The sequence below is a fragment of the Hemiscyllium ocellatum genome, chromosome 9, assembly GCF_020745735.1.
Source record: "Hemiscyllium ocellatum isolate sHemOce1 chromosome 9, sHemOce1.pat.X.cur, whole genome shotgun sequence".
Taxonomy (NCBI): domain Eukaryota; kingdom Metazoa; phylum Chordata; class Chondrichthyes; order Orectolobiformes; family Hemiscylliidae; genus Hemiscyllium; species Hemiscyllium ocellatum.
The window spans coordinates 100,631,428-100,919,785 of NC_083409.1; the positions used below are offsets into that span (position 1 = coordinate 100,631,428).

Consider the following 288,358-nt stretch of genomic DNA (forward strand, 5'->3'; position numbering starts at 1 on the left):
TTTTGGGTTATAAAACTGGACATTTTTGAATAGTTAGAGGGAGAACTGCCAAAAGACCAACCCATGTAGGCTGCTAGCTCAAGAGTTCTCTGTGAGGTACCAGTCTGATTAGATTAGATTACCTACAGTGTGGAAACAGGCCCTTCGGCCCAACAAGTCCACACCAACACTCCGAAGAGCAACTCATCCAGACCTATTCCCCTACACCTAATACTACGGGCAATTTAGCATGGCCAATTCACCTAAACTGCACATTTTTGGACTGTGGAAGGAAACTAGAACACCCGGCGGGGTCCCACACAGACACGGGGAAAACATGCAAACTCCACACAGATAGTTGCCTGAGGCAGGAATTGAACCCGGGTCTCTAGTGCTGTGAGGTGGCAGTGCTAACCACTGTACCAACATGCCGCCCAGTCTGGAAGGAGTTTGCACAGCAGAACATCGAAACCATAAGACCATAAGACATAGGAGTGGAAGTAAGGCCATTCGGCCCATCGAGTCCACTCCGCCATTCAATCATGGCTGATGGGTATTTCAACTCCACTTACCCGCATTCTCCCTGTAGCCCTTAATTCCTTGTGACATCCTCCTAAGTTGTTTGTGGAGTAGAGTTTACTGTTATTGTTGTTACATTGCAAGATTAGACCATAAGACTAACTGACCTAGGGAGAATATACAAAGGAGATTCGGCAAAGTTAACTGGTTTTGAAATGTGATGTTTTTCTCGTAAATCTTAATCAGGTTTTTTTATCGGACTAATATTGTAGAATGGGAGGTAAAAGATAGATTTAAGAGAAAGGAGCCATAAATAGTTGTTGGTTTTAATATTCTAGGTTGGACTTAAAGAATAAAGTTGTTAATTTTTACTTTAACTAGTGACCTCTGGGATAGTTCTTTGCCTCTCAATGTTTAAAGATTACAGCATGGGGTGAATCATTTCTGTGTTTCTGGTTTAAATTAGCAGAGGGGTTTACCCCATTTCGTAACAGATAAAAGACCAGCTCATGGACTTGAATTTAAAAATCCAAACAAATATTCCAGCATGGTCTGTCAGAAATGCTGTTTTTCAAATGTGACATTAAACAAAGTTTTGCCTGAGCTCTCGGGTGGATACAAAAGTACCAATTAAGAACAGCAAACAAGTCCTCAGTTGACACTGCAAAGAGAAAATCTGTGGACAAATTGACTTCCACATGACAACAAATGACTACACTTTGAAAATCTCAGAATCCCTAAATGCGGGAAGAGACCCTTCAGTCCAAAAAGTCCACTTTGACCTTCCAAAGTGTATCCTACCCAAATCCATTCCCCAATATTTACCCCTGACTAATCCACCTAGCCTATACATCCCTGAATACAATGAGAAATTTAGCATGGCCAATTCACCTAAGCTGGACATCTTTGGATTGTAGGAGGAAACCAGAGCACCCGGACAAACCCCATGCAGACAAGTGGAGAATGTGTACACTCCACATAGACAGTCACTTGAGCCTAGAATTGAACCTGGGTTCCTAGCACTGTGAGGCAGCAGTGCTAACCACTGTGCCACTCATTAAAGTCACCAATTGAACCATAGGTATGCGCTCTCATTAGAAAGAGGTGACTGATGGTGGTTTATCCTGAGGGTCACCATGACCCAGGGCAAGGGGAGAGGTTAAGAAAGAGAGACCTTTACGGCAACCTCAGCTGGTACAGGAACTGAGCCCAAGCTATAGTTGTTGGTTAGATCAGTTAGTTGAAGTTTAGAAGGATGGTGGGGGGGGGAAGAGACTGTTTGAAACATACAGAATACTGAACGGCCTTGGCACAGTAAATGTTGGGAATATGTTTTCATTGGTGGGAGACACTAGCACCCAAGGGCATGGCCTTAGAGTAAAAGGAAGACCTTTTAGAACTGAGGTGAGGAGAACATTCTTCAGCTAGGGGAGTGGTGAATCTATGGAATTCATTGCCACAAAAGGCTATTGAGTATATTTAAGACTGAGATGGATAGGTTCTTGAGGATCAAAGGTTACAGGCAGAATGGAATTGAGAGTATCAGCCATGATTGAATGGCCGAGCAGACTCGATGGGCTGAATGGCCTAATTTATGCTTCCACGTCTTATACATGGCTGGTTTACTTTGAAAAGTGCCACACTATCATGTACGGCATCATGAGATGTCGACAGCCATCGTGATTGACAGCTATCTAAAAGTGCCCTTTTTTTCCCTTAAAATGATATCGAGGATACCGTTGTGTTTTAAGGGTGGGACTGATGCAACGAGACCGATAAACTTGAACAAGCGAACTCACGGCTGAGTCCAAATCGCCCTTATACTGTCATGGAGATTGTGGGATGGGTATGTAGGCGGTATCGACAACCATTCTCCTGCCTCTCGTTTCGCCAACCACCACCAGGGACTCTTGGTACATCCGGCGCGCCGTCTCGGTGACTGACGTGTCATGTGACGCTGCGTGTTTATAAAAGGAGGCCTCACTGACTGCAGATTCTGACCCCCCCCCCCCCCTCCTCCGTCAAGATGGCGTCTGGTAGTCGGTAAGCGGTGGCTCGATTCTGCTCTTATTTATCATAAAGATTGATAGCGTTGCCTGGTTGTTATCTTACCGGGGAACGTGAGGTCAAGTTGACATCGGTATAAGTCACGTCGACCTGACTGAATAGGGGGCGATCGCCGTCGAGGGGGAGACACGGATAATGAAGTGCCCGGGAGAGCTTGCACTTGCGGCGGGATGATGGTGTTGTTGTTGTTGTTGTTGTGGGGGAGGGGGAGGGTGAGGCGCAGGCTCCTGTGACCGTTGGGCGCGCGGCTGTTTGAGGGAGTCGCGCGGGCTCTTGTCTTTCAGGACCAACTTCCCCTCGCGGCGCGCGTGCGCAGGGAGCTGGACATGGCGGTGGCGGAGCCTGTTCGGTCGTGACCCGATACATACCCCCTTTCACTTACCCCTCCTGGCCTAATTCCTACCCCTCCCTCACGACCGCCTTTTCCCCTTCTCCCCCTCTTTCCCCCCCCCCCCTTCCTCTCCTCTCTTCTCCCCCCGCCCCCTCATCCCCTTTGGGCCCCGCACCTCCCTCTTGTCTCCTATGGGATCCCCTTCATTCTCTTTCCACCTCTGACTTTCTTTCTATCTCCAATCCCCAAATTTAACCTGTCACTTCTTGTTTGCTGTATCAAAATCCTGGAAATTCATGCCTAACAGGATTGTGGGTGTCCCACAACTGTAGGGACTGCAGTGTGTTGGCTCAGCTACACCTTATGAAGTCTAGTAGATGATCTGTAAATGCTGACATTGCTAGTGATGCTCGCAATTTAATAAATAGCTATTAAAAATAAATCTCAGGTGATTTGGCACTAGGTGCAATAACAACAAGTAGCTGACAAGGTTGATCTGAAAGCTATGCAGGGAGGATTTGCGGTCTGATATTACAGTATATCTATTGTCACTTTTATTAATGCATTTTTCATGTGAATGTAATGTATTGAAGTAGTTTGTGATTTTGCACCATGTCCTTCACATTGTAAATGGGCTGCAAGTATTCCAGTAGTTTTTACAAGATCTGTCTGCTCTATTCCCATATGGATTCATATTTCCATCTTTCAAAAGCTTCAGTAAAGCTTTTGTATCAATTAAATTGATGGCAGCAAGTTTTTGAATCAGGTTAATGTCTTGCACTATTTTTGTGATCTTAACAGACATAGTCAAAAGCTGAGCTCTTGAGAGGTGCGTATAGATGTTCGTATTTGGTATGGCATCCATACTTGCTATTCACCTTTATCTATACCTCATGGCCTTATCAATGTTTACAAGGCCAGTCTCCTATGCTCCATTGAATATAGTCCCAGCCCCTCTTTATAACTCAAACGTGAGCTGAAAATGTGTTGCTCGAAAAGCACAGCAGGTCAGGCAGCATCCAAAGAGCAGGAGAAACGTTGATTCTCCTGCTCTTTGGATGCTGCCTGACCTGCTGTGCTTTTCTAGCAACACATTTTCAGCTCTGATCTCCAGCATCTGCAGTCCTCACTTTTTCCTTATAACTCAAACGTTCCATTCCATGCAAAATCCTGGTAATTTTTTTTCTGAACCCCTCCAGATTAACTTCCTTCCTATGGTGAGCATAACTAGAGGCTTCATCAACGTTCTGTATGATCTCAATATGACAGCTTATAGGTCTGAGCAATGAAGACAAGCATGCTAAATGCATTCTTAACTACCTTGTCAACATGTGATGCACTCTTTATAGAATTATGTACCTGAACCCTAGTCTCTGTTCTACAACACTGCCCATGGCCTTACTTCTAATTGTATAAGTCCTGCCCTTGTTTGTTTTATCAAATTGTGATACCTCACATTTATCCAAATTAAACTCCATCCACTACTCCTCAGCCCATTTGAACCAATTGATCAAGATCTCTTTTGAGCTGAGATAACCTCCTTCACTGTCCATTGGATCGTCAGTTTTGGTGTCATCCACAAACTGGCTAACCATGCCTTCTACATTCTCATCTAAATAATTTGTGAAAATGGCAAACAGAAATGGATCCAGCACTGATCCCTGTGGAACATCAGTCTGAAAAACAACCTTCTGCCACTGTCTCTTGCCATTAAACCTGATTTGTTTCCAATTAGAAAGCGCACCCTGAATCTCATGTGATTTAACTTCACTAATTAGTCTACCATGCGGAACCTTGTCACAGGCTTTACAAAAATCCAAATAAACAATGTTGACTGCTCTGCCCTTACCAATCTTCTTGATTGAGTTTTTTGAGGAAGTAACCAAGTTTGTGAGACAATTTCCATTACTCAAAACCATTGAGTATCCCTGATCATTCCTTGCCTCTTCGAATATGTATAAGTACTGTGGTTTAGAAGTAACTTCAATTTACCCAGCACTGAAGATAGACTCTCAGATCTGTAGTTCTGAAGCTTTCCTTATGTCCCTTCTTGAACAAGGACAAAACGTTAGCCATCTGGCACCTCACCTGTGGTTAAAAATGGACCAAATATTTCTGCAAGGTGGTCTACAATTTCCTCCCTAACTTCCCACAACATCCTTTGATACACTAGATTAGGTCTTTGTGATTTGAATTGAATTTATTGTCACGTGTACAGAGGCACAGTGAAAAGCTTTGTCTTGTGAGCAGTACAGGCAGATCAGAGTTAAGTAGCATAGATAGGTAAACAATAAGTAAATGACAGTAAAAACAAAAGCACAGACAGAGTCAAATGTTAAGTATATGAGTCCATTCACTATTCTAACAACAGTAAGGTAGAAACTGTTTTGAAACCGGCTGTGCGTGTGTTCACGTTTCTGTGCCTTCTCCCTTATTGTACAACCTCCCTGAGGTAGGAAAACATTACCACGGTGGGATGGATGTTTGAGCATGCTGGCAGCCTTTACTTTACAGCGACCCTGATAGATGGATTCTATAGATGGGAGGTTGGCCTTTGTGATTGTCCTGGCCGACTTCACCACTCTCTGTAACCATCTCTGATCTTGAATTGAACAGTTGCTACACCAAGTAGTGATCCATCCAGACAGAGCGCTCTCGATGGCACATCTATAAAAGCTGGCAAGGGTAATTCCAGTTATTCCAGATTTCTTCAATTGGGCCTTTGTAACTAGTGTGTCCATATGAAGAGTACAAGAAAGCTTGTTGTGGCTGACCATTCCCAGGAGCTTGATACTGTCCATTTGTTCCACCTCTGTGCTGTTAATTTGTAGGAGGACCTGAGTAACATCCTGCTGAAAGTCAATAATGAGTTCCTTGGTTTTGCTGGCATTGAGACCTAGGTTGAGACTATGGTGGTGTCATCAGTGAACTTATAAATGGCATTAGTCTGGTATTTGGCAACGCAATCATGGGTATACAGTGAGTACAGTAGCAGGCTGAGAATGCCCCCCTGTGAGGCTCCAGTGTTGTGTTAGTGAGGATGAAATATTGTCCCCAATCTTTACTGTGGCCTGTGGATCAGGAAACTGAGGATCCAGTTGCAGAGTGGGGCTTAGTCAGAGATCACTAAGTGTACGAGCTTTGAGAAGATTTGTAGCTCAGGTTGAGGTTTTGGATGTAGGTTTGCTCGCTGAGCTGAAAGATTTGTTTTCAGACATTTCATTACTATACTAGGTAATATCTTCAGTGAGCCTCCGAATGAAGTACTGGTGGTGTAGCCTGCTTTCTCTTTGTTTTTGAGTTTCCTAGGGTGTTGATGTCATTTCCTCTGACGACATCATTTCCTATGGATAAATAGGCAGAAAACTAGCCACCAGAATACATGAACATCGACTAGTCAACAAACAACATGACCCGCTCTCATTAGTATCTTTGCATACGAATAAGGAAGGACACCACTTCAACTAGACGGTATATCCATCCCAGGACAAGCCAAATAGACACGCATGAGAATTCCCAGAAGCATGACATTCCAACTGGAACTCTATCAACAAACACATTGACTTGGATCTCATTTCTCACTCCATGAGAAAAAGAACAGGAAATGACATCATCATAGGAAATAATGTCATCACAGGAAATGATATCATCAACCCTAGGAAGCTCCAACATATAAATAGAAAGCAGGCTACGCCACCAGTGCTTCATTTGGAGACTCACTGAAGATGTTACCCAGTATGGTGATGAAGTGTCTGAAAATTAACCTTAAAGCTCAGTGTGCAAATCTGCATCCATCACTGAGTTTAGTAATCAGTGAGTTTTGAGAAGATTTATAGCCCAGGTTGAGGTTTTGGATATAAGTTTGCTTGCTGAGGCTGGAACGTTCATTACCCTACTAGGTAACATCTTCACTGGGCCTCAGGTGAAGCAATGCTGAAAATTCCTGCTTTCTATTTATGTTTGGGTTTCTTTGAGTTCATGTCATTACCTGTGGTGAAGTCACTTCATGCCCCTTTTTCACAGTGGGTGATAGATGGGGTGTAACGAGATGTTTGTTGACAGAGTTCTGGTTGGAATGCCATGCTTCTAGGAATTCTCGTATGTGTCTTTGTTTGGCTGTTCTAGGATGGATGTGTTGTCCCAAAGTGGTGTCCTTCCTCATCCATATGTGAGGATACTAGTGAGAGGGGGTCATCTGTTTTTGTGGCTAGTTGGTGTTCATGTATCCTGGTGGCTAGTTTTCTGCCTGTTTGTCCAATGTAGTGTTTTTTACAGTCCTTGCACGGTATTTTGTAAATGATATTAGTTTTGCTTGTTAGTAATCAGTCTCGAAGATAGTGTTGACTACAGTTCAGCCTTCAATGAGTAGGATTCTTAGGTAGCTGTTCTTGGTGTCAAGATGTTCTAGGGAGGAGTGAAGGGTGAGTGATATGGCATCTGATATGGATCTGTTGGTCCGATAGGCAAATTGGAGTGGGTCAAGAGTAGTGGGGAGGCTGGGGTTGATTAATGTCATGACCAGCGTTTTCAAAGCACTTCACGACCACTGAAGTTAGGGTCACTGGGTGGTCGTCATTAAGACATGCTGCATTGAGCCTTTCTAAGCATGGTGATGGCCCTTTTGAAACAGGCAGAGGCAGTAGCCTGATGCAGAGAGAGGTTGAAGATGTCAGAGAAGACCTCTGTCAGTTGAGCTGTGCATGACTTGAGTTCACGGCCTGGTAACTGTGGTCCCATTGCTTTTCTTGAATTCACACGAAGGCAAACTGATCTGACCTCTGATTCAGTAACTGTTGAGATAGGTTTGTCAAGACCTGTCAGAATAGGTATTACCTCTGCTCAAAGTGAGCATAGAGAGCATTGAGACGATCTGGGAGGGATGTGTCATTGCTATCTTGCGCTGTCTCTTTTTAGAACCTGTGGTGTCATTCAGTCCTTGCCATAGTCGTCTGGTGTCTGTCTGGGTCTCTGGTTTGGATCGGTATTAGTTCTTGGCTGTCTTAATGGCCCTGCGAAGGTCAGACTTGGATTCCTTATATTTGAGTGGGTCTCCTGATCTGAAGGCCTCATGCCTGGTTTTTAGCATGTTCTGTATGTCCTGATCCATCCATGGATTCCTATTGGGGAACACCCAGATTGACTTCCTTTGTATGCAGTCCTCCACACACTTGCTTATAAAGGCTGTGAGGGTGGTGATGTACTTGTGCAAGGCACCTGCAGACTGTTTGAATGTGGCCCAATCAGCCAATTCCAGACAGTACCAGAGTTGATCTTCTGCCTCCTATGACCAGCACTGGATTTGTATCTGCAAGGGGGTTTCCTGCTTGTGTTTGAGACTTATCTATCTGCATATTTTCTACGACCTCTGCTTTTCGGGGCTCTTCTGTAATGTAAATTATTTTCAAAGCATCAGGATTAATTTCCCTGAGTTCTCTAGCCTCCATTCCTTTCTCCACAGTAAAAACTGATGCAAAATATATTGCCTTTCCCATTTCCTGAAGTTCAGCACAAAGATGACCTCTTTGCTCTTTAAGGGTCCTATTCTCTCTGTCGCTGCTCTTTTGCTCTTAATGTACTCTTGGAATCTCTTTGGATTATCCTTGACCTTAACTGCCAAGGCTATCTCCTATCCCCTCTTAGCCTTTCTGATCTCCTCCTTAAGACTCTCTTTTCCTGTTTGCGAGGTTCATTTGAACCCAGTATTGTTCCCAAATCCTACCGGCCTTACTTTTACTCTAACAGGAACATCGCACTGAAGTCCTGTTATCACACTTTTGAAAGCCTCAGTTGCCAGTTGTCCCTTTTACTTGTACTCCAATGTACTCCAACCAACTTTTGAAATATCTTGTCTCCGAGCATTAAAATTTGACTTACTCCAATTAAAAACTTTAACTTTTATGGAAGGCCTATCCTTTATCATAACTATTTTAAAATCAATAGAATTATGATCACTAGACCAAAAGTGTTCCCCTACTATCACTTCAGTAACTTATCACTTCAGCCTTATTACCAAAGGGAAGGTCAAGTTTTTCTCCTTCTCTAGAACATTTTACATGCTGATTTAAAAAATTCTGAACACATTTAAATTCTTCACCATCCACACCTTTAATATTATGATAGTTCCAGTCAATATTTTGAAAATTAAAATTGCCTACTATTAAACCTTAATCTTACATATATCTGAGATCTCTTGACATACTTGTTCCTCAATTTCCCTCTGATTATTGAGTGCCTAGAGTTCAGTCCCATCAAGGCGATCATTCCTTTCCTATTTCTAACTTCAACCCATATTTTGACAGGATGATTTTTCAGAAATATCTTTAGTTGCAGTAGTAATTTCCTCAATCAAAAATGCCACTCCCCTCCTCTTCTGCCTCCCTTTCTGTCCTTCCTGCAGCATCTGTAACCTGAAGCATTGAACTGGGTAAAAACAATGACTGCAGATACTGGAAACCAGATTCTGGATTAGTGGTGCTGGAAGAGCACAGCAGTTCAGGCAGCATCCAAAGTGCAGCGAAATCAACGTTTCGGGCAAAAGCCCTTCATCAGGATTCCTGACGAAGGGCTTTTGCCCGAAACATCGATTTCGCTGCACTTTGGATGCTGCCTGAACTGCTGTGCTCTTCCAGCACCACTAATCCAGAATCTGGAGCATTGAACTGCCAGACCTGTCCATCCCTTAGCCAAATTTCTGTAATAGCTATGGCAACTCAATCCCACGTTCCCAAATTTGCCCTCATACATCAGTCTTGCTTGTAAGACCGCATGCATTGAAATTAATGCAGTTTAATTCTTCAGAGTTATTTAATTCTCTGACTTGCTCTTGTAGATCTTCTCTAACTATTCGTTTTCAGATTCAGAACCATCCTCATCTGTCTTTCTATTTACTCTGCTACTTAGGATTCCTCCACCTCCACCCCCACAACTGTAATAGTTTACAGTTTCCCTTAATAGAGCTAGCAAACCTCCCCATAAGGATATTAATCCCCTTCCAGTTGAGGTGAAATCCCTTTTTGAACAGGTCTTTTCTGCCCCAGAGAATATCCCAATGTTCCAGGAGCCTGAATCCTTGAACATCACACCAACTCTTCAGCTATTGATTTATCTCCTTATCTTTTTATTTCTTCCTTCATATGAATTAGTAATGGGACTGAACCAGAGGTTTTTGAGGTTCTGTTTTGTAAAGCCGTAATCTTTTTCTTAACTGTCTACCAATGTGTACAAAAACTTCCAACTTCTCACTCTCCCCTTTAACAATATGCTTCAAACATATTGTGATATCTTTAATCCTGGCACTAGGAAAGCAACATACAATCCTAGATTCTCACACTGCTGCAGAATCTCCTGCCTGTGTGGGGGATAAAAGGTAAACTGAGAGTAATTTGGATCTTGCAGCTGCTCCTGACTTTTGCAAGCTTGCTTCAAGATTTCTTACAGCATACTACTGAAATATAGCAAAGTTTTTTTTATTTTGGTTCTTTTATAGTCAAAAATGTGAAACAAAAACACTTTTCAAATGGAGTTGTTTACCGAGCCTTTGGAGAAGCCCATACATGGATGGCTCAAGCTTTTTTCCTAACGTTATATGCTTTAAAAACGTGTACGTAGGGATGTACAGCAAGGAAACAGACCCTTCGGTCCAACTTCCAGATATCCCAACCAATCTAGTCCCACCTGCCAACCCCTGGCCCATATCCTTCCAAACCCTTCCTATTCATATGCCTAGCCAGATGCTTTTTAAATGTTGCAATTGTACTAACCTCCACCACTTCCTCTGGCAGCTCATTCCACACATGTACCACCCCTTAGGTCTCTTTTATATCTTTCCCCTCATCCTAACCAATGCCGTCTAGTTCTGGACTCCCCCCTTTCCTAGGGAAGAGTCTTTGTCTATTTATCCAACCTATGCCCCTCATGATTTTAAAAACCTTTTTATAAGGTCACCCCTCGGCCCCCGACGCTCCAGGGATGAAAGTCCGAGCCTATTCAACCTCTCCCTATAGCTCAAATCCTCCAAACCTGGTAACATCCTTGTGAATCTTTTCTGAACCCTTTCAGGTTTCACAACATCTTTCCGATAGGAAGGAGACCACAATTGCATGCAATATTCCATGTCAGAGATTTTAAAAAAAATCTCGGAGGAGGATTTTTGAAATAGCTGTTTATAGAGCTTTTGGAGAGGCCTATGTGTAGATGAGTCTAGAATGAGATTTTTAAAAATTTAGATTGAAAGCTATCTGCTTTTGATTATTTTTCATTGGGTTGTTCACTCCAGTTGTTGATTAGATCTTAGGGTAAGGAAAGGTAGTTTATTTTATGTAAAGGTGGTATTGAAAGTTGTTTTTTTAGGCTTTGTTATTTAAGGAATACAAGAGACACACTTGGATAATTAGTAGATTTAGAGAAGTGATTACACAGCAGGATTAATCAGATGGATGACTGTCAAGAAAGGTAAGAAGGTAGTTCAGAAGTTTCCTGTGGCTATTCCTCAAACAGATATTCAGTATTAGGTACTGTTAAAAGGGATAGTCTCAGGAAAATGAGGCAGTTAGATCTTGGTCTCTTAAGATTGAATCTTGTATTAGGTGAGGTTTGACAATTAAAAGAATAATTATTGTAGGAAATTCTTATGTAAAGAAGACAGTAAGGTGATTGGATGTCAGAATTTGGAAAAGAGCTTGAATTTATTTATGTAGGGTGGAGATGTGGCTGGTATTAGTGATGTTTGTAAATCCTGATGAGCCACTTTGTCCTGTTCTGTTTTTGTATGTTTGTAACATGGTTTGAGTTGACAAGAAGTAAATGTATAATGGCTCATTTTAGGCCTACTAACCAGAAATGTCATGCGTTGAATCTCCAACGTGTTGAGCTAGTCTATTTCTCTTGGGATAATTCCATCCTGTGCAGTACTGGTATGATTTGTATTCACTAGAAATGAAGCCTGCAAGTAGCAACAAGTTCCATCCATTGAGTTCTGAAATGGAGACTTTCACTGGTACTGCACATCCATTCGTGACTCCTCCAATACTGAACTGAGTCTGTACTAGTGCAGCAAAGACCATTGGCTCAGTGGTTAGCCCTGCTGCCTCTCAGCACCATGGACCTGGGTTCAATTCCAGCCTCTGGCAACTGTCTGTGTGGAGTTTGCATATTTTCTCCATGTCTGCATGGGTTTCCTCCGGCTGCCCCAGTTTCCTCCCACAGTCCAAAAATGTGCAGATTAGATGCATTGGCCATGCTATATTGTCCCACAGTTCGTGGATGTGTAGGTTAGGTGCAGTAGTCAGGGGTAAATGTAGGGGAATGGGTTTGGGTGTGGGTGTGATGCTCTTTGAAGGGTCGATGTTGATTTGTTGGGCTGAAAGACCTGTAGGGATTCTATGTGGAAAAAAAAGTTTGCCCATCTCCAACAAAGAATCTAATCCTATCCCATGAGCATTCAGCAGTATCATATGTACTATGGATATGAGAGCAGTTCAGGAGTATGGCAAGTAACTATCATCCTGATTTCCCCAAAGGCTTGCCATTTACTTCAGGACACAATTGAATGGTGTGATGCAATATTATGCATTTTTCTGTAGCTGCAACACCATCCAGGACACAACACTCTGTGAATGGCACCCATTGCCACCTTAAATATTCAATCTGTTCACCATGAACAGTGACAAAAACAGAAATTGCTGATAAAACTTGGCAGATCTGTCAGCATTTGTGGCGATAAAGCAGAGTTAAAGTTTCAGGTTCAGATTTCCTGAGGATCTGAAACCTGAATACAGACGGAGGTAACCAGTTGTTGTCAAGAGCAACCGCTTAAGATACTCTTAATAACTTAGGTGGTAATAAAATGGCTTCTCGATGCAAATAACATGACAAAATGGCTTCTAGGCTTCAAATTGGCAACTCTGCTAAATGCTGCATAAAATGGCTTTTAATTCTGCTATTGCTGCATAATTGACTTTCCTCAGTCTGCTTCAATAGAGATTAACAGATCATTCTTCCTTTACAGCATAGAAATAACCAGACTAACTAGACTAGATAAGACATTACTGGTCATGCGAACTGACCTTCAAATGCAGGTGCAATGACTTGGTTAGTGAGATAATGAAGGCCTGAGTGTTGCAAAACAAAGTTAGTTCCCAGGAAACATCAAGTAACTGTCAAATTAAGCCATATTGTATATTGATTGGTAATTGTCTGTACTTTACAATCTTAGCCTATACCTTACTTTAAGAAAAGTATAAAAATGTCTTTGTTTTAAGCCATGTGCACAGCGACTCTGAGGAACATGCAAGTGTGTAACTTCTGTGTTTCTGGATGATCTGTGCCCGGCTGCATGAAGAAATAAAGGGTGAAGTCTTAAAGAACCAGACTGATTGATTGTGAGTATGTATTGACCGATCGCGGAAGAGACTCACCCCCCCCAGAGTGGGAGGGTCCAGACCTTCAATCTGAAAGAGGGGAGGAGTAAATGATAAGTGGAGATGGAGTCCAGAGAGAAAAAAATAGTTGGGCAGATAAAGGAATGGGTAAAGGTCAGTGTAGATCACAATGTATTGTTTAGAATGATTAATGACAAAGTGAGCAACATTAATACAGAGGCCTTAAACCAGATGTTCATCATTAATTGTTGAATTGCAAAGTTAGAACACAGTCGAATACAAGGCAGAAGGTTGAAACCAAGACTCATGATTTTCTTGAATGACCACTTCTCAAATTATGCATCCACCTTTCCTTGCAGGAAACAAAGCACAAAAAGGCCATGATATTAATTCCAGACATGTAAAGATCAGAGTCATAAAAATCAAAATAACTTGGGGCTTTTCATTCAGATGGGGTGGTTTCTGAAGCATGATCTTAGGCCCATTTGAGTTGACTGTTACTTCAAAGTGAATGGAAAAGGAGGACACATTCTTGGTTATTCGGATGACAGAGGGGGGCTTGATGAGGAGTAGTGATCACAGTACTGATAAAGGATTCAGTTAGCTCTGAAGAGGTATGGTGTACTGTATTGGAAGTGTCATCAAATGAGGTGAAAATGTTACTGATAAACCGTATCCATTTTAAGTGGTTGTATCTTTGTATGATCAAAGCATATTTTGACAATCATTGGGTATGCTATTTACATGACTGAGGGTAAAAGTGTGTGCTTTTGTTTTCTAAATCAGATTTAATCATTAGATTTAGTTATTTTAAAAATTAAAGTAAAATTTGTGTTTTCAACAAGCCAGGATTTTGACATTGGCATTGATTTAAAAATATACAACATGAGAATATAATTGTAGCAAAGCACCTGCAAGCCAAACAAATGTGACAAACCGTGGATTAGCAAAGTGAATTGTTCAGGAATGTTTTTCATTTTTGAAACTGTTGGGCATTAAAGGAGCAGTTTTGTCCAGTCCCCTTGCCATTTTAGATGTACCTCTTAAACTTTGTCTTGTCTTCTGAAAACTCATAACATTTTTATGATGGCTCATTAGCATGTTTTATTATTCAATATTATTACAATGCAGATCTTTGTATTTATGTAGTGCCTTTAACATGGTTAAACCTGTCAGTGATTTCCAGGAGCATTATCAAACACACTAAGGGACTAATACTTTCCTCTGAGGTATGTTTAAAGCAACTTCTTAGAGGAGAGGTTAAGGCAGGGAATATTAGAATTGGATTTGGGCTAGGCAAATAAAGGCATGACTGTCATTGGAATGTGGATCATTGACAACTTAGAGCTTAGATTTGGAAGTATGCAGGGATCCATTGGGTTCTTGGGAAATGTTTGAGATAAAATCAACGGCTTTGTGATACTAGAAGAGGGCAGTAAGCTTGGGCCTGAGTGAGCTCAGTAGTTACCACTGCTGCCTCCTAGTGCTAGGGACCTGGGTTCGATTCCAGCTTTGGGTGACTATGTGTGGAGTTTGCACATTCTCCCCATGTCTGCGTGGGGTTCCTCCTGGTGCTCCTGTTTCCTTCCACAGTCCCAGTGATATGCCAGTAAGGTGAACTGGTCATGCTAACTTGCCTATTGTGTTCAGGGATGTGTATGTTAGGTGCATCAGTCATGGATGTTGGTGTGGACTTGTTGGGCTGAAGGGCCTGTTTCCACACTGTAGGGAATCTAACCTAAAATCTAAAGGTAGGTAATTATTTCAGTTCTTAAGTCTTGGATTTTTTTTCTTTGTTTTAGTGGGGATCCATTGCCCAGAGTACAATGTCCAAACCATCCAGATGCCATATTGGTGGAAGATTACCGTGCTGGTGATATGATCTGCCCTGAATGTGGACTGGTAGTAGGTAAATACAGGAATATTTCTGTTACTTACATTCATCTGTGTATTACATAAAACTTATCTGTATGTATGTGTTCGTTTCTGTTTTGTATCACACTGCATTGATTGCTATTTGAAATTGAGGCTGTTTGATGAAAATAAGAACTTCTCTAAGGTAACAATCAGTTTTTTTTTCATGCACTGTTGAGTTGTTCATTGTCAATCGCCCTGGTATGTTGCTATTTATACTTGCAGACTAGGATGTGTGGTGTCTAAACTACACATCATTTGTTGACCAGCAGCCAAGTTCCTGCCCTGAACTGTTTAGTCTTAGAATTATCTAGGAATTATCACTGCTAGTGGTCCAAACATGTATTTGTTTACCAAATTTTAGAAGGATGTTATTTCCTCGACATACCTGGTGTTTCTTTGTCACAATTTTTATACACTGCTCATGCTTCGTTTGAGAAATTGATCTAAAAGTTTTAAGGTCAATAAGACTTTTTGCACATACAGCTTGCTGTTTTACACAAGTATAAATCTAAACATGTGTGCAGTGCAAGTCTAGCAAATTTAATATCACACACGAGCTACTGTTTTCTTTCAATATTGACTATTTGCACAGTCTTGGTAGAATGAATATCATTCCCCTCCTTTCAAGGTAAATTAATTGCCATTTCTTCTCTTCTGTGCTGTTACCCGCACCCTTCCTGATTATATTTATTCTTATTTCTCATTTATCAGTAACTTCATGCAAACACCCAACATCAGATTCCACATGTAAACTGACAGCACTCAGTTCTGCCTTATTGTCATCTCTTCACTTGATTACCCTGCAGAGATTTTTTTAACTAAAAGTTTGGCAGAACTGAAGCAACTGGCTTCAGCTCTCACCGCAAACTATATTACCAAACCACTGACTCCACCTCTCTCCAGCCATTGTTTGTGACTGAACGAGACTATGGAAACCTGTTGTCTTGACCCGAAGATGAGCCAATCGTCATTCAACCTTAACTCTTATCTTTCAGAATGCTGGCGGCTGTTCCTTGACAGTGGGCCTGGTAGATGGATTCTGTAGATGGGAGGTTGGCCTTTGTGATTGTCTGGACCGAGTTCACTACTCTCTGTAACCATCTCCGATCTTGAGTGGTACAGTTGGCATACAAAGTAGTGATACATCCAGACAGAATGCTCTTGATGGCACACGGCAATGTTGGCAAGGGTATTTGCCGTCATGTCAAATTTCCTTAGCTGCTTGAGGAAGAAGAGACGTTGTTAGGCCTTTGTAACCAGTATGCCCACATGATGTACTCTACATTATTACTCGGGGGGGGGGGGGGGGGGGTCGGGGGGTCGGGGTCCGGAGCACCCGGCGGAACTGACAGACATGGAGAAGCGTGCAAACTCCACACAGACAGACACCTGAGGGAAGAATTGAACCTTGGTTCCTGGCGCTGTGAGGCAGCAATGCTACCTACTGAGCCACTCTGTTTAATGGGTGGTGATAATTACTATATTAGTTGCAAAGAATAATCAGACAATTTGATTTAGGCGTATTTTATAATTTTAGGCTGTTCATATCTTTTGTAGTTGTTTATCAATATAGACAAACATGTCAATTTTACAGCTTCAAATTAAAAGGTTTAAATACTAGCTTTTTGGCAGTGCATTGATGGGTAGATGGTAGCACAGTAGTAATTTCAGTGAACTAATAATCCAGAGACCTGGTCTGCGCTCCTGGGATAAGAGTTTGAATCTCGCAGTGCCAGCTTGTGAAATTTCACTATAAGAAAATTCTAGTAGCAACCATGTAACTATTGACATAAATAGTGAAATAAATCTGCTGACCTTACCTACATGTGTCTTCAACCCACAGAAATGTAATTGACTTTCACTGCCCCCTAAAAGAGCCCTGGCAAGCAGCTCAGTTCAAGGGCAGTGAGGGATGGGCAATAAAAACTGATAGTTAAAAGAAAACAAATTGCATAAGAGTGCAAGATGGTGAGAGCACTTCATTATAGGACTGTTTTTTAAAAATTGTATGTTCAGTGCTTGTAGACGTCCTAGAATCATTAGGCAGAGCCCTTTGGTTCTATGTTCTATGTACTGCCAAAAATATATTACCACCCACCAGACCCATAGCCTTGAAAGTTGTGATAGTTTGGTTGCTTGTTCAATAAATGTTTAAAATTTGCAAGGTTTTCTGCCTACAACTACCCCTCCCTCTGGGTGAAAAGGGTTTTCTTAAATTCCCACAAGCCTCCTGCCTTTCACTTGCATCCTATGTCTGATTGCTAAATGAATAGCTTTCAGTTATGCTATATTTTCAGTGGTTGCTTTTTGCTGTGTTTGGTTTGATTTTTTTCAAGCATGTTTTAGTCAAAACTCTTGTTTTATTTACATTTTAAAAAATCTTTTCCCTTGTTGTTTTTTTGATTTTGTTTATCCTGAATCTAAAACCATCAGTTTTTTGGAAGTGTTCCAAATAAATGTGTTATACTAGCACTACAAAAATCTTGGCTTGCTTTTTATCTCAAGTTGATTTTGAAAATACCAGGTGGGTAGAGGGAAAGCCGTTGAAGGCATTAATGACTATGATGTTGGAGAACAAATGCTGGCCTGCCTGTGATGGCCCTGCCACATTAAAGAATTTAAGATTTTGTTTGCAGTGGGATAAATCCAAATAATTACATTGGAATTCAGTTCTTGCATAATTAACTGGTTACTGTGATTCGTAATTTGTAAATTCTCCCCTGCATACATTTGGTTACACTTGTGTGAATGTAATTGGCCAACTGTACTTGTTGTCATGTTTCCCCTTTAGTTGTATCTCTTCTGTTCAAGTTGTTTGTCTGAGTTTCTTGCCGCCTCATGACTGGATAGCAAATTACAAGGAACATTTTTCTCACTGGCAGGAGAGATCAAAAATGATTTGGATTTTCCTTGGTGTGATTCTGACACAATCTATACTATTTTTGTAGAGGCATTGATATCCTGGCACTGAATGAGATATTTTACCCATGTCTGTGCTAGTACTCAGCCCTACATCAGAATTGTTCAATCTAATCCAGTTTCCCACCTGTGTGTAATATTAGTAAGTGATCTACAATTTGGCCTACATCAGATTTGGCTTGGTACAGCTACTTTACCAAAGTAAGCTGAACAATTGAGATGCTATTAACAAATTAATAGGTACAACAAATAATGGATGGTTTCCTTGTGTGAATGTCTCCATTTTGGATATGTACTCCTTAGGAGGAATGGGAGTCAGTCCTAACAAAGTAGTAGATTAAATTACAAATCCCTTGAAGTACCTTTGTTTATGCATTCATTTATCAAGTTGTAAAAATTATGATATGGCGACTGTCTGAATTGATTCTTCGTATCAAAAGTGAAGGTAAATTTATAAAATGCACAGACTGCACATGATAAAAAGCTAAAGCTCATGATTGCTTGCTGTTCATTATTACTTTCTTGCTTGAAATAAAACCTGTTTTCCTCACTTTCATATTTTAAGTATCAATTCTTATGCTGCGATTTATACTTGCATAATCTCCTCCTGATACCCTCACCCCTGTATCCGTCAGAAGTGCAGAAGTTCAGTGAAAGTAAAAATAGAATTTATGACTTGAAAGTGGGAGCAGAATTGCTCTTACATGACTTGACTCAATTATTATTTTGTTCTAATCCAGCTTTGGTTGGACTCTGAGTAAAGTGGAACAGAAGTAGAACATCAACTACAATCTTGTAGAATGACACTGTACTGTTGAGAGCCTATATGGCGTATTCCTGCTCCAGTTTAAATTTATCTGAAAACTGCTCTAACTTTGGCTCTAAGAAAGGTAGTATTTAGAATAAAGTAGGCTATCTCAACCACAGGTTCATCTCTAACACTAGATAATTTTAATAAGGGCTTCAATTAAAGCTGTTACAATGTATGTTCAGGAAAGGAGTAAATAATTTGTATAGTTTGTCAGTATGACTCTTAGAATGGTACAGTTTGTTTTATTTCATGTAATTTTAAAGTTATATTTCCCTATTTGTCATCATGCCCATCTCTTTTTACAGGTGATAGAGTTATAGATGTCGGCTCAGAGTGGCGGACATTTAGCAATGACAAAGCAACAAAAGATCCATCTAGAGTTGGTGATGCCCAGAATCCACTCCTAAACGGCGGTGATTTGTCGACTATGATTGGAAAGGTAGAAGTGTGGCTTAAGCAAAAGACCAGGTGTACAAAACTAAAAACAGTTGCATAAGAAAACAATTCCTCTATTGAACAACAGCTCGTGTTACAAGATAGCTAATCAAGTAGTTTTTTATTTAAAGAAATATAAGATTCCTTGGGACTTATCTTTTCTAAGCTCACTTTTCTGAATGTATAGGGTCCATTCTTTAATTTGATAGGCTTTAGTTGTCTTTGTCTGACTTAAAATGGTTTAACTTAACTGGTTTGAAGTGGTGGCTGCTACCAGGTTGCTCACCAAATCCTTTTATTAAAACTTCTGTTTCAAGTCCAGTGATTTTATTTTTCTAGGAATCCATATGGCCGTCTCCTCTTAGTTTTGTTGTTATTTTACATTAGCAACACAGAATCTCCGAGTAGAAATAGGCCATTCAACTCTTTGATCCTGCTTCACCATTCAATATGATTGTGGTTGATCATCCGACTTGGTTCCCTGTTCCTATTTTTTCCCCATATCTTTTGATCCTTTTAGTCCTAAGAACTTTCTTGAAAGTCTTCAAAGTTTTTGCCTCAATAGTTTTGTGACAGTTCCACAAGCCACCGCTCTGTAGGTGAAGAAATGCTTTGTCATCTGTCCTAAAGGGCCTGCCCCTATCCTGAAACTGGGATTCTGGTCATCAAGAACATCCTTCCTGTGTCTATTTTGTCTAAACGTGTTATAATTCACAAAGATTTGTATGTGATTCTCCCCTCATTTTTGTAAACTCAGTCCTAACCAGTACAGCTTCTCGCGAGCATTCACCTCTGTGCATCAGTCTTGCCATCCAAGGAATCTATCTCGTAAACCCTTTTTGCACTCGTTCAATAGCAAGAACATTCTTCCTCTGCTAGCTGTATAGATTACTGTAAGTGTGGTCCTAGCAATGCCCTGTACAGCTGTAGCAAGGCACCCTTGCTCCTGTACTGGCTGTTTTTGCTACCTAAGTGGATGACCTAGTATTTATCCACATTGTACTGCATCTATGTATTTGTCCATTTACTTCATTTGTCCAAACTTGTGTTAAAGACTGCCACAACTTAGATCTTGCAAAATTTGTGTGACAGCACTCCTCTATGATAAGAGGTGTTGGAGGAGACTATGAAAACTAACTTGATTAGGGTGGTTGAAAAATAAATGAAAGCTAAACAAACTGGATGGAATTGTGCTGATATTATAAATCACTTAGAATGTTGGGGGAATGACTTCCTACATTTTTAAAAATGTTTATCTTTGTGTACAGAAAAGATATACAATAAGGATTGGCTGATGTAGGTTGACCAGTTTCTAAATAATACCCATAGAGGTTGTGGTCCAATGAAAATTAATGAGTGTTGCTTGCTATTTTTATTTTGGCAACTAATACATGGATTGTTACAGTCCAGACTCTCCTTTGTTTGAACAGTGATCCAGGATATTCCTGAATCAACAGGTTTTAAAATGTAGGAAAGGAAATTTGGTAGTTAAGAGCAATGAGCAGGTAATGGAATATATATTAATACATGAAAGTAAAAACTAACAAGTTTACCTTTTGATATGAGTAATGGCCTTTCGTGACGGTGCTTTAGAAATGAAGTATGGAAATTGATGTAAAGTTCATTTTTAGTAGATTTTAGATCAATATTTCATATTTTGTTTATGGTTTATGTAGTGGGTTTAGTTTTTTTTAAAAAGAAAGTGCTGTAGCTTGTAATTGCTGTACATAGCATATTTGTTTCTGTCAACATTATTTGCTTTGTATTTCTTTACAGGGTACTGGATCAGCAAGTTTTGATGAATTTGGAAATGCAAAATATCAAAATCGTCGGACTATGAGTAGTTCTGATCGAGCAATGATGAATGCATTCAAGGAAATCAGTAATATGTCTGACAGGATAAATCTCCCCAGAAATATTGTTGTAAGTTCATGTTATATTTGATTTATCATAGTGTTTTTTCATTAAGTCGGTAATGGAAGCATAAAGCTTGTAATTAGTCCGAATTTAATCAAATCGTGTCTTTCATTTCACTTACTAGGATCGAACAAATAACTTATTTAAACAAGTGTATGAACAAAAAAGCCTAAAGGGAAGGAGTAATGATGCCATTGCTTCTGCCTGTTTGTACATTGCCTGTAGACAAGAAGGTGTACCACGAACATTCAAAGGTAAGAGGGCCTACAATTAATACCAAATCTTATAGCACTGTTTTCAACTGAACCTTAACTAAAATTAATTTTATTGTCAACAAGGTTTTTTATTCAGGCCATTAGTAATTATTGCTGTGACTGTTGATAACTGAAGTTGGTGTTACTAGTTTTAATTAGAAACTTTGACCTAGCCATGGACACAAGCTGAATGATAGGCAGGGTGAGAGTATGACTGTGCTCAACATCAAGGTAGCAATTATCTGATTATGGCAGTGAATGGGGAAACTCCAGTGATTGGAGCGATACCTATCAAAAAAGAAGGTATTTGTGATTGCTAGAAGCTGAAACCTATCAATGAATGGTTTTCAAACTAGCAAATTCACCTGTTTATTAATGTTTTTCCCTCTATCATAAGGTCACGAGTGGGGGTGTTCATGATTCCTGTGTTCAGATTCATTCACAACTCCATTCGTAAAGAAGCCCACATTTGCTTATAGCAGGACAAGGATAACATTTAACTTGGTGTGACAAATGACAGATTTTAAAGTTGTAAGTGTCTAGTAATGATCTCTAACTAGAGAGAACCTATTCATTCTTTTCTGACTAGCAACTCAACTGGCTGAACCACATCAACTCTGGTTGTGAAAGTATTGCTCCTTATCCTGCAAAATCTCTTAACCATCTACAGGGTTCAAGCCAAGACTCTGATGTAATGCACGGGTCTGGAATGGTGCAGCTGATCACACTGGTTCATGTGTTTAGCAATTCAGCTATTCAACAGCGTGAGATGTGGTATGGTGGTGTGACTGAATAAGTAATTAAGAAATTAAGCCTGTGCATGGGTTCATGGTAGTTAATGGAATTTAAATTCACTGGATAAATCTGGAACTTAAAGCTAGTTTTGGTTACGGTGACCAGAAACTGATCATCAGTTGTCAAAACCTGTATGGTTCATTAACATACTTTTAAGGAAGGAATTCTGTTGTCTTACCTGGTTTGGCCTAGATGTGATACTAAATCCACAATAATGTGGTTGCTTTTTAACTGTGTTTTCAAGTGGCTGAACAACACATTCAGTTTAGGGGTCTCCAGGTTTGTCGAACAATTGTTGGCCTTACAATGGAACCCACATCTCATGAAAGAATTTTTTAAAGTATTTTGGGGTGAAGCAGTTTTGGTGATTTTATCAATAATTTTCTCGTTTGCAGCAATACTTTGCCAGCAATTCATACTTTAACCAGAATATGCTGCAACTAAGTTTATTGGATAACACTTCCCCTTTGAGCATTTAAGAAAGGCAGTAACATGGCCAAATCTTACCACCTTTCAAGTTGTACACAATCCTGACAACTTGTCAGAATTTCTCCATTATAGCTAGGTAATTAATCCTGGAGTTCATTGCCCAGCAACATTGCAGGATATTATCATTAGCAGAATTGAGATTGTTCAGGAAAGCCTAGTAATATAATTTTCAGATGAACGGAGGATGAGCATTAAATGCAACATTGGGCTGTCATGCTACGTCTAAAAAACTATTTAAAATGGTACTAACCTGTGACAGTTAATAAGTGTTGTTGTGGTTCTGTTCGCCGAGCTGGAAGTTTTTGCTGCAAACGTTTCGTTCCCTGGCTAGGGAACATCATCAGTGCTATTGGAGCCTCCTTCACACACAAGCCAACTTCCACACTCAGACAACAACTCACTAGAACAAAGGACCCAATAGCCAGCACGAGCCAAACTAACATAGTTTACAAAATACCATGCAAGGACTGCACAAAACACTATATAGGACAAACAGGAAGACAGCTAACAATCCGCATCCATGAACATCAGCTAGCCACAAAATGACACGACCAGCTATCCCTAGTAGCCATACATTCAGACAACCAGGAACATGCATTTGACTGGGAAAACACTACCATCATAGGACAAGCCAGACAGAGAACAGCCAGGGAATTCCTAGAGGTATGGCATTCATCCACAAACTCCATTAACAGACACATAGACCTGGATCCCATATACAAACCACTACAGCTGAAACTGACACCCAGAAACGGCAAGAAGATCCATCAACAGACACATCGACCTGGACCCCATATACAAACTACTACAGCTGAAACTGACATCCGGAAGCGGCAAGAGCAAACTACTATAAATACCGGAAGAAATATCAAAGCAGTGCTTCACAGGAGGCTCCAATAGCACTGATGATGTTCCCTAGCCAGGGAACGAAACGTTTGCAGCAAAAACTTCCAGCTCGGCGAACAGAACCACAACAACGGACACCCGAGCTACAAATCTTCAACCAGACTTTAAACAGTTAATTTTTTTTTCACAAAGAATAATCTGCATTTTGACAGTGTCTTTCACCTCCTTGGTATTTCAGAGTGAAGTGCAATATAATCACCGTACTAATATAGAAAACACAGCAGCCAACCTGCATACAATGTAATCCTCATTAATTGCTGTGAGGCATTTGAAGAAAGAACCTGTTGTGGCAGTGCAATTGTTGTTCATGATCATAGATCTTCATGTTTGAATGGCGTTAAGGCATATTTTGCATTCGTCTGAGATAGAAGATTGAATTTCATTTTGACAGCCAATTTGAAAGACGGCTGTTCCAACAGTATAGCACATTAGTAAGAATATTGGCACTGAGCCAAGGCTGAAAATGATGTGAGAAATTACTTTACTTGCAATATTTGAGTCTTTCACTCTAATAGTTTAAGGTTTGTCATGAGGAAAGGCACATAGTCTGTTTTCCCTGCAAACCAAAAGACTCTTGAACCAGCAGGATATGCTATTGAGTACAGTTTGTGACCTCTCCTTGAGGTACATAGTGATCATTCATTAGTTATGCAAGGCTGGGCAGCAAGAACAAATTGGTAGATTTTTTTTTTATTGACCTACCTTGTCCATTTTTTTTTCTTACACCTGGCCAAGACTGAAGGGATGTGGGTGGTGGTCTGAGTTAACATTGTTCTTTCACCTCTAGGACCTGGATTTAAATCCAGAAAGATGGGATAGGAGTCTGTTCTCTGTAAGGGCCCTAAGTGAAATCATTTTGAGCCACCTCAATCCAGTCCTCAGTAGGTATGTGTCTACAAAACAAAATGTTCCTTCATTTAGAACTTGCTGGCAGTTTTGCAATGGTGTTCAGTGGAATTTATCTAAATGGTATTTGAATAGTGCATAAGAGAGCGTTCCTCAACACTTAATTCCATATTGTCTTTAATTTTATGTTTACTTTGTCAGTGTAAGTGTTAAAAGAAAATTTTCCATTCCATAACACAGGCTTACCTCAAGGTTGGGAGGTAAAGTTCATTCCAAATTAGAACAACGCTGAGATTTCTTTATTCAGAATTTTTATGTTTTAACTAAGTGATATAACAAAATTGTTTGTCAAATATGGCCATATCTTGGAATACTGTCTCTTTAAGATTGGAAATGGTACTTTATTAAGGTTTTTAACATTGCTTGTTAACTGCACTGATTATCAGTTACTCTCTAAGCATGTATCATGGTGGTTGGGAGAGGAGATGGAATGGAAATCTGAATTCCAGTGTTGGGTGTGAAACTTGTTTAAAATCATAGATCCAAATAATAAAAAAATCAAAGAGGAATTCAATGTTGTTAGTCTGACTCTGGCAGATATCTTCAGCCTTCCCAATTCAATGGAAAATTGTGTAGTGTTGGCTGAGTTAACTGGCAACCTAACAAGTAGGTTTTTGTTATGATTTGATCTTTCAGTGACTTTGAATTGGAGCACTTATGATTATACTTGTCAATTTAACATACATTGTATTCTGGAGGGATACATTACACTGCTGTCATGCAGTAACACTGTTTTGTTATTTAATGTTGTTTGTCAAAATGTATTTTTAAAAAAAAAGTGTGGCTTATTATAAATGTGTGAAGCTATCTGTGCCATAATATCCTCTTGGTTTGTTGCCAGTAGCTAAGTTTAAGTAGAGTGGATGAACTGATGACAGCGTCATCCAGGTGTTAGGACAGTTCTGGTTAATTGAAGTAACCTGAACTTGCATCTAGAGAATCATTTACCACTCTTATCCAGCCTGAATCTCTGGAGTTAAGTGTCTATGCTTTCAGTTGGTCCATACATGTTTCAATCCTAATGTTTTTTCCTCCTCTATTAGAAATATGTGCAGTGTCCAGGATTCCAAAGAAGGAAATAGGCCGTTGCTTCAAGTTGATTCTGAAAGCTCTGGAGACCAGTGTGGATCTAATTACTACAGGAGATTTTATGTCCAGGTTCTGTTCAAACTTGGGATTGCCTAAACAAGTGCAAATGGCTGCAACGCACATTGCGAGGAAAGCTGTGGAACTGGATTTGGTACCTGGTAGAAGCCCTATTTCAGTAGCTGCAGCAGCTATTTATATGGCATCACAAGCTTCAGCTGACAAAAGAACACAGAAAGGTATTTGTGCTGCTCCAAAGAATCATCTTGATTTGGACTTTTATATAAAAAAACTTATACAGATATACATTTTATATAAACTGTCTAGCCAAATATTGAGCTGCAGAAAATAATTGTTTAGGAAAGAAAGCTAGATTTATGTTGGTCTGCTTGACCAAGCTGCATAAATATACAGGCATGATTAGTGGTCTTATGATGCAGAGGTGTTTCATAACCCGTCTAAGCAGGTTGTTTAAAAGTACTTGGACTGGCATGACTCTGTTGATAATCACTGTTCTTAGGAATGGAGAGAATTCTTTGTAATTGGTTCATAATATATGTCCATTACTTGCTGCCCCAGTATTTATTGTCAACCCCTAATTGCACTTGACAAGATGCTAGTGAGCCATGGCCTCAAACCACAGAAATCCATCTTGCGCAGGATGACCAGCAGTGCTGTTAAGGAGGGGAGTTCTGGAATTGTGATCAGTGACAGTGAAGGAATGGGAGTATATTTCCAAATCAGCTTGCAGGGTGTGGTGTTCCTTTGTATTTGCTGGCTTGTCCTCTGAGATGGTAGGGGTTGTTGGTTTTGAAGGTGCTGTTGAAGGAGCCTTGGTGAGTTGAAGAAGTGCATCTTGTAAGTGGTATACACTACATTAATGGTGCATGCTTCTATATGCATTAATGCTTGCTGTGTTTATTTATGGTATAGAAGTTAGATAACTATGCAGGTATGTAGGAGTCTGGGAGGTTGATGTAGATATTTAGGTTCAAAGGTTAAAACAAAGTGTTGAATGTAAGATTAATTCACAACTGCACAGACACTGAGGAGACCGGAATCATTTAGCTCTACAGACATGACTGATAATGTTTATAAAAGTAGTTAATGTTAGAATTGCTGTAAATAGAGAAACCACTTCACGTTTTGAGGGACATGATCACTGGATGTGGGCTCAGAAGGAACTGTATTTGCCTTGCAGTGGAAAGCAAGCACTTAATGGAAGGTTAGTCAGTGTTCTAATGAGACATTGATAGTGTATTTGGCTGTACTGTTTATGGTCAAGTCAAAGTGGTAAACTGGAAAGTTAAATACAAATAAAAGTTCCACTTATTGAACAGTGACTCACTCTCTGTATGCATTCAGTAGGATGAAGCCTTCTCTATGTTGAATTACTTAAAACACTAAATCACTTCAGTAAATTAGTGCTTGCTTAATGAAGTGGTGAGAATTCCACTTTGATTGTGGCCTATTGTCTACTGTAGTGAGATAATGATGAGAATACAAGGATCTGATTATCTTATTTTCTGCCCCAAGCTAAATATAGCATTTACTGATGCAGTTGTTTTATTTTCTCCCTTTTTTTGAAATCATTTGAACTAGTCTCCTAAGTGTCTGATATTTGGAAGTGTTTTGTAGAAATTCTTGGCAGCTGATGTTCACAAGTCCAGGGCCTGGGTTTCATGGCTCATCATCCTGTTCTTTTGTCTGTGTTTATTGAACTTCTAGTGAATTCTGAACCGTACTGATACTTGTTTTTTTTTCCCTCCTCCAGAGATTGGAGACATTGCTGGGGTAGCTGATGTCACAATTAGGCAGTCCTACAGACTCATCTATCCACGAGCTGCTGACCTCTTCCCTGCTGAATTTAAATTTGATACTCCGGTTGACAAACTACCCCAGTTGTAAATGGAACCAGCCTACTTTGCAATAATTTGTTTAAAATAAAACTAAGCATTCCCCAATGTAAAATTTTTCAAGTTAATTTGGCCTCCTGATTTTTGAAAACCGCTCAAGTGAAGAACACAGCTGAGAACCAGTGAAACTACATGACAGCAGATGGCTACGCTGTATCAGAATATCGCACGTACATTCCAAAGTTGAATTTCAAGGTTGTTTGTACTTGCCAGCTAATTTGTATATTTGCAAATTTATACTTAACCAGATAATTTGTATATAAAGTGAAAATTGGGGATATTGTGTTGTGAAAGGCTGATCAATGACAGACTGGCTCATTTTAGTTTTTTGGTGTAATTTGACATACCCATATTCAGGTTTGGAAAGATGCTTGATGTCTTCATAAATAAATTACCATTTTTTTCTTTGCTTTTGTATCTACATTGACTTCTTGAACCTCAGAATTGGTACTTAGTATGACAAGAGTGGTTGTTGATCTTTGAAATCACCATCAGCAAATAGTTTGAGGTATTCAAGATAGCTTCTGGTTATTTAGTTTAATAATTAATTGAACTTTTTTTGGAGATGTTATTTGTGTTAGGAATTAGTGTATTTATTTTTAAGGAAGAGAAAATTGTATAATGGTTTCAAAGTGTTTAAGTATAACACTTGAGTTTGTCTTGAAGATTTTCTAAAGGAGCAATTCCATTTTATATCAGTGAAAAAAATCATGCATGTTACTCAAAGCTCCTTAAGTGGCATGCTTACACATTAATGACTTATTGAAGGAGTAGTTCAATTGTAGTTGACATTTGTACAGAAATAAAGCAAATTAACTGTTTCATAAATTTCATATCTGCCAAGTGCTGTTTTATTTCTTCCATGAAACCTGTGCTCATCTGTGCAAGAAATTTAAAACAATGGAATAGAATAATGATCATTTAACTATCCATGGTGAGAACTATTTTCATTGAGTGAACCATGTTCTCCATCTACTTCCAGCTCAAACATTACCAACCTCTGCTCCTACCCCATGTCAACCTAATGATTCCATTATATTTATGCAGCTTGACACCTTCAGACCTATATAGTGTCTGAAGCTGATTCTTGCATATAGACACTTCTTTCATGCCTAGTAATGGAAAGGTAGTTGAGCTCATGTTGGACATGCCAATTGAAGGGAACGATTGTGCTGCTTTGGAGTTCATGGTTTGTTTTAAGCTGGTAATGCTGATAAAGACTAGAAGCCATCTCAAATAAAGCACTAGGCCAGTCAAAAAACAGCTTGGCTGTTGTATTTATATTGTGAATCCTTACTGAACCAGTGTTTGCCGTTACCAAAGAGCAAAGTGTTATTTGAGCCATGGTAAAGGATGGGATATTTAGTTGCTAAGAAGGATTTAAAATTGATATGGAACAGATTAAATAAGTTGTCAGCTTGACAAGGCAGCAGGGCTGGATGAAACATTAGAGGATAGAAGGATGTTGCAATTTTTCAGGGTCTGAGGATAAGCCAAGCAACTCCAAATCAATTTAACTTCAATGGTCGGTAAGTAAATTAACATGCAATTAATTATCAAAACATGAAGTTATTGAAATCAAGGTAATGTCTTGAAGTACTATACATAGACTTTCAGAAGGCTTTTGTTACAATACCAGCTGTGAGCAAAATTAGAGCTCATGGAATAAGAGGGACAGTAGCAATATAAATGAAATTTGCAGAATATCAGGAACTTGTAGAACAGGGAATGCACAAAAAGAGTGCAGAAAAGTCACACCCATGGACCAGATCCTGAATTATAAACAGCAACCACCCAAACATGAGAACCTGCAATAATAAGACCCTGTTCAAAAGAGCTACAGCACACTGCAGTGATCCTGACCTGCAGAGATCCTGACCTGCAGAGATGACTACCTCTTAAAAGTCTTTGCCAAGAACTAATAGCCCTGCAACTTCAGCTACACACCATAAACTATCACTTTACCTTATATATTAAAAAAAGTCTCAGAACTGACAGTCAGACTCCTCTGACCACTTGGATTTATAACACCACAAACCAACAACCATGCTCAGACAATAACTTGCTGGAGCTATCATGTGCAGGACAAACCTGTACAAGATTCCATAAAGACTGCACAAAACACTCTATAGGACAAACTAGCTGACAACTAGCAATCTACATTACTAGGGTGGCACAGTGGTTGGCACTGCAATTCACAGTACCAGGAACCTGGGTTCAATTCCAGCCTTTGGTGACTATCTGTATGGGGTGTGCACATTCTCAATGTCTGTGCATGGGTTTCCTGCCACAATTCAAAGATGTGTAGGTCAGGCCGATTGGCCATGCTAAATTTTCCATAGCATTAGGTTCATTAATCAGAGGAAGATGGGTCTGGTTGGATTACTTTTTAGGAGGTTCAGTGTGGACTTGTTGGGCCAAAGGGAGATTTCCACACTGTAGGGAATCTAACCTAAAATCATCCATGAACATCAACTAGTCACTAAAATACCAAGACCAACTGTACTTAGTACCTGTACATAATTGAGAAGGACCACAAATTTGACTGGGACAAAACAACAATAATAGGCCAAACCGAGGGCATCATCCACAGACTCCATCAGTAAACCGAGCTCTGACCAACCAGGAGCAGTGGCAATGATCTCAAATAAACTCCAACCGACAGTACAGCTGCACTTCACAGGAAGCTCCACAGCATTGAGGGTGTCACCTTGAAAGGGGATGAAACATTTGCAAATCAAGTTCACAGCTCAGTGAACACACACACACGATTGCACTATTACAAAAACATAAATATTAAGGGATTTAAAACATGAAATGTTGCTTTATTTAAGAGTCAAAGGAGATGTGCAGCTTGGAAACAGACCCTTCAGTCCAACTCATCCATGCCAACCAGATAACCTAAATTAATTGAATGGAGATTTTCCATGCTTGAAGGTTTACACTGGAGTCCCCCAGGCACCGGGACAAGGTTTTGGGCTCTTTCTGAACATAAACTGTGAATAATAGGATACAGTTTTGAAATTTGCAGTTAATATGAAATCTGAGGATTCAGACAAATTGGTGAAGTCAGTGTCCTGCGTCGTGAAATGAGATGATACATTCTGGTAGGAAGAACCAGAGAAAAATTTGAAAACAAAAGGTTCAACTTTGAAAGGGGTGTAGGAACAGAGACTTGGGTGCATATTTGTATAGGTCATTCAAGGTGGCAGGGAAGATGGAGGGAGCAGTTAATAAAGCATACAGTATCTTGGGCTTTATTAATAGCAGCAGAGAGTACAAAGTCAAGGCAACTGTCTTTTATAAATTCAATATTAGCTAAAGTATTGCAGCCAGTTCTGTATGCCATCCTGTGAACACATTAGGGAGATTGGTTTATGAGTCCAGTTAATGGTGATGCTGGACATGTCAGATTTTGGACTGAAACCTTGCTTGATAGATTGTGTTGGTTAACGTGGTAATTACTGAAACATATTAGAGATTAAACTTGTTCTGTTGAACATGTGCAATGTATTGAAATAAATGTATGCACAGTTGTAGGAAAGATGAAACATCACTGTCAGAGGAATATCACTACTATCTCAGATTTTAAATCTGAACACGCTCTGGAAAGAGTTACAATTCATTTGAGCATATGGGAACTCTTCTATTCGAACAAGATTTCTGTTCGGCTTAGAAACTCCACACTAAAACACTTAACGTAATGTGACAGCTTCTCAGTTGAACTCTCAGCTTTTGCTGAATTAAACCCAAAATAAATGCCCAATTTAATTATTAAACTGTTGGATTTATGATGGGCGGAGCAAATATTTTAACCATCAACAGCAGAGGGATTCACCCTTGCACTTCAGTGACATGCTTTCTCAGAGTTGACACATTGAAATGAAAAATTGAATTCACTTGCATTGTTTAAAGTATTTTTTTTAAAAGTTTATGGATTTTGAAAATCCAAATTCAAAATGGTAATATTCACTGTCATAGGAATTGCAGTAATGCAGCTAGAGAGAATGGAGAGAGAATGCTGCTTTTGTTGAGAAGGTGGAGAAGTAATCTGATCAATGTCTGAACAGAGGAGGAGATGGGGTGGTGGGGAATGGAATCATAGAAGCAGGTTGTTCAGCCCACCAAGCCAACATCAACACTCCAAAGAGCATCCTGCATCCTAACCCTGCATTTCTCATTGCCAACCCACCTAGCCTGCACATCCCTATAATACTATGAGCAATTTAGCATGGCCAATCCAGCTAACCTGCGCACCTTTGGGCTGGGAGGAAACCCACACAGACACTGAGAATGTACAAACTCCACAAAAACAAAACAGTCTCCTTAGGCCGATCAGATATCCCAACCCAATCTAGTCCCATTTACCAGCACTTCCAATTCATATACTCAGATGCTTTTTAAATGTTGCAATTGAACCAGCGGCACGGTGGCTAGCACTGCTGTCTCACAGCACCAGAGACCCGGGTTCAATTCCCGACTCAGGCGACTGACTGTGTGGAGTTTGCATGTTCTCCCCGTGTCTGCGTGGGTTTCCTCCGGGTGCTCCGGTTTCCTCCCACTGTCCAAAGATGTGCGGGTCAGGTGAATTGGCCATGCTAAATTGCCCGTAGTGTTAGATAAGGGGTAAATGTAGGGGTATGGGTGGGTTGCGCTTCGGCGGGTCGGTGTGGACTTGTTGGGCCGAAGGGCCTGTTTCCACACTGTAAGTCTAATCTAATCAGCCTCACCACTTCCTCCAGGAGCTCATTCCATACACGCACCACCAAGGAGACCAGAATTGCACTCAATATTCCAAAAGTGGCCGAACCAATGTGTCCTGCACAGCCACAGCATGACCTCTCAATTCATATACTCACGTGTTCTGACAAGGAAAAGCATAGGAAAGCATACCAAACGCCTTCTTCACTATCCTATCCACCTGCGACTCTACTTCCAAGAAGCTATTAACCTTTTTGTTCAGCAACACTCTCTAGCTCCTTACCATTAAGTGTGTAAGTCCCGCTAAGACTTGCTTTCCCATAGTACAGCTCATCACATTTATCTAAATTAAACTCCATCTGCCAGTCAGTCCATTAGCCCATCTGATCAAGAACCAGAATAGACAGTGTTATAGGGAGTAGGTGGCAAAATAGCACCACATGAGATGGTACACACACACACACACACACACACACACACACAATGGCCTTCTAAACTGTAACAATTCTTTGCTTCTATGCCCTATTGCACCCAGGTACAGATTGTATCATTTTTTTCCTAATGAAACTATTGAATACTTCTGAATGGAAATCCTGGCTATCAAAATAATTCAAACAGACATTGGCAATCTGAATTTTGCTTTTTCTACCCCTCCCCTAAAGGGTTCTGGCGTCTAGCCGAAAGCATTGTTAGGTATTCAAAGACTGCTTCTGCTCTGTAGAAATTCTGTAATAGTGTACTGAAAAAAGGGATACAGCCAGAACATTTAGGGTGAGAAAGGGATACAAAGCCAGTGACGAAATGGAGATATTGAATCAGGTATTGTTCTAGCAAGGGAGGCAAAATCTACAGATGTTTTGCTTTGTAATGGCACATTTTCATTTATTTTAGGTTAAAATGTGTGTTTGTAAACAGGTGAGAAAATAGGGAAGAAATTCATGCTGTATTTTTAGGTGTCAGTTTCAGGATGAGATCTCTCATGCCCTGCTTGTCTTGAATGTTTGCCAGCTACAACAGTGCAAGCAGATGTCCCGAGTGGCTGTGTAAAACATACAGCCTGAAGGATCCTTGAATGTGCTACTCAGCATCTAACAATTATCAACATTTCAGGTTCATATCCGATGAATTTTACACTTACTCAGAAAGGAGTTAGCACTATTCATTGATATTCCTTAAGCAATTCGACAAAACGGGCAAACTGCAGACGACTATTTCCACCAATGTAGTTTAGGTACATCACATATGAATTCTTTGTCCACATACTCAAATAGCCAAGTTAGCAGTTGTCATTTCCTGCTGTGTCTCTAGGTGGAGCATCTGATACAATAACATTTCAACTCCCCCTCCCACTCTGCCAAGGACATGGAGGTCCTGGGCCTCCTTCACCGCCGCTCCCTCTCCACCAGACGCCTGGAGGAAGAAAGCCTCATCTTCTGCCTCGGAAAACCTCAACCCCAGGGCATCAATGTGGACTTCACTAGTTTCCTCATTTCCCCTTCCCCCACCTCACCCTAGTTCCAAACTTCCAGCTCAGCACTGTCCTACCTGCCTATCATCTTTTCCACCTATCCACTCCACCCTCTCCTCCCTGACCTATCACTTTCATCCCCTCCCCCACTCACCCATTGTGCTCTATGCTACTTTCTCCCCACTCCCACCCTCCTGTAGCTTATCTCTCCACGCTTCAGGCTCACTGCCTTTATTGCTGATGAAGGGCTTTTGCCCGAAATGTCGATTGTACTGCTCCTCGGATGCTGCCTGAACCGCTGTGCTCTTGCAGCACCACTAATCCAGAATCTGGTTTCCAGCATCTGCAGTCATTGTTTTTAACCTTCACAATTAGAAGGCATCAGCCCCTGTTTCAGCAGCTGACTAAACAGGCCACCAGATGGAGCTATCGGCCACTCACCGGTTCAGGGACCAACCCAGTTACACCTACACTTTCCCACCTTCCTCTATCCTGCTTCCGACTGCTTTTAGTTCTCCTGTTTGCTGGAAGGTTCCTGGTTAAGATGTGCTTGGATGTTTACTGAGTAGATATTCTCTTTGTGCTGCAGCTTTGCTGAGCTCCTGACTGCGATACTACTTGCATCTTCAGCAAGTCCCTTTGGTTATTCGTCTTGGACCGAGTTCTCTCCCCATAGGCCATTTAGTTGGCCATGGTTCAACTCTGCACTGAGGACCTCTCGTATTCACAGCACCTTGGTCACCTTTTCCTGTTTTTGAAACGGATATTAACTTTACCTTTAAGATCGTTCACTGTTTTCAACCCAAAAAAAATTGAATGTGACAATTTATTTAAAAATCATTTTCTATTCCTCAACGGACTTCCAGAATAATCACAATTTTAAATACATAGCAATCAAGTAATAGTTCCTAAATTGCAAAAAACTTATCACTGAAAGCAAATACTCTAACCAATGCCAATATTTAGATGAGTTAGACACAAACAACTTACACATCAATCATGCTAAACTCACTGTTTGTGTGCATATTGATACATCAATGTCTGCAATGAAAGGGAGAAAACCCATTTGTCAGAATATTGTTCTTTTGGAAGCCAGTTGTGTGGTTTCAAATGTTCCTGCTAATTGATGTGCAGCATTTCAAGTTTCCCCCATTTTCCGTAGATGCATAGTTTTTCAGTCATGTTTACTTGTACCATTAAAAATTACCATCAAGTAATTACTGTTAACCATTCACGATTGCCTTGCTTTTAAAGGAGCAAATTACTGCAGAAGCTGGAATTCTGAACTGAAAACAAAAAAATGCTGGAGATCATAGTGGATCAGGCAGCAAGCATTCAGAAAGCAAGCTAAAGTTTTGAGTCTAGATGACCAATCTCGACACATTAGTTTATTACAGGTAGTCAGATTAAAGTGAAGGAAAATTGACATTTAAAACTCAAACTCAGAGGGGAATGGGTCTGGGTGGGTTACTCTATGGAGGGTCGGTGTGGACTGGTTGGGGCCAAAGGGCCTGTTTCACACTGTAGGGAATCTAATGTAATCTTGTAATCACCATCCCTCACTTTACACATGTGCAAACAAAGACTGAGGGGAGTATGAGTGGAGGGAAAACTGTAAAAAGTCAGTCATTAAAAAAAAATCATTCACAGAATATGAATGTCATTGGCTAGGCCATTTATTGCCCATCCCTAATTGTTACGAGTCAATCACATTGCTGTGGGTCTGGAGTCACATGCAGGCCAGACCAGGTAAGGAATGTCAGTTTTGAATGGGATGGACACGTTTGAGTAAATATAGTCATTGTAGTAATAATTCAAACAGCAATGTCCTAACCAGAGTTTATAGTTCACCTAGCATCACTCAACCATAGTCATTACTTCCTGCCTGCAAATTTGGCTTGGAAAGGGTGGATGCTAGGAAATTGTTTCCGTTAGCGAGGAGACTAGGACCCATGGGACACAGCCTAAGAATTAGAGGGGGTAAATTGAGGACAGAATGCGGAGACATTTCTTCAGCCAGAGAGTGGTGGGCCTGTGGAAATCATTGCTGCAGAGTGCAGTGGAGGCCAGGACACTAAATGTCTTCAAGGCAGAGATTGATAAATTCTTGATGTCACAAGGAATTAAGGGCTATGGTAAGAATGTGAGTGAGTGGAGTTGAAATGGCCATCAGCCATGATTGAATGATGGAGTGGACTCGATGGGCCGAATGGCCTTACTTCCACTCCTATGTCTTATGGTCTTATGGATGTCAAAAAAGCAGAACCATTGGTTCACTTGAAAACCACGTTAATTGGTTGTAAAGCACAATGGTGTAGTGGCTTTGGTCACGAATTTCATGGTTACTATTAAAAATCTGGAATTAAAAGTCCATTGCATTTGAATTCCACTTCCACTACTTGCTATGGTGGGATTTGAGGATAAGTTCCTGAAACATTACCTGAGCCACTGAATTAACACTCTAGCAATAATACCACTGACTCTGACCTGCCCTCTGGGCAATTAAGAATTGGCAATCAATTGCTGTTCTAGCCAGCAAAGCCCACATCTAACCTGTGAACAAAAAGAGAAGTCAATCATTGTGGATGTAAATGGGGCTCCAATTAAACTGGCTGCTTTGTCTGGCATGGTGATCGATCTGACTCTGGGGTTAAGTTGCACTCCAGGACTTGTTGATCAAAAGAAGATCCGATCACAATACAGCCAAAGAGCTTGAACTGGCAAATCCTTCCATTATGCCAATGGCCGGGGTAAAGAGCAGGCACATCTCCCAGTCAGCCAAAACGGTAGCAGCAACAGGTCAATGATCTCCCCTCAAATGGTTACAAAGGGTGCACAACCTGGTTCACATTGCAGACTATATGTCGTGTCAAGCATCCTCCTTGCCTTGAGCAACTACCAGAAAAGTTGAGCCAATTCAGTCAAAAAAGTCACCTCTCCCGTTCTTGTTTACTTTGTCACACTTTGTGATGCTTGCCATATTTTCCATATGATTTTAAAGATATATTACTTACAGTTCTATGTTGCCTTTCGTGACCAAAGCCACCACACCATTGTGCTTTACAACCAGTTAACGTGGTTTTCAAGTGAACCAATGGTTCTGCTTTTTTGACATCACAGCCAAATTTGGGGACAGGAAGTAATGACTTTGGTTGAGTGATGCTAGCTGAACTATAAGCTCTGGTTAGGACATTGCTGTTTGAATTAACACCACAATGACGATATTTACTCAAACGTGTCGATAGTTTAACATCCCATTCAAAACTGCAACATCCCCGAGCATACAACTCTCCCTCAAAGCAGGGAGAATCCAGAGTCTGTGGCTCAGTTCAATGCCACCTTCTGCCTTGAGACAGCAGTCTATCATCTTGCTATAAATATCTTTGTGCATGAAAACCTTCCTTCAGTGAAGGGTTGTCAGCAGAAAACTTCAAGCAGCATCAATTTCTGACAGAAAATGAAACATGGGCAGTCAAGACACACAACAGGAAGGCAGGCTGAAGAGGGACAGATTAGCCCTGGGGACACTACTTGCAGTCTGGGTGCAGGTAATCAGAAGTCTGGCAGCATTCAAGGGCAAATGGGGTGCCTGGTACCACCCACAGCTTCCAACTGTCTTCCTCACACGTTCCCTAGTTTCCTATGGGATGCGTACTTTCAAAAAAGTAATGTCAAGCCATGCAATTGAGAACACTACTAAACTTTTAAAACTTTCAGATTGGGGCATGGACATAAATTCATAGAGATTTACAGCAATAAAACAGATCCTTTGGCATGGATGAGTTGGACCAGATTCCTAACTTAATGTAGTCCCATTTGCCAGCACCTGCCCCGCATCCCTTCCGATTCATGTATCCATCCATATGCCTTACAAATGTTGTAATGGTACCAGCCTCCACCATTTCCTCTGGTGTAATTTGAACCCCAGACTAGGAAAAATTTCCATTATGCTTTAAAACCCCAATTTTATTCCAAAAGCCCGTGGATCTCATAACAGATCGTACATTAGATGCTATTCTAATTCAGCTCCAGCACTACCACAGGAAAGCCAATTGTACGAGTAAGTGAATAATTAACAAACAATGACTTTACCAATTGATGGAAGTCATCCAAAAATAGCAAAGACAACATCCAGTGTCTTAGCCCTAGGAAGTGCCAATTAATCAGATCCCATGCATTGTTAAAATAGAAAAAACAAAATGCTTTCAAGATTTAAGTCACCAATCTGAAGAAGCTGAAAAATTTGAAAGGGGGTGGGGGGGAAGGTGAGGTTTGGTGCAAAGGGAGAAACATCAATTTCAATTCCTGAACGCTTCAACCAGAACCATGACCCACCTTACCCGGCAGTCACTTTTGCCAAAAAGACAGCACAAAACAACTTGACAAGGTTTAATTTGTGCAGGCCAGTTGCAGTGCTGGATTTTTAAAATTGCCACTTGCCAATGATTGCATCCAGTTTTGTGATCATTGTTCCTGGACTTTGATCACTCTGGTCTGGTGTACGCCAGGGATGTTTAGTTACAACCTTGGCGTTCTACATCAATGCAGAATTATTGTGCCGTTACTAGTCAGATCATAAATACAGCTCAAACTCAGAAAGGAGGCATGGTCTGTGTAACTTTGGAATCAAACCAGGGCTTCCTTCCAGCTATACGTGCAATGTTAGTGCAAGATGGAAACTGAATACAAATGCCAAATCTATACCGTAATATAATGCACCCTTTGAAACTCTGGAAACAATCATTACAAGACAATATCAGTAAAAATTTTTTCTTCTTGCATAGCTCAAAGGGCACTTCTATTTAATATACTTTTAATATTTAATATCCCATTGACCTAAAAAGTCAGCTACCCAAAAAGGAAATTGTGTTACCATTGTTCCACATACATGTACAGAGCCCTAAATTCAACAAATACAGAAATGTGAAGCTCATGGGTCCCCTAGGCTCCACAAATCCTAGTTTCAAAACCATGATTCATAGTTATGGGAATTTTGCCTTAGGCCTTCCTGATTTGTAAGTCTCAACAATTCACTCCCACTCACTGAGCCAATAGTACACATAGCATAGAGGGCTTTAGAACAGAATTTTTAAACTGTTTTATCTCAGATACTGGTGCTACTTTCTACAGACAGTGCTGCACAATCAGAGGTGCAGCCATTAGAACAAGCAGAGCAACCCAGGCCCCAGCTGCCTGCCTGGGTGGGCGTAAAAGATCCTTTGGCACCGTTTCAAAGAGACACAGGGAAATTAATCCCAATGTCTAAACCATTCATTTTTCCTTCAATTCAACGTTGCTAAAAACAAACCCAGAATATCTGGTCATCATCAGCACATTACTGTTTACAGAATTTGAGCTTAAAATTAGACCTTTTAACATTTTTCTCAACTAATGCTAGTTTATCTTACAGTCAAGCATTTGCTGCCTCGCGGCTGTGGATGCAATTAATAATGAGACATGTGCCATATTCAGAGGACGTGAAAGACGCCAAATGAATTCAGGATCGTACCTTCTTGCTGATCATCACTAACATGGAAACATTGTGCGTCACTGAAATAGCTTCAAATATTTTGTGTAATTAGTTTTGTACACTAATTATTATTTTACATATTTTAAAAATTCATTCATGGGATGAAGCTATCACTGCCTGGGTCAGCATTTATTGCTTTTCCCTAATTGTCCAGTGGACAGTTAAGAGTCAACCCAGCGACCCTTGTTCGAGTCCAGCCTCTGGTGACTCTGTGGAGTTTACACATTCGCCCACTGTCTGCTGGGGTTTGCTCCGGTTTCTTCCCACAATCCAAAGATGTGCACGTCAGGTGAATTGGCCACGCTAAATTGCTCATATAGTGTTAAGATGCACCAGTCAGAGGCAAAGGGTTCTAGGTGGGCTACTCTTTGGAAGGTCGGTGTGGACTTGTTAGGGAATTTAATCTAATACATTGTTGTGGGTCTGGAGTTCCAAGTAGGCCAGATGACGCAAGGATGACAGATTTCCTTTCCCCAGGACATTTGTGAACCCAATGGTTTTTTTTTCCCTGACAATCGTGATCAGACTCAATTTCAAATTTTTTCCACTAAATTTAAATCCCACCATCTGTCATGGCAGGATTTGAACCTGGATGCCCAGAACATTCCCAGGGTCTTTGGATTAATAATGCAGCAATACCACTAAGGTATTGACTCTGCCATATGTATATTGTTAACGATTAAAAAGTAATTGTACATAGCAAAACAAAATAAAGGTCTAACTACTGCTTTAACCAGGTTAAATTCATGGAAGAGCCAGATAGACTAACATGTTCATGGTGGGAAGTTTTCAGCTAAGCCAACAATTATTGGACGGTTGAAGGATTTTTATGGTATGACTAGAAGGAGCTCTCAGTAGCTGTTTAATAAAACAGTACAGGCCTTTCAGCCCTCGATGTTGTGCTGGCTTTTTCTCCTACTCCAAGATCAAACTGCCCTATATACCTTTCAGTGTACTATCGTCCATGTGCCTATCCAAGAGTTACTTAAATGTCCCTAATGTGTCTGACTCTACTACTACTGCTGGCACTGCATTCCATGCACCACCACTCCGAGTAAAAGAACATACCTCTGACATCTCCCCTAAATCTTCCTCTAATCATCTTAAAATTATGCCCCCTCATGATAGCCATTTTCCACCCTGGGAAAAAGTCTCTGGCTACCCACACTTTGCATACTACAAGCAAAGTCGTGGGTGTGCTGGAGGAATGGACCATTGTTTAACAAATTATACTAGATTTCAGAAATGTAGCACCAATTATTCTAATTGCAGGAGACATTCAACCAACAGTGTTCCTAATCAAAATTGGCAATTTTTCTAATCAAGATTTCAAGCATAACCTGTCCAGAACACATCCAAAGAAAACTAGGGAGAAACCACTGTCCAAAAATGTTGCAGGTCAACATTAAGAAACACTTGCTGGTATAATTTCAGGAGTTAAAGTTCCTAAAAGGCACTTTGATAGTGACCAAGGAAAGATTAAAAAAGGTGAGGGAGTGGAGAAGGGGGTGGACAGTGAGATCAGAGGTTAGGGAGAGTTCGAGAGAGGGGAGGGAGGGTGTAGTATTAGATTGAACATTGCCAGATTTTGAGGGTTTTTGATTTAGTGCTGAGTCATGGCTTACCCAAGAGCTGGTGTAGACTTTGTACCCTGACGTTGCTTAAATGAAAGAACCCTCCATATTCTCTGACTTTAAAACAGCTTGTTCAGAGGGTTACAGAGTTTTAATTTCCTGACTGATTCCCAGAGTCCATACTGCTCAAACTATCCAGTCATCAGCCTATCTAGGCCAGTGTGCTATTTGTTTGAGCAAGTCTAATGTTAAGGATATGAGCTCCAATAGAGCTGAAAGTAAAGGCAGTGGTGCAAGAGATCGGGATGTTTTAACACATCAGCCTCTCAACCTCAGTCTGTAACTAATATCACGAAGCTTAAACTGAAGCACAAAGTTCTTGGGTGTAATTAGAGAACAATACACTATAAAATTATAAAAGAATTTGTCCTTGTACAAAACCTTGGGCAGATCTCAGCTGAAAAAAATTGCCCTCAGGGTAGGTCATATTGAAGCTTTGGAAAGATATTAAAAAAAAGTATAAAATTAAGAATTTTGTCTATTATTCAAATCTCTATGTTTCCAAAAACAACCGTTAACCCAGGGGTTACTGGAATGAGAATTTTCTATATTAAAAAAGTTGTTTATGATTTTCTAGAGAAATTGGTCCAACTTGCTAGGGAGTAGTCATGCTCAGAAGTTCTGTCAAGGGCAGAACTATGTCATAATTTTGGGTGGTGGCTTTTCCAAAAGAAAAGTGGGCTAGTGAAACAGGTTCCCAGCTCATAATGACTCACTAAATACCGTAAAGCTACAGCTGGACCTGTTTCTAGTTGAAGTGAAGTGAAGGTGAGCTTGTACAGGAACTCAGGCAAAGTAGAACCGTTGTGAACTCCTGGATTAGTGAAGATCACAGTAATTTTCTCGTGTTTTGAGAACATGTTCAGCCAACAGGCATTGTGTACGAAATTATTCTTGAATTGAAGATCTAAGCTCCCAGGTGCCCGGTTTGTTTGAAGCAGTAACATTAAAATATGCTCATACATTCTTATCTATATTTACACATAAGCAGACTGCTTTGGAATCACTTACAGTACAAAACACCATTCAGCCTATAGAGTTCATACTGGCTCTCTGGAGCAAGCCAGTCCATAAGACCATTAGACATAGGAGTAGAAGGAAGGCCATTTGGCCCTTCGAGTCCACTCCGCCGTTCAATCATGGCTGATGGGCATTTCAACTCCACTTACCAGCGTTCTCCCCGTAGCCCTTAATTCCTCGAGCCAACAAGAATTTATCAATTTCTGCCTTGAAGACATTTAGCGTCCCGGCCTCCACTGCACTCTGCGGCAATGAATTCCACAGGCCCACCACTCTCTGGCTGAAGAAATGTCTCCGCATTTCTGTTCTGAATTTACCCCCTCTAATTCTAAGGCTGTGTCCACAGGTCCTAATCTCCTCGCCTAATGGAAACAAATTTCCTAGATTCCACCCTTTCCAAACCATGTATTATCTTGTACGTCTCTATTAAGTCTCCCCTTAATCTTCTAAACTCCAATGAATACAATCCCAGGATCCTCAGCCGTTCCTCATATGTTAGACCTGCCATTCCAGAGCTTTATAAAATCTCAGTAGCACATCGCTGCTTTTATATTCCAACCCTCTTGAGATAAGTGACAACATTGCATTCGCTTTCTTAATCACGGACTCAACCTGCATGTTTAGCTTTAGAGAATCCTCGACTAGCACTCCCAGATCCCTTTGTACTTTGGCTTTATGAATTTTCTCACCGTTTAGAAAGTCAGTGCCATTCACCCACTTCCTCCCTGTCAGTTTATTTTCATTACAGTCTTGGTTCAAACGTGGACAAAACAGCTGAATTCCAAAGATGCAGGGAGTGTGGTAGCCCTTGATATCAAGGCAACATTTGACAGAGTGGCAAAAAAAACTAGCAAAACTGGAATCAACAGGTATCCGGGAGCAAAGTCGCCACTGTTTGGAGTCATACCTGGTACAGGAGTATGGTGGTGATTGTTGGAGATCAGCCATCTCAGCTCTAGGACAGCTCTGCAGTTTCTCAAGGTTGTGTCTTATGCCAACCCACCTTCAGCTGCTTCAATGACCTTCTCACTATCATAAAAAGGTCAGAAGTGAGGATGGTCACTGATGATTATGCAATGTTCAGCACTATTCGGAACTCCTCAGAAACAGAAACAGCCCATGTTCAAATGCAACAAGATCTGGACAATATCCTGGCATGGGCTGACACGTGGCAAGTAGCATTTGCACCATACAAATGTCAAGCAATGACCATCTCCAAAAAGACAATCTAAATCATCACCCCTTGCCATTCAATGGTGTTACAATTACTGAATCCCCAACTACAACTGCTTGGGATTATTACTGACTGGCTGTGACATAAACACCATGGCTACAAAAGCAGATAAAAGGCTAGAAAATACTGCAACATACCTTATCCAAGGCATGCCTAAGGCACAAGTCAGGGGTGTGAGAGAATACTCCACACTTCACTGGAGAAAAGCAACTCTAAACACCCAAGCAGCTTAACACCATCCAGGGCTGAAAATGTGTTGCTGGAAAAGCACAGCAGGTCAGGCAGCATCCAAGGAACAGGAGTTTCGACGTTTCGGGCATAAACCCTTCTTCAGGAATGAGGAAATGAATTAATTTCCTCATTCCTGAAGAAGGGCTTATGCCCGAAACGTCGAATCTCCTGTTCCTTGGATGCTGCCTGACCTGCTGTGCTTTTCCAGCAACACATTTTCAGCTCTGATCTCCAGCATCTGCAGTCCTCACTTTCTCCTTGAAGATTTTAACCTACTGTGAATCCTCTCGCAAGGATGCCTTCCTTGAAGAAGCTCTCTTCCTCCCTCTACAAGGATTTCAGCGAGTCCCTCTCTCACTGCACACCCCAGGTCATCTCCTCTGCACAGAAGCTCTTCAGCCACGTTCTCAAACAGACTCGCTATCACTTTCCTCATTCCTGAAGAAGGGCTTATATGCCCGAAACGTCGAATCTCCTGTTCCTCGGATGCTGCCTGACCTGCTGCACTTTTCCAGCAACACATTTTCAGCTCTGATCTCCAGCATCTGCAGACCTCACTTTCTCCACTAACACCATCCAGGACCAAGCTGCCCACTTAATTGGTGTCACATTGACAAAAATTCAATCATATCCAGCAGTGGTGCTCAGTAAGTACTATGTACCATCCACAAGATGCATTGCAGAAATATACCAAGGCTCCTTAGAAGCAGCTTTCAAAACTCATGACCCACTGCCATTTAGATGAATAAGGGTGGCCGTTACATAGTAGCAGTCGTCTGCAAGGTCGCCTCCAGGCCACTACACATTCTGACTTGGATATATATGGCTATTCAATATTGTTGGATCAAAATGCTGGAACTCTTTCCCCAATATTAAATGCAAACACATCAAATAGACTGTAGTAATTCAAGACAACAGGTCACTTTCACTTTCTCAATGGTGAGCAGGGAGAGATACAAGTGCTGGGAGAAAGTGAGGACCGCAGATGCTGGAGATCAGAGCTGAAAATGTGTTGCTGGAAAAGCGCAGGAGAGTCTACGTTTCGGGCATGAGTCCTTCTCAGGAGATATAAGTGCTGGCCTAACCAGCAATGCCCACGTCCCATGAAGGATTAAAAGAACATCTCAGCTTCCAATAATTAGATTAGAATACTTACTGTGTGGAAACAGGCCCTTTGGCCCAACAAGTCCACACCTGCCGAAGTGCAACCCACCCAGACCCATTACCCTAGGTTTACCCCTTCACCTAACACTACAGGCAATTTAGCATTGCCAATTCACCTGACCTGCACATCTTTGGACTGTGGGAGGAAACTGGAGCACCCGGAGGAAACCCACGCAGACATGGGGAGAACGTGCAAACTCCACACAGTCAGTCGCCTGAGGTGGGAATTGAAACCGGGTCTCTGGCGCTGTGAGGCAGCGGTGCTAACCACTTAATATTTTGGCAGCAACCAACCAGTCTCTTCAGAATCACAGAGAAAAGTTTGAAGTAGCTAAGTCTTGCCCTGCACCTATAAAACACATATCATCCTCTCTCTCCCTAAAAAACACCCACTCCACTTTTACCACCTGCTTTCATGCTTGATGATTTCTGGATTCCCTTTCATGGTGACTAGGCATTGTATTCTCATCCAAACAATGCTAGAGAAATGCAGCAGGTCTGACAGCATCTATAGATATAGAAACAGATAATGTTTTGCATCTGTTGTGACAACTCTTCTTATATATGCTATCATTTGTTCTCATTACATCTCTTCACCCAGTCTTGTCTTCCCTTTTCTACTTACAATATTTGACCCAATTTGAACTTGAAGGACTCATGGTTGCATTCTGGACAATCCAAGAGAATTACAGTATTTGACATGTTAAGGAAACAGTTCATTAACTTCAGCTTGACAGATCACATTGAACATGTGGATGAACCAGATGTCATTACGTTTTCAATTCCCAATAAGCCATCCAATTCTGTGGGTACATTTCAGATTTAAACGCACAGAACTTAATCTTAGTATCAAATGGTCAGGAAGAAAACAAATGACTTGATTAACTTGCCTGCAATCTCATTCATTACTCTCCATATTGAGAAAATATCATTCTGAAACTTTAAATTTTTCTCTCCACAGATGCTATCAAACCAGTTGTCTTCATCCAAAATTTTCCAGCAACCACAGTATTTGCTTTCAGATCATTAGGTAATTCCAGTTGAATAAGGACAAAGTTTACTGGAGTGGGTGGAGGCAGGAGTTCAGAAGAATAGGCAGTAGTAGGCATATTGTAAAATAAAGACTCACAGCAAAGATCTACCTGAGTGAAGGGGAGGAGGATTCCAGGAAGGGATCATCCAAGCATGGTTAATCAAGGAAGTTAAGGATAAGTACTAACTTGAAAGGGGAAAAAAAATCACAATGTAGTAAAGATTAGGAGCAGACCAGAGAATCAAGGAAATTTGAAAAGCCAACAAAAGGTAACAAACTACAGGTAACTGGTAGTAATATAAAAACAGACAGTGAGAGTGAGACTAACATGAAGAGGCCTCCTAGAGATCGAGGTTGCAGCACACTGGTTAGGACTGCTGCCTCACAGCACCAGTGACCCAGGTTCAATTCTAACCTCAGATGACTGTGTGGAATTTGCATGTTCTCCCGTCCAAAGATGTCCAGGTGGATTAGCCAGAGACAATGTGGGGTTATGGGAACAGGGTGAGGTCTAGTTGGGATGCTCTTTGAAGGGTCAGTGTAGACTTGAGGGGCCAAATGGCCTCTATCTGCACTGTAGGAATTTTACGATATTATTAATATCAGAAACCAGGAGTAAATACGTTGCATTAGTCCTCATAGGACCATTCTAAGATTTCTACACCAACAAGCAGAAGGGAGGAGGAAATAATCACTAAATAAATGCATAAATACTAATCGCTAGAGAATTGCTCGGAAAATAAACGGAGCTGAAGGAAAGTTTCAAAATCTGATGGGTTGCGTCTGATGGTCTTAAAAGAAACTACCTACATAGACAGCGAATGCAGCGGTAATAATCGAAGAATCCTTACATTTTGGACATCCCAGGGAAACTGCCAATGCAACATAAAACCTAATCAACAAGCGAGGGAGACAACATAAAACACTATGGGCTAGATAGTTTAACATGTGGCACTGAGAAAATTACTTAGCAGAGCATTTAGAAGTAACAGTCAGCTAAGATTTGAATCAGGAAATGATGCCTGACAAATTTGACAATTCTTTGAGGTGTTAACAGGTAGGAGTGATAAAGGGAAATGAGTAGTGATAGAGAGAGGAGCGCGTGCGCAAGAGACAGAGAAAGGGGGAGTGGGGGGGGGGGGAAGAGGGGAGAAGAAAGAGAAAGAGAAAGAGAGAGAGGGAAAGAGGGGGGGGAAAAGAGAGGGGGGGAAAAGAGAGAGGGGGGGGAAAGAGAGGGGGGGGAAGGGGGGGGGGGGAAAGAGGGGGGGGGAAAGAGGGGGGGGAAAGAGAGGGGGGGAAAGAGAGGGGGGGGAAGAGAGGGGGGGGAAGAGAGGGGGGGGAAGAGAGGGGGGGGAAGAGAGGGGGGGGAAAGAGTGAGGGGGGACAGAGAGGGGGGGGACGGGGAGGGGGGGAAAGAGAGGGGGGGACAGTGGGGGGGGGGAACGAGAGAGGGGGGACAGGGTGGGGGGGGGAAAGAGGGGGGGGAAAGAGAGGGGGGGGAAGAGAGGGGGGGAAAGAGAGAGGGGGGAAAGAGGGGGGGGAGGGGGGGAGAGAGGGGGGGAAAGAGAGGGGGGGAAAGAGAGGGGGGGAAAGAGAGGGGGGGAAAGAGAGGGGGGGGGGAAAGAGGGGGGGGAAGAGGGGGGGGAAAGAGGGGGGGGAAAGAGGGGGGGGAGGGGGGGAAAGAGGGGGGGAAAGAGGGGGGGAAAGAGGGGGGGAAAGAGGGGGGGAAGAGGGAGAGAGGGGGGAAAGAGAAAGAGGGGGGGAAAGAGAAAGGGGGGGAGAGAGAAAGGGGGGAAGAGAAAGGGGGGGGGGAAGAGAGAAAGAGAAGGGGGGGGAAGAGAGAAAGAGAAGGGGGGGGAAGAGAGAAAGAGAAGGGGGGGAAGAGAGAGAGAGAAGGGGGGGGGAAGGGGGGGAAGAGAGAGAGAGAAGGGGGGGAAGAGAGAAAGAGAGGGGGGGAAGAGAGAAAAAGAGAGGGGGGAAGAGAGAAAGAGAGGGGGGGGAAGAGAGAAAGAGAGGGGGGGAAGAGAGAAAGAGAGGGGGGGGGGAAGAAGAGAGAAAGAGGGGGGGGAAGAGAGAAAGAGAGGGGGGGAAGAGAGAAAGAGGGGGGGGGAAGAGAGAAGAGAGAGGGGGGGAAGAGAGAGAACGAGGGGGGGGGAAGAGAGAGAAGAGGGGGGGAAAGAGAGAAAGAGGGGGGGGAGGAAGAGAGAAAGAGAGGGGGGAAGAGAGAGAGGGGGGAAGAGAGAAGGGGGGGGGAAGAGAGAAAGAGAGGGGGGGAAGAGAGAAAGAGAGGGGGGGAAGAGAGAAAGAGAGGGGGGAAGAGAGAAAGAGGGGGGGGAAGAGAGAAAGAGAGGGGGGGAAGAGAGAGAGGGGGGGAGAGAGAAAGGGGGGGGGGGAAGAGAGAAAGAGGGGGGGAAAGAGGGGGGGGGAAGAGAGAAAGAGGGGGGGAAAGAGAGAGAGCGAGGGGACGTGAGAGAGGGGGGGGAAGAGAGAAAGAGAGGGGGGGAAGAGAGAAAGAGAAGGGGGGGGAAGAGAGAAAGAGAAGGGGGGGGAAGAGAGAAAGAGAGGGGGGGAAAGAGAGAAAGAGAGGGGGGGAAAGAGAAAGAGAGAGGGGGGAAGAGAGGGGGGGAAAGAGAAAGAGAGAGAGGGGGGAAGAGAGGGGGGGAAAGAGAGAGAGGGGGGGAGGGGGAGAAAAGCCTGGGTTCATGGATTGCGAAGGAGCAAAAATGGCCTTTCATAGAGTGATGTGTTCTTGTCAGATTGTGGGAGTTTAAGGAGCGTTTATGGTTACTGTGGAGTATTTGTGCAATAAATGCTGTTGGTCGCTAATTCCATCAGATTGAAACGAGCGGTTGCAGAGGCAGGTAGAGGCAATGAAGGATTTGCAACAGCAACGGTATAGGATGGATGGCAGTTATAGGAAGGGGGGAGAAGACACAGATTCAGTCACAGATGGGCTAAATCCAGGAAAGTTAAGAGAGGTAGGCAGTTAGTGCAAGAGTCTACTGTAGCTATCCCCATTTCAAACAAGTATGCTGTTTTGGAAAATGTCGGGTGTGATGGATTCTCAGGGGAACATAGCACGAACAGGCAAGTTTCTGGTATTGAGATTGGCTCTAATGCAATGAGAGGTACATCGGGTTTCATGAGATTAACTATGTTAGGGGACTCTCCAGGCCGAGGTACAGACAGACATTTCTGTGGCCAGTTGTGAAAAATCAGACTGGTGTGTTGCTTCCCTGGTGCCAGGAGCAAGGTTGTCTCAGAGAGGGTGCAGAATGTTCAAAAGGTGGAGAGGGGCCAACAAGAGGTCATTGTCATTGGTTCCAATGTGGACATATAATTTCAACCTTTTCCCTTCCTGAGGGGAGATTACTGAGAGTTTGGCAGGAATTTAAAAAGGTCATCCTCGAGAATAGTAAGATCTGGATTACTCCTGGTAGTGAGGGCAGGAATAGGAGCATAAAGCAGATGAACGTATAGCTGAGGAGCTGCAGTATGGGAGAAGAATTCACATTTTTGCATTGTTGGAATCTCGAGGTAGAATTGACCTGTACAAGGAGGTCAGATTGCACCTAAATTGGAAGGGGACTAATATACTGGCAGGGAGATTTGCTAGAGCTGCTTGGGAGGATTTGGTAGAGTGTGTGGGGGGTGGTTTGAGACCCAGCCAGAGTGAGGAAAGAGATCAGAGACTGGTACAGTTGAGAACAGAAGTGACTCAAACAGTCAGGGCAGGCAGGAACAAGATAGGGCTAATAAATTAAACTGCATTTATTTCAATGCAAGGTCAGGCAGATGAATTCGGGATGGTTAGGAACATGGGACTGGGATATCAGCAATTACAGAAACATGGCACAGGGATGGACAGGACTGGCAGCTTAATGTTCCAGGATACAAATGCTACAGGAAGGATAGAAATGGAGGCAAGAGAGTAAGGAGAGTGGCATTTTTGATAAGAGATAGCATTACAGCTGTACTAAGGGAGGATATTCCCGGAAATACATCCAAGGAAGTTATTTGGGTGGAACGGAGAAATAAGAAAGGGATGATCACCTTATTGGGATTGTATTACAGACCCCCTAATGGTCAAGAGGGAAACTGAGAAACAAACTTGTAAGGAGATCTCAGCTATCTGTAAGAATAATAGGGTGGTTATGGTAGGGGATTTTAACTTTCCAAACACAGACCGGGACTACCAGAGTGTTAAGGGTTTAGATGGAGAGGAATTTGTTAAGTGCATACAAGAAAATTCTCTGTTTCAGTGTGTGGATGTACCTACTAGAGAAAGTGCAAAACTTGACCTACTCCTGGGAAATAAGGCAGGGTAGGATACTGAGGTGTCAGTGGGGGAGCACTTTGGGGCCAGCAACCATAATTCTCAGATTTAAAATAGTGATGGAAAAGGATAGACCAGATCTAAAAATTGAAGTGCTAAATTAGTGAAAGGCCAACTTTGACATTATTAGGCATAAACGTTCGCAACCTGATTGGGAGCAGATGTTCGCAGAGGGACGGCTGGAAAATGGAAAGCCTTCAGAAATAGGATAATGAGAATCCAGAGAAAGTATATTCCTGTTAGGGTGAAAGGAAAGGCTGATAGGTATAGGGAATGCTGGATGACTAAAGAAATTGAGGGTTTGGTTAAGAAAAAGGAGGAAGCATATGTCAGGTATAGACAGGATAGATCGAGTGAATCCTTAGAAGAGTATAAAGGAAGTAGGAATATACTTAAGAGGGAAATATGGAGGGCAAAGAGGGGACATGAGATAGCTTTGGCAAATGGAATTAAGGACAATCCAGAGAGTTTTTTTTTACAAATAAATTAAGGACAAAAGGGTAACTAGGGAGAGAATAGGGCCACTCAAAAGATCAGCAAGGCAGCCTGTGTGTGGAGTTGCAGAAAATGGGGGAGATATTAAATGAGTATTTTACCTCAGTATTTACTGTGGAAAAGGATATGGTAGAAATAGACTGTAGAGAAATAGATGATGACATCTTACAAAATGCCCAGATTACAGAGGAGGAAGTGTGGATGTCTTGAAATGGGTAAAAAGTGGATAAATCCTCAGGACCTGATCAGATGTGCCCTAGAACTCTGGGAAGCTAGAGAAGTGATTGCTGGGCCCCTTGCTGCAATATTTGTATCATCGATAGTCACAGTTGAGGTGCCGGAAGATTGGAGGTTGGCTAACGTGGTGGCACTGTTTAAGAAGGGTGGTAAAGACAAGCCAGGGAACTATAGACCAGTGAGCCTGGCGTCAGTGATGGGCAAGTTATTGGAGGGAATCCTGAGGGACAGGATGTACACTTATTTCGAAAGGCAAGGACCGATTAGAGATAGTCAACATGGCTGTGTGTGCAGGAAATCATGTCTCACAAACCTGATTGAGCTTTTTGAGAAAGTAACAAAGAGGATTGATGAGGGCAGAGCAGTAGATGTGATCTATCTGGACTTCAGTAAGGCGCTCAACAAGGTTCCCCACGGGAGACTGATTAGCAAGGACAGATCTCATGGAATACCAGGAGAACTAGCCATTTGGATACAGAACTGGCTCAAAGGTAGAAGACAGAGGGTGGTGATGGAGGGTTGTTTTTCAAACTGGAGGCCTGTGACCAGTGGAGTGCCACAAGGATCGGTGCTGGGTCCTCTACTTTTTGTCATTTACATAAATGATTTGGATGCGAGCATAAGAGTTAAAGTTATAAGTTTTCAGATGACACCAAAATTGGAGGTGTAGTGGGTATTGAAGAGGGTTACCTCAGATTATAACAGGATCTGGACCAGATGGGCCAATGGGCTGAGAAGTGGCAGATGGAGTTTAATTCAGACAAATGTGAGGTGAGTGTTCAGAAAAGATTTACAAGGATGTTGCCAGGGTTGGAGGATTTAAGCTTTAGGGAGAGGCTGAACAGGCTGGGGCTGTATTTCCCTGGAGCATCGGAGGCTGAAGGGTGACTTTATAGAGGTTTACAAAATTGAGGTGCTGGATAGAATAAATAAGCAAAGTCTTTTCTCTGGGGTCATGGAGTCTAGAACTAGAGGGCATAGGTTTAAGGAGAGAGGGGAAAGATATAAAAGAGACCTACAGGGCAACTTTTTCACACATGGGTGGTACGTGTATGGAATGAGCTGCCAGAGGAACTGTTGGAGGCTGGTACAATTGTAACATTTAAGAGGCATTTGAATGGGTATATGAATAGGAAGGTTGGGAGTGATATGGGACAGGTGCTGGCAGGTGGGACTAGATTGGGTTGGGATATCTGGTCGGCATAGACAAGTTGGACCAAAGGGTCTGTTTCCGTGTTGTACATCTCTATGACTCTGACTCTAAAACCATTTTTGGCCAAACTGTGATTATGACATGGAACTTGATACGAGAGTAGCAGAGACAAACAACTTCCCTTTAAATATATCCATGCTAAGTAGTAAACAGGATGCGTAGATTAGATTCCCTACAGTGTGGAAACAGGCCATTTGGCCCAACCAGTCCACACCAACCCTCCAAAGCGTAATCCATCCAGACCTATCTCCCGACATTTACCCCTAACTAATAGACCTAACACTACAGGCAATTTAGCACATCCAATTCACCTGATCTGCACACCTTTGGACTGTGGGAGGAAACCCACACAGACACAGGGAGAACATGCAAGCTCCACACAGACAGCCACCTGAGGCTGGAATCGAACCTGGGTTCCTGGTGCTGAGAGGCAACAGTGCTGACAAAGTAGAGTGGGAACTGATTTGGATGCAGTACAGATACTGGCATTGACAATTTGGGCCAAATGGCCTGCTTCAGTTTTGTGCATCAACATGAAATCCATTTGGTAGGCTAACGGCAACTGTGCCTTTGGCCGTGGGCCTGAAAGGCCATGAAATCACTACTCTAAATCTCGCTTCCTTTTCTTGTAAGGATTTATTAAAACCAGTATCTTTTAGAAGCCTTTAGTCAGCCCTACTAATAGCTACATTTGACTTACTAATTGTCAGATTACACTTTTAAAGTGCCAAGGTAAACTTTCCAGTTTAGCAAGCACAACATAAATGCAATTTGGTGTAGATTCTACAAAGACAGCTCAATTGGTGGAGACAAAATGATAGCAGTTCTCTTGTTACTTTGCTCGAAGTCATCATTTCCGGTTTGTAAAAAATTAAAATAATTCCTATCATGGGTGACATGAGTGAGAGCAGAAATTAAGGAAAGCTTTCTTTCAGTTACAATGAAAAGAAAACATGCAAGACATAGCGTTTCAAATGCTGATAGGTATCCCAGCATGTTGCAGGAGTGCATTGCAGAACTCTTGAATGTTGATGGGTAACACCAAGAATGCTACATATTCTTCTAACCTTCCACAGGTTTGTTACTGAATCATGAGTGCAGAAAACAGCAGTCGGTTATATTCCCACATTAATAGAGTTTCTACACTGACTCAGCTTTCCCACCCTGCACTTCAACCTCACTGCCAAAGTATCAACAGATCTCAGCCTTGAATAAGTTCATTGACAGAGCTTTGAACAAGAAAATTCTACAGACAAAGACAATCAACCTTTAAAAACAAAAGTTGCTGGACAAGTGCAGCAGGTCTGGTAGCATTCGTGAAGAGAAATCAGATCTGCTAAGTCTTTCCAGTAACTTCTGTTTTTGTTTTTAATTTGCAGCAACTGCAGTTCTTTTTTTGTTTACAATCAACCCTTAAGCAGGAGAAAATGTGCTCAGTCAAACGGAGGGACTTTGGGAAAATAAGCAACAGGGAGACAGAATTAACTGGACAGAGAGCTGGAGTTGGCTCCACCCACTGGGTAATCCATGTGTAATGCAAAATCTACATGATGGCAGACTAGAAAGGAGGAATAATTTTTTTAAAAATCAGATTTAAGGAGAGATTGGCAATGCTGGAATACAAAAAGGAGGACACTAGAACAAACAGACCCTACTTAAAATGTTTTAATTTTGTGCATTTATACGTATTGACTGCAAAACCCTTTTCAGTGTTTCTCAACCATATACAGTACTCTGCTGGGCACATGTAAATGCATAGTATTGTACCATTCCAAAACATGCCTTCTTATTTCCTTACAAAGTTCTTAAGCAGCCACTTTATAATGAATATATATTGTACAATGTAAAATATTCTCAATTTGAAATTAGACTAAAACATTTGTTTAAAAAATGTCAGAGATAAAATTAGTGCTTTTGAGCTCATCTCTGTACTTCCACCCTGCCCTCTAACACACATTAGTGATTTAATTTTCTCTTTTTTTAAAAAAAGTTTCTTCTTTCTATACACTTTGGAAACAGACCTCTCTAGCCGTTTACTTTTTTAAAAAACTATTTAAAACTTTCATTTATTAATCCTGCTTATTTACATGTACTGGTCTTTATAAAAATGTACATTTGCTGTTTCAAATATTGTAATATTTATTGCTATTGCCATCTTTGTGACATAAAAGGACAGGGTAAGCAACGAGGAATGGGAAACAGTAGCTTATGTGGTTGCTATTTGTGCAGTTTTTGACATGGGGCCTGCTGTGGTTAGCAAAAAGGAGTTTCTTTAAAATTTAAAATATACAAACCATTATTAACAGAATGTAGAGGGTAGCTGAGTCATAGCATGATCCATGCATTGTGATGGCCCAGTTAGAAATCATATTGACCAGCTACACTTAAAAAACACATTTTCACATGGCCAACGTGTACTAAATGTGAACACTATAAATTGTGTGTGAATGTAAACTAAAATACTATATCAAACGTACATTGACAGCACATATACATTTCCATAAAAACATAGAAGCCGAGAGTATTGTTGTCATGTACAGCAGATAAGAAATGACCCACTGACTAAATGGTATACAAACTGTAAAATCCTGTGTTCTTTGATCATGGTACATCAAAAGTAATAATCTTGGTTACGGAAATTTCAGAAGTGAGGGAAACAGCAGAATCTCAATGACTAGTTCTTCACACTTAAAGACCCAAAACTTACAGACAAAACATGTAAAAAAAAATACACCAACTTTCTCCTCTTTGTGAACTGAATAGACTGCACCCAACATTTTACATATAATTCCAGGAGCAGGGAGGTGACGTCACTGTTTGGCAAGTGGCTTTGGTAGGCTTTCAGTACCTGCAAAAAAAAAATCTGTCGGGAAGCACTTGGTGCTCTCTCACAATGTTAAGGCATATTGCAATTCTACATAATAAATACAATGAAAATTTACAACATTAAGGTAAGGCATCAAACTAGCTTTTAAAATCATTATCTGGGACCAAGTAATGTGCAGGATAATCAGTTTGTTTAAAATGCACATTGTTCGGCTACACACAGTAATTATTTTTATTATCAGCAGTCAAGACAGTAGCTGCCTTATGCTAGGTGAGACCATACTGTAGTGTCATCAGCTGATAGCACCTCAAACTGAAGTGGTAATGTGGCAGAGAGAAAAAAAAAGTTCTCAATTCAGCCCAAGGAATGATTCTAGCAACACCCTCTCCTAATTAAGGCAATAATTACAATTTATAAAGTGAACAGACTATAGAAAGAAGAGGAGATTCTATAGTGCATTTGCCAAGAACTAACAGTGTAAATTTACACTGGTAAATCTTGGCATCAGCCAGACTGAGCACTGCAGAAGAAATCAATGATATACATAGGACAAAACAATAAGAAGTTTTCCCAATGGTCCTGAAGGTGAATGATTCAAAGTTGCCACTTCTCACTGTGCTGTTGTTCTTTCAGGGAGCTTCAGTTGCGTGAATGAATTTGGAGGACTACAGATGGCACAGACTGCAGTAAAAGGCTGGAAAGTATCCATCATTTGTCGCAAAGAGGGCTTTGCTGTAAGCTACAGTCAGCTATGAATTCACAGTTTCTACTCCATAGAAATGTTCTTGTTGCATTTAACACCAATCTGCTATGTAATCAAACTCCTTGAACATTCCCTGTTCCTCATCAACTAGAACCCTTGGTTCTCGTGGTGGTGTAAGAATTGGTGCCTCTGAGGTAAACTCTTCGTCAAAGTTACTGACATCTTCTCTGTCTTGAATTATGGGCTGGAATGGGGGCTTTACCTTCTTTGCTAACAAAGCAATCCAATCAACAGCCTGTTAAAAGAAGGGGGGGGGGGGGGGGGGAGAGAAGAGATTAAAGTCAGAATTTTATACTTAATAGACATATCTCACAATACAATTGATATGGGTCACAAGATTGAACCAAGAATAAAAGTCACAAGACCACCTTGCTTTGAGTCTGTCAGTCAATTGTGGAACTGACCACTCTTGACCACTTCACCTTATGCAATGTCTATAACCAGACAGTTTCCTGTCCACAACAGCAATTCTACTTGTGTAATTACACACAGAGTTTCCCTCAAGGCCATAAAAATACCAAAGCACAGAAACTACGGGTTTGGCTTTACTGCAACTCCAGAATTACTTCAAAACTGTAGCTGTTAGTGATGACAATAAAACTTCAGCTTAAAACACCTTTTACACAGTTGACCTAAAGCCTGAAATCTTTTGCTCTAGAAATTTAATTCAAAATTTCCTTAATGATACAAATTTGGGAAAACTTCCTAGGTCACAGATTTTAAGGCTTAGTCGGGTATGCAAGCATCACACAATTGTCATTTATTATTATAAAAGCTATTTTGTTTGCCTCACACTGGTTGTGGATTGACTTTTTTAAAAAAAAACTCAAATGAAAAGATAGTGGAACATTTTCCTAAAACAACAAATTTCTCAAAAGTTTCATGATTTGAAATAGCTCCTTATTTACTGCAAAGGAATCATAGTTCTCTGATCACCAGGCTGCAACTTCTTGGGAGATTGTTCAGAACTTTTAGATTGTGGTCAGCCTGGGAACAAAACAGCCTTCCATCCAAACTCTGTTTTTCAAAAACATCTTGTTGCAGGTGCACTGTGGTGCCTGAAGTAATGGTCCAGTCTGAATCGGACAGTCCTGAAGAGGGCCCAGAGGAATTCTCAATACAGTGCTTCCTCAGCAAAAATACCAGAGAATTCACTTGCTTTTGTTGACGTGTCTTTTTGAACTTGAATGTTAGACTGACAAGTGTCTGAAAATTCCACGTTCTGGGTTGAAGATTTAGCCAAAAGTGTCAAGGTCTTTATCTCCCTTTCAAGGTAAAACTGCAGAGAGAAATCCACACTCTTCCCTTTATAGGGGTGTGTGTTCTCGGTTGTGTACCAACATATGCATTGTTGTGTTATAAACTAAGTGTGTTAACCAGTTTTGTATCATCATTGATGAAGTTTTTTGTTATATTAAACCAAAACTGTTGTACATTGAAAGCCAGATTGATGCATCTTTTTTATTTTCAGTCAATGCAGAGAAAGTCTGCAATTGGCCGTATGAGGAATAAGGTTAAAATAATTCATGTGACCAAAACTCCTCCCCCACATAAAAACAGAAATTGCTGGAAAAGCTCTGTAGAATTAATGTTTCAGGTCCATGATTCTACCTAGTTCTGACTTTTCTCCACGGGTGCTTCCATATCTGCTGAGCTTTTCCAGCAACTTCTTGGTTTCTGATTTACAGCATCTGCAGTTTTTTGCTTTTTCCTTAAACAAAGACTCCTCTCATGTCATCCATAATGCAATACACAAAACAGCTTTTCCTCATACCTTTTTAAACAACATTTGCTACTATTAGAACATTCATAAAAGTTGCACAAAATTCAATCACCCAAACAGTTGGCTTTATTTACATTTGACAAACACCCTAGCCCTCCCAAAAATAATTAGAACATGAACACCTACTCGAAAGAATGCTTGTTTCTTTACATCTTCTGCATCCCTTTCGCTTGCACCCAGGCGTCGTTCTGGATTTCTTCTCAGGAGCTAACAACAAAAATGCCAATTAACATTTATCTGAACTCTTTGCATCAAAGGATCAACAACGGCACATGTAGAATTAACACATTTACACAAATTACAACTAAACGGGATTCAATAATACCATGGTCCAAATGGTCCATACGCGACATTGATGAATTTAAATTTTATCATTCTGATTTCAACACCCTACTGCCTCTTAATTGCCATTATATTGTAATTTGTTGTTGTTAACAGGACAAAGCCATCTTTGCATATATCAAATAGGTTTTAGCAATAACACATGACAAGAAAATTTACGTGTTTCAACAAATTTCATGGGCCCAGCTATACATTTACCTAGCTTTGAGAATTGTCAATATTAAAACCTGAGCTCCCCAGGTTTGAATGTACAACTCAAGTCAATTTATTTGAATCAAATAGGTACACATGATATGCAATATCTTTCAACTTCTCCACTACTCCTACAAAATGAAGAAATACTTTCCTTAAACCTACTACTAAATTCCCTGCACAAGTATCTCAAAACTGTGCCCAGAATTCTGGTAAACTCGAAGAATTTAGGCTCACTATCGATGGGGTGGAGGTGGAAACAAGTTTTTGGGAATAAGTAATACAGCAAAACCTCGTTTATCTGGCATGCAATTAACTGATAGAAATACTCTCTGCCCGTGTCCTTGGGATATTCAAGGTTCCTTTGTATTCTGCATCTTCTTGAGGAATCACTTGTGGGCAGCATAGTGGCTCAGTGGTTAGCACTGCTGCCTCTCAGTGCCAGGGATCCAGGTTCAATTCCAGCCTTTGGCAACTGTCTGCATGGGTTTCCTCCCAAAATCCAAAGACCTGTAGGTCAGGTGAATTGGCCATACTAAAATTGCCCATTGTGTTAGGTGCATTAGTCAGAGGGAAATGGGCCTGGGTGGGTTATTCTTCAGAGGGTTGGTGTGGACTCGTTGGGCTGAAGGGTCTGTTTCCATACTGTAGGAAATCTAATCTAATTGCTCTTCAATACTGGTGCTGTCCGACCACTTCTGAAAAGCTGCATTAATAATCTCTGCTTTAGCTAATGCACTACATGCATTTATAGCAGGCCAGGATGCAGATTTAATTAACTGGTAAATAAGCTCCTGTTCAAGCAACTTTTCTCCGTGGGTCAGTGGAAAACACTCTCGCTACACAATGAGCTAATTTTGCTCAGACATACCAACAATCACTACTTCAAAAAGGGTCACTTGGCTCTTGAGGTAAAATATCTTAAAAAAAAGTCAGTGTACAATATTTTTCCTGGATTAACCTCTCCTGACGTGTGAAAAAAAATGTTGATAGGTCCACTATTAGGATTTACTGAAATGCAGACAAGATCTCATGTTTGACAGATACCGAATACAGATTGACATTTCACAACAATAAATTTAAGGGCCGTATCAGTTCTAAACATCAATCGTTTGTCCTGAAATCCATTCAATTCACACAACATGGTTGAATATACAATTATATTCCAGAAGCACGATGGAAATTTAAATTACACCTGATAACGTGAATGGATTTAAATGAAAGTAACTATAATTGTGCAGTCAATTTACAACCAAGCTAAATATATTTCAATTAAATTGGTATGGGCGGCATGGTGGCTCAGTCATTATCTCAGCTAACTCAGTGCCAGGCTTCAGTTCTGGGTGGGATGCTTTTTGGAGGATCAGTGCAGACTCAATGGACCGAAGGGCTATCTGCATTATTGACAATGAAAACTGCTGTATGAATGAAAAGCTGAACTTTGCCAAATGCATCTTTGAATATTACTTTCTCATTTTCTAATAAAGTTGCCCAGAGATGTTATTACATATCTCTGGAGCAGACAGGACTTGAACTCTGAATCCCTTGCTCACAGTAGAGACGTTACTACTGCGCCATAACAGCCCCAGTTTCTTTAGTGTATAATGAATAATACTAATTTTATTTCCCATTTAGTTTGATGAACCCAAATATAATATTGGGGGAAATTCAAGGATGAAGTAATTTAAGGATGTGAATGCAAGTGGAACGAATATAATGAAAGATACTTCACGGAGATACAAAGCAGGCAAATTTGTAAAAATAAACTGAACTTTTGTTCTTAAATTAAATCAATGCTTGAAACATACCCTTCTCATGATGGAGATGGAATCTGTAGATAAGAATCTTGGATATCGTACTTCATCATTTACAATACTATCAAACACTTCCTCTTCATCATCCCCAGGAAATGGCGACTGACAAGAAACAATAAGAATCAATATTTTTAAGTTTACGATGAATAACACAACAGTCACTCCATTTTTTCATACTCACCTCACCAACCAACATTTCATAGATAAGGACGCCAAGTCCCCACCAATCCACTGCCCTTGTGTATGAGGTTTCTGTTAGTACTTCTGGAGCAAGAAATTCAGGGGTGCCGCAGAACGTGCTTGTTCGGTCTCCAAAACCCATACCTGGAAAAAATATTTGCAAATGAGCCCATTTTTCTTTTGTATTTAAATAATAAATTCAAATAAGTACAACCTTTAACACCATTGTGACAAAATAAGTAATGTGTGAAGTAGATTCATTCAAATTCACAGCCAGACAGCTTCCAATACATGTAGATTGAAAACAGAAGGCATCTTACTGTTGGTCAATAGCAATAATTGTGCTGAAATTCAGAGTTATAGAACAATATGTGCACAAACAATTACAATTTTCCAGTGAGCATTGAGAAATTCAACACTTACCCTCTTTACAAAGACCAAAGTCAGCAATCTTGACATAGCCATCACTATCCAACAACAGGTTGTCGAGCTTTAAATCTCTGGAAGAAAATTATAATCAACTCATGAACATCTGCAAACTGCACGGAGACAAATTACTCTAATGCATTTCTAGTCATCACCATCAAGGCTATTCAGAGCGAGAGCGAGAGCGGCTACAATTTCATTATACTGTACTTGGGAGTATAAACCTTAGCTAGCAGTAAGTGGAGGTATTGTAACTGCAATTGGATCCATACTCAATACTGGTACAGCCTTGATGGATGACATTCAGGACTAAGTTAATCAAATCACAGCAAATATTATAGAAACACTGGAGAGTGCAGCACAGAAGGCAACCATTCATTCCAATGTGCCTATTTGCCATAGTTAAACAATTTGTTCCATCCAAACCCAAAACACAATGAAGAAATACAATGATTTTTTGAACGACACTATTTTGAATCTACTTCAGGAAAGGACACTTTAGATTATACAAGATTCATTGGAAACTGTTCCTCCTCATTTATCCTATCAAAGCAAATTAGTATTTTTAAAAATAACCACTGATTTCCATAAGATAAAAGCAAATTACTGCGGATACTGGAATCTGAAACCAAAAGAGAAAATGCTGAAAAATCTCAGCAGGTCTGGCAGCATCTATAAAGGAGAGAAAAGAGCTGACATTTTTGAGTCTAACCGACCCTTTTTCAAAGCTCCTTCTGACATTATTCTTCGACGCCTTAACTCCAAACTCTTCCCGTTTCTTGTAATCCCTCGAACCCCATCTCTTCCAGCCCCAGCCCTTGCCATGTGTTCACCATACCCTCTGACCGTCCCCTCCCTGAGGCTGAGCGTGCAGTTCTCAGCAAAGGACTCAGCTTTGTACCCTTACATCCCCACCTCATTGAATTCCAGGCTCGACATGATGCTGAGCTCTTTTTCCGTTGCCTTCGCCCTCACTTCTTTGGGTAAGAGTGCCCCCCCCCCCCCCCAGATCCTTTCATATCCTTCCAAAATTCCACCTCTAATTGGACACCCTCGCCAGGACAATTTCCTGCCCTCGATCTTTTCACTGACAATTGTCGACGGGACATTAGCCGCCTTAATTTCTCTGCCCCTCTTACTCATTCCAACCTCTCTCCATCCGAACTTTCTGCTCTTCGCTCCCTTGTCATCAAACCTGCTGACAAAGGGGGTGCTATTGTCGTCTCGCATACTGACCTCTACCTCTCAGAGGCTGAGCGCCAACTCTCAGATTCCTCCTCCTACCTCCCCCTGCAGCATGACCACACCACTGAGCATCAAGCCAAAGAGCTTTGACAAACGGTCAGTTAGACTCGAAATGTCAGCTCTTTTCTCTCCTTACAGATGCTGCCAGACCGGCTGAGATTTTCCAGCATTTCCTCTTTTGGCATTGAATCCCATCATTTCTGTTCAGCAGGGAGGGGGAGTTATGGAAGGGTAGAGATGAGAGCTGGGGGAGAAGGGGAATAATAAGCAGAAAGGATTACGCTGAAATCAGATAACAATAAGAAATCACTAACCAGCAATCTCAAAAGTAATTCATAAATTATCCGACCCTCTCCAGGTGACACTTCTTGCAATTATCTTTGAACATTCTTTGAACTTCCAACTGCTTTCAGAATACAAGATATGGGACAATTGTGCATTTACATCTGGTTATTTTGGTAACCTTACATAATATTTGCTTGGTGGGTCATGCTGGGCCCTCTTTAACAATCAATTCTTTCAGCAGATTGTTTAAATGGTTAAAATTTGCAAAGCCTCATCCAGAAAAGGGAGTTTTTTTTAAAATATAAAGTATTTCCTTGTACACTCCATGAACATTAATATTTGCATATTCCAGAGTTAGAACTTGCCTTCAACAGTGTGCCTTTAGATGATCAGGTGATTTGGTAATATTATTGCAAATGAGCAGTTATTTGCAATAGTGTGCATCACACCATACTGGCACCTATATATGGTGGAACTATTCTATTAACACAAGAAACCTAAAAGTAGACCAATAACTACCAATGATTCTGCTACTTACCTATAAACTATCTTGTGTTCGTGCAAATACTGTAAACCGAGAACCACACAAGCAGCATAAAACCTATTGCAGAGAAATTAAGTTAATTAATATTTTAAAAGCTTGAATTACAACTGTATTTCTAACTTAGCATATCGTCTCAGAAAAGGTGACAAATGAGTGACTGTTGAGAATTTTCTTTTGCCTCCCGCTAGTTCTACCAATGTAGTAGACAATCTTTTCTAGCTATCTCATCTCCCCAGGCTCCAAGTTACAAGGTTTCAACCAGACCAGAGTCTACATGGAAACTGCAAAAAATGAACTGAAGCCTATTTATAGAGCAACAAGTGGCCATTTGAGTCAGTATCATCTCTCAAATGAGATCAAAGCTGATCTGCAAGCTAACTACACATCAGCTTTTGCCCCTTCACTATCAATAATGTTGGCATAATTCTGTTACCCAGCCTCAGATTTAAAATCACCTTGCCTAGTTTCAATTGCTATTTCCAGAAAAGGATTCAAAATTTCTAACACCCTGCGAGTGTAGAATAAATGTTTCCTAATTTCAATCTCGCAAGGCAGGCAGAAATAGTTACTCTCCACCTGCCTACTCCCTCCCCTTAATATTTTGAAAATTTTAACCAAATTAAAACTTCTAAATTTCAGCATTTACTAGTTTGTATAGTGATTCTGTGAAATTAAACCTTTACCATCCAAGTATCATTCATGTAGATTTATGCTACATGCCCCCTCCAAAGCCAATATTTCCTCACTATGTGGTAAGGAGAACAGCTCAGTCTTCCGTTCCTCCCTTGTCCCAAATGAGCAGGCTAAGGTAATGAATTTCTGAGCCTTGACATAATGTGACCCAAGACTAATACAATATCAGTTAACCAGAAAAGGTGGTCACAAAATATTAACAAAAGAAAAGAACAGGCAAATAACTATAATATAATGTTTGCAATTTAAGAGTTAAAAAAAATGGATTATTTGAAAATTATTTCGCTGTAAAGACTGACCGGCTTACAGAATAAAAAGCATGCCTTTAGAATTCCACAAGGCAAGAAGAATGCTCAGTAAAAGAATTTTTGCTGTAAAAGAAATAAAATGTTCTTTCACGGGGTGAGAGTTTCACTACACGCTGCTCATCCTTTATTGTCCTGCTAGAGATAGTGGTTGTTTCTTGAACAATACGTTACATTTAATACCGGTAAGGCCACAGTGCTATCACTAATGTAAAACAGAAATCTACAAGTCTAGAAGAATCATGAAAGCAAGCTAATAACAATAATTCAGTCTTCACGTGGAAAGAGACTAAAAGTTTTAAAACATAATTCATTTAATAGTCCTGACTTAATTAACTGTTAAGGTCTTGGATTACATTTGAAGTGCAAACACCTTTGGAGGAAAGCATAGAACATAGAACAGTACAGCCCCTTTGACCTACAATGTTGCTCCGATCATTTATCATAATCTGAGATCAACTTAACCTACACATCCCTCAATTTACTGCCATCCATGTGCTTGTCCAATAGTCGCTTAAATGTCCCTAATGTCTCTGAATCTACCACCACCGCTGGCAGTGCATTCCATGAACCCACCACTCCCTGTGTAAAGAACCTACCTCTGACATTTCCCCTACATCTTCTTCCAATCACTCTAAAATTACCACTCTTCATGACAGCCATTTCTGTCCTGGGGAACAGTCTCTGACTATCTATCTATGCCTCTCATTACCTTGTTCACCTCTATCAAGTCCCCTATCTTCCGTCTTCTCTCCAAAGTGAAAAGCCCTAGCTCATTCAACCTCTCTTCATAAGATAAGCCCTCCAGTCCAGGCAGCATCTTGGTAAATCTCCTCTGCTCCCTCTCTGAAGCATCTAGATCCTTCCTGTAACGAAGCGACCAGATCTGGACATAATATCCCAAGTATAGTCTAACTAGGTTTTCATAAAACTGCAGCAAAACTTCAGTTCCGAAATTCAATCCTCTGTTTGTGAAAGCCAAAACGCCTTATGCCTTCTTAACAACCTTCTCAACTTGATTGGCAACTTTGAGGGGTCAATATTTATGGCATTTTGAGGGACATGTCATGCCTCACAAGCCTTATTGAGTTCTTTGAGGATGTGACGAGACAAGTTGAAGCAGGTCAAGCAGTGGATGGGGTGTATATGGATTTCAGTAAGGCATTTGATAAGGTTCCCCACGATACGCTCATTCAGAAAGTTAGGAGAAATGTGGCTGTCTGGATACAGAATTAGCTGGCCAAAAGACGACTGAGTGGTAGTGGATGGAAAGTATTCCACCTGGAAGTCGGTGACCAGTGGTGTCCTGCAAGGATCTGATCTTGGGCCTCTACTCTTTGTCATTTTTATAAATGACTTGGATGAAGTGGAAGGGTGGGTTAGTAAGTTTGCCAGTGACACAAAGGTGGGTGGTGCTGCGATAACTTCAAGGGCTGTTGCAGGTTACAACATGACATTAAACAGGATGCAGAGTTAGCCTGCCATTTATCAACCAGAGTTCAACCTGGATAAATGCAAAAGTGATTCATTTTGGAAGGTCGAATTTGAATGCTGAATACAGGGTTAAAGACAGGACTCTTGGCAGTGTGGAGGATCGCTGCGGACTCACTCCGTCATTCCCTCCCTCCATCCCTTCCTCTCTCCATCACGACAACCATTTTGCTCATTAAAAGTCTCAGAGATGGCAAAAATAAATGACAATTTATTTCCATTGTGATTAATGGACACAAGTGACAAGGAAACAAATTTGTCATATTCTAACAAATCAGCAGGAAAATAGCATTAATACAAGCAAGATGCACTGATTTAGTTAGTGTCACAGTATTTTTGGTGTTGTTATCTAATGGCAAAAAGATAATATCAAAACGTTTTTAATGAAATTGTAAGGATCAATATTGCAGCAAGGATTTACTTTCAACATTTCTGACAGTCAATAAGATGCTCTTTGCTTCAAATTCAGAAGTTTAAAATGGTGCAAGGCCCAAAGGGGGGTCAAGTTCTCTGCATAGATCAGCGTCGTTGCCTACATAATAAGCTGTTAAGAACATCAGCACTGGTTAATACTTACACAGCCCTGGGTTCAGAGAAAACATCAGCATGAATGTGCATCATCAAATCTCCACCAGGAGCATATTCCATTACAAAACACACATGATCTTTGGTCTGAAAACAGGCGAAAAGATTGACCAAAAACGGATGCCTGACACTGTTCACAGTCTCAAAAATTCTCTTTTCACACATAAGGCTGCAGATAGGAGTGGAAACAAAACAATACAATTAGGTTTACACTTCAGCAATGAATGCAATTCCAAAAGTACTTATCAAAAGTACACAAAATAGCAACTTACTATTGAATCTGACAACATTGCCAAACTAAAAGTGATGCTCTAAAAACGATTTTATTTCAATATTATTTTCTAAATTTTACTCAAGCCTGCTGCTTTAACCCACAAGTAGAAACACGGAAAAGAAAAACTCAAATGTCTGCTATAGGCAAGGCGTATCGGTAAGCCCTAAATTTCAGAGTTAAAAATATAATCTTAAATATTTATCTCTACTGCCAATAGGACGACACTACACTGCAACAGGCATGGTTCAAATGGTTTGCTGATTTGCTTTTCCTTTTGCTCTTTGGTTCATTAGAAGCCACGTCACGAGCACGACTTTTCTTCTCAACTTGGTTGGTTACCTGTGATGCATTGGTTGCAATTGGATGGCCCTAAAGTTAAACATATTAAGCTTGCATACCTCAGCCAAGTAAAAGAGAGAATGGCTTTCTTACACATATGGTCTATATCAAGTGCTTGCAACATTACTAATGCCAATAGGTGGCAAAGAATTACTGAAGGTGGTTTGAGGAGTTCTTTCCAAACTTCCTGCTTGGAATTTCTTATATTAAAAAAATCCTGCTTCCATTCTTTCCCATAGATATCTAAGGAACAAAATTTATAGGCTACAGAAAATACTCTGACAACATACAGTTCTTAAGATCTTACCTGTCTACCTCATCACGGGCCACAATATCTCCTTTCTTCAAGGCTTTAATAGCAAACATTTCACCAGTGACTTTGTACTCAGAAAGAAGAACCTACGTCATGTACAGATTGAAAGTCAAATATTAAATTTCACCACAATGGCTCAGAGCACAAAACAGACATTGCATTTCTTAATTTAGGATTACCTTTCCAAAGTGACCCCTGCCAAGTACAGCAACACACCTGAAGTCCAGAAGACTGAACTGGAATCTTGGTTGCATTCTGAAGAAGTAAAAGATGAAAGATCTCATTGTAATAAGTCTTAATATATACAGTTGCAGTTGAGTTGATCACATAGTAGTGACAGTTTAAATATTTCTTCAAATCCATGAGCTCTTAAAATATACAGAGAGAAAGTTAAAAGTACTATACCGTTTGTCTTCTGACTGTGGGAGTGTTCGAAAGTCTAGCTCTGGATGGGGTATCTCAGGCACAGAAATGATATTGTTCTCTACCTTGGAAACAATATTGTTTCTATCATTTAGGAAATCAAAAGTTGAGAGCGCTTCCTATAAAAAAGGAGAGTAAAACAGAATTAGAACATTTTGAAGCAGAAATAGCAAAAATCAAATGAAAGGGGTAGCAACAAAACAAGTGCATCACAAAAAAAAGTGTTCAAAATTAGAACATTAGACACATTTCCCTCAAAGAAAAGTTCAAAGAGAAAGATTGTCTAACTCAAAAGCAATGGTGAGCTCTTCTTGGAAAGATGAGTCTAACAAGTGACCTAATTGAAATTTACAAGATGATGAGAAGTTTTGACAGAGCCAAGAGAAAACTATTCCCTTCGGCAAGTGAATCAATAACCAGAGGTCAGAAATTCAAAATCATTAGCAAAATATTTGGAGGCAAGTTGATCTTTTTTTCACCCAGTTGAGGCCTAGAAGACTAACTCAAAAGAATGGTGGAAATGGATTACATGAATAATTATAAACACATTCTTGAGGGTGCAAACGAAAAAAAGAGATGTAGGACTAACCACAACTGTGTTTCTGTTCCAGTTCTTTGAAAGCAATGATCTGAATGGCTTTTTCCATGCTATAGTTCAAATTCAATTGTATTTCGGCTCATTTAGTTGTCATTGACAGCTTTCCTCCACCCAACCCACCCACCCCATGGTGAATAAACTGCTCTTTACATCCAAGTAACTGTTCACTCATTCTCCCACCCTGATTTAATTATGAATGTTATTCAATAATCTATTACTGTAATCAGAGCACGCCATCGATTATGAACATCCATTTTAAAATACCGCTTTTTTACCATTTGAGTGGTCACTATGATCTTCAGCTGTGTGCAAAAGCCAGTCTTGTAAGTTCATATTTATTTAAAATGTACACACTGATAGAACCACAGAGCTGTCTGCTCACCATGATTTAAATCTGGTGGCTTGAGGCAGTCTGGAAACAGACTGCCTGTGCAGAGCCTCAACAAGAGGACAAAAGAAACTTCTGTTTCAAGAACAATGGACATTGTGACGCTAGCCCACTATTTCCATTCATGACAGGCAGTGAAACTGTAAGTCTTTGTTGTATTATTTTGTATCACTCAACAGGAAAAGTCCTTACAGTGTAGGAGTCCTCATGGCATAAACAGTAAAACAAAGCAGCACTCTGAATCGCCTACTAGGAATCAATGTTGAATTGCTTTACAATAGCACAGTTGTAGAACTTAGGCATAATTACATTTAACTTTCCCAGTATTTCATGTTCATACCTGTACATTATCTGGAATTCTTACTTCTGTTGTGGTCCCACCATTTTCTCCAAGAGATGAAGCTCTTGGAGGAGCAGGTGGTGGTTCTGCTTCAAATTCTAGTTTCGTTACTGGTAGATCGCTGTAAAGCATTAATATATGAATTGAGTAAGAGTTTAAATACCAAATTCTTCAGTTCATTTCATGCACAAGGCTTTAAATCCATTATAAGCACTGCAAAGATCCAATGGGCAAATTAGATTCTTGATACGAACTTGGACTCAACTCTGTAGAACTGGTCATAGTGGCCAATGACCAGGTCACATGATAGAAATGCGTGTCCTTGCACATAGTTAAAAAAACTCTCCACCTTTGCCACTCAATGCTGAAGCTCAAAAAGCTCCAGCTTGAAAGCTCCAGTTTCTCAGCATTTCAGACTCCAAGATAGTGCCTAGGTCGCAAATTTTCCAGCTTTATGAAATCTCAACACGAGAGTCTAAGCAGAAGCAACAGCTATTTCTATAATTGTATTTTGCATAGCATTACCACCATGGAAAGAACTGAGAACAGTTGTAAGATTTAAGGATATTAAGTTTAAGAGACCAAGTGGGTAATTCAATCGAGAGGTTTAAAATTATTAAAAGCAGTTCACAGGCTAAATGGACAGGCAGAAACTATTTCCTCCAGTAGCCAGGTACGATGGTGGAACCCCAGAACAAAGGGCCATAAAATTACAGCTCATGCTGCTCAGGGTAAGGTCAGAGAGTGCCTCTTCATGCAAAAAATCAAACTTTTGGCCACTAAAAGCTATTACACCTGGGCATCAACTGATATTTAAGAATTAAGGCACCAAAAGGACTGACTGTTGCACTCCTTTCTCCATATGTGAAATCACTGAGAATTTCCAGAGTCCGATAAATATGAGCTCACTGGCTATGGCCATTAATGATTTCTTTTTAAAATCAAAATTGAAACAGTTGAGGATGCTGTAAATCAGAAACAAAAACAAATTGCTGGAAAGGCTCAGCAGGTCTGGCAGCATCTGTGAAGAGAAATCAGAGTTAATAGCTCTGAGGAAGGATCACCGGATCCAAAATGTTAACTGATTTCTCTCCACAGATGCTGACAGACCTGCTGAGCCTTTCCAGCAATGTGTTTTTGAGGCAATGGTCATGTCCTACTACATTAAAGAATTGGCTGACATGTTTACATTGCAAGCCCAACCAATGCAAAGCAAACTTTGCTTATGACTTACCTTTAATAAATTTGTCTCATCTCTTTTGCATTATTCACCTCAGAATTCATAACTATTGCCGAAATCACTTGCAACTACTGAAGTTAACTGGCCTTTATATAGCACTCATATCCATAACATGTCCCAAATAATTTCAGACTTCATTACGTTTTTCATTATAGTTACTGGCTTAATGTGATAAATATAGCAACCACTTCAACACACCATGTTCCCTAGCCAATGTCTCTGTCTCAGGCTTGCTGCACTGCTCCTGCGAAGCTCAGCACATGCTGGAGAACAGCACCTCATTTTCCAATTGGGAACTCTATAGTCTTCAGGACTCATGCTCATTCAAACATCTGATCTAATGTGTCCATTGCTCACAATATGGTCTCTACATTGGGGTACTCGGGAAGCCAACTCAAAATGTTTCAGCGAACATCTCTGGGACACATGCTTCAAACAACTCGACCATCCTGTGGCTGTAACTCTCTCTCTCCCACTCGACTATGGACATGCAAGTCCTGGGCCTCCTCCAGTGCCAAATCCAAGCCACCCGACACCTGAGGAAGAACACCTCTCTCCCTCATAGCCCTACACACAGATGAAAACAAACATCAATTCGACTGGAACAACACATCTATCCTGGGACAGGCTAAGCAAAGACATGCCAGAGATTTCCTAGAGGCCTGGCACTCCAACCACAATGCCATACACAAACACATAGGTCTAGATACCATCTATCAATCCCTCAGAAAACGAACAGGAAATTACATCACCACAAACCCCAGGAACCCCATCCAGGACAAAACATATAAAATAGAAAGCAGGAGACAACAGCTTCGCTTCACTTGGAGGTCAGCAATGATGTTACCTAGCCAGGTAATGAAACATCTGGATATCAAACCTACAGCTCAGCGAGCAAACCTACACCCTGAAGAATACCTCACCTTCAGCCGTGAGACCCTGCAACCACATGGCGTCAACGTTGACTTCACCAGTTTCCTCATCTCCAATCCCCACACCTCATCCCAGATCTAACCCTCCAACTCGACACCACCCGAGAACTGTCCTACCTTTCCATCCTCCTTCCCACCTATCCATTCCACCCTCCCCTCTGACCTATCACCATCACCTCCCACCTGCATCTAAGTATCGCCTTCCCAGTGATCTCACCTCACCCACCTATTTATCTCTCAGCCCCCTTCTCCCCCTCTCCACCTCCCCTCACATTCCTGATGAAGAGCTTATGCCAGAGAGATGTTGATTCTCCTGCTGCATGGATGCTGCCTGACCCACTTTCTTTTCCAGTACCACACTGAGTCATTCTGTAGGCTGATTATCTACTTCATCTGTCCAACAGTTCTTCGCTCTCTTCCTCCCCTCCCTCCCCCCCCCAACCACTATCTTATACATAAAAACCAACATTTATCTAGCTGCAATCAATTCTGAGGAAGGGTCCCTTGTCCGTAAACATTGATTTCTCTTCAGAGATGCTGCCAGACTTACTGAGCTTTTTCAGCCATGTTTTTGTTTCTGATTTACAGCATCTACTGTACTTTCAATTTTAAAATATAGTAACCAATTTGCAGATAGCAAGGTTCCACTTACAGTAATGAGAAATTTCACTGATCTGAGAGTTTGGTCCAGAAAACCTGGAGAATGCCCTACATTTTTTTCAAATACTGGAACATCAGAGTTGAGGCAAAGTGGAATGTGGTTAACCACTGACCAGAAATTGAACAAGCCAAATAAATACTGTGACTACTGGAGCAGGCTGAAGGCAAGGAGTTCTGCAACTAGTAACTCACTTTTCAATGCTTCAAATAGAATAATCCAACTTGCCTGAACGAGTGCTGCTCCAACAACATTCAAACAGTTAAGAAGCCTGCTCGATTGGCTCCAAGCCATAGTGACAGCAAGTGTTTCTTTTTGAAAGATGCACTGCAGTAACTCACTAAAGCTCCTTCAACAGTACCTTCCAAACTTCAACCTCTATTATTCAGAAGGACAAAGCAGCAAATACACTAACACCACCATCAGTAAATTTCCCTTCAAGCTGCACATCATCTCAACTTGGCACTTTATGCCATTTGTTCTGTGTTATTGGGTCAAAAACCTGGAAATGTCCAGCGTTTATCAACATCACAGACTGCAGCAGCTCATGAAGCACCTCAGCACCAGTTTCTCAAGGCCAATTTAAGATGGGAAATAAAGGCTGATCTAGCCAGTGAAGCCCACACCTCATGGAAGAATAAAAAAAAAGATTCAGCTACAACTGAACACTTGCATAAAATTCCTCCCACTCATCAAAACAAAGTATACTTTGAAGACAATATACTCAATTATAGCTCTAACAAATATAAAAGTGACTGAAAAACTCAGGTGATGCATAAGATCCATAATGTTGTCTTTCAGAGCAAGCTGATAGGATAAAATTGTCTGAACTGCAACACCATTCAGATACAGTTTTTGGCAGCAACTCCTAAGTCAAACCAAGTCTGTCTATCAAAATAACATGGATGACCTACAACCAAAAACGTTATGCAAAGAATCTGTAATTAACTGTATATTTGCATTATTTTCAAAAAGTGCTGCTTTGGACTTCTTGCTGACATGAGTTGCTTAAAACCATGACGGTGGACTTAAAAAGATGAAACTGAGTTTATCCCATTTCTCAATTATGTTTCAAATGCCTAAAATATAAATTTTGGAACTTTTTGATCAGAGCTCTCTTAAACAAACAAAAGAAAAAAAATTCAGTCCTACAACATAGTCACATTCATTGCTTTCCACAGACATTTTAAAAAAATAATTCAGACAAAATACACACCTCGTTGAATCTTTTCGTGCTGAATGAGAAACTGCTGGCACCGCAGCAGGGATAGAGGCTGGGGGGCTGAAGGTGCCAGAATTATTCACGGTAGGAACAGCTCTTCTCACCAATCGCCCCCATGTGGCGATATTAATATTCATCTGAGGGGCTCGAAGGAACGTTTTGCCTGTAATGAGAAAAGGCAGGTTGAAAAAGACAGCTGTTCATCAACTTGTTGCAAAGATCTTACATGATCTACTTTTACTCACGCAAACAACTATGCTATTCTATGCTAGGTGACACCGACTCTTCAACAAGTAACTGACTGACTTATTTTTAAACCAAACAGTCCATACTTGGATTTGAATTTTTACCTTGCTGTTTTGGGAAAATCTTCTTCTGTCGTTGAAGTTTTGGTCGTCTCTCAATAACCGGATTGTAAAACGTTACCTGGAAAACACAGTTGAATTTGTCGCACATGATACAAATACAGGAGCAAACTAAGTCAGAATTTTGGATAATCCATACCTCTGCAAAGAGTGTACCCTGTGGCTCTAGATACAAGCACATTCCATGCCGCTGATTATCTAGGAAGTCTTCTAACCGAAGAAATTTCACAGCACAGAGGGAACGCCAATCACGCCAATACACAGACATCTCCAGTTCACGCGACTAAACAAAATTCAAAACTAAATCTGATTAATTTAAAAACTGGAAGCATTATTCAACAAGACTTGAAAGATCTCAAACTTCATTAACTTGGAATTGCTTATTAAGATCGTAGACCATTACACCACTTCATATTTTCAATTACACAATTTGGTCTTGCTCCCAAACTTTGGAGTGACAATAATGACAAGCGCAAAGCTGTTAATGGTTCAGTGACAGGTTTGCCTGCCACTATACCAGGGCAAAGAGCAATTCAAGTTTGTGTCAAAAGATTATTCATGTGGTAATTTGAAAAGATTTGAAGCACTTTCCAAAATTGACAAGGGAAAATTCCAAGAGATGGTTGATACAGATTACTGCAGCATCCCATCCAGAACAAATGACTACAGAACAACTGGCCTCCAGAACCTGTTGGTCAAGACTGTGCAGTCACCAAAATAAATTATAAAACGGATTCTGAAGTGCCAACTACAATTACATGTCAGAGCGTTATAATGTAAATGTTTTTACATTGTGACACCATTTGGAGGTTTCAGAAACTCAAACTCCCTCAGTGTGGGTGGTAATACATACCTGTAAGAAGAGTTTTTTTAGTGCTTTAAAAAAGCTTAGATTGGGTTTTTCAGAACAGGACATCAAAAATACAAAATTTTATGGGACTTCCAAACAGTTAATTCTGTAGGAGTGCCATGACAGCCATTGCTGTTTTGGAGCTCACCACCTCAAAACTTTGACTTGTAATCCCACTAGGCATTGACCTCCACGCTTTGAGAAGCCCAGTATTACATCATGTCAAAGTTCCTGCTTTTTTATCTGACAGTGTGTTCACTTGGGAAGTACCACTGTTCCAGAATTGATTCTATTTAAAAATTGAGGTCAATTTTGAGGATGAAAGATATTGCAGAGAAAATTTACATGAACTATTTTGACAGGCTCAAAAGGCAAGTTTGGTGAAAAACATCTGTTGGCAATTGGGGAATCCTAGAATAGAGTTCAACCATATTTTTACATGGCCCAATTAATAGCTAGCTACTAATAAAATTTCATGACTAATTTAGTTTTGCAGTCAGACTTCAGTCTAAATGCCATATGACAATTTGTTCAGTTATAGTTTTGACAAGCATTAAAACAGCAGTGATTAAATTCCAGCTTTGAGCTCCCCCTCATTAATAAGGCAACATCCTACTTCCAAGAAAGAAGGTGCACAGTTTCTCTTGCTTACCCGATCTAGCTCTAATGTAAATTTCTGATCCCACGACTGATTGGAAACGGGTTTCCAACTAGTTTGTCCAACAACTGTATTGTCCAGCTTTAGTACAGCACCAATCTCATCTGTACAGAAATAAATTCTCAGTTAGATAGTGCCAGAGGACTGGGACTTCCTCGAGCTCTCTCTCAACACACAACCTTCAACAAATAAGTAAATTTAGAATTTTTTGTGCTGTAAGCAGAACAGGGCAAAACAAAATGACTAAGCACTCTCATATTGCTGACCAGGACCCGTAACCTTCCACATTTAAATACCTTCTGAACTGAATGAGAAGTTTAGGGAGTGCATTCCACTCTTCATCTTTACATGCCCCACCCAGCACTTTTCCCTTCATAGCTCTAAAATCAGTACAAGCTGGCCAATCATACTTCTTTTCTATTTGCAAACTAAAAGATTTCAAACCTAGTTTGGCATAAGCTAACCACTACTTCACATTTAGTTGACCTTTCGTTCTACTTATTTCAAATCATGCCGAGGGCCTTGACCTAGGCTTGAACACACACGGTCAACTTAATTTTAGGAACAAACTTTAACCAAGACTGTAATATGTACAGTTTTAAGTTAATTGTATTTATAAAATCCAGTTCAGCAAGCAAACCTACATGCAGAACCTCAACCTGAGCTACAAATCTTCTCAAATTCACTATAGATTGGGTCTTAGGAGCTTCAGAATAGACAAGCCACTGAAGGATTTTGGGTTTGCCTGCACTAATTACGCTACTGAAACATGGGACAAAAGTGGTTTGTAAGCATTTGTTCCTGCCAGCTTTTAGTCAGGGTGCAAAAGAGTGAATGAAACTGTAATTTATGTTAAGGTTAAGCAACCAAGATGTGGTCCACATAGGCACCATCGACAAAGGGAGGAAGAAAGGTGGAGATCGAAGGCAGAAATTCAGCTAGGGTGGAAGTTTACAGACAGAAGAGAATTATCATCTATGGTTTGTTGCCACTACTACATGCCAGTGAAGCACCACTGGAGGATGGGAACATGAATTGTAGTTCTAGGGTACAGGAGGTCGAGGGTATTGAGAGGTCAGGGATAGGTTTACAAGGTCGTGAGAGGACACCAGCAATCGGGATGTTGGTTTGAAATGTGTACTTCCAATGCCAGGAGCATCTGGAATAAGATGGGTGAACTTGCAGCGAGGGTTGGTACCTAGGATTTCGATGTTGCAGCCATTTCAGAAACATGGCTAGAGGAAGGACAGGAATGGTTTTGCAGATTCTGGGATTATAGATGTTTCAGTAAGAACAGAGAAGATGGTGGTTGTGGTGGATAGGGCAGGAAGGAGTAGTTGGCACTGTTAATCAAGGGTAATATTACAGCAGCTGAGATAACATTTAAGGACTCATCCATTGAGGCAGTTTGGGCAGAGGTTAGAAACAGGAATGGAGGGGTCACCCTGTTGGGTGTTCTCTATGGTGTTCTGAATTTTTCCAGGGATGTAGAGGAAAGGATAGCAAAGATGATTCTCGATAGGAGTGAGAGTCACAGGGTAGTTGTTATGGGGGACTTTAACTTTCCCAATATTGACTAGGAATATTATAGTTCAAGTAGTTTAGATGGGCCAGTTTTTGTTCAATGTGTGCAGGAGGGTTTTCTGACACAGTATGTAGACAGGCCAACAAGGGGCAACACCATATTGGATTTGGTACTGGGTAATGAACCTGGCCAGGTGTTAAATTTGATGTAGGTGAGGACTTCGATAGTGAACACAATTCACAACAGCAAGGGCAGGGATAGGTATGTACCACAGGGAAAGTAGTAATGACTGGGGAAAAGGCAATTATGATGCGATCAGGCAATATTTTGGATGTATATGATGGGCAAGGAAACTGCAGGGGATGGACACACTTGGAATGTGGAGCTTATTCAAGGAACAGCTATTGCAGGTCATTGATAAGTATATATCTACCAGTCAGGGAGGTAGTTGTTAAGACAGAGAGCCATGGTTCACTAAAGAAGTTGAAGCTCTTATCTAGGAGGAAAGCGGCGGCTTATGTGAGGATGAGGCATGAAGGCTCAGTTTGGGGGCTTGAGAGTTAGGTTAGCCAGGAAAGATCTAAAGACAGGGCTAACAAGAGCCAGGCGGGGACATGAAAAGTTGTTGGCGGATAGGATCAAGGAAAACCTTAAGGCTTTCTATAGGTATATCAGGAATAAAAGAATAAATAATGACTAGAATAAGATTAGAGCCAATCAAAGATAGTGGTGGAAAGTTGTGTGTGTGGAATCAGACGACATGGGGAAGCGCTTAATGAATACTTTTCATCAATATTCACATTAGAAAAAGGCAATGTTAATGAAAATACAGGCTACTAGATGAAATGGGATTGTGGTTGACAATGAGGAGATTTTAGCTATTTTGGAAGATCTGAAAATAGATAAGACCCTTGGGCTGGATGGGATTTATCCTCTGATTCTCTGGGAAGCCAGGGAGGAGATTGCAGAGCCTTTGGCTTTGATCTTTATGTCATCATTGTCGACAGGAGAAGTAGCCAAAGACTGGAGGATAGCGATTGTTATTCCTTTGTTTAAGAAAGGGAGTCGAGACAACCCTGGTAATTACTGGTCAGTACGTCTTGCTTCAGGCATGGGTAAAGTGTTGGAAAAGGTTATAAGTGATAGGATTGATAATGGAACAATTTGATTAGGGGTAGTCAACATGGTTTTGAGAAGGGTAGGTCATACCTAACTAACCTTATTGAGTTTTTCGAGAAGGTGACAAAACAGGTCGATGAAGGTGAAGCGGTTGATGCGATGTTTATGGACTTCAATAAGGTATTTGATAAGGTTCCACACAGTAGGTTATTACACAAAATACGGAGTTTTGAGATTGAAAGTGATTTAGCAAATTGGATCAGAAATTTGCTTACTGAAAGAAGACAGAGGGTGGTGATTGATGGGAAATGTTCATCCTGGAGCTCAGTTACCAGTGGCGTGCTGCAAGGATCTGTTCTGGGGCCACTGCTGTTGGCCATTTTTATCAATGATCTGGATGTGGACGTAGAAGGATGGGTTAGTAAATTTGCAGATGACACTAAGATAGGCAGAGTTGTGAATAGTGCCGAAGGATGTTGTGTTACAGAGGGACATAGATAAGATGCAAAGCTGGGCTGAGAAGCGGCAAATGGAGTTTAATGTGGAAAAAAGGGAGATAGTTCACTTCTGAAGTGTAACAGGAATGCAGAGTACTGGGCTAACGGTAAAATTCTTGGCAGTGTGGACAAACAGATGTGTGCGTCCTGGTGCATAAACACCTGAAAGTTGCCACCCAGACTGATAGGGTTGTTAAGAAGGCATATGGTGTGTGATGTTTATTGCTAGGGAGATTGAGTTTCAGAGCCACGAGGTCATGCTTCAGCTGTACAAGACACTGGGCAGGTCACACCTGGAGTACTGCATACAGTTCTGGCCACCACAGCATAGGAAGGATGTGGCAGCTTTGAAAGGGTTCAGAAGAGATTTACTAGGATGTTACCTGGTCCAGAAGGAAGATCTTACGAGGAAAGGCGAAGGGAACTGAGGCGGTTTCATTGGAGAGAAGGAGATAGAGAGGTGAGTCAACTGAGACACATAAGATAATCAAAGGGTTAGATAGGGTGGACAGCGAGAGCCTTCTTCCTCAGTTGGTGAAGGCTAACACGAGGGGACATAGCTTGAAGTTGATGGGTGATAGATTTAGGACAGGTACCAGAGTAGATTTTTTACTCAGTAGTTGAGATGTGGAATGGCCTGCCTGCAATAGTAGTAGACTCGACTGTGTTAAGGGCATTTAGTGGGCATTGGACATACATATGGATAATAATGGAAAGGTGTAGGTTAGATGAACATCAGATTGATTTCACAGGGTGCAACATCAAGAGCTGAAGGGCCTGTACCTTGCTGTAATGTTCTATGTTCTATTAACAGAGAAAGGGTGCAAAATACATAAGCCAACCTATGTTGTATTTTGATTCAACAACTACCAATTCCTCCATCAAGAATAAAGTAACGCCTTGTAGCATGAAGTTCAGAAAGATGGTCAAGTTCTCTGATGCTCAGACAATGCACAAACCCATAAAACATAGGTTATTTAAAGTTTACTTAACTGGACAAATCTTCTGTTTTGACAGGATACCGGCTATTTCCACTTCTGCTTTTGCTAGTTCTGCTTATGAAGGAGGATCTGGTTTCATTTGGGCTCCAGCCAGGCAAAGGAACAAATGTATTTTTTGATCGACCAGGAACTGTCTCCAGCAAGTCTTGACATCCCATAAGCCTAACCTCTAGGCTACCTGTTGACAGAAGCAGAAGTTATTTATCAAGAAATACATTAAATAACCTTAAGCTCCTTTACTTTACAGCTAGTTAAATTCATGACTTGAAACACTTTGATCACTCAATGCCATTAATGTCAAAACTGCTTTACGGATGTGTTAAGTACGGATTCTGAGCAACAACTGTGACGCAACTGAAGGCAGGGTCAGTTTTGAGGAGATTTTGAAACATGTTGACAAAAACTCAGAGAAATGGTAGGGATGACATGCACAGAAAAGTTTGCATCATGGAAGCAAGATTGACGAAGGTTACGATGTGAACAGAACAAAATTACAGCTGGAGAAGTTCAAGGATCAAATAACAGACTTTACATACTTGGGATTTTCTGATACCTTTGAGAAGGTATTTTGACTGTAAATGGACAACATTCATCATTCGACAGTAATATCCAAGATAGTCATGAAGTGATTTTTTAAAAAAAAGGACACTGCTAACCTAGGTTGGCTGGGATCACCTGACAACCACATGGAATATGCAAAACTGGCTGCATTGGAATGCTCACTTTAAATCAGATGGTACTAAAACAGAGACATTAAGAGATGCTCATCTCTTGTTTTATATAGGAAGATTAAAAGATTGCCTGCAATAGAAGTACTGCACAGACACTGGAAACAGGGTGGGACAGCGACTCATTGGTTAGCACTGCTGTCTCCGTGCCAGGAATCCAGGTTTGATTCCAGCCTTTTTTTAAGATTAGATTACTTTACAGTATGGAAACAGGCCCTTCAGCCCAACAAGCACAAACCATCCATACCCCTACATTTACCCCTTACCTAACACTACAGACAATTTAGCATAGCCAATACACCTGACTGTGGGAGGAAACCGGAGAAAACCCACACAAACACAGGGAGAATGTGCAAACTCTACACAGTCAGTCGCCTGAGGTGGGAATTGAACCCGGGTCTCTGGCGCTGTGAGACAGCAGTGCTAACCACTGTGCCACCTTGTGCGATTGTGTGGAGTTTGTACGTTCTCCCTCCCTCAATTCAGAGATCAACACTGGTAAAAGACACAATGTTCGCCAGGAGATCAAAGTTATCTGCTAGATTTGCCATGCCTGAGGATATAGGCCAATTCCACATCAAAACCATTGGGGCTCTTCAATTACAACATTGGCATCTACCTGAAATGTCCAGTAGATAAAAAGCAGGTCAAGTCTAGCCCAGCCACTTCCTCACCTAGCAGTTTACTCTTGATTAGTAAAATAATGGAAAGGCTAATCAACATTATCAAGCAGCACTTGCTTCAAAATAATCTATTCAATGACACTCAGGTTCAGTTAGGCCAAGGCCACTCAACTCCTGACCTTAATACAGCTCCAGACCCAAACAAACTGAAGAGCTAAAATTTTAGCGGTGAGGAGAACGTGACTGCATTTGACATTAAGGACACAAGTGACTCAGCTTTCTTTTTAGAAGATTCTTTCACGGGCTGGGACAGCATTTATTGCTGATTCCTAGTTGCCATGGAAAAAGGGTGACGGTGAGCTACCGCTTTAAATTGCTGCATTCCATTTACTGTTGGTAAACCTAAAAACAGGTGGGAATATTCCAGGATTTGAAACTATAGGAATAATGACATATTTCCAAGTCAGGATGGCAAGTGCCTTGGAGGAAAACTTGGGAGTGTACCCACATATCTGCTGCTTTTGTTCTTCTTGACAGCGGTGGTGATGGGTTTGCAAGGTGCTGGGTGGAGTCACACTCATTTGATTTATTGTTGTCACATGTACCCAAGTTCAGTGAAAAAGTTTTGTTTTGCAAACAGTACAGGCAGATCATAACATACAAGGACATATAGATCAGAGGGTGTTTAGACAGAGCAAGGCATGCGAGGTTATGGCTGCACAGGAGGAGCACAATGCAACATCAACATTGGATCTGAAACTAGAGAGTCCATTCAGGAGTCTAATAATAGCAGGGAAAAAGCTGTTCTTGAACCCATTGCTGCAGGTGTTCAAGCTTCTGTATCTTCTGCCTGACAGAAGAGGTTGGAAGGGAATATTACCAGGGTGAAAAGGATCTTTGATGATGTTGGCAGCAAGTGTAGATGGAGTCCAAGGATGGGAGGTTGCCTTTCGTGATTGCCTGAGCTGTGTATACAACTTTCCGTAGTCTCTTATGATCCTGGGCAGAGCTGTTGCCATACCAGGGCGTTATGCATCCAGATAGAATACTTTCTACGGTACTTCTGTAGAAGTTGGTGAGGGTCCTTTCAGACATGTTGAATTTCCTAAGCCTCCTGAGGATGAAGAGGCATTGTTGTGCCTTCTTGACTATCACACCTATGTGAGAGGTCCAGGACAGATTGCTGGTTATCGTCATTCCTAGGATCTTGATGCTCTCGACCCTCTCCACTCCAGCTCCACTGAATAAATAGGGGCATGTTCTCCTCCTTTCTAGATGAACTCAACGATCAGTTCATTTGTTTTACTGACAGAGATTATCATCACTGCACCACAACACCAAACCCTTCATCTCCTTCCTGCATGCTGACTCATTACCGTTTGATATCCAGCCTACAACTGTGGTGTCAATAGCGAATTTGTAGATGGTGTTTGTACAAAATTTGGCTACACAGTCGAGTGTGTACATGGAGTATAGCAGCAGGCTGAAAACATTCTGGGGGGGGTGCGCTCTAGTATTGAGCATTATCATGGAGGTGATTACAAGATGACTAGGGGTTTAGGTAGGGTAGACAGTGAGAACCTTTTTCTGCTAATGGAGTCAGCTGTTAATAGGGGACACAGCTGTAAATTAAGGGGAGGTAGGTATAGGACAGATGTTAGGGGTAGATTCTTTACTCAGCGGGTTGAGGGGTCATGGAATGCCCTACCAGTAGCAGTGGTGGACTCTCCCTCTTTATGGGCATTTAAGCGGGCATTGGATAAGCATATGGAGGTTATTGGGCTAGTGTAGGTTAGGTAGGCTTCGGTCGGCGCAACATCGAGGGCCAAAGGGCCTGTACTGTGCTGTATTTTTCTATGTTCTATGGGTGCAGTTATCTAACTTCACAACTTGTGGTCTGTGAGTTGGGAAGCTGAAGATTCAGTTGCAGAGGGTGGAGCAGCGACCTGGGTGAATCGTGGGGGGGGTCTCACAGTTTCAACATTAGTTTGGCACCAAGCACAAAAAGATAGTAACTTCATGACCATCATATTACAGTCAAATGATGAATGTTGTATATTGATGGTCCATTGACACTACTTTAACTTTCCCTACATTGACTGGAAATGCTACAACTCTAGACAAAAACTGATCCATCCGAGGTGCTAATTTGTGAAGGAGGGTTTCCTGACACAGTAAGTCAAAGGGCTGATGAGGGGAGGCCGCACTCTGTGCTTTGTAATCAACCAGGCCAGGTGTTCGAGTTAGTGGTAGGTGAGCACTTTGGAGAGTGTGACAATAATTCGGTTATGTTTAGTTTAGTGATGGAAAGGGATAGGCACATGCCACAGGGCAAGAGTTATAGATGGGGAAGAACAATTATAATCTGATTAGGCAACACTGAAGATGCATAGAATGGGGTAGGAAAATACAGGGGATGGAGACATTTGAAATGTGGAGCTGGTTTAAGGTACAGATATTGAGTGCCCTTGATAGGTCAGGCAGGGAGGAAGTGATAAGGCAAGGGAACCATGGTTTACTACAGAAATTGCACCTCTTGTTAAGCGGAAGGAGGAGGCTTATGTGATATTGAGACGAGATGGTTCAGGTGAAGTGATGGAGAGTTACAGATTAGCTAGGAAGGATTTAAAGACAGTTAAGAGCAGCAAGGAGAGGACATGAGCAGTCTTTAGCAGGTAGAATAAAAGGAGAATTCTAAAGCTTTTTATAGGTATGTGAGGAATAAAAGGACAACTAGGGTAAGAATAGGGTCAAAGACAAAAATGGGAAGTTGTGTGGGGACCCTGTGAAGATTGGAGGGGTGCTAAACAAATATTTCTCATCTATTTTCACTCAGGAAAAGGAGAATATTGTAGAGAAGAATGAGATATGGGATATTAGACTAGAAAGGATTCAGGTTAATAAGAAAGAGGTGTTATCAATTCTAGGAGGAGTGAAAGTAGACGAGTCCCCTGGGCTGGATGGGATTTATCAGAGGATTCTCTGGGAAGCTAGGGAGGTGGTGTTGGAGCCTTTGGCCTTGATCTTGGACTGGTCAATGTCTACTGGCTTAGTACCAGAGGACTGAAGGATTGCAAATGTTGTGCCCTTGTTCAAGGGCAGTAGAGATCACCCAGGTAATTGTTGACCAGTGAGCCTTACATCTGTTGTATGAAAAGTTTTGGAAAAGATTATAAGAAATAGATTTATTATCTAGCAAGCAACAATTTGATTGCAGATAGTCAACATGGTTTCGTCATGTCTCTCAAACCTCAGAGGTTTTTGAGAAGGTGACTAAGCAGGTGGATAATGGTAGGGCAGTTGACATGGTGTACATGGATTTCAGTAAAGCCATTGAAAGGTTCCAGATGGATAGGCTGTTGGAGAAAATGTAGAGGCATAGGATTGAGGGTGATTTAGCAGTTTGGATTAGAAACTGGCTTTCTGTAAGACAGCAGCGAGTGGTGGTTGATAGAAAATATTCAGTCTGGAGTCCTATTACTAGTGGTGTGCCACCAGGATCTGTTTTGGAACCACTGCTCTGTCATTTTTATAAATGATTTGAACACAGGCATCTGTGAATGGGTTAGTGAGTTTGCAGATGACACGGAAGTTGGTGGAGTAGTGGGCAGTGTGGAAAAATGTTGCATGTTGCAGGGGGACTTGGATAAAGTCCCTGCAGAATTGGGCTAACAGATGACAAATGGAGTTCAATGCAGATAAATGTGAGGGGATTCACTTTGGGAAGGATAACAAGGAGGCAGAGTACTGAGTCAATGGAAAGATTCTTTGTAGTGTGAATGTGCAGAGGGGATCTTGGTGTCCATGCACATAAATCCCTGAAAGTTGCCACCAAAGGTTGATAGTGCTGTTAAGGCAGCATACGGTGTTAGATTGTTTTGGTAGACGGATTGAGTTCCAATGCCATAATGTCATGCTGCAATGTAGAAGCATTAGAAAAGGTACAGAGGGAATTTACCAGGATGTTGCCTGGTCTGGAAGGATGGTCTTATGAGAAAAGGCTGAGAGAATTGGGTCTGTTCTCACTGGAGAGAAGGCAGCTAAGAGGGATTTGATGGAGACATACAAGATGATTGAGATAAGGTAGACAGTGAAAGTCTTTGTCCTAGGATGATGAGGGGGCATAGCTACAAATTGAGGGGTGATACGACTTACGACAGATATCAGAGTCAGGTTCTTTACTCAGTGGTTAAAGGGTGGAATGCCCTCCCTGCCAACTCAACCACATTAGGGACATTTACATAATCCTTGGATAAACATATGGATGATGGGATAAGTGTAAGGGGATGGGCTTAGATTTGTTTACAGGTCAGCGCAACAGAGGGCCAACAGCCTGTTCTGCGCTGTGTTCTTCTATGTTCAACTATCTTCAGCTACTTCATTAACAACCTTCTCTCCATCATAGTGCTGAACATTTGTGCGTCCCCTATTCAACACTACAAGATACTGATGAAATCTGTATCCATGTGCAACAAGACCTGGACAATATCCAGGCTCGAGCTAACATGCATACCACAAAAGTACTCGTCAATGATCAGTAAAAAGAAAGAAGCCAACCATCAATATTCGACGACACTACTATTCTTAAATACTCAATTATCAAAGTCCCGGAGGTTACTATTTATGAGAAACTGAACTAGACCAGTTACATAAATATTAGATTACTTAGTGTGGAAACAGGCCGTTCAGCCCAACAGGTCCATACCGACCCACCGAAGCGCAACCCACCCAGACCCATTCCCCTACGTCTACTCCTGCCCCTAACACTATGGGCAATTTAGCATGGACAGTTCACCTAACATGCACATTTTTGGGCTGTGGGAAGAAACCGGAGCACCCAGAGTAAACCCACGCAGACACAGGGAGAATGTGCAAACTCCACATGGTCAGTCGCCCGAGGTGGGAATTGAACTGGGGTCTTTGGCGCTGTGAGGCAGCAGTGCTAATCACTGTGCCACCGTGCCGCTCATCCGAGGACCTCACTAAACCATCCAATCGGTCCAATATTGTGACTGCAAGAAGAGGGAATGCAAGAAGATAAAATGTCACTGAACGACTTCTGAACATGCATACGATCACAGTAATTTGAGGGTGCATACATGAAGATCAGCGGTCGGCACAATATCATGGGCTGAAGGGCCTGTTCTGTGCTGTATTGTTTTATGTTCTAAGAACATTTCAGAAGCTAGGAAACCTGCAGCATGTAAGTCACCTATCCTCTCCCCAAAGCCAATCCATCATCTACTACACAGTCGGGACTGAGGAAATAGTCTGAGGAAATTGCACTTGCTTAGACAAGTGCAACTCTAACACAAGCAGCTTACACAATCCAGGACAAAGCAGCCATCTTTATTGGCAACAAATGCACAAATATCTATTCTCTCCACCACAGAAGCACTGTAACAGCAGTGTGCACCATCTACATGCTCTGCTGAAATTCACTGAAGTTTTTAGACTGCACTTTCCAAACCCACGACCATTCCATCTGGAAGAACGCAGGTAATAGATACACAGGAACACCACCTGCAGGTTTCGTACCAATTCACCATCCTGACGTGCAATATCATTTTATCGTCACATGGTCAAAATCCTGGAAGCCCCTCTTCAATGGCATTGTGAGTTTTCCAACAGCAAATGGACTAGAGGCTCGTGAAGGCTGTACACCATCACCTTCAATAACAACAAGGCATGGGATAGCCTAGCCTGTGACGCGCTCTGTCGAGGAACAAAACAACCCCTGGTTTCGCACAGAACAAGAATCCTAACAACTTTAAACTACAACTATCCGAGATCAAACTATCCCATGCAAACCTTAAAAGCAACATAAGTCTCTACCTACATTTGGCAATGGTAACATAGTGCATGTGGAAAGAATGAAGAAATATACCCTAAAAGTATGAAGAATTGAAGTTCGTCAAGGAGGAAAAGGACCTCGACATTACTGTATCTAAATCCTGTGAACTCCATGGCCAGTAAGCAGTAACTAAAGCAACATAAAATATTAGCTTGCATTTTCAAGAGTGATTTGTTAACACATTAGGTTTTGGACTGCTTGTACGGTGGCTGGTGATTTACAGGCACTGGAAAAGATTCAGAGGAATGCTACAACAGTAATTGGCTCACTACACCTAAATTACCGAAATAGCTTTCAAAAATTGAGTATTTATTTTTTCAGAATCATTAAGTGCATGAGAATCTGATGAGGCACTAAAGTAATCAAAGTTACACACCAAATACACAGATTATTTGAATCAGTTAGCCAAAAAGTACACTGGTGCAATGGTAATAGAACTACATATATCTTTGCCAATAGACACGACTACTAATGGGATATATGGATTCGTTGCATATCCACAATGGAGAATGGGATCAGCAGTTAGTCGCAAATCAAGGATGATGCCTACTCAAGTGTCGCAACTTTACAAGTCACAGAAATAGACCTGTTGGTCCCATTCATCCATGCTGACCAGATATCCTAAAAACTGATCTGGTCAGATTTGCCAATATTTAGGACAGAGATGCACAGCATGGAAACAGACCCTTTGGTCCAACCTGCCCATGCCGACCAGATATCCCAACACAATCTAGTCCCACCTGCCAGCACCCAGCCCATATCCCTCCAAACCCTTCCTATTCATATACCCATCCAAATGCCTCTTAAACGTTGCAATTGTACCAGCCTCCACCAGATCCTCTCGTAGCTCATTCCATACACGTAACCCCCCCGGTGTGAAAAAGTTGCCCCGTAGTCTCTTTTATATCTTTCCCCTCTCACCCTAAACCTATGCCCTCTAGTTCTGGACTCCCCCATCCCAGGGACAACACTTTGCCTGCTTACCCTATCCAAGCCCCTCAATTTTGTAAACCTCTATAAGGTCACCCCTCAGCCTTCGACGCTCCAGGGAAAACAGCCCCAGCCTGTTCAGCCTCTCCACATAGCTCAAATCCCCAACCCTGGCAACATCCTTGTAAATCTTTTCTGAACCCTTTTAGGATTCAGAACATCTTTCCAATTAGAAGGAGACCAGAATTTCACGCAATAGTCCAACAGTGGCCTAACCAATGTCCTGTACAACCGCAATATGACCTCCCAACTCCTGTACTCAATACTCTGACCAATACAGCAAAGCATACCAAATGTCGTCTTCACTATCCTATCTACCTGCAACTCCACTTTCAAGGAGCTATGAACCTGCACTCCAAGGTCTCTTTGTTCAGCAACACTCCCCAGGACCTTACCATTAAGTGTATAAGTCCTGCTAAGATTTGTTTTCCCAAAATGCAGCACCTCGCATTTATCTGAATTAAACTCCATATACCCATCCAGATATCTCTTAAATGCTATAATTGTATCTGCCTCCACCACCTCCTCTGGCAGCTTGCTCTATACAAGTACCACCTTCTGCACAAGAAAGTTGCCCCTCAAGCCCATTTTGAAACTTTCCCCTTTCACCTTAAACCTATACCCTCGAGAACTGGACTCCCCCTACCCTGGGAGAAAGAGCTTGGCTATTCACCCTATTCCATGCCCCTCATGATTTTAAGCCTCTATGAAGTCACCCTTATAGTGACGTCAAGGAAAGCATTTGAGGGATGGATCATCAAACAATGAGAAATGTGGCTGGTGACTGACGACACTACAGACAAGTTACTGGAAGATGGCGGCAAGCAGACATGGCTCCAAGGTAACACCGATCAATACTGGAATCAAAACGGATTGCACATCCTCTAGGTTTAATCAAAATAGCTAGCTGCAATTCTATTTGGAATGAAACAAATAGCTTTGATTCTCCTGCGAACTTCAGTCCTGGCTCAAAGTGACATATCAGATAGAGTCAGAAATATGGCCAGACAAATAAGGCAGAGCAGCAAAGAGATTGCTTTGAAAGTTATTTTGTACATTTGGTGGTGAATCCATATTTGCTGATAGCATCACTAATGTGTAAAGTGAGGAAAAGGAAGAAATTGGAGATTGAGCACAGAGACAAGTGTGAAAATGCAAAATGCAGGAAGAAACTTGACAGCATTGGAATAGGTAAAATGACATCAGGACATGACATTGTCATAGAGGGTAATCACAGAAGGGATGGTGATGGATGGCAGAATTGTGGTATCAAAGTTATCAGAGGGTCAGGGAATCAATGCAGAATTTACAGTCTCAGAAAATTGATGATTTTGATCTGGAGTGAACATTTGGACAAAATGGAAATGTCAACTATTTAAAGATCAAATTGTAGCAATAGGTGTAAACATTATAAAATAAACATTTAAGAACTTCAGTGGAGTCGATATGGGTGAAATGTTGGAAAAGTGCACTTTTCTGGTGTTAGAAAATGACAGTATGTCATAGAACCATTTAAGATGGAACTACAGGACTATGCTTCTGAAAGTGCAACACAACAGTTACATGATCATCTCAAAATGGAGTATCAGTGATTATAAATCAGCACTACTCTCCTGCATAACAACCACACTCAAAAGTAATCTTGACAGTGAAGATTTTGGAAATACACACCTGTTAATGCAGCAGGTTTGGATAGAGTGCTGTACTGATTCTGTGGATAAATCACACTGTGACGTGGACTGAGCGCCGGTGATGAAACCATTGACAATTCATCTTTGATAATACTGCTCTTTGGGTGGTTTTTTGGAAGCTCACTTAGTCTTTGCTCTAAGGAGTATTTTAAAAGATCCAATTTCTGACTTGATTCATTAAATCTTGCTTGTGCCTTGTTGAGAAAGAAAAATTACTTCAACTAAAAAGTACTGAAGATTTATAGTAATAAATATGTAAAATACATTCCTTTTAAAATTACCTCTGAAAGTGCTTTCTTGTCAGGAACCTTTCCAGACCCAAGTAGTCGCATAACATTTTTTGCTCCTTCTGCCACTGCATACTCTATTCTGAAGTGATGCCTGAGCTCTTCAACTCGAAGCTCTAGGGGGCTTATCACAGGTTTTGTTGCTGAAATAAATAGAAATTTTAAACACAGGTACAGATGATTACTGCACAACTGGAAGAAAACAACATGGAATCAGTTGTTAAGTCAGTGCTGATGAAGCGAGAATAATGCCCTTTTTAAATCAACAGTTATCAATAGCCACCAGGCATGTTTCAATACATTTGAAATGCTGTTCACATGGTATCATATACAGAAGGAAGCCATTAAACAAGGCCATCAAAATCAAACAAAATTAGCAATAATCCTGCTGATAATCTTTGTATTAATGTATCTCCCAAAAACGATGTTAATACAGAAGGAAAGATTTAACAAATCTATATTACAGGGCAAAGAGCTATAATATCAGAGGTTTAGGTACATCACTGTGCAAGAATGTTGAATAATAGTTCATACAACATCGTATGTTCATAACTTCAAAAGGCTAATGTAATAGCACATCCAGCTCTTTCATATTTTAAATCTAGGTCTTACCTATTCCATCTGCATTTTCAAAGACTGCTTCACTAGTCTGCGTCGATTTAAGAATTTGCATCCTAATCACTTCTATTTTTGTCTTGCTGTCCTGAAGCATTTGTTGAGCTGCAGCTAATAACTTTCGATCCTGTAAAATGATAAGTGCTTAATCAAATATTTGCAACTTTCAAGACAATGTTTAACAGAACACTTGCAAAGTAAAACAGACTTGAACTTCAAACACCATCACTGCAGACATCAGTTGACTTATTCAGTCGGGTTTTGATATCTATACCAGTCAACTCAGATTTCTTTCCATACATACAAAAATCACCAAATACAATCCAAATGCAAAAAGCAGAGGGCAACTAAAGTCCAGAAACTGAAAGACAATGTGGGTGGCCCTGCCAATATATTTACACAATTTTCTCTTAGACTTAGACTTAGACTTAGACTTACAGTGTGGAAACAGGCCCTTCGGCCCAACAAGTCCACACCGACCCGCCGCAGCGAAACCCACCCATACCCCTACATTACCCCTTACCTAACACTACGGGCAATTTAGCATGGCCAATTCACCTGACCCGCACATCTTTGGACTGTGGGAGGAAACCGGAGCACCCGGAGGAAACCCACGCAGACACAGGGAGAACGTGCAAACTCCACACAGTCAGTCGCCTGAGTCGGGAATTGAACCCGGGTCTTCAGGCGCTGTGAGGCAGCAGTGCTAACCACTGTGCCACCGTGCCGCCCACTTTGCTTACATCACGATTATTCTTCAAAATAACTAGCTGCAATTGGACATGCAGAAATTGATTCATTTGATTTATTGTTACATGTACCTACTACAGTGAAAAGCTTTGGTTGCGAGCAACACAGGCAGATTATAGTGAGCAAGAATATACAGATCATAGGGTGAAGAAAATTTGGACAGAATAAGGCATACAGGTTACACCATTCAGTAAGTACACAAGATCAACATTATTTGAAGTTAGCAAGGAAAAAGCTGTTCTTTAATCTGCTGGTGCGTGCACTCAAGCTTCTCTATAGTCTGCCTGATGGAAAGGTTATAGGAGAGCATTACCAGAGTAGGATGGATCTTTACTGAGGTTGGCAGCCTTGCCACAGCAATGATACATAACTGAAGTCCCAAAAGGTAGGAGGCAGACTTCCAAGATGGTCTGGCTGTGCATATAACCTTCTGTAGTTTCTTACAGTCTTGGGCAGAGCAGTTGCTGTACCAGGTCGTTATGCATTTTACAGTGCATTTGTAAAGGTTGGTGAGAGAGTCCTTATGGACGTGCCAAATTTCCTGAGCCACCGGAGGAAGAACCGGAGTTGCTGTGCCTCCTTGACTGTCCCATCTACATGGGAAATCAGGAACAGGTTATCATCACTCCTAGGAACTTGACACACTCAACCTCTGCTCCTTTGTAGATGGGGGCATGTTCTCCTTTCTTTTAAAAAGTCAATTTTCAGTTCTTTCGTGTTGCTGGCATTGAATGTGAAGTTATCATTGCACTACCTCACCAGGCTCTTTATCTCCTTTCTGCATTCTGGCTCAATGTTGTTTGTATCCGTCCCACCACAGCGGTGTTGCCAGAAAATTTGTTGACGGCATTTGCTTGGAATTTGACACAGTTGTAGGTGTACAGGGAGTACCGTAATGAACTAAGCGCACATTCTTTGTGTGTGTGTGCGTGTGTGTGTATATAGTGTTGAGTGTCATTGTGGAGGAGGTGCAGTTACCTATCTTCATTGATTGTGGTCTGTGGGTCAGGAGTAGTGAAAATGGCATCCGCTGTGGACCTGTTAGGTCAGTAGGCAAAATTACAAAACTGCTACAGTAATAGAAATGGTCACTGCTGTTTCCAAATTTTGTACTTTATTACAGCTTTGCAACTTTCTGAAATTTGCGAAGTTCTCCTCATTCTTCTTTGCCCATCCCCCAATCCTCCACAGAAAAATATATTGCAAATTCTAGAAGCTGGAACAGGTACATAGTAAAGTCCGCATTTGAATAAAAGCGGGAAAAGAGCTACCAAGAACACAAATTAATGTTTTTCTCTTTTCAGAAGTACAGGCCCGTTGTGCATTTCCGGTTTTCATTTGCCCAATACAACCAAAAAATTGCAAAAGTTAAGCTAATCTGTACGATGCCAAAAAAGACAGCAACCTTGGCTGTTACATCTTTTTTATTCTACTTAATTATTTTAGTTTAAAACATAAGGCAACTCAAATGTATACATTGATGAATGAACAAGTAAACTGATCTGTGGTATTCAATAAGTCAAGTCAGTCAAGATCAGATAAAAAAAGAGAAAGAAAAATTCTGAACTGTTTTTAAATATGTGCATCATTAACACTATGAGTGAGGTAGTGAACTGCAGAATTTTTTTCAATGAGTATCCAGAACACACACACTCCATTCTACCTAGTTATTCCCTGATGGGCAGGAACTACAAGACGCAATGTGTTCTATTACTGCATTTACTAATATTAAACTCTTCACTGAAGCCAAGGTTTGGTTTCTATAGAAAACAAACACTTGTCTAGTTTGGTGAATATGTAGTCTAGTCAGGCAGAACTCTAACACTTTAGCCCCAAGAAAGTCATGCTTATTTTCAAATGGAATAAATTAAAAAGATGATGTATAATGCTTTGGCATTTTGATTGAACAGTGCAGCTTAGTCTACAGATTGCCCAGCCTTTATGCCAAATAAAATATGCAGTAGAGTGTAGCCCAATAGACCAGTTTCCCCAGATGGTTTTCTGAATAAATGTACATTTGGTGTGTCAATGAGTCACATGCATCTGAAGCCAACAGGTTCAATCCAGGGACTATGCTGACCACAGTCAAGACTATAAAGAGAAAACAGAAGAATTGTAATATGGCTAGCCTGACATCAGTAGTAGGGTAAATGCATTATGAAAAGATTTAAGAGTGGAGCACATAGAAAACAGTGATAAAAGCAGATACGGTTAATGTAGATTTACAAAAAAGGAAAGCATGCTTGACAAATCTAACAGAATTCTTTGAGGATATAACCAGTAGAAAGAATTGTTAGAGGGTGCCTGTGGATATGGTTTACTTCGACTTTTGGAAGGCTTTCAACAAAAGATGTCAAGACATCAGTTTGTAAAATTAGGCTAAGATTGCTGACACCAATGTATGCACACTATGCAATGCTCTAAAGCAGATTTCAGTCGATGTGGCTGGGTACTTTGGGGAGGACGGGAGGACAGAGAGTGTACAGAGAGACAGAGATTGGAATTGAGAGAGAGAGAGAACTGGAGGGAGGGGGAGGCAAGAAGGACGGGTGGGGAAGAGCCTTCAGGGTCCTGAGTGTCCTTGACGTTGCTGCCCCACCCTCCCCGAATTTTTGGCCCTCTTCCCTTCTTGTTCTGCGGGACTCCACCTGCATCTCTCCCTTTCTCTTTCGCAACCTCTGAATGCCCATCCAAAATTGCCTGCTCTTGTCTGCACATGCATCTAACATCACATGTAAAGTCAACATGACGACACCACTGTGTGAGACCATGCACTTCCCAATGAATACATGTGCAATTGCCCACAGTTCCCTGTGCCAGCAGATTGGGGTAGTGCATTGACATGGATAGAGAATTAGTGGAACTGGAGACAGGAAGAATAAACAAGTATTTTTCGAAGTGACAGGCAGCAACTAGTGTGGTTCTGCACTGATTAGTGCTTGGACCCCAGCTATTCAGAATATATATTCATGATTTAGATGACAGAACTAAATGTAACAATTCCAAGTTTGCAGATGGCAACGCCATGCGAAAAGGTGAACTGTGAAGAGGCTGCAGACACTGTTCAGTTTGCTCTGGACATGTTGAGGGATGGCTGACATTGTATAATGCAGATAAACGTTATCTAATTTGGTAGCAAGAACAGGAAGACAGATTATCTGAATGATGACAGATTGGGTAGGAGGGAGGCACAAAATGACTTGGGTATTCTTGTACACTAGTCACAAAGTAAACATGTAGGCACAGCAGGTGGTGAAGGCAGCAAATGATATGTTGGTCTTCAAGTACAGGAGCAGGGATATCTTGGTGCAACTGTAAAAGGCGTTTGGCGAGTACACGTGCAGTGCTGACCTCCATCTGTGTGTAAAGTTTACTGACTAATGCCCTGGATCACAGAACTGACATATAGAGAGAGACTGGATTGAATAGGACTATATTCGTGAGATTTTAGGAGGAGAGAGATCTCGTAGAATGCTAGAAAATTCCAAATGGACAAGTCAGTTAAATGCAGGAAAGATTTTTCTAATGACTGTAAAGTCCAGAACCAGAAGTCAGTCTCAGGACATGGGGGAGGCCATTTAGGACTTAGATGAGAAGAAATTTCTTCACCTCAGCGAGCTTCTGGAATTTCTGCCATAGAAAGTGGTCGAGGCCAAAACATGAATATTTTCCAATAACAGTTTGATATAGCCCTTGAGTTAGACCATCAGCCATGATCTTATTGAATGGCAGAGGAGGTTCGAAGGGTTGACTAGCCTACTCCTGCTCCTATTTTCTACATTACTATGTTAGGAGGTGGTGGTGAAAATCAAGTGCTTCTGTAACCTAATTTCCATTTAGGAACCCATATCAGGAACGTTTACGGTTGTATCTTGTGCTAGGATAATATTCAGGTCACCAATATCACAATTGCACTGTTGTCAGTCAGCAAACTCACACTTAAGCGGTTTACTTGGGTGAAGTCCCGGACTCTGCCAACTCCTGCAGAGACATACATCCCAGTTAAAGGTCAACAACTTTGAGTGAATACACTGACTTGCAGTTTCAAAACAGAGAATAGAATAAATAACACTCAACAGTATAATGTCAGTAAAACTGATGTCAAACAACTTAAAGCCCCCAAATCTGGTGTTTTTATTTTGGTAAACCACAGTTCCATTGATATTATACCACAAATTACGTAGTTCTGATGTATATTTTAACATATCAAATCATGTTTTGTTAGCAAATTGCACACACAAAGAGAATATGTGCAAACCACTTGGGGGAGCTCCACAGAATGCCCAGCAACGAGGGGTAAATTATGTCTCGTGAGTTAGGAGATAATGAAGTAGTTGCAGAAAGAATTGATTAAGTAGATTAGGAAGCCTCAGCAGGATTACGAACGGGAAAATGGTGTTTAACTTACTTGGATCATTTTGAAGAGGTTGAGGGTTAAGCCTTTTGACTATGTCATAGAGATGTACAGCATGGAAACAGACCCTTTGATCCAACTCGTCCTTGCTGACCAGATATCCTAAATTAATCTAGTCCCACATGATAGCATTTGGTTCATATCCGTCTGTACCCTTCCTATTCATTCAAATACCCATCCAGGTATCTTTTAAATGTTGTAATTGTATCCGCCTTCGCCACGTCCTCTGGCAGCTCATTCCATACACACACCACCCTGTGTGTGAAAAAGTTGTCCTTTGGCTCCCTTTTAAATCTTTCCCCTCATCTTAAACCTATGCCCTCTGGTTCTGGACTCCCCTACCCTCAGGAACAGAACTTGGCTATCCAACCTTTCCATGTCCCTCAATTTTCTAAACTTCTACAAAGATCAACCCTCAGCCCCTGACTCTCCAGGGAAAACAGCCCCAGCATTTTCAGCCTCTCCCTATAGCTCAAACCTTGGCAACATCCTTGTAAATCTTTTCTGAACACTTTCAAATCTCACAGCATCCTTCCTAAAGCAGTGAGACCAGAATTGAATGCAGTATTCTAAAAGCGGCCTAACTGATGTCTTGTACAAGTCACAACATGACCTTCCAACTCCTTTACTCAACGCACTAACCAATAAACACAAGCCTACTGAACACTTTCTTCACTACCCTGTCTACTTGCAACTCCACTTTCAAGGAACCATGAACCAACACTCCAGGGTCTCTGTTCAGCAAACTAACCAGGACCTTACGATTAAGTGCAAATGTCCTGTCTGATTTGCCTTTCCAAAATGCAGCACCTCATACTTACCTAAATTAAACTCCATCTGTCATTTCATTGCCCACATGCCCACCTGATCAAGGTTGCATCGTACCGTGAAGTAGGGATCTTCACTGTTGACTTCATAGAATCGTAAAATCCCTACAATTGTGGAAACAGGCCATTTGGCCAAACTAGTACACATCGACCCTCTGAAGAGTAAACCACCCAGACCCATCCCCCCACCCTATTACTCTACATTTACCCATGACTAATGCACCAAACCTACACATCCCTGAACACTAAAGGCAATTTAGCATGGCCAATCCACCTAACCTGCACATCTTGCATTGTGGGAGGAAACCCACACAGACACAGGGAGAATGTGCAAACTCCACACAGAGTCGCCAGAGGCTGGAATCAAACCGGGGTCCCTGGCGCTGTGAAACAGCAGTGCTAACCACTGAGCCACCGTGCCGCCCCTTGGTAGATACAATCTCATCTCAAAAGGACAAGGGTAGCAGATCATGGGAACATCACCACCTGCAAGTTCCCCTCCAAGCCACTCACCATCTGACTTGGAAAAACATACACTATTCCTTCAGTGTCAGTCAAAATCCTGGAATTTCATCCATAATGGCAATGTGGGTCAACCTACAACATGGGGACAGTAACAATTCAAGAAGGCTACTCACCATCACTTTCTGAAGGGCAATTAGGGAAGAGCAACAAATACTGGTCATGAGCGACACCCATGTAATGGGTGAATAAAAAAATTATTTCCATAAGGCATTGGATGCAGTGCCTCACAACAGACTTGGGGAAAGTTAATGGTGATGGTACAAAAGGGACAGTGACAACACGAACACAAAACAGGTTGAGTATTGGCAAGCAAACAGTCAATGCATTTTTTTGTGCAAGGTTTGCAGTGGGCCAATATTGGGACTCTTGATCTGGATCTTGATCTGCAAATGACAATTTCCAAGTTTGGACTGGACACTAAATTCAGGAAAATTGTAAACAGTGAGGAGTGCAATGTAGAATTCGAAAGTACACTGAGAAGTTGGTATATTCGGAGAATAGGTGACACATGAAGATCAAGTGAGATAATGGTCAAAAGAACAGATACAATACAAAGTAGAGGGTGCAGGTGCAGAGGGATGTGGGGGCGTTTACATACACCAGTCATTGAAGATAACAGGACAGGTGGAACAGCACTAAAACTACAACATTCTCAGTTGTATTAATAGGGGCAAGGAAGTGATGCTGAACTTGTACCTCAGCTGGAGTATTGTGCATTGAGTAATTTTAACACGGTCATAGAATCGTAGACACATACAGCATGGAAACATACCCTTTGATCCAACTCGTCCATGCTGACCAGATATCCCAACCTAATCTAGTCTCACCTGCCAGCACCTGACCCATATCCCTCCAAATCCTCCTATTCATATACCCATCCACGATGTTGCAATCCTACGAGTCTCTACCACTTCCTCTGGCAGCTCATTCCATACACGTTACATCCTGTGAGAAAAAAAAGCGATCCAAGGAGCAACTTTATATCTTTCCCCTCTCACCCTAAACCTACGCCCTCTAGTTCTGGACTCCTTCACCCCAGAGAAAAGACTATTTATCCAATCCATGCCCCCTCACGATTTTATAAGCCTCTATAAAAAGGTCACCCCTCAGCCTATGACACGCCAGGGAAAACAGCCCTAGCTTATCCAACATCTTCCTATACTCAAAACATCCAACCTTGGCAACATCCTTGTAAATCTTTTCTGAACCCTTTCAAGTTTCACAATATTGTTCTGAATGGAAGGAGACCAGAATTGCACACAATATTCCAACAGCGGCCTAACCAATGTCCTGTACAGCCACAACATGACCTCCCAACGCCTGTACTCAATACTCTGACCAATATCCAGCTGGACTCAGAATGAGCTTCCAGAGTGGACCAGATTAACAGCCCCCAATCAGTGATTCCTGGCTGATAGATAAAAGAGAGGTGTCAGAGATTCTGACACTGGTTGCTAACTCCCACAAGGCTGTGCCAGAGTCAAGGACTTTCCACGTGTAAATAAAGGGTAAAAATCGAAAGAATAGATGCTAGAAATTGGAAACTGTTGGGGAAGAAAAAAAATCACTTCTGAGGAAGGGTCACTGGGCCTGAAACATCAACTGATTTCGCTCCAGATGCTGCCAGACCTGGTGAGCTTTTCCAGCAATTTCTGTTTTTGTTGTAAACAAAGACTTGGCGACGGGATACTAGCCTCAGTGTTATTTCAGAGGCAGCAAGTGTGGGATCAATGGTGTAACCATGCAAAAGCACCTACTAATTGAAACGCAACTGGACATCAACCAGGCACTATGACTGGTTTTATCATTGGAAAATGCAGCAACTGGAGCATATGAGTTGCAAAGTACCCTGATGGAAGGGGACTTACCAGTTCAACTGAGCTTGCGGCATACCATTCAGGACATATCCTAAACAGAGCAACTCCAGGTTTGCCCACAGCAAAACCAAAAGGCCCACAAAACAAAGCCAAGCCTCAACCAAAATTGTTAAAATTTTCTTCAGGATCAGGGCCTGCAAGCCAAGTTGCTGCTGGTATGCAGACTCGAGACAGCAAGAGTCCTATTCAGCCTAAAGTGAGTAAGATAGCCAATAGCAAGAAGAGTGCATACTCTGAAAATTCTACCTACAGTAAAATTGCTGAGCAACATCCAAATCATAACCAAAAATAAATGTCTGTCTAAATGGTCATCAAACCCAAGACTATGCTAAGCAAGAGAGTCAATTGAAGCAAGGTCAGGACCAATGACATATAAAGTTTGCTGGTCTAGCCAAATGGTGAGAAACGCAAAAGGGTAGCATGGTGGCGCAGTGGTTAGCACTGCTGCCTCAGTGCCAGGTACCTGGCTTTGATCCCACCCTCAGGCAATCATCTGCATGGAACTCCAACTAGAGTCATACAGCAAGGAAACAGACCACTCGGTGCAATAGTTCATGCCGACCAAATAACACTGGTCTTATTTGCCTGCATTTGGCCGATATCCCTCTAAATCTTTCCTATTTATGTACTTAGCCAAATACCTTTTAAATATTGGAACTGTATCTGTATCTACCACTTTCTCTGGCAGTTCACCCACTGCATGAAAAAGTTGCCCCTCAGGTCCCTTTCAAATCTTTCTCCTCTCACTGTACAACTATGAGCTCTGACTTTGAACTCTCCGAAGCTAGGGGAAAAACCTTGGCTATTCACCTTATCTAAGCCCCTCATGATTTTAAAAACCTCTTTACAAAAAAAAGGTTACCTGTCCACCTCCCACCCTCCAGGGAAAAAATGTCCCAGCCTATCCAGCTTCTCCTTATAGCTCAAACTCTCCATTCCCAGTTACACCCATGTAAATCCTTACCAATTTAATAATATTCTTTCTATAGCAAGGTAACCAGAACTACACACAATACACCAAGGGTGGCCTCAATGTCCTGTAGAGCTGGAACAGTATGTCCCAATTCCTATACAAAAATGCTCTCAGCAAGAAGGCAAGAGTTCCAAATGTCTATCACCCTGTCCATCTGGAATACCACTTTCAAGAAACTATGTACCTGCATCCTTTAGGTCTCTGTTCGACAACACTCCCTGGGGTCCTACCATTACTGTGTTGGTCCGGGTCTGGTTTGCCTTACTAAAATGTAACACCTCGCATTTATCTATATTAGACTCCACCTGCCACTCATCAGCCTACTGGCCCAATTGATCAAGATTCTGTTGTGGTTCTGTTCGCCGAGCTGGGAATTTGTGTTGCAGACAGTGAACAGAACCACAACAACGAGCACCCGAGCTACGAATCTTCTTCCAAACTTTGATCAAGATTCTATTGTATTCTGAGGAAACCTTCTTCATAGTCTACTATACCAACATGGGTGGCATCAGAAAACTTACTCACTATGCCTCCTATATTCACATCCAAATCATTAATATAAATGACAAACATCAGCACCGATCCCTGCAGAATATCGCCTGTCACAAGCCTCCAGTCTGAGAAACAACCTACTCTCACCACCTTCTGTCTACTAATATCAAGTCAATTTTATATCCAATTTTATAGCTTGTCTTGAATTACATGTGATCTAACTTTACTGACCAGTCTACCAGGCAGAACCTTATCAAATGTGAACAAAAGCAAAAATTGCTGGTAAAGGTCTGGCAGCATGCGTGGAGAGAAATCAGAGTTAACATTGCGATTTGAGTGATCCTTCCTCAGAACAATTGTACTGACAACTGTGGGTCATTTTATATCTTCGCCTTCTTTGTTAAATAGTGGACATAGTTTAACTGACTGACCTTTCAGCCCTAACTTGTCCTGAAAAGCAGCAAAGTTACTTAAAAACTCTGCATTCTCACTGCTGTCAAACATCAACTCTACCAAACCTTAAAATGGGGTAACAATACAAAAAAGAGTTGGGAAATGCTGCTTACCACCACCTCAGCCCATCAACTATAGCTCCAACCTCATAAGAGCACCCTGCAGCCATGAGTTCCCATTAGGGTTTTGAGTGATAATAGTGAAACTCATCCAGTTTAACCCTTAGAGAAGGTATTAATGCCAGTCTGTTTTCAATACAATAGGAAGTGCTTTAGCTACTTTTGTACTGCACTTAACCCTCATACAAACATGATCTACCAATCTGGGAAGATTGCACAGTTGAATGGGTACTTAAAAATGAGCTTGTTGGGATATACCAAGGCTGGTAAGATCAGTTAAAAATGCCCTCGAGAATTTTACCAAATTTATTTTTGATCTGCAGCAAAAACACTGCTTAATATAAAAAGGTTGTTTTTTGAAAAAGAACCACAGAATAGAGCATAAGCTGACATTAGCTAAACAAAATGCTCAATTTCCATAATTTTGTTGAAAGGCAGGCATCAAACTTCAGTTCAGGCTCAATTTAAAACAAACAAGACATATTAGCATGCAAATAGACATGTTTTAGTTCAAATAGATTATGTTTGAATATAGATAGTCCTATTGTGCACAATCCGGCAGGTGTATTTTAGCACATTAACCAACCTTGGAGGATCCATTTGAGTACATCTGAATCATATTCTCAGCTCCCAACTTCACTTTCAGCTCAATATCCAATTGCTTCTTCAAGGCAGCGATACGGCTATTATTTGTAGACTCAGGGTTGGGAGTATCTGGGGTTCGCGGACAATCTGAAATGACAAGGACTTGTATATGAAATTCCATAAATATATTGTGCTGGGCATCAAAATAGTAACTTTGCTATAACATTTTTCTTAAAAAAAACCAACTGTCACAATGTCATCCTTTGATGTGATACTCTAAGGGAATCTGATTGGCAAAATGTATTTTTCTACCCTAATGAAAAGAGCAAGGACATACTGCCACTTTCAGCAGTAACTACACTCCAGGGTGTCCCACATTATTAATTTCCATCTCAAATTGAATTTTGAAGAATTTAAACTCCATGACAGCATTCAATGATCCACACTGGACCTGCCTATTTCAGAACCCAAGTACATCTATTAAATCAAAATGCTTGGGAAAGACTCTTGTGGTCTGAGATCCTATCCTTACACAGCTTAAAAGATTGTTGACTAACTCAAATTATATAATCAGCAGCAAGCACAACACAAAAAGAACAATGTTAAAAAGCTGCAATTCTCTGGTGCTTACCCTGTCTCAGGCAAAGTATTTGAAATCCTATATTCTCAGATTACAAAACAACAAAATGAAAGCAACGACTCGAGTGCACGTAACCATCAATAACCATAATATGTATACATATACACACACACACACACACACACACACACACAATCAAGAAACATTTGATCTTCTGTATTTCCAAATTGCAAGATCAGCTTGATTTATTCCTCAGAATTTCACTCCATAGATTTAAATAGTAACTAGAGAAGCAAAAGTTTTTAAAAATTCATTGACAGGATGAGGTATAAGATAATCAAAGGGTTAGATAGGGTGGACAGAGAGAGCCTTTTTGCTCAGATGGTGAAGGCTAACACGAGGGGACATAGCTTTAAATTGAAGAGTAATAGATTTAGGACAGACATTAGGAGTAGTTTCTTCATTCAAAGAGGTGTGAAAACAGCCTGCCTACAAAAGTGGTGGGCTTGCCGATGTTAAGGGCATTTAAATAGACAATGAACATACATGTGGATAATAATGGAACAGTGTAGGTTAGATGAGCAGCAGATTATTTTCACAGGTCAGCACAAGATGGAGGGCAAAAAGAACATACTATGCTGTAACATTCTATGTTCTATGGGTGTCATTAACCAGGTCAGCAGTTATTGCCCATCCCCAATTGCCCAGAAGGCAGTAAAGAGTCAACCACATTGGTGCGGGTGTGGAGTCACATGTAGTCCAGATCAGGTAAGGGTGCAGTTTCCTTCCCTAAAAGGATATTAGTGAGCCAGATTAGTTTTTACGACAATCGGCAATGGACTCATGGCCATCATTAGTCTGAATTCCAGATTTATACTTTTAAAAAAATTGAATTCAAATGCCAACATCTGCCATAGCGGGATTTGAACCCTGGTCCCTAAAACGCTGCCTGGCTCTCTGGATTAAATGTCCAGCGATACCACCACTAGCTGATCAGCAAATGTTCAATGACTAAAAAATATCAGGCTGAAGTTCAAAGCTTGGCATAGGAAAAAGGTGAACTAACGAAATACAAAATATAATATGAAGAGGTCTTTCAAAAGTTGTCGTATTAAAATGGCAGTATGCAAGTGACTGCACATAGCTTTCAAATCTCCATGATAGCTCATTTGCTTGTGATCAAATAGATTGTTGACTCAGATGTGTACTTCTCAATGTTAATAAAGGCAAGTCAGGAAAAAGGGGCAAGGATTTGGTATTTCAGCAATGACTTATTCATCCTTTTTCTAACAAAAGGACTGTTGCTTTAGGAGACCATACCCTTTGATCTTGAGCACTGTCATTTGTCTGTGGAACATCAATCAATGGTTTGTGGTTACTATTGCTCACTGGTCCTTGGCAACCCCATACCTCTGATACATATGATTGGAACAAGTACAATTAGATAGTGGCTTCTACCAAGTTTCCTTGAGCTACACAAAAAAAAATGAATCTTTAAATGTTGGAAACAGAAGGATCAATATTTGCTAATTTTAAGCCGGGGTTGTTCACAACAACTTTATATAGTACCTTTGATACAATAAAATATTCCACAAAGAAAGAGATAAAACAAGATTACATCTTGTTATGGAAGGAGGTAAGAAAGCTGATCAAAAGTTTAGCCAAAGTAGTATTAAGGAAAGATGGTGTGGTTTCAGATCTAATGTTGTAAAGATTAAATCAGTTTTACTCATTAACCAGATGAATACTGATACCTTGTGGGACTGTTGAAGTACCTATTCGAGATGGCTCAGGGAATCCCTGATGAACTCTACCTGTAGCCTCTCTTGGTTTGTCCCAGAGATCGTACTCTGTGGTAGTCTGGAATATAAGACTCTTAGAGACAGTTTAGTTAAATTATTACCTTTATTTACCAATGGCATCAATGTCACACTATAACATAGACACCTACAAGCTAGGCTTCAGCTAAGGTTCTAAAACCATTCCTGAAGGGCTCATGCCCAAAACGTCAACTCTCCTGTTCCTTTGATGCTGCCTGACCTGCTGTGCTTTTCCAACAAGACACTTTCAGCTCTGATCTCCAGCATCTGCAGTCCTCATCTTCTCCTTCTAAAACCATTAGCTGAGTAGCATGCCAGCTCTTACCCCCAAGAGCTCTCAGAGTCCTCTCCTTAATGCTGCAAACAAACCGTCTTTTATACAGAATTTGGTATTAAAATTACAAAAACGCCACATGTCCTTAATCAAATAAGCGGCAGTAAAATGGCAAAAAAGTTTGCAGAGGAAGAGAAACTCATCGACAGGTCTGAGTACGCTTGACTAATTAAGCTACATGCACGTCAAAGTGGGAAACCTTGATCCAGCCAGGCCAAATGGTCAAATTGCTTTGGCTAGTACATCATAATGAAAGACTAGTGAAAAGGTCATGAGGTAACCTTGCGCAGCTACCATGTTCAGTATCATTGTCTGACAAAATGGCTTTTTCTTTCAAAAAGAACTTAGACTCCCAGAATGCAAATTAAGTTCATAACATTCCTGAATCCTGAGCTCCCAGGAACAACACACAAACATTCAATCCATGTCAAGACAGTGTTCACTCAAATCAGGCTATAAAAGGGTTCATTTTTCACCAGCTTCCATCTTCTCTCTCTCTCTCTCTGGTGTCCATGAACCTTTCAGTCAACGAATGTAATTTACACAAGAATATTTCCTCTCTTGCTCACCTCTCTCACTCACACAAACATCTTTTTCCCAGCCTGTAAAAGGTAAAGGTAATGGTAATGAGACATTCACATTCCAGCACAGACAAGGATGAGGGAACGGAGCTTCATAAATTCAAATCTGCTCAGTGTAGTATTAATGAAAATGTATCAGGATTGTTCTATTATGTATATTCCACTCAGCTTATTAAATTACAAGTTCTTTTCCTATTGAGTATGAGTTTCGTTAAGAGTCTTCAATATAAACCAGCAATTTAGTTATCTGACATCCTACTGTGAAATATGTGCACCTCCAGCCTCCAGGGAGAGAATGAACTACTGCCACAAACTCCACAAGTGAATAAATATTATCACCTTATTTACACCAATCCACTGACACTAAGAACAGGTATCCCCAATTCTTCTGATCAAACAATTTCCCGCATTCTCTGCAGCAAATGTGTCACATCTTAGGCTACACACTTTCTCAGGACTAGAAAAGAGAAATAGACAGGAGGCAGGGCAAGGATGGATTTTAAAAAATGGATATTACTTAACCACGAGCCGACACAGGTCAAAAAGCACATACATGATGGATATTTGAAATCTGGTGCAGGTTAGGACACAGGCAAGTATGATGTCAAGCTCAGAGGATAGAATTTGGGAGGCTGGCAAGGAGTACAAAGTATAAAAGGTAACAAAAACTTGGATGAGAACTTCAGCAGCAGAGGAGCTGGAAGGGACGGAGTGGGGTGATGTTTAAGAGGTAAAAGTAAGCCTTCTTGATAAAAGTAAATTTTTGGTCAAAAGCTGATTTTGGGATCAATTATGGCACAGAAATAGCAACATTATGGTTCAGTCTCAGCTAGTTGTTATCAGGGAGAAGATACCAGCAGTGGTGAAGGAGTGGAATTTGTAGTAATAACCAAAGACATACAGTATGGTTTATAGGAGAAAGTGAGGACTACAGATGCTGGAGATCAGAGCTAAAAATGTGTTGCTGGAAAGGCGCAGTAGGTCAGGCAGCATCCAAGGATTCCTGAAGAAGGGCTCATGCCCAAAACGTCGATTCTCCTGCACCTTGAATGCTGCCTGACCTACTGCGCCTTTCCAGCAACACATTTTCAGTATTGGTTATAGGACAATTTAGAAATAATAGACTGGGACAAGAGAGATGGTTGAGCTGGACGTCACCTCAATATACATGGTAATTGATGTGCTTTGGAAACATTGCCAAAGGGCAGCATGTACAGAGAAACAGGAAGGCTCCAAAAGATAGATTCCTTCGGACACCAAAGGGCAACTGCGCAGGAACAGAAAGAGAAACTGTTGATGGCAATTCCTGGGCTATGATTCAACAGATAAGACTGAATACGAACTGATTGTCCCTCTCACTTGGACAATACTGAAACAGGATTGTGGAGCATCACTGTGTCAAAGGTTGCAGACTGAAGAATGACAAGTGAGGGGAGAGTCACAGGATTCCATCTGGGACTTTGAGTCATTTTAATATATTAGGAGTGGTGGAAATATTGGAGGGTTTCAATTAGAATTCCAAAAAAAAAATCTCGGAAATGATTTGAGGGGCAGAAACATTCAAATATTTGAGGAAAAGTGAGTTGAAGATGGGCTGATAATTTGAAAAGAAGTAGGATGTTTTTTGGGCACTGTGGCTCAGTGCTTTGCACTGCTGCCTCACAGCATCAGGTTCCCAGGTTTGATTCCAGCCTCGGGCGACTGTCTGTGTGGAGTTTGCACATTCTCCCAGTGTCTGCGTGGGTTTCCTCCGGGGTGCTCCAGTTTCCTCCCACAGTCCAAAGATGTGCAAGTCAGGTGAATTGGCCAAGCTAAATCGCCCATAGTGTTAGGTGCATTAGTCAGAGGGAAATAGAGTCTGGACGAGTTACTCTCAGCAGGGTCGGTGTGGACTTGTTGGGCCGAAGAGCCTGTATCCACACTGTAGGTAATCTAATCTAATAGTGGTAATTCGGAGAACATGATAGATACCTGAACAGAGGGAGTAAAGAATCAAAAGTCATGTATTTTGGAAGCCAACAACAGAAGTCAGCAGTAATAGGAATAGGATTGAACAAAGGAGGAGGTGGGGACCCACGGATAAAGTTTGTGAGAAGATTTGTAGCTCGGGTGTTCATTGTTGTGGTTCTGTTCGCCGAGCTGGGAATTTGTGTTGCAGATGTTTAGACTCCTGTCTAGGTGACATCCTCAGAGTTTGGGAGCCTCCTGCGAAGCGCTTCTGTGATGTTTCCTCCGGCATTTATCGTGGTTTGTCTCTGTCGCTTCCAGTCGTCAGTTCCAGCTGTCCACTGCACTGGCCGGTATATTGGGTCCAGGTCGTGTTTGTTGATAGAATCTGTGGATGAGTGTCATGCCTCTGGGAATTCCCTGGCTGTTCTCTGTTTGGCTTGTCCTATAATAGTAGTGTTGTCCCAGTCAAACTCATGTTGCCTGACATCTGCGTGATTTGCTAAGGACAGTTGGTCATCAGAAATATACACAGTTTCTTCCTTGTCTATGGTCTCATTCGATGTAACGGCACTGTTCACCTCTATCGACAAAACCCTAGGCAGAGAAACAATAGCCAACCTGCTGGATATACAGAACAGACAACAAGACGAGGAACCTATAAACAAAGACAGCATAATCAAATTACTGGACCTGTGCCTCAAAACACACTTCACATTCAACAACCAAATATATGAACAAATCAACGGCACACCCATGGGCTCACCCATCTCTGGACTCTCAGCGGAAGCTGTGATGCAAGGATTAGAACAAACAGTCTTACCGCGAATTCAATCCAAACTCTGGGTCAGATGTGGATGAACCTTTGTAACCATTAAAAACACAGAAATAGAGAACGCACACCGGGTCATCAACGCCACACTCACAGGAATCAGATTCACTAGAGGGAAGAAAAGGACAACCAACTCCCATTCCTCGACGTGATGGTACAGAGAACACCGAACGAACGGAGATTTCACCACAAAGGTATACAGGAAAGCCACACACACACAGACCAAGTGCTGAACTACGAAAGCAACCACCCCAACACACATAAAAGAAGTTGCATCAAGACACTGTTCAAAACGGCCACAATACACTGCAGTACACCAGAACTGCAAAAAAAAAGAAGAACACCTATACAACGTATTCGCCAAAAACAGATACCCCCTCAATTTAATCAACAGATGCTTAAGGGAAAGACAACAGAATGAGGACATGCCACAACCCAAAGGACTAGCCACGTTACCATACATCAAGAACATTTCTGAACTGACAGCCAGACTACCAAGACCACTAGGACTCATAACAGCACACAAACCAACAGCGACTCTCGGACAATAACTCACCAGGATGAAGGACCCGATACCCAGCATGAGCAAAACCAACGTAGTGTACAAAATCCCATGCAAGGACTGCACAAAACACTACATAGGACAAACAGGAAGACAGCTAACGGTCCGCATCCATGAACACCAACTAGCCACGAAACAACACGACCAGCTATCCTTAGTAGCAAATCACGCAGATGACAGGCAATATGAGTTTGACTGGGACAACACCACTATTGTAGGACAAGCCAAATAGAGAACATCCAGGGAATTCCTAGAGGCATGGCACTCATCCACAGATTCTATCAACAAACACATCGAACTAGACCCAATGTACTGGCCACTGCAGTGGACAGCTGGAACTGACAACCGGAAGTGACAGAGACAAACCACTATAAATGCCAGAAGAAACAACACAGAAGCTCTTCACAGGAGGCTCCCAAGCACAGACACCCTAGACAGGGGACGAAACGTCTGCAACACAAATCCCCAGCTCGGCGAACAGAACCACAACCCATGGATAAGATATACACTGAAAAGCTCGAGGAGAAATGGGCAAAATGCGGGAAGTAAAAAAAATATATAAATTCAGGGCTAAAAAGGACAAGCCTTTCAGGAAGTTCATCAGTACACATGCTTTAACAGCAGAAATAGGCTGTTTGGCCCTTTAAGCCTGCTCGGTCATTCAAGATGATCGTGGCTGAGCTGGTTATGGTCTCAAGGCCACTCGGTCATCTGCTCCCATAGCCCTAGACTCCATTGTCTGTCAAAGGTCAGCAACCAGTGATTTGAGAAAGAAAATTCCATTGACAAGCCATCTCATTGTTTTGAAAGGAAATCTACTTTTGCTTATTAAAACAGTAGTCCTTAGTTCTAACCTTTCAAGAAGAAACACCCTCTCTATATCTGCCCTGACGTAATTTCATGCTCTTGTATATTTCAAGATGATCAAATCTCATTATAATTTCAAAAAAAGAGTATACACCCCACTTCAGTGAACTTGAGGAAAGGGAATAAAGTGGCAGAGGAGCTAACCTGAATCCCCAACCTGGTGACAAAGAAACTCCTATGCAAAGTATACCCAAAAGCAGTTAGATATAGGTATATGAACGTTCCACATAAGAAAATAGGATCAGGATCATTGAGTCACTAAAGCCTGATCCAAAGATCCCAACCAAACAAGATATTAAATTAGATCAGTATCTCAAATGCATTCGCCCCTCAGCATTATTACTGTTTTAATTCAAAAGTCTATTCGGAGCTTGAGCATTTCAAATGATCCAGCATCAAGAGCTTTTTTGGGGAATGGTTCAGATTTCCATCGCTTTGTATGAGAAAAATGTGATTCCCAATTTCACATGGATCACCCAGGTCTAAATTTGAGATTCTAACTCCTCATTCTGAACTTTACAGAGGGAACAATTGCTGAAACTTCCCAATGAGCTGCTATATTTTTTAAAACATGATTAGACTCCATCACCTTTCTCAACTCATAAGTAATATGAAGTTTCTGCAACATGTCTCAAACTTACTCTTCAAAACAACATTGACGTTTTAATAAGTCTGCACAGCATTCCTTCAAAACCCAATGTTATTTTTTGAAAATTTGTGCTCAAAATTGTAGATATGACCTGACCAAAGATGGGATTAACTGAAGCATAGTTAACTTGTGCATTCCAAGGTCTCAGAGATAAAGGCCAATATTCTATCAGCCTTTTTAGGTACAAAAAAAAACCCACCACGTACACTAAAATATATCTGCTCATCTTCACCATTAACATTCTAATTTATCTTCCTTTGATTCATGTAGATGATCTCACTCACCTACATGGAAATCCACCTCCCACAATTCTGACCACTATGACTTTTTAAATGACCATAGTAGAGTGTGGGGTGCTGGAAAGACATAGCAGGTCAGGCAGCACCCGAGAAGGAGAACCGACGTTACGGGCATAAGCCCTTCATCAGGAATGAGCATGGCCTCTTTCTTCAAAGATCGCAATTTCCCCTTCCCCTCCCACATGGTTGACGATGCCCTCCAGCATATCTCCTCCACTGCCCACACCTCCGCTCTTGAACCTCCACCCCTCCCAACGCAACAAGGATGGAAGCCCCTCCCCCAACCCCTTCCATCCCACCAACCTTAGTGTACTTTCCATCATCCACCGCAACCTACAAATAGACCTCACCATTACGGGCATATTTTGCTCCGCACCCCTATCAGCTTTTGGGAGAGACCATTCCCTCTGTGCTTCCCTCATCAGATGCACACCCCCTACCCAGCAGCTTACCCTGCCACAGCAAGAACGACACAACCTGCACCTACCCCTCATTTACCAATGACATCTACTATACCCGCTGCACACAATGTGGCCTCCTCTACAAGGAGACAGGTCGCCAACATGTGGATCATCTCTGGGATACCTTTTCCAACCAACCCCACCACCCTGTGGCTGAACACTTCAATTCCCCCTTCCACTCCACCAAAGACATGCAGGTCTTGGGGGGCCTCCTCCATCGCCAAACCCTTACCACCCGACGCCTGGAGGAAAAACACCTCATTTTCTGCCTTGGGACCTTGCAACCACACAGGATTAATGTGGATTTCGCCAGTTTCCTCTCCTTCCCACACATTATCCCAGTCCCAAGCCTCCAAATCAGCACTGCCCTCTTGATCGGTCTATCACTTTTCCCATATATCCATTCCACCCTATCACCTTCTCCCCCATCTCACTTCTGATGAAGGGTTTATACCAGAAACGTTAATTCTCCTGCTCTTCAGATGCTGCCTGACTGGTTGCGTCTTTCCAGCACCACACACACTACTGATTTCCAGCATCTGCAGCCCTCGGTTTCTCTTTATGACCATAACCTTCTTACACAAATTACTGTGCCTTATAACTTGGTGTAATCTGTAAACATGGATAATACACTTCCCTATTCTTCAATCCAAACCAACAACATATATAGAAGTTCAGAGCACACAGCACAGGGCAACAGAACACTTGCCACACGTTGACAAACAGAATCTTTCCTTCAGCAAGAAGCTTGCCATTTTCTGACTGACCATCAATCACATTTGGATCTTCCTTTAACCTCTTTTTTCAAGTTCCTTCATTAACGAATGATCAAATAGATCAAGGTCTAAACTCAGGAAGTCAGTCATAGCAGCACAGCAAAGAGACATTTGGCCGATCAAGTACCTTGTCACCTAAGTTTATTTCCCTCAAATGCCCATCCAATTTCCTTTAGAAATTTTTACTCATCTTCACTTCTATCACCCTTTTAGGCATCAAGTTCCAGCTCTTTGCTTCTCACTACATTTTAAAAAATCTTCCTCACATCCCCCTCTCTCTTACCTAAATACACAGAATATGGATTCCCCTAGTCCATGTACAATAGCCTCATGGAAACCGTTATTTTCCCACTCTACATTACTTAACACTGCCTTGGTTCTGTACACCTCCCAACAAATCTCCCCTCAATCACCTTTGGACCATAAAGAATACCACAAGTTTCTCCAATCTAGTCTTCAGCTGTATTTCCCGATCACTAGAACCATTCTGATACTAAGCCTTACAGAGAAGTTCGAGGAGAAAATGAGGACTGCAGACACTGGAGATCAGAGCCGAAAATGTGTTGCTGGAAAAGCGCAGCAGGTCAGGCAGCATCCAAGGAACAGGAGAATCGACGTACATTTAACACTACATCCCTGCTTTTTAAAAACACAAAACCTCCCATGATTTGCTAACTGCTTTCTCAAAATATTCTGTAATGTTCAAAAACAAAACCATATGCACTTGAACCCACCAGGTCCTTCTATCCCTGCACTCTTCAGAGGAGCACTACATTTAAAGACAATTACTACAAGACTTAAATCTTTCAGGTTCCTGCAAAAACTTTACTTATGTATATTTCTGCAGCTTGATTAACCTTACTGAAATTCCTTCTGACAACACACTTCTACAATAGAAAGGAGGGCTACTCCCTCCCATCCCAAAACATGTCCAATCTAGCCCATCTTTGCAAAAGAACCTATAACTCTGAACATTTAGGTCTCAATCATTCACAGCTTGGTTAAGTCTTCATGACCATAACATAATGCCATTTAAGCTGAAATTGAACTTGTTCCTTCCACCCTGCCAGTTTAAATCTTTCTCCATTCCCTGATTAGTTTTCTTGTAAGTGAAGTATTTTTTTCCCAGTTTAATATTTCTTTGGCCACAGAGATGACAGGAATCTCAAAACTTCCAGATAAAAGTTATCAATTTGAATTTCACTGTCTATTTGGGTCAGTGTGTGGCACTGCAAGTAACAAAGGATAACTATAAAAAGAGGCAGAACCTCCATGAGAATTCAATACCACATGCGTAACACTAAACTGATTAACCCAATTGATATTCATCGAAATTGGACAGTTGTAAGATCACATTCTCAAGGAGAAATGGCGAATATATGAAATGGCAGCTTTTCATCTGGGCATACACACACACACACACACACACACACACAGAGTCTTGAAGATGGTATGCACCGGACAGCTTTAGGCAGTGACATTCACTGATAAAACCATATACAGGTAAATAGATTTACAATGCAGGAGGCTATTCATTATGTCATTACTGTGTTGGGTCTCTGCAAGAGCAAACACCTAGTACCACTCACCAGTATCTCCCCTGATGTTCTGCAAATGTTTCCTCTTCAGCTTTATTACCCTTACTGAAATTCCTTTTTCAATATAAGTGTTTAACAGGAGTGCTGTTACCACCCAGCCCAACAATGCCTAATTTTCCCCACCTTTGCAAAAGAACCTATAACCCTGAACATTGAGATCTCAATCATTCCCAACTTGGTTAAGTCTCTATGCCTATAACATCAAGCCATGTAAGCTGAAGTTGATCAAAGTTTAACGAATTAGACAAAAAGCGGCAGCATCAAGGGCACCAACACTGCTACTGGAAAAGTCACCTATGGCTTACCTATTAATTAAACAAGTCATCACTTTCATAAAGCTTTTGGAAAAGTGCCTCATAAAAATAGGACACTGAGCTGGGAGAACAGCAGAGTGCATCAGAAAGTGCAGAAACTGAGCAACTAAATGATAATGTGAACAGTTACATCCACTCAAAAGTGGAGAATCAGATCTCTAAGACAATTACTTGGGTCACATTAGAACTCAAACCATTTACACTGTTTCTGTTTTCACAAGTGATGACAAATCTGAATATTTCCAGCATTTTGTTGTTATACATGTATCTAGATTTTATTTAAAGCCTGTGACATTATTTCTGAGTAGTTCTTGTTAATCTTGATTAACAGTTTAGTTTTGGAGAGCTTGCTAAATGGAAAAAGAGTGGCAGTCCAACTTAAAATGTACATTAAAACATCTGTTAACAAGTACAGGGTATTTTACTTTTGAAAAAGAAGTTCGAATAGAGGAGCAGCTAGGTCCTGTAGCCTACAGTTCTTGTGCCATGCTGATCTATATTTGCAGGCCTGATTTGGAGATGCTGGTATTGGACTGGAGAGTACAAGTTAAAAATCACACAACACCAGGTTATAGTCCAAGTGCTTCCAAATAAACCTGTTGGATTGTAAACTGGTATTGTGAGATTTTAAACTTTATATTTGCAGCTTAAACACATGCTGAGAGTTCCTGACATTATGGTAGAAAGGTTCAGTGCAAAGCACAGAGACAGGAAAGTCTCCTGGACCACAGGATCCAGAATGTGGTCAGCTGATAGCAAAATAGATGGAGGGGAAATGGGCAGACACCCAGAAGGAAGCTGAAGGCAGTGCCAGGAATGTATCAAGTCAATGGCACTCAGTTGGACATTTAGCAATGAATACAGACGAGGGTGATGACGACGACAACAAAGACATGACAAAAGTAGTAGTCTGAAAATAACAAAAAGTGTAGCATACATGATAAGAAAAAAAAAAGAGTTAAAATGTTAATACAGGAGAGAGAGCATGAGCAAGAATGCAAGCAGCTACACAGCATGTTCGCCTGCTGTATTTGCCTAATTCAAGATATGCTGCGAGGGAAAGTTTCAGTCATGAGGAACACTGGGACCAATTTAGATGAACAGGTTACACAGAAAAGAACATTACAGCACAGTACAGGCCCTTCGACCCTCGATGGTTACACAGGTCGGTGCAACAATCTGAAGCCCATCTAACCTACACTATCCCATTTTCATCCATATGTTTATCCAATGACCATTTAAGTGCCCTTGAAGTTGGTGAGTCTATGACTGTTGCAGGCAGGCCATTCCATGCCCTTACTACTGTAAGTAAAAAAGAACTAGCTGTGACATCTGTCCTAGATCTATCACCCCTCAGTTTAAACTAGCCATCACCAGAGGAAAAAAGCTCTTCCTACCCTATGTAACCCTCTGATTATCTTGCATGTCTCAATTAAGTCACCTCTCAAACTTCTAAAGGAAACAGCCTCAAGTTCCTCAGCCTTTTCTCATAAGACCTTCCCTCCATACCAGGCAACATACTAATAAATCTCCAATGAACCCTTTCCTAAGCTTCCACATCCTTCATATAATGTGCTGACCAGAATTGTACGCAACACCAAGTGCAGCTACACCAGAATTTTGAATGGCAGCAACATGACCTCATGGTTCCAAAATTCAATCCCTCTGCCAACAAAAGCTAACACATCATATGCCCTTTTATCAACCCCATCAACATGGGTGACAACTTTCAGGGATTTATGTACACGGACACAGATCTCTCTGCTCATCAGCACTGCCAAGAATCTTACCATTAGCCCAGTACTCTGCATTCCTGTTATTCTTCCAAATTGAATCACTTTGCACTTTTCTGCATTAACTCCATATACCACCTCAGCCCAGCTCTGCAGCTTATCAATGTCCCTCTGTAATCTGCAACCTCCTTCAGCACTGTCCACAACTCCAACAACCTTAGCGTCATTTGCAAATTTACAAAGCTATCCTTCTACGCCCTCATCCAGGTCATTTATAAAAATGGCAAACAGCAGTGGACCCAAAACCGATCCTTGCCATACACCACTAGTAACTGAATCCAAGATGAACACTTCCCATCAACCATCGTCCTGTCTTCTTTCAGCTAGCCAATTTCTGATCCAAACTGCTAAATCACCCTCAATCCTATGTCTCTATATTTTGTGCAATAGTCTTCAGTGAGAACCTTATCAAGCACATCCATATACACCACATCAACCACTTTACCCTCATCCATCTGTTTAGTTACCTTTTCAAAAGAACTCAATAAGGGTTTGTGAAGCACAACCTATCCTTTATAAAATAGTGCTGATTATTCCTAATCAACTTATTCCTCTAGATTATAAATTTTCTCTCAAACTTTTCTAACCTTTTACTCACAAAAGGAATGGTCAATGGCTCTACTCCCCTTCTTGAAGAAGGGAGCAACATTTGCTATCCTCCTGTCTTCTGTTAAAAATCACAACATCAGGGTATAGTCCAACAGGTTTAATTGGAAGCACTAGCTTTCGGAGTGCCCCTCCTACATCAGGTGGTTGTGCTCTGAAAGCTAGTGCTTCCAATTAAACCTGTTGGACTATAACCTGGTGTTGAGATTTTTAAACTTGGTACACCCCAGTCCAACACCAGCATCTCCAAATCATGACTCCTGTCTTCTGGCACTATTCCTGTAAACAATGACAACATAAAGATCAAAGCCAAAAAACTCTGCAGTGTCCTTCCTGGCTTCCCAGAGATTCCTCGGATAAATCACATCTTGCACATGGGACTTATCTATTTTCACACCTTCCAGAGTTGCTAACATCTCTGTGAACCTCAGTCCTGTCTAGTCTAGTAGCCTGTACCTCAGCAATCTCCTCGACATCATCTTTTTCCAGTGTGAATACCGATGAAAAATATTCATTTAGCACATCTATTTCTTCGAACTCCACAGATAACTTCCCATTATCCTTGATTGACTAGAGTAAGATTAGGGCCATTCTTTTCTTCCTGACATACCTACAGAAAGAATCTAGGAAATCCCTAAAGCTATCTGCCAAGGACTTCTCATGACCCCTCCTGGCTCTTCGTTCTCTCTTTAGGTTTTTCCTGGCTAGCTTGTAACTCTCAAACACCCTGAGCCTTCAGTGGAGGGAAATCAGGAGGGCAAAAAGAGGACATGAGATAGCTTTGGCAAAGAGAGTTAAGGAGAATCCAATGGGTTTTTACAAATACATTAAGGACAAAAGGGGAACCAGGGAGAGAATAGGGCCCCTCAAAGATCAGAGCTGAAAATGTGTTGCTGGAAAAGCGCAGCAGGCCAGGCAGCATCCAAGGAACAGGAGATTCGACGTTTCGGGCATAAGCCTGGGCTTATGCCCGAAATGTCGAATCTCCTGTTCCTTGGATGCTGCCTGACCTGCTGCGCTTTTCCAGCAACACATTTTCAGCTCTGATCTCCACCATCTGCAGACCTCACTTTCCCCTCAAAGATTAGTAAGGCAGCCTTTGTGTGGAGCCGCAGAAAATAGGGGAGCTACTAAATGAGTACTTTGCATCAGTATTTACTGTGGAAAAGGATATGGAAGCTGTAGACCGTAGGGAAATAGATGGTGACATCTTGTAAAATGTCCATATTACAGAGGAGGAAGTGCTGGATGTCTTGAAACAGGTAAAGGTAAATAAATCCCCAGGACCTGATCAGAGAACTCTGTGGGAAGCCAGAGAAGTGATTACTGGGCCTCTTGCTGAGATATTTGCATCATCGATAGTCACAGGTGAGGTGCCGGAAGTCTGGAGGTTGGCAAACATGGTGCCACTGTTTAAGAAGGGTGGTAAGGACAAGCCAGGGAACTACAGACCGGTGAGCCTGACGTCGGTGGTGGGCAAGTTGCTGGAGGGAATCCTGAGGTGAAAATGTGTTGCTGGAAAAGCACAGCAGGTCAGGCAGCATCCAAGGAGCAGGAGAATCGACGTTTCGGGCATGAGGCCTTCTTCAGGAATCCTGAGGGACAGGATGTATATGCATTTGCAAAGGCAAGGACTGATTAGGGATAGTCAACATGGCTTTGTGCGTGGGAAATCATGTCCCAAACTTGACTGAGCTTTCTGAAGTAACAAAGAGGATTGAGGTGGTCAGAGCAGTACATGTGATTTATATGGACTTCAGTAAGGCGTGCGACAAGGTTCCCCATGGGAGACTGATTAACAAGGTTAGATCTCATGGAAAACAGGGAGAACTAGCCATTTGGATACAGAATTGACTCAAAAGGTAGAAGAGAGGGTGGTGGTGGAGGGTTGTTTTTCAGACTGGAGGCCTGTGACCAGTGGAATGCCACAAGGATCAGTGCCGGGTCCTCTACATTTTGTCACTTATATAAATGATTTGGATGCGAGCATAAGAGGTACAGTTAGTAAGTTTGCAGATGACACCAAAATTGAAGGTGCCGTGAACAGCGAAGAGGGTTACCTCAGATTACAACAGGATCTGGACCAGATGAGAAGTGGCAGATGGAGTTTAATTCAGATAAATGCGAGGTGCTGCATTTTGCGAAAGCAAATCTTAGCAGGACTTATACACTTAATGGTAAGGTCCTAGGGAGTGTTGCTGAACAAAAATCTTGGCGTGCAGGTTCATAGCTCCTTGAAAGTGGAGTCGCAGGTAGATAGGATAGTGAAAGTGATGTTTGGTATGCTTTCCTTTATTGGTCAGAGTATTGAGCACAGGAGTTGGGAGGTCATGTTGCGGTTGTACAGGACATTGGTTAGGCCACTGTTGGAATATTGTGTGCAATTCTGGTCTCCTTCCCATCAGAAAGATGTTGTGAAACTTGAAAGGGTTCAGAAAAGATTTACAAGGATGTTGCCAGGTTGGATGATTTGAGCTATAGGGAGAGGCTGAACAGGTTGGGGCTGTTTTTTCTGGAGCGTCAAAGTCTGAGGGGTGACATTATAGAGGTTTACTAAATTATGAGGGGCATGGATAGGGTAAATAGACAAAGTCTTTTTCCTGGGGTCAGGAAGTCCAGAGCTGGAGGGTTTGGGTTTAGGGTGAGAGGGTGGTACGTATATGGAGTGAGCTGCCAGAGGAACTGGTGGAGGCTGGTATAATTGCAACATTTAAGAGGCATTTAGATGGATATACGAATAGGAAGGGTTTGGACAATATGGGCCGGGTGCTGGCAGGTGGGACTAGATGGAGTTCCGATATCTGGTCGGCATGGACTGGTTGGACCGAAGGGTCTGTTTCCATGCCTACATCTCTAGGACTCAATGACTCTATGACATCTCATCCTAACATAAGCCGCTTTCTTCCTCTTGACAAGAAATTCAACTCCCTCAGTCAACCACAGCTCCCTTACTCAACCACTTCCTCACTGCCTGACAGGTCTAGATTAGAGTGGTGCCGGAAAAGCTTTTGCCCGCTCCTCGGATGCTGCCTGAGCTGCTGTGCTTTTCCAGCACCACTCTAATCTAGACTCTGGTTTCCAGCATCTGTAGTCCTTGGTTTTACCTATTCCTTGAATAAGCTCCACACTTCAATTGCGCCCATCCCCTGCAGTTTCCTTCCCTATACTATGCAACCTAAATCTTGCCTAATCGCATCACAATTCCCTTTTCCCCAGTTATAACTCTTGCCCTGTGGTATACACCTATCCTTTTCCATCATTAAAGTAAACATAACTGAACTGTGGTCATTATCGCCAAGAGCTCACCTACCTCCAAATCTAACACCTGGCCGGGTTCATTACCCAGAGTTTGAACCAATATCCTTGCAAGCAGGTCAAGGAGAAATGGAGGCAGGTGAGAAGTATCAGACTACTTTGGTAGGCTTGTAATGATAATTTAGTGCTTAAAACTAGTGTCCAGAGCGACAGAGAGTCAGATAGACCTAGAAACAGTTGCTATATTAGAAAATAAAGCAAGCTTGGGACAGCATGTGTGTTGCTAAGGTTGGTGAGCTACAGATGTACATAATCACATGAAAACATAATATAATGGCATTAACTCTGATTGGACAAAGAAGCAAGGAATGCTTAAACATTCTTGGGTAGAAAATATTCACAAAGGGAAAAGTTAACAGGAATAGCTGTTTTGAAGATGGAAACTATTGTTGTGCTCTGAGGAGACACTGTCCTCAAGGGATCTAAAATAGAAACTCAGGTTTTGGAGTTGGGAAACAATTTTAAAAAAGCAATTAGTCTACTTGTTTTTTGTAAATAAAATACATAGGAGATTCATAAGTACATTTCTGAAAGAGACAAAGATCATGCAGTGATAATGGGAGGATTTAATTTCCTCAACACTGAATATGGCAATGATCACATGAAGTGTAAATTACAGGAGGAATTTCTTAGATATGCTCAGGAATTCTTTTTTAATCAGTATGCATTGCACCCAATAAAGAGTCTTTGCTGGATCGAATCTTCATAAAATGGAGGTGGCAAATCTCACATTCAATGAGCAATGTATCATAAGGTTTGGATTGAAATAGTGAAGAACAAGGTGATACCTAGACAAAAATACTTGAGAAAGATTAATTTCAAGTAAAAAAAAAATCTGGCAGGGAGAGATGTAAAGAAGCACAGGCAACCTTCAAAGAAATGATGTGAGTGCAGCTAAGAGAGCAGGATAAAGGGAAGGCAACTACAAGATTCCCTAATGGTAAGAAGGTAGTGGGAGATGTAGGATATAGTAGAGAAAAGAAGAACAAATGTCACCTTGATAATACAAGGACAACTCTGACTGAATACAGGATGGAACAATCAAAAAAAAGCAGGGACAGTGTGAGAAAAGATCGATTCTTTTATATTAGTTGTCAAAGGTTTAGACACATTAACAGTAAAATATTTGCCAGCAGAGCAGCGGAACCAATTAGAGACCAAACAAAACAACTAAAGCAGAAAGCATAATCAAGGTACTTAAGTTAGTACCTCCCTTGGTGAACATGGAGTGGGGCTTTGCCAAAGCCATAATAGCAGGAAATTGCCAGAATGTTGGAAATGATTTAGATACTGCCTCAAGCATGTAAAATCGAAAAGTCGCCTGGTCTGGTTATAATGCATCTTAGTTTCTGAGGGAATCAAGGATAAAAATTGCAGAGATGCTGGCCATAATCTATGCACGATTGCAAAATATTACATCTTGGCTCCAAATAGGTTGCTAAATCTGACAACTACAGACCAGTCAGTTTAACATCAGTGATGCAAGTTATTTTTAAGCAACCTGGAATATGCTGAGAGACAATATCGAGGCAAGTCGGACTTGAACCTGGGATTGTCTGTTCAGAGGGAGGGAGGTTTTAAAAAAAATTAAACGTATTTTTCTAACCAACCTATTCAGAGTTGTTATTACAGACCTATGGAGCAGGGGGGCTTGAACCCAGGTCTGTCAGTCAAGGGGCAGGGACACTATCACAGTGCCAGAACAGCCCTTTTCAGCTTCAGTATAAAATTGACTAAAGGACAAGAAACAGCTGTGCAGAATTGCTGGTTTTCAAACAGGCGGTAAATATACATGTTGCTTGGAACAGTTCAGTATTAAGACTGCTAGTGTTCATCAAAAAAGCAGTAAATGATATGAATTTAAAAAGCCCAGAGAAAAAGCTGTCGTCATCCCCAAAAGCCACAAATCTTGCAAATATAGTCAAGTGAGGAAGACAGTAACAGACTTCAAGAAGTCAGAGACAGTTGGTGGAATGGATAGATACAGAGATGCATAACTACCAAAAGCAGTTTGATCAAAGTGGAGAGAACAAACCCGTGGCCATCAAATGATTTTTAAATCAAAGATTCAGTGTCACACGTGTTTCGAATCTGACTGCACATCCATTCATTCCTTGCAGGAATGTTGGAAGAGGAAAACCTGGATATATTAGTGGATTAATTGCTAAATGGCCATGACTAATGTCACAAAACCCAACTTAAATGCACTTGATTCCAGGTTGCAGCCACAGGACAAGAGAATCCTTTCTGGACTTGTACATGACCTTTTAGGTTGAAGTGTGTGGCACTGGAAAAACACAGCCGGTCAGGCAACTTCTGAGGAGCAGGAGAATCGACGTTTTGGGCATAAGCTCTTCACCAGGAATAGGGCTTCTGAGCCAAAGAGGCTGAAAGATACATGGGAGGATTGGAGGCAGTGGTGGTGGAAAGGAGGAGGAGTTGGTGCGTGGGGCTGTGGAAAGATAGCTGAGAATGTGATAAGCAGATGAAGGTTGCCAATGCTCTTGGGGGGGGGGGGGGGGGGGGGTAGCGAAGAACCTTCTGTTAAAGGTAGAACCAAATTGGATATCATTCAGCTACTCCTTTCATTCTCTGTATCACACCAAGACAGCAGTAGGCTGATAGCTCACAGGATGTCAGTACATTCCTTCAAGTTAGGGGTTGTCCCATTTCTGACTACGGCATAAGTTACCACATAAGTAGTAGGCACCCTGCAGCATTAAATCATGACTCATTTGATCTCCTAGACTAGTTTCAATTACCTCGGAGTATCAAAGGGGAAACCTTTGTTGCCAATGCTCCAGGTGGCTGGGAGTATATATAGTAAGAGGAACCAAAATCGGAATAGAAAAGTTCCTCGTTTTGTTTTCTTAAACAGCAGCGCCTCAACATACGAATGACCCGTTCACGTACAAAATCGGTTTACGAACAGGATTGTACGTAAAATTTTGCTTCAACGTATGCACAAAATTCAAGGTACGACTGCAAAAAGCGCATGTGCGACCACGTGACTTCACTGTTCTGCTTTGCTACGTGCTTGTTGAACGCAAAAGCTCTCCGGCCCCACGTGATCTCATTCAGTTAGTCTTTGGCACGTGCGCGGTGAACAGCTGTCCAAGCATTCTTAAACGATCCGAACAATGGGAAAAACCGATTCAGTTCGCAAACGTTTCGGTTCGCGAACCGGGTCCCGGAACGGATTAAGGTTGTAAGTCGAGGCGCTACTGTACTCAGGTTTCCACCTGTCATGGCCCTAAAACAATCATTTCTAAATGGTATCCTACGCAACTGTAACCATGGCGTACAACCATGATGTACACCTTCCTCTACCGTGTGTCACTAACCTCATTCAAAACCTCTCCTCTGTTATTCAGTTTAGAGGGAGCCCTTTTTTTTTGATTAAATTAGAATACTTAGTGTGGAAACAGGCCCATCGACCCAACAAGTCCACACCGACCCTCCAAACAGCAACCCAACCAGACCCATTCCCCTACATTTACCCCTTCACCTAACACTACGGGCAATTTAGCATGGCCAATTCACATAGCCTGCACATCTTTGGACTGTAGGAGGAAACCGGAGTACCCAGAGGAAACCCATGCAGACACGGGGAGAATGTGCAAACTCCACACAGACAGGGAATTGAACCCAGGTCTCTGGCACTGTGAGGCAGCAGTGCTAACCACTGAGCCACAGTGCTGCCTTACAAACTTTAGTCAAAGTTTTAGATAATTTATAGCCAGAGAATCTCCTACAATAAATGTTTCTTCCTGCTAATACCACTGATGTTTCCCAAGCTTAGAAAAATCAATTAATCATCTTCATTTAAAAAAAAAGCAGTGGAGGGACCCAGTGTAGTTTATTGGACTGCTGTCTGCCATTCTGTACAATAGCAGAAATTTTCTCCAAATTAAAATCGTGTGAAGATCAATGCCACTGTCCCACAGAAGTGCAAACTCCACTTCTAAGCTTATACTTCCACCTCACATTTTAGCCTGAAAACCATGGCCAATCTAAAACTGTTCACAAATTGCCCTGTTTAACACAGCTGAGCCACAAAACTCATCTGCTCTCCACTAAAAGATTGCCGACTTGGTGTTTGTAATATCACTTCTGCATACTCATTAGACTGACAGCAAAAATAGTCATACATACTTGCGTCACTTTTAGACTCAGCTATTCTAAATGCACCCAACTTTTCCATCTTCCATCCTCTGTTAATTGTGCTTAACCCAAACTCTGCTTCCCAGATTCCAAATTTTTAAAAATCCTGTTCACCCATTAGCCCTCCGCTTGTTGACACCTTGACACATGATCCTACAAATGCCTCAAATTTAAAATTATTATCCTAGCATTCAATTACTTCCTTAGTCACACCCCTCCCCATCGCTGTAGCCTATTTAAAAATCAGTATTTCCTAAAGAAGATAGTTTTATTAATATTCTAATGGATGCTAATTGCATTTGAATCACACATGCAATGCTACAGGTAAATTAACTACAAAAAAAAAAGTGATTTGGGATTGGAACATTGTAAGGCAATATGTACAATGCAGTAGAAAAAGATTTGAGAAGTACTTCATTGATGCAAGTTATTTCAGTTATGAAAAGCACAGTATTTTGGATCCACAAAACATTTAATACAAATGAACTACAGCCAAGCTGTATAGGGCATTAAACCTGGAATGTCTTCACTAAATCCTCTACTTTTAATACCTATTTTAACCACTGTTTTATGGCTTAATTTCAATTGTCAGGTTATGGTCATGAAATCCATTAGAGTCATAGAGATGTACAGCATTGAAACAGACCCTTCGGTCCAACCTGTCCATGCTGACCAGATATCCCAATCCAATCTAGTCCCACCTGCCAGCACCCTGCCCATATCCCTTCAAACCCTTCTTATTCATATATCCATTCAAAAGCCTCTTAATTGATGCAATTGTACGAGCCTCCTGCACATCCTCTGGCAGCTCATTCCATACACATACCACCCTCTGCGTGAAAAAGTTGCCCCTTAGGTTTCTTTTATATCTTTCTCCTCTCACCCTAAACCTATGCCCTCTAGTTCTGGACTCCCTGACCCCAGGGAAAAGACTTTGCCTACTTGCCTGTCCATGCCCCTCATAATTTTGTAAACCTCTAAAGGTCACCCCTCAGCCTTCGATACTTCAGGAAAACAGCCCCAGCCTGTTCAGCTTTTCACAACATCTTTCCGAAAGGAAGGAGACCAGAACTGCATGCAATATTCCAACGGTGGACTAACCAAATGTCCTGTACAGCTGCAGCATGACCTCCCAACTCCTCTACTCAATACTCTAACCAATAAAGGAAAGCATACCAAACGCCTTCTTCACTGTCCTATCTACCTGCGACTCCACTTTAAAAAGGAGCTACGAACCTGCACTCCAAGGTCTCTGTTCAGCATCACTCCCTAGAACCTTACCATTAAGTGTACAAGTCCTGCTAGGATTTGCTTTCCCAAAAGTGCATCACCTGCATTTATCCGAATTAAACTCCATCTGCCACTTCTCAGCCCATTGGCCCTTGAAGTATATTTCTCGATGCAAACTGTCAAAGTTTGTTTCAGCAGCATTTCATCTTAAAACCTAAATCTTTCATCAGCTTTACACTTCAAGCTGCTACTTCTCAAACTGCTCATAGGTTTAAAGTGAGAACCATTGCAAGTCAGCTTGGCTGCTGGATTACTGCTTGGTCTGCACAAACCTCCATGATACCAAAGCGCTGGCGAATCTCTTTAGATTTATAAATTTATGCAACTGCCAATACATGTTCTATTTATTGTTATTACAGTCTTTTGTCATCACTGACTGAGATTCTCAACTATAAAGAGTCTGTTTTTAAGAAATGCACATATTATGGTCATTGGAGTTGACAGGGACTTTGAAAGCTTCACGAGAGAAAGAAAATCATACAAAGACACCCATTTTGAAAAGACCTTGATGTATATTTACAAAACTAACCAGGAATCATGAATTGGATATACTGAAGCTAGATTCAAAAAAGGGAAAGAAGTGTCTTTTAGACTTAAATTTAATGTTAAGATTGGTTGGTTAAAACCATGATAGTCAATAGCTCAAGAGTGTTTATCGGGTGTCAATTAAACAAGCTAAGCATAAATTTGATATCATCTGAGCAGGTTGATTAGAAAGTATTACACACCACTGCAGTGGATGGGATTTGAACAGGGCTCCTGGCTCAGAGGTTGGGTGACTATCAGTGTACAAGAAACCCTTCCCTCCAGCTTGAATGTTACAGAAACTTTCAGAAAACGCCAACCAGCAATTGCTGACTAAACAGTAATATTTTGTGTGTGTGTGTGTTTGGAAGGAAAATGGTTATTATCTCCCTTGTGAAATACTACAAATATGAAAAGCAGAACAAGAGAAAGAGAAAACACAAAAACTTGAAATAACATACTCTAGAGATGCAGTTTACTCAAAACAAAACCAACAAAATAGATGAGCTTCAATTTAATACTCAACTACACCATACAACAACATCTAATCTCAATTCAAAAATCTGTACAAAGGAATTTTAGGAGAAATGTTGCACTGTTATTTTGTAGCGGGTGTCAGAAAGATTATACATGACCATTACTTTTGCGAGGAAAGGACACAGATAAAACTGATAACTGAAGTCATACTTTTCCAACAGAGTCTCACAGCTAGCAGTAAATTTGGCATCAGTGAATTTTTAAATAAATTATTCCTTCACGGAATGAGGGCATTGCTGGCAAAGCCAGCATTTATTGTCCATCTCTAATTACCCAAAGGGCAGTTAAGAGTCAACCACATTGCAGTGGGTCTGGAGTCGCTGCAGACGAGACCAAGTAAAGATGGCAGTTTCCTTCCCTAAAATGGCATTAGTGAATCATTCAAATGCACTAACATTTACTGTAGGGTACAGAGCCCAAATGACCACCCAATATTCTCTCAATCTCAATACTAACACTAGCAAACATACCTGCATGCTATCCAAAAGACGTAAATTTAATTTAGATTGTCATACTTCAAACTGCAAACATGTTAAGCCATAATTATAGTATAACCAAAGTAAATGTTTGCCATAAGAATTAATCAAAAATAATTCACGCATAATACTGCCTTTGTTGCTGAAACCATTTGCATCTTTATTATCTTCAATAGTGGAAAAACATTTAAATCTGTCTCAGCAAAAGTCCATCGAACTGACAAGCAGAGTACAAACTCTCACCAACGGCTGGTAATAAGACCATAAGGCATAGTAGTGGAAGGAAGGCCATTCGATCCATCGAGTCCATTCCACCATTTAATCATGGCTGACAGGCATTTCAACTCCACTTACCCACACTCTCCCCATAGCCCTTAAATTCTTGACCTCACAAGGAATTATCAATTTCTGCCTTGAAGACATTTAACGCCCGGCATCCACTACGCTCAGAGGTAATGAATTCCACAGGCCCACCACTCTCTGGCTGAAGAAATCTCTCCTCATTTTCATTCTAAATTGACCCCTCTCTAATTCTAAGGTTGTGCCCACCAGGTCCTAGTCTACCTGCCCAACAGATACAAATTCCCAGCATCCACCCTAAGCCATGCATTATCTTATAAGCTTCTATTAGATCTCCCCTCAACCTTCTAAACTCTAATGAATTCAATCAAAAGATCCTCAGCCGTTCATCGTAAGTTAGGTTTACCATTCCAAATCCACTGGACATGCTCCAGTGCCAGTATATCCTTCCTGAGGTGTGGGGCCCAAAATTGGACACAGCATTCTAAATGAGGCCTAACTAGAGCTTTATAAAGTATCAGAAGCATATCGCTGCTTTTATATTCCTCAAGATAAACAACAGCATTACATTTGCTTTCTTAATCACGGACTCAACCTGCAAGTCAACCTTTAGAAATTCCTGTATGAGCATTCCCTTTGTACTTTGGCTTTATGAATTTTCTCACCATTTAAGATATAGTCCATGCCTGTATTCTTTTTTCCAAACTTTTACATTGGTTATACTATAATTATGACTTAACATGTTTGCATTTGCTCACGTTGAATTTCAGTCATTTCCTGGACCACTGTCCTAAACCGTCGAAATCTTTCTGCAGCCTCCCCACCTATTCAGTACTACCTGCCTGTCCGCCTAACTCCAGGTCATCGGTGAATTTCACCAGAATGCCCCCAGTGCCTTCATGCAGATCATTTATATATAAAGTGAACAGCTGCGGCCCTAACACTGAACCCTCCGTGACACCACTTGTCATCAGCTGCCATTTTGAAAAAGAACCTTTTGTCTCAACTCTCTACTGGTCAGACAGCCAATCCTCAACCAATGCCAGGAGCTCACCTCAAACTCCATAGGCCATCACCTTACTCCGCAGCCTCTCATGAGGCACCTTAAAAGATCTTCTGGAAATCTAAATGGATAACATGCGCTGGATTTCCCCTGGTTTAACCTACTTGTTACTTGGCCAAAAGAATTCTAACAGGTTTGTCAGGCACTACCTCCCCATACTAAATCCACGCTGACTTGTTCTAATCCGACCCTGCACTTCCAAGAGTTTAGAAATCTCATCCTTAATGATGGATTCTAGAATTTTACCGACAACCTAGGTTAGGCTAATTGGCCTATAAATTTTCCATCTTTCGTCTTGATCCTTTCTTGAACAAGATGGTTACAACAGCCCATTTTCCAATCATCTGTGACTTTCCCTGACTCCAGTGATTTTTGATAGATCACAACCAACGCCTAATAGAAATCCTGGGGTCAGAGAGTCCAGAACTAGATGGCATAGGTTTAGGATGAAAAGGGAGAGGGGAAAAGATATAAAAGAGGCCTAAGGGGCAACTTTTTCACAGAGGGTGGTACGTGTATGGAATAAGCTGCTAGAGGAAGTGGTGGAGGCTGGTACAATTGCAATATTTAAAAGGGCATCTGGATAGGCATATGAATAGGAAGGGTTTGGAGGGATGTTGGCCAGGTGCTGACAGGTGGGACTAGATTGGGTTGGGATATCTACTTGGCATGGACGGGTTGGACCAAAGGGTCTATTTCCATCCTGTACATCTCTATGACTCTATAAAATGGAAATAAAGTATTCAAAACAAAGCATTCTGCATCACTAGACCATGAAATTGTAGAATGTCTTCATACAACCAAGTAAAATTAAAATTGAACTGTGTTTCCCACCATTCCTACCTAGTTTTTTTTGGGTGGGAGTGGGGCGAGGGTGGGAAGAGATGACAGGTTTGGGAGAAAAAGGAAGGAAAGAAACAAAAGGTCGATCATGTGGGATACTCTATGGCAATGTTATACAGCCACATTAGCTGAAAGCCATAAGCATCACTCTTGCTTGCTCTCTCAATGTGGGAATGCATTGTATAACAGAGTAACTTAAAGTTGACCACAGTGGATCATAAACCTAACTTATCCACTTTCTGTACTAAATGTCCAATAGCAATTACTGCTGAACACCGTGCCAAACCACCAAATCTGGCTAGCCAGATTTATCAAATTAGTGAAGATAAGGCAGACAATTACAGAACACACTTTATCTTTTGAGCAACTGATTTTAATAAAACTATAACATTATGAATTATGCATTATGAATGGGCAATTAATAATTCACGAGTTTGCAAGTTACACTTGGAAAGAGAAAACGATGTGAATTATTTTGTTCCGTCAGGAACAGACTCATTTGTGTAGAATATTTTTGCCAGCTTTGCTCTTAACGGCCAACTGATAAGGAATTTCACCAGCTGAGAATGTGAATGGGGTAAGCAGTGGGGAAAGGCTGGCACAACAGCCCTCTTTCAAAACTCACGCTACATTCATAAACGCACTACTTGTTCGATTTGTACTGCAGCTGCTGTCAAAATTCATTCTTACTTTCCATATTTCCTTGTCTGACAGTCCATGCGCATTACATTTTTCAGCTCAAACATATTCAAAGAAAAATCATTAAAGAACTAGAACTGTATATAAATTTACCTGCTAACTCAGGATCCTTCACAACAATGTGCGCATTCAGCTCCTGCAACTCTTGATGAAGTTCATCTAGTTTTTTGTTTGACTTTTTTAACATATTTTCCACATAGGCTAGATTCTTTTTATCAGTTGTGACCTTCTTGAGGTTCTCTGCTCCTTCCTTGATTTTAAGTTCCTTCCGTATCTCTCGCTTGATCGAATCCTTGATTTCGTCCAGCTTCTGTTGCACCATGGTGTCTGATAGATCCAAGTTCTGGCCCAGGCCCAGACACTCAGAGACTAGGTGACTTCGGCCATCACCCTATAGAAGAATAAGTTTGTTTAAAATAAGCATTTCTGTCCAAGAAACTTTGTGACAATACAAACCCTTTGCAGATTTTTAATCTTGGAAAGATCTGCCAGAATTATTTGATAGCACTGAACCATTTGGGAGCATATTTAAGAGTACACAATACAATCAACTATCCAATAAAAAGATGAATATTTCAAAATACAGTTAAAAGTACAAACGCTTTCCAAAGATACACAGAAATGCTGTGAGTGATCACTTGCCAGTGCAAAAAGTCTAAATATGCTTTTTGTTGTTTTCAAAAGATCAACTTAAACTATCAAAAGTATTCAGAGCTTGTACTTATCATAACATATAAACAAATCAAATGCACTATTTTAATTATCTTCTTAAACATCTGTGTACTGATATGCAGTTTAAAGTTCTGCTTAATCCAAAGCTGAGTGATTGATGCAGTGCCAGTATTTGCAGACAGACTAGATAAGCTGATTATATACACAGAAAATACTGAAAATACTCAGGCCAACATTTTTAGAAAGGGTAACTAGAGTTAACATTTTAGATTTGTGATCTTTTCGTCAGAATTTGAGTGTTAATCCAATTCTTCAGAAAGCACCAATACTGAAATTTTAAAAGTAAATTCAGATTTAGGAAGTGATGTAACACATGGCATGACTTAGACACTTTACTGCATAGAGTCACAGAGCCATAGAGATGTATCATTCCTTTATAGTAGACGTCCAATCGCCTGAGCAACTCATGTATTAGTTATAGTTCATCAGAATAGAAGCAGTTTAGAAAAAAACTCAGACTTTTGACATTCAGTGACGCACTACAAAAAGTGGAAATCCAGACCAAATTGAAATCAGCATTAGTTTCATCTATTTCTGCTCCAAATACACCCCATATGGAAAGCAAAATGCAACATCAACACAACAGGTGATGACAACAGCTATTAACTACAGATGTTTACTGCTGTACAGAACAGTGTTTTTTTTAAATTCTGCTGGATTTGAGTTCTTAATTCTTTGTTAGAGGCAAGTATCAAGAGAAATGGAGGCAAAGTGAATACATGGAGCCAACAAACAGCTATGATCTAAACAACCAACACAGCTCAAGTTTCACCAGGTAAACATATTTATATATTCATAGGTTCTTGCAACAAATAAGGGAGCCATTCGACCGATCACATCTGCACCAGACAACAATAGCAATGCAAGTGAATATCTAAATACATTAAAATATTAGACCCCACGTTCATGCAGAAGGTCTCAGACTTTCACCAGTCTCCAGTTGAAAATGTTTCTCAACTCTGAGACTTCTTCCCCTTATCTTGAATCTATGTTGCTTGGTCAAAAAGTGCCTGCCTATCCATCTTAGCTCTGTCCTTCAATCTTGTACTCTTTTACCGGATCCTCTCTCAATCTTCAATGCTCAAAAGAAAAACAACCTCAGTCTCAGTTCAAGCAGCATCCTGCGAATCCCCTCTGGGCTCCAAAGTATGGGTGCGCAATCACACCTTCCTATAACATTGTGACCAGAACTGCATGTAGTACTCCAGTTGAGGTCTAACCAGCGTTTTGTATAATATCATGTTTGCATCAGTGCAGCAAATGTTGTCAGGAGCTGAATGGATGGTGTGAAACTCAAACTGTGTGTTAATAAGCAGGTTGTTGCTAAGCAAGGCTACTTGATAGCACTGGATGAAAATCATTATCAAAGTGATGGATGTTAAGCATAGGCAGATGGAGCAGCAACTGGCCAGACTGCACGTGCAGGACATACCCAGGCAATTTGCCAGTGTTGTAACTGTACTAGAACATCTCAGCTAGGAGTGCAGCATGTTCTGGAGAACAAACGTTCAGTATTATTGTCAGGATCCATAACCTGCGCAGTATTCAGTACCTCAGCCATTTCTTCATCTCACCTGGAGTGAACTGAATTGGCTGAAAACTGGCATCTGCAACGCTGGAGACCTCTGTCTAGATGGATCAACTACTTGGCACTTCTGGCTGAAGATTGTTGCAAAATAGCGCAGTCTTAATTTTTATGCTAATGTGCTAGGCTCACTAATATTTAGGATTGTGGATATTTGAAGATCCTCCCTTCCTCCAACAAATACTTTAATTGCCTCACATAATTCACGACTGGATGAGATAGGACTGAGCTTAGATCTGATCCAATGATTGCGAAATGGCTTAGCTTTATCATTTGCTTGTTATATTATTTGGTAAGCATGCAGTCCTATGTTGTAGCTTCACAAGGGTGACACTCTGAAGGTACCAGCATCTAACTAAACACTAGCTGCTAACCTGAAAAATCTGTTCTTTCCAATTGTTTTAGATCATTGGAGTCCCCTAGCTATGGTATCACTAATCTCTATTTGTGCGAGCCTTCATATCGTGCCATGAAGAGTTGAAGCACCTTAAGTATTTTGAAAATCCAACTTTACCATATCCACTTTATCTTCCCTACTAGTTACATCCTCAAAGTATTTGACAAATTTGTAAGAATTATTTTCCTCTTAAACCACTGACTCTAGTTAATTATATCATGTCTTTACAAATGCAGTTACCACTTTTGATACACAGCCTTCAAATCTGGAGTTCATCCAAAACCGGTTGCGCAATTTTAAATTCTTTACCCGTATGAGCTAAACTACTGAATAGTAGTCCAGCAATGCCTTTATTTTAAAAATTGTTGCCCTAGATTTCAAATTCCTCCACGGTTTTGTTTCGCACCACCTCAAAATCATCCAGCTACAATTCCTCGGGATAACCATACTCTTCCAATACTAGTCCTTTGTATGCACCTAATTTTCATTGCAGTACCATTGGTGACCATATCTTCAACTGACAAGCTATGAAATTTCTTGTTCCTTCAAAAAAAAAGCTCCTTAATACCTACCTTTTTGACTAAGCTTTTGTCATTCAAGTATCTTGTGCGACCTAATCTCAAATACTGTTTAGAATGCTATGAAGGGTGTAGGTACTATAAAAATGCAAGTTGTTCTTATTCACATCGTTCCATTTCAATCTTCAATTCCTTGGTTAAAGTCTACCAGTTACACCCCTGTGCCTCTTCCAAACTAGATTCTAACAAATTTTCATTTCTCCATTTTCAAATACCATCCCACTTTTCAAAGCATCACTTTCTTGTATTGAAAGTAGTTGACCATGTTGTTATCACCAATCGACCCCATTACCTCTAACCCGTTGCAACAAAGCTTCTCATTTTGGCCACCATGCTAGCTGATGTTTTAAATAATCTGTTCTTTTCGGATATTCCCACTCCATCACCAACCCTGCAAAAATACTACCCTTTCTCAACGTCCTAACATCATCAAGGCTCTTAAACAGGTTAACTTTTAAAAAGCTATATTTCAATTTTTCTTATCTTTTATGCCTGATCCTAATTAAAACTGCGACTGATCATGACTTATTTCATCTCTCTAAATTTTGTTAGTCTTTAACACTAGATCATAGACCTATTCTGAAGTGCTCCCTTTATTACCTGGACTACCTTTATTACCTCAGATTACTGCTTTAAAATCTGTCAAGTTTTTTTTCTTAAATAATTCATCCCTGGGGGATAAAAACCTCAAAAACAATACTTATAAACTGGCAGGATCTGAACACTGACTACATACCTGTGGAAACTAATTCTGGCATATTTCTATAGCAACAAGTATTCCGCCGATGCACAGAAATCCCATGTGCATAGGCATACCACAGCACAAGGAAGTAAATTGAAAGAGTAGAAGCTCAAGAGTTCTAATCTCTTAATTAGCAATAATCACAATAGCCCAAGTGTATCAAAATTCGGAAGGGGAACACAAAGAGTCGTCCCATTTACTTGTGCTAATATCCAAATGTAACATTGCTTGGAAGGACTCTACTGGAGTCATAAGGAGAAAGATTAAGGGTTTACAAAAGGACTACAGTAGCAAACATAATTCTAAAACAAACCAAGCAATGAGATACTGCAGATGAAAGGGAAAACCCAAAACATAAAAATGTTATTAAAATGAAGGAGAAAAATAAATGAAGAAAACATTAGACCAAGACATGTAGGGTTATGCCCAAAGTAACGTTAATTACATAAATGAATGGAATATGAAAAAAATACATACACGGGCTCCCTGTGGAAGACAGCCATCACCAAGACTGCAAGTCAGAGCTAGGAACAACACATGACAGATTATTAAGTCTTCAAAAAAAAAGGGTAGGGTTCCGGTATAGGGGAAAAAGGAGTAGCCATCATGATTAAAAATTAAGTGATTCAACACTGAGGCTATACATGAGGTAGTCAAGCAGATAAGAGGCAAAATTTTAAAGAAAAGAATTTCTAAAACTAACCAACATGGAAATGGGCCAATGAAGGGACTCTATTTAAGGCTGGGGTTAAGAATTACACACAGGGCCCCAGGTCAACAGCCACGCATCAGCGAATAAAGATTCTTTTATTGAATTTGAAAGGAATGGTGTATTTAAAAAAAAAGGGAGGTTTTGCTAAAACTAGACAAGGTACTGGTCAGTTAACATCTGGAACATAGTTTCAGTACCCTTCCAGCAAAAAAACAACACCCTTATCAGAGGTAGGCCAGAACATCCACCAGATTGGACTTATTCTCTTAAGAGGACTGGTCAAGTAGGTTGAGCCTATACTCATTGAAATTTAGAAGAATGAGAGGCAATCCTTTGAAAAATGCAAGGCTCTTAGGGGGCTTCACAGAATAGATGCTGAGAGGTTGCTTCCTTCTAACGGAGAATCTTAAACCACAGGGTTGCTCATTTAGACTGCCCCACAGTGTCATGCACCTAAATTTGCAGACCATGCAAACATAGGAGAGAGGGCATGCTATGAGAAGGAAAGAAGGAATCTGCTACAGGATATGAACGGTTAAATAAGTAGGCAAAACCTGACATATGGAGCTTAATGTAGGAAAGCCCAAGGTCAAGCACTTTGACGGGGGAAATCAAAGGCAGATGATGAATTAAACGAAGTGCAGTGCAATGGGATCTGGGTATTCTCATGAGCAAAACAAAACTATTAGCATACAGCAAGAAATTAAAACAAATGGAATTTTACCCTTTATTGAAGAATGGAGTTTAAAAGTAGAAATGTTGTTACAAGTGTCCAGGATGATGGTGCAGCCACACCAGGAGTAGTGTACAGTTCTGTCCATTTAAGAAAGGGCATAATCACATTGACAGGAGTTTCTTTTAAATAGATTTTTGTAAGATGCAGACGTCGCTGGCTAGCCAGCAGTTATTGCCCATCTCTTGTTCCCCTTGAGGTGGTGGTGGCAGTGGCGAGCTGACTTCTGGAACCGCTGCAGTCCACCTACTGCGGGTTTATCCACAATGCCATTAGGGAGGGTATTCTAGGATTTTGATCCTTCAGTGTTGGAATGATGATATTTGCAAGTCAGGATGGTGAGTAGTTTGGAGGGGAACTTAGCAAAAGGGATTCATTAGCTTGATTCCAGTGAACAGGCTGACTTATCAAGAATGACTAAACAAGTTCAGATTTCTTTCATTACAAGTCAGAAGAATAAGGACTGACCTTGTTGAAGCATGCTAGATTGTGAGGGGCTTGAGAATACATTTCCACTAATGAGGAATTCTTAAACTAGGAGATTACAATTACAGAGAATGCAAAGAAATTAATCCTGCCAGTGTGAGACGAATGTCTGGAATGCTCTATCCCAGAGAATTGTGGAGGCCAGATCAAAGTATTAAAGAGGAGAAGAGCTGCTTTTTGAAATGTCGGGGAGTTGGGAGCTAGGCCAACAACTGGAAAAAGTGTGGCATGGCCTGGGGGCAGATCACCCACAATCTTATTGAATGACAGGCAGGCCTGAAAGGCTTGCTCCACTTTCTCAGATTCTTACATTGCATAAAATTCCTGAGACACTTACCGAGCATGTTAAAAAGAGAGGAAGGTAATGGAATTGAGGGCAAGTTATTGACCTGGTTAGGAGTTCAGCCATGCAACACATTATGGTCTGCTACTCTAATTAGCAGATGTTAATAGCAGTGTGCCTCAGCGATAAAATTGAGAACTCAGCTATGAATTCCACCACACACTCATTGATTTTAACAGTCACCCAATTAATAACGTATGTTGCCTTACGTGGTTACTCCTTCCTGTGAAATGACTACATAATTCATTAAGAAACTGCTGTTTGAGAGAAGACCGAGAACTCGTGTCTCTGTGCATATGGGCGATCGTACTCTCTCCAGGGCCTGGAATAAAGATGGAGGTAAAACTATACTGTGGCTCTGAGCATTTTGCTTTGGTGGATGTGGGAATGGGACAACAAACTGAATAGATTTTCAAAAGACATTGGGAGACTTGCCCTGATTTTGAAAGGAACAGGGTGCAACGTCAGGAAGAGTTTAAGTTTTAACATTCAAGGCTCTGTGGCTGCTAGAAGCATGGTATAATATAAAATCATACCATGGAATACTGTGTCAGTTAATAAGCCGCAAACACCAAACAAACAAAAATTATTACGTATAGTGTGTTGATTTTGGTTGCTTGTTACAATAAAAATGTATAAACATGAAAGCTTGTCTTGCAATTTTATTTTTAAATCTCCGTCATTTCCTGGGAAAATTATTTTTCAAAGATTTTGACTCCATGAAGATAGTGCAAACATGAATAGATTTGTTAATCAAAACAATTTATGGGATATGGAGCAACTGTGGTTACATGGAGTTAAAACACAGGTCAGCCATCACTTGACTAAATGGTAGAGCGCACTAGACAAGCCAAAATGATCTATTACCCTGGTCTATATTTCTTGACTTGTATATCCCATCCAGTAAAGGCATGGAACTTCTGTTTACAACACTGAAGCAACCTATTTAACAAACCCTACCCTAGCTTACTCATTTGACACTCGTCTTCAAATTTGGTGAAAAACTAGGTGACAAAATCTTGCTGGTGATACACCCAAAATACAAAAGCAGCACTTTAAAAATCCTAATTTGAAGGGAAGCAAAAATGCTGCCATAACATTTAGTTTTTTTTAAGTCTGCACAGATAGAACTACCTGGAAGCCTCAGAAACAAGTACTAAACTATACAAAGCAGAAGCCAGATTTAAGTCCTTATCTATATCAAATTAGCTGTAGCATCAGTTGGAATGCTACAATTGGCCGTAATGCCTTCAAGCTTTGAGGAAATTGTTGGGACAGGGTGGGGTGGATAGAAGAGTAACCAGCAAAAACCCTAATTCTCATCACTTAATCAGTTCCCGTTGGATATACATGTAATATGTAAATGCTAAGTAAAGATGGAATCACCTGTGAAGCCATCATCTGGCCAAAATACAAGTTCAAAAATCAGTGGAAACATTACATGAACAGCCAAAGCCATCAACAGGTTATAACCTTCTAAGAGAAAGTGAGGACTGCAGATGCTGGAGATCAGAGCTGGAAAAGCGCAGCAAGTCAGGCAGCATCCAAGCATTCCTGAAGAAGGGCTCATGCCCGAAACATCGACTCTCCTGCTCCTTGGATGTTGCCTGACCTGCTGCACTTTTCCAGCAACGCATTTTCAACATCAACAGGTTATAACAAAATAAAAAAAAACCTTACCATACAAACAAGCTCTGCATGCTACCATTTTAATAGATGAGCTTTAGTGTTGCAGGTGCTGCCACAGAAAAACACATGCATTAATGCTAATTGAGAGAATAGCCAGGACTTGTTTAAATTTATACCAGGAAGGCAAACCCAATTGGTCGGGATATTACCCTCGGAAATAAATCAGTGACTGGCCGAGACCCATTTTGTTGAGAAGAAACAGATACAATGAGAATACATGTTCTGTCTACAAAGGACAGGATCCTGTATAGGAATAGATGTAGCATGCATGTGTACAAACTTGCAATCCTAAAATTAGGATAAAATTTAAGCAAACTGTCTATTAACTATCATTCAGCATTATGGGGTGTATTTTCCATGGCAACATCTCTGCTAACAAATACTCTCCTCTTAAGCGTATGCTAATTTTCCCTTTGAAAAGATTTGAAAGATTTCCTGATCAGTGCAAGGTGAAAAATTTCCAAGTGCCTTTTTAGCAATAGTCAACCGTACCAGATAAAGGTTATTCTTTGGGCTTTACATGAAGCATTTTATCCACTCTAAAATTGAAAACATCCAAGGGGTTATTTAAAAAAAAATGGAGATCCATATAATTATATTAAAAAGATTACTAAATGAAAATGTATTCATTCAAGTTTATTTTCAAATGATTTCTCATTTAAAGAATAGCTCCAGGACTATATCCAAGAAGCCGCAATATTCTATAATGTTTCTACAACACAAAATCTTCGAAAATCTGCATGGACGTGCAGTGCTGGGCTAAAGTAAAATGCAAGTTTTGGACAGGGTAACATGATGCGAATGCAAATCTGTCCAGTTTGAATATAAATATATTTCCAGAGACACTGTGCTAATTTACAAGTATTAGCCCAAGGAAAAGCAGTGTCAAACATTCAAACAGAAAAAGTCAAACATTCTTTAAGGCGGCATAATGGAACACCAGGACAAGAGTAGGCTAGTCAGCTCCTTAAAGTTGTTCTACCATTCACTTAGATCATGGTTGATCTGCGTTTTAACTAATATTTACCGGTCTTGATTCTAATTTCATTAAATTTAATCAAAATCAAAGATGTTATCAGACAGTTGGTAGATTTTTTAAAAATTGTCTAACAGTTTTTTGGTGCAGTAATAACTGGAATGGGAGAGTGGAGAAGGGACATGACACATGAGAAAGATTGACAAGCTAGGCTTATGTACAGTGGAGAAATAGTAGTCAAGGATGATATTATTGAAATATGCAGGATTGTGACAGGGCTTGCCTGGGAAGATGGAGAGAAGTGGCTTCTGCTTATCAAAGCATGTAGAAATTAGGGTCAACATTTTTAACAAAATCAGTTCACCCTACTGAAACAGACAAGTTTCTTTTGGGGAGACGTGAATCTTTGGAACTCTCTTCCTGAAAAAAGGTAGTGGAAACAAGACTTGAACATTTTTAAAACTGACATAGGTCGATCCTGGTTAAGAGAATGCGAGATTATCATGGCGTAGATGGAAATGTAATCTCATCTCAAATTAGCTGTGGTTTTACTGAACAACAGCAGGCTTGAAGGACTCCGCAGTCTTCTGCTCCTAACTCTCATCTCAATAAAGCATTCCAGTTTTACACCAACGCCAAGATTTCAGGGACTTGCAGCTCGGGTTGTAAAATTTGCTCGCTGAGCAGGTAGATTTGTTCTCAAATGTTTCGTCACCATGCTAGGTTAACATCAGAGGGGCTTTGGTGAAGCATTGGTGTTCTGCCCCTCTTGCTATTTTCTCTGTCTGTTGTTTATTGTGGGAGGTGATATCATTTCCTGTTCTGAGAGGTTGGTAAATAGGGTCCAAATCTATAGGTTTGCTAAAGGAGTTCCAGTTTGAATGCCAGGCCTCTAGAAATTCCCATGAGTGTCTTTGTTTAGCCTGTCCCAGTCAAACTGCTGCCCCTCTTAGTCAGTGCGTGTATGGATACCAGTGATAGTTAGTCACGTCTTTTGGTTCTACAACCTGCAGAACGAATGTCATACACAAATACCCTGCAAGAACTGCAACAAACATTACATTGGACATACAGGCAGGTGACTAGCCACCAGGATACATGAGCACCAACTAGCCACCAAACGACATGACCAACTATCACTAGTATCCATACACACAGATGAAACGGGACGCCAGCTCAACTGGGACAATGCATCCACCCTGGGACAGGCTAAACAAAAGCATGCTTAGGAATCCCTAGAGGTCTGGCATTCAAACCGGAACTCCATTAACAAACAGATTTAGACCCCATTTACCAACCTCTCAGAAACAGAGCCAGAAATGATATCACCTACCACAACAAACAGAGACAGATAAATAGCAAACGAGGCAGAACACCCACCTAGCACGGTGACGAAACTTCTGACAAGAAATCTACCAGCTCAGTGAACAAATTTATAACCTGAACAACATTTATGTTGAGAAGCACATCGTCCAATGTCTGGAGAGATAAAAAGAAATCCAATGATTTGGAGAGCCTGAGTTTCTATTGTGACCCTTGAGAATCTTTGAAAAAAGGTTTAAAATAATTAGTTTTCAGAACAAATTAGATTGCAATATAATTGAGATGTAAATGAATGAAGAAATTTTCCAAACACTTCTGAAGCTCAGCCAAGAAACATGGTATAATATTGAATTCCATTACCAAAATCATACACTATTGTATTTAATATTGATATAAGATAAGCACATACATTGAAGCAAATTCCTTTAAGTGACAGGCAGAGAAGGGGAGGTGGGTGTTTAAAAGTTAAACCAATTCGAATTAAGTAGTAAAATAGTGGGCTTGCGACACTGCCACACTGTCCACTCGAGTTGTACAACAGCCAGCAGTGCAATTATGAATGTTAATCTTTACTTTGGTTGTGAGTGAAATGATAAATTTCGATCAGTACAGTATTAGTGAGAAGCACCATGACTTATAGCTGTGTTCACTAATCATGGGTACAATGAGGGAGTGAATTAGATTAAATCAGAAAAAAATGGCACAAGGCACATTACGTCAGGCTAAACACAAGACAAATTTCATTACAGCTGTTAGACATATTTGAGATCAGTTCAACCACTTATTTTTAAAACTGCGATAATACACATGCTGCAACAATGGAATTATATATCAAGGGACAACCTTTCAGCCAAAATTTCACCCTCAAGTGTTTACTGAGCTCAGCATTGCTATTTATGTTGCAAGTTTAGAGCCAACTATTGTGCTGATATTGTTTCAGTTTAGAAAAACACAGTCACAAACCACAGTCAACCTGCCTGCTTAAATAAGATAAATACCTACTCCACAAAAGGGGCAGAAATTACTATAAAAGTAATGATATTCAATATTACTGATGAACAAAATCAGACTGCAAGCACAGATGCAGAGCTGCGCTGTCAAAATTCAGAAGTTGCTGTCTCAGTTGTTCAGTACATTTGGGGAGCCAGATGTTTGACAGTGAACTCCCCAAACTGATATCATAGATACAGACTAACCTAAGGCTTGCCCATTTTAGTCTTTTTGACAAGATGACAGAACTTAATTTCTAAACAACCTCTGTGGTCCTGAAAATTAACTTGGAGTCTCATTCCATTTTCAAACTGTTGCAAATTCAAATTTAAAAATATAAATTCTTTGCTACTGTCTTTCTTTTCCTCTCACTATAATCACTATTTCCATCTGTCTCAAATTTACTAATCAATTCCACATTTCAAACTATTTAGTTGCTTGTGCTCGAATGAAAAAACCGTCAATGTGAAACATTGTATCCTTCCCACTAATGATTTCTAAAAATTTTTTGCACATTTCCAGCATCTATAGCGATACTTTTTTTTAAATTAGAAGATTCTGATTAGTGTTTCAAAGCATTAAAAATGCCATAGATAGAACTACAAAAATGCTCATTAGCAAATATGACTCACCTACTTAAAGTCACAAGCTTCATATACAGTCCTTTTTTTTTTAAAAAAAGTAAACGATAGTTGAAAATGCCAGTAACTGAAATATGGATTATTTGCTTTAAACAAAGCTAAATTTACCTAATATCACCCTTTCGGTGTACCACTGATGGTGACAAAACTTCTAAGAACTTCTCAGTGAGCAAATTTGCAACCTGACCAACACTTATGTTGAGAAGTACATCATCCAACATCGAGAGAGATTAAAAGAAATCCAACGATTTGGAGAGCCCTGGGTTTCTATTGTGACCGTTGGGGATCTTTCAAAAAAGAGGTTTAAAATAATTAGTTAAGAACAAATTGGATTGCTAACCACTATTTAAACACTTTGGATGCTGCCTGAACTGCTGTGCTCTTCCAGCACCACTAATCCAGAATCGGGTTTCCAGCATCTGCAGTCATTGTTTTTACCTCACTATTTAAGCAGCACAGTGGTTAGCAATACTGCCTCACAGAACCAGGGTCCCAGGTTTGATTCTAGCTTCGGTCTGTGTGGAGTTTGCACATTCTCCCTGTGTCTGCATGGGTTTTCTCTGGGTGCTCCGGTTTCCTCCCACAGTCCAAAGATGTGCAGGTTAGGTGAATTGGCTATGCTAAATTGCCCATGGTGTTAGATGCATTAGTCAGGGGTAAATAATGGGTCTGGTTGGATTAGTTTTCAGACGGTCAGTGTGGACTTGTTGGGCCTTGTTTCCATAATGTAGGGAAACAAATCAAATTTCTAGCACCTGCCCCATATTTTGTAGTGTTTAGTCTGTGTCAATGTTAATACAAATCGAATAAATCAAACAGCACTTGATTGAGGTGTTAGCCTAAATGCTAACCATATTTTTAAAACCAATAGGTTGACTTTTATGAAACTGGAAATTAAAAATATTACAATAATTCAATGCAGAGTATATTCCAAAAAAGGACCCTTATAGTATCTGGAAGCTTCCTGGGAATAACATCAGTCGGCTTGAGAGTAGCAAATCTCATGTTTTAATCTGATTAAATCTCTGGATTAGAAGAAACATTTTTAATATCTAGTGGAACTTCAATTCTTCTTGAAAAATAATTTGTTTTCAATAAGCAAAATATCACACCTCAAAAGATCCATGATTGAATGAGCTGCATGGCATTCAATTTGCGCAAACTTAAGTTCAATAGACAACGAATGGATGGATAACCAAGCATTTTTTCTTCTGCTGCTCACAATCTGGTCTGACCAGAACCCTGAGAAGCCTCAGCAGTATATTTCTGCTCTTGTATTCTAGCCCTCCCAAAATTAATGCTAACATTGCATTTGCCTTTTTAACTACCAAATGAACCTGCATGTTAATCTTGAGAATACAGAGTTAGGATTCTCAACTCTGGGCTTCAGTTTTCCAAAGACTTTCATTGTTTAGAAATTAGTCTATGCCTCTACTCTTAACATAAAGGTCAATCTCGCATTTTGCCGCTTCTTTGCCCACTCTCCTAGACTGTCCAAGTCCTTTTGCAACCTCCCCGCTTCCTCAACTCTACCGGCCACCCCCACCATCTATCTTTGCCATCTGCAAGCTGAGCAGAAACTGAGTTCCTTCATCCACATGGTTAATACATAACATGAATAGTTGTGGCCCCAACACTGACTCCTGCAGAACTTCACTAGTCGCTGGCTGCCATCCTGAAAATCATTCCTTTATCCCTACTCTCTGCCAGTCAGTCAGTCAGTCAGTCAATCAACTATGCATGACAGTACATTGCCACCAATACCATTGGCTCTTATTTTATTTCACTGCCTCCTGTGTGGCACCTTGTCAAAGGCCTTCTTGAAATCCAAACACGTCTCGTCCACCAGCTCTCGGTGCTCACTACCTCCTCAAATAATAATAGATTTGTCAAGCATGACCTTCCCTTGACAAAGTAGGGCTGAGTCAGCACAGCTTTACCATGCACTCCACAATCTCATACTTTATGTACTCAAATCTTACAAAAGATCAAAGAACAGTTTCTGCCTCCCTTTTTAAACAAGAGTGCTACGTTAGCTATTTTCTGCTACTCCGAGACTCTCCCTGGCTCCATCTAGTCCCAAAAGATCACAACTTACTCGGAAATCTCCTAAGCTAACTCCTTCAGAAATGCGGGGTGTAGTTGCCCTAGTCCAGGTGATTTATCTACTTTTAGACGTGACAGGTTGAGTAGCACCTTGTTCTTACCTCTCTCCCTTACTCTCTTGAATTTCTGCTATGCTGGTGTCTTCCACTATTAAGACTGACGCGAAGTACCCAGGCAGCTCCTCCACCATTTCTTTGTTCCCCATTACTACTTCTGCAGCTTCATCTTTCAGTGGTCCAATTTCCAGTCTTGCCTCGCCCTTACGTCTAACAAACTTTATATTACTGTCTCACTTACTTTATTAGTTACATTACTTTTTTTTTATCTTCTGCTGGTTTTTAAAAAAAGCTACCCAATCCACTAATCCTCACCAAACTGTTTTTTTCTCTTACTTTCATACTGTCTCTGACTTTCCTGGTCAGCCATGGGTGCCTCATCCTTGTTTTCTGATAAAAATTTCTGCTCTGCCTCAAATTAATCCCAGAAACTCCTACCATTGTAGCTTCATTGTCTTCCCGGTGGTTACCTCTACTTATTTGTAATGCAATTACATCCAATTCCCACTCCTCCCTATCAAACTACAGGGAGAATTCCAAGTTAAAAATCACAACATCAGGTTATAGTCCAACAAGTTTAATTGGAAACACACTAGGTTTCAGAGTGTCACTCCTTCTTCAGGTGGCAGTGGAGGGCTCAATCCTAACACAGAATTTAGAGCAAAAATTTACAGTGTGATGTAACTGAAATTATACATTGAATTCTATATATTGCAGTCATTGCTCCCAAGGGGACTTTCACCTGAAGATCCCCAAATCAAGTCTGCTTCATTGCACTTTATCAAATCCAGAACTGCCTGTTCCCTCGTGGCCTCTACCACAAGCTGCATCCAAAAATAAACATCTCGTGGATGTTCGAAAAATTCCTTTTCTTGAGTTCTGCTGCTAGAAATGTGTATAGGGTATAAACAGGTAGGGAAAAAGTTCTGAGTTTTGCGAAACAAGATGTTCAGCTGAGCATGACTCAGATAAGAACTTACAGTTAACAACGGAGTGCTGAAGGAAAGGGTAATGGGTTAACAAGGTGGAAAAGCATTCATTATGTAGAGCCATTTAACAATATTTGAAGCATTCAGTATGCAAGGTCAGCTAACAAGGGGAAAAAGTATCTATTGTATGAATCCAGTTAACAAGGTTAAGAACATTTTTTGTATAACAGTAAAGGGCTTGGTCTTCGCTATTGATATTCACGGATTGTAACGGTCACTCAATACGTATGCTGTTCTATCTAGATGCCCCTCCCTTTAAAAGTGATTGTATAAACTTCATTAAGAAACTGCTATTCGAGAGAAGACAGAGAACTCATGTCTCTGTGCACATGGGTGATTGTTCTTTCTCCCTCCAGGGCTCGGAATAAAGATGGAGGTAAAACTATGCTGTGTCTCTGAGTGCTTTGCTTCAAGTTGGGGGCGGGGGGGTGGTGGTGAAGAGAAGAGACTGCACAACAATATCAGTCTGATTTTTACAGTCCACTGCATATTTACATTGCCCAAGATTACTGTAGTAGCGCCATTCTTACATGCTTTTTCTATTTCCTGATTTATGCTGTCCCACAGCTTGACTACTGCTCAGAGGCCAGTTTTTATCCCCTTTGTAGTTCCTCAACACCATCCAACCCTATAAATGAGACAATCAATTTCATTACCAACACTTTAAAAAAGTTTACTCGCTAGTTAGAATTTATGCACAGTACTGAGGGAACGCAACATCATTAACTAGCTCCTTCCAGTGAAATATTAAAACTCGAGCCTTATCTGCTTACTCTGGTCAGATAATTTAAAAAGAGGCCCTACAGCACCATTTGTGAACAGATTGTTTTGGTGGGAATCTTAGAGAGAGCTAGGAAATCTATAGGAATCAAGAGGGGATTAGAATCATAATATTGCAATAAAGTGGCTATTCAACCCATCTCATCTCTCCTGACCTTGAAAGAGCTGACCAATTAAATGTCATATCCCAGTTTTTCTCCCATAACCCTAGATAACAGTTCTCTCAATTACATTTAATAGCCTTTCAAAGTACCTTTCACCACCAGATTCCAATCAATTTCAGATAATCTTAAAGGCATATTATAATCTGCCCCTCAGCCCCAATCATTTTAAGTCTGTGTGACCTAATTACTGACCCATTTGCCCGAGGAAACAGCTTTTTCCATTTGCACTATAAAACTCCCTCAGCTTTAAATACTTTTAGTTGGGCACCACTTTACACTCCACTATTCCAAGAAGGCAATCACTTTTGCAAAGTCTGTACTTAACTGAAGTCAGAGAATCGTGGAGTCATATAGTACAGAAAAAGACCTTTCGGTCCAACCAGTTCATGCCGAACATAATCCCAAATTAAACTAGTCCTACCTGCCTGCTCCATAATCCCTCTAAACCTTTCTTATTGACGTATCAATCCAAACATATTTTAATAACCTTTGAAATAAAACTATAATAAATCTTTAAGACTGCAATTCCAGCAGCCCTTAAGCTCTGTACCCTCTCTTAGACCTCGTTATTCACAAAAAAGTGCGGTGTGTATAATTGTACATAGTGAGCCCTAACCAGTGATCCACCAAGGTTTAGCACGACTTCCTTGTTTGTGTTCAATGCTATTATTTACAAATAATATTAACATATTTTAACTGCTTTATTAACTTGCCTTGCCACCTTCAAAAAAATGTGTGAATACATACAGCAGGTTCCCCTACTTTTACATCACATCTATCAGAATGGAAACTTTCAGGGCTCCACTGCCTCTCCACTTCACTCTTCTCAAAAAATACTTTAAATTATGTAATGGAACTGACAGGGGAACAAGCTATCTTAGATCTGGTCCTGAGTAATGAGACAGGAATAATTAATGATCGCACAATTAGGAATCCTCTTGGAAGAAGCAAATCACAGAATGGTCAAATTTATAATACCGATGGAAAAGAAGATGATAAAATTCAATACTAGGGTCCTGTGCTTAAACAAAAAGGAGACTACAGTAGGTGAGGGAGGAGTTGGCTGAAGTAGACTGAAAGCAAACCCATTATGGTGGGGATAGTTAATAAACAGTGCAGGACTTTCAAAGCAATTTTTCAAAGTGCTCAGCAAAAGTAAATACCAGTGAAAAGGACGGACTGTAGGAAAAGGGGATAATCTGCCAGAGACATCACAGGAAATAAGGGAGGTGATCAAATTGAAAAAGGAAGCATACAAAGTGGCAAAATCCAGCAGGAAGCTAGAAGTTTAGGAAAGTTTTAAAAGGTCAGCAGAAAGCCACAAAAATAAAGTTACAGACCAAAGCAAGGCAGATTATGAGTAAACTAGCTCAGAACATAAAGACAGATAGCACAAGTTTCTATAAATATATAATAGGAAAAGAGTGGCTAAAGTATACATTGGTTCTTTGGAAGGTGAGAAAGGGGATTTAGTAATGGGATATGAGGAAATGGCCAATGCATTGAACAGGTATTTCATGTCTGTCTTCACAGTGGAGGACACAAATAACATGCCAGCAATTAACAGAGACAAACATACTTGAGGACCTAGAAACAATCAATCAATCATTGTCACGGACGAGTTAGTGCTGGGCAAGCTAATGGAGCTAAAAGGTAGACAAGTCTCCTGGCTCTGATGTATTTCATCAGGGATTGCAGGAGAAATAGCAAATGCACTTGCTATAATTTTCCAAAATTCAGTGGACTCTGGGGCAGTTCCAGCAGATTGGAAAACAGCAACTGCGACACCACTGTTTTACAAAAAAAAGGAGGTAGACAAAAGATGGGGAATTATAGACAGTTAAATTAATTTCTGTAGTGGGGAAAATGCTTGAATCAAGGAAGAAATAGCAAGACATCTAGATAGAAATTGGCCCATTAGACAGAAGCAGCATGAGTTCATGAAAAGGCAAGTCATCCTTAACTAATTTGCTGGAATTCTATGAAGATATTATCAGCATGGTAGACAACAGGACCCAGTAGATATGATGTAACTAGATTTCTAAAAGGCATTCAACAAGGTGCCACACAAAAGGCTGCTGCACAAAATAAAGATGCAAGATGTTACAGGCAATGTATTTGCATAGACACAGGATTGGTTAGTTAACAGGAAGCAAATAGTGGGGATAAACGAGTGCTTTTCTGGTTGGCGATCCGTGACTAGTGGTGTGATGGAATGCGGTCCTTCATTCCCAAAAGGATTAAGCATAAAAGCAGGGAGGTTATGTATAGGGTGCTGGTGAAGCCACACCTGGAGAGTATGGCCTGCAGCTTTGGTCTCATTACTTGAGAAGATGTACTGGCACAAAAGAATTGTACTAGGCTGATTCCAGAATGGACGGGGTTGGCTTATGAGGAGAGACTGAATAGACAGAGACTATATTTATTGGAATTTAGAATAATTGGGGTGGTGATATCTTATAGAAACACAAAATTATGAAGGGAATACATAAGACAAGTAGAGAGGATGTTTCTGATCAGTGAAATAGAACAAGGTGGCATAAGCCTCAAAATTAGGGGAAGCAGATTTTGGACCGAAATGAAAAGGCACTTGTTCACCCACAAAGTTGTGAATCTGTGGAATTCCCTACCCACTGAAGTAGCTGAGGTTTCCTTATTGAATGCTTTCAAAGCTAAGATAGTTAGCTTTTTGAACAGTAAAGGAATTAAGGGTTGTGGTGACAGGGCAAGTAATGGAGCTCATGAAAAGATCAGCCATGATCATACGGAATGGCAGAGCCGGCTTGATGGGCCAGATAGTCTACTCCTGCTCCTAGCTCTTATGTTTTAAATTCATTTGTGGGGCACTGGCATCGTTGACTGGACCAACATTTATTATTTGGTGGTGAGCTACCTTCTTGAATTACTGCAGTCCACCTGCTGTGGGTTCACCCATGATGACAATTTAAGTGTGAACTAATTAGATTAGATTACTTACAGTGTGGAAACAGGCCCTTCGGCCCAACAAGTCCACACCGACCCGCCAAAGTGCAACCCACCCATACCCCTACATTTACCCCTTACCTAACACTACGGGCAATTTAGCATGGCCAATTCACCTGACCCGCACATCTCTTGACTGTGGGAGGAAACCGGAGCACCCGGAGGAAACCCACGCAGACACGGGGAGAACGTGCAAACTCCACACAGTCAGTCGCCTGAGTCAGGAAATGAACCCGGGTCTCAGGCGCTGTGAGGCAGCAGTGCTAACCACTGTGCCAGCCATGGCATGACTTGCCTAATTTACCAATCTGCTTCTACCCTCTTGGTTTTTACTAGATTACCATGTTTTGTATTAAATCTGTTCACCGAGCTGGGAATTTGTGCTACAGACATTTCGTCTCCTGTCTAGGTGACATCCTCAGTCACCTCAAGCGCTTCACAGGAGGCTCCCAAACATTGAGGATGTCACCTAGACAGGGGACAAAACGTCTGAAACACAAATTCCCAGCTCAGCGAACAGAACCACACCCGAGCTACAAATCTTCTCACAAACTTGTATTAAATCAGCAAAATTCTAAAGTGTTCCTTCAAAAGAATAGCAAAGGCCCTAATACTTCTCTGTTGTTTGCTGTATCCTGGTGTAACTGATTATCGTGCTTCAAGCAGAAGATCCTTTAAATGCATTGAGGTTGAAGCATTTTGAATACAAAAGAAATCTTAGGCTAACATAGTCTTGATGAATTGAAGTTTTAAAAAACATCCAACCAAAGGCAAGATGCATTGTACCTTTTATTTGGTTTTCAATTCTCTCCTGTGTTTTTACACTCAGCTGCAAATGATTACTTGTTTTGTTTTCCACCCTTGTCAATGTCAGCAAGACTTTAACAAAGAAGGGACTGAAAATTAAGCCTCACCCAGTCACTTTTGTTCTGGGGGAAAAAAAAGAGATTACCATAATCTCATTGTGAATTACATACAGTAAGAATGTTGCATTTGTAGAGATTAGACTAATTAACATTCCCTTAAACTCTGGAAGTTTTGCTTTCTTTAAAAGACACTTTACTTCGGCAATTTTGTACGTTTTTAAAACAAAACATTTGTGTTGCATGTTCCCCAACTGGTTTTATCTCTGTTCCTAAAATTTCTTCTTTTATGTATTTACATACTTTCTTTCTCTCCCAGGCCTACGGATTTATTCTTTTATCATCTGCATCTGACATTCAGCACTCTCTAATCCAGAAAAGACATGCAGAGATTTTTTTTAATTATTGGAGGAGACCTCTATTAGACTTCACTCAGAGACCTTATAAGCGCAAATGAGGCAGAGCAGGTGAGGGAAAAAAAATTACAGTACATTTATAAATGTAAGTATAATGTATTCAGTTTAAACAATATGTGCTTCAGATCAATCAACATTCATTGTAGAAGATAACCAAATCTCTAGGATATTTATCTTTTGGTTTGATTTGTAAGAGGATAGTGCTTCCTGCACAAGATGATTTAAATGTCAGTTTATATTTTAATGTATCACATTTATTTTGATGTCACTGAGCATATTGTTCACAGGTCTCCTATATGTCCAAGTGCACAACCTGCTAGGAACAGTAAAAATTCAGTGCAGATCTGAAATAAAACAAATTGCTGGAGAAACTCAGTAGATGTGGGAGCAGTGAAAAGAAAGTAACTGTTGATGTTGTAAGTTCAGCTACAGTTTCGAAGAGTAACAGGACTCTATGTTAACTCTGCTTTCTCTCCACAGATGCTGCCAGACGTGATCAGATCCTGCAATTTAATGTTTTTATTTCTGCTGCAGAAAATGATGATACCTCTAGTGTTACCTCAGATTACAACAGGATCTTGATCAGATGGGCCAATGGGCCGAGAAGTGGCAGATGGAGTTTAATTCAGATAAATGCGAGGTGCTGCATTTTGGGAAAACAAACCTTAGCAGGACTTCTACACTTAATGGTAAGGTCCTAGGGAGCGTTGCTGAACAAAGAGACCTTGGAGTGCAGGTTCGTAGCTCCTTGAAAGTGGAGTCGCAGGTAGATAGGATAGTGAAGGCGGCGTTTGGTATGCTTTCCTTTTATTGGTCAGTGTATTGAGTACAGGAGTTGGGAGGTCATGTTGCGGCTGTACAGGACATTGGTTAGGCCACTGTTGGAATACTGCGTGCAATTCTGGTCTCCTTCATGTTGGAAAGATGTTGTGAAACTTGTAAAATCTTTTCTGATTCCTTTGAAGGATGACGCCAGGATCGGAGGATTTGAGAAAGGCTGAACAGGCTGGGGCTGTTTTCCCCGAAGTGTCGGAGGCTGAGGGGTGACCTTATAGAGGTTTACAAACTTATGAGGGGCATGGACAGGTAAATAGGCAAAGTCTTTTCCCTGGGGTCAGGGAGTCCAGAACTAGAGGGCATAGGTTTAGGGTGAGAGGGGAAAAAGATATATATATCCAACCAGATGTCTTTTTGCCAGTTGTATCTTTCAAGACTGCCACACTTACTTCAGCTACTCTTTCTTTTCATTTACCTGTAGAAATTTACTTTCAAAGTCCCCTTTCGGCTCTTTTATTTAGGTGTTTTGTCATTTGTAGCTGATACAAAAAAAATTTCTAATCTTCTGGCTTCTGACTAGTTTTCATGCTTTGTATGTCTTAGTTTTTGACTGAATACGGTCTTTGACTGCCTTGTTAACCATGGGCGATTCCTCCTCAGTCCATCATCTTGATCAGAATTAAAAATTATGAAATACCAGCTTTCCCCTAGCCTACTAACCCAGCTCACTGTAAACAACTTTCTTCATACCTCCCTAATTGCCCTTATTTAATTTTAGGGCATTGGTTTGAGTTGCTCTCCCTCAAACCAAATTTGAAATCTTACTATGTTGTGATTGCTTTCATATAATCAGTCATACAGCATGGAGAAACCCTTCGGTCCAACTATCCACGTCAACCATGTTCCCAGACTAAACTCATCCCACATGTCTGCAATGGTCTCCAAATCTTTCCTATTCATACTCTTCACTATGAGATCTCTTATTAATCCAACCTCATTACACATGACTAGATCTGAAGGGTAATGACATTGATAATGTCACTGGACTAGTAACCCCATGACCCCAGACTGATGATCTGAGGATATAGGTTTGAATCATTTGAACTCAATATCCAAAAATCTGGAAGAAAAGCTGTTCTAATGGTGACCATAGAACTACTGTGGATTGGCATAAAACCCACTTGATTCACTACTGTTCTTTAGGGAAGGGAAACTGCCATCCTTACTTGGCCTGGCTTACATGGCACTCCAGACCCATAGCACTGTGACTTACACTCAACTGGTATCTGGGCAGTAAATGTTGGCTTAGAGAGAGACATTCACATTCTACCAAAGCTTTATTTTAAAAAAAAGCTTGTTCCACATAGGTTCTGCACATATTGCTCTAAGCAGCATTCCTGATACTTCATAACACTCTTTCACATCAGATTTGTCCTGTCAATGTCAACTCACCCACAAGAATTGTTGGGAAGTACCCTTCTTAGACACCACCCTTACAGGGTTTGGACGTGGGGGGAGTGGGGCATTCCATCCACGATACTTATCTCTCTCCATTCTTTGTTTCCTCCCAAAGTGATACGACATCATGCATCTATATCACGACTCACTGCTACACTGATACCTTCCTTTATTAATAAAAGGTTATCCCACCAGCTTGTTTTTTTAAACAAAAACTTACCTCTTCTGGAACATTGACTGAATTCCCAGCCTTGATTACTCCGTATCAATGTCTCCACAATAGCTACCAAAATCATATTAATTTCTATTTGTGCCATTGCAAATACTACATGCATTCAGATATAGCACCTTAAGCTCTGACTTTTATTAATTACTTGTACTCTCTGGTTCTGATTTCTGCTACACTCTTCAGGATATATTTTCTAACTTTTCCTGTCACACTGAATCATTCACTCTGCATCTTTTCTTTCTCCTTTTTGATGTTTTAGTGTTGCTATGATGCTTTATAGTGGTTTAACAAAGTCTTCAAATATAAAAAACCATTATGCAACTTTGTTTCCAGATTTCATAATCATTTCAAATTGATGACTTCATCTTACATTACCCCAATAAAGCTAGTTGGTTGTTTTAATTCAACTTACAAATAACAACTGCAAGTAGTCATACAGTTCTTAAGATAGTGCTAGAGAAAAATCATTGAAAAAAATCTTCAAACGAACATGTTCTTCTTTGCCATAAATGAATTAGTTAATAGTTGACAAAAAACAAAAAAGGCTTTGGCAGACATACGCACCAAGTCAAGAAAGCTCACTATCAACATTGATGATAAATCTGAAGACCATTAGAACCTGTTACAAACTGTAGGCACTCCTTATTTGGTGAACGCAGATAAGAGATCAATATGAAACCATCCATCTTTCCAGGATTATGAACTGCTAGTTCCAGATGCAACTGTCAGCTGAACAAGTGAAATTCTTCAGCAGTTACTCACTAAAAAAAAACTCCTCCATCATGCAGACTATACGAAGATTGGTGGAGTTGTGGATAGTGAGGAGGGTTTTTGTCAGCTGCAAAGGGACTTAGATATGATGCAGAGCTGGGGTGAGGAGTGGCAGATGGAATTCAACCCTGTCAAGTGTGAGGTTGTCCATTTTGGAAGGACAAATAAGAATGCGGAATATAGGATTAATGGTAGGGTTCTTAGTAAGGTAGAGGAGCAGAGGGATCTTGGGGTCTATGTTCATAGCTCTTTGAAAGTTGCCACTCAGGTGGATAGAGCTTGTAAGGCGGCCTATGGTGTATTAGTGTTCATTAGCAGAGGGACTGAATTCAAGAGTCGTGAGGTGATGTTGCAGCTGTATAGGACCTTGGTAAGGCCACATTTGGAGTACCCTGTGCAGTTCTGATCGCCTCACTTTAGGAAAGATGTGGAAGCTTTGGAGAGGGTGCAGAGGAGATTTACCAGGATGTTGCCTGGAATGGAGAATAGGTCGTATGAGGATAGGTTGAGAGTGCCAGGCCTTTTCTCATTGGAACGGCGAAGGAGGAGGGGTGACTTGATAGAGGTTTCTAAGATGATCAGGGGAATAGATAGAGTACACAGTCAGAGACATTTTCCCCAGGTACAACAGAGTGTTACAAGGGGACATAAATTTAAGGTGAAGGGTGGAAGGTATGGGAGGGGGATGTCAGGGGTAGGTTCTTTACCCAGAGTGTGTTGGGGGCATGGAATGCACTGCCTGTGGGAGTGGCAGAGTCAGAATCATTGGTGACCTTTAAGCGGAAATTGGATAGGTACATGGATAGGTGCTTATTCTAGGATAAATATTCGGCAAAACATCGTGGGCCAAAGGGCCTGGTCTGTGCTGTATTGTTCAATGCAGGTTAGGAAAAGCCCCAAGATAGATTCATGGAATTAACTGCTCCAAGCCGAAGTGATGGTTCACATAGTAGTTAGTTGCAATATGCCAGAGATAATTAGTGAAGATAAATGTTCAAAACCCTAAAGACTACTTCACCTTGGCTCTTCTCATCCTCCCTCCACCACCAATCCTCTGTCCCTTCATAAAAGGAGTATTATAGTACACTTCTGTGTGACCACATAACTGTTAATCTGTTACCTCAGTTCACACCAGACGGGGAGAAAGGAATCCTCAGGTTCTTGCAAAATGCATTTTTCATCTAATAGATTTTATTAAGTGAGCTGGACATGGTCATTAAGAATAATTAAAATGCAAAGTTTTGATAGGTCTGCCACCAAACATTCAACAATACAGTGAGCATGTACAACTAAGTTACAATTTAACCACAAAATCCTCAGGTAGCAAGCTCTTGACATTGATGCCAGCCTGGGAATGGTCTTAATGGTTCAGTCACCAACATCAATGCTCCAGCATTGAACCGCAGTCACTGCTGGTTAGAAGCAGATTTAGTATTCAAAAAAGATACCAAGATAAACTGGCCTTCAGGAAAAGCAAAACTGACCACAAATTGGCAGCTCATTCAATTTTGTGCTTTCCCATGAAATAATAGAACAGTACTACAAGGAATCAGTGCTACCAAAAACAAAATCTTTCAATGAGAAAAGTAGGTTAAGCACACTCTCCTTTCAGCCTTAAGACCAAGGTTAATTCCATACTAATGCAAAAAGTCCTGAGCAACAAATGTCCTACATTAAATTAACACAAGCAGTCTCATTCCAATCTTTAGGGGACATGAGCTTATAGCACAAAGCCTCCCCAAATTGGCAGTCTTCTCACTCAGCTCCTTTCCTAAATCAGAATGCAACCTGAGAGTTACATAATGAATGGTAGATTTATCTGCAAATTTTCAAAATATTCATTTTGTCCAGCTTTCAAATCTACCCAGTTCATAAAACAGCTCGTTTGTAAGCATGAAATAGATGACCTGTTGCCCCAACCAATTCAGTTCTTGAATACTTTGAATTCTTGAGTTCTTGAATTCTTTAAATACATTTAAGTTTTTAAAACTGTTCCTTTCACATTAGTCAAGACAAAAGCACAAGACCGAATCAAAGCCAGGAGCAAAATGGAGCACTCACATCAGCTGCAGCCACTTTAAGAGAACTTCAGGAGCAATGTCGATACATCAGCTTACTGGTCAGGACACCAATCCCCACAGTACTCCCCCCACCCAAATCTTAGTCCAAGGTCTAGTGTGTGCATGACCCATTGCTAAGTTCATATTTCCCCATCAAGCTGAGTTTTACCTGAACAGGTGCACAAATTTAGTTTGTAAATTTAAAGAACAAAAACTTCACAACATTAAAATAATACATATCTGACAGATTTCTCACCACTTCAGTCCTGAGCAATTAAAGTTGATCAACTGAACTTGTTAATTTACAGATGTTCTCTGCAGAGGGTTTTGTGGTGCAACAAACATCCTGACAATGTGGCCAGAAGGTCTGGGTTCAAGTCCCAATTGCCTCAAAAGGTGCATTGAAACATGTCTGAGCAGGCCGAATAGAAACAGTAAAACAATGAGGTCTTCGCAAGCAAGCACAAGACAGGTCAATATTAGTTGGAAATCAATCAGATCAAGTATTTGAGTAACCTGAGCACTCATCCTCTTTTCAATCCATGGGCACGGAGGCCAATTCTTGCGCACTTACCGACCAGTAGCTTCTCAGATAGGGGATCAAACCAGGTCTGTTCCAATTAATAGTTGGAGACATGACATGTAACAGTAAGGGTGCTACAACTGCAAATTGATCACAATCAGTATTCAAAATGGTCCAAGACATTTTTCTATTGCAGGTAATTACAAAGGGGAGGTTTAAGAATATTTTTTGTTCAACTTTTTAAAGAATAAAAATACATCTGAGCTGAGATATTTAGAAATGGTACATTCCTGATTGAACAAATTAAAGTCAGGAAGTTACTTATATCACTTTGATAACCTTTGAATGACAATTTTGGAGATACTAATGCAATTCAAATCTGGCAAGCATCCAAAAGGAATAAAACCAGACATATCACCCATATGAACCTAGGCAATGGAAATAACAACAGCAAACACCCATACAGTTATTATCAACATCTGTGGGGGGCTTGCACCAAAATTAGGAGACAATTGTCCCACAGATTAGTTAAGCAACAACCTTAAGTAGCAGGTCACAAGTCATGCTGAGCAGTTTTCCCCAGATATCATAGCAACCATTTCCAATTATGTTTTGTTCCAGCAGCAGGAGAAACCCTTATGAGCACAGTGGTATATGTTCAGGAGGGACTTGCCCTGAGACTAACAGGCTCTAAACCTTATAAAATTTTAATCACATTAGGTCAAACATAGGTATAGAAGCCTACTGCTGATTATTAGTTGCCATTGCCCCTTCAGCCAATGAACCATTGCTGAATACCACTAGGTCAAAGGTGCCAAGACTGTACTCTAGATGAGAGATTTCAAAGTCTACTATAAGTGGCTCATTAGTCAACTACTGACTTAAACCAGCGGAGTCTGGGCATAACTGCAGCAGGTAGTGAGTGAACCAAGGGGAAGAGAAATCTATTTGACCTCATCATCAATGTCTCATGTTAGTATCTGCTCATGACAGTATAGATAGAAATGGCCACTCAGTTCTTGCAAAGACAAAGTCTTATCTTCAATTGAGGATGCTCTCTAGTGTTTTGTGTAAATTACCATGGTGCTAAATAATATAGATTTCAAACAGATCTAGCAACTCAATACAGAGCATCCAAGTGCTATAGGCCATCAGAACTAAAACTTTTATTCAATCTATAATCAAGGCCTAGTATGCCACCCACCTATCATAACCATGCAACCAGGAGAACAATATGTTCAAAATGCGTGCAGATAGGCATGCTGAGACACAAAGCTCGAGACATGCTTAGAAATGAGGCACCAACCCACTGTTCCTACAGCACAGGACTAATTGCATGGTAAACAGCATAAGCAGCCTGCAATAGACTTGGCTAAATGATCCCATATCCAATCGATCACATCCAAACTCTGCATCCTGCCAAATCCAGTTGTGAATTGAGAATATTGATGAATTCATCTATAAATGTGCTTCTATCCAAATTGAAATAGCCATAAGTTAACAGATACACAGTGAAAATGTGTTTCAGGTATGAGTAAATAGGGAAAATAAGTTAAGTGTTGTGAAACAAGAGGTTCAGCGGAGTATGACTCAGATCTGATAAGAACTTGCAGTTAAAAATGGGGTGCTTGAGGCAAGGGTAATAGGTTAATAAGGTGGAAAAACAATATGGAAGCATTCAGTTCAACTAGGTGAAAAGTTGAATGTGAAGTCAGTTAAGGTCAACAACATTCATTGTCTAACACCAGATGGCTTAAATCTTTACTATTGTCACTCGCTGATTGATTGGGTGACCGTTACAATATGTACATTGCCTTATCTGGATGCTCCTCCGTATAAAATAACTATATAATTCATTAAAACACTGCTCTTCCAGAGTAGACCAAGAACTCATGTCTGTGCACATAGGCGATCGTTTTCTCTCTCTCTGCAGGGCCCAGAATAAGAGATGAAAAACCAATGTGTCTGAGCGCTTTGCTTTGACTCGGGGGGGGGGGGGGGGGGGGTGCAAGCGGGATGACGACTGCCTGTATTGTTACCACAAGTCTGTATTACCTAATAATTAATACAAATGAAAAATAAAAGGAGCTCTTGAAAAGCAAAATGAAAGTCCCTATTTATCCTAGGCTGCTCCGGGAAACGAGAAAGGAGGTTGCTAAGCCACTGGTGAGGAGATTTGTCTCCTCACTCTCCACAGGAGCCATACCAGAGGATTGGTAGGAGGCAAATCCTGTTCCTCTTTTCAGGAAGGGTAATAGGGAAACCCCTGGCAATTGCAGACCAATCAGTCTTACATCTGTGGTCAGCAAAGTTTTGGAAAGAATTCTGAGGGATAGGACTTATGACTATTTGACAAAACAATTAAAGGCAATCAGCATAGCTTTGTGAGGAGCAGGTCATGCCTCACAAATCTTATTGAGTTCTTTGAGGTGGTGTTAAGGCAGGTCAACAACAGTCGTGCAGTAGATGTGATGTATATGGACTTCAGAAAGGCATTTGATAGGGTTGCCCACGGTAGGCCCCTTCATAAAGTCAGGAAGTATGGGATACATGGAGATTTGGCTATCTGGATTCAGAATTGGCTGGCTGACAGAAGACAGAGTGTGGGTTGTAGATGGAAAGTATTCTGCTTGTAGGTCAGTGTTGAGTGAGGTCCCGCAGGGCTCTGTTCTTGGGCCTCTGCTCTTTGTAGTTTTTATAAATGACTTGGATGAGGAGGTTGAGGGGTGGTTTAGTAAATTTGCAAATGGCACAAAGGTTGGAGGTGCCGTTGATAGCATAGAGGGCTACTGCAGGCTGCAGCACTGGGCTGAGAAATGGCAGATGGAGTTCAACCTGGATAAATGCAAAGTGATGCATTTTGGAAGATCGAACTCCAATGTTGAATATAGGATTAAAGACAGGAGATTTGGCAGTGTGGAGGAACAGAGGGACCTAGTACATAGATCCCTCAAAGCTGCCACCCAAGTGGATAGGGTTGTTCAGAAAGCATATGGTGTTTTGGCTTCTATTAACAGGGAGACCAAGTTTAAGAGCCACGAGGTTTTGCTGCAGCTCTACAAGTCCCTGGTGAGACCACACTTGGAATATTATGTCCAGTTCTGGTTGCCCTACTATAGCAAAGATAACAGCTTTGGAGAGGGCGCAAAGAAGGTTTACCAGGATGCTGCCTGGGCTGGAGGGCTTGCCTTATGAAGAAAGGTTGAATAAACTCAGACTTTTCTCTCTGGCTGTTGGAACATAAAGCATAGATCATTACAATGCAGGTACAGGCCTTTTGGCCCTCAATGTTGTGCCGACTTCAGAGGTAGGCTCTTTACGCAGAGAGTAGTGAATGCATGGAATGCGTTGCCAACTGTGGTGGTGGAAGTAGAGTCATTGGGGACATTTAAGCTACTGCTGGACATACACATGGATAGCAGTGAGTTGAGGGGTGCATAGGTTAAGTTACAATATTTTACATTAGGATTAAATCTCGGCACAACATCACGGGCCAAAGGGACTATTCTGTGCTGTACTGTTCTATGCTCTATGTTCTAATAAAATCAAAAAAGGAGTTCAAGAGAAAGTCAAGAAACAACGTTAAAAAGTACTTTGTTCCCTGCTCCCTATTATCTCAGAGTTCCTGAACTAAATTTCAGTTGCCACTGATATCACCCTGTAGCCTAATGACTTTCTCACTCACTGGCAAAATGTGCATTATCCTCAAAATTCTTAATCATACTCACTCCTTTCAAGTGTATTCCCTTGATTATATACAACCTGAACATAGAATCCAGTAGAGTCTTCTGGAAACCCACTGCAAATAGCCTTAGAGTTACAAAATGCCCTGGCCAAAACCCTTTTTAGAACTCAGTCAAATTTGGATCCAACTTATTACATCCTGTTGCACCTTCATCGGTTTTAATTTTCTGCCCAGCATGTCCTAAAGGACTCTTATCAAAAACTCATCTAAATCCAAATAGACCAAACGCGTTACCCTCACAGAAATTAGGGCTATACAAAATATAGTCTATTGAGTTAGTCAAAAATTTTCCATATTGGATTCATGTTGACTTTCCTTGATTAAAATCAACAGTTTCTCTGTAAATGACAACTTAGATTGTGTCAGATTTTCTTCCAAGTTGCTCAAAAAGGTTAAGTTAGCCTGTGATGACCCAGGCTATTCCTCCTCATTGTTCAACATTAGCAGCCCTCTAGAACCATGCCTAGAGACAGATAGTTGAAGAATGACAGCCAGACCTAACCATTCATTTTCTTGCTTCTTATAGCTGACCAGGGTACACTTCATTCAGATACAGGGATTTATATTCAATTAGCAGAAGGCACAAAAACATCAGCTCCCATTCCACACATTCAAAAGGTGTTTTCGTACCCAGCTTCAACATATTTGATTTGCAGTACTTGTCTTTATCTTAATCAAATCTCTTCTGGAGTAGAAGTCACCTGTATGAGGACGGATTGCACCTGAATCGGAAGGGGACTAATATACTGGCCGAAAGATTTGCAAGAGCCGTTCAGGGAGGATTTAAACTTAAGGGGAGTGGGACCCAGGGAAATAGTGAGAAGAGAGATCAATCCGAGACTGCTAAAATTGGGAAAGGGAGGGAGTCAAAAATGGAAGAAAATGGAATAGTATAGGATAAATAGGCTTCAGATTGGTTCCATAGATCGGCAAAACATCAAGGGCCAAAGACCCTGTACTGCATTGTAATGAGCGACGCTTTACGTTCCAACAGTCAGTACGGCAAGGAACAAAGCAAAGAATAAGGTAGGGCTGATAAATTAAACTGCATTTATTTCAATGCAAGAGGCCCAACAAGGAAGGCAGATAAACTCAAGGCATGGATAAGAAGGTGGGATTGGGATATCAGCAATTACAGAAACATGGCTCAGGGATAAACAGGATTGGCAGCTTAATGTTCCAGGATACAAATGGTATAGGAAGGATTTGGGGGGGGAGGGGGGGCTGCCATCCGTGTCATTTTTAATAAGGGATAGCATTACAACTGTACTGAGGGAGGATATTCCTGGAAATACATTCAGGGAAGTTATTTGGGTTGAACTGAGAAATAAGAAAGGGATGATAGCCTTATTGGGATTGTATTATAGACCCCCTTAATAGTCAGCAGGAAATTGAGAAACAAATTTGTAAGGAGAATTCAGCTATCTGTAGGAATAATATGGTGGTTATGTAGGGGGCTTTTAACTTTCCATAGACTGGGATTGCCATAGTGTTAAGGGTTTAGATGGAAAAGAATTTATTGTGTGTACGAGAACATTTTCTGATTAGATGTTCCAACAAGAGAAGGTGCAAAACTTGACCTACTCTTGGGAAATTAGGCACGGCAGGTGACTTGAGGGGTCAGTGAGGGAGCACTTTGGGGTCAGCGACCATAATTCTATTAGTTTTAAAATAGTGATGGAAAAGGATAGACTGGATCCAAAAGTTGAAGCTTGAAATTGGAGGAAGGCTAATTTTGACAGTATTAGGCAAGAACTTTCAAAAGCTGATTGGAGTAATTGATTGCAGGTAAAAAAAAGGGGACAGCTGGAAAATTAGAAGCCTTCAAGAACAAGATAAGAATCCAAAGACAGTATATTCATGTTAGGGTTAAATGAAAGGCTGGTAGGTGTAGAATGCTGGATGACTAGAGAAATTGAGGTTTTGATTAAAGAGAAAGGAGGCATACGTCAGGTATAGTCAGGAGAGATTGAGTGAATCCTTAAAGTAAAAGGCAGTAGAAAAATACTGGAGATAAATCAGCAGGGCAAAAAGGGGACATGAGATGGCTTTGGCAAATAGAGTTAAGGAGAATCCAAACGGCTTTTATAAATACACAAAGAACAAAAGGGCATCTAGGGAGAACACAAGGCTCTTCAAAAATCAACAAGGCAGCCTATATGTGGAACCGCAAATGGGGGAGATACTCAGTATTATGCATCAATGTTTACGGATGACAAGGACAAGGAAAAAGAAAATTATAGAGAATATGGAGAAATAGATGGTGACATCTTGAAAAATGTCCAAATTACAGAGGTGGTGGTGCTGGCTGTCTTGAAATGTGTAAAAGTGGATAAATACCCCAGGACCTAATCAGGTATACCCTAGACCTCTTTGGGAATCTAGGGAACTGATTGCTGGGCCCCTTGCTGAGATATTTGTATCATTGATAGTCACAGGTAAGGTGCCGGAAGACTGGAGGTTGGCTAGCGTAGTATCATTATTTAAGAAAGGTAGTAAGGAAAGCCAGGAAACTACAGACTGGTGAGCCCGATGTCAGTTGTGGGCACATAGTTGGAGGGAATCCTAAAAGACAGGATTTACATGTATTTAGAAAGGCAAAGGCTGACTCAGTCAGCATGGCTTTGTCCATAGAAAATCATGCTTCACAAATTTGGCTGAGTTTTTTGAAGTAGTAACAAAGAGAATTCAGGAGGGCAGAGCAGTAGAGGTGATCTATACGGACTTCAGTAAGGTATTCGACAAGGTTTCCTGTGGGAGACTGATTAGCAAGGTTAGATCTCATGGAATACAGGGAGAACTAGCCATTTGGATACTGAACTGGCTCAAAAGGTAGAAGACAGAGGGTGGTGGTGGAGGGTTGGTTTTCAGACTGGAGGCCTGTGACCTGTGGAGTGACACAAGGATCACTGCTAGGTTCACTACTTTTTGTCATTTATATAAATGATTTGAATGTGAACACAGGGAGGTATTAGTTAGTAAGTTTGCAGATGACACCAAAATTGGAGATGTAGTGGACAGCAAAGGTTATCTCAATAGAACAGGATCTTGATCAGATGGGTCAATGGGCTGGAATGGCAGATGGAGTTTAAAATTTAGATAAATGAGAAATGCTGCATTTTGGAAAAAAAACAAGTCACAGCAGGACTTATACACATAATGGTAAGGTCCTGGAGGGTGTTGCTGAACAAAGATACCTTGGGAGTGCAAATTCACAGTTCTTTGAAAGTACATCACAGGTAGATAGAATAGTGAAGATGGCGTTTGGTAGGCTTTCCCTTATTGATCAGAGTATTGAGTATAAATGTCAGGTGGTCATGTTGTGGCTGTACAGGACATTGGTTAGGCCACTTTTGGAATATTGAGAGAAATTCTGGCCTCCTTCCAATCAGAAGGATGCTGTGAAACTTGTAAGGGTTCTTAAAAGACCTACAAGGACGTTGCCAGGGTTGGAGGATTTGAGCTATAGAACATAACAGCGTACTAGGCCCTTCGGCCCTCAATGTTGCGCTACCCCGTGAAATCAATCCGAAGCCCATCTAACCCACATTATTCAATTCTTGTCCATATGCTCATCCAATGACCACTTAAATGCCCGTAAAGTTTGCGAGTCTACAACTGTTGCAGGCAGTGCGTCCCATTAGTGAGTAAAGAAACCACCTCTAACATCTATCCTATAATCTATCCATCACCCCTCGTGCTAGCAATCCCCATTCTTGTGGAAAGGTTCTCACTGTACACCCGATCTAACTCACTGATTATCTTGTATGTCTCAATTAAGTCACCTCTCAAACTTCTAACGAAAACAGCCTCAAGTCCCTTGACCTATCCTCGTAAGACTTTTCCTCCATACCAAGCAACATTGTAATAAATCTCCTCTGAACCCTTTTCAAAGTTTCCATACCTTTCCTATAATGCGATGATCAGAACTGTAATACTCCAAGTACAGCCACACCAAACAGTTTTGTACAGCTGTAGCATGACCTCATGGTTCCGAAAGTCAGTCCCTCTACTAATAAAAGCTAGCACACTATAAGCCTTCTTAACAGCCCTGTCAACCTGGGTGGTAACTTTGATCTACATACATGGACACAGATCTCTCTGCTCATCTACACTACTGAGAATCTTACCATTTGCCCAGTACTCTGCATTTCTCTTCTTACCCCTTCCAAAGTGGATCACCTCACATTTTTCTGCATTAAACTCCATTTGCCACCTCTCAGCCCAACTCTGCAGCTTATCTATGTCCTTCTGTAATCTATAACATCTTTCAGCACTATCCACAACTCCACCAACCTTGGGGTCATCCACAAATTTACTAACCCACCCTTCTACACCCTCGTCCGGATAGTTTATAATAACAACAACAAACAGTAGTGGACCAAAAGAGATCCGGTGGTACACCACTAGTAACTACAGGAAGCGGCTGAATAGGCTGGGGTTATTTTGCCTGCAACAGAGGCTGAGGGGTGACCTTCTAGAGGTTTATAAAATCATGAAGGGCATGGATAGAATAAATAGGCAGTCTTTTCCCTACAGTGAGGGAGACTAGAACTAGACGGCATAGGCTTAGGATGAGAGGAGTAAGATATAAAAGGAATCTCAGGGGCAGCCTTTTCACGCAGAGGGTGGTGCATTCATGGAATTGGCTGCCATAGGAAGTGGTTGAGGCTGGTATAATTACAACATTTAAAAAGCATCTGGATGAGTATATGAATAGGAAGGGTTCAAGAGGGAAATAGGCCAAGTGCTGGCAAATAGAACTAGATTAGGTTAGGATTCTGATCATCATGAAGGAGTTGGACCGAAGGGTCCGTTTCCGTGCTTACTTCTCTATGATCCTAAGTCACCAAATAGAGACTCTCTCTCTTTTTCATTTAAATAGTGATAACTTCATCATCATCCTGGCTGGTACTATGCTATTATAGCTGTAGCCAGAAAACTATCAAAACCTATGCACTATGGCCAAGGTATCATATCAAGTCTACATGTGCACATCAACAAGTCACTATTATTATTATGTCTCAATCCTAACTAAACATTACAGTGCAGCATACTACTGCACTCAAACTTCACTGTTTAAAAAATAGTATCAGATTTATTACTGTCATTGCAGATAAGCAGTCACATTAATGGGGTAACACCAAGTCAAAACTAAGATAGCAATAAAAGGATAACACACATCTTAACAGCTCCAGCTGTACAGAAAAACGAAGACTACCAGAATTCTGACTAACAGCACTAATAACTTTTGACATTGTATTATCACTCGGTAAAAAACTGAAGAGACTGCTATGGAGAAAGACAAAAAATTAAGATGTTTGTATTAGCACGCAGACATAAGCAAATTACTGAATTCAAATTAAAAAAATGTCTCTTTTCATTTAAATGTAATCTATTTACATAAATTTCATGTTGCATAACAAAGAACACCAGAAGATAATGATATTAGAAAAAGAAACTGTCCCCTCCCAAAGTCTCTAGTTTTGGATCAACAATCAAAGCTTGGCAATGCAGTGGGTTTGAAAGAATAGTCTTAAAAGGGAGTGGAGAGATGGAAAATAAGGGGAGTTTTAGGATAGAATTCCACTAAGGTATGGAACTAGACAGTTGAAGGCACAACAAGTAGACAGTAAAGGCGGCATGCAGAAGAGGCCAGAATCAGAAGATTGAAGAAATACGACTGAGTACAGCAAGGCTTGACAGTATACATAAGCACAGCAGATCAGGCAGCCAACTGAGGAGCAGGTGAAATCAACATTTTGGGCATAAGCCCTTCATCATTCATCGATTCTCCTGCTCCTCAGATGCTGCCTGACCTGCTATGCTTTTCCTCACCATACTCTCAACTCTGATCTCCAGGATCTGTATTCCTCACTTTCTCCAAGTATAAGGATAAGGATAAGGCTTGGCTACAAAAAGGGATATAATAAGTGTTTTGAAAAAAGTTAGGCATTGGGAAAGCAGAAAACCAAAATTGTTCAGAGCTGACTTTTCTGGAGTTTGAGGCAAGCTAAGTGAATGACAAATACTGTAGTCAAGATTAACGAGTGACAAAGGTCGATAGATGAAGGTTCCCAACAACTGAAGAACTGACTAAGGAACTGGAAGCTGACAATGTTATAGAGTTAGAATTGGGTAGCCATTATGGCTGAGTAGATATGGGTTTAGATTTATTTTTCATCTTAGAAAGAATGAGATGCAAAACAAAATGCAAATGAACAGTCTGGTTAAACTTTGGACGAAGATGAAATTAGTAGCAAGTCTGTGGTGTACATACTAATAATCAGATTAGAATAAAAAGTGACCAAGCACAGATATTTGGGAAACTCCAGATACAGCAGTGCACACAATGGTCTAAGAAATATTGGATATGACGGAATATAATCAGATTGGAAGCAAATCAGAGAAGATCCACCGAGCTTGATGAAGCAAAGACGTGGCAGAAAGGTCAGCAGGAACAATGCATCACTGTCACGGAGAGGATATCATTTCCAATTTTGGTTGGCTCCCTTATCCCAGCATAAATTTGCTGATCTCCAGAAGGCAGGGTTTACAAGTCAAAGAACATATGGTATCTGGACTTAGCAGCATTAAAGAGTCAGTCATTTTTCTTTTAAAAGAATGCTTTCCAAGCTGTCAGGTTTACTTCAGTTACCAATAGCTGTTCAAGCCTTACAAAATGGGAATACAAGGCATCTTAAGTAACATTATGCCAGTGTTGCCAATTCTAGTACAGATGTCACTTGGCTGGCTGCAAGCCAAACATAAAACTGAGGCTTGCTAAGTTTCCATACACTGGTCACTGATTCCACCTAACTCCCCTCCCCCCTCTCCTCCTCAGACCATTCACAATCTTGGCAATCTGACTCTTAGTTGCAATTCTAACTTTTTATGATCTCCATGACTGGCTACCGATAGCAACTGAAAATACCCAGTAACCAGCATTAAACTTTTTTTTGGACAGTGATCATTAGAAGTGGTGAACTGACAATCCTACATCTTTCATGTTAGAGTAGAAAATAAAAATGCCATTAAAACACAATATTTGAGGTTGTTACAAAACAGCCCATTAAAAAGTTATAAATATAATTTTTAACCAACTAAAGTGGCTATAAAGTCTTAGAATATTATTGATGTAGGCCAGAGATGATGAAGAAGCTGTGTAAGCATAATCACAATATGGAACAACTGGATAAGATTGTCTGTACCAAGTAATGAGTCAAATTCCATGGGGATTCAAAACAAACATTACATCACAGCTCAATAGTGAAAGGAAAAGCAGTTCCAAAAAAATTACCCATTCTAACTACACAAAAATTCTGCTCACATCTACACCAGTTTAATTTGGAAATGTATCCCATCAAGGAGTTTATTACTTAGCTAAGTTCATTTAACTGCACTATTCAACACAGCATTATATCTATTATGCTAAATATTTTACGTAAAAAACTCAAGTGTTTCTGAATGGCACAATAACCTTGAAGAGAACGCAGTTAAAGGCAAGTGGGTTACACCCTTGAATTCTTCCCAAATTGCTCTTTTGGTTATGCAAAATACATTTGATCTCATGTTGTTTACCAACTCAAAAGATTCTTAGTTATGACACCAGAACCTATAACTACAATGCAGCCAAATTTGCCCATACTGTCAAATGACACCATGACTACCTTTTTCCTAAATAAAAGATCAGGCAGACATACTGCCCATCAGGTGATCTGTAAGCTCTGAGCAAAGGCTATTAGAGTTGCTACATTTGAGTCTGCTGGCCATGGCTTCAAGGACTGATGGTGTCACACTTGCACTAACTTGGTTGGTCAACTTTCTGGAAACATACAGTTGGGTTTTGGAAATGGACAGAATACAAATTTCAAAATGATGATTCATACAAATGATTATAAACTGATTTTAAGTCACGCCATTGATAAAATAGTTTGTTACTTCATAATAGCCTTCACTTCCGGTCTTCCTTATACAATTGTTAAGAGATATTGGCAAGGGATAATTAATTCATGAAAATCACTTCATGTGAGAAAAAAAATCAGTAATTCTAAATAAACTAAACTATGTTACAAACCTTTAATATTAAATATTGAAAAAAAAAGCCAAGAGCAAAGATACACTGGTTTATGAAAGTCAAAGTTCTACTAAGACTATAGTTCACTACAACTCAGTTAAAGTCTATACTTGGAGAAGGGAATGGAAGAATTTCAGTAAGAAATGCAGTGCCCTTTCCACCCATATGCTAGGATGCAATTCTAGATACAGAACCCAAATACCAGCTATACCGGTAGGTCCACTCAAGGACAAAGGAGGGAATTTATGGGTGGAGCCAGAGTGGGCGAGGTCCTTAAAGAATACTTTGCATTCATATGCACAAAGGAGGGGGACATGGTGCATGATGAGTCTCCAGACATGTATGCTCATAAATAAAAGATGGTGGCATTGTATAAAGCATTAAAGGTAGACAAGTTCCCAGTACCTGATGGGATCTATCCCAGAATGCTGCAGGAGGTAGGTGAGAAAATTGCTGGAGCCTTATACAAAATCTGTGTCCTCTTCAGTCACACGAGACATCCCAGAGGACTGGAGAAGAGCCAACATTATTCCTGCTGCCCTGCTTAAACAAAGGAACAATCAGGAAATTACATGCTAGTGAACCTTACTTTAGTGGTTCGGGAAATTATTGGAGAAGATTCTTAGGGATAGGATTCACTGCCTTATTAGTGATAGGCAGCATTGGCTTTATGGTAAAGGTTCTCTCTCAAAGTTGATTGAATTTTTTTGAGGAAATTACAAATATGATCAATGAGGGCAGCATGTAGATGTGGTCTATACAGAGTTTCGCAAGTCTTTGACAAGGTCCGGTGTGGCAGGCTGATACAATGGATTAAGTCACATGGGACCCATAGTGAGCTGGCAAGATAGCTATAGAAATGGCTTAGTCATACAAGGCAGAGTGGCAGACTAGAGATTGGAGAGCAGTGGTGCTCTGCAGGGATCAATGCAGACACAAAACAGATGCTGGAAAAGCTCAGCAGGTCTGGCAGCATCTGTGAAGAGAAAGCAAAATTAACATTTTGGGTCCAATGACTCTTCCTCAGAATAGCTGGTTAACTTTGATTTCTCTTCACAGATGCTGCCAGACATGTTGAGCCTATCCAGCAACTTCTGTTTTTGTTTTAGATTTACAGCATCCACAATTCTTTAGGTTATCACTAATGCTGGGACCCATTATCTTTTTTTTAAATAGGGGATAAAGGTTTAAGGTAAAAAGGGAATAAGTGACAGAGGTGGAGGATGTGGATACAATAGCAACGTTTAAGAGGTAACTTGACAGATGTATGAACAGGCAAGAAACAGACGGATAAAGACCACAAAGAGGCAAGAAGATTTTAAGTTTAGAAAGGCATCATGTGTCAGTGCAGTCTTGGTTAGCCAAAAGCCCTGTTCCTGTGCCATACTGTTCTTTATTTTGTAACACAGACATGACCTCCAGCAACTCACAGCAGAAATTCAATTATCTTGTGCTTTAATTATCTGCCAGGATTTTAATAGGGCAAAGTCATACTCTATACTTCACCTCACTGGAGTTAAGGGATTGCACAATCAACCTCACCAAAAGGGATTTAAGCTTATAATATACTTTTTGTCTTCGTTTCCGAGTTGTCATTTAAGCAAAAATCTAGAGACTTTTATTACGTCCAGTTGAAGGGAAGAGAGACATATTCCTTATAACTGCCAGAATTACAGAATAGTTGTAGCACAAAGTACATTCCAGCCATCACACCTGTGCTGGGTCCATTGAAGAAAAATTACCCAGCGCCACTTTACTTTCCCTGTTTCTTTTTCCCCCTTTCTGATAACAATCCAATTCTCAATTTACCACTTCCTCCACACAAACACTACATTCCAGATACTATCCATTTGCTATGTGAAAAGGCTTTTCCTAATCAGGAGATGTTCACCTGCATTTAAGCAGCAATCATTAACCAAAGAAGTAACATACTGCAGATGTTAGGAATCGGAAATAAAAAGAAAGTGCTGGGGGAGAAATGCAGCATATTCAGCAGGATTGGAGGACAGAGAAATAGAATCAACATTTGGAGATCTACGATCTTTCCTTAGATTAGGAAGAGTTAGAAATGTAATAGGTTTTGTGCAGAATATGGATACAAAGACAAAAGTGAGTAGAAGCTAAATGACAGAAATGGCTACCTGAAAGGAAATGGCGATGGGGCAAATCTACTGACAAAAAAGGAAGAAAATAAGCAAAGAAAGAAAAACTGAAAGCCAATGATACATAAGAATTCATGGTCAGAAATTACTGAGTTTGGTATTGCGTTCAGAAGGCTGCAAACTGCTCAGCTGAAAGAAAAAATGCTTTTCCAGAAACTAGCATCAAGTCATGATGGAACAGTGCAGTATAAAAAAACAAAAATATCAGTGAGAAAAGGTGGTGGAAAATTAAAAAGTGACAAATCAGAAATTCATGATCTTGCTTGCAAATAAACACTGCTGTTCTGCAAATTGTTCACATCACTAACACCAGAGCTTTTCTAGTTACTTCAATGTCACAAGCATATTTCTTATTTGTTTAGTGCAACTGTCAATGTGCAAGACAAACATCCAAATAAAAATTTGGGTCAGTTTCCAGTAGTTTCTTTCCTATTCTGGGGAGAAGCAGTTAGGAGACACACTGACACAACCTACTTCGCTCCTGCCATCACTTTCCTCTCTGCTAAAGTCTCAAATTGCTCCTTAAAGTTTACGTTAGTCTTTGCATCATGATTTTTTTGCAGCAGAGTTCTGGTTACTTTTTTAAAAATTTTCTGTTACATGCAGTGATTAGTTTCCAGATGTCTGGTTCAGTAACTCAAAAGTATATGCCCTAGCATTTCTCTCATTCAAATCGAGCTATCCCCAAGTTCCAGACTCCTTCGTCTAAAAATATTCTGGACAAGAGAAGCATGATAAAGAGGCAATCATATTTTCCATAACTATCTTTATCACCCAATGTTAGCTACTCCAACTTTCTCGCTGGTTGCCATCTGAATGCTCAATGATACTTTTCAAATTACCAATATCCATGACTCAACTTTTGAAGATAGGATTCCTTGTACACTCTTAACATGTATATGCCAAGTAACCCACTTTGGTGCTGTGAGAAGTCATAATTCTGTAGAACAGAAATCATTCCTTTCCACCAGATTCTTCCAAATACCATAGATGGAAAAGTACACAAGCCCAGTTTGACGTTATACAATTTTGGGCCACTTGCAGCTACTCAAGATCATTCACATCACAACCACAGATAAGTATCTACAATTAATTTCCCTCTTGGTTGCCAAGCAAACAGAGGAACAGATAAACTAAATGGTATTTTAAGTCCTCCACTCCAATGTTTTTCCTCCCTTCTCTCCCTCCCCCCCAAACATTGCTATTTAAAAATAGAAACAGCTAATTCCTCACCACTCCCTCTTTCTTGCAACTTCATTCCCCTACAGTGGGGCTATGGTTTTGTCTTCAAATATTTTAGCTTTCTTGAAGTGCTTTCTTTCTCAACAGATGATATCTATTAGTTTTTGACTCTTGACTGAGCTATGTCATTTTTCATGGGAGTATAGAGGCACTTCTACTGTACTATTTTTATATATTTGCTGCATTTCTTCACAGGCCATGGCTTTTCACTTTTCAAAACTAAGGTTTCATTATTGTTTCTGGATCAGTGGTGCTGGAAGAGCACAGCAGTTCAGGCAGCATCCAACGAGCAGCGAAAATCGACGTTTCGGGCAAAAGCCCTTCATCAGGAGTAAAGGCAGTGAACTTGAAGCGTGTTCCTAATGCTACCATTAATTCCTGAATCAATAATATTAGCACATGGGCTTTTCTCAATTGAATAACAAAATGTATTTCCTTTGAGTGCAAAGTATCCTTCATCTTTTTTGTCCCATAAGCATCCACTAATATGGCCTTTCATAACAAGACATCAGTTATGTTGCCAATCAGCCTGTGAGTTGAACCCGCATTCCTTTTGGAGCCAATTTAACAAGTACATAACTAGTGCCAGTGTACGATCTTATTGGTCCCAAGAAACACTGGAAAGGCAAGTCTTGTGGTTCTTCCCTATGTGTCAACTAGTTATGGCAATAGCTGAGCCTTATTAGCCTTGAAGACCTAAAGTCTGACTCTCCATTAGTGCCAGTTAGCTCTTAATTTGGGAGCAGAGGGTATCTTAGAAGTAGCCATGGTCACTTGGCTACTATCTGTCACAGGCTGCTACCTCCCTGATAAGGGGCTTATATCCGAACCATTGACACTCCTGCTCGTCAGATGCTGCCTGATCTGCTGTGCCTTTCCAGCACCACATTATTGACTACTATCTGTCACATGCACTAAAAGTGGGCATGAAATCAGGAGGAGGTTCGGCTCTCATGGTTGATCAAAATATGGGCAAATAATTCAAAGCTAAAAATTGGTACCTGTACATTGTTTTTGAAAGTTAAGAAATGACAAATGTTGATAATTACTTAAAGCCCAATTTTACAGTACAGAAAGAGGTCACCATGTCAGGTATTCCAAGGATGCTAATATTGAAAATTATCACACAAACAAAACAACTAATAGGACTAAAATATTACAAATCCCTCTGGATCAGGCAGTTTTCTCCAAGGGTTTAAAGAGGAAGTAGGCAAATAGTAAGTAGGATCACTAGCATTACATCACAGGAGCCATAAATAGACATTTTTATTTATCCATGGCCAAGATTAGCCTTAGGCGACATTATAAATATTTTTGATCATCCTGTTCAGATATGTTATGACATCTCTGGAACAGGTGGGATTCAAACCAGGCCTTCTGGCTCAGACGCATGGATGCTACGGCTATACCACAAAAGTCCTCAAGCAACTTGATAAGTTGTGCAGATAAAAGTACAAAATTAAATGAAATGTTCAGATTAAAACAAACAAAACTGTGGTCAATGAATTTCAAAATAGGCAAGTGAGAAGTCAACTGCTGCAAATGTGTTGCTGGTCAAAGCACAGCAGGCCAGGCAGCATCTCAGGAATAGAGAATTCAACGTTTCGAGCATAAGCCCTTCATCGCTCGAAACGTCGAATTCTCTATTCCTGAGATGCTGCCTGGCCTGCTGTGCTTTGACCAGCAACACATTTGCAGCTGTGATCTCCAGCATCTGCAGACCTCATTTTTTACTCGAAGTGAGAAGTCAAGGCTAATGGAACTCTGGCTTTTATATCAATTTCTCCCACCTCATTGAATTCCTGTTAAAAGAAAGGGGCTTCGGTCAGACCACACCTATAGTATTTGCAAATATCACATTTGGGAAGGATATACTGGTCGTGAGAGTGCAAACTAGTTTAAGTAATCGGTTCTCAAACTGCAACTTTATTGGAGTTCAAAAATGTTTTCAAGGAGAACCGAGGCACATAGGTAAGAAAATTAATTTTGCTGATTGTGCATTAAACAATTAGAGGAACAGCCCAAATGAATTAGAGTCAGAAAACAAAATGCTGGAAATCACAGGAGGTCAGGCAGCATTCATGAAGTGAGAGAGAAGCTAATGTAGAGTCTAGATGACTCTTTAGAGCCAACGAAGAAGCTCTGACGAAGAGTCATCTAGACCAGAAACATTAGCCCCTCTTTCGCCACTGATGCCGCCTGATCCACTATGATTTCCAGTATTTGTTGTGTTCAGTAGATTCCAGCATGTGTCATAATTTGCTCCCAAAATTAGAGTCAGACCTTTTAGGAATGAAATTAGGAAATACTTCTACAAAATTTAGAATTCCTTGATCAAAAAGGCAATTGTCACTAAATCAATTAATTTTAAAATCTGATTTTTTTTGAAAAACTAAAAAAGGAAAACCAGGTAAAAACAGACAAACAAAGTCACATCAAGGATGTTCCTGGATGAAGCAAGATCACACAAAGATAACAGCCCAGATACAAAGGCTAAATGGCTTCCCACTGATCCTGAGTTCCCACAGCTCAGATTCAACCTGCAGCTAGTTGATTAGTGTGTTGGATGGTGACAGGTAGTTATGGAATCAAATACTAACAAGGATTCACCACTTTAAGACTGGAAAGGGAGGAAAGTTGACAAAGATGGATAGAACTACAGGGTAAAATTAGTCTTCAGCACTGAAGCAAAAAAAAATCTGGCAGTTTGAAAGAAATGGGTGGCTGACTGGTTATCGTGCATTTTGTGCTTCTGTCCAAGAAAATACACCAAATGCATCGTTATGGAGCTCAAAGAAAACAAAATTAGACATAGCTCTTAGACATGTCTCTATGGTATTTTGTATCAATTTTATTTGTTAACATAAGAGGGGACCTATTATGCTTGAAATACATGCACATTTAATTCCCAAGCAATCTTTTACACATTTGTTATTCTTATAAAATCAATTACAAAGACATGCTGAGGTCAAGGAACATCCAAATATAAAAGTGAATATTATACCTATATTAAAAAGATTTCGATAATGTCCAAATTAATCTTGGGATGCGAGCAACACAAGCTGAGACAATATTTATTTCCTATCCCTAACTGCCCTTTTAGTGATAAGCTACCTCCTTGAACTACTGAAATCCATCTGGTGTAGGTACACCCATGATGCTACTGGGAAATCTCGACTTTTGACCCAGCGAGGTTGAAGAAACCAAGATATTTTCAAGGCAGGTTGGTGATTGGCTTAGAGGAGAACTCGCACATGCTGGTGTTCCCACGTTCTTCAAGATGCCAGTGCTCCAGGGTATGGAAGGCACTGTCTAAGCAGCCTTATAAGTTTCTGCCATTAATGGCTGTCAGGTGGTGGGCACATTTATGGATATCAAGTTGGCTGCTTTGTCCTCTGTGCGGTCAAACGTGAGTGTTGTTGGAGCTGCACTCATGCAGTATACTCCTAGCTGGTGTCTCGTGGACTGGGTTTTGGGATTTAGGTGGCAAGTTACTTGCTGAAGGATTCCTAGTCTAACCTGCTCTTGTAGCCACAATCCATTTCAGCTTCTGGTCAAGAGTATCCTTACGTTGATAGTAGGTGATTCGACAGTGATAATACCACTGAATACCAAAGGGACAATGACTAAGATTTGCTCTTGTTGAAAAATATCATCCACTCCATACAAGTGCAAACAATATTTCTTACTACTTGTCAGCCCAAGCCTTGTTTTGTTCAGGTCTTGTGGCACTTGGACAAGGACTGCTTCAGTGTTTGAAGAGCTGCAAATTGTGCTGAACACTGATCTGATGTCCCCACTTCTGATATTATGATGGACCTTTGCTCCAGCATAAAAGTCAAATGGATATATTCACTAATGACTGTACAATGTGCAGCAACATCTGGGAGCAAAATGACAGTTATAAATAACATTTTCTGTTGTTAATCAAAAATTGTTATATTGAAATGATAATGGCCAGATAAACAATCATGGTATAGGCTACAGAAAAAACATAATTCTCGAGCTATTGTGGTTTGACTTAATAATTCAGTCAACTTTTTTTTAAAATGTTAGCATTATGCCTCTCGTGACTGCACAAGACAGCAGATTTTGAGAGACGTGGTAATAGATGGTGAAGTCAGTCACGTGGTTCCTGTTCATCTCACGTACCTTAAAACTTATATACATGTAGTTTTTGTTTACTTCCCCATCTCGTAAATATATGGACTGATCTCAACCTCCTTTAACCATTTAAAATGTTAAAATAAGGAAACTCTGTCACAAAGAGGTTTTCTGATCCTCTTTGTGCTGCATGACAGAAAGATTTATGTTTTATCCACAAAATTACGACACTAGACTTGGATTGTAACCTCAGCTGACAGGAAAAGAATGTTTTACTACAAAGTAACACACACTGAGTTATGCCCATGTACATTTATTGTGAGGACATACGATATCCTAAACAGTACATTTTCAGAATTTACTACAGAAGCAGGTTCCAATTACATGAGATCATTCAAATAGTTGAATGGAAACTTCATTCTAATTCTTTTAGAAATTTAGTTTCCTGATGATTTCCTGGACAGGATTTCAGTATTTATCAATTTATAATGAGTCACATGTCTGTTTGCAGAAAGACAGTTTTTAGCTTTTACATAATTATGACCTTTGACAAACATTTATATTTGTTTTTTTCCACAACTGACAAAGTAATGTGCAATTCCAAAGACTCATTAAAATGTATCAATCCAACTGATGCAGCCAGTACAGAACAAAAGATATCATGTCCAATAAGAGAAAGCTTCAGTCTACTCAAATCAACTGGAACGATAAGGGGGCTAACTTTAAACAACTAATTACCTTAAATACACAAAACCGGTCTATTCCTACCAAATCTGAAAGAAAACGAATGATGTCCACATTGCACTACTTCCTTCCCATATCTAAAAGTGACATGTATCCGCTTTGGCCACAGTGAAGGTGAAACAAAACTGAAGATTCAAGTTAGAAAATAAACTGTTCCGAAAAGCAGGAATTTGCAAACTCGCTTTACGCCTCCATTAAAGGATATTAAAGAAACGAGAGACTCGGTGCTGGGCAGGCGGCCAAGAGTCCAACAACAATTAAGCAGTTTTCCTTCATCACCAACCCCCCCGCCCCCTTTCAGTGGTTGGTATTAAAGCTAACTCAAGGCCTGGAAGGTCAGGCTCTTCTGGACTCACAACTTTTCTACACATCAAAAACAAACTTAAAACAAAACATACACACAAGGATCGACCAAAAGAAAATTTGCCCACAGTCAAACACACGCTTTCACCCTCCCCCCAAGAAACACCTAAAATCACCCTCAACAGCTATTCTCCCTCTACTTTAAAAATGATAAATTTATCTCAACCGTTGCCCACCCCCATTCCGCCCAACCAACCCTTCACTTTGGCCAAAAAAGAGGGGAGAAAAATTTGTCAAGGATCTGACTGACTTTCCTCAGTTGTTGTGGTAGGAGAGCAGTTTGCAAAACAAAAACTTGAAAACCAGGCAGAGGGCGAACGTTTGTGGGGAGAGAGAGAGAAAATCACAACGGGGGAGAAAAAAAAGAGAGAAAGTCGGTAGATCATACATTTATTAAAAAAACACACACATTTTACTACAAAGTTGGAAGAGTGTGTGTGTGAAAGCCGAGCAATGCTGCCCACACCCTCTGACTCTCTTACTTTGAGAAGCCTCATCATCCCACTTTTTTTTCTTTTTCTCACACACACATTCTCTCTCTCTCTCTCTCTTTCTCTCCCTGCCCTCACACTCCCCCCTTCTCCCTCAGTCACAGACGAAGCCTCTTTACCTGGACTGGATCCGCCGCCATCTTGGCCTCCCTCTCCCTCTCCTCCGGATCGGCCGACGACGGTGCTGCCGAAATCCACAATCTCCTCCTCAGACCTGCCGGCTGGTTTGGGGAGGGGGCTGTTTATATAAAACTTTTCTTTTTTTTACAAATATAGAAAGAAGAAACAAAAAAAAACCAAAGGGAGAGGAGACGACCCACCTCAGCGCATCCTCCCCGCCGGACACAGCCCCCTCCCTCCCCAAACCTCTATTAATGTTCAAACAAAATGCACACACAAAACTCCAAAATATATTTTTTCTCTCAAAACTTAAACCCAAAAGGGAGGAGAGCTTAAAGTGTCAGCTAGCCATTTACTTCCAAATTCTGAGCTTCGGTTATGAAGAGAATTACTGCTGTCTCGCTCTCTCAAACTTGCGGGAAACTTTTCACTTTTTTTTGGTTTTATTCCTTCCCCTGTCTCTTTTTTTCTCCCCCTCCTTCAGAAGGATGGGCACAAACTAAGTGTTTAAAAACGTTAGCCTCCGCCCTCTGAGGAGAGCCCGCCTGCTCCTTCCCTCTGCGTTCACTAACCCATCATGTGATTCCCTCTTCCCAACACATTTCAAACAAATCACCATCAATATCTCCACCTCTTTTGTGTGTTGTTCTTTGCTCTAACTGCTCAGTTTTGTTTTTCCCTTTCGTTTCCAGCGGCTGTCAATCCAACAGAGGTTGAATGAACCTCTTCCACTTCAACAAACTTTTGACAGTGCACCTACCTGCCAATTCTCTTCCTTCCACTAACTTGTGCCACCTTGGAAACATCTTTCATAAAAAGTTGCACTTATAATTTTTTTTACAATGAGCCCCTTCCACTAACTTGTGTCACCTTGGAAACATCTTTCATAAAGAGTTGCATTTATAATTTTTTTTTACAATGAGCCTGTTCAGACATGCCTCATCTGAAGCAGGTGGAGCCTGAACTCAGTTTCTACTGGCCCTGAAGCAAGGGACACTACCACTGTCCCGAAAGACCTAAGCAGAGCTGCACTTAATGCAGTCCAAAATCGAAATAAGCTCTTTTGAAGTGTACTCTCTATTGTAATGTAGAAAATGCAAACAGCACATTTGCGCACAGTGAGCTCCCACAAACAACAATTAATGGTCAGAAAATCTATTTTCTCTGATGTTGATTGAGCAATAAATATTGGTGTTTTCAAAATAGTGCCATATAATCAAAGTGCCCACTAATGTGCAACTGATTAGGTGTGCAGGTTGAAGATTTTTCTTTGCACGGTGACAAGTAATGTAAAGGAGGTAACTAATGTGAAGCTTACACAAACACTTACGTAAAGAGGAGAAATGCCAATTCTATTTCTCTCTCTGCAGATGCAGCCAGACAAACAATTTCTTCAGCATTTTGTGTTTTATTTCAGAATTTCCACATCTGCAGTATTTTGCTTTTGCCTGCACAAGAGCTTTCCAATTGTAGAACCTAAAGGAAGCATTAGAGTAGAGGAAATTCACTTGACCTGAAATGTTAACTCTGATTTCTCTCCACAGATGTTGCCAGACCTGCAATTTTTGTTTTTGTCTCTGATTCTTTGTTTTTTTTTCTAAAGGGAGCATTGATTGGGATCTTTTATGTTGTTCTGAGAGGATATACAGGACCTCAATTAACTCTTATGAAATATGATGTCTCTGACAGTGAGTACTGAATGACTATCAGTCTTGATTCTTGTGCTGAAATCCTGGATTGGGACTTGAAGCTGAAAATGTGTTGCTGGAAAAGCGCAGCCGGTCAGGCAGAATACAAGGAGCAGGAGAATCGACGTTTCGGACATGAGCCCTTCTTCAGGAATCCTGAAGAAGGGCTCATGCCCGATACGCCGATTCTCCTGCTCCTTGGATGCTGCCTGACCGGCTGCGCTTTTCCAGCAACACATTTCAGCTCTGATCTCCAGCATCTGCAGTCCTCACTTTCTCCATGGGACTTGAAGCCACAACATTTCTGACTCAGGGATGAGAGTGCTACCACTAAACCACTGCTAGCAGTAACAATTCTGAAATTATTTGTTGTAATGTTAAGGATTATTTTTATCATGACAATTCTTAAGTGCTGGGTTTTGTTTTATATTTGTTCTACAAATTCAATTTAATTAGGGCTATAGCTAAGTGCTGGTGCATCTATGGGTGCATATGGTGAATTAAAGAGGAAAAAACATAACTGTTGAAGAGCTGAATTGAAAACAGGAAACTATGGTGCAGCCTGGAAATACAGAACAGTCAGCATCGGTAACTTCCTTTGAGATTATGCTAAAGCGCCACTGTAATTTTAAAGTGGACAATCAGTAAAATTCTGGTGAACTGGTGTCACCAAGATTACAGAAACTCTGACATCTCCTCACTGCTGAAAAATATCCTGGTCATCAGTTCAAATCTTACATGCTATTGCATTAAGAAAACCTGACTGGTCTTCCAAATAAATAATTTCCTCATTGGTGCAAGATGTGATATGTCTAAATTTTATAAAAGGTTAATTTTTTTTCTGACTTACAGCCATATTTATTATCTGTTTTGTGCTTTCAGATGATCAAAAGACCATCTGAAAGAAGGCATTTTCAGAAAAATTACCTTCTCAAGTGCCATCGTGAGCAGATGCTGCAGACAGTATTCTTAATTGTCACTGCTGAGCGGATTCAACAGAATACATCTGCTGCTAGTCTGCTTGTGCCTAATGGTATAAAAGCATAAAATGAACTGTGTTAAACCAGTAAATAGGACAATAGCTTGCATTTATATAATGCCTGTAAAGTACAATATATTCAAAGGCTCTTTTCAGAACAGTGTTGAGTCAAATGGAATGCCAACCATAAAAGAAAGTTACAACTGAGCAAAAAGGCCTTTAAGATAGTTTTTAAAGGAGAACAGAGAGGAATTTCAGAAGCAAGTTCCAAACAACCTGAACTAAGACCAAAAGACCAAAAGGTGTGGGAAGGAAGGGAGATTGCAGAAGCAAACTCAGGGTTGAACAGAAAGTCAAGACTTCATACCATCTCATTTAGCCTGAGTGACAGGTCAGGGAGGAAGATGGAATTAGTGTCAAGGTAACAGAATTTGTGACAGGCGCTGAGAACAACTATGTTAGTCTTCCTGAACATAAGTTGAACAAAGTTGTAACTCATTCATGTAATATTGTCAGCAATCAATCCTGTAGTGAATTCAGGAGAAATTTCTTTCCTCAAAGAGTGGTTAGAACTGACTACCACAGGGGTCAGTGTTTGTGGAATAGCATCAAAGCATGTAAAAGCAAATCCCAAATAATACATGCGAGAGAAAGGAATAGCAATAAATACTGAGAGGGTTAGATGACTGAAAGATGGCTCATGTAGAGCACAAATATTAACGTAGATCAGTCGAACTGAATAACTTTTTCTTATGCTGTAAATCCTAAATAATTGTATTTAATATCAGACAGCTAGTCTGGCAGAAGAGAGGCTTTTACAGGTTGAGAGAAGTGTACAACAAGTCATATTAGGTGTCATTGATATACATATGGGAAGCAATGCTGTGCCACTGGTCTATATAGATGAGGGACAACCGCAGTGACAGGAAAGAAGGGAACAAAAAAAGACCATTGGAGGTGGCAGTGTGGAGTAAGGGTGAGAAGGCAGTGCTGGAGATTCATCAGTTGCATTTAAATGCATTGACCATTCATATGGAGTTCCAGTGAATGAGACAACATTTGGACAGAGATGATGCAGATTGGAAGACAGCATAATTGACCATCTTGAAAAAAGATAGGGAAGGACAAGAAATGTATTGCATTATGCTCATAATCAGAGGGCTTATCATTTGGGGCTTTGTCAGGACTGTCTCAATGCTGTAGTATAATTAACTCACTGTGTAACAGTAACGTTTCTGTATTGAAATATTGTTAAAATCTCAAAAAAGACCTAAAACGTATTTTTTTTGAAAAGCTGATGAAATTCAAAATACCAGTTGTCTCTGAAGAATAAAGCCACAAAATTCGAAGGTTTAGCAAATGGTAAACACTAACTATTATATACTCTAGGATCTAGAATTAACATGAGTGAAACATCAATTAACAAGCAAATTGTGGTTAAATATAGACTATAATTTGCATATAAAATTGTGGATACAACTAAGACCAATGTCACCCCGAGTGTACCTGGAGAAGGAGCATGCGGTGTCCACCAATACCCTTGAGCTGTTCAGGAGAGGTGGGCACCACAGGGAGTGGAGTGTTTTATTTCCCTTTCCAACTCTTTTTGATTTAACCCCTACCCTCCCCTTCACGTTTTTTTGATCACGCTGCATTGTCCTTTGTTGACAAGAGCACTGCTTGTCACTGGCCACTTTGGTGTTTCCTTTCTTCCTGGTGGTGGAATATAAATAAAGATTTATGCATTTCTTGTTCTTCACTGTGTCCTGTACCTGCACACACACGGCATGGGTGCAGGGGAAAAATAAGTGCTATCGCTGTTAGGCAGTAGTGTGTGGGAAAATTTTAAAAAGACCCATGTCATAAGTTAGTTCAGCAGTCAGTCACGGAGTCTTCAAACCTCTATCTTTCTCAAAAGGAATTGCAGTTCCTATTCTTCTAGGAGTTTGTCTGACCTCAACTAACACCAACACATGGCCAAACCAAATTCCCCAGTCACAAATTTCACCAGAAGCAACAGGTCTACAAAACCAGCTCAACTGAGTCTGGATGGGATAGATTCACCAGAAAAAGAGGTAGCATAGTGGTAATGTCACTGGATTATTAATCCAGAACCCCAGGGAAATGTTCTCGGGAAATGAGTTTAAATTCTACCATGCCAGTTGGTGAAATTTGAATTCAATAAAAATCTGGAATAAAATCTCACTTAATGGCAACCACTGTTGATTGTCATTAGGAGAAAAAAGGCCTGGTTCACGAATGTCTTTTAGGAAAGGAAAATTGCTATATTTAGCTGTTCTGGCCGACACACGATTCAAGAATCCATGCCACACGATTGACTCTTCAATGCTAAATGGGTTATTACAAATGGGCAATAAATATCAGTCTGGCGAAGCCCATATCACATGGCAATTTAGAAAAAAGTTATCTTCATATCGCAGAAATAGCACAAGCAACTTATTCTCTGCATCTGAACTCTGTCTTATACCGCGCCCATAGAGCCATCAATAGCTACTGTTCAACTTGGACTGAAACAGATTTAGTTTGACAGAGACTTTGTTTCCCAAACTGAGAGGATCAGTTTCCTGTCTATCTTTACCTGTCCTGTTCTCTTTTCATTTCAGTTTCTGTTCTACTTAGGGTCTGCCTCAAGAAGTACAAATTAAATTTAAATACAAAAATTCACTCACAGTATTTAATTTATCAATTTCCAAATTCCAACTATGACTCCATAACTTTAAGTGATGATTAGATGAACCCTAAAGACTAGGAAAGTTCCAACTCTGATTCCTAATCTCTGCTAAATACAGAGATTTAAAGTACAATGAACAAGGGCAGATTATAATTGATCTCATCATCATGGAGTCATGAAGGAATCAAGGTTTTACTGTTCATCTGTTATCCATTCCATTTAAACACATACGTGTAAAGCACTTTTTGATGCTTTTCATATGTCAAAACCTCTTCTCTTGTTGTTAGGCAATCATTTGAGATCAAGGATAACTTTCTTGCATTGTGGTATTGTGGGTCCTGAAGTGACTAAATAGCCCAATGTTGAACGCACAAACCTGAAGTGGCGAACAGTGTTGTTCAGTAGAAGCAAGCTGATGGAGCCTTTTAGTTGTTGAGCCTAAGGTCCATTCTCTGATATGTTTCTGTGAATACGTCAACAATAGTTTTGAGCCTGCACACATGCAAGCATTATTTCATTTCCATACTGCAGCTCACCAACAGTGATTGGTGTTGTTTTGGGTTCAGGACTGAGGACAACTCAGATTGAACAGTTTCCTGCTTGTCCTCTACATTAGCTTCACACCAGTGGGAAGCGTAATGGATGTAGGGTAGAATGCGACAGCAAGGAAAATGAAGAAGAGGTTTGTTGCAATGACACAACCTTGTTTGACTTTAGTTTGCATCCCTATTGGATCTGTCATGGAGCTGATGGTAAGGATCATGGTTTGTATGCTGAGGATAGTGATGAATTTCTGCAGGCAACAAAATTTGAGGACAATCCATTGTCCCTCAAGGCTGACAGAGTCAAAACCCTTTATGAGGTCCAAAAAAGTCATGCATTAATGTTGCAGTTGGTCTCTGCAGTTTTCTTGAATTTGTCTTTCTGTGAAGCTCATGTCCATTTCGAAATACCATATTAATAGACAATGTTATGGATAGTAATCAGATATCTGACCTCTAAGTGTGTGTAATAGTAAGCAATGCCTTCTCTGAACAATGGTTCAGGAATGGTTCCTGTCATGAAACACAGACTTGGACAAGGTATTGGTGTGCAACTGGTATTCATAATGCCGCTAAACCTCAATAATTCAAAGGATTTAACGGAAAATAAAAGGATGAGAATGATTGTCAGAAAAAAGATTAAAGTAGCATAAAATTGTTATAATTGTAGCAGTGACATACAATTATAAAATTTTGTGGGCTAATTATAACCTTTGTTAGTTTTTCCCTCTTGTGTGCATTTCTGGGTAGTCACAAGATAATTGTGGATAAGGAAGGATATCCAGACGATGCCAATTCACCCATTCAGAAAGAACCAAAAGCATCTATTGATAAATAATGCAGGTTTTGTATTTTTGGCTTCATGAACCCATCCAAAAGTTAATTACAAACTAATAAGCATGCACTACAACTAAAGGACTATAATTAAAAATATCTGAAAACTTTGCTGGAAGAACTGGAGGAAATGTTTAAGTGCTGGAGACTCCAGTAAAACTCTGGACGGTTGGCAGCCATAAGGTAACAATTAGTTTTATGAATGTAAATATTTTAAGGTGACATTTAACATAATAAAATCTTTATATGATAAGGCTTTATCTTGTGCAGTGTTCAGTTGGCTTAGAATTGACAGGGATGCATTACATATCAATAGTTATCAACTGAACTGTATGTCATTGACTCCTAGTACCACTACAACCTAATGTAAAGCAAGGAACAGTGAATGCTGGAAATCAAATAAAATCAGAAAGTGCTGGAAAAACTCAAAAGGTCTGGCAGCATTTGTAGAGAGAGAAGCAGAATCAATGTTTTCAGTCCAGTGACCCTTCATCAGAACCGAAAGCAGCTGGGAAAGGGTGGTATTTACTCTCATGCTGGGAGGTAGGGTTGGAGAAGGAGTGAATAGAATACATGGAGATGGTGCTGAGAAAGAGAATAAAAGGCATTGTTGATCATATTGCAAGAGGGAGATAACAATACAATATGGCAGCAGAGGAGGACTCCTGACCCAGAGCTCATCTGGTCTGACTGTTTTTCTATCTTCTTTACTCTTATTTTTGTTTCAGTAAAGGCTTTAACAAGGTTCTGCATGGTAGGCTAATTAGTAAAGTTAGGTCACACGGGATTCAGGATGAGTTTGCCAACTGGATACAAATTGACTTATGATAGGAGACAAGAGGGTGGTGGTGGAGTGTAGTATTTTGCACTAGTGGCCTGTGCCCAGTGGTGTTCCACAGAGATCGATATTGAGTCCACTTTGCTTGTCATTTATAAAAATGGTTTGGATGAGAATATAGGAGGCATGATTAGTAAGTTTGTGGATGACACCAAAATTGGTGGTATAGTGGACAGTGAAGAAGATTATCTAAGATTACAAAGAGATCTTGATCAATTGGGTCAATGAGCTGAGGAGTGGCAGATGGCGTTTAATTTGGATCAATGTGAAGAATTGCATTTTGGTAATATTGAATTGAATTGAATTAGCTTTATTGTCACGTGCAGTGAAAAGTTTGCAATGTCACCACTTTAGTACCATCTTAGCTACAGGGTACCAAGGTACAGATACTTAAGTCTGTGTTACAGACTGAAAAAATCATAAATAAAAGTTCAGCATAAGAATAAAGAAATTTTTCTTTAAAATGTCCTCAAATTTCAGTCTTTTCACCAAGTTCGGGCTAGCACTGAGCCTTCAGACTGCCCGGGCCAAACTCGAGATCACACTAGCCCTTAAACGTCGAGGTGTTGCTTCCAGTCCGCAAGAGCCTTGTTTCTTCTGTGCCAGACCCAGCACCAGGACTTGCATTCTCTGTGCCAGGCTCCACTCCAGAACTCACTCCGTCTGTGCCAGCCTCCAATGTCAGGCTCGCCGCGTCCACGCCTGACTGGCCTGGGAATTGCCTCCAAGACTTGCTGACCCCCGCGCCTGTCTGGTCTGGTACTAGCCTCCAGGACTCATCTTCCCCATGTCTGTCTGGCCTGGGACTCACCTCCAGGACTCGTCGTCTCCATGCCTGTCTGGCCTGGGACTCGTTTCTGGGATTAGCCACCTGAGGCCTGTCTAGCCTGGGACTTGTCTCTGGGATTAGTACCCCCCACGCCCCCCATGCCTATCTGGCCTGGGACTCATCTCTGGGATTAGGCCTCCCCACCCCCACCCCCACGCCAGTCTGGCCTGGCTCTCGCCCCTGGGATTAGCTACCCAACGCCTATCTGGTCTGAGACTCACCTCTGGCACTTGCTTTCTCCACGCCTGACTGGCCTGGAAGCCACCTCTGGGACTTGTTTCCCCCACACCTGTCTGGCCTGGAACCCACCTCTGGGGCCTGTTTCCCCACCTGTCTGGCCTGAACCCACCTCTAGGACCTGTTTCCTCCACTCCTGTCTAGCCTGGGACCAGCGTCTGGGACTCACTGCTGTTTTGCCAGCCTGACCTGGTACTTGCCTCTGGGACTTCCTTCCCCCACACCATCATGGCCTGGGACTTGCTTCTGGGACTGTCTCTGGCACATGCTACCCCTACACCAAGGACAAATGGTGGGGTTGTGGGTAGTGTTGTAGAACAGGGAGACCTAGGACGTCAGGTACGTAATTCTTTGAAATTTGTAGTTCTGGTAGAGGGTTGTTAAGAAGGCATTTAGCACATTTGGCTTCAGGGATCATACTTATTGGAGTTTGGACGTCATTTTGAGGCTGTCTGAGACATTGGTGAGGCCACTTCTGGAGTACAGTGTACAGTTCTGGTTTCCCTTTTATAGGAAGGATATTATTAGACTGAAGAGGGTTCAGAAAAGATTTACCAAGATGTTACTGGGAATGGAAGGTTTGAGATATAAAAATAGACTGGAAGGGCTGGGATTTTTTTCACTGGAGCATAGGAGATTGAAGGCTGATGTTTTTGAGGTTTATAAAATCATGAAGGGCATAGACAGGGTGATTGACAAGAGTCTTTTCTCTATGGTAGGGGAATTAAGAACTACAGAACATATTTTTTAAGGGAAAGGGAGAAAGGACATGAGGGGTAATGTTTTTGTACAGAGAGTGCTTCCGGATATAGTAGCAGCTGGAGACCTGGAGTAATACCAGAACAGGACTTTAACAGGAGTGCAGGAGAAGCCAGCCCGAGGCTGTTGGCAACGAAAGCAGGCAACTTAAGGTGACCAGCAGTGAAAACGGGAGCAGGCAGCACAAGGCAACCAGTGGCAAGAGGAGGAAGCAGGCAGCCTCAGGCAGCCGGTGGCAAGAGCAGGAGCAGGCAGCCTGAGGTGGTCGATGGTAAGAGGACGAGCAGGCAGCCTGAGGTGGCTGGTGATGAGAGCAAGAGCAGGAACAGGCTGCAAGACATGAGAGGAATTTGATCCTGAAGGCTACAAGGTATCTAGGTAGAAGATGATGTGTTGTTCCTCCTGAGCTATCAATTGTATGAAAAAGCCATCTGGCTTGCTAATATCCTTTAGGGAACAAAGTCTTCAGTCCTTACGTGATCTGTCCTACATGTGACTCCAGACACACAACAATGTGTTTGACTCTTAACTGCCCACTGGGCAATTAGGGCTGAGCAGTAAATGCTGACCTGGCCAGTGACATCCATGTACTGTGAATGAATAAAATAAAATGTGGCGGCATTTGTTGGAGGTGTGGAACTGGCAGCTAACTATCATTTGGATGCAAAGTTTGGTGGAATGGAAAATTAAGACCAGGAGAGCCTATCGTTATAGACATTTTTGAGGCCTTCTACATTGAAGGTGACATCATCAAAACAGATGCAATGGAGATGGAGAAACTTGGAGAATGGAATGGAGTCCTTACAGAAGGCAGGATATGAGGATGTGGGAGTCAGTGGGTTTACAATAGACATCAGGGCCAGCCTTTCCTGGACATGGAAACCAAGATGTTAAGGAAAGGAAGGGAAGAATTGGAGATGGACCAATTGAAGATGAGACCAGGATGGAAAGTGGAAGCAAAGTTGATAAATCTTTCCAATTCTGGACAAGAGAGGGAAGGTGCACCAATGATGTATTTAATGCACCAGAGAAAGGCTTGTGAGAGGAATCCAAGTGGACTGGAATAAGGAAATTTCCTCATACCCATAAAGAGATAGGCATAATTGGGGCCCACGTGGGTTACCATGGCCGCACCTTTGCCCTGATACAAATGAGAGGAGTTAAAGGAGATGTTGTGCAAAGCAAGGATGAGCTTGGCCAGGCGGAGGAGGGAAGTGATGCATGGAGACAGTTCAGGTCTTCTCTCAAGGAAGAAGTGGATAGCCCTTAGCCCATTCTGATGAGGGATGTATTTGTAGAGGAATTGCAAATGCATGGTGAAGGGGAGGCAGCAGTCGGTACCAGCAAACTGGAAATTTTACAACCAACATAAAGCATGAGAACTTTCTCCCACAAACTACACAAACTAACCTTCACAAAGCTCATCTATTTACAGCCTCAATCTCATATTATTTTCATATATTTTTACTATTAACAGCCCAAACCAAGGCCTCCTCCAAAGATCCCCCACTACACAGTCTTCAGTCAATTTATTTCACTGCTTATGATATCAAGAAATTCTTGGAGGCACTGCATACGGCAAAAGCTATGGGTGTGACAATATTCCGGCAATAGTACTGAAGACTTGTACTGCAGCACTTGTTGCACCCCTGGCCAAGCAATTCAAGTGCAGACACAACACTAACAATGTGAAAATTTGCCCAGGTATGTCCTGTATGCAAAAACAAGCCAAATCCACTCAGCACTAACCTGTTTATTGACACCCAGTTTGGGCTACTCAGTTCCTGACCTCATTACAGTGTTGGTTCAAACATGGACAAAAGAGCTGAATTCTAGAAGTGAAGTGAGAGTGACAGCCCTTGACACCAAGGCTGCATTTGACCAGGTGTGGGCATCAAGAAACCCTAGTAAAACTGGAGGGGAAAGCTCTTCCCTGGTTGGAGTTATAGCAAACACATAAGAAAGTGGTTTTGGTTGTTGGAGTTAAGTCATCTCAGCTTCAGGACACCTCTGTAGGACTTCCAGAGGTTAATGTCCTGGGCCTAACCATATTCAGCTTCTCCATCAATGAACTCCTTCCATCATAAGGTCAGAAGTGGGCATGTTATCTGATGACCAGACAATGTTCAGGACCATTCATGACTCCTCAGATACCAAATCAGCTCATGCCGCCAGACCTGGACAATATCCAGACTTGGGCTAAAAATTGGCAAGTAACATTCATGCCATACAAATACCAAGCAAAGACCATTTCCAATAAGAAACAATCTAACTGTTGCCATTCAATGGTATTACCGTCACTGAATCCTCCACTGTCAATATCCTGGGGTTACCATTGACCAGAAAATAAACTGGACTCACATATAAATACTGTGGCTCCAAAAGCAGTCTGAAGGTGAGGAATACTACAGCAAGTAACTCACACCCTGGCACCGCAAAGCCTGTTTATCAATTACAATGCTCAAGTGAGGAGTGTGATGGAATACTGCCCACTTGCTTCAATGAGTGCAGCTGCAAACAACATTCAAGAAGCTCAACACCATCCAGGACAAAACAGCCCATTTGATTGGTACCACATTCACAAACATCCATTTCCTCTTATTGCTCAACAGCAGCAATGTGTACAAGATACATTGCAGAAATTTACCATAGATTCTGAGACAGCGCCTTCCAAACTGATGACTACTACCATCTAGAAGGACAAGGGGAGCAGATGTATGAGAACACCACCACCTGCCAGTTCCCCCTCTAAAGGGGTTTACAATTTAGGCTTAGAAATGTATCGCCATTCCTTCAGTGTCGTTGGGTCAAAATCCTGAAATTTTCTCTCTTGCAGCACTGTGTATTTACCTATGACATATGGACTGCGGGTCCAAAAGGCATTCCACCATTTTCTTTTCAAGGGCAAATAGGGATGGGCAATAAATCACAGCCAGTAATAACCATGTCCCACAAGGGAACAAAACAAATCTTCAAAATATTTTTTTTCCCAAAAATAAACTTCATGCATAAAATGTATATAAATATGTTGTATGACCAGTTGATGTTGATATTACATAAGATGTTAACTAAATAAGTTTCTTCCAACAGTGAATGTTGCACATAACATTTATAATTGCAGTTAATTTTTTCAGAAGTCAGAACGTTTAATGCAACCTTCTGCTATCCAATAATGTTCATAGCCCGAGCATGTGTAATGGCTTTTGACCTCTTCAGGGAGTTTTAAATCTATGGTAGCCATACATAGGTCAAAGTTAATTTCCTATCATGTTTGTGCTCAATTATAATGCCAACTCTTTCTAACCCTTAGCGACAACCTATATTTATGCAGGACCTTTTCATAATTAAACTTTCCAAATCCACTGCTCCTCAATTTTCTTTGCCTCAACATTGCCAACCACAAACCCTTCATTTTAGGATACAAACTCTAGAATTTCCTTCTTAAACCTATATACCTCTCTCCACTCCTTTAAGACACTCCTTAAAACTTTCAACTAAATTTTGGTGACCTGTCTAAATAGTTAATTGTGTGTCGTAATGGTCTGACACATTTTGTCTGGTAATGTTTTTTGAAGCGTCATCAGATATTTTATTTTGTTACATGAATGCAAATTGCTGTTGCAATAGCATTCAATATGCGAATAAATCCTCTCTTATTGCTTGCTAAGAATCAAATGTTTCTGTATAAAATATATTTTTGTATCAATATTCTGTATATTACAGCACAAAATGTGTAAATGTTTTAAAGTGGAACATATAAAAATTTTATTTTCAATAATGGATGTAAATATATCATAGCAAATGGAACATAAGAAAATCAATATGCCAACATTGGTAACTGGAGAAAAAAATAAGATAATTTATTTTATGTTTAAAGTGGTTGACTTAAACATTTCCAGCAAATAACCAGGTTAAATTTAGACAAATAAAAAAATTTGTCTGAAAACATGACCTGAATGTACTGTTAGTGAATCTTCTGTGGCAATGCTCATTGGTCATCTGAAGCACAAATGCAATGAATAGCTGCCATTCTGACACTTCCTTTAAAGAGCAGCTCTTAATGGACAAATCATGATAATTGCAGCCTCCATAAAGCTGCAGAAATCTGAAGAATGATGGACGCAGGCTAAAGAGTTTAATTTTGTATATATCTTATTCTGTCTCTCCAAATATGTTTTACAAATCTTTAGTGGTCTTCCATTGTAAACACCAATAAGAATAGCTTTTGAGTGTATTGTCCCAGGAGAGCTAATTACGCTTTGAATCCCACTTTGCAAAGCTAATGTTCTACTTCCTGACTTTGTAGAATAGATTCTCAGCCTGCATTTTATTTTTCTAGCTACAAGTCAGATTCTGGCCAGCCAAACTAATTTGGTTTCCCATAAATTTTATCAAACTATGGAGGGAAAGGTACTTCAAGATTCCTTTTCCAAGTTCTCACCTCGAAGGACTAATTCCAGCCGGAAGACAGTTGCACTGATACTAGCCAGAATCTGCCACATCACCAAATGTTGACCTGGTTGCTACCAGATCGAGTGTGGTTAATGGAAAATATTGCATTGTTCTTTGGAAAATATTAAAAACAACAATGTCTAGTTTTGCAGTAATTTACAAACCAAAACAGTAGATCATCCTTGGCATCCCTGATAGTGAGTAGGATGATGTGCAAGTTGTTTTATTTATCTGCTGATTTAATGTGTTAGATATAAATATTATCTGGTATTTTCAGTTATGAGAATGACATTCAATAAACATCTTTTCAATGTGTAAAAAATGAAAAGATCATTTTGGCAAATTAATCTGTATGCTTGAAATGTAATTATACCCACTGAGGTCCAATAATATTTACATTTACATTATACATTTGCATTAGTATATCTCTTCACTCTTAAGTAAACAAAACACTCTTGAGTGGCAAGAAGAATAACTGTTTCGAAGTTGGGTGGAGTAATCATAGATTGAGAGGCTGGAAGTTAGAATTTGATGTTTGTAAAATGGGGAAAGTATTGCATGATCTCTTAAAAGATGATGCATTTTTTATGTTTAGAGATTAAAATGGACGTCTGTGAGCAAGTTTGAGTTTGAAAGGCCAACTGGAGCCTGAACTGAGACATTTGTGTCAAAAGATTGTACAGTTAACTGGCCAAGCTGCAGTTTTTACTAAGGCAACAGGCTTTTGAATTTAGCCAATCAATTTGAACAAGGCACTTAGATACCAAAAATCCTACTCTTCAGAAGCTGCCTGACCTGCTGTGCTTTTCCAGCACCACTTTAATCTAGACTCTGGTTTCCAGCATCTGCAGTCCTTGTTTTTACCTACTTAGATACCAAAAACCTATTAAATTTAAATCTGATGCTTTTGACAAGATAGGACCAACCCAATGCAAGAAAAATTGATATGTCAGTAAGGGTACAAAAGAAGGGGCCAGCTGGACAAAGAGCCCAGAGCAAGCTGCCATCCACCAGAGCTAACAGTTCTCAGCTCTTGAAAGACAATCGCTAGCTCTCGCAGTCATCTGTGTATTAGTGATAGCACTGTATAACTAACAGTGGTACCAATGACAGAGAAGACGTTCCTGACAGATGAATCAATGGAGAAGGCACAGAACATTCCGGAAGACACGTAACCTGGCTGTAATTTCGAGAGACTACATTCTGATTTTTTTTGTGTATCTGAGTGGGGCTTGTGTGTATTGGAACAGCATACCATTAGAATTTTGTTTTATTTGGGAATAGTCAGTAGTTGGAAGGGATTTTATTTGGTTTGTTAATAGTTTAGTTAATTTGTGTACAATTGGATTTAGATAATTAAATTATTATTTGCTGATTTTGAGGTGAGTGTCAGGGGTTTATTTTATTCAAACACTAAAAGTTGCTGAAAAGCAAAGTTAAAAATCATACATCACCAGGTTATAGTCCAACAGGTTTATTTGGAAGTACTAGCTTTCAGAGCACTGCTCCTTCGTCAGGTAACTAGTGGGGCAGGATCATAAGACACAAATTTCTAGCAAAAGATCACAGTATCATGCAATTGGACTGTAACCTGGTCTTGTGTGATTTTTAACTTTGTACACCCTAGTCCAGCACCAGCATTTCCCCATCATGGTTGAAAAACAAGTTACACACTTTTCACACTCTTTTTACAGATTATTGGGTAAAGTGCTCCTCTTTGGGTGTTTTGGTTTTTGTTCTTGGTGGGGCGCGGGGGTCAGCCTCCACTTTATAACAATAACAATGACAACTTTCACTTATGTAGTGCCTTTACTGTATTAAATCATCCAAAGAAGTTTCACATGAATGTTATAAGACAAACATTTACACAGAACCAAAAGCTTTTGTCAAAGTGGGACTTCAGAGAAAAAGAGAAAGGTGTTGAGGTTTATGAAGGGAAGGTCAGAAATTATGCCCTAGATAGCTGAAGGCGTGGCCACCAAAGATGGAGCAATAAAAAATTGTGGATGCAGAAAATCCCAGAAATGTAAGAGTGAGGGTTCTAGCTGGGTTTAGAGCTGGATGAGCATTTAGAATACAATTTAATTGATATAGCTTCTTTTATATTTCCAGAACATGCCAAAGAATTTCAAAACCCATAAAATACTGTTGAAGCATGATTACTGTTAAAATGTTGGCATATGTAGCATGCAGTTTCTGAATGGCAAGGTTCTACAAATGGCAGTGAGATAAATGACCTGCAATCTGTTGAGAGATAACTGTTGGCTAGGACATCAAGAGTTTGCTTCTGCTTTTCACTGAATAGTTGCCATGGGATCTTAAATATCTACTTTAACAGGCAGGCAAAAAATAAGTTGAGCGTCACATATGTATTCTATGTAGTTGTAGCGATTAAACTGAGTGCCAGATGGATCACATTGACCATGAGATCCTTGATTGGGGTTGTTCACCAGGGCCAATTAGGGATCCCTGCCTGACAGAGATAAACAGGAGTATCAGAAGGTCTCCTCATTCTAGGAACTGACTCTGAACTGGACAGAATGCATTACTTTTTCCAGTCAAATGGCATTGGAGTAGATGGACAGCAACGAGTAATCCTTCTGACTGCTAGTGGACCTACATTTTCGATTAATAGGAGTTTAACTTTTCCTAAGGCACCAGATATTAAAATCTTTCAAGAATTGACTGATTTATTTAAGTAATATTAGAAACCAAGCCTCCTCTAATTCTGGGATGCTATCGGTTTTATTCGGCTATTTAAGGACCAGGGGAATCTGTATCGGGATTTTTGACAAGGTTAAAATGACTGGCAAAAGCATATGACTTTGGGTTAACCCTGAACGAGATACTAAGAGACCATTTGGTAAGTGAAGATTGTAAGCAAATGGTAAACCACTCCTTGCAGCTGGATAAAAACCCAATCCCTTACACTATGTACTTATACACAAAACCAGCAAGGGGTGGCTGCTGTCCTTTATGAAGCTGGCCATGAGCCATACATACCTGCAACTGTGACTATATGAAGGGTTCGAGAAGTACGCCACAATTAATGCCCATAAGGGCTTGTACCAACGTACAGTACTGCCATCTGGGTTATCATCAGTCTGCATCCTTTTCCAACAGACAATGGAGTGCATTTTAAAAGGTCTACTTTAGGCCGCCATTTATCTGGATGGTGTGCTAATAGCCAGGAATACCAATAAAGAGCATTTAGAGAATTTGGACATAGTTCTTAAACATTTCTCCCAGGTGGGCGTATGCCTTAAAAGGAAAAATTCTGTTTCAGACATCCCGAGTGACCTATGCGGGCTACAGAATTGACAAGACCAGGTTACACGCATTGGAAGATAAAGCGAGAGCAATCAAAGATACCCCAGTTCCCATGTCTGTACTGGAGCTTAGGTCTGTTCTTGGGTTGGGGAATTAGTACAGAAAATTCATACATGATGTGGTCTCCATCTTTGCACCCTTACACCTGCTATTGAATGTGCAAAATGGGTCAGCCTTGGAAATGGTCATGGAGCCAAGAGGTAGCCTTGAGGGAAGTGAAAAAGCAGCTACCGTCATCTAAGCTGTTGGCTCATTACAATCCCAGGCAAGAGGTGATGCTGACATGTGATGTCTCCTCATATGTTATCTGGGGCTCAACAGAGAGAAAAGCTCGATAGCATGTGTTTCCCAGAATTTGGCTCATGCCAAACACAAATATGCTCTGAAGGCTTGGTGGGAGATTCAAGATGGCAGCAACCCAGCAAGTCTGAGTCTGTAGTGCTCTGCCTAAGACTCGGGCAAAGTGGGGCACCCGCCTTCACTACACCATTTAAAATAGCTTTTGCCCAGCATACTTAGTCATTTTGCATCAAACTTGAACAGTTTAGTGTTGTTCTTAAAATTACTATGGGCAAAAATTCCTGAAGTTTGCAACAGGCAGGGACCCCTCCCCCTCCCTCTCCCGCAGCAGCAGAGACGTCCGCAGCTATCTCGGGGGACGTACCTGCAGAGGCGAGCCTGATCTCTGGGATCAACAAGCTGCAGGAGAGGATCGATGCCTTCATTGAAGAATCCAGGACCAGGTGGGAGTCACTCTCGATTGTGCTGCAGAAGCACGACCGAGAAATTGAAAAACTCGAACAACGCGTCGGAGCAAAAGGCCACGACCTCGGAAGCTGCTGCCAAATCAGCTGTGAGCCGGGTCCGGGCTCTTGAGCCACGTAGCCGGATCTTGGAAGAGCACATCGATGACCTCGATAATCGGGGTCGTCGAAAAAATAATCGGCTGTTGGGCCTTCCCGAATGGGAAGAGGAAGGCCAGCTTGCAGTTTGTTTTGGAGCAACGGATCCCTCAAATATTAAAGTTGGAGTCTGTTCAGTCCAGGTACGGTGGAGTGGGCCCACTGGGTAGCTACATGCAAGCCCAGGCCGGACCAGCGCCCTCACCCAGTTTTGTTCCAACTCCAATGCTATAAAGAGAAGCAGATGCTCCTGGAAGCCTCTAGAATCCTGGGGAAGGATCCCCAGGACATGATGCACAAGGGTTCCAGGATTATGTTATTCCAGGATTTTTCGCCAGCCGTGGTCTGCAAGAGGAGGGCATTCGATGAGGTGAAGAAGCGCCTAAGAGACCAAAATATCCAATATTCCTTGCATAACCCAGCAATGCTGCACTTCAGCCACGAAGGATCCACATACAACTTTGCATCACCGGAGACGGCTGAAGAATTTTTGGACTCTCCTAAATAGACTGTAAGATTCAAATCGTATAGATAACAATTTTGCTTGGTCTTTACTCAGGGTGTTTTGGGTGGGGTTCTTACTCCTGGGGGGACTTGGCCTTGCCTGGACGATTATGGCTAGCCACTCGCTTAGGTGGTGCACCTGGAGTGTCAAGGGGAGTAATTCACCAATCAAAAGGAAGAAGATATATCAAACATTATAAAATAAAGGATTGATATAGCTCTTTTATAGGAGACACATCTACTTGACAAAGAGCACTTAAAATTACAACAGGGTGGATATGACCAGGCCTTTTTCTCATCTTTTAGCTCAAAAGGTAGGGGGGTAGTTATTCTCATTTGGAAGAATCTTACTTTTAAAATCTTAAGCCAGATAAAAGATTAATCTGGATGGTATATACTGATCAAAGCCCTAATAAATGGAGAGGAATATGGGATTTAGAATCTTTATTGCCCCCCCGACACACCCCTTCAAACTTGTAATAGAAGTGTTCTCCATGTTGATAGCTTTTGGGGCCCCCATACAATTATAGGAGGAGATTTTAATTGTATTATGGACTCAGAGACAGATAGGATACCCAAGTGTACTATGGGTACATCTTTTAGATCCAGACAATTGGCGGATCTGAATAAGGAGCTCGGGCTAGTAGATGTGTGGAGGTGTCTTCACCCCAGGGCTTTCTACTGTAACCCACACAAGTGTCATACTAGAATTGATATGTTTTTTGCTCCCTTGACCCTTTTGAATTCCATATTGTCTTGCAAAATAGATAACATAGCAATCTCTGATCACGCCACAGTATATGTGGATGTTAAGACTCGGGACGATGGGACAGGCCCCTGACATTGGCATATGAATTCCTTTTTAATGAAGAAAGCAAATTTATAAAATATTTCTCTCAAGAATTCAAAACCTTTTTGGAAATTAATTCAGGTGCGGTCAGTAACCCGTCGACGATGTGGGAGACCATTAAGGCTTATGCGCGAGGTTTGATCATCTCATATTCTGCGACTCAGAAAAGACAAAAGGGAGAATAACAGCGCCTACACGAGGCTCGCCTGAAGGTAGCTGAGACAGCGTATGTTGATAGGCTCTCTATTACTAAGCTACAAAGGATCATAGCCCTTAGGATTGCCTTGAATACCGCACTTACCCAAACAGCAAAGAGAGAAATATTATTTGCAAAGCAAAGACTATATGAATATGGTAACAAGCCTGGCAGATACCTAGCATATCTTGCTAGGAAAAAAAAGAGCCCCTCAAGCTATCGCGTCCATTAGGGAAAGTGCTGGTACTCTGACTTGTGATCATAAAAGGATCAATACAGCCTTTAGAAAGTTCTATTTTGAACTGTATAAATTGCAGAATTGTGAGGATTGAACTAAGAAGATAGAGTCCTTCTTTAAAAACTTGGCCTTTCCGGATTTAACCTCGGAGCAGGTATCAATCCTGAATGCTCCCCTGGTAACCCAGGAAGTACTCGACTCAATTAGACAGCTTCAGAGTGGCAAAGCACCTGGACTGGACGGATTCCAGGTTGAAGTTTATAAAGAATCCATAGGGGAACAGGCTGGTCCACTTATAGACATGTATAATTACTCACATAGTCAGGGCTGCCTCCCACCTTCGTTGAGAGAAGCAAATATCTCTCTCATTCTTAAAAAAGGAAAAGTCCCAGAAGATTGCTCATCATACAGACCAATATCCTTGCTAAATGGAGGCTTTAAAATCATTTCTAAAGTATTAGCATTAAGATTGGAGAGGGTCTTACCATATATCATAAAAGAAGACCAGACAGGGTTTATCAAGGGCCGTAGATCATCTAACAACATTAGAAGGGTCTTAAATATTATACAAGCCTGTCAAGAGGAAAGAATACCGGGGATAGTTGTCTCCTTGGATGCAGAGAAGGCATTTGACCCGATTGAATGGTCATATCTTTTTTACACACTGGAAAGATTTGGTATTGGAGAGGTATTTTCTAAATGGGTCTCAATATTATACAGTGACCCCAAAGCAGCCATGATTACCAATAATTTAGGTTCAGCTAGCTTCAGCGTGGATAGAGGCTGTCGTCAGGGATGTCCTCTCTTACCGCTTTTATTCACGCTAATAATTGAACCACTAGCAGGAGCTACACAAACCGACTCTAACATAGTGGCTCTGAGAGTTGGTTCCAGTAAACATAAAATCACTCTTTATGCAGATGATGTCCTCCTGTTCTTAAGTAATCCTTTGATATCCGTACCCCACTTAATTCAAGTAATTAATCTATTTAGTACGTTCTCAGGCTACAAAATCAGTTTTATGAAATTGGAGGCTATTCTGTTGGGTGGTCTTGCTAGTTTACCCAATTTATTGGACGGATCTTGCTTTCCCTTTTGGTGGTCACTGGAGGGTTTTCTGTACTTGGGTATTTTGATCACCCCAGTACTTGGTCAGCTGTACAAAGCCAATTTATGCAGCTACTAGAGAAAATAAGGCAGGACCTTCAATGCTGGGGGGATGTCCCAATATCCTGGTTAGGCAGAGTAGCTCTAGTTAAAATGAATATTCTGCCTTGTCTCATATATCCTATGAGAATTCTCCCTTTGATATTGCCGAGACTGACGTTAAGTAAACTACACGGCTGGCTTGATTCCTTTATTTGGAATCATAAACGGCCCTTTATCAAATTAGAGAAGCTGCGGCTTCTACAAGCAAAGGGAGGACTGGATTTTCCAGACTTTAGGAGGTAACAGTTGAGTTCTCTATTAGGCCATGTAGCTGATTGGGACCCACAATCAATTTGGTTCGACATCGAGACCTCCCAAGCAAAGTGTCCCATTATTTTTGGATAAGATGAGAGCTATTGTGGCGTATTGTAAAAACCCTCTTGTATTAAATATAATTAAAGCCTGGAGGATAATGTGGCAAGATGAGGGTAATTTATAAAAAACCTCTCCTTATATTCCTGTAGTGGGAGCATGGGGTTTTCAGCCGGGGCACACAGATGCTACATTTAAAATCTGGAGGTCCAGAGGTGCCCCTTGCTGAGGGGACCTGTTTGATGGGGAGGGTATGATGTCTTTTGAGCAGCTGCACAGATGCTTGGACTGCCTAATGGGGACCTTTATCGGTATTTCCAAATACGAGATTATCAGACAGTCCCTACAAACTGGATAGGGAGAGAAGAGTGCTATGGCCAATGGGCCCACCCTTGGTCAGTACTCTTTATCACTCATTACATAGCAAGGTATCGAAAGACACGGAATGACTGTTTAAAACATGGAATCAGGAATTGGGGTTAGAAATCCCTTCAGAAATGTAGGAGGACATCTGGGAAAATGCCAGAAATGTCTTTATTTGTAATAGAAGTCAAGCTATTCAATTAAAGATACTCCATAGGGTTTATATAACACCAGAACGACTGGCATAATTTAGGGTAGGAACATTCCCAATGTGTCCTAAATGTAAAACAGAAGTGGGCACTCTCACGCACTATTTATGGGCATATCATAATATCCGCAATACAAGAGTAGCGAATGCTCTGACAGAAATCTTGGGAACGGACATTGGATTGGATCCAGTGTCTCTTCTCCTGGGCTTTTCAAATCTGCCCTCCCTGGATGTGCACAGGAGAAACTGCATTCTCTCTTTCTGTGCAAGGAAAAATATCTTAGTGAATTGAGTTGCTGAGGGACCTCCAGGACTCTTGAACTGGCATCGGTTAATCATGGAATATATCCCCCTTGACATCCTCACAAATATGGTGCACCAAAAAACTGAATAATTCTATAAAATATGGCAGCCCTTTCTGAACTATATCGACACAGATATTATAGCCGTATTGTCAAGGGCTTTTGTCTGGCTGTGGTAGTGGTTCTGGCTGGTCCAGGCCGCCGCCCCCCCGGGGGATGGAATCCCGTACAAATAAATACAGCTTTTATTATGACTTGATGTTAATCCATTTTGAGTACTTACTTAATTATTTAATTATTACGTTATTTCTTACCAGTAATGTAAGATATTTTATGCTTTGGTTGTTTGTAGGATAGATTAGTAGTTAACTGAGATTTTTTCTCTTTTTCCTTTTGTTGTGTTTTGGTTATTATTTATTTCTTTTATATACATATTTGATTGTATATTAGTATTTATATTTGTTTGTATTACTTGGTAATTTTGTAAAAAATGTTAAAAAGATCTCTTTTTTCTTTCAATAAAAATACCTATAAAAAAAAGATTTGGAGGACATCTTTGATGTGAGAAAGTTCCAACAATACCTTTATGGATATAAGTTAGTAATAGTAAAAGACTATAAATTCCTGCTGGGACTACTTAAAGAAGACAAAGCCATGCCGTTCATTGCTTCAGATTGAATTCAGTGGTGGGCCCTTATTCTCAGTGTGTACAGTTACAAGTTGGAGCACCATCCAGGAGGCCAAGTAACAAATGCAAACGGCTTGAGCTGCCTCCAACTAGCTGATACACCGCCAATGGTGCCTCGCCTGTGTCACAAATACTGACTCTTTTACAAGGTTACTGTACCCTTGAGTGTTTTTTTCAGAGAAGGAGTAATTGGTCAGGCTCAAACTAGGCTGAGTTTGAAAGGTTTATTGGGAGGCTTTTTGTTTACCCCTAACAGCTAATGCCTCCAGCCTAAGACTTACACGTCTTTAAAAAACTGGGACAATCAAAGGGGAGTGGCCAGCTAGCTGTGTAGCTAACCTTTGTTTAGAATAGAGTTGGTTGCAGCAGGAATGTGTGTAAAAGGCTGTTGAAATCTCTCTTGTGACTTTGTAACCTGTAAGCTGTTTGTTTCATGTTTACTCTTTGTGCTAAGGGATGTGTGTATTGGGATTGTTGCAAGTATTCTTGGAACAGCATCATTAGGGCAGGATAGTCTGTCGGTGTTTTTGGATGGGTTAAGTATTTGGTATTCTATTTTCTGTAATTTGTGTTTGATTTTGTAATTTTGTAAATAAATTTTGTTGTTTAAAACTTGGCAGCCAGTCCATCTAATTCACTCTGGGAATATCCACTATCCACTTACCTAAAACAACTAGTAAAGTTATGGTCTGGGCTACCAGGTTGAAAATGTTTTGAGGGGTCAGGCTCGGTCCATAACACCTGGAAGAGTTCATTTGATTTTAAACTTTCTGGTCACCCTTCCAGTCACCACTGACAATATCCGACTGTGGACACAAAACGATCCCATCCTGGCAAAACTACAACAGTCGGTGGTGATGAGGGAAATCAAAGGGCTATCACAGAGAGGATTGATATGTATCTGGACCCAGTGAAACCAGATCACTGGAGAGGATGGCATATTACTATGAACAATAAAAATGATTGATCTGTGTAAAAGACATCACCAAGTACTGGCTGAACTCCACCAAGGTCACCGAAGGGTTTCCAAAATGAAAATGTTGGCAAGAAGTTATAGCTGTTGGTGAGAAGTTATATAGCTACAGAAGTCATAGTCAGATTGGGTGCCGACACAGCTGTGTTGGAGAGGCAACATCCAGAGTGCCAACAACAACAAAAATTACTGCCAGCAGCAACCCCACATTCGTGGGAATGGTTGGGTAAACCCTAGACTAAGTTACATGCCAACTATACTGGTCCTATCATGAGCTGATTATTTATGATCATTGTGGATGCCCATTCAAAGTGATTGGATATGCATAGAGTTCATTCAGTAAACTCAGGGATGATGACGATTGAAAAGCTATGAACATAGTTCTCAATACACGGACTCCTGGAAGTATTAGTCATGGACAATTGGACATCATTTACCAACAGGACTTTTGAGTGTTTCTAAAGTGAAATGGCATTCAACATGTTTGGACGGATCAATATCATCCATCTTCCAATGGTCTGATGGAAAGAGCAGTCTCAGTGTTGAAGGCAGGCTGAAAGAAACAGCTTACAGCTTCACTCGATACCAAACCATCCCAGTTCCTGTTTGATTGTAGCGCCACACTTCAAGGAACTATAGGGGTAGCCCCAGCAGAGTTACTGATGGGAAGAAGACTCCGCATCTAGTTAAATCTGATATCACTGGACCTGGGGGTGGGGTAAAATGACAGCAGGATCACCAATACCAGTTACATGCCTCTTTTAAGCAAGAAAGACAATTTACTTGAGGGGATGAAGTTTGGTGTTGAAACCACGGAAGTGGCCCTCATGGGTATGAGATAAGCTTGATGCAAGGTCAGGTCCTGTGACTTGAACCAACGGGAGAGGCTGAACAGACTGGGGCTATTTACCCTGGAGCATCGGAGGCTGAGGGGTGACCGTATAGAGGTTTTTAAAATCATGAGAGGCATGGATAGGATAAATAGATAAAGTCTTTTCTCTGGAGTGGGGCAGTCCAGAACTAGATGGCATAGGTTTAGGGTGAGAGGGAAAAGATACAAAAGAGACCTAAGGGGCAACTTTTTCACTTAGAGGGTAGTACGAGTGTGGAATGAGCTGCCAGAGGAAGTGGGGGAGGCTGGTACAATTGCAACATTTAAAAGGCATTTGGATGGGTATATGAATAGGAAGGGTTTTGAGGGATATGTACCAACTGCAGGCAGGTGGGACTAAATTGGGTTGGGATATCTGGTCGGCATGGATGAGTTGGACTGAAGGGTCTGTTTCCGTGCTGTACATCTCTGTGACTCTATGACAGGTAGATGAGGCAGTTCTGAACAATCATGTGGATCACGTGTAAGCTGCTACCTTGTAAACAGGGTGGGAGCAAAACATATCTGGCCCCTCAGAACAGCCAGAAAGGCTGCCAGAAACATCAAAGAAGCCTCAGAGTCCAAGATTATATGGTTACCACCTGAAGAAGAGGAGAAAACTCTCTGGAGATGCTCCAAATGCAAGAGGTGGACTGTAGTCCAGTGCAAGCTGCCCGTGTCCAAGTCAGAGTCAGAAGAACTAGACCCGGGGCAAAAATGTCCCAGGAGAAGCTACAAGAGAAAGAATAGGCCTACATACACGGACGTAGGGCAGAGGGATGCAGTAATTGAAATGACAGCCATGTGGATCTCATTGACTATGAGATCCTTGATTGGGGTTGTTAATCTGGGTCAATCAGGGAGTCCTGGCTGACAGATATAACCTGGAGATTCAGAGAGTCTCATAATTCTAGGAATTCTGAGCTGGCTGGTTAGAGTCCATGTGCACACGTGGATATCGGCCTCTGTGCAGTTATTTCAGCAGTTAAATAAAATCAGTAAATTTGGCCAGTGGCATTCCAAAAACAGCTATTGAATGGATAACCGATGGATCTGTTTAGCGGTAATGTCATTGAGGAATGTTAACAGAGGTGACTTCCTATTCCCTTTTAAGTTGTGCCATCAGATCTTTTCAATCTGCTCAGGTTGGAACAGACAGGCAGGACCTTGACTTAATATCTGTATGTTCTCAATACCAGATTGGAGGGCTGACATAATTTTGGTGATTAGGACCAGAGCAGGACAGAAATCTCAGAACTAGTGGCCAGCATTGAGCTGCGATTTCATACCATCACTATCTATGAACTAAACACAAAATGACAAATAATGATCCAATAATACACCGTATCATTGAATCAAATACAAGGATGACTTGCTTTTTAAGATGTAGCCATTTGTAGATTATGCCACTTGGAAATGTAACTGACAAAATCGGCGTTAAGGTTGGCATTTCTGGTGTATTTCTAATGTATGACTGTGTTTGTTTCTTCAACAATTTAAAATTTGTACCTTTTGCCCCACTTTGTGACAGCAGGTCAGACATTGTATTTGTTTTTGATTCCTGGCTCTTGGTGCTCCTGACCATAAATTAAAACATTTTGTGCTGCAGTGTTAAACGAGTCTTTAATGAAACAAAACAGATTCATTTAATACTAAAATAGAACAGTACTGCAGGTGCTGGAATCTTAAATGAAAACAGAAAATTCTGGAGAAACTCAGCAGTTCTGGCTGTGTCTGTGAATGGAGAAACAAAGTTAATATTTTGTGTCCAATATGACCCTTCCTCGGAACTGAAAGCAGCTGACAATGTGATGGGTTTTATCCTGCAGTGAAAAGGGGAAGGAAGTAGAAGTGGACAGATGGGTGCTCCAAAGCTAAACCAATGCAGAGTGCTAATGGAAGAGGAGATATAGATGAGAAGTAAGTCTTAATGCTAGATGTTATTAGCAGAAAATTGGGCAGCTCCATTGAGAGCAGCTGAGATGCTGGTTTGGATGGGAGGCAGGTAATGAAAGTGGAGGACAGAATTCATGGTCTGAAGTTGTTGAACTCAATGTTGTGCAAAGTGCCTCAATGGAAAATAAGGTGTTTTTCCTCTGACTTGTGTTGGGTTTCACTGGGATACTGCAGCAGGCCGAGGACAGAAGTGTTAGCTTGAGAACAAGATGTATTAAAATGGCAAGTGTAGGAATGGTTCATTTTGCCAAACAAAATGGAGGTTTTTCTCAAAGCAGCCACCTCGTCTGCATTTTGTCTCACCAGTGTAGAGACGGTCAAATGCAGACTTTGTGACTGCTTTATGAAACGTACCCATTCCATTCAAAAGATTGATTCAAAGTTTCCGATCACTTTCCATTTTAATGCATCATCTTGTTTGCATGCTGACATTTCTTACTGTATTCCAACAAAGCCCAACATTTGCATTCTTCATCTTTTTAACAATTAATTTCCTGCTCTCCTGAATCTTCCCAGGTACTGCTTCCATTCCACAACCCCAGTCAAATGTCCCATGTCCATGTCTGAGCCCAGCTATCAGCAAGCTATTTATTATTGGAGTCTCTTCTCCAAAGTGTTTGTACACTATCCTCTGATGATGAATTGCAATAGAAAGTGGTAGATAGATTTAGGTAGCAAGGTTTTTAGTTGACAAAGCATGGTGCTGGAAAAAGCACAGCAGGTCAGGCAGCATTTGAGGAGAACAGGGTCGACGTTTTGAGCATAATTAGGAGGGGCAAGGGGACTCAGAAGTAAATAGGGGGAGAGGATGTGGGGCTGGAGAAAGCTAGGTGAGATGACAAAAGGTCTGTGGGAACTGTGAAGCAGATAGTTGGGAAGGAAGATGGACAGGTCTAGAGGATGGAGCTGATTTGAGTCTGGGGTGGGATTTGGGAGGAGAGGTTTGGAAACAGGCGAATTCAATGTTGAGGCCGTGTGTTTTGAGAGTGTAGTTGTCCATCCTAGCCCTGGAATGTTGTGGAAATCGTCCAGTCATAACAAATGGTAATTATTTTGACTAATATTCTTCCCTCAAACAGTATCATCATAAAACAGATGCCTACATAGCAAGTTTTAACCTGAGCAGTACATTTAACTGGAGGCTAACTAGAACTTGAGGTCACACTCATAAGGACATGAGGAGAGATTTCATTTTTCAAAGAGTTCTGAAGCTATGGAATATTTTGTGGTGTGTGTACCCTGCCTTTAAGAGAGCTTATCTAATGATTCCATGTCATACATATGTACAATGTTGTAACTCTGTCTGCCAGTTTATCTTTGCAGGTTTGCAAACTGTATACTCTGAAATCAGTTCTTTGCTGTAATGTGTACTTCATAGCTTCTGATATGCTTTACATGAATCTGTTTTAAATAAATGAATCCATAGAGTTAATCAACATAGTTCCTTGCAAGTAGAGTTGCAGGTAGAGAGATAGTGAAGAAGGCGTTTGGTATGCTTTCCTTTTTTGTTAAAAAGCACACAACACCAGGTTATAGTCCAACAGGTTTAATTGGAAGCAGGAGCTTTCGGGCACCGTTCCTTCATCAGGTGGTTGTGGAGGACACAATTGTAAGTCACAGAATTTATAATTCTGATGAAGGAGCGGCGCTCCGAAAGCTAGTGCTTCCAATTAAACCTGTTGGACTATAACCTGGTGTTGTGTGATTTTTAACTTTGTACACCCCAGTCCAACACCGGCATCTCCAAAGCATTTCCTTTGTTGGTCAGAATATTGAGTAAAGGGGTTGGGAGGTCACATTGTGACTGTACAGGACAATAGTTAGGCCACTTTTCAAATATTGCATACAATTCTGGTCTCCTTCCTATCGGAAGGATGTTGTGAAACTTGAAAGGGTTCAGAAAGGATTTATAAGAATGTTGCCAGGGTTGGAGGATTTGAGCTATAGGGAGAGGCTGAATAGGCTGGGGCTGTTTTCCCTTGGGCGTCGAAGGCCTTATAGAGGTTTATAAAATCATGAAGGGCATAGGATAAATAGAAAAATCTTTTCCTGAGGGTGGGGGAGTCCAGAAGCAGAGGGCATAGGTTTAGGGTGAGAGGGGAAAGATATAAAAGAGACCTAAGGGGCAACTTTTTCACACAGAGAGTGGTATGTGTACGGAATGAGCTGGCAGAGGAAGTGTTGGAGGCTGATACAACTGCAACATTTAAAAGGCATCTGGATGAGTATATGAATAGGAAGAGTTTGGAGGGATATGGGTAGGGTGCTGGCAGGTAGGACGAGATTGTGTTGGGATACCTTGTCGGCATGGACAAGTTGGACTGAAGGATCTGTTTCCATGCAGTACATCTCTATGGCTCTATGACTCTAATTGTTGAAAAGAAATTAATTATTAAATGGTTATCATTAATGTGAAATTGTGAACAGCAATGGAAAACATTATGCCAATCATGCTCAAGCAATCAGCAAACAAGTTAATCTCCAGATAAAATAACGATCAACAGTCTTAAATTGTACTAAAGTGCATGCAATCCTCAACTATTTTGTTCATTAAAGCACAGAGAATGTTGAAAACATTTTGCAAACATAGATTGCTGATAAATGGACAAATTCCTGCGGAGAGGTCAGTTTAATTCATTTATGCAAGTGGCCAGGGTGTGTGCTGCATGCAAGGGTAGATCAAAGTCATCTTGTCAGAATGTCCACAAACTGTTTGGTTTGAATAGGGGCCATAGCAGACCTTCTGACAGAATTCAAACAACATTTAGAATGAAGATGCAGAATCTTATAGATGTCTGTGGGCTATGGTGAGAAATGTGGGATGAACATGTGAGAAAGTTAGGTCAGCATATTCTTGATGTTTGGGATCCACTCACTGAATTTTCAAAAAAACGTTCTGGGCGTCAATACGTGATGCTTGTGAGTGGAGCGGTGAGACGAATATTAAGGGCAATTATTTCTTGTTTAACAGCCTCACTACAATGACTCTTATGCTACCACTTGCTGCGAGGAAACTAGACATCGACAATTCCTGACATGAAAGACCAGTTATCAGGTGCCCAATTCACAAATTGAAACAGACCATATCTCAGGGCTGCCAGCTTACTATCTTCACACTCACTCACTTAGCATCTTGCTTGCATCACTACTTTGCCTTACTGTGCCATGCTCAGGGGGAAAGGACACGGACTTTCAATGAAACCGAAACACATCATGCTACAGCAAAGAAGACAACTCAGACTGAGTTCAGCTATGTTGAGTGTCAAGAGAGTAAGGCAAGGCTGGATGGACTCTAATGCTAGGATTTTAATAGGTAAGACAGTGAATTAATGGCATGGACTGACCCATGCAAGTATGATATTGTTGGCATCACAGAAACATGGTCAAGGGAAGGGCTGGACTGGCAACTTAACATTTCACTCTCTCGGCGGAGCAGGTAACAGCTGTCTGGTGGTGTTTTTTTTAAAATCGCGGTATAGTCCAGTTATTGTTTTTTTAACGGCTAAAATTTAAAGTTTTTTTTAAGCGCCTAGCGGACCCGGAAGCTGGTGTCGCGCTAGGTTACCTGGGAAGGTTTTTTTTCTTATAAAAGCGTGCAGGCGAGGAACCCGAGGCACTACAGGGGTAGAGCCTCCCACCCGCCCTCCTCCTCTAACCTAATAATAAGACCCGTTGTGCTAAGCAGGTAAGTGCTGCATTTTGCTTGTTTGTTTCTTTAGATCTAGTTTTTAAAGTTTACCTTTTAGAGGGATGGCAGCGAAGGCAGTGCAATGTTCCTCTTGCAACATGTATGAGGTGAGGGAAGCCATTAGCGTCCCTGCTGATTACACTTGCAAGAAGTGCACCCATCTCCAGCTCCTCCAAGACAGTGTTAGGGAACTGGAGCTGGAGTTGGATGAACTGCGGATCATTCGGGAGGCAGAGGTGGACATAGATCAGAGCTTTAGGGAAGTAGTTACTCCGAAAGTTATAGAGAGATGGGTGACAGTGAGGGGGAGTGGGAGGAAGCAGCCAGTGCAGGGACCCCCTGCGGTCATTCCCCTCAAGAACAAGTATACCGTTTTGGATACTTGTGGGGGGGTTGACTTACCAGTGGTAAGCAATGAGGTTCAGGCCTCTGGCACGGAGCCTGTCCCCATTGCTCAGAAGGGAAGGGTGGAGAAAGGTAGAGCAATAGTTATTGGGGACTCAATAGTGAGGGGCATAGATAGGCGGTTTTGCGGGGGCGACAGAGACTCGCGATTGGTATGTTGCCTCCCAGGTGCAAGGGTACGTGATGTCTCTGATCGTGTTTTCCGGGTCCTTAAGGGGGAGGGGGAGCAGCCCCAGATCGTGGTCCACGTTGGCACCAACGACATAGGTAGGAAGAGGGGTGAGGATGTTAGGCAGGCTTTCAGGGAGCTAGGTTGGAAGCTCAGAGCTAGAACGAACAGAGTTGTTGTCTCTGGTTTGTTACCCGTGCCACGTGATAGAGAGTCGAGGAATAAGGAGAGAGAACAGTTAAATGCGTGGTTACAGGGATGGTGCAGGAGGGAGGGATTCCGGTTTCTGGACAACTGGGGTTCTTTCTGGGGAAGGCGGGACCTCTATAAACAGGATGGTCTACACCTGAACCTGAGGGGCACCAGTATCCTTGGGGGGAGGTTTGCTAGTGCTCTTTGGGAGGGTTTAAACTAACTCTGCAGGGGCATGGGAACCTGGACTGTAGCTTTAGGGTACAGGACCTTGAGTGTAGGGAGGTTAGGAACAAGGCATCGATCTCGAAGGAGGGTGCCTGTAAACAGGAAGGTGGCTTGAAGTGTGTATACTTCAATGCCAGAAGTATAAGAAATAAGGTAGGTGAACTTGCAGCGTGGGTTGGTACCTGGGACTTCGATGTTGTGGCCATTACAGAGATGTGGGTAGAACAGGGACAGGAATGGCTTTTGCAGGTTTCAGGGTTTAAATGTTTTAGTAGGGTCAGAAATGGGGGTAAAAGGGGGTGAGGTGTGGCATTGCTTGTCAAGGATAGTATTACAGCGGTGGAAAGGACGATGGAGGAAGACTTGCCATCTGAGGTAGTTTGGGCTGAGGTTAGAAATAGGAAAGGTGAGGTCACCCTGTTAGGAGTTTTCTACAGGCCTCCTAATAGTCCGAGAGAAGTAGAGGAAAGTATTGCGAGGATGATTCAGGAGAAGAGTGAAAGTAGCAGGGTGGTTGTTATGGGGGCTTTAACTTTCCAGATATTGACTGGAAAAGCTATAGCTCGAGTTCATTAGATGGGTCGGTGTTGTCCAATGTGTGCAGGAGGGTTTCCTGACACAATATGTATACAGGCCAACAAGAGGTGAGGCTATACTGGATTTGGTTCTAGGTAATGAACCAGGCCAGGTGTTAGACTGGGAGGTAGGTGAGCACTTCGGGGACAGTGAACACAACTCGGTGACTTTTACTCTAGTGATGGAGAGGGATAAGTGTGCACTGCAGGGCAAGAGTTATAGGTGGGGGCAGGGAAATTATGATGCGGTGAGGCATGACTTAGGATGCGTGGATTGGGAAAATAGGCTTCAAGGGAAGAACACAAATGATATGTGGAGATTGTTCAAGGAACAGCTAATGGGTGTCCTTGATAAGTATGTACCAGTCAGGCAGGGAGTAAAGGGTCTTGTGAGGGAGCCGTGGTTTAATAAGGAATTGGAATCCCTTGTGAAAGGGAAGAGGGCGGCCTATGTAAAGATGAGGCGCGAAGGTTCAGTTGGGGCGGTTGAGAGTTATAAGGTAGCCAGGAAGGATCTAAAGAGAGAGCTAAGAGCAGCGAGAAGGGGACATGAAAGTCCTTAGTTGGTAGGATTAGGGAAAACCCAAAGGCTTTCTATAGGCATGTCAGGAATAAAAGGATGACTAGGGTAGGTATCGGTCCAGTCAAGGATAGTAGTGGGAAGTTGTGCGTGGAGGCGGAGGAGATTGAAGAGACACTAAATCATTACTTTTCGTCAGTATTCACTCAGGAACAGGACACTGTTGCTGATGTGAATATTGAGTCACAAGTGATTAGAATGGATGGCCTTGAGGTATGTAGGGAAGAGGTCTGGGGAATACTGGAAAGGATGAAAATAGATATGTCCCCTGGGCCTGATGGCATTTATCCTAGGATCCTCTGGGAAGCTAGGGAGGAGATAGCGGAGCCATTGGCCTTGATTTTTATGCTGTCGTTGTCTACGGGAATAGTGCCAGAAGACTGGAGGATAGCGAATGTGGTCCCCTTGTTCAAGAAGGGGAGTAGGGATAGCCCTAGTAACTATAGGCCAGTAAGTCTCACTTCTGTTGTGGGCAAAGTCTTAGAATTGTAAGGGATAGGATTTATGAACATCTGGATAGGAATATTGTGATCAAGGATAGTCAGCATGGTTTTGTGAAGGGCAGGTCGTGCCTCACAAACCTTATTGAGTTCTTTGAGAAGGTGACCAAGGAAGTGGATGAGGGTAAAGCAGTAGATGTGGTGTATATGGATTTTAGCAAGGCGTTCGATAAGGTACCCCATTGCAGGCTAATGCAAAAACTATGGAGGTATGGCATTGAGGATGCATTAGAGGTTTGGATTAGGAATTGGCTGGCTGGAAGGAGACAGAGGGTAGTAGTTGATGGAATAGGTTCATCTTGGAGTGCAGTTACTAGCGGTGTTCCACAAGGATCTGTTTTGGGACCATTGCTGTTTGTCATTTTTATAAATGACCTAGAGGAGGGGCTTGAAGGCTGGGTGAGCAAGTTTGCGGATGACACGAAAGTCGGTGGAGTTGTGGACAGCGAAGAAGGATGTGGCAGGTTACAGCGGGATATAGATAAGTTGCAGAGCTGGGCAGAAAGGTGGCAAATGGAGTTCAATGTAGCTAAGTGTGAAGTCATTCACTTTGGTAGGAGTAACAAGAAGATGGATTACTGGGCTAATGGTAGGCTACTTGGTAGTGTGGATGAGCAGAGGGATCTTGGTGTCCATGTACACAGATCTCTGAAAGTTGCCACCCAGGTAAATAGTGCTGTGAAGAAGGCATATGGTGTACTGGGCTTTATTGGTAGAGGAATTGAGTTCCGGAGTCCTGAGGTCATGTTGCAGTTGTATAAGACTCTGGTGCGGCCTCATCTGGAGTATTGTGTGCAGTTTTGGTCGCCATACTATAGGAAGGATGTGGAGACAATAGAACGAGTGCAGAGGAGGTTTATCAGGATGTTGCCTGGCATGGTAGGAAGATCGTATGAGGAAAGGCTGAGGCACTTGGAGCTGTTCTCATTGGAGAAAAGAAGGTTTAGGGGAGATTTGATAGAGGTGTACAAGATGATTAGGGGTTTAGATAGGGTTGACAGTGAGAACCTTTTTCCGCTAATGGAGTCAGCTGTTATTAGGGGACACAGCTTTAAATTAAGGGGTGGTAGGTATAGGACAGATGTTAGGGATAGATTCTTTACTCAGCGGGTTGTGAGTTCATGGAATGCCCTGCCAGTAGCAGTGGTGGACTCTCCCTCTTTATGGTCATTTAAGCGGGCATTGGATAAGCATATGGAGGTTATTGGGCTAGTGTAGGTTAGGTAGGATTCGGTCGGTGCAACATCGAGGGCCGAAGGGCCTGTACTGCGCTGTATTTTTCTATGTTCTATGTTCTAGGTATAGGGTCTTTAGGTGACAGAGGAGGGTGTAAAAAGAGTCATGGTGTATCACAATTAATTAAAGAGTCAGTCACTGTAATAAGGAGAGATGATATCTTGGATGGGCAAACAAATGACGCTTTTTGGGTAGAACGTAGGAATGTTAAGGGGGTAGCTACTTTATTGGGAGTGTATTATAAGCCCCCAAGAGTTAGTGGGAAATAGTGGAGCAAATGCAGAAGTTCACACAAGTGTGAAAGAGTAATAATCAGGTAATTATACCAAGGGAGTTCAACTTCCCGACATAAGTTGGGACAGCCATTGTGTTAAGGGTTTATAGAGGGTGGATTTCTTGAAATGTAACCAGGGGAGTTCTTTGCATCAATACATAGAAGGCCCATCAAAGGATGGCATAGTGCTGGATCAGATTCTGAGGAAGGAAGCTGGGCAAGTGTGCGATGTGGAATTGCGGGAATGTTTTGTCAACGCAACCACAATACGTTACGGTTCACGTTTGTTCTGGACATGGAAAAAGATGGCCTGCGAAAGACGACTTTGGATTGTGGAAAAGCAGATTTATTAAAATAAAGTGGGATCTGGACGCAGTAGATTAGGAGCAGCTCTTGCAGGTAAGTTTACTGAGGAATGGGGGGCATTCAAAAAGGAGCCGGGGACAGTATAGATCCAATGTTTACCCTTCAAAGGGAAATGAAGGAACAATATGTCATGACAATTCAGGACTGGATGTGGAAGAAGAGCAGGGTTTTTAGCAAGTCCAAAGGGAATAATTCAGCTGCGGCCCTGAAGGAAGTGCTGAAGGGGATTTAAGAAAGCAATTAGAAGAGCAAAAACAGGGCATGAAATAGGGCTAGCGAGCAGGATTAAGCAGAATCCTGAGATATTTTATAAATCCATTAAAGGGAAGAGGCTAACCAGGGAAAGAGGACCAAAGGAGCAACCTGTGTATGAAGCTGCAGGACATTGGAAGGCTGTTGAATAAATACTTCTCTTCAGTCCTTACTCTAGAAAAAGAGAACGTAGGCTTGGAATTCAGGAAATGGGACTGTGAGGCACCTGCACAATTTGACACAGGAAATGGGGAGGTATTGGGGGCTTTGTCAGGTTTCAAAACAGGCAAATCCCCTGGTGTGAATGAATTGCATCCCAGGCTGCTGTGGGAGCTGAGGCAAAAAATTGCAGGAGCCTTGACATAAATTTTTAATTCCTCTCTGGCTACGGGGAAGAGCCAGAGGACTGGAGGATGCTTAATATGGTTTTACTTTTTAAAAAGGGTGGTAGAGATGAACTAGCAGATTATAGCCTGGTGTTAGTATCACATTAATGATAGGGAAACAATTGGAGATAATTCTGAAAGAGCAAATTAATAACCACTTGGAAAGGCATGGGTTAATTAGAGATAGTCAGCATGGCTTTGTCAGAGGGAGGTCATGCCTAATAAATTTGCTAGAGGTTTTTGAAAATGTGATCAAATGTGTGGATGAGCGAAGTTCAGTTGATGTCGTTTATATGGATATTAGCAAAGTTTTTGACAAGGCCCCACATGGAAGGCTGATTGAGAAGGTTAAACCACATGGAATTCAGGGAAATTTGGCAAAATGGATCAGAAACCTGCTCAGTAATGGGAAACAAAGGGGTAGTGATAGAAGGCTTTTTGAGTGACTGGATGCCAATGCGAAGCAACGTACAATAGGGATCAGTACTGGGACCCTTACTTTTTGTTATAGGCATAAATGATATTGATGAGAATGTGGAAGGAGCGTTAAGCAAATTTTCAGATGATGCCAAGATTGGTAGAGTGATTAATAACAAAGAAGATTGTTGTAGGTTACAGGAAGATATAAATAGATTGACCAGATGGGCAGACCTGTATTTGACCCTGATACGTGTGAGCATTTTGCAAGAAGAAGCATAATGAGGGAGGTACAGAAGTAATTATTCACAGATCCTGTTACTAGGATAGTTAAGAAAGCATATGAGACATTTGCTTTCGTCAGTCATGGCATAGAGAATAAGAGCAAGGAGATAATGTTGGAGTTGTACAGAGTGATGGACAGTCACAGCGGGAGTACTGTGCACAGTTCTGGTCACCTCAATACAGGAAGGATGAGATACCATTAGAGGAGATTCTCCAGGATGTTGCTTGGAATGAAGAAATTGGGAAGAAGAGACTAAATAGGCTTGGACTGTTTTCTCTGAGCAGAGAAGACTGAGGGGGGACATGATTGGGGTATTTAAGATGATGAGCTGTATGGAAGCTGTTCCCCTTGTTTGAGGGATCAATCATGAAAAGGCACAGTCTTAGGGTAAGGAGCAGGAGGTTTAGGGGGATTTGGGAAAAAATGTTTTCATTCAGCGCGAGAATCTAGAATGCACTGTCAGGGAGTGCATTGGAGGCCAGAAACCTTATGGTCTTCAGACATATTTGGATGAGTACTTTAAATATTGTAACATTCAAGGATATGTTATAAATGCAAAAATTGGAATTAGCATGCCTTTAATAGTAGTTATGTCAGTGAAGATTCAAAGGACCAATGGGTCTTTTCTACATTGTATGAATCTATGAATCCATGCCTTTTAGTGCAGTGACAGGGCTAGGCAGCCTATCTTGTTGGTCAGCAGTCCTCAGTAAAGAGGGCAGGCATCTTGCTGTATGGCACAATTCTATGTCACTCTCACGAGTGGAGAGATGTGCCTGCAACACGTGCCAGCCCAGTACACGGTAAGCACACTGCACCTGCCGCCAGTAAATGGCCATGTCTCAAAGGTTAAGGGGAGTGGTCCTCAGTGAAGTTCATGGAGACACCCATCAATCAGAGAATCTGGCACAGTCGGTCAAGGCAGCCTCCGAGATGAGTCCAGGGGTTCAGCCATGGTCAGGGTGTTCTATCACTCGGCAGCCTGGGGGACTGGGTCACAGTCAGCCCAGTGGCTTCTTAGTGGCCAGTCTGGGAGTTAGCACAGACAAAGTTTGGGAGATGTATAAGCATCAGGCAAAGGTGTTCTTGTCTGGGGCTGTCTGTTAGGACATTCAAGGGGGTGGGCCAGAGTCATTCCATTGTGTTTCTCCAATAACAATGGGAATTGTGGGGATGGGATTGGTGAGGGTGGTCATGTTGCAGGGGCCTTTGCTGCTGTGGGAAGGAAAGCTATGTGTATTGGGAGTAACTGACAGGATTAGCAACTGTATATTTGAAGGAAGATATATTGAATTATGGTTGTCAACAGGGCAGTTTGGAAGGGGGTCTTATCAATTATAAGAATCACCCTGGCATGTTAGGCGGGAGCAATGTACAAGCAATCATGGCACGGTCACCTTATATGGCAGGGATTGGGTGGTAAAGATTGGCAGCTGCAGACTCATGCAGACCATTTTGGTATATGTACAGGTGCTTGATATGGGGTACTTGGGAAGGGTTACCATGAAGGATGTTTCAATATTTGGGGCCTCACTGATATTTTTTTAGATTAGATTAGACTTACAGTGTGGAAACAGGCCCTTCGGCCCAACAAGTCCACACCGACCCGCTGAAGCGCAACCCACCCATACCCCTACATTTACCCCTTACCTAACACTACGGGCAATTTAGCTTAGCCAATTCACCTGACCCGCACGTCTTTGTGACTGTGGGAGGAAACCGGAGCACCCGGAGGAAACCCACGCAGACACGGGGAGAACGTGCAAACTCCACACAGTCAGTCGCCTGAGTCGGGAATTGAACCCGGGTCTACAGGCGCTGTGAGGCAGCAGTGCTAACCACTGTGCCACCGTGCCGCCCTTGTGCCACCGTGCCGCCCTTAAGCAATCCTGGAACATATGAAAGTAGGTAAGTCCCCTGGACCAGATGGGATTTATCCGAGGATTCCCTAGGAAGCCAGGGAGGAGATTGCCGAGCCTTTGGCTTTGATCTTTATGTTGTCATTGTCTACAGGAATAGTGCCAGAAGACTGGAGAATAGCAAATGTTGTTCCCTTGTTCAAGAAGGGGAGTAGAGACAACCTTGGAAATTATAGACCAGTGAGCAATATGTGAGGCAGAGCATGGAAACTACCGTCTTGAAAACTGCAACTACAAAATGGGAAAGAAAATGACAGCATCCACACTCGAATAGTCAGGCTTTGGCCTGTGAGGGAGGAGATTGTGAAACACTTCAAGGGGTAACAACAACACCCACAAACCCATTCACTGCAAAGGACGCATACCTGTGGACTTCCAATCCCGGGTGACCCTTTCATTATCTCACCGTGTACTATACCTCTCAGGCTCAAACATTGCTGACCATTTCAGCTAAGAGCAATATATTTGGCCATTTAGGTCATTGTTGCTAATATAATGCCTGTGCAGCTGGGTGAATGGTTAGAACATAGAACATTACAGCGCAGTACAGGCTCTTTAGCCCTAGATGTTGCACCAACTTGTGGAACCAATCTGAAGCCTATCTAACCTACCTTATTTGATTTTCATCCATATGTCTATCCAATGACCACTTAAATGTCCTTGAAGTTGGTGAGTTTACTTGTTACATGCAGTGTGTTCCACGCCCCTACTACTCTCTGAGTAAGGAAACTACTTCCAACATCTGTCCTAGATCTATCACCCCTCAGTTTAAAGCTATTACTCTTCATGCCAGCCATCACCATCCATGGAAAAATACTCTCACTGTCCACCCTATCTTACCCTCTGATTATCTTGTATGTCTCAATTAAGTCACCTCTCAACCTTCTTCTCTCGAACGAAAACAGCCTCAAGTCCCTCAGCCTTTCCACATAAGACCTTCCCTCCATACCAGGCAACAAACTAATAAATCTCCTCTGAACCCGTTCCAAAGCTTCCACATACTTTCTATAATGCAGTGACCAGAACTGTATGCAATACTCCAAGTGCAACTGCACCAGAGTTTTGACCAGCTGCAGCATGGCCTCATGGCTCGAAAACACAATCCCTCTGCCAATAAAAGCTAACACACTGTATGCCTTCTTAACAACCATATCAGCTTGGGTGGCATCTTTCAAGGATCTATGTACATGACACTGAGATCTCTCTGATCATCTACACTACCAAGAATCTTACCATTAGCCCAGTATTCTGCATTCCTGTTGCTCCTTGCAAAGTGAATCAACTCACACTTTTCCACATTAAATTCCATTCGCCACCTCTCAGCCCAACTCTGCAGCTTATATGTATCCCTCTGTAACTTTCAGCACCATCCACAACTCCACCGACCTGTGTGTCATCCACAAATTTACTAACCCATCCTTCTATGCCTTATCCAGGTCATTTATAAAAATGACATACAGCAGTGGACCTAAAACAGATCCTTATGGATGAATATTTCCCGGCAACCACCACCCTCTGTCTTCTTTCAGCTAGCCAATTTCTCATCCAAACCATGAAATCATCCATGCCTCCATATTTAGTGCAATAGCTTATCATGGGGAACCTTATTAAATGCCTTACTGAAATCCATATACACTGTATCAATTGCTTTACACTCATCCACCTGTTTGGTCACCATCTCAAAGGACTCAATACTGTTTTGTGAGGCACGACCTGCTCTTCACAAAACTGTGTTGACTATCCCTAATCAACTTATTCCTCTCTAGATGATTATAAGTTCGATCTCTTATAGCCTATTCTGACACTTTATCCACAGTCGAAGTAAGGCTCACTGGTCTATAATTTCCAAGGTTGTCTCTACTCCCCTTCTTGAACAAGGGAACAACATTTGCTATTCTCCAGTCTTCTGGCACTATTCCTGTAGACAATGACAACATAAAGATCAAAGCCAAAGGCTCGGCAATCTCCTCCCTGGCTTCCTAGGGAATCCTCGGATAAATCCCATCTGGTCCAGGGGACTTACCTACTTTCATATGTTCCAGGATTGCTAACATCTCCCCCTTGTGAACTTCAATCCCGCCTACTCTAGTAGCCTGCATTTTAGTATTGTCTTCGACAACATTGTCTTTTTCCAGTATGAATACTGACGAAAAATATTCATTTGGTGGATGTGAGTACAGTTAGAGTACTTGAAGGATATTTGGATAAGTACGTGAATAAGAAATATTTGGGGGGATATGGGCCAAGCACAGGCAGTTAGGATTAGTTTAGTTTGGGATTCTGGTTGGCATGGATTGGTTGAATCAAAAGGTCTGCTTCTGTCATGTATAACTCTATGACTCTGGAACTGAATATTAAAGAGAGCAGAACACCTCACTTTCTTTTGAATTAATGGAGCTAAATTTCACATTTCTGCTGTGGAGAGAAAATGAAATTTCAAAAGGAAAAGGTACATGATGAAATCTTTGCAGAATATCTCTGCTCAGCTCACAAGGTGATTGAAGAAAGGAAAGAAACAGGATGAACCACAACCACTGTATCCATCAATCCAATAAAGATTGGCAGGCAATGACCATCTCCAATAAGGGACAATATAACTGCCCCTTGACAGTCAATGGCATTACCATCATAGAATCTCCCACTATCTACATTTGGGTGTTACCAGTGACCAGTAACTCAACTTGACTCAGCACAGTGGCTACAAGAGCAGGTCAAAGGCTAGGAGTACTGTGGCGAGTAACTCACCTCCTGACTCCCTATCAATATCTACAAGGCAGGTGTGCGATGGAATACTCCTCAGTTGCCTGGATGGATGCAGCTCCAGCAACATTCCAGAAACTTGAAGCCATCAGGACAAAGTAGCCCATTTGATTGGTACCACATCTACCAGCATCCATTCCCTTCCCCAGTGACACTCAGCAGCAGCAGTGTGTACTATCTATGAGATACACTGCAGAAATTCACCAAGGCTCCTTCGACTGCACCTTCCAAACCTACAAATACTTCTATGGATAAGAGTAGCAGAGATATGAGAACACCACACCTTCAACTTCACCTCCAAGCCACTCACCATCCTGACTTGGGAATATATTGCCATTCCTTCACTGTCTCTGTCTACCTATAGCACGTGGACTGCAGTGGTTCAAAAAGGCTGCTCATCATCACCTTCTCAAAGGCGACCAAGGACAGGAAATAAGCCAGTGACACCAACATCCTCTACTTCTTGTCATTTACATAAATGATTTGGATGCGAGCATAAGAGGTACAGTAAGGAAGTTTGCAGATGACACCAAAATTGGAGGTGTAGTGGACAGCGAAGAAGGTTACCTCAGATTAAAACAGGATCTGGACCAGATGGGCCAATGGGCTGAGAAGTGGTAGATGGAGTTTAATTCAGATAAATGCGAGGTGCTGCATTTTGAAAAAGCAAATCATAACAGGACATATACACTTAATGGTAAGGTCCTAGGGAGTGTTGCTGAACAAAGAGACCTTGGATTGCAGGTTCATAGTTCCTTGAAAGTGGAGTCGCAGGTAGATAGGATAGTGAAGAAGGCGTTTGGTATGCTTTCCTTTATTGGTCAGAGTATTGAGTACAGGAGTTGGGAGGTCATGTTGTGGCTGTACAAGACATTGGTTAGGCCACTGTTGGAATATTGCGTGCAATTCTGGTCTCCTTCCTATCGGAAAGATGTTGTGAAACTTGAAAGGGTTCAGAAAAAATTTACAAGGATGTTGCCAGGGCTGGAGGATTTGAGCTATGTGGAGAGACTGAACAGGCTGGGGCTGTTTTCCTTGGAGTGTCAGAGGCTGAGGGATGACCTTATAGAGGTTTACAAACTTATGAGGGGCATGGATAGGATAAATGCACAAAGTCTTTTTCCTGGTGTTTGAGAGTCCAGAACTAGAAGGCATGGGTTTAGGGTGAGAGGGGAAAGATGTAAAAGTGACCTAAGGGGCAACGTTTTCTCGCAGAGGGTGGTACGTGTATGGAATGAGCTGCCAGACGATGTGGTGGAGGCTGGTACAATTGCAACATTTAAAAGGCATTTGAATGGGTATATGAATAGGAAGGGTTGGCGGGAATATGGGCCGGGTGCTGGCAGGTGGGACTAGATTGGGTTGGGGTATCTGGTTGGCATGGACGAGTTGGTCCGAAGGGTCTGTTTCCATGCTGTACATCTATGACTCTATGACCCAGAGGAAACCCACGCAGACACAAGAAGAATGTGCAAACTCAGGACAGACGGTTGCCTGAGGGTAGAATTGAAACTGGGTCCCTGGTACTATGAGGCAACAGTACTAACCACTGAGCCACTGTGCTGACTACTTGCTTCTTTGAGGTGAGGGCAATGCCTCAGACTGGAAAAAATGATTTATGGGCACCAATAATTTCGCATCTTCTCCAGAAAATGACTGGACTACATATGCAGATGCTAGTCCACCCGTAGTAAGCAATTACCTCTGAGTCTAACAATTTTGTCAGCAACATTCATAAATGAATTCTCTCTCATGGGTTTTTCTTCCTTGGTTAGGCCCAGTGTTTATAAGGTAATTGTAATAACACTATTGTTTCCTAAACTGAGACTAACTAATTCAGGATCGAACCTGAATGCCAGTCTTTCTGGTTTTCATGCCATCCATAACATGATTTAATCTCTATCCCATTCATGGGGGTGTGTGCTCAATCCTATTTACAGCAAGCCTGCCTGCATTGATTGGCTTTAAATACTCACAATGCTTATGCTTTATCTTAAGGTTGGGCATAGCTTGGACATAGTTTGAGGCTTGTCGGAGGGACTGTGGGAAGAGTTTAGCCACCCAAATTTAAGTAATGAAGAATCACAATTTAAACTTGGAACCCTGGGTGAACTATTTTCTCTTTTTCTGAGTTTAATGATATTGAGATGAATTGCTGTTCCCAATGTCACCACAGGCCAGATCAGTTTATTCAGGATAAAAAAGACAGTCAACTTGGGATGTTCCTAGTTTTTGTAACTTAATTCCATATACTTTATACATAATCATTATTAAGATCCCAAAGAAGCAGTTTCAAGGACTGGTATCGGACTAACTTGCCCTATATAACAAAGCATTTCTCCTTTACAATTTCCTTTGATTCAAATGCAATAGGTATAACTGGCTGTGAAACAATGCAGTAAATTCAAGCAACATAAGTTTAGTTTGTCAATAAACTTTCAAAGTGTTGGTGGTTTGCTTCAGCAATGTTAATTCTGGATCAATGATTGAGGAAACTTTAAAGGCAAAAATAAAAATTCAGGAATTAAGAGTCTAATGGTGACCATGAAACCATTTTGATTGTTGAAAAAAACCTTTCTGGTTCACTAATGTCCTTCACGGCCTACGTGTGACTCCAAAACCCCACTGTGGTTGACTATTAACCGAGCTCTGGACAATCAGGAATGGGCAGTAAATGCGGGCCTGGTCAGTGATGTCACATCCCATGAGTAAATTTAGAAAACACAGCACATGTCTGATATTGTACTATCAATGTCGCTGGTCAATTTACCATGTTAAGTTAAAATTAAATACAATGAAAACGTCTCAGCTGTTGACTAAAGCTTAAATAATATACATTCAGAAACCTGTTGTTCTTATTTTTTTTCTGCTTGGGCATAGTGTCCTTGGGTTAGCATCCTCCCTGCTCCTGAATGATGTAGACCATGGAGAGAAACTGGAAGAATCCGGTGAAATGACCAATGAGAAACTTCTTGTCATTGAGACAAATAGTTCCTTTCTCCACCAAGTGTTGAACGCCAATTTGAGATTGTTGGTAGTGATCAGCAAGATGCCGATTTGCATGTATCAGCATGAATTAACATCTCATTACTCCTTCATCTCACCTTATTAATATGCAGCTTCTCATTCTTCAGCAGTTAAATCGAAATTAACCAACAATAAGTCCTGTTATGAAAGTCAGAAAGGTAACCTGGTGACTCCAGATTTCTGCTCGCTCTTCTGGATTTCATTTTGGACACTTAGCACCAAATGTCAGGCAGAGTACACAGACACAGACTCCACATAACCTCTCCCCCATGGACCTTGGCATCTGACATGTATTAGCGTAGCTGCATCATGGCACATCACAAATCCACTGACACTATGGTTTTGCATTTCAATTTAGATCGCAACAGCATCTTTAATTGGAATGCAGCTGTCAGGGCACTTTGTAAAGAGCAGGCTCCCAACCCATGGATTCAACTAGGCTCAATTTTCGGGTTGCCCACTCACTTTGTGTCCATTTCAATGTTCACAGCATCCAATCCAACCGGTAGCATCCAACCTCAGTCCAAGGGCTTGATACTGGATCATCTGCTTGGGGTACGTGGTCACAGGCTCTGTTTCACTGCAGTCTGGAGAGTGAGACATGGTTAGTCTGCCACTTCTGGTGAAAACCATCAAGAGATTTGTTGTAGGTCTGTTGGGAAATTACACACAGGTCAGCCAGGGGGATGGTTAGTCAATAGTTAGTGCTATTTGTCCAAGACTGCGGTCAGTCCTTTTGAGGTCAGCGGAATGAAAGTCAAGGAGACACTGCTGTGTTGAGAAAATTAGGGAACTCAGTGCTGAGGGGTAAGGTTCATGGGGGAGAGGGGGAGCATTTGATGTGTGGGTTGGGGGAGACAATAGTGCATGAGAGAACATAGGATGCTGCAGGAGGGGGAGGAGTGTTTATCAGTCATTACCAACACCCTGGCCTTGATTTGGCCATTTAGCCCATCGAGTCCACACCGTCCCTTCACAAAGCATCCCATCCAGACCCAACCCCGTAACCCTGCAATTCCCATCGCTAATCCACCGAACTTGCACATCTTTGGATTGTGAAAGGAAACCAGATCACCCGGAAGAAACCCGCGCAGATACAGGAATAACGCGCAAACTCAAGACAAACAGTTGCCTGAGGGTAGAATTGAACCCAGGTCCCTGGCGCTGAGGAAACTGTGCTAACCACTGAGTGCTGCACTGCCCCATGGTCATGGGCATGACCAAACAGTAAAGCTGGCTCTCAGGTGGTAATGATGGAAAGTGCAGACCTAATTCTAGATGGTGTGTGGGAACATGTGAAGGATCAGTAATTATAGGCTGATCAAGGATTGCCAGGAAGGAAGAGATATTGAATGGGATGGCTCTCTATGATTAGGCTGAGCCTGGGATTCTCTGTGAAAAGCATGATCAGCGTTACCTTTTATTTTAATTGACTCCTAAGTGCAAACTGAGAATGGAAAATGGCTGTGACCAAACCCAGAGACAGCAGAATCAGTTTTTTTTCCCACTGTTCCTGCACGGATTCCAATTATGAGTAATCTGAGACCTGTGCAACATAACTAATCACAGAAAACCTGAATAGCGACCACAAAGGTTAAAGATAATGCCATGTGGTTTGGGTGACAAGGTGGCTCAGGGGTTAGCATTGCTACTTCACAACACTGGGGACCCCGGTTCAGTTCCAGCCTTGTGTGACTGGCGTTTGCATATTCTCCCCATGTCTGTATGGGGTTCCTCCCATTGTCCAAAGATTTACACCTTAAGTGGATTGGCCATGCTGAATTGTCTCATTGTGAGCAGGCTAGGTGGATTAGCTATGGTAAATGCAAGGAGAGAGTGAGGTTTTCTGTTCCTGCGGAGGACCAAACGTCCTTAGTCATTGCTATGGAACCACCAAAGATGCCTACAGCTTCATCCTCCGTCCACACTTTGGAAAATCATATCACAAAGCTCCTCCTGGCTGACAAGCAGTAATTGAAGTGGGAGGGCCCACCCACAGAAAGTAGTGCAGTGTTGTCCTGAGGCAATGAACAGGGTTCCATGGGACTGCTTAGAGTCAGTGGGCTGGTCCATATTCAGGAACTCAGCGGCCAACCTAAATGAATATGCCACCACTGTTACTGATCTCATCGGTAAGTGTATAGATGACTGCAGGCAGAAGAAGTTAATTCTAATGTTCCCCAACTGGAAACCATTGATGAACCAGGAGCTCCACTCCCTATTGAAGTCCAGTTCTGAGATGCTTAATCCTGATCTGTACAGATAATCCAGGTATAACTTTTGTAAAGCCATTAGAGACACCAACAGACAATACCAAATTTAACTTGAGACCCAGACTAACTGCACAGACACAGTTGTGGAAGGCTTACACAACAGAACAGGCTACAAAGCCAAGTCGAACAGAATCATGCGTAACAATGCAACCATATCCCATGTGCTCAATGCATTCTACAACTGCTTTGAACAGAAGGTCAATGAAATAATGTCATCCATCCCAGCAGTCTTGGATGCACCTGTACCCAGAGTCACTGCTGCAGATGCCAGATCAGCCTTCTTGAGAGTGGACCCACAGAAAGTGACTGGCCCGGATAGAGTCGCAGGCTGTGCACTCAGATCCTGAGCAGACCAGCTGGTGGATATATTCACAGACATCTTTAACCTCTCCTTACTATGATTTGAAGTTCCCACCTACTTCAAGAAGGCCACCATAATCCTGGTGCCAAAGAAAAATCATGGAGAGCTGGTGCCTTTGACCTCCATAAGTATAAAATACTTCAAGAGGTTAGTCATAGCTCACGTCAATTCCAACCTACCAAATTACATTGATTCTTCACAGTTCACCTACTGATTCAACAGGCAGATGCCACCTCCTTGGCCCTATACTCATCCCTGGAACATCTGGATAACAAGGATACCTACGTCAGGCTCCTACTTATTGACTACAGCTCCACCGTCAACACCATAATTCCAAACAAATTCATCTCTAATACCAAGACCTAAGTTTCAACTCCTCTTCTGTAGCTGGATCCTTGACTTCCTGACCTATTGACTGCAATCAGTAAGAATAGACAACAACACCTCCTCCATCATAATCCTCAACACCGGTAAGGCTGTATACTCAGCCCCCTACTACACTCGTTATACACTCAAAACTGTGGGGCCAAATTCCAGCCCAACTCCATTTACAAGTTTCCTGAAGCCTCCACGGTTGTAGGTCAGATCACCATCAATGATAAGAAAGGAAAGAGGAAAGAGATTAAGTTCATAGCAGCAGTTGTAAAAACAATAATCTCTTCATCAACGTCAACAAAACAAAGGAGCTGGTCTGTGACTTCGGGAAGTGGAGTGGAGTGCCCCTTTCTGCATCCATGTGTTGAGATGGAGATGGTCAAAAGCATCAAGTTTCTGGGAGTGATGATCACCAACAATCTGTCCTGGTTTACCCATATTGAAGTGATGGTCAAGAAAGCACAACAATGTTCAACTTCCTCAGGAGGCTAAGGGAATTTGGGATGTCCGTAAAGATGCTCGCCCATTTTTATAGATGCACCTCAGGTGATTGACTGTGTGGAGTTTGCACATTCTCCCCGTGTCTGCGTGGGTTTCCTCCGGGTGCTCCGGTTTCTTCCCACAGTCCACAGGTCAGGTGAATTGGCCATGCTAAATTGTCCGTAGTGTTAGGCAAAGGGACAAATATAGGGGTATGGGTGGATTGCGCTTCGGCGGGTCAGTGTGGACTTGTTGGGCCGAAGGCCTGTTTCCACACTATAAGTAATCTAATCTAATCTAATCTAAACCATAGAAAGCATCCTATCAAGATATTTCACCACCTGGTAGGGCAACTGCTCTTCTCAAGACCGTAAGAAGCTACAGAGTCATGAACACTGCTCAGTCCATCACACAAATCAACTTTCCATCCATTGACTCCATCTATACTTCCCACTATTTTGAGAAAGCAACTAACATAATCAAAGACCCCTCCCAGCCAATTGTACTCTCTTCCATCCCCTTCCATCGGTCAGAAGATATAAAAGTCTGAATATACGTATGAGCAGATTCAAGAGCAGCTTCATCCCCACTGTTATCAGACGTTTGAATGGATGTCTCAATTGTTAATTTTGATCTCTCTCTGCATCTTCTCTGTAGTTGTAACACTATATTATGCACTCTGTTCTGTTACCCTGATTCACTTTGTGTGGTACGATCTGCCTGTATAGCACACAAAACAACAGTTTTCACTGTATCTCCATACTTGTGACACAATAGATTAGATTAGACTCCCTACAGCATGGAAACAGGCCCTTCGGCCCAACCAATAAATTTGCAGATGACACCAAAATTGGAGGTGTAGTGGACAGCGAAGAAGGTTACCTCAGATTACAACAGGATCTTGATCAGATGGGCCAATGGGCTGAGAAGTGGCAGATGGTGTTTAATTCAGATAAATGCGAGGTGCTGCATTTTGGGAAAGCAAATCTTAGCAGGACTTATACAATTAATGGTAAGGTCCTTGGGAGTGTTGCTGAACAAAGAGACCTTGGAGTGTCGGTTCATAGCTTCTTGAAAGTGGAGTCGCAGGTAGATAGGATAGTAAAGGAGGCGTTTGGTATGCTTTCTTTTATTGGTCAGAGTATTGAGTACAGGAGTTGGGATATCCTTAGATATAAAAGTGACCTAAGGGGCAACTTTTCACACAGCGGGTGGTACGTGTATGGAATGAGCTGCCAGAGGAAGTGGTGGAGGCTGGTACAATTGCAACATTTAAAAGGCATCTGGATGGGTATATGAATAGGAAGGGTTTGGAGGGATATGGGCCGGGTGCTGGCAGGTGGGACTAGATTGGGTTGGGATATCTGGTCAGCATGGACGGGTTGGACCGAAGGGTCTGTTTCCATGCTGTACATCTCTATGATTCTGTCCATTCCAACTCTCTGAAAAGTAACCCACCCACACCCATTCTCCTACCCTATATTGACTGCTGACTAATGCACCTAACACAATGGGCAATTTAGCATGGCCAATTCACCTGACCTGCACATCTTTGGACTGTGGGAGGAAACCAGAGCACCTGGAGGAAACCCACGCAGACACAGAGAGAATGCCCAACCTCCACACAGACAGTCGCCCGAGGCTGGAATTGAACCTAGGAGCCTGGTGCTGTGAGGCAACAGTGCTAACTACTGAGGCACTGTGCCGCCCCCCCTTCTTTTTCTTTGTTTTTTGCCTCGAGTAACCCACCCAAATTCATTCCCCTGCCCCATTACTCTGTATTTCCCCTGACTAATCACCCAACCGCCACATCCCTGAACACTATGGGAATTTCCCATGGCCAATTCACCTGACCTGCACATCTTTGAACTGTTGGAGGAAATCGGAGCACCGAGAGGAAACCCACACGGACACGGGAAGAACGTGCAAACTCCACACCAACACTCACCCGAGGCTGGAACTGAACCCAGAACCCTTGTGCTGTGAGGCAGCAGTGCTAACCACTGAGTCACCGTGCCAAACTCATCAAAATCAGGGGTGGCTCTGAGTGGGATGCTCTTTAGAGGGTCCGCGCAGACTTGATGGTCTGAATGGCCACTATCTGTGCTGATCCTATGATCTCATGCTCTGCAGAGAGGAATAGAACCAATTCTCGCTCACCTTGAACTATAAGTATTCTCCACTTTCTTGAATGTTGCCTTTCTTGAGGGGTGTGGGGTTGGGAGGACACTGGGTTTCAACTCATGCAGCATTCACAGTCTCCTTCTGTCTGTCTGCAATGTGACAGGTGCTGTATCAGTGGAATTCGGTACAAAGTTTCGTGTAGAGACATTCCATGGCCCTCCTTGTCTGAGTGCTGCGTGTTCCACTCCATTGGAGGAATGTGCTGAAACGTCATTTGTGAGTGATGTGAATTCTGACACATTATAAAGGAACTGTTCTGTTTCTTATGTTCCCCACACAGGTTCATTGCAAATGTGACTGATGGATCGCGCCACAGAGGGGCTTATCGCCAAAATGGAGGAGGAACAAGTACAGCAAGCCCAGGACCAAACTCAACCCCCAACTGATGCTGGACAATCTCCACATGAAGAGGTCAGAGCTGAAGTGCTCCTGGGGATGCGCAGGAGGTACAGGATAGCCTGGAGTCTTTCAGACTCAATGCCATTTCCTCCAGATGAGTGAGGCAGTGTCGGTGCAGGGTGAGGATATACCGGAACACTGTAACAGAATGATGCAGTTGGCATCTTCAACCTCAGTATGTGTGTGCAATCATAATTTCAGAGGGCTACTATATCTTTGGGTCATTCTAAAGTCTGCTGTTTATAATGCAACCAAACAGAGGGAGGAAATAATATTTATTGTACACTCATTCTGAAATAGTTGCACACAGGCCAGTAACCCATCACCAAGTCGTGCCTTCTTTACATTAGATTATCTACAGCGTGGAAGCAGGCCCATCGAGTCCACACCGACCCGCCACCCAACCACACCCCTAACCTAACTTTACAGGCAATTTACCATGGCCAATTCACCTGACCTGCACATCTTTGGACTGTGGGAGGAAACCAGAGCACCCAGAGAAAACCCACGCAGACACAGAGAGAATGTGCAAACTCCACACAGTCAGTCGCCTGAGGCGGGAATTGTACCTGGGTCTCTGACGGTGTGAGGCAGCAGTGTTAACCACTGTGCCACCGTGCTGCCCAATGTGGCCAGCCAACTTGGAGTCAGCCCCTGAGGTGAGGAGACTCTGAATCTCCTTTTTTAAAATTCTTTTTTTCCTCTTTAGCCCCACACTACCGCCTAACTGCGGTAGTGCTTATTTTTCCCCAGCACCCATGCTGTGTGTGTGCAGGTATGAGACACAGTGAAAGACACAAGGTGTACAAATCTTTATTCAATTTCCACCATGGGAAGAAAAGAAACACCCGAGTGAACCTCCTGTTTTTTTTTGTGTGGGCCAGCTAGCTCAGAATCAGTCCCCTCCTCTGACACAAACAAGGGAGAGTCCTTGACACTGGTCCAGCGCCCTCACAGCCAGCTCTCAGTCAACAGAGTATCTGAAAATCCTGTTTATTTATTTTGATTTGATACTCCAGTTCTTTTTTCCCACCCACGCCTAATTGTGGTAGTGCTTATTTTTTTCCCCAGCACCCACGTTGTGTGTGTGTAGGTGTGAGACACAGTGAAAGACAGAAGGTGGACAAATCTTCATTTAATTTCCACCAACAGGAATAAAAGAAACACCCAAGTGAATTTCCTGTTTTTATTTGGTGTGTGTGTTTGCAGGTGTGAGACACAGTGAGAGACCCAAAGTGCACAAATCTTTAATCAATTTCCACCACCAGGAAGATAGGAAAACACCCGGGTGGCCAGTGACAAGCAGTGCCCTTCACATCAAAAAGGGCAATGCTGTGTGAACAAACAGTGAAGGGGAGGGCAGGGATTAAATCAAAATAGAGTTGGAGGGGGAAATAATGCACTCCACTCCCTGTGGCGCACACCTCTCCCTGAACAACTCCAGGGTGTTGGTGGACACCGCTTGCTCCTTCTCCAAGGACACCCAGGCACTAACGTAACCGCGGAAGAGGGGCAGGCAGTCGGCCCTAATGACCCCCTCCACGGTCCGCTGCCTGGACCTGTTTATGGCCAGTTTGGCCAGGCCCAAGAGCAGACCCAAATCTCCTGTTTATTTTTTTTTCTTCTTTTTTTGACAAGCAGTGCCCTTCACATCAAAGGGCAATGCTGTGTGAATCTCTTGGTTATATTTTTTTTTTCTTTTCTTTTTTTTTTCTTTCTCTTTTTGGAATTAACCCCCACAATACCGCCTAACTGCGGTAGTGCTTATTATTTTTAACCCCAGCACCCATGGTGTGTGTGTGCGCAGGTGTGAGACACAGTGAGAGACAAGGTGTACAAATCTTTATTCAATTTCCACCACCAGGAAAAGTAGGAAAACACCCGAGTGGCCTGTGACAAGCAGTGCCCTTCACATCAAAGGGCAATGCTGTGTGAACAAACAGTGAAGGGGAGGGCAGGGACTAAATCAAAATAGAGTTGGAGGGGGAAATAATGCACTCCACTCCCTGTGGCGCACACCTCTCCCTGAACAACTCCAGGGTGTTGGTGGACACCGCTTGCTCCTTCTCCAAGGACACCCAGGCACTAACGTAACCGCGGAAGAGGGGCAGGCAGTCGGCCCTAATGACCCCCTCCACGGTCTGCTGCCTGGACCTGTTTATGGCCAGTTTGGCCAGGCCCAAGAGCAGACCCAAATCTCCTGTTTATTTTTTTTAAAGGCAATGTTGTGTGAACGGTCCTGTTTATTTTTTTTTTCTTTTTTTTTTCTTTTTAACCCCCACACTACCGCCTAACTGCGGTAGTGCTTATTATTTTTAACCCCAGCACCCATGGTGTGTGTGTGCAGCTGTGAGACACAGTGAGAGACATAAAGTGCACAAATCTTTATTTAATTTCCACCACCAGGAAAAGTAGAAAAACACCCGAGTGGCCTGTGACGAGCAGTGCCCTTCACATCAAAGGGCAATGCTGTGTGATCAAAACAGTGAAGGGGAGGGCAGGGACTAAATCAAAATAGAGTTGGAGGGGGAAATGATGCACTCCACTCCCTGCGGCGCCCACCTCTCCCTGAACAACTCCAGGGTGTTGGTGGACACCGCGTGCTCCTTCTCCAAGGACACCCGGGCCCTAACGTAACCGCGGAAGAGGGGCAGGCAGTCGGCCCTAATGACCCCCTCCACGGTCTGCTGCCTGGACCTGTTTATGGCCAGTTTGGCCAGGCCCAAGAGCAGACCCAAATCTCCTGTTTATTTTTTTTTTCTTTTCTTTCTTTTTTTTAACCCCACACTACCGCCTAACTGCGGTAGTGCTTATTTTCCCCAGCACCCATGGTGTGTGTGCGTGTGTGTAGTTGTGAGACATAGTGAGAGACATAAAGTGCACAAATCTTTATTTAATTTCCACCACCAGGAAAAGTAGGAAAACACCCGAGTGGCCTGTGACGAGCAGTGCCCTTCACATCAAATGGCAATGCTGTGTGAACATTCCTATTTATTAATTAATTTATTTATTTTTTTTTCTCTCTCTCTTCTTTTGTGTGTGCAGGTGTGAGGCACAGTGAGAGACAAGGTGTATAAATCTTTATTCAATTTCCACCACCAGGAAAAGTAGGAAAACACCCGAATGGCCTGTGACAAGCAGTGCCCTTCACATCAAAGGGCAATGCTGTGTGATCAAAACAGTGAAGGGGAGGGCAGGGACTAAATCAAAATAGAGTTGGAGGGGGAAATGATGCACTCCACTCCCTGCGACGCCCACCTCTCCCTGAACAACTCCAGGGTGTTGGTGGACACCGCGTGCTCCTTCTCCAAGGACACCCGGGCCCTAACGTAACCGCGGAAGAGGGGCAGGCAGTCGGCCCTAACGACCCCCTCCACGGTCTGCTGCCTGGACCTGTTTATGGCCAGTTTGGCCAGGCCCAAGAGCAGACCCAAATCTCCTGTTTATATCTGTCGGCCAGGGCTCCCTGAATGGCCCAGGTGAACAACCTCAATGGAGGTCTCATAGTCAATAAGATCCACCTGGTTCAAATCACTACACACACCTTATAAAATAATGACCTCAGTAGTGGGCGGCAGAGTGGCATAGTGGTTAGCACTGCTGTCTTACAGTGCCGGAGACCCCAGTTCAATTCACTGCCTCAGGCGGTTGACTGTGTGGAGTTTGCACATTCTCCCTGTGTGTTTCCTCCCACAGTCCAAAAATGTGCAGCTTAGATGAATTGGCCATGCTAAATTGCCTGTAGTGTTAGTGTAGGGGAATGGGTCTGGGTGGGTGCACTTCAGCAGGTCAGTGTGGACTTGTTGGGCTGAAGGGTCTATTTCCACACTGTAAGTTATCAGAACCATAATTTGTATTACTGCTTGAAACCGCACAGTGGTATTTTCTTCTTAATTTTTGGGGGAAGAACTAGGAACAGTAGGTAGTGCAGCCCATTGTGCGTGCTCTGCCATTTAACATGACCATGGCTGATCTCATCTTGGCCTTAACACCACTTTCCTGCCTGCTCCCCGTGACCATATAATCCCTAATTAATTAAAAATGTCTCCCTCTTCCTTACATTTATCGAATGTGCTGGTGCCCACTGTACTCTGGGGTAGTGACTCCCACAGACTCACAACCCTTTGAGAGAAGTAATTCTTCTATATCTCTGCTTTAAGTCTGCTGCTTATTAGTCTAAAACTATGACCTCTGCGTTGCCCAACAAGGGGAAACATTCGCACTATGTTATTTTGTGTTCCTTTGGCCAGTTTTTATATTGCCTGGTGATGCAGAAAGACATCTGTGTAAAGTGACAGTATAAGAGCTTTCTCATCTCCAGTAAAATAACTACAAACTCAAAAGGCACAATTTTTCTTAAAGTGTCAGGTAATCATTGTGTTGCTCGTTACTATAAGGATTTGTTTACCATTTCTCCCCTCCTTGTTTCTAAGGTTTGGGACCTGGACTTCTATTAGATTGGTCCACATTAATGGTGAGAGAACTACAGTGGTTTGTCCTTGCCTGCTGCAAGAAGAATTATCAGGAAACTCTCAGTCTTACCATCCGCCATCAGGATTTATAGGCTGATAATCAACCTATTTGGTCACATTATACATGCACCTTCCTTGACCAACAAGTCATGATATGGAACTTGAACATTCTGGCGCTGGGGTGGGGATGCTATCATTGTATCAGAAGATCACCTTAAATATAAAATAAAACTAATACATCCACTGAGGAAAATCTAAATTTAAGTGAGCATCTCAAAACAAAAGAATTCACTTCTAGACCAGCAAATGAGTTTCAACTCAAATAAACAGCAAATTTTATTTGTAAAAACTCACTCATAGAATATGGATGTCACTGATTGTGAATTCATGAAATGTGTTGCCAGCTGTGGTGGTGGAAGCGAAGTCATTCGGGACATTTAAATGACTACTGGACATGCACATGGCTAGCAGTGAGTTGAGGGGTGTGTAGGTTAAGTTACGATATTTTACATTAGGATTAAATCTCGGCACAACATCGTGGGCCTAAGAGCCTATTCTGTGCTGTACTTTTCTATGTTCTATGATTGGCCAGCACCTAGTTGCCCTTCAGAAGGTGGTTGTGAGCTGCCTTCTTGAATTGCTGCAATCCCTGTGCTGTAGGTTGACCCACCATGTCCCTGGGGAAAAGAATTCCAGGATTTTGACCCAGTGACTGTGAAGGACAATGAAGCTGGAGAAACCCAGTAGAACTGGCAGCATCCATGGAGAAACTGAGTTAACATGAAAACTGAAAGCAGTTCAGTTACTGTTAGAGTAAGACACCAAATCCTCTGAGAAGCTCTGAACAAGGGGATTGTAGCATAGCATTAACATTACTTACTCCACAGGCTCAAATTGATTCTTCTGAGATATGACTTCAAATCCCACTATGTGGGGGGAATATTTAAATTCAACCAATTAGTAAATCAGGAATTTAAAAATAATGTTTGTAAAGTTACTGAATTATTGTAGAAATCCGGCCACGTTTATATATCCCTCATTTCTGATGAAGAGCTCCTGCCTGAAACGTCAATTTTTCTGCTCCTTAGATGCTGCCTGACCTGCTGCACTTTTCCATCACCACTCTAATCTTGAGTCTGATCTCCAGCATTTGCAGTCCTCACTTTCATCAGGTTTATTGTATGATCTACATGTGACTCTAGACTCAGACAATGTTTTTGATTCCTCACTGCCCTCTTAAATGTCCTGGCATGAGCAATTACGGGTGGTCAACAAACTTCACAATTTATTATGAAGCCAAGTTGCAGCACAATTTTCCTTTTCTAGAACTAAGAAACCATTTGAAACCAGCTGGAAAAATAATTCAAGCAGGTTCATCATGAGTAAAATCCTTGACGTTTTGAAATCAATACAGCTCACTGTAACTCCCAGAAAAGGCTCCTCAATTACCAGTCAGGCTGACTATGGATATTGTGTAATTTTAAAATGCATTATAAAATCAATTAAATTGATGATGTTACTTTAATTCCTGTCACAATCTGCTCTCCTTAAAACTGCACAACCCCATAATCTTTTAGCTAGTGCATTCAAAAAAATGCTATTAATGCAAATCATCACTTAGCCATCCAGAATAATGGACAAAAGCTAACTTTAAGGTTGTTTGCATTGGCACTTAATTTTCTTCAAAACTGAAATTAGTTCCGTAATTATTTCATCCCACTCCTTGAGGTCACAGCAGAAATGTGGAATGTGTGACCTGTACTCAGCTCTTACCAAAATAAGCTAAAAAAAACATTTGCACTTATAAGCACTTGACCACATCAAAGCACTTTCAGTTATGAGTTACTTTGAAGCATAAACTTCCATTCTTAATTTTGATGGGTAGTGTGATTGTAAAATGATTGAATGCTTGGAATGTGAACAGAAGACAAACACAAATTCTAAATTAATTTCCATAACTTTTCATTTTAATGGTAATTGTCTCTGCTGTTTTGTTTGAGGGAGTATTATTGATTTCAATCAAAAATATGTTCAAATATGGACTTTACTAGGAACTGGTCGAGTTTTTCCAGTGATTCGTTAAATCATGCAAAATGTCCTTCTGTTGGGGGTGAGGAACCTATCTAATAGTTTATGAGTGGACCTGCCTGGAAGGTTTTATGGATAAAATTATATGATTTTATAGAATTGAAACAATCTATTTGGCCCATCATTGCTGTGCTAGTTCTGTCTTCTGAGGACAGAAATACATTTGCCTTGCATTCACTTTCGTTGATTAGTCTGCCAACGCAAACTGCATGAGTGGGCCCCACTTTGGGTGATGTACCAGGTAGCAATTGTTTGAACTTTTATAGTCATGACTTAAAGAGTGACCATGGAGCCTGGTTAACTCTAAAGTCTACCAGAGCAAGCACCTGTGAAGATACTTCATCTCCTTACCAGGCATTATTGTAACTGGTTCGATGAAGATGATCAAAAGATGTTGAACTTAATTGAGAACAAGTTCAAAGGTTTTGTTGACTGGAAACTTCACCACACTTCAAGAGAAAAGAAGCAATATTACATACGTGTGAAGCTAGGGTACTGCATTGAACAGACAACATAACCAAATCATGAACACAAAGAGTTCATGGGGGATCTAACAACATTTGGACACTAATGATGCACATAATTTCTTCATTCATGACAATCTTTGGCCCACGCAAGTTGGTCCAATCTTTGGTCCAAGCTGCTATGACCCAAATGTAGAGCAAAGCTCATCAAGAACAATGAGACCCTTTGTGGTCACTGGGACGAACATTTTGAAGGCCTGCTTAATTGTAATCTTGTTTCTAACTGAATGTCCTCAACTCTATTCCTCAACACTTTACTTGCAGGGGTCATGGTGCCGCCCAACTTATGAGTAAAGTTGAAAAAGCTATTTGACAGCTGAAAATAAACAAAGCCTTTGGAGCAAATGATAATTGTAGTTGAATGTCCCTGCTGTTTATCACAGGAAAATCGTTGCAAAGATCGTCCTCAGTTGTCTCTTTCCATTGGCTGGAAACCTTCTTCCAAAGTCACAGTGCTCAACAAAATAGTCAAGATAGACACCATATGGCAAATCCAAGAAAATGCAAGGAATAGCACCAACTGCTGTTCTTGGTTTTATTAACGAAACAAAAGCCTTTAATTCTCTCAACCACAAAAGTTTATGCAGGAAACAAAAAAAAAGAACTGCAGATGCTGGAAATCAGGAACAAAACTAGATATTATGAGAATAACTCAGCAGGTCCAGCGGCGGCTGTGGAGAGAAAGCAGAGTTAATGTTTTGGGTCCAGGGACTCTTCTTCAGGACTGGTTGCAACTAGGAAAAGGATGATATTTATGTTGAAGATGGTTTGGAGGAGGGGGAAGTGTATATGATAAGTGGAGATGGAGCCCAGACAGAGAGAGAACAGCACTTGGGCAAACAAAGGATTAGAGAATCAATAACTGCTAATCAGGACCATTAGTAACTGACAATGATTTGGTTGTGATAGCAGTGAAAGTGATAACGCTGATGGTGTTGGGGTGAGGAGATGGGAGAAAGTGCTCAGGGCCTAAAATCATTGAACTTGATATTGTTATGAAGTCGTGGGTGTACTGTACCTTTCAGGGAGCTGAAATTTCTGGCTAGCATTGTGTTCTGAACAAGGTGACGATGTAACATTTGGTCAAACAACCAGCTAAGAGCTGTGTTGCCAGGATACAAAAAACAAATTCAAATTCAGTCAATCAGTTTAAATTATGACCAAAGATATCAAACTCCAATCAAGTTTGAATTTAATATTTTGGCAATATTAAAACCAATTAAACGATCCAATGTTTCGGGGTATAAATATTAGACATTTCGAACAGTTACCCAGAGCAGCCAGCACCAACAAGACAGCTTGCAGAAGCATCTCCCCTCTGAAAGGTATCTTTATCTATTAAAGACTGTGAAGCAGAATGCCCAAGAACAGGAAAAGAACACTGAGGAAAATCTACAGAGAACACTCGACAAAGCTGCCTGGTTTTGAAACATGATTTTTTTTGTAAATTACAATCGGGCTTTTTATCGGACCAGTATTGTACAGGGGAAGGTAAAAGATAGGTTTAGAGAAAGGAGTTGTAAATAGTTGTTCGTTAATATTCTCTGTTAGACTTATAGAATAAAGTTGCTAATTTTGACTTTAAATGGTAATTTTTGGGATGTTCTTTGCCTCTCGAATTTTAACAGATTACAGCACGGGGTGACTCCTGTCTGTGTTGCTGGTTTAAATGAGCAGAGGGGTTTACTCCGTGTCGTAACAATATTGAGTCCTGAAAGCTGCAAGGTTCCCGAGCGGAAGATGAGATGCTGCTCCTCCAGCTTCCCCTGAACTTTGTTGGAGCACTGCAGAAAACCTGAGATGGAAATATTGAGGTCGCAGGCAATGAGAAGCTCAGGGTCATTTTTGGAGTCAGAACATAACTGTTCTACAAGGTGGTGGCCCAGTCTGTGTTTAATTTTCCCAATGTGAAGCAGACCACATTGTGAACTGTGAATACAGGAGATGAGATTGAGTGAAGTGCAGGGTAAATTGCTACTTCACCTGGGAATGTAATCTGGGAATGCAGTGAGATCTTGATAAACGGGGTCGGTGGAATGGCAAATGGAATTTATTTCATATAGATGCAAAGTTTTGAACTTTGGTAAGGCAAACCAGGGAGGGACTTAAACCTTTGGAGTGTTATAGGGATCTAGGGATACAGGTTCATAGCTCCTTAAAAATGGAGTCACAGGTAGACAGGATGGTAAAGAAGACTTTCAGCATGCTTACTTTCATTGGTCAGAGCATTGACTATAGGAAATGGGATGTCTTGTTGCAGCTGTACACGATGTTGGTGAGGCCACATTTGGCTTATTGTGTACAGTTCTGGTTGTCCTATTATAGAAAGGATATTATTAAACCAGAAAGAGTGCAGAAAAGATTTACTGGGATGCTATCTGAAATGGAAGGAGGTTTTAGGTTGGATAGCCTGGAATCTTTTTCCCTGGAGCGGAGGAGACTGAAGATTGATCTTATAGAGGCCAATAAAATCGTGGGTGGTACAGATACGTTAGACAGCTGAATGCTTTTCCCCACAGTAGGTGAGTCTAAAACTTGAGGGCATAGGTTTAAAGTTAGAGGGGAGAGGTACAAATAGGTCCAGAGGGGCAATTTTTTCAGATAGAGGGTAGTCAGGTTCTAGATTAGAGTGGTGCTGGAAAAGCACAGCAGGTCAGGCAGAATCCGAGGATCAGGAAAATCGACTTTTCAGGCAAAAGCCTTTCATCAGGAATAAGGTAGTCAGGGTCTGTAATGGGCCACATGGGTGGTGAAAGTGCATACAATTTTGTCATTTAAGAAACATTTAGACAGATACAAGATGGGATAGGTATGGATCAAATGCAGGCAAATAGGACGAGTTTGAAGTGTAGAAAACTGGGTAGCATGGGCAAGTTGGGCTGAAGGGCCTGCTTCCATGCTGTAAACTTCGGTGACTCTATGACTCTATCTGAAAGGTGTGCCTGGAGCATTGGTCAGTGAGGAGGGAGAAAGTAAAGGGGAAAGCGTTAAACCTTCTGTGATCACATGGGATGGTGCTGTGTGGGTGTACGGAGGTGTGGGGATTGGACGAGGAGTGGAGGGAACAGTCCCTGCGGAAGGCTGATAAAGGAGGGGAGGGGAGTTTGTGGCTGATGGTGTTATCCTGCTGGAGGTGATCAAAATGGCGGTCAATGATCCTTTGGATGTGGATGCTGGTGGAACGGTAAGCGAAGACAAGGGGGACCCTACCAGCGTTGTGGAAGTGAAGAGAGGGTGTGAGGGTCAAAGAGTGGGAGAATGTGTTGGACAGGACTGAGGGACCTGTCAACTGTGATGGTCGGGAATCTCCAGTTGAGGAAGAAGATGTTCAATTCAGAGGTTCCCTTGTAAAAACATCTCAAATTGGGTTGGCTTCAGAAATTAATAAGCATCTTCCACCAACTCCACAATGACACACTAGTCATTATTTTCATCAATAAGCTACCCCTATCTCAATTAAACCTGAGCTCAGACAAAGCTGTGTCATCAAGCTGACCCTCTTCGTAGAGTCATAGAATCCCTCCAGAGTGGAAGCAGGCCATTTGGCATCAAGTCCACACTGACCCTCTGAAGAGTATCCCACAGAGAATAGAGCCCATCAAATATCAGCAAGGTGGCCTTTGTGTGGAGCCGCAGGAGATGGGGAAGGTACTAAGTGGGTATTTTGCATCAGTGTTTACTGTGGAGAAGGATTGCAAGATATAGAATGTAGGGAAATAGATGGTGACATCTTGAAAAAATGTCCATATTACAGAGGAGGAAGTGTTGGATGGCTTGATCAGAACTTCTTCACAACCTGCAATGCATTATCAATGAGGATGAGCACCTCGCCAAGAACTTCCCCACACCCCCACTTCTCACCTTTAAACAACCACCAAACCTCTAATAGATCATTGTTCTGAGCAAACTGCCAGGCTTTCAGGACAATACCTTACAACCTTGTCACAGTAGAAGCTGCAAGACATGTCAGAATGTCAGCATGGATACCACCATTTCGCGTGGGGACACCTCCCACCATGTACGTGGCAGGACTCATGCAACTCAGCCAACTATCTCATAACTGCAGGCAAGGATGCCTTGAGGTATGGTACATTAGTGAAACCGAGCGGAGGCTACGGCAACGGATGAATGGACACCGCACAACAATCAACAGACAGGAGTGTTCCCTCCCATTTGGAGAACACTTCAGTGGTTCAGAACATTCAACCTTGGACCTTCGGGTGATCATCCTCCAAGACAGACTTCGGGACAGGCTGCAGCGAAAAGTGGCCGAGCAAAGGCTGATAGCCAAGTTCGGTACCCTTGGGCATGGCCTCAACCAGCACCTTGGGTTCATGTCATACTACAGGTGACCCTTGCACTATACACACAGAGAGATGGACAGACACAGACAGAGACACACACAGACACAGACACACAGACACACACACACACATCCTAAAACTGATACACTCAGCAGACCTTCTCTCATACTCTCACATATACATTCACACACTCACACATTCACCCTCTCACAGACTTATACCCCTTTACACTTTCACTCACACACACTCTCTCACAGATCCTCATATACCCACCCTTCCACACACACACCCACATGCACCCGTAAACATGTAAGTTTGTGATGTGAATTTGTACTTGCAGAATTACATTTTACTTTACTCAAAAACTGCATGAATCCATGTAAAATTCTGTACTTTTTTTTAAGATTAGAATCAGTCTGACCATTGTAACACAGACAGCCTCACACAGGGCACCTCACACCTTCAATACATTATCTGGGCCGACATGGCACTAATTGTTAAAGTTCACTTGAGAATGTAACTTCTAAACAAGTTTTGCAATTTGCATATGAAAGAACTGAAACCAACATGGTTATTCTAAAAGATGAGAGACTTAACAGGCAATCCAAGTCTTTTTCATTATATAATTTCAACTGTAAACTTTTGCTATAAATTCTGTGTCTTACAGTCTTATACTCCACAATCATCTCATGAAGGGGCAGTGCTCCAAAATCTAGTGCTTCCAAATAAACCTGTTGGACTGTAACCTGGTGTTGTGTGATTTTTAATTGGATGGCTTGAAACACATAAAGGTGGATAAATCCCCAGGACCTGATCAGGCGTATCCAAAAATTCTGTGGGAAGCTAGGGAATTGATTGCTAAGCCCCTTGCTGGAATATTTGCATCATCAATAGTCACATGTGAAGTGCCGGAAGACTGGTGGTTGTCTAATGTGATACTACTGTTTAAAAAAGGTGGTAACGACAAGCCAGGGAACTATAGACCGGTGAGCCTGACGTCAGTGGTGGGCAAGTTGTTGGAGGAAATCCTGGATTTACACATATTTGGGTAAGGAAGGACTATCGATAGTCAACATGGCTATGTGCGTGGGAAATCATGTCTCACAAACTTGATTGAGTTTTTTGAAGAAGTAACAAAGAGAATTGATGAGGGCAGAGCGATGGACTTCAGTAAGGCATTTGACAAGGTTCCCCATGGGAGAGTGATTAGCAAGGTTAGATCTCATGGAATACAGAGAAAACTAGCTATCTGGATATAGAACTGGCTCGAAGATAGAAGACAGAGGGTGGTGGAGGGTTGTTTTTCAGATTGGAGGCCTTGACCAGTGGAGTGCCACAAGGATTGGTGCTGGGTCCACTACTTTTCATTATTTATATAAATGATTTGGATGTGAACGTTGGTGGTATACTAAATAAGTTTGCAGATTACACCAAAATTGGAGGGGTAGTGGACAATGAAGAAGATTACAACAGGATCTTGATCAGATGGGCCAATGGGCTGAGGAGTGGCAGATGAAGTTTAATTTAGATAAATGCGAGGTGTTGCATTTTGGAAAAGCAAATCTTAGCAGGACTTATACACTTAATGGTAAGGTCCTGGGGAGCGTCGCTGAATAAAGAGACCTTGGAGTACAGGTTCATAGCTCCTTGAAAGTAGAGTGGCAGGTAGGTAGGATAGTGAAGAAGGTGGTTGGTATGTTTTACTTTATTGGTCAGAGTATTGAGTATAGGAGTTGGGAGGTTATGTTGCAGCTGTACAGGACATTGGTTCGGCCACTGTTGGAATATTGTGAGCAATTGTGGTCTCCCTTCCTGGGTTTAGGAAAGATTTACAAGGATGTTGCCAGGGTTGGAGAATTAATGCTATAGAGGGAGATTGAATTGGCTGGGGCTGTTTTTCCTGGAGTGTCGAAGGCTGAGAGGTGACCTTAAACAGGTTTATAAAATCATCAGGGGCATATATAGGATAAATAGACAAAGTCTCATCCTTGGGGGAGAGGAGGCCAGAACTAAAGGGTGTAGGTTCAGGGTGAGAGGGGAAAGATATAAAAGAGACCCAAGGGGCAACTTTTTTACGCAGAGGGTGGTGCCAGAGGAAATGGTGGAGGCTGGTACAATTGCAACATTTAAAAAGCTTCTGGATGGGTATATGAATAGGAAGGGTTTGGAGGGATATGGGCCGGATGCTGGCAAGTGGAACTAGATTGGGTTGAGATATCTGGTAGGCATGGACGAGTTGGACTGAAGGGTTTGTTTCCGTGCTGGGCATCTCTATGACTCTATGGCTCTATGACCTGATCAGGACGTTGGGATTTATCCACTTCTATGCGTTTCAAGACATCCAGCACTTACTCCTCTGTAATATGGACCTTTTTCAAGATGTCAGCATCTATTTCCCCTCATTCTATATCTTCCATGTCCTTCTCCACAGTAGACACTAATGCAACATAATTGGTTAGTAACCCTGCACCCCACCCCCCCCCATCTCCTGCGGCTCCATACATAAGCTGCCTTGTTGATTTTTGAAGAACCCTATTTTCTCCCTTGTTACCCTTGTGTCCTTAATGTATTTGTAAAATCCCTTTGGATTCTCCTTAGCCCTATTTGCCAAAGTTATCTCATGTCCCCTTTTTGCCTCTCTGATTTCCCTCTTAAGTGTCCTTCTACTGCCTTTATACCCTTCTAAGGATTCACTAGATTTATTCTGTCTCTACCTGACATATGCTTCCTTCTTTTTCTTAACCAAAACCTTAATTTCTCTAGTCATCTTGTATTCCCTACACCTACCAGCCTTTTCTTTCACCCTAACAGCAATATGCTGTCTCTGGACTCTTGTTATCTTGTTTCTGAAGGCTTCCCATTTTCCAGCCGTCCCTTTACCTGCGAACATTTGCCCCCAATCAGCTTTTGAAAGTACTTGCCTAATAGTGTCAAAATTAGTCTTCCTCCAATTTAGAATTCGTTATTCACCTTATCTATGCCCCTCACAATTTTATAAACCTTTATAAGGTCACCCCTTAACTTCCTACACTCCAGGGTAAAATGTCCCAGCTTATCCAGTCTCTTTCTATAACCCAAACCTAAGTCCCGGCAACATCCCTGTAAATCTTTTCTGCACTCTTTCCAATTTCATAATATCACTTGTACAAGAACATTTCTACCTATCCTTTTACTGGTGATGTGGCCTGATAAGAAATGGTTCCTTAGAAAGTGACTATGATCCAAAATTAAGATTCCATTCGTGCTCATAGTGCAAATGGACGGTCTGATGAGAGGAACCGGCCGAGCTGGCTTCCACCTTCTGCTGACTCCCACAACTCTACTGGTGCAACTTTCAGAAATGGAAATCTTGTTTCTGCAGCACTGAGACTGGCTATTGCTTGTAAAACCAAGAATGTGGTGATGGAAAAGCACAGCAGGCCAGGCAGCATCCAAGGAGCAGGAAAATCAATGTTTTGGGCAAAAGCCCTTCAGGAAGTCTGCACCATCATCTCGTTGGGACCAGCTCGTAGAATTCTTGTAGTCCAGGTTGGCACAATATGGTTGGCAGAATCTGTTCCATTTTTTTTGTTCTTGATCATGTGATGTGAAGGTTACACATGTGAAGGCTGGCATTTATTGTCCATCTTTAATTGCCTTTGAGAAGATAGTGGTGCGTCATCATCTTGTCCAGCATTTATTGACCTAAACCAATGATCCAGCCAACTGAGCTAAGCCGATTCCCTGTGATAAATTTTCGAGGAGAAAGTGAGGACTGCAGATGTTGGAGATCAGAGCTGAAAATGTGTTGCTGGAAAAGCGCAGCAGGTCAGGCAGCATCCAAGGAACAGGAGAATTGACGTTTCAGGCATAAGTCCTTCTTCAGGATTCCTGAAGAAGGACTTATGCCTGAAACGTCGATTCTCCTGTCCCTGTGATAAGTTAACAGGAATACAAACATGGACTGGAACTTTGTCGTAATACTGTAGCAAAGGTGTTTCTTCACTGATTGGCAGTTGATGGATGATGTTGTGAAGTTTGACCTTTGATGTGTAGAATTAGAATTGCTATTTTATATAGCAATGTCCTTTCTGCCTCTGAAGAAATGTGTTCATAACGGCTAGGTTAGAAAAGGGCTATAGATTGAAGTTGCTTGAGATTATAATAAGCAGCGCTGAAAATGTGTTGCTGGTTAAAGCACAGCAGGTTAGGCAGCATCCAAGGAACAGGAAATTCGACGTTTCGGGCCAGAGCCCTTCATCAGGGCTGATGAAGGGCTCTGGCCCGAAACGTCGAATTTCCTGTTCCTTGGATGCTGCCTGACCTGCTGTGCTTTAACCAGCAACACATTTTCAGCTCTGATCTCCAGCATCTGCAGACCTCACTTTTTACTCGAACATTATAATAAGCAGCCTCAGGATTAGGATTGTAATGCATGCTGCTAAAGCGTGACTGAAGTCTCTGTGCAGACTGCAGAACGACAAGTTGAGAAGTTAATGCTGCTCCTGATTCTAAGCTCACAGCAGAATGGAGCAGTTCTGTGTTAAGACATGGCTACTTGCATGTGCATAGTGGTGGGGAGGGGGCATAGGGAAAGGAGACTGCTTGTAGTTTGCACATTTAATGTTCATGGAGCAGCTACACATGTAAAAGTGCAGCTGCTTTCAAAAAATGCTAATTTTATTAGTGGGAGGTGTAAAAGCTCTAAAGCTGTCAGAGTTGTTTGGTTTCCCTTTAAAGCATGTCTGGAGACCCCTGTTGGAGAGTTTGCAGTACCCCTTTAGGAGAGGTAAGGTGACCTTTGGGAGAAGCCAGATGTCCTTTGGGGTTGTCAAAAATAGGCATGAAATGGGCTATTAAGTGGATAAGCTCACCTGCCTGTCTATCTATCAAGGCATCGAAATACCAAGTTCTTTGCATTTTTGAAAAAAAAGTAACTACCTTGTAATTGATAAATACTTGTAATTTCACTAATGGTCTGTTAATATGAGTTGAGGGCCATCATTGTGGGTTAGAACTACATGACAGGTTCCACAACCTATTGTTATCACTGCTGGATGGCCCATAAAATCACAGCTTGATTGACAAGTTCATGTCATTATAAACTCTCTGATATGGGCTATTGATATACAATTGTTTTCCTGAGGGTTAACTACCTTAATAGAATGTTTTTATTAACAATTAAATACTTGAAATTATTTGAATGGCTTTTTACGAGAAGTTTTTTTTAAAATGGTGAAGTCATCAATAGGTACTTGGAACTTTATTTAGTTTTAACATGGCTCCTGAAGTGTGCCCATACTGGGTGACTTGGCATGATGGATATATGGGTAAAGTGTGGTGGCTAGGGGACATAGGAAGCAGAGTTTTATATTAATTTGACACAGGGCTTTTAAGGGTCATGGCTGGTAGTTAGACGGGCATGAGGGACTTTAGGAAATCAGTGAGAACAGGTAAGTGTGGCTGATATGAATGACCATGAGATAGTGCTTTAGGGAGCATAGATTGGCATGGAGGATATAATGGTCCATGAGTGTTGTATTCTGGTTTTGGTAGGTCTGTGGCACAGGATAGATCACTGGTGACACTAAACAGAAAAGACACTTGTCTTACATAACAAGGTAGCTGATTGCATGATAGCATTAGTTACAGTCTGCATTAACTTGCAGACTGATTATTTCATATGATTATCAGGACCTGAGCAGAACACAACCCACTCCTCCTGGGAATGCGTGCAGATCTCAACTGCCTCCACCCAAAGTCAGTGTGACATCATCAGATTGGGTGGAACATCAATATTAACTCCATGAGAAAATGACTTCTATAACCATGTGTGGGGCGGGGGGGGAATGAGGTAGCATGTGTTGACATGGATGAGCCATTGGGATTGTGTGGGAGTGGTGCCTGGGGAGATGGTGTGATGGAGCTTGAGGGATGAGGATGTGACTGAGAATGTCTTTAATGGTTTTATTGTAATTTGACTAGTGGGAAGTCCCAAAGAACCATTGTAGGCCTTTAAAGCAGAGCCACCTCCCCCTCCCCTCCCCACCCCCTTCCCACTGTGGCTGCCTTTGACCTCTCTCTGGGGTCAACAGCCCAACTCCAGTAAACACCCCCACCCCAGTTACTTTCACTTGAGCCCAGTTTGTGCAGGGTTTTGGCCCTTGAAGTTTGCTGTTTATAATTGTACACCTATCAATTATAGAACGATGTAACTGGAGCTTCAAACTATTCTTTCTGTTAATGAAGAAAGCAATTCTTAAACAGTTGACAAGACAGTGACTGAAAATTTTCAGCAGTATCTAAGCAGCATTTAGAAAATTTGCTTCTGTTCTAATGTCAACTTTTTGCCAACAGTACAACCCTACATATTTACTAAGGTGCTGCACTTAGAAAGCCAATCAGTTTTGGTCTGTTCAGTCTGTCAATTGCAGTGTGTGTGGTTAACAAATATAGAAATCAGAAAGATGTTGAGCATTGATAACAGGAACCAATGCATTTCCTGTGCTACCATTGTGCTTCTTCGGTAAACCACTACAGTACCTACAAACTATTCTTGCGGATTTTACTCTACCACCTTTGTGGTTTCCTTCCGATGTTACTTATTCTTTTGAAGTGTAGTTCAGTGTTTTTCAGCCAATCTGAGAACTGTGCCACAAATTTTTTTACAAGCCACTGCTGATTTATCTGCTGACACCAGGTGCCTTTCTCACTGGGGTGGGGACCGGCTGCCAGTCTCTGATGGCGAATGCCGCTGTGACTCAGTGCGCAGGACCAGTCAGTCTGCTATCTTTGACCTTTGCCCCTTTGCTGGACAGAGCCCGTCACATCGACGTGCCCCTGTGACTGCTGGTCACCAGGGCTGTGCCAGTGTGGAAATGAGAGCGTGGTGATCGCAGCAGCTGCAGCGCACAGGGCTGACCATTTGTTGGAGTCAAATGCTGGGGCGGGGTGGGAGGGAGAGGCCCAAGAGCCACATATTGGGAGGTTAGCTGCTGCCTCTAGCGACGGGCTTCTTCTCTGTGAGTGGGCGACATGACGACCTCTGTAAGATTGGCACTTCTTGTGAAAGGCTGCTGGGTAGTGGCAGACCGGCAGTGGGAGTGGTAGTGGATGGGTACTCAGTGTCTCCATTCCCACTGTGGCATAGTAAAAAAAAGTAAATGTGACATTTAAGACTACTCAATTCAACTGAAAAAAAAATGGGTGTGCTGTGCAATTGTTTGTGTGTCTTGATAGCAAATGTGATTGGAACCACTTACATAGTCAACACTGCAGTGTTCCTCAACTGTTTGTGGGGAGACCACACCATTTAACAGGACTTATGAGGCCATCTAGTGGTAAAATCACCCTTGTGCCTGTGTCCAGCAAACCGGAAAGCATAACTGCACTAATCTTACTTTAATTTTATCTGTCTAATCTAATCTGATTCTGCAATTAAATCTTCTGCCTGCGTTGTGCATTTTCTGATAATGTGGTAGAACTGAATGACATCAAGGATCTCATGGTTAATGGACAGCTGTTTTCTTTTGAAATATCAAATCAGTTAAATTTAATTGTCGGGGAAGTAATTGGGAAAGGGATTGATTTTTCTGAAACATCATGATATCATGTTGTGACACTTAGCTGATTGAAAAACTGGCATTTCATTCTTCAGATGGATGATTGTAGCTTTCATAGCTTGCTGTGTAAAGGGGACATTGGGATGAGTGCAATTATAAAAAGAGGGAAAATACAGTTGAAGTGGTTTCATAGACAAGGATCTGATCTATGATGGCATTCGACTGATAATCTCTGCTTCCACCTGTTTTGACAGAAAAGCACTATGTTCTTGATCAATGTGTTTAGAGTTGCACATTGAGTATGGGAGTTGGGACGTCATGTTGAGGTTGTACAGGATGTTGGTGAGGAGTACAGTGTACAGGTTTGGTTGTCCTGTTTAGGGAGGATATTATTAAGTTAGAGAGAAAAGATTTTACCAAGGTGTTGCCGGGACTGGGTTTGTTTGCAATCTCAAGATAGGAGGTTCAATTGTGACATTATAGACATTTATAAAATCACGAATAGCACAGAACAGAATAGGAGAGAAGAGAATAGAATAGAGTATCCTTTACTGTCACACGTACAACATTGCAGAATTACAGTGAAAATCTTTTACACTGTCTGTCTCTTGTCGCACCATCTTAGGTACAAGGACTGAGGTTCAAATCTTGGAGACAAAGTAGGAATAAAAAGTAGTGGCATTACTTTACAGAGTTTAAAATTAAGTTAGAAATAAGAAATCATTAAAGGATTGACATAACAGACAGGTAAAATTTGAAAAGAGATGTTACATTGCAGCAGGTCAGCGCAAGGCCTCTACTGACCACCCGCACAAGACCCTAGTCCAATGGTTACACCAAACCTCCAGACTGCTCCGCTCCGGCACTCAGTTGTTCCACGATATGTTCCAGATCTCACTCTGCTGTGCTGGGCTCCGCCCGGGACTCACTTCCCAAGCAGCTCTAGGATCCACTGCCCTCACACTGGTCTAGGATCCACTGCCCTCACACTGCTCTAGGATACACTGCCCACACACTGCTCTAGGATCCACTGCCCACACACTGCTCCAGAACTCACTGCCCACACACTGCTACAGGACTCACTGCCCACACACTGCTCCAGGACTCAATGCCCACACACTGCTCCAGGACTCAATGCCCACACACTGCTCCAAGATTCACTGCCCACATACTGCTTCAGCACTCACTGCCCACACACTGCTCCAGGACCCTATGCCCACAAACTGCTCCAGGACTCACTGCCCACAAACTGCTCCAGGACTCGCTGCCCACATACTACTCCAGGTCTCACTACCCACACACTGCTCCAGGATTCACTGCCCACACACTGCTCCAGGACCCCCTGACCACACACTGTTCCAGGACTCGCTGACCACACACTGCTCCAGGATTCACTGCCCACATACTGCTCCAGGTCTCAGTACCCACATATTGCTCCAGGATTCACTGCCCACACACTGCTCCAGGACCCAATGCCCGCAAACTGCTCCAGGATTCACTGACCACACACTGCTCCAGGACTCGCTGCCCACACACTGCTCCAGGACCCGCTGACCACACACTGTTCCAGGACTCGCTGACCACACACTGCTCCAGGATTCACTGTCTACACACTGCTCCAGGACTCACTGCCCACACACTGCTCCAGGATTCACTGCCCGCACACTGCTCTAGGATTCACTGCCAGCACATTGCTCCAGGACTTGCTGCCCACATACTGTTCCAGGATTTACTGCCCAGACACTGCTCCAGGACTCACTGCCCTCTTATGGAGAGACGTAGATAAGGTGAATAGCAAGGGTATTCTCCCTAGGTTGGTGGAGTTCAAAACTATGGTGCATATATTTAAGATGAGAGGAGAAATATTTGGAAGGGACCGGAGGGCCAATGTTTTTGCACAGAGTGTTCTAGTGTGTGGAATGAACCGGGGGAAAGTGAGGACTGCTGATTCTGGAGATCAGAGTCGGCAGTTCCTTTATCAGTAATGCCCTAAAACATTGATTCTCCTGTTCCTTGGATGCTGCCTGACGTGCTGCTCTTTTCCAGCACCATACTCTCGACTATGGAATGATCTGCCAGAAGATACATGTAAGTTACAACATTTCAATGATATTTGGACAGGTATGTGATTAGGAAAGGTTTAGAAGGCTATAGGCCAACACAGGCATGTGGGACGAGTTTAGTTTGGGAAATGTAGTTGGCTTGGACGAGTTGGACCAAAAGTGCTGTATGACTCTAAGACCTGGTTTTAATCCTTGACTGGTCGTGAAAGGGGCTAAATTCCTAAGGTTTGTCTCCAGGATGCTACATCCTGGATCTCAGGCTGTGGGGAAGACTCCCACTAAAAGTAGGTGGGGCTAACTTCATATGCAACATTACATCTGAGTGACATGGTGACATCATCTGAAGATCCACAATGAGGGAGAGACCTACACAATCTGTTGTAGATCAGCAACAACAGGATCGTGGTCAGAAGAGGCCTCAAAGCAGTTATTAAAAACACGTCTGCATCTGAACTCAGGGCAGGCTCCTGGGAGCGGGGTTGAGTAGTTTGCTGATACCCCCCTCTGAAACATGTGCAGGCAAATTGCACATTCAGTTGCTAAAGGGCTGTCTCCCTCCTTAACCAGTCCCATTTAAATGCATCAATGTTCAACTTTCAGGTGAGGTGGTTTTGGTTTTTGTCCACTGCAGAGTGAGTACCTGTGATTTTGGAGTTCACATAAACATGTTTTGATGGACTTTTGCAGCCGGCTGAATGGGTTTTGTATATCTCGGTCAAAAGCCTTTAGTTGCATTACCAAAGTACTGAAATCAAGCCCATTACATGGTGATGAGGTGGCACGGTGGTTAGCACTGCTGCCTCACAGTGGCTGGAGACCTGGGTTCAATTCCCACCACAGGCAACCGTCTGTATGGAGTTTGCACATTCTCTGTGTGTCTGTTTCCTCCCACAGTCCAAAAATGGGCAGGTTAGGTGAATTGGCCAGGCTAAATTGCCCATAGTGTTAGGGGAATGGGTCTGGGAGGGTTGGTGTGGACTTGTTGGGCCGCATGGCCTGTTTCCCCACCGTAAGTAATCTAAAACCATTTCACACTAACTTTATTATTCAATACTCGACTTCTGGGTTCCTATCTGAACTAGTGTTTATCCACCATGTTACAACAATGGTGATGGAGCAAGGCCTGACCCTAGGCAGTTCTTTGCTGTTTTATGTCATCTTGTTCTGCAAGGAAGAGTGAAGACTATCGGCAAGATTGTTTCAATGTGTTTGGGTGATTTACCTGTCTGAGCCAAATAGTTGGTGTGATATTTTCCCAGATGACAACTGCTACCTACCTTGTAATATTCGCCACCACAAGTGTTGCAGCAACACTGAAGCAGATGAATTGAATTTATTGTCACATGTACCGAGGCACAGTGAAAAGCTTTGTCTTGTGAGCAATACAGGCAGATCACAGAGTTAAGTAGCATAGATAGTACATAATAGGTAAACAGTGGCAAAAACAAAATACAAGTGCAGGTGAATGTTAAGGGTTTGTGAGTCCATTCAGTATTCTAACAACAATAGGGTAGATACTGTTATGAAACCTGCTGGTATGTGTGTTCAGGCTTCTGTACCTTCTCCTTGATGATAGAGGTTGTAGAAAAACATTGCCACGGTGGGATGGATCTTTGAGAATGCTGGCGGCCTTTCCTTGACAGTGGGCCTGGTAGATGGATTCTATAGATGGGAGGCTGGTCTTTGTGATTGTCCGGGCCGAGTTCACCACTCTCTGTAACCATCTCTGATCTTGAATGGTACAGTTGCCATACCAGGTACCATGACAGAATGCTCTCGATGGCGCACCTATAAAAGTTGGCAAGGCTATTCACCATCATGATACACTGATTAACAGATAATGAAGCAGTCCATGACTTTATGAGCAAGAACTGGACAATATCCAGGCTTGGGCTGTGAAGTGGTGAGTATGATTCACATCACACACACTTCAGGTCATGACTGTCTCCAAAAGAGAAAATCTAACATTGCCCTTTAATGTTCAATGACTTTTCCATTATCAACATCCTGGGAATACCATTGACCAGAAACTGACCTGGATCAGCCACATACTTACTGTGACGAGAGAGAGAAGAAGCATTGATGCTGTCATTGATGTACTGGAGAAAGTGTTTTGGGGAGGGACCCAAGTAAGATTGGGACAAAGAATGTTCAACAAACCCTACAAAGAGACAGGCATAACTGGGGCCCATACCTCCCACCACACCTTTCATCAGCTGCTTTTATCACAGCTATCCCATTTTCACCTACTGATGGACTCCATTAACAGCTTTTCCTTCTCCCTGTTTCACCATTATCCATCCCTTTTTTCTGCCCACCTTTTTCGAGCTACAATCAGTTCTGAAGAAGGGTCACTTGTCCTGAAGCATTGATTCTGTTTTGTCTCCACGGGTGCTGCCAGACTTGTTAAGGTTCTCTTTTTGTTTCAGATTTCCAGCATCTGCTGTTGTCAGTGTTTGTTCAAGATGTGCAGCCTGGCTTTAAGCGGTCTCCTTCCTATTGGAAAGATCTTGTGAAACTTGAAAGGGTTCAGAAAAGATTTACAAGAACATTGCCAGGGCTGGAGGATCTGAGCTACAGGGAGAGGCTGAACAGGCTGGGTCTGTTTTCCCTGGAACGTCGGAGGCTGAGGGCTGACCGGATAGAGGTTTACAAAATTATGAGGGGCATGAATAGGATAAATAGACAAAGTCTTTTCTCTGGGGTGGGGGAGTCCAGAACTAGAGAGTATAGGTTTAGGGTGAGAGGGGAAAGATATAAAAGAGACCTAAGGGGCAACTTTTTCACACAGATGATGGTATGTGCATGGAATGAGCTGTCAGAGAAAGTGGTGGAGGCTGGTACAATTGCAACAGTTAAAAGGCATTGATTGATAAATTCTTGATGTCACAAGGAATTAAGGGCTACAGGGAGAATGCGGGTAAGTGGAGTTGAAATGCTCATCAACCATGATTGAATGGCGGTGGACTCGATGGGCCAAATGACCTTACTTCCACTCCTATGTCTTATGGTCTTATGGCATCTAGATGGGTATATGAATAGGAAGGGTTTGGAGGGATATAGGCTGGGTGCTGGCAGGTGGGACTAGATTGGGTTGGGATATCTGGTCGGCATGGACGGGTTGGACCGAAGGTTCTGTTTCCATGCTGTACATCTCTATGACTCTAAGTGGTGGTAACCTTGCACACATGTGGGCATCCCGGTTCAATGTGCAGCCATTCAACAGTATGTTTACTGCTGGGCTGCATTCCACAGTCATGGAGATAAGCAGACAGCAGGAGTCTGTATCACTTTAATTAGTCAGGCGTTACAATCCCATACTCGGAAGCGGGCCTTTCCACCAACCTTGATAGGAAATACGCTTCCTGACTTCACTCCTGAATTTCTCAGATGTGGGCTTGTCTGCTGGGTAGCTATTCCTAATTGCTCTTGAAGAGGTGGTGGTAAACTGCCTCTTGACTGCTGCAGTCCATTGTTGTAGATAGATCCCCAATGCTGTTGGGTTAATTAAAAGTCTCCGCCCCATTGTTCTGTGCAGTGGAAAAAAATTCTATCCATCCAAATGAATTTTAAACCTGGGGAGATTGGAAACATATACTAGGTGCGATTTCCTCACCTGCATCTTTCCGCGTCAACAGGACGCTCTTTAACTGAACCTGAGGATTGCCGATATCTGGGAGGTGGGGTGGGGGAATTTGCTAATACTCTCGGGTGGGTTTAAACTAATTCAGCAGGGAGATGGAAACCTCAATTGTAGTTTAAGTCATCACAAAGCTGGTCCCTTTTTACGAAAAGATGTTCCTTTTCTCAAGGATTCTGTGTTCTTGATTTTTTTTTCAGAAAGGTCATAAACAGCTCTAGGCTCTGAGGTGACTAGTTTGGTACAGATATGAGAAAGGATGTTGAGAAGCCTTTTGTTTATATGTAAACAGACGAGACTTCAGGCCAAAGTGGTCATGTTTTAGAGGTGACCTGCATATAGAATAGGGAGTGGTCAGCTCTTGATCGGTGCAGTTCAGTCCAAAGCTAGTTGGGATTTCAGCTGTGTGGAAACAGGCTGGTAAACTCTCTCTCTCCTTCTGCACTTCTAACTTCAACCTATAAGCATTTGTTCCATTTTTACTGTTTTTTAAAGGGGGTTTGCTTATTGGGACTGTTGTGTATATTCAGAACAGCATCATTAAGTCTAGTTTGGATTGATTGAGTTCTGCCGTGGTTCTTTATTCTGTGCTTTGTGTTTCATTGTGTAATTTTGTGAATAAATTTTTGTCTGTTTAAAATATGGTAGTCAACCTTGGTAACTTACTCTGGGTAATTTTCACGGTCCACTTCCCGAAACAAATTGTAACGTTATGAACTGGGCTGCTGGTTTAACAGTGTTTTGAGTGGTCTAGCCTAGTCCATGACAGATGGGGGGCTCTTTGCAGGATTTTAAACAGAGAGTGTTAGGCGCTAGTGTCTTTATTTTGGGTTAGACAAAGCTTGGGATGGTAATGGCTCTTTCAGTTGTCAAAGTTTTCTGGAAGTGGATGCGATGACTTTGGAAGTTTTGCAAAAGTCGAATAAGACCAAGCTGCAGGAATAGGCAGAGAAGCTGGAATTAGAACTGTCTGCTTCTGTGAGGAAAGGAGAGATAATGACAGCAGTAGCTCAGCATTTAAACTTGCTGGAGAAACCATCAGAATCTGTAGAGATGGCAACAATTCAATCACAAATGTAGCAGCTTGAGTTAGAGGTGAGAGATAAGGAAAGGGCAGCAGAAATGAAACAGTTTGAGTTACGATTAAAAGCAGAAGAGAGGGATAAAGAGAGAGCAGCAGAAGAGAAAGAGACAAAGAGATCAGCAGATCAGAGAGGAAAAGACACCAGCAGAAGAGAAAGAAAAAGAGCGAGCTTTTGAACTTCAAAAACTTACAATTAAAAAGGTAAGTCAGCTTAAAAGGCTGGATATTAGTATTACAGGGTGGCGCAACATCGAGGGCCGAAGGGCATGTACAGTGCTGTAATGTTCTATGTTCTAGATAAAGGCTGAAGGTAGGCTTACTGAGGAAAAGAGTGGGGATGAGCATGCCCCTGGTAGTCAGAAGCCCAATGAGAAAATGTTCAAGCATTGCCTAACTTTGATGAGAAGGATGTGGATGCCTTTTTCTCATTTGAAAAGGTAGCTAAACAAATGTAGTGACCAATGGCTCTGTGGGCCTTGTTGATCCCAATGAACTTGTAGGTAGGGTTAGTGAGGTATTCGCATCACTATCAGAGGCAGAATCTGGGGAGGATGAGGAGGTGAGAAAAGCCATTTTTAAGTGTTTGTACCAGAAGCCTATAGATAATGTTTCAGGAATCTAAGGCAGGACCCTGGTTGAACCAACATTGAATTTGAAAGGATCAAACAGAGTAATTTTGATAGATGGTTAAGAGCTTTAAAAATCAAGCAAACCCATGATGCCCTGAGAGAGTTAATTATTTTCAAGAAATTCATGCAGAAGAGCTTGTGTCTCTGTGATCACAAGGTCATAGAGACACAAGCTAAAGCAGAAGAGATCAAAAAGCACAGATAAGGAAGCTGACAGAGCTTTATCAGGGACTTTTTTTGATCAGATAAGTGGGACAGAGCAGGAGCAACTAGGTAAACATGTAAATGGGGTCTTTAGCTCTGAATTACAGCAGAAAGATGAGAACTTAAAACAGTTGTATCAAAAGGCATACAGAGAGAAAGACAGTGAATGTGTGTTATTACTGAACAAGTAATGTCTTAATGAGGAAATGGAGACCATCACACATTCAAGCAGATGAGAAATGGGCAGAGATTCATCGAATTGTTTTGCCAGTAGGGTATACAAAGGAGGTACTGCGAGTGGCGCAAAAGCTACCACTTGGAGGTCATTTAGTGGTGAGGAAAACACAGGCTAAAATACAGAGACATTTTTACTGGCCTGGACTACACAAAGAAGTAGTTGAGTTTTGCCAGCCATGTCATACATGTCAGCTAATCAGAAAACTACAGACATTAATAAAACCTGCACTTTTAATACCTATTCCAGCATTTGAGGAACCTTTCACAAGAGTCTTGATTGATTGTGTAGGTCCCCTACCTCAAACAAAAAATGGGAATAAGTATTTATTAACAATAATGGATGTGTTGACTAGATTTCCAGAGGCAATCCTATTACACAATATCACAGCTAAAAGGGTTGTAGAAGAATTACTTAATTTTTTTACTAGATACAGACAACCTATAGAAATCCAGTCAGATCAAGGATCAAACTTCACATCCAAACTATTCAAGGAGGTTATGGAAAACTTGGAAATAAAGCAACTCAAATCCACTGTGCAACATCCAGAATCACAGGGAGCACTATAGAGATGGCATCAAACATTAAAGACCATGTTGAGGGCTTACGGTCAGGATTATCCAGATGATTGGGATAAGGGAGTCCAATTTGTGCTTTTTGCGATCAGAGATGCACCTAATGAATCAACCAAATTCAGTCCATTGGATTAGTTTTTGGGCATGAAGTAAGAGGACCATTAAAATTGATTAAGGAGAAATTAATAAGTCAGAATTTGGAGACCACCCATTTAAACTTTGTGTCAAATATTAGAGAACGATTAAATAGAACTGGAGAGTTGGCTCGACAGCATTTAAAAGTATCACAGCAGATAATGAAACAGGAAGTGGATAAGAAATCACAAATTGGCAATTTTGCAATTGGGGATAAGTATTGGATAAGGTATTGGTGTTACTTCCAGTAACAGGTGAACCTTTACAAGCAAGATTTAGTGGACTGTATCAAATTGAGAGGAAATTGATTGAGGTGAAATACTTGATAAGGACTCCAGGCAGGAGGAGTGTATCATGTGAATATGTTCAAAAGGTATTTTGATACGGAAGGAAAGCAAAAGGAGGTGTTCATGATTACAGCACAGAAGGAAGAACCAAGCTCAGAGGATTCTGAATTGGACATTCCTCAAATCAAATTGGACAATGAGAAAGTTGTCAAATATTGGGATAAATTATTGACTTACCTTCCACAAGAAAATCTGAAAGAGTTATTACTATCACATGGGAAGATATGAAGAAATAAACTGTGAGGTACTAACCTAATTGTGCATGATGTAGAGATAGAAGATACTGTTCTGATTAAGCAACATCCTTATCGGCATAACCCTCTAAAGTTGGCACAGGTTCAGAAGGAGATAGAGCTCATGCTCCAAGATGGCATAATCTTGGTACCCAACGGTTGGGTCCCAAGATGGTACCCAACGGTTATGTGTGGACTATCACAAAGTCAATGCCATTACAAATTTCCTAGCGTCCACCCTTTCCAAGCCATGTATTATCTTGTAAGTTTCTATTAAGTCTCCCCTTAATCTTCTAAACTCCAATGAATACAATCCCAGGATCTTCAGCCGTTCCTCGTATGTTAGACCAACCATTCCAGGGATCCATGCCTCCAAATAGTTCCAGAGATGCAGAGGATAGGATAGCAGAGATGATCCTTGATAGGACCGAGAGTGACAGGGTAATTGTTTTGGGGTCTTTAACTTTCCAAATATTGACTGGGAATACTATCGTTCAAGTACTTTAGATGGGTCAGTTTTTGTCCAATGTGTGCAGGAGGGTTTCCTGACACAGTATGTAGACAGGCCAACACGTGGCAACACCATAATTAGATTTTGTACTGAGTAACAAACCCAGCCAGGTGTTAGATTTGGAGGTAGCTGAGGACTTTGGTGATAGTGAACACAATTCGGTTATGTTTACTTTAGTGATGGAAAGGGATAGCTATATACTGCAGGGCAAGAGTTATAGCTAGGGGAAAGGCAATTACGATGGATTAGGCAAGATTTAGGATGCATAGGATGGGGAAGGAAACTGCAGGGGTTAGGTACAATTGAAATGTGGAGCTTATTCAAGGATCAGCTACTGCGGGTCTTTGTTAAGTATGCACTTGTCAGGCAGGTAGGAAGTTGTCGAGTGTGGTAGCCATGGTTTACTCAGGAAATTGAATCGCTTGTCAAGAGGAAGGAGAAGGCTTATGTTAGGATGGGATGTAATGGCTCAGTTAGATGCTTTAGAGTTACACGTTATCCAGGAAATACCTAAAGGGAGGGCTATGAAGAGCCAAGAGGCGACATGAGATGCCATTGGCATATTGGATCAAGGAAAACCCGAAAGCTTTGTATAGGTATGTCAGGAATAAAAGAATGACTAGAGTAAGATTAGTGACAGTAGTGGGAAGTTGTGCATGGAATCAGACGAGGTGGAATGCGCTGAATGAGTACTTTTCATCAGTATTCACGCTAGAAAAAACAATGTTGTCAAGGAGAATACTGAGATACAGGCTACTAGACTAGATGGGATTGAGGTGCATAAAGAGGAGGTGTTAGCAATTCAGGAAAGTGTAAAAATAGTTAAGTCCCCTGGGCCGGATCGGATTTATCCTAGGAATCTCTGGGAAGCTAGTGAGGAGATTGCCAAGTCTTTGGCTTTGATTTTTATGTCGTCATTGCCTACAGGATTAGTGGCAGAACACTGGACGATAGCAAATGTTCTTCCCTTGTTCAAGAGGGGGAGTAGAGACAACCCTGGAAATTATAAACCCGCGAGCCTTATTTCGGTTGTGGGTAAAGTGTTGGAAAGGGGTATAAGAAATAGATTTATAATCATCTAGAGATGAATAAGTTGTTTAGAGATAGTCAACACAGTTTTGGGAAGGGTAGGTCGTGCCTCAGAAAACTTATTGAGTTCTTTGAGAAGGAGACCAAACAGATGAATGAGGGTAAAACAGTTGATGTGGTCTATATGGATTTCAGTAAGGTATTTGATAAGGTGCCCTACGGTAGGGTATTGCACAAAATACAGAGGCATGGGATTGAGGGTGACTTAGTGGTTTGGATCAGAAATTGGCTAGCTATTAGAAGACAGAGTGTGGTGGTTGATGGTAAATTTCATCCTGTAGCTCAGTCACTAGTGGTTTACCGCAAGGATCTGTTTTGGGAGCACTGCTGTTTGTCATTTCTATAAATGACCTGGATGATAGCATAGAAGGATGGGTTAGTAAATTTGCGGATGATACTAAGGTTGGTGAACAGTGACGAAGGATGTTATAGGTTACAGAGGAACATAGATCAGCTGCAGAGCTGGGCTGTGAGTTGGCAAATGGAATTTAATATGTAAAGTGTGAGATAATTCACTTTGGAAGGAGCAAAAGGAATGCAGAGTACTGGGCTAATGGTAAGATTCTTGGTAGTGTAGATGAGCACAGAGATCTCGGTGCCCATGTACATAAATCCTTGAAAGTTGCCATCCAGGTTGATAGGGTTGTTAAGAAGGCACACAGTGTATTAGCTTTTATTGGTAGAGGGATTAAGTTTCAAAACCATGAGGTCATGCTGCAGCTGTACAAAACTCTGGTGTGACCGCACTTGGAGTATTGCATAGAGTTCTGGTCACTGCATTATAGGAAGAGTGTAGAAGCTTAGAATAGGGTTCAGAGGACATTTACTAGGATGTTGCCTGGCATGGAGTGAAGGTCTTACAAGGAAAGGCTAAGGGACTTGAGGCTGTTTTGGTTAGAGAGAAGAAGGTTGAGAGGTGACTTAATTGAAACAGATAAGATAATCAGAGGGTTAGATAGGATGGACAGTGAGAGTCTTTTTCTTCAGATGGTGATGGCTAGCACAAGGGGGCATAGCTTTAAATTGATGGGTGGTAAATATAGGACAGATGTCAGGGGTAGTTTCTTTATTCAGAGAATGTTAGGGGCGTGGAATGCACTGCCTGCAACAGTAATAGATTCACCAAGTTTAAGGGTATCTAAATAGTCATTGGATAGGCATATGGATGAGAATGGAATAGTGTTGGTTGGATGGGCTTCAGGTTGATTTCATAGGTTGGTGCAACATCAAGGGCCGGAGGGCCTGTATTACGCTGTGATGTTCTATGTTCTGTAGTAGAAACCATTAAAGTTTGCCTCATAATTTTGTTGACTACCATTTCTTTTCTTACCCTGAATCAATTGCACCTCTCTCTCCCTCTCCTTGGTTTAGTTTTAGGTTTCCTTGTATTGCTAGGACCAGTTGGCTGAATTTTACTCTGCGGGTGTGAGTTGGTTTGGGTTTCTTCTAGATGGAGTTGGGTAATGATGGGATTTGGGGATTTAAAAATCAACAGAATTGACAACAAGTCAGGAAGAGAAAGTTCCCATTTCCTTTGAGCAAGTGGAGCCATGTGCGAAATATCCCTTGGGGAGGAGTAAATTGCCAAATTTCTTTTTCATAAAGTTTATAGAAATAGATTAATGACTGCTCAAAGTTGACATTATGTAAGGTACAAACAAGTGTCTTCCAACTCTATATACATTATAAACTACATTTATAATTAATTAATATTTACTACATTCATTTGTTGTTTTGTCTGCAGTGCAGGCGGATCATGGTGTACAGGGAATATAGGGTGATCGAACAGACCAAGGAATACAAAGTTGCAGCTTCAAAGTTGATGCACAAAAAGCAAGACCAACTTTAGATTTGAAAATTGAGATGTCCATTCAGAAGGCTAGTAACAGTGGGGAAGAAGCTACTCTTGAACCTGTTGGTGTTTAAGCTTTTATATCTTCTGCCTGAATGGTTCAGCCCAAGGGATTTGGTCAGGTTTCCAGCTCCTCGGTTATTGGATTAAGAGTTTTAAGCAGTGGCCTTTCTGCATTGCACCTTGAGAGTGGTTAGCCCCTGCTTTACTGACTCTCCTGTGGAATCGTATTCAAATAACGACTGGAATCTGTGAGTGGTAAAAATAGCCTCTTTTCTTCAGCAGTCACAGCACGGTTTGAGGTGGCAATTAAAACCCGAAATACAGTTCTTACATAAATTAAAATTCAATGACATTTTTAATCTATAGTACACAAAGGTTTGAGATGCTTGTGTCCTGGGAGACAGGGGATGGGTTAAAACTTGTGCTAAGTGCTGGCTGTTACTTTTGATGGGATTAGGGGTGTTCTCTCTGGTTTGCTTGCATAATTAAGTGTTAGTTCTTTTAGAGATGTCCAGCACGAAACAGACCCTTCGTCCAACTTGTCCATGCCAACCAGATATCCCAACCTAATGTAGTCCCATTTGCCAGCACCTGGCCCATATCCCTCCAAACCCTTCCTATTCATAAACCTATCCAGATGCTTTTTAATTGTTGTAATTGTACCAGCCTCCACCACTTCCTCTGGCAGCTCAGTCCATACACGCATCACCCTGTGTGTGAAAAAGTGGCTCCTCAGGTCTCTTTTATATCTTTTCCCTCTCACCCTAAATCTATGCCATCTAGTTCTGGACTCCGCCACCCCAGCGAAATTACTTTGTGTATTTGTCCAATCTATGCCCTTCATGATTTTATAAACCTCTATAAGGTCACCCCTTTTGCCTTTTAATAGTAAATGTGAGTAAAAGTACTAGGCCTATATGCTCTAAATAGGTTAGAAATTGTACCTGTACTTAATAAAAAAAAAGAATATTCCACTGACTACTGCAGCTGTGTTTATCTACTGGTACGAGTTTCATTCATTCATGCAATTTCATGGAAGTGCTGTTTTGTCGGTTAGTTTCTTAAATGGATAATGGTCCAGTTAAAAGGTATTTAACAGGTACTTACAAAATGGGGAATCTATTCAGGTCCAGGAGATGGTTGGTAAGGGCTGATTAATAGACTTGATGGGGATGGTATTGTTCTGTCTGCTACACTTATTCAAAGGTAAATAGTGCTTGTAGCAAGGGCTGATAAGATGTGAAAATGCAGCAAAGTATAGCAAGCTGGTGAGTGAGTTAATAAAGATAACCTAAAACACAATATCTCACATTCCCCCCTTTTGATTCTACTGAGGCCTTTCGAGAGAATCACACAATTCTTATCCTAGCTTACATATTTTAACCGCTTGGCAACTATGCTTTACAAAAAGAAAACATGTACTCACCCCCTGAGAAAAAGAACAGGAAATGACATCACCACAGGAAATGACATCACCATCCCAAGGAAACCCAAACATATAAGTAGAAAGCAAGAATCATCAGCAGTGCTACATCCAGAGGCTCACTGAAGATGTTACCGAAAATGGTGACAAAACATCTGAAAATGAACCTTCAAGCTCAGCGAGCAAACCTACATCCAGAAAACATGCACAATCAGAATAACAATAACAAACATCATGGTGATCAGTCAGTTCCTGGTCCTGCTGTGTTGTGAGATACCTGCTTTACGTGGGAGGCATGAATCCAGGTCTCCTTTCCTCGTACCTTGACAGCCGACTGGGTGATCAGCATCTGGTATGGTCCTTCCCACTTCGGACCTCCGGGTTCCTCCTGGCTCTTTTTCACATGAACCCACTCGGCTGGGTCAGTGTCATTCCGTCCCTTCGGGGGAACTTTCCAGGCAGCCGGTACCTGTGAGGAAACAGAACATAGAGCCTCGCTTAGACAATAAGCTAGGGCTCTGACTGAAGCCTACAGAAGAGCAGTGGATCAGTCTGCAGCACAGCGGGGCTCTATGTAAAATTTGGCAGACTGATCCTCTGCTGTCCTGCAGGCTTCAGTCAGAGCCCTAGGTTCTGTTGGCTGTGCAGATGCTCCAGGGGATAGGCTTCCCAATGTCATGTCAGTGCTGAGTATCTTGACAGTCCGTCTGGTTTTCCAGTGATCTGCAGTTAATATCCACTCCCCACTTGCCTTTCGCATGTACCACATTGGGCTATTAGAGGTACTGTGGTTTTTCATTAAAGTCCCTTGTTCCTGTTTGGTACAAGGTGGAGATGTTCTTGTAAATGTCGCGGGTTCCATTTTCAGCAGCCCACAGCCATCCTTGTTTTTAGCCCAGATGGGATTTTTCACTTTGTAGGTTTCTGATGGACCACATTACCTGTCCATCACTGAAATGTTAAGAGGAATTCAGCTGGGTGAGTATATCCAACCCAAGGAGCGGCTAGGCTACAGGTCCTACCAAATACAGGGTAACTAACTCATGGAGGCTGAATTCAAGGTGTATGGGTTTGTTCTTTTAATTTCAATCCTGTCAGCTCCTGCTCCATAAGCTGTCCTCACTATCGTGTCAAGCGGGAGTTTGGTCTCGTACCTCTGGGGTAGGCACATCAATTCAACTCCTGTGTCCAAAAGGCATTCAATGTCCAGGTCGCCCGTCATCATTGTCTACAGGAATAGTACCAGAAGACTGGATGATAGCAAATGTTGTACCCTTGTTCAAGATGGGAAGTAGAGACAACCCTGGAAATTATAAACCTATGAGGCTTACTTCAGTTGAGGGTAAAGTGTTGGAAAGGGTTATAAGAAAGAGGATTTATAATCATCTAGAGATGAATAAGTTGATTAGGGATAGTCAACATGGTTTTGTGAAGGGTAGGTCCTGCCTCATAAACCTTATTGAGTTCTTTGAGAAGGTGACCAAACAGGTGGATGAGAGTAAAGCAGTTGATGTGATGTATACGGATTTCAGTAAAGCATTCGATAAGGTTCCCCACGGTAGGCAATTGCACAAAATGCAGCGGCATGGGACTAAGGGTTATTTGGCAGTTTGGATGAGAGATTGGCTAGCTGAAAGAAGACAGAAGATGGTGGTTGATGGGAAATATTCATCCTGGAGTTCAGTTACTAGTGGAGCACCACAAGGATCTGTATTGGGTCCACTGTTGTTTGTCATTTATATAAATGGCCTAGATGAGGGCATAGAAGAAAAGGTTAGTAAATTGGCGGATCAAACTAAGGTCAGTCGAGTTGTGGATAGTGGCGAAGGATATTGTTGGTTACAGACAGACATAGATCAACTGTAGAGCTGGGCTGAGAGGTGGCAAGTGGAATTTAATGTGGAAAAGTGTGACATGATTCACTTTGGAAGGAGCAAAAGGAATGCAGAGTACTAGGCTATTGTAAGATTCTTGATAGAGTAGGTGAGCAGAGAGATCTCGGTGTCCAGGTTCATAGATCCTTGAAAGTTGCCACCTAGGTTGATAGGGTTATTAGGAAGGCATACAGTGTGTTAGCTTGTATTGGTAGAGGGATTAAGTTTCAGAACCATGAGGTCATGCTGCAGCTGTACAAAATTCTGGTGCGGCCACATTTGGAACATTCTGGTCTCCGCTTTGGAAAGAGTTCAGAGGAGATTTACCAGGATGTTGCCTGGTATGGAGGGAAGATCTTATGCTGAAAGGGTGAGGAACTTGAGGCTGATTTCATTAGAGTGAAGGTTGAGAGTGACTTAATTGAGACATATAAGATAATCAGAAGGTTAGATCGGATGGACAGTTAGAGCATTTTTCCTAAGATGGTGATGGCTAGCATGAGGGGACATAACTTTAAATTGAGGGTGATAGATATAGGACAGATGTCAGAGGTAGTTTCTTTACTCAGAGAGTAGTAAGGACATGGAACGCACTGCCTGCAAAGTAGTAGACTCGCCAACTTTAAGGGCATTTAAAATGTCATTGGATAGGTATATGGACGAGAATGGAATAGTTTAGGTTAGATTGGTTTCAGATTGGTTTCACAGGTCAGTGCAACATCGAGGGCCAAAGGACCTGTACTGCGCTGTAACATTCTATGTTCTATGTTACTGCTTGGAGAAATACACCATCAGGCAAGATTCTATTAATGAATAACATTGAACTTCATTGAACATAAGCAGACATTAATCTAACCACCAAAAGTATTTAAGTGTAAGCACAAGAGACAAATGTTAGGTTTTCCAGAGGTGCATTACAGGCTCCAGACGAAACAAAAGTCACTGAAGAAATACTTACTCGATACAAGTTGGAGTTTGGTTCAATTTGATTTCCTACTTTTGGCAGGAATACCTCTTTATTCCCAGAGACAGAATATTTCCCTGTTTCCTGCCATAGAAGATTTTCTTGTTCTGAAGTCTGGCTCTTCTAAACACCTCAACCTCCCATTTCAACTGAGACTGCTATTAAACCAGTCTAAAAGTGGGTAGAAATCCCACCACCCTTAGTTTGAAAACGTCTACATTTGTAAATCATTATTTTGTAGCCTCTTTGGGATTAAGTGATTAGATTACTTACAGTGTGGAGACAGGCCCTTTGGCCCAACAAGTCCACACTGACTCTCCGAAGAGCAACCCACCCAGACCTATTCCCCTACATTTACCCCTTCACCTAACACTACGGGCAATGTAGCATGGCCAATTCACCTAACCTGCACATTTTTGGACTGCGGGAAGAAACCAGAGCACCCGGAGGAAACCCACGCAAACACAGGGAGAATGTCCAAACTCCACCCAGACAGTTGCCTGAGGCTGGAATTGAACCCTGGTCTCTGGCACTGTGAGGCAGCCATGCTAACCACTGTGCCACGTGCTGCCCACAGTGAGTGGGCAAAGGTCTGGCAAATAAAATATAATTTGTGAGGATGTGAGATATTCCAGGAGAAGAGGATTCCCATCTGAATCTAGACAGCAGGGGAAATGTATTCTATCAACTGTTTGGCTGTAAGGGTGTAAAGTAATGAAGTCACCTGCTGATGGTTGGCATTTACTTAAGCTTAAATACAATTGGCACAAATCTCACTGGAATTTTATTGTGGCTCTTGAATTTAACAGACATGCTCACATCTGTGGAGTTGAAAAGGGACATGGTTTGAAATCTCTGTAAAAATAAATTAGAGAAATGATTCAATGGGAACCATTCACTCAGTCCTAATGCATCTATAAATGCTCAGTGGGTTGCACAATGAAGCAGAGCATTATGCTACAAGCTCATCAATTCAGGTCCCATGACTGTACCACTAGGGGACTGCATAAAGCCAGGCGGTTACACAGTAAGGGATGCGTAGATGAAGGCTCCTGGTACCACCAGAGTCGAATTAGGCCATTCAGTCCTGATCCTGATGAAGGGTTTTTGCCCAAAGCGTCGATTCTCCTGCTCTTCAGGTGCTACCTGACCTGCTGTGCTTTCCGACGCACACTCTTGACATTCAGCCCATCAAGTCTGCTCTATTATTTGATCATGGCTGATAGTTTCTCAACCCCGTTCTCTTGTCTTTTCCTTATAACCTATGATCCTATTATTAATCAAGACCCCATCTATCTCTGTCTTAAAGACAATCAATGATTTTGCCTCCACAGCCTTCTGCAGCAATGACTTCCTCAGATTCACTACCCTTTGACTGAAGGAATTCCTCCTCCTCTCAGTTTTAAAGGATTTCTCTCTGGTCCTAGACTTTCCTACCAGTGGAAACATCTTCTCCACATCCACTCTATCCCAATCTTTCAGTAGTCTGTAAGTTTCAATCAGGTCCTCCCCTCAACCTTCTAAACCCCATCAAGTACAGAGCCAGAGTTCTCAATCGCTCCTCATAAGACAAGCCCTTCATCCACAGGATCGTTCTTGTATATCAGCTTTGGACCCCTTCAAGGTGAGCGCATCTTTCCTTAAAATGGGGCCGAAGTGCTCACAATATTCCAAATGCAATCTGACCAGAGCTTTACACAGCCTCAGGGGTATATTTCTGCTCTTGTATTTTAACCCTCTTGAAATGAATGCTAACATTGCATCTGCCTTCCTAACTGTTGATTGAACTTGCATGTTAACCTTAAGAATATCTTGAACTAGGATGACCCCAAGATCCTTTGCTTCAGATATCTGAAGCATTTCCCTGTTTAGAAAATGGTCCACACCTCTATTCTTTCTTCCAAAATGCATTACCTCACACATTTCCACACTGAATTCTACCTGCCACTACTTTGCTGACTCTCCTACCGTGTCCAAGTCCTTCTGCAAGCTCTCCACTTCTTCAGCACTGCCTGTCCCTCCACTATCTTTTTGTCATTTGTAAACTTGGCAACATTGCAGTCAATTTCTTCGTCCTGATCATTAATGTATCATGTAAGTACATGTGGTTCCAACACGGATCCCTGTGGAAAGCCAATAGTCATGGGCCACCATCGTGATAAAGACCCCCTTATCATAACTCTCTGCCTTCCACTAATCAGCCAATCCTCCACCTATGTGTGTATCTTGCTATTAACACCATGGACTCTCATCTTATTTAGCAGTCTCCTCTGCAGCACCTTCAAATGTCTTTAGGAAATCCAAATGCATCATGTCCACTGACTCTCCTTTGTCTAACTTACTCATTACCCCGTCAAAGAATTCGAGCACATTTGTCAGATATGACCTCCCTTTGATGAAGTCATGCTGACTCAGCCCTATTTTTACCATGCAATAATTATTTAGGCTTAATATTGCTTGTAAAATCTTACTAACAACCGAGGTCAGGCTAACTGGCCTATAATTTCCCATCTTCTCCCTGTCTCCCTTCTTAAACAGTATTACACTAGAAATGGGTCAAAGAGAGTGGTGCTGGAAAAATACAGCGGGTCAAGCAGCATCCGAGGAGCAGGAGAATCGAAGTTTCGAGCATAAGCTCTTCATCAGGAATCTTCATCAGAAACTTCCCAATCCTCTGGAACTCTCCATGACTCCAAGGATTCCTGAAAGTTCACTATTAATGCCTCTGCGATTTCCCCAGCTAACTCCTTCAGAACTGTGAGGTATGCTCCATCTAGTCCGTGTCATTTACTCATCATCAAACTATTCAGCTTCCCCAACATCTTTTTCCTTAGTGATGGCAAATATAATCACCTCTGCCCTTGACAGTCTTGAAGTTTTGGTATGCTGCTCGTGTCTTTCACTGTGAAAACTAATGCAAAGTGTAGTCACAGAAACGAGGCCAGCCAGGTGGAACTCATAGAATATAATTTCCTTGATTGGGGCTGTTAATCTGGTAGTTTCAGGGATAAGCAACAGCAGCAGCTAAATCAGTGGCACCACTATTGCTGTGTAGCAGGGAGGGTTGAAGTGTAGGCAAGTGGTAGTGATAGGGGTCTTTATTGTCAGGGGCACAGATAGGCATTTCTGTGACCATATGGATGGCATGTTGCCTTCGTGGTGCCAGGGTCAAAGAAGTCTCTGAATGGGCACAGGATAGTTTGAAACTGGAGGGTAAGCAACCAGAGCTTGCAGTCCATGTTGGTACTAATGACAGTCAGGAAGAGGTGAGGTTCTGCAAAGGGAATTTAGGAATATTATGGACCAGACTAAACTCCTTTCTATATATCAAGGAGATAGCCTAGACCTAAACGTTTATGTTATTTAAAGGTGCTGTGTTCCACATGTAGTTCAACTGGTTACACTACTTGGCTTTAAGTCAAGCATATTTTATTCTCATCCTATACCACAGTCCATTTCAATCCAGTTCTTCTGTCACTGAACACTTTTGTCTTCCTTCTTCAAAGTCGTGACTACACGTCTGCAATTACTTTCTCTTTTGTCCTGCCACGTGTATAATTTTCAACTTAAATGGTTGTAAAAAAACTCCATCGAAACAGTCTGGTATTTTTAATCTTTTTTTACCACAAACCATTAAAGGGTTATGACAATTGTCTCAGACACATTACTGGTAACATAAATGCTGAAATGTTGCACCACCAATACCAAACTCAACGTCTCCTACTCAATTGTGGAACATTTCTGTTGATGAATATTCAACCTTCTGGAAAAATAGCTAATAGATCTTCCTATCTTCTCGTTGTCTTCTTGCAAGAGTACAGCACCAACATCCACATCACTTGCATCGATAGCCACCTTGATTGGTATGCGTAATTAGGTGTGGCTAATACTGGGTTGGTGGTTAACACATCATATGTGCTTTGTGACCTTGTTACAGCACAGGATATACTTCCTGTAACATCTGTTGCCTGACTTCCCACTGGCTTTTCAACCACAGTAGGCATCACGTATTGTGATCCAACCATATAATTCCTAAGGGTAGACTGTATTTGCAGAACAGAGAATTTCTCGATTACTCCTACCACCACTTCAGCACTTTTCATCGGACTCTCCAACCTCACCTTATATAATGGAACACTGCTCTTCTCACCATGAACTCCACATATTATCATCTTTTCTGGCAATACTCCTTACAAAGTACATAACTCCTCATCTCTCGCCATCAAAGATTAACTTGTTCCTGTATCTTTTAAAATTTTAATTTCTTTACTTACTCCTGCTGGTATAGATGAGTAAACCTTACCCACACAAGTAAGTTCTTTAAAGAGATCTCGTACTTTCTTAGTGATCAGCTCTTAACCAAGCTATACATTCTTTTTCAGCTTTTTACCTTCCACTGGGATCTCCTTAACCACTTTCATAAACCCCACCGGCTTATCTTGTTAAACCACATCCGTTTTCCTAGTGCTTTTCTTAAACCACCAAAACTGTGACTTCATGTGTTTTACTTTATTACAGTGAAAACGCGTGAGCTTTTTTACTTCTCCTTCACCATCATTTTAACCTGTGGTAAGCTATCTTTACTATCTTCAATGAGATCACATTTTATTTTACTACCTGAGGAATTTACTTTCCCCAATCTCTATCCCCTACAGATTAAAATTGATGTTTGAAGCCAAATTTTGATTTATGAACCAACTCATCATCATCTGCCATTTCTGCTGCAAATCTCACACTTTTAATTCTGCTTTTCCAAATGAGTTCTCATTACTTCAGGAAGTGAATTTTTGAACTCCTCCAAAATAACAGTCTGTCTAAGAGTGCCACATGTCTGATCTACTTTCAATGTCCTTTTCCACTCATCAAAATTATTCAATTTGATCTTTTCAAACTCTACGTATGTTTGACCAGGTTCCCTCTTTAGATTCCTAAAACATTGTCTGTCGGCTTCCGATACAAGTTCATATGCACTTACGTTGGCTTTTTTCACCTCCTTATACTCCCTAGATATCCTCTAATAGTGATGCAAATACCTCACTAGTTCTACCTACCAATTTTGTTTGACCCACATGGTCACTGGTCATTTCATTTGTTTAGCCACTTTCTCAAATGAAATGTAAGAAGCTTCTATGACCTTCTTATCAATCTTGGTAACACTTGGACATTTCTAAACAGATACCCTTTAATCTTTTGGCAATGATGGATTAGTTCTACATCACTGCCCTCATCATTGCTCCTACTTTCTATCTGTGTCATTTTAAGTCAAATTTTCTCTTTCATTGCCAACTCCTGAAGTTCACAAACTCGCTCTTTCTCCCTCTCTTCTACTAGGTCCTTCTCCTCCTGTTTTTGCTCTGCCAGGGCGATTTTTTCCTTTTCTTTTTCTTTTGCTTCTAACTGTAATTCATACAGTTGAATTCCTTTTCTCCTTTTTGTGCTGCTAGGGCTATTTTCTCTTTTTCTCTTTGCCTTGCCATTGCCTCTAATTCAAGCTGCTTCATTTACAATTGAATTTCAGCCATTTCCAATGTTCCTGACTGCATTCCCAGTAATTGTAAATGTAGAATTCTCACTGCAATTATTTCCCCTTTCCTCATAGACACAAGAAGCTCGAAATTCAACTTGTTTGCCAATTTTGCAAGTTTTTCCTTGCTTACCTTCTGTAAACTCCCGAAGTGACTTCTTCCATCCCTAGGAAACACTTAGCAACTGAAAGAGCCCTTATTATACAAGGCACATTCTGTTTAAACAAATTGTATATAGCACCTGTAAAAGGATTCCAACACGCACCATTTTAAGTCCAATAATCCTAAACCCAACCTGGAATTTGAAATTTTCATCCTGGATGAGTATTCAATTTGTTATGGACCAGACCAAACCCCCTTCAAATATGTCAAAGAGTTAGCCTAGACCCTAACTTTTTTACCTTATTTAAAGAAAAATGTAAGGTGCTATGTTCCAGATGTAATTCAATTGGTTACTCTGCTTGGCTCTAAGCAAAGCACACTTTATTCTTACCCTATGGTTAAAAGAAAAAAGAATTGGAATAACTTTAACTCTTTTGGAAAACTTAACAAAATAATAGATTATTTAACTTCTAATCAGCAACTGTTCCAATATAATAACATCCCATAAACACACCCTTGGCCAAGGCAATGTCAATAAAACAGATTGTCTTACATGCAGTTCTGGTAGCATGGAGAGAACCCAAGCTTTTAGTTTAGCAGAGAGAGAGTGAAGTAACAGCTTCCATACCCGGCTTCAAAACCCCAACAACTTCTGAAAGCTGAAGTAAAACCCAGAATCTGTGGGAGCCTACCTCCACCCATTTATGCTACTTATATTGTTCCAACATTAATAAATCCAAGGCCTCACACACTGTTAACCTTGTTGGCTTTGAATATACAGCTCAGTATCTTTTCCTGAAAACCTCTCCAAAAACAAAATCAGGACAAATACATTTCTTAAAGCCATAATATTGCTGCAGGAGCTAGGTAGAAAGTTGAAAAGTAGGATCTCTAGGGTTGTAATTTCTGGATTACTCCCTATTGGAGACTGGTTAGCAAGTTTAGATCTCACAGAATACTAGGAGAACAAGCCATATGGATGCAGAACTGGCTCAAAAGTAGAAGACAGAGGGTGGTGGTGGAGGGTTATTTTTTCAGACTGGAGGCCTGTGACAAGTGGAGTGCCATAAGGATTGGTGCAGGGTCCTCTACTTTTCATCATTTATATAAATGATTTGGATGTGAGCATAAGAGGTAGAGTTAGTACGTTTGCAGATGACACCAAAATTGGAGGTGTAGTGGACAGCGAAGAAGGTTACCTCAGATTACAACAGGATCTTGATCAGAATGCTGAGAAGTGGCAGATGGAGTTTAATTCAGATAAATGTGAGATGCAGCATTTTGGGAAAGCAAATCTTAGCAGGACTTATATACTTAATGGTAAGGTCCTAGGGAGTGCTGCTGAACAAAGAGACCTTGGAGTGCAGGTTCATAGCTCCTTGAAAGTGGAGTTGCAGGTTGATAGGATAGTGAAGGAGGTGTTTGGTATGCTTTCTTTTATTGATCAGAGTATTGAGTACAGGAGTTGGGAGGTCATGTTGCGGCTGTACAGGACAGTGGTTAGGCCACTGTTGGAATATTGTGTGCAATTTTGGTCTCCTTCTCATCGGAAAGATGTTGTGAAACTTGAAAGAGTTCAGAAGTGATTTACAAGGGTGTTGCCAGGGTTGGAGGATGTGAGCTACAGGGAGAGGATGAACAGGCTGGGGTTGTTTTCTCTGGAGTTTCGGAGGCTGAGGGGTGAACTTATAGAGGTTTATAAAACTATGAGGGACATGGATAGGATAAATAGAGAAAGTCTTTTCCCTGGGTTGGGGGAGTGCAGAACTAGAAGGCATAGGTTTAGGGTGAGAGGGGAAAGATATAAAAGAGACTTAAGGGGCAACGTTTTCACACAGAAAGTGGTGCGTGTATGGAATGAGCTGCCAGAGGAAGTGGTGGAGGCTGGTATGATTGCAACATTTAAGAGGCATCTGGATGGGTATATGAATAGGAAGGATTTGGAGGGATATGGGTCGGGTGCTGGCAGGTGGGACTAGATTGGGTTGAGATATCTGGTCGGCATGGACGGGTTGGACCGAAGGGTTAGTTTCCATGCTGTACATCTCTATAACTTTATGACTCTATGTCATGCATTAGTGAGGCCAGAAATAGGAAAATAACATGTTTGAATGCATGGGTAAAGAGCTGGTATAGGAGAGAGAGAGCTTCAGATACCTGGGTCATTGGGATTATTCCATGGCAGGAGAGACCTGTCCAGGAAGGACAGATTGTACCGAAACTGGAGGGGCATGGATATCCTTGCAGGAAAGTTTCTCAATGCCACTCAGGAGGTTTAAACTAGTGTCAGAGGAGTGGGAAAAAGAGCTAAAGGTCAGTATGTGGAGTGATTGTGGAGAAAGTAGAGGTTAAGTCAAGTATGGGTAATAAGTAGAAGAAGCTGAGCCAGTTTAATGAATGCAGCTGGACTGCTGGTCTGAAGCGTATTTGAAGTGGTATAACAGGTAAGGCAGGTGAGCTTAGAACCTGGTTAGTGTGTGGAGCTATCTGTTGTAGCCATGACAGAAACTTGGTTAAGTGAAGGACAGGTCAATCAACTCAAAGTACCAGGGTTTAGATGTTTCAGGTGAGATAGAGATGGATGTAAAAGGGATGAGGGAGTCCCCTTACTGATTAAGGAGAATGTCACAGCTGCACTGAAATAGGGCATCTTGGTGGGCTCATTCAACAAGGCCATATGAGTATAACTGAGGAATAAGCAAGGTACAGTCAGTATGATGTGGCTATATGATAGGCCTCCCTACAGTCAGTGGGAGATTGAGGAACAGATACATAGGCAGTTTATCAAAAGATGTAAGAACAACAAGGTTATTGTAATGGGTGATTTTAAGTACCCAAACATTGACTGGAACTCCCTTAGTGCCAGGGGCTTAGATGGTGCAGAATTTGTTAGTGCATTTAGAAGAGTTTCTTGAAACAATATGTCGATACTCCAAGTAAGGAAGGGGCTGTTCGAGACCTTGAATTGTGGACTAAACCTGGTCAAGTGATCGATGATTCATTGGGGGAGCATTTTGTGAACAGTGAACACAATTCCATATATCTTAAGATATTTAACTAATAGGAGAAGACTGGTCCCTGGGTAAGAGTACTAAATTGGGGGAAGGCTAATTACAAGAATGTTCGATAGGAACTGGAGGAGTTAGATTGGGGGCAGCAGTTTGGGGGTAAATCCACATCTGACACATTAAGTTTTCTAAAGGCCAATTGTTCAGCACTCAGGACCAGCATGTTCCTGTAAGGATGAAAGATAAGGATGCAAGATTCAGGAACCCTAGATGAGAATATTAAAAGTTTTTAGTCATAAAGCAAAAGGAAACACATGTGAGGTTTAGGAAACTGAAATCAGACTAGGCTCTTAAGGAATATAAAAAGAAGCAGGAAAGAATCTAAACAAGCAATTAGGAAGGCGAAAAGGGGCCATGGCAATACATGTATTAAGAGCAAGAGGGAAAGGGTAGGTCCACTCAGCAACAAAGGAGGGAAATTGAATGAAATGTGGCTAATGGATGATTTAATAATACAATGTGTAAATAAATATTAATAGATGTGTGAATCATTCACAGCTTAAACTCTGAGTGACTTAGAGAAACAATTATAAATTAATTTGTAGCAGAGAAAAGTAACTAAGAGGATGACACCATAGCAACAGTTTTCACTCTTAGCTTGATTTTCATGAAATTAGATGCAAAATAAATCATGGATAATCAAAATGAGAGAGCATAATTCTCATAATTGAAAAACCAAAGGATGCAAGCAGAAACCAAACATTTTCTATGTTGTTCCATGGCTGTCTGATAAAGGGATGAGAATACAGTTTGATATAGTGTCTCAGTGGTTAGCATTGCTGCCTCACAGTGCCAGGGACCCGGGTTTGATTCCACCCATGGACAACTGTCTGTGTAGAGTTTGTCCATTGTTCGGGGGCTCTGGTTTCCTCCCACAGTCCAAAAATGTGCAGGTTAGATGGATTGACCATGCTAAATTTCCTTTAATGTTCAGGGCTGAGCAGGCTAGGTGGGTAAGCCATGGGAAATGCAGGGTTACAGGGATAGGGTAGGGAGTAGGTCTGGGTGGGATGCTGTTCACAGGGTTGGTATTGACTCGATGGATCAAACAGCTGGAGTCCACATTGCAGGAATTCTGTGATTCTAATGTCCACAATCCATCCATAAAAAAAATGCATCAGCCACAGGGATCAGAAGTTAACCTTTTAATTGCTCCATTCTCCTGCTTTGCTTGAGAAAACAGGATGCCTGGCATCCCAGGGTGGCTGAGTGCAAAAGGAAAAGATTTTGAATGCCCTATTGAGTTAGTCCCTGCCTTATCATCTACAAGTTGCCAAGTCACAGTTAGGCTGCTTCATCAATCTGTGAATGAGACCAACTTACCCACAACTAGTCAGGTATTGTCAAACAAGGGTTTTTGAGAGTCATTTGACATTGAAGGTGTCAGGATAGTGCAAAATACATTGCTATTAATCTGCTATTTTTCTCAGAACTGTCTTCACAGCTAATAATTGTCTGCTTTCAAGAAGTTTCTGGTAAAAAAAACTAAAGCAAATAATTGACCAGCAACAGCCTATCACGATGAATGTATAAGTTCTACATTCCTGATGAAGGGCTTATGGTCGAAACATCGACTCTCCTGCTGCTTGGATGCTGCCTGACTGGCTGTGCTTTTCCAGCACCACACTTTTTGACTCAGGTTTGGGACCTTGCACAGTGAGAAGAGAGGGGCTAAAAAAAGCAGGTGATCCAGATCTCCTGTGCTTTTGTGCTAGAGTGTGGTGGGAATGGGGGGAGTGTTGAATGGACTAAGTTCTCATGGAGGGAAATGTACCTTTGGTACGCTGAAAAGGGAAGCCACGGGAAGACATGTTTCCTTCTGAAAATTCACCAAAGATCCTTGATGCAGCTTCCGAACCCACCACTACTTCCATCTAAAAGTACAAGGACAGAAGATATATGGGAATGCCACCACCTGGAAGATCCCCTCCAAATTGCTCACCATCCTGATTTTGAAATATATCATCATTCCTTCACTGTCGCTGAGTCAAAATCCTGGAGTTTCCTCCATAAGGACATTGTGGAATAAACTGCAGCACATGGAGTGCAGGGGTTCCAGAAGGCAGCTCACCATCTTCTTCTCAAAGGTAACTAGGGATGGGGAATAAATGCTGGCCCAGCCAGTGACACTTGCATCCCACAAAGGAAGTATAAACATTGTCCAGTTGAGTGTGATAGTACTTCCAGGTGTGGAAGAAAATATAGAGCAAGCCTATTTCCCAGAGGTTAGTAGATAAAGGTTTGTGCGAAGATTTGTAGCTCAGGTGCTCGTTGTTGTGGTTCTGTTCGCCGAGCTGGAAGTTTTTGTTGCAAACGTTTCGTCCCCTGGCTAGGCGACATCATCAGTGCTCTGGAGCCTCCTGCAAAGCGCTTCTTTGATGTTTCTTCCGGTATGTATAGTGGTCTGTCCTTGCCGCTTCCGGGTGTCAGTTTCAGCTGTCCGCTGTAGTGGTTGGTATATTGGGTCCAGGTCAATGTGTTTGTTGATGGTGTTTGTGGATGAATGCCATGCCTCTAGGAATTCCCTGGCTGTTCTCTGTCTGGCTTGCCCTATGATAGTAGTGTTTTCCCAGTCGAATTCATGTTGCTTGTTGTCCTAGTAGCCACAAGGACAAACAGGAAGACAGCTAACAATTTGCATACATGAACATCAACTAGCTACGAAACGACATGACCAGCTATCCCTAGTAGCCACACACTCAGACAACAAGCAACATGAATTTGACTGGGAAAACACTACTATCATAGGGCAAGCCAGGCAGAGAACAGCCAGGGAATTCCTAGAGGCATGGCATTCATCCACAAACTCCACCAACAAATACATCGACCTGGACCCAACATACCAACCACTACAGCGGACAGCTGAAACTGACACCCGGAAGCGGCAAGGACAGACCACTATAAATACCGGAAGAAACATCAAAGAAGCGCTTTGCAGGAGGCTCCAGGGCACTGATGATGTCGCCTAGCCAGGGGACGAAATGTTTGCAACAAAAACTTCCAGCTCGGCGAACAGAACCACAACAGTTAGTAGATAAAATCAAAGAAAAGTCACAGTGATTTGGTGATGGAATAAAGCTGTTCGGTTGTGGGATGGCACTTTCAGATATGGAAATGAAATAAAGCAGACCAATTTAATGATGGTGGCTAGTAGTTAAAAACCAAAAAAAAAGTTGCGGTGATTCAGTGAAGGGGACAAAAAAAAGTAGGCATATTGACTGGTAGTGGTTAGTCATTAAAGAACAAAAAAATGTGTCAGTGATATGATTGTGTTAAAAACCACCATTTGGTTGTGTAGGATAGCTCTTCTAGAGATACGATAAAATAAAGCAGACCTATTTATTGATGGTTAGTAGTTCAAAAAAAGGCTAGATATGCCATGAGTAGGGGCTGTATTTTGGAGTTCAACAATAAATGATGCCCCTTTCCTGAGTTATTTTGGATGCTTTGATTTCTGAAAAGCTGAGGCAGACAATGCAATTAAAATAATATGCATCACAATGGAAGCTGGATTTTGTCAAAGTTGTTTTGAAGAAACAAAGTTGTTTTGTGGGCGGCACGGTGGCACAGTGGTTAGCACTGCTGCCTCACAGCGTCTGTAGACCCGGGTTCAATTCCCGACTCAGGCGACTGACTGTGTGGAGTTTGCACGTTCTCCCCGTGTCTGCGTGAGTTTCCTCCGGGTGCTCCGGTTTCCTCCCACAGTCCAAAGATGTGCGGGTCAGGTGAATTGGCCAAGCTAAATTGCCCGTAGTGTTAGGTAAGGGGTAAATGTAGGGGTATGGGTGGGTTGCGCTTCGGCGGGTCGGTGTGGACTTGTTGGGCCGAAGGGCCTGTTTCCACACTGTAAGTCTAAGTCTAAGCCTAATCTAAAATGATCCAGTTCAGGATTATTGTTGGCCAGTAGAGGGAGTTAAGAGTCTTCCTTTTGCCATTCAACCCTCTAAAAGTAAATTCACACAAAATTTAATTGACACTGCATGACCCACTTACTGACTCCATTGTTAAGTTTCTCTTAACAGAATTTCACATTGAAATATTTGTATTTGTATTTCTTAAGTTGTCCTTCTGATATCATTTCAGTTAAAATATACTCAGGAAATTGTCCAAATCATTTGTTAGTTTATCCAGGTCAGCATACGTATGCTATATTTTCCTTTAATTTCTTTGAAAGAATAATACATTACACAAAGGACAAAACATGCAAAGTGTGAGATGTCATCCTTTTCTAAATGATGATTTCTTCACAATCTGCTGACAATAGCCAGGAGCAGGCAATGGTGAATTGGTGAAAGAAAGTACAGGTTAACCTCCACCAACATTGTACATCAAATGGAGATATCTGTTGATGTCAGTCTATAAAGCACCAATTTCAAAACTGTGGATCATGACCCAAGCACTGGGGGTGTCACAGAAATGTGACTGAATATGATTGTGAGCACCCTTCCTCTGAGCCTGTGTTCCCACTGACAACAAAGTCCTTTAGGGAAGGAAACTGCCATCCTTTCTTGTTCTGGCCTCTATGTGACTCCAGACCCATGGTATTGTGATTGATTCTTAACTCCCCTTGGGCCTAGCAAGTGACACCCTGATCCCATGAATGAATAAAGAAAAAGTCTTACTCCTGACTTGCTGATTTCTCTCTCTCTGTCTCCATGGAGCATGGGCTGCTGCTCATAGCTGCTTCTCTGAGTCTTCTGATATGGGGCAATATGGAGAGCTTGTTTGAAACCTTGATTGTTAGTAACTGCCACACATTACTTTTTATCATTCACTTGTGGGATGTGGGTATTGCCCACCCTGAGTTGCCCTTGAGAAAGCGGTATGAGCTCCCTTCTTGAACTGCTGCAGTGCATGTGCTGTCTGGTAGATCCACAATGCCACATATTATGCACTATCTCTGTTCAGAAAGTGCTCTACTTTTCTCAGAGCACCACACCCTGATCATGAAACCAGTGGTGGTGCCTCTGATGCTGCGTTAATTTAGTTTAAGGCATAAGATTAAATTTTCTTGACACCCTGGTGTTGTTGAAAGACCTACACTCCAACATCACCCTTCTGAAGACAGTAAACTTACGCTTCTGTTTCTTTTCCTGGTCATGGACAATGAATTAGAATAGCTCACATTGAGTAATGAACTTGTGAGAACATAAAATAATATTTCCACAAGTCCATTAACAAAACAAATTTACATAGTTTGTGATGTATATCATGAAGTATGCAAATCTTATTAATTACGAATGTTACTATGTTTCTTTATTGTTGTTTTGTGCTTCTTGGCAGCTGGTATTCAAGTGTTTATAGTACAGGTACACCAGGATTATGCCACCTGAAGTAGCTTTTAGAGAAGGAAATTTGCTATCCTTACCTGGTTTGGCCCCCATGTGACACCAAATCCAGAGCAATATGTTTGACTCTTAATTGCCATCTGAAAAAAACCTAGCACGCCATTGAGTTGTATCTGAAGAAACTACTGACGAAAAATTAAAAGGAACATAACTGGATGGACAAGCTAGCGTCAATTAGGAACTGGAAATGACAATCAGCCCTGTCCATCTTACTAACATCTGGAGATATGTGCCAAAATTGAGAAAACTGCCCTGTAAACAATAGCCATGATCACAGAATCATACCTTGTACACAATGTCTGAAGTACCACTGTCACAGCATTAATACCAGGAACACGAACCTAGCAGAAGCAACAGCACATTGGTATACAGCCAGGAGGAAGTTATCCTCAGAGTATTCAGCATTGATTCCTGACTCCACATTCTCATGGTTTCATGTGAGCAAGGAAACCTAATTACCACTAAATGTCCCCCCTCAGCCACAAGGGTGATGAGGCACAACGCACTCCTGGTTAGGAACTTTGAAGTCTATTGCATTGGATTCATTGTATCATTATTGACCAAACTGACCAAATCCCAAAAGCACAAGGTTATGTCTGCTCCTGGTGGTGAGGATACCATCAAGAGGGGAAAAACTATTAGACCTATACACTCATCACAGATGCAGCTCTCCATGACGGTCCAGGTTGGAATGACCATTGCTCAGTCCTTGAGATGACAAAGTCTCAGTGATTTGAAGTACATGTTGGACCTTACTTTTTACTAACGACAAAATGCCACAGGGAATGTGGTACTTAAGCAGTCACATCATAACGAGTTAAGCAGTTTAGATAATTAACGCATAAGCAATTGATTGATCAAATTAAATCCCAAGTTTTTAAAAGTGTTGATTGTTTGTTCTTGTATTGTTGGTTGATAGTGCTACCGGTAGATGGCACACTTATCGTGCAGAAATGCAGAGTTGCAGTATTGGGTCACAGCCAAGTGACAGGGCGCAAACTACCTATCACACAGATGGCATCATGCATATATTAACAGGCACTATTCAGTCTTTTCCAGGAAAACTTTGTATTGGTTTTCTGTGCATTACTGACATCTGTAGAAGGGTCTGAGCTACTTCATACTTAAACATCTCTCAGCAGAGGTTGCCCTTAGGTTAAAGTAACTGGCAAATAGAATACACCGGACTTATTTCAAATGCTCCTGCAGAGAAAACCTGGAGGACATAGCAGAAAGCCACACACCAGTAGACAAGGAATGGATGGAACTGAAAAATGTGTTGCTGGAAAAGCGCAGCAGGTCAGGCAGCATCCAAAGAGCAGGAGAATCCTGAAGAAGGATTTTTCAGCTCTGATCTCCAGCATCTGCAGTCCTCACTTTCTCCGAGGAATGGATGGAACATAACTGCAAGGAGTGTGTGGATAATCCACAATGTACTATTTACTACCTTTTTTAGATTAGTGATATTTTTATTGTCTAGCATTGATTGCTCCCATTTGCAAGAATGGAACTATGGGTGCAGAACACAAATATTGACATATCCTCAAAATGCAAAGATGGTGGAAAAGTGGATGAGATTGGTCATTTTGGGTTTTGGCTGATGACAAGGACAGGCTGAACTCCTCCAGTGCCTTCAATCTCTTGACACTTCCTCAATATTTCAAATGAATGTGGAGGAGAAGTGTGCAGGAACATGGGGAGAAGCTGTTGACTGTAATGTGCATGCATGGCAGGTGGCTCGATCATGCATTGATGTTACGATGCCAACTTCACATGTGCAGGTACGTAATGGCAGTACACTACTGTTGTGGCTGAATTAGGTCATGGAGGTTCATGGATTTCTTGGTGGCCATCTTTATGAGTTAGGAACCAATGCTCTGATTCAGGATACAGTGTATGCTACAGGGTGACCTGGCAGTTTGTAACACAAAAGCATTCAATTAACTGGCTGGTTTAATTTACCTCATAGAATAAGATTTATTATTTGCTGGACAGCAACTAGATAGAGTGGAGCTCACCAACTGGAGGAAAAGGAAATTGGCTTTGATCAGTCAGGTCAAGTACAACTGCTGCATCTAGTTATAGATTGGCCACAGAAATAGATTAGGATCTATGTACAGCTTGAGTTGTCCAGTCAAAAATGGCCAGATTGAACTGAGTATTCAGTTTCTCTGTCATTTGAAAAAGATCATACACATCTATTCTCAGAATAGCTGCATGGCATCTCAGTGGTAAGCACTGCTGCCTCACAGTATCAGAGACCCAAGTTCAATTCCAGCCTCGGGTGACTGTGTGGAGTTTGCACGTTCTCCCCATATCAATGTGGATTTGTTCCAGTTTCTTCCCACAGTCCAAAGATGTGCAGATTAGGTGGGTGGGTCACATTAAGTTACCCATAGTGTGCAGGGATGTGCAGGCGAGGTGGATTCATGATTGGAAATGAAGGGTTACAGGATTAGGATAGGGGTCTGGATCTGGATGGGATGCTCTCCAATTGTTGGTGTGAACTCAAAGGCATGCTTCCACGCCACCAGGGATTCTATGATTCTTATAAATCTTGTAGTTTCAATTCTCATTGTAGTTCCATGTAAACAAGCAGTTTATTTTACTCGAATGTAGAACTTCATTGTTGTGTCTGCAGAGGAAGTGGAATTTCAGTTTGTGCAGTGACCAGTTGCTGAACTGCTGCTCGTGTACTGTAGCGATAGCTGTACACACTCAAACTCCGTTTAAAAAAAGATCTGATGTGTTTGAAATCGCTGCAATAAATAAGGTTCAAGTGTGCAGGGTCATCCAGAGTGCAGCATTACAAAAATCAAAACTTCAATTCATCACACGCTGTATCTGGCATGTTTTAACAGGGGTGAACATTCCAGACCTCCTTGCTAATTTATTGATACGTGTGATGTAGTTTCCGGCTTGTGGACAGATTATTCTGCAGTAGGTACAAGTTCTACCCTAGTGCTCTGTGGTAAGGGATAGGCAGAGGAACTAACCTAATAGAAACCTTTAAAACTATTGAATGGTTCGGCTGGGTAGATGCTTGTAACTATCAATCTTATTTTGTATGTTTTATGCTATACTATAATTACTGCAATCTTTAATTTTTAACTTTGTTCTTTATTTCTGTCTTGTTCTTAAGATTCCGTACCTAGGTACTTGGACCTGAGATGAAACCTTGTGTGTTGACATTTTGCGTTTTCATTGTACTTGAATACATGTGACAATTAAATCAAATCTCATGTTTCCTCTCATGAGGAGATGAAAATGAAGTGATGTTGAAATCAAAAAGTTAGACATTATAAATCCAATATGGAATTCAGAAGAAAGGTTTTATGCAGGAAATGGTTAGAATATGGGATATATTACCACAGTAAGTAATCAAAATGAATAGTTTGGATGTGTTTAAGGGGAAGGTGTATAAATATATGAAAGAAGAATTAAATAATAAGATACATTAAGAGGGTGAGATGATGAGGGGTAGGAAGAGCCTCATTTGGAGCATAAACATCCCATGGACCCACTGGGATAGGCTATTTTTGCAGCTGTAAATCTAACATAATTTTAGATATCTCCTCCTGCAAGGTTTTGTTAGGAGCACTCTCCCCTCTGAGTCAGCAGATTCTTTTATATCAAGTAGTTTAACCTTACACTTTGGGCAGAATCTTTCAGGGGTCTGAGTGATGTGGGCTCTGATGGGATTTCTGGCTGAATTGGGTGAGAAATCTGGTCATGTCGATTTCAACAGCATGCGCATTTCCATCTATCTTTAATGTTTTACACAAGTGGTGCACTGAGCTTCTCAGTGGATAGAAGCAAGTTGCTAAAGAAGGGGCATTATCGCTGATTAAATGCCGTGTTAATGTTCAACATCCACTTTTACCAAGTGTGCCAAACGAGCCGGAAATTGAGAAAACTGGACAAGGAAATCAGAACAGGTACTTGGTGAATTTAGCTGGCCTTTTGCCCTGTAGAACCTCCATGTTGGACACCAAACCCTGACCTCTTAGGAATGCTCTGGCCACAAAGACCCCATACCCGTAGACATTGGCATCCAATCTGTGTCAGCCTCCAAAGACGCTCGTGGCACATCACCTATCCACTTCCAGAATGCTTCTGTACTCAATGCACGGCACCTCATTGGCATGAAAGGTTAGCGGTGCTGGGGTTTAGGGTAGATGCAATTGAATGAGGGAAAATTTCAGGCAATTGTCAGAGTGGTAGAACAGGAATCTTGGTGGGCGGTTGGCAGAGATAGAATGAGTGGGATCTACCAGAGGGAAGCTGGATGCAGAATAGGGAAAGTCTTTGACCTTCTTCCTACAGTGCGGGGCATTCTTCCTGACAGCTGAGACTGCTTTAACATGGTGGCTTGTCAAATCAGGTTGGTGGGGGGGAAGAGTCAGTGAGTCGGGGTGGTGGTTTTGGGGAGATCCATGGAAGTTTGAGGGTGAGTGGAGAAGAGTTGGCTGGTAGGATTCATTTAGCTGCAGTTGGAGACAGTCAGGATGGAGTCAAGTGTCTAATGAGGGAGTTAAGTGGGTCAAAGGCAGGTGATGGTTTGAGTTTGGGGAGGAGTGGGGTTAAGGGACTTGGTCAGGGGAGCCAGTTTTATACTTGCTTAGGAGCTAGACGTGGCACTCATCTGTTTAACGTTTCCTGGGCAACCATTCAATTCAGTGTCTCAAAACAGATCAAAGTCTCTAACAGACCTAATTCAGTTGGGGAGTTTTGCTGAGGGACTCAGGGAGCTGAGAGGAATTGCCGATCACAGTTCAAGCTTCCCAGACAATTCTCATTGAGCAAATGCATGAGGACTTCTTATATCCAGCCTTTGACAATCTGGGTGACTGTAAGATTTGGGCTACATTACCTGTTTTAAAGTTTGATTATAGCTCCTTCAAATTCTCTCCAGTTTCATCCTTCTTGCTTTTACTCTAAATGCTTGGCAGACCATTTCACTCTGCAGATCATGTGTGGTGGAGGCTGGTACAATTGCAACATTTAAAAAGCATCTGGATGTATAAATGAATAGGTCTGAATGATGTGGGTTGTGATGAGATTTCTGTAGAATTGGGTGAGAAACCTGGCAATGCTGATTTCAACAACATGCACATCTCCATCCATCTTTAACGTTTTTCACAAGCGGTGCAATAAGTTGCTCACTAGACAGCAGCAAGTAGCTAATTAAGGGGCATGGGCCATAGAGTGACAGTGGTCAAATACTGACAAATGGAATTAGATTAATTTAGGATGTCCACATTACAGAGGAGGAAGTGCTGGATGTCTTGAGACGCATAAAGGTGGATAAATCCTCAGGGCCTGATCAGGTGTACCCGAGAACTCTGTGGGAAGCTAGAGAAGTGATTGCTGGGCCTCTTGCTGAGATATTTGTATCATCAATAGCCGGAAGACTGAAGGTTGGCTAATGTGGTGCCACTCTTTAAGAAGGGTGGTAAGGACAAGCCAGGGAACTATAGACCAGCAAGCCTGACGGTGGTGGTGGGCAAATTGTTGGAGGGAATCCTGAGGGACTGGATGTACATGTATTTGGAAAGGCAAGGATTGAATAGGGATAGTCAACATGGCTTTGTGCGTGGGAAATCATGTCTCACAAACTTGACTGAGTTTTTGAAGAAGTAACAAAGAGAATTGATGAGGGCAGAGCAGTAAATGTGATCTATATGGACTTCATTAAGGCGTTCAACAAGGTTCCCCAAGGGAGATTGGTTAGCAAGGTTAGATCTCACGGAATAAAGGGAGAACTAGCCATTTGGATACAGAACTGGCTCAAAGATAGAAGACAGAAGGTGGTGGTGGAGGGTTGTTTTTCAGACTGGAGGCCTGTGACCAGTGGAGTGCCACAAGGATTGGTGCTGGGTCCTCTACTTTTTGTCATTTACATAAATGATTTGGATGTGAGCATAAGAGGTAGAGTTAGTAAGTTTGCAGATGACACCAAAATTGGAGGTGTAGTGGACAGTGAAGAGGGTTACCTCAGATTGCAACAGGATCTGGACCAGATGGGCCAATGGGCTGAGAAGTGGCAGATGGAGTTTAATTCAGATAAATGTGAGGTGCTGTATTTGGGAAAGCACATCTTAGCAGGACTTATACACTTAATCATAAGGTCCTAGGGAGTGTTGCTGAACAAAGAGACCTTGGAGTGCAGGTTCATAGATCCTTGAAAGCGGAGTCGCAGGTAGATAGGATAGTGAAGAAAGCGTTTGGTATACTTTCTTTTATTGCTCAGAGTATTGAGTACAGGAGTTGGGAGGTCATGTTGTGGCTGTACAGGATATTGTTTAGGTCACTCTTAGAATCTTGCTTGCAATTCTGGTCTCCTTCCTATCGGAAAGATGCTGTGAAACTTGAAAGAGCTCAGAAATGATTTACAAGGATATTGCCAGGGTTGGAGGATTTGAGCTATAGGGAGAGGCTGAACAGGGTGGGGCTGTTTTCCCTAGAGCGCGGAGGCTGAGGGTTGACTTATAGAGGTTTACAAAATTATGAGGGGCATGGCTAGGATAAAAAGACAAATTTTTTCCCTGGGGTGGGAAAGTCCAGAACTAGAGGGCATAGGTTTAAGGTGAGAGAGGAAAGATATGAAAGAGACGTAAGGGGCAACTTTTTCACACAGAGGGTGGTACGTGTATGGAATAAGCTGCCAGAGGAAGTGGTGGAGGTTGGTACAATTGCAACATTTAAGAGGCATTTGGGTGGATATATGAATAGGAAGTGTTTGGAGGGATATGGGCCGGGTGCTGGCAGGTGGGACTGGATTGGGTTGGGATAGCTGGTCGGCATGGACAGGTTGCACCAAAGGGTCTGTTTTCACGCTGTACAACTCTATGACTATATGTACCTAGACCTTACATGTGTCATCATTTGTAAATCTTGGCCATGAAGTGTTTCCAGGCCCTTGTACCAGTGGGGGCAGCTGCTGAGACCAGTCCTTTCATTACACAGTCTGTCAATCTCCACACACTGTCAGGAGAGTTCAGGAATTGTGTCCTGTTTTCTATGTAGTCCCTATCCCAGTCACTCTAAAGACCTTGTGCAGCATCTGCTTTTGGTAATTTTGCCGAGATTGAAGACTGTAGGCCATATTTCTCAGCAATTCCCATAGACATTTAAATTAATAACTTCATCTGATTGTAACTCATGCAATTTCAGATCTGAAAGGGTTTATTAATGATGTCTGTACATATGTATCTCCTTATGAAAAAGAATTAAGGCTGACCTGACACTAGCTGTTGGATTGAATATTACATGGATAGATATTAATATTTTCCAATCTATTCCTCAAAGTGCTTACTTGTCCTTTGCCACCATCCAATGTTTACATGTAAGGTGCGATTTTATCATTTTTATCTTTGTTTAAAGATCCGAAAAGCTGCAACCAGCTTCTGTCCTCGAACCGTCCGAAATATCTGCTGTGTTCTGTTTTTGGCACATCTCTGACCTTTCACCCTATTCTTGGCAGTAGAGTTTCAGTGTCACTAGATACTCCGGGGCTGGTTCTCACTGTTGTTCTGTGGGTCACCCAAGACTCAGGTTTAGCTCAGGATTATGAGGATGAAGGGCTTGTGCCTGAAACGTCAATACTCCTGCTCCTTGGATGCTGCCTGACCTGCTGCGCTTTTCCAGCAACACATTTTCAGCTCTCAGGATTATGAGCCATGACTAATAACAGAAACAATAGAGTTTCGCTGGTGATGTCAGAAGTGCTGGTTGGTTGAAGGACAATGGTTGCTTATGGAAGGAGGCTCATCCAGGACGAGAACTGGTGTGTCCGTTAAGCACACATGGGAAGTGAGAAACCACCTCCTGTATTCTGTTCCTTACTCCCCTTACTTGTTGAAATTGAAAATGGGAAGACCTGATGAGAAACTAACGAGAAAATGGCAGTGTTATGGAGTGTGGAGAAATGTACAGATGACTTGTCATTATGCATATCACTATTATTACCTTTTAGGTAAAAATAATGACTGCAGATGCTGGAAACCAGATCCTGGATCAGTGGTGCTGGAAGAGCACAGCAGTTCAGGCAGCATCCGAGGAGCAGTAAAATCGACGTTTCGGGCAAAAGCCCTACATCAGGAGTAAAGGCAGAGTGCCTGAAGCTTGGAGAGATAAGCTAGAGGAGGGTGGGGGTGGGGAGAATGTAGCATAGAGTACAATAGGTGAGTGGGAGAGGGATGAAGGTGATAGGTTAGGGGGGAGGGTGGAGTGGATAGATGGAAAAGAAGATAGGCAGGTAGGACAAGTCATGGGGACAGCCGGAACACTTCAACCCCAGGGCATCAATGTGGACTTCAACAGTTTCCTCATTTCCCCTTCCCCCTCCACCTCACCCCAGTTCCAACCTTCCAGCTCAGCACTGTCCCCATGACTTGTCCTACCTGCCTATCTTCTTTTCCACCTATCCACTCCACCCTCCCCCCGCCCCCAACCTATCACCTTCATCCCCTCCCCACTCACCTATTGTACTCTATGCTACATTCTCCCCACCCCCACCCTCCTCTAGCTTATCTCTCCTCGCTTCAGGCTCTCTGCCTTTACTCCTCATGAAGGGCTTTTGCCCGAAACGTCGATTTTACTGCTCCTTGGATGCTGCCTGAACTGCTATTATTACCTTTTGCCTACTGCTGCCAAAACCCAAAGCTTTAGAGTTCCCTCCCTAACCTTTGCCATTTCTCTTTCTCTCTACCTGTTCAAGTCATGCCTTAAAATTTACCTCTTTGTCCAAACTTTTCATCACCTGCAGCTCTGGCTATATTGCTTACTGTGAAAGACTGCTTGAAAATGCTCCTTGGACTGTTTTACACTGTTAACTGCACTATATAAATGCAAGTTGTTGTTAACAGCAAGTACTGTGACTATTAAGAACATCGGAATCAAACATAATCTCATCCTGATATAATATCCAGACAGGAATGTTTCCAGCAGGTTTCACTAGATAGTGATCATGAGCATGTCGGTTTAATTGATGTTCTCAGTTCTCACAGCCAGGGACCATACAGCCAGTTGTAGGAACACTTGCAATGACCCTATTATAAACTAACTCTGCACAGATTGTGTATACATTGAATGCTTTATGAAAGAAAAAAATTGTGTTTGTAGAGTCTCTTTCACAACCTGAGGATATTCTAAGTTGATAAAATACTTTTGAAGATGATCAGATGGACCAATGGGCTGAGGAATGGCAGATGGAGTTTAATTTAGATTAGCGAGTTTTGAGAAGATTTGTAGCTCAGGTTGAGGTTCTGGATGTAGGTTTGCTCGCTGAGCTGGAAGGTTCATTTCCAGACGTTTCGTCACCCTACTAGGTAATATCTTCAGTGGGCCTCCGGGTGAGGGACTGTTGATAATTCCTGCTTTCTATTTATATGTTTGGGTTTCTTTGGGATAGTGATGTCATTTCCTAGGGTGACATCATTTCCTGTGGTGATGTCATTTCCTATTATTTTTCTCTTGGGGTGGTAGATGGGGTCTAACTTGATGTGTTAATAGAGTTCTGGTTGGAATGCCATGCTTCTAGGAATTCTTGTCTGTGTCTCTGTTTGGCTTGTCCTAGGATGGATGTGTTGTCCCAGTTGAAGTGGTGTCCCTTCCTCATTGTATGTAAGGATACTAGTGAGAGAGGGTCATGTTGTTTAGTGGCTCGTTGATGTTCATGTATGCTGGTTTTCTGCCTGTCTGTCCAATGTAGTGTTTGTCATAGTCCTTGCATGGTATTTTTTAAATAACATAGTTTTGCTTGCTGTCTGTATAGGGGCTTAATTTAAATCAATGTGAGGTGCTGAATTTTGGAAAGGCAAATCACGGCACGACTTATAACTTAATGGTAATGTCCTCGTGAGTGTTGTTGAACAAAGGACCTTGGAGTGTAGGTTCGTAGCTCCTTAAAGATGGAGTCGCAGGTTGATAGGATAGTGAAGAAGGCATTTGGTATGGTTGCCTTTATTAGTCAATGCATTGAGTATAGGAATTGGGAGGTCATGGTGCAGCATTGGTGAGGCTGCTTTTGGCATATTGTGTACAATTCTGACCTCCCTGTTATAGGAAGGATGTTATGAAACATGAAAATGTCCAGAAAACACCCACCAGAGCTAATCCAATGCCTAATTCTCATTTCCATACTTGTTTCTTCAATCAATACTGAAACCAGGTACATATGGCACGGTGGCACTGTTGCCTCATAGCGCCAGAGACCCAGATTCAATTCCCGCCTGAGGCATCTGTCTGTGTGGAGTTTGCACATTCTCCCCGTGTCTGTGTGGGTTTCCTCCGGGTGCTCTGGTTTCCTCCCACAGTCCAAAAATGTGCAGGTTAGGTGAATTGGCCATGCTACATTGCCTGTAGGGTTAGGTGAAGGGGTAAACGTAGGGCAATGGGTCTGGGTGGGTTGCTGTTCGGAGGGTCAGTGTGGACTTGTTGGGCCGAAGGGCCTGTTTCCACACTGTAAATAATCTAATCATGAAACTCTTCACTTTTCTCAAGTTTTCACTCACAACCTTGATATCTTCATTCTGATCCTCTTCCCTTGGCTCAAACTGACAGTTTATATTTTGGTTAGAGACATCTCTGAGTTTCAGCACTTGCCTCTAGTTTTTGCTTCTCTATGCTACCACTAGGTGGTGCTCTACATGCTCTAGTGCCAAAGGGCAATGTCAGGCATCATTATTACTTGTCATTGCCATTAGGTGTCACTTCAGTAGGTGATGTTTTAATATGTTTTCCCCACAAATCAATCAAAATGCTTTCTGAAAGAAAGTCAGCATGCACTTTTTTTTCCCTCAGCTACTGAAATTTCTAATACAAGAAAGAAGCAAGTCACAAACACATTTTGTTATATTATCAGACCCCATCACAGCCAATGCAATGCTTCTGAAAGGAACTGACATTATTATGTAGGCAAATGTGGCAGACAATTTATAAGCACACTTTAGTTTTCAATCAAATTTAAAAAGTTAAAAATTCATGCTTCACAACATCCACCAAGCTTCTGAGGAAGGGTCACCATTCCCGAAACGTTAACTCTGATTTCTCTGCACAGACGCTGCCAGACCCACTGAGCTTTTCCAGAAATTTCTGTTTTTGCTTCTACCAGTCCTTTGTTCTTTGTAATACCTTTTCACTTCAGGGCCAGAGCCTGTCATAATTGGATAGTGTAAAGTGAGGACTTTCAAAAGTTTTGTGCATTGGAACATGTGCCATTTCTGCAATTTCTCAGGCAGCAAGGTGTATTGGCAAGAGTTGATGGGTACATAGGCTTGGAGCCAACCCCCGAAAATGACAAAATAGAAGCAAAATAACGTAGATGCAGTAGATTGGGATAAAAACAACAGGAAGTGCTAGAGAAACTCAGCAGGTCTGACAGCATCTGTAGAGACGGAAACAGAATTAATGTTTCAACTTCAAGATGATTCTTCTTTAGAATTCCAAACTTTCTGAATTTATCCCTGAAAATACTCATTAGAGAACCCAACTTAGTCCCTCTTCACCATGTAAACATTTGATGGTTTCTTGTGTAGTGGACAATGGGATCTTGATCAGATGGGCCAATGGGCTGAGAAGTGGCAGATGGAGTTTAATTTAGATAAATGTGAGGTGCTACATTTTGGGAAAGCAAATCTTAGTGGGACATATACACTTGATGGTAAGGTCCTAGGAAGTGTTATTGAACAAAGAGACCTTTCATAGCTCCTTGAAAGTGGAGTCACAGGTAAATAGGATAGTGAAGAAGGCGTTTGGTATGCTTTCCTTTATTGGTCAAAGTATTGAGTATAGGAGGTCATGTTGCGGCTGTACAGGACATTGGTTAGGCCACTGTTGGAGGTGTGGATGGTCACATTGATAGCCAGGCTGCTATACCATGGAGTTATTTAAACTACTGTGTCTCACCAATGTGTTAATAATCCACTTCTGGAACATTTGGCTGAAAGTTGTCTGGAAGTGACAGAAAAAAAACATCATTCAGCCCAAAAGCTGATGTCCGAGACAAGGTAGATGGCGACATTGTGTTCTGGAGAGGGTCGTGAATTTTGTGTGAGGGGGTTTAATGCTTAAGTTGAGGGTGGAGATTGAAGTTTACGCTTTTCCAGTGGAAACTGGAGACACAATTGGAAATGAATGGTTTGTTTTTTGTGCAGACTTTTAAAAATGAACTATTCTTCTAATCAACCTATTCAGAGATCTTATGACAAACCTCTGAAGCAAAGGGGACTTGAACCCAAGCCTCCTGGTCCAGGAGTAAGGACAGTGCGACTGTGCCACATGAGGGCCCCTTGATGGTACTTTTTATGACCCCAAGACCAACACAGAGCAATTTATAGCCAATGAAGATGACCTGAAGTGTCGTCATCATTATAAAGTAGCTGAAAATGTGTTGCTGGAAAAGCGCAGCAGGTCAGGCAGCATCCAAGGAGCAGGAGAATCGACGTTTCGGGCATGAGCCCTTCTTCAGGAATTCCTGAAGAAGGGCTCATGCCCGAAACGTCGATTCTCCTGCTCCTTGGATGCTGCCTGACCTGCTGCGCTTTTTCAGCAACACATTTTCAGCTCTGATCTCCAGCATCTGCAGTCCTCACTTTCTCCTCCATCATTATAAGGTAGGAAACGTAGCAGCCAATTTGCACAAAGCAAGGTTCTGTCAACAACAATGTGATAATGAGCAGATAGCCTGCTTTCCTTCATAGAATTCCTACTTGTGGAAGCAGGCCATCTGGCACATCGAACCCACACCAATCCTCATAGACACACCTCCCTACACTATCCCTTGCACTCCTCATGGCCAATCCACCTAACATACACATCCATGGATTGTGGGACGAAACTGGAGCACCCAGATGGTACCCATGCAGACATGGGGACAATTGTAAATGTCACATCTCAGGCTGGAATTGTACCCAGGTCCCTGGCTCTGTGAGGCAGCAGTGCTAACTACTGAACCTCGTTCGGACTCCCACTTAACTGTGGGATAAATATTATTTGGGACAACTTCCCTGCTCTTTTTTCAAAGTACCACCGTGGGATCATTTATACTCACCTCAGGGGGCAGAGAGGACATCAACTTAATGGCTCCAGCAGTATAGCATTCTTTCAGAACTACATCAGAGGATTAACCTTGATTTTCATGCTCAGGTCCTGGAGTGAGGTTTGATCCCAGAAACCTTGCATTTCAGAGGTTAAAAGTGTTATTAATTCAGCCACAGCTGACACATGCAAACTTCTGCTCAGCAATAATCATAAAGCAAACCTCACGGTTGAGAAAAAGACCTTACATTTGCACCATGCCTCATTGCACCTTTCAGAATCATCCTCAAAATATTCTATATACGATGAATTCCCTTCAAGTGTATCACTGTTATTATGCAGGCAAATGCAGCAAAGGCCAATATTTACTACTGTTACATTCTTAATAATAACGAGTAATGCACACAATCAGCAAGCTGAACATTATAACTCGAGTGTTGAAAATAGAATATGTTAGGCTTCTGACCCGACTTCGAGAAAGTGAGGACTGCAGATGCTGACCCGACTTCCACTATTTAAACATGCCGCAAGTCATTACTCTGGTGGCAAAATCTGTCTGCTGGTGGTTTAATTATCTGATTGATTGTTTTCATAAGTTTATTTGCTAAGTCACTAAGTTTATTGCTAGTCATATTGCAAAGCCATACCTAAATATGTGAGTTGCTATGATTATTCTCTTGCTATTTTCACCTCTCCTCTGTAGAACTTCAAAAAAAGTGATTACTTTGCAGACACGCGTGGTAACACCAAACAGCAGGCGTTCTGACTCACTTAAGAACAATGAGGGGGTGATCTCACTGAAGCATACAGGAGTTTGAGAGGGCTTGATGGGGCAGATGTTGAGAAGATGTTTCCCGTAGTTTGGGAAATCTCAAAGTAGAAGGCATAAGACAATAAGACTATAAGACATAGGAACAGAATTTAGGCCATTCAGCTCAGTGAGTCTACTTCGCCATTCAATCATGGCTGATGAGAATCTCAACCCCATTCTCCTGCTTTCTCCCCAGAACACTTGATCCCCTTGATAATCAAGAACCTATCCATCTCAGTCTTAAAAATAGTTCCCGAATTATGAGAT

At 41.6% G+C, this 288,358-nt stretch overlaps 2 protein-coding genes across 2 annotated transcripts; one reads left to right on the forward strand and one right to left on the reverse strand.

Annotated features, from left to right (window-relative positions):
- The first annotated feature begins 2,515 nt into the window (after window positions 1-2,515).
- On the forward strand, window positions 2,516-28,425 carry gtf2b (general transcription factor IIB). Its single transcript, XM_060829978.1, has 7 exons — window positions 2,516-2,541; window positions 15,078-15,184; window positions 19,228-19,361; window positions 21,134-21,280; window positions 21,399-21,528; window positions 25,668-25,949; window positions 27,485-28,425. Exons 1-7 carry the CDS (start codon window positions 2,525-2,527, stop codon window positions 27,616-27,618), a joined length of 951 nt encoding a protein of 316 aa, XP_060685961.1. The 5' UTR covers window positions 2,516-2,524; the 3' UTR covers window positions 27,619-28,425.
- Window positions 28,426-53,572: 25,147 nt separating this feature from the next.
- LOC132819182 (serine/threonine-protein kinase N2-like) lies at window positions 53,573-174,838 on the reverse strand. The gene is made up of 22 exons (XM_060830616.1): window positions 174,322-174,838; window positions 127,267-127,564; window positions 99,944-100,089; window positions 88,925-89,054; window positions 88,307-88,455; window positions 88,006-88,219; window positions 78,132-78,317; window positions 73,992-74,101; window positions 72,629-72,772; window positions 72,475-72,550; window positions 72,119-72,287; window positions 68,073-68,193; window positions 66,729-66,865; window positions 66,503-66,578; window positions 66,318-66,409; window positions 65,390-65,566; window positions 62,318-62,380; window positions 60,247-60,323; window positions 59,825-59,967; window positions 59,638-59,745; window positions 57,422-57,502; window positions 53,573-55,747 (listed from the first exon to the last, which is right to left on the reverse strand). Exons 1-22 carry the CDS (start codon window positions 174,340-174,342, stop codon window positions 55,544-55,546), a joined length of 2,922 nt encoding a protein of 973 aa, XP_060686599.1. The 5' UTR covers window positions 174,343-174,838; the 3' UTR covers window positions 53,573-55,543.
- Window positions 174,839-288,358: the final 113,520 nt, after the last annotated feature.

Coding starts and splice junctions, on each gene's coding strand:
- LOC132819182 (XM_060830616.1), bottom strand. CDS start 174,342: ATGGCGGCGGATCCAGTCCAG. Junction 100,090..127,266: donor GAAGGATCCTGAGTTAGCAG/GTAAATTTATAT, acceptor TTGTCATTTCAG/ATTGTCCGCGAACCCCAGAT. Junction 72,288..72,474: donor GATTTTCCCAAAACAGCAAG/GTAAAAATTCAA, acceptor TTCTCATTACAG/GCAAAACGTTCCTTCGAGCC.
- gtf2b (XM_060829978.1), top strand. Junction 21,281..21,398: donor ATCTCCCCAGAAATATTGTT/GTAAGTTCATGT, acceptor TTCACTTACTAG/GATCGAACAAATAACTTATT. Junction 21,529..25,667: donor TGTACCACGAACATTCAAAG/GTAAGAGGGCCT, acceptor CTCCTCTATTAG/AAATATGTGCAGTGTCCAGG.